General features: G+C 36.8%; 1 protein-coding gene and 1 long non-coding RNA gene across 2 annotated transcripts in view; both read left to right on the plus strand.

The window, feature by feature from the left end:
* Positions 1 to 9,906: 9,906 nt before the first annotated feature.
* On the plus strand, positions 9,907 to 131,348 carry LOC147653057 (uncharacterized). Its single transcript, XR_015287197.1, has 4 exons — positions 9,907 to 10,111; positions 19,089 to 19,145; positions 40,244 to 40,373; positions 131,270 to 131,348. It is a non-coding gene; the product is annotated as an uncharacterized LOC147653057 (long non-coding RNA).
* Positions 131,349 to 154,118: 22,770 nt separating this feature from the next.
* MARCHF1 (membrane associated ring-CH-type finger 1) overlaps positions 154,119 to 249,129 on the plus strand; it is a 130,249-nt gene continuing 35,238 nt past the window's right edge. The window contains 7 exon segments of the mRNA XM_086890382.1: positions 154,119 to 154,942; positions 155,216 to 155,255; positions 155,341 to 155,424; positions 194,707 to 194,846; positions 236,139 to 236,189; positions 248,658 to 248,737; positions 249,020 to 249,127. Of these exon segments, the coding sequence (XP_086746508.1) occupies positions 155,240 to 155,255; positions 155,341 to 155,424; positions 194,707 to 194,846; positions 236,139 to 236,189; positions 248,658 to 248,737; positions 249,020 to 249,127 (479 nt within the window). The 5' untranslated portion in view covers positions 154,119 to 154,942; positions 155,216 to 155,239.

A 249,129-nucleotide genomic window follows, 5' to 3' on the forward strand; every position in this document is an offset into this window, starting at 1 on the left:
CCTGGTTTATCTGTTACCACTAGCATTTTTAGTAGTAACATCCACACTCCTTTTTTTTTTTTTCCCCTCAGCTGCTCCCTTAGGTATCTGTTACCCTTCCATAGTCTCCACATCTCTATCCTGCCTTCCATACCCATTTTGGTTTTTGCTTCTCTCTCATTCATACTCATAGCCCATTTCCCCATTTCCCATTTCCCATTTTCCTCATACTTTCCAGTTTCTTTTTTACCCCATCTTTCCATGCCTTCCTGGAATAACCAACCCACATTGCCCACTCTATTTCCGGCTGCTCTTTTCTGTTGCTTCTCAGTTTCCTCATTTCCTTTTTCTTCCCAGACTTTTTACTTTCTTCTTCACTCTGATTTTTCATTCTGTTTTTCTGTTTTGCATCCTTATTGCTTGTCTAATTTCTTCATCAAATTTCTGCCGGTTATCTTCCTTTTACCTCCTTTATCAACCCTTTTATTATTTTTATTCCCTGTTGCCTTACTGTTCTCTATGAATAACCACACAGCTTGTTTTCCCCTTTTCCCTGTTAACTTCATTCTTTAGTAGAAAATATCGTTGAAATATAGGGCAGATTTTATCAGCACAGTTATGTTGCAGACCTGGTCCCCTCTGTTAAATAGTAATTTCCATTTCAGTGTATGTAGCTTTTACTACTAATTCCTTTGAAGTGCGAAATCTATTGTTCTGCTAAAATACTGGAGTAATGCATTGTGGGGGGAAAAACCTATCTGTAACGAAATTTTAACTCTCTAAATCAACATCACAATGTCAGATAGGTATGTAAATAATGAGTTATTTATACTACCTGTCACTCTACCTTATCTAGAAAATAATTCAGTAGTTCTTATACACAATTGTGCCTGGTATGTATTTTGATGTGTGATAACTGTAAAACATTATCAGTGTCAGGAACTGTGCATGCTCACATCGTTTTTCACTTTAATGGAGCTGAAAGTGCTGAGAACAAAGCCTCACAACTGATGCAAATCTTGTGATTAACATGAAGTTTGAAGGATGTTGTGCATGAGAGAGTCTGCCCAGCCTTGTTTCAGAGCCTTGTTTCTGTAAGGATCTGAAAATGAGAAGGAAAAAATATCTTCAGTGTTTTGGAATTGATTAGGCCTGTGTCCAACTGATTGCAGGTGTTGTTTGTGCATTAAAACTGAGCATTCAGAGAATGATAAGTATATTGCAGCAGTTTGCTAAATATTTGTTGTAACTACATTTTCCTTTCTTCTATTTAAGAAACCCATCCTTATCTAGACATTCTGACTAATTTTTTGTGTTTGCAGAGACTAAAAGATTCCTGCATTCTTGGAACATATGCTCAAACAGTTTTACCATCTACCCGATTTTCTTCTTTCCCATGTCCATTTGATTATAAAAGTTGTCTAGGAAGCACTAGGAAACCTCTGTTAAACAGGCCGTGGGAAATGATAATATCAACTTTCAAACTGTGACTACATATGCAGGAGGAGATCTTTATGTCTGCCTGCGCAAAGAACACAGGCTATCTTGCCTCATTTTGTCTTTGCACGTGAGATGGGGTAATCAGGAGAGCAGTTTGTGCTGTGGAAGGATGTGCCTGGATGAGTTCCACATCCACTTGCTGGCACAAGCTGCAAAGCCTGCTGCACATTTCCTCCGCTCCACACTAGCTGGATGCAGTCACTTTTCTCCAACCATAAGAAGACTGATGTGAAGAGGTAATGCAACAACATCAGGGCTGCAAATTTCTGCTAAAATTTAACAATAAGCTGAATGTTGAGTGGAATGGCAGAATGGAATTCCCATAAACTGTCATCTGGTGCAGGTCATCACTTCTTGCACTGCCCATTTTAGCTGTCCAATTAGAAATATCCAAATGCCATACAGTTGACATAGAATTGTAAGAATGTTGTGTATCTCAGAGGATGTGTGACATACATACAGAATCTTGGGAATGTCACATATCTCAGGAGATCAGGATGGAGCTGGTCCAAAATGCTCTGAATCCCATGAGGTTTTGTAGATGCATTCCAACATCGAGTTATAGAGGTAAGAACTTTACACTGTAATTATACAGTATTTTAAGCATCCTGATTGGATTTCTTCAGTCACCCCACCTACTGTGCTAAAAGTATAATCAAGCCAAAGAATAGAGCCTGGAAAAAGATAATAGAGATACAAGATATTGAAATGATAATTCTTATGAACATCAAAAATTAATACTACCAACAGGAATTATTGGCTTCAGTAAGACAATTTAATCCATGCTCCTTATTTTGAAGTACACTTCTAAGCCTGTTTGTGGCTTTCACTTACAAAAATTGAAATATTTACAGTGCAAAAATTATTCAACAAAGAATTGGTTTTCTCTTATAATGGGAATGGCACAGAAACTCATGCCACCCTTCTACAGATGTGTGTTAAAATGAAGTTTTCTGATATATGAAGCATTTTTAAGATTTTGAAAACTTGTTGATTTGCCTTCATGCTCTTCCTTAAGAGACTTAAGAATGTCATTTTTGATGAATGAAATTAGTGGTATGGCAGGTTCCCACTATATCAGCTACCTATGGAAGAATCAGAGCAGAGAATTAGAGCAGAGATAAAAGATTTACGGAACGTACTAAAATACATTTGGCTCTTTAGTGTGAGGGTAGCTTGTGAACAAACAAGAGAAGTACAACTACATTTCGATGGAAATGTGCCAAAAAAAAATTCTTTTTAATTAGTATTTTGTTTCCAAAGGTCTAGTCTTGATCCTAGCCTGCCTTCTCTTGAGTAGGTGTGTAATCCTTTGTGCAATCCTGCATGGCCCAACACAGTGAGCAACTTGCAGAGTGCACAGGATTGTTCTTCTTTCCCTTTAATTATCTTGTGTCTTTTTTTTGTCTCCAGTCCAACAAAGCTCCATATGAATACTTCTGTAGAAAACTACTGTAAGTTTGTGTGACATCATTGTAATTTTTACAAGATGGGCTTTTTCAAAAAAATATGTGAGTCAGATCTTTCTCACACCATTTTCACAGTCATGCAGCAAAATTTAACTGTCGCAAAATGTTTCCCTGCTTTCTCTGCTCTGAAATGGAGAACTACATCTTTTTCTCCTTTCATCTGTTGCAAAGATGCAAAATGCCCTGAGGTTCAATGTAGAGATTTAAAACCATAAGGAGTTTCTTATGAGCTCAGAAATGGTTCTTATGTGTGTGAATATATGTATGCATGTGTGTAGGTGCATCCTGTGAGAAATGAACCTGAAGGAAAAAACTTAGCATGGAATTTTCTGAGTTAGCATCTGCTTTGCACAAAAGGACAGCCTTCTGCACCCTTTCTTGTTTTACCCAGATGCCTGTACAAATTCCCATGCTCCCTACAGAACAAGGTCATGATGTTGGTAAGTTCTTTGTCAGTAAAAACTCACCACTTCACATTTTCACCTTCCTTTGCAATACTGCCCTGGTGTTTTTCAAGTGCCTTCTGCTATGCACTAGATAACACACAGCATTAAAGGCAATCATTTTGAACTCAATGACTTCTTCCTACCATTCTGCTCTGCTTGAGATAGGCACCAGAACTGTTTTCATGTTTTTCTGACTTATTGTCAGCTGAAGCTGAAGTTATTATTGGCACCTCAGTAAATGTACAAATGTCACTGCTATATTCTCCTTGAATATACGAAGTACCAAAATCTAGATATCCTGGGAGCACTACTTTTGTTTAAAAAACTACATATTTAAAGTGATGAAGCATTAGGATGGTTGGCTTAAGTAACACTTATTAGGAAATATGTGTGTGAAAAGTCATCTACTGTTTTCTTCATTTATGCAGGATGAACTCTGCTTTTCATGATGAATCATTATGTTGCTTTGCAGTTTTTTCCCCATATCTCACAAGATCCCACGCAAGCTTTAAAAAAACTCACCATGAAAGAAAAAAAAAGCCAATTTAAATAACATACCCAGGGCTTATTTTCCTCTTTCATTTGCTATGAAATCCCAGCAAAAACATTGTGTGAGCAGTTTTCTATAAATCTTATGCTAATTAGCTGTTAAACAAGAGGATGAAATTCCTAAGGATAAGAACATGCAAATACCCTAAACAAACTACTTTTTTTTTCTGAGGGATCTTATGAAGTTCAAGGAAACTTTCTAAGGCTCCAAAGTACTTTGAGACAGAATATCTTCTGAAGTATCCATGCTGCTGCTAGGCAGCAATCATAAATTGTAGAAGGCATAGATTTTCAGTTCTCACACCATTTTTATGTCTGACAGAATAACTCTATCTGTTATATCTTGTTTCTACCCAAGAAGATTTACTGAGGTGAAAAGCATTGTATCCTTACTGAAAGAATACAGAACACATTTACTATATATATATGTCCTGGCTAAAGCAGTTTATATTTTTGCAGGAGGCTTATACAGTGTATTTTGTCCTGACATGAGTGATAAATTTTTTAAAGTTCTCAGGAATAATGAACTGGAAAATGTATTTTCCCCACAAGGCTCTAATATATTTTTAGCAGGTGATTTCAGGATTCTATAAATAATACACATTTTTAGCAGGTATAAAGAGGTTTTGGAGACTGACTGCTAATGGCAAGCTAATCCATGCACCAAAAGAAGAGGTAAAAAAATCCTGCATAATTTTTTCCTAAACTTTTAGTGCTGTCATATTTTGCAGAGGGTCTGGAAACAGTCAGGACCACAATGCCTTAGAATATTACCAGGGGGATGTGCCTTAGATAATCATAATTTTGATGACAGTAATCTGCGCCAACAAGGTAAGTTTCTAGGAAAGAATTGGTTAATCCTTTTGTGCGTTACAATATGTGGTGAATAAAATTATTGTTCACAGCTGCACCTACTCCTGCCCTTTTCCTGTCCCAATAAAGGTGACTAGAACATTTTGGGAGGTAAAAATAACTAGGACTAATTTTTGATTAAAATGTAGAGTATATAGCTTGTGTTGGCATTAAGATGAGATGGTTAATACATTTAAGTGATAAATAAGAACTGTGGCTTTTTTGATTAAACTGTTTTATTTGGAAAAGTGAGAAGAAATATTTCCCCACATTTTGCAACTTCTCCTACTGTCTTTTCAAAGCAATTATACTTCTCTTGTCTAGGAGAAAATCTTCTTGTGTAGCAGCTATTTAGCTTAAACTAAAAAAATTAGAGAAAAGTCATTGACCAAGAAAATTAAGATTTCTTAGCTTTATTACTGTTGTCTTAACTACTAATGTAGATTTGTCACCATCTCTGGAGGTATTTAAAAGTTGTGTAGAGTTGGTGCTTAGGGACAATATAGTGGTGGTCTTGGCAGTGTTGTTCATGGTTGTACTTGAGCTCCAAGGTCTTTTCCGATCTAAATGATCCTATGGTTCTGTAGAACTTATTTCAAAAAATATTTTGTTTGTTTTTCCTCTGATCACATCTGCAAAAATCAGTTGTCGGGCAGCATTTTAATTTTTATGCCTTCTTCAATGATTGCTTGCTCTCATTGCTAAAATACATATTTTGTTATATGAAGCACAGTTTTATAGGAAGTACTTAAAAAAACTAAATGCCAAAATGGTCTTGAAGGGATGACAGTTTTTCAACTAGATAAATGTGCTTTCTGTATTTTTCCATCTACCTCTCTTATGGAAAATGAGAATGTTAAACAGCAGCAAGAAAAATGCCATATGGAATAGCTGCCTTGAAAATTATTCTTGAATAGTTTTGCCCTGATGAGGTATTTCTTCAATACATCAACAAAATGCATTTTATCTGAGGTAGTTGCTTTTCACCAAACGCTGCATTCCAGGAAGTAATCTCTGCTTGGATGCAGCTGAATGATTTGGAGAGTAGGATGTTAGCAGATAGGCTACAGAATTCTCCAGAATTAATTTTTATAAATATGTTTGATAAGAAGCCACCTTTTTGAATTTCAGACACAGTACAAGAAAAAGCATGTAAAAATTTAGATGATTAAATTATTTTTTCATTTTTAGTAAGCTGTACTCTACATGCATTACTCAAGTTATAATGGGATGAAGTCAAAGATAGATATTTACAAGCAAGTTATTGCTTGAAGAATGATGTGAAATATTCCCTGAAAAAAAACCCAACAAACTACCAAGCCTTTTAAATATCTTATAATCAAACATAAATAGATTTTAATACTTTTAGTAAAACTGAGGCTGCATTTCAAATATTTTACTATGTCCCAAAAGAGGCTCTGGCTGACTGAGGTAATTAATACAGGTTTGCTCAAAGCAACATGATGTACTACTGAAGTTTTAATTTAATAATATCTTCATTTTATAGCACAACTGAGAAGCAATAGCCTTTACTTACAATCAATTACTTACAATTAATCTTTTTGTGATCTCTTGTGCTTTTCTTCTTCCATATTCACATTTTTCCCTTTACTGTTCTATTGCCTTTTCCACCAAATTAATGCCAATCCTATCCCAGGCATGACTTTTGTTTCCTGTTCTTCTAGCAACTCCACCTTCCTCTACGCAGCTAGAAATTCCCAAGCAATATCACAACAAGTACTTAAGAGCAGTTAGGATGGTTATGAACTTTCTTGGTTTAGAGGATTAGTTTCCCAAAGAAAGATGCTTGATTCGTCTGTCATAATATAGCAATGAAAAAGTGATATAATATTTTAATCCTTTTTTCCTATTTACTTTTAGATCTAAAATTACTGTTACTGCACACAGTGTGTCTGAGACTTGCCTACTACTAAGGTCACATTACAAGATATGTATCTGTCTGGATGACATTTCCTTTTTTCAGCTATAATTTCCATGCTTGTTGTCCATTAATTCTATACCTAGTTCTTGATTTGGTAGATTTATTATTAGTCTTAATAGGTGATTTAAAATTGTATTGGATTCATTTATTTTATTGAGATGGAGAGTCTATGGTATAGTCAGGAGATGTACAATCCTCTTCTGTTTGACTTTACTGTATTATAATTTTGTTTTCAGTGTTATTAAACTATTTGCCCTTGCACCTTTGACATACCATTGGACACCATAATACTTATGAAAAACTGATGCAAAGTTTTCATTTCAATCCAAATCATAAACCTCAATTAACTTCAGGTTGTAGGCTGTATTTACTGAAAAAAATGCCCCAGTTTTATTTTTTATTATTATTTTCTTTAGTAAATTGACCACTTTCTTTTAGCTTCTCTCACACAGTCCGGTTGAGCTTGTTCTATAGTTACTTTCACTTTTCATGTTCAACCTTCATGGCACACCAGTTTGGTTTTTTTTTGTATTCTTTTTTTTCCATTACAATATATTTCACCATCTGTATGTTGAGATTTTCAGTCTTCATTTAAACAATTTTTTGTTTTTTAAAATTTATACTTTGCAAATGTAAATGTTTAATTGATGATATATTTTTTTTTCACTCTTTACTAGTGCTGATGACCACATACATCTTTTCAATATAATGCAAAGTTCTCTTTACCTACCTTCTTGAAATAAAAAAGATTCTTCCTATATTCCTATATTATATAAATAAAAAATATTCTTCCTATATAGCTTAATGGCAAAACAGGATGTCAATGTAAGAGTAAGGGAACAATACAAATGTTTGTATATTTTCAGGTGTAGTAGGAATGTAAATAAAATAACTGAAGAATGTGTATTTTCTAGATGCATAGTAGGTAGCAAAAAGATTAAAATGATAAAAAATCACTTTTTCTTCTTTAATAACTGTTTGCTTCTTTCCCCCCATAAAAATATATATTGATGATACTTGATGCCATCATGGGAGAGAAAAATCAAATGCTTAAGATCTATAAAATTTGCTCTGTTCTACAAGTACCCTGAAAAGTATTAACACTGTGTACTATTAATACTCTGCATGTTGACATTAGGAATCTTTTGCCTCCCCTAGGTCCAAATAACTTGCAAATAATGTAATGTAATTAGTTAATCACTTGCTGCTGAAATAAAGATAATGGAGGCGCACCTGGGAATTTCTAGTATTAGTGTCTGGGCTTGAATCAGGAGTGTGCTTTTGAAACACATCTCTTCCTCATTCCTCCCTCTTGAGCCTTGGCTCACATGTCACAGCAATCTTGCACCACATGCAGTGAACCTCTTTGGGATAAAATTAAACTGGAAGTTGTGATCTGTGAGCCCATATAATGCACTCCGGCTACAACTGGCCATGCAATTCATTACATGATGTCCAAGATAAAGCAGCTCTGGTGTGCAGAGCACAGAGCTCAGCTCCTCAGCTCCATTGTTCTCTTCCTACTAGCCTGTATTATCAACTAAGGTAGGCAGAGCTGCTGATCCTTTGGAAATCAGAGGGCTTATTTAAAAAAAATCACAAAGGAGACGCTTTATAGGAGACAAAAATACTCACTGTTAACTTCATGGACATATTTCTGCTCTTCCAGAACACTGAAAGCTGTTTTCTAAGGACTGCTGTAGGGCTTTCAGAATCATTTAATTCTGGTCTTGTTTGAAAAAAAATGGAACTTTCCCTATTCAGCTGAACAAAAGTATTGTCAAGTGAAGTACTTAGCTGATATGTGTAGTATTTTCAACATTAGGTTTAACAGGAACTAGTATTTAATTTTATGTTCTTGAAGTAAAAATGCTTTTTCAAACTCTCCAGGTCAGAGAAAGTGTAGGAGTGAGTAGAAGAAGGTAAATGCAGGAAGGGAAACAAAATCTGTAAGTGATATGTTATGTTTAAAACAACCTCTGCATTCTAAAATCTCTGTAGCAACATATTACTTTAAAAATGAAATCTAAGAAACTTTTTAATAATCAAATTAAATTAGTTAATTAAATTAAATTGCATAGTAGTCTAGTTACAAATGGATGCAGACCAGAATCATCCCCTCTGAAAGGTATTTGATGCCTGAATACAAATATTTGTAGTTCTGTATTAACTGAAGTGAGATAAGTACAAAAAAACAGTAAAAACATTATCAGGAAGAGAAAGATTTTTTTTTTTTAATATAAGATATTTTCTAAATTATCAGCTTTATTCTTTTCCAAATGAAAGATTGGCAGCTAGAGAATATTGCCTGAACTTGAAAGAGTACACAGATTACATGTACACACATTTCATGGCCTAGGTAAAATCTTGATTATATTGCTATCTTATCCACTTTATTCACTATGCCTGTATCAGTGGCATGCATGCTGTGAGGAAAAAAAAAATCTCCACAGACTAGAACTGTGACCTGTTACAAGGAATAGATTGTTTTCTGGGTTTTTGATATGAAATATTTTGAGGAAATTCTATAACATTATTGACTGACCTTCTGTAGGACTACTGAAAAATATACTGCAAGATCAAAACAACTTAATTTTTATATTGATTGAAGCTTTTAATTCTTCAGAATAATTTGTCCTTTTATAGTGAGTTGCGCTTTTCTTCTTGTCAGGGGTTTCATAGGTTTACTAGTAATGGTTGAAAAAAGCGTACAAAAAACCCTCGTAAAGTTGCAGCAATTATTTACAACATAAAATCTTCAGTGACTATTTACAAAGCCTTCAGTTGTTCAAATGTACACATAGTGTATTATTTATTATTTCTTGTTGTTTCTATTGTTGCTCCTCTGAGTGATCAACCATCCTCCTTACTACCACTTATCAAGGATCACTTCATTTTTACAACCTTCTAGATCATGAAAAGCAGGTTTTTAACTTCCAGGATAACGCACAGCACAGTGAAGGCCTCCCACAGATATTATGGGGCAGAGGTGAGGTGGACAGCATGCCCATGGAGCTGCCCTGGCAGGGGGCAGCTGCCAGGGGACATGGGGCTCTTTGTGGGATCTTTGTGGAAAGGAGAGGCTGACGGGCACAGCTGGAGGGTCCCTGAGAGCCTGGGGGTGTGTGGAGGGAGGCTGGAGGCCTGGGGCTCCCGGTGGAGCAGAGGCAGCTGCCTGTCTGCGCACAGGCCTGTGGCTGCAGGCCGGGCTCGGTGAAAGCCAAGGTGCAGCGTGCAGGGAGGGCAGGTCCATGGCTGCCCGGCTCAGAACCATGCACCAACACAAGGAGCCCTCACTCCTGGCTATGGGGCTGGGACTTGGACCTGGAGGGGTCCTGTGGTCCTCTGCAGACCTGACCCTGTCATCCTCAGAGGTATTTTTCTGGCCAGAGGCTCACACTCTGGGCTCCAAACAGAGTCTGCAAAGCTTTGTGGGACCCTCAGACTGTTCATTCTCCCCTGTGTCCATGTGGGCACCAGTGATAGTGCCTGGGGAGAACTCAAGCTTACCAAGAGTGACTGTAAAGGTCTGGGGAGCACAGAGAGGTTGAGGGAAATCTGTTTTGTTCAACCTGCAGAAGAGGAGGCTTTGGGGAGAGGAATAACACCTAATAGCAATTGCCTGGTTCCCACAAGGAGGCCATCAAGATGGAGCCAGGCCTTTCACAAGGGGCAAGGTGGGAGGATGTGAGATAAGAGTGTAAATTGAAATGCAAGACTCAGGTGGAATAGATAGAAAACTTTTCCCCTCACGGTGAGAATTCAAACACTGGAATCGGTTGCCCACAGAGGTTGTGCCATCTCTGCTCTCAGAAGCTTTCAAGACCTAAAAGCGTAAAGAAAGCCCTGAGCAAAGTTGCCTGACCATGTAGCTCACCCATTCTGAGCACAAGGCTGGACTAGAGAGGTCCTGAGGTCCCTTCCAACCTGCAAACCTAGGATTGAATCATGATCTTATGCACTGTGTAGGAGTAAAAGCTAAAATAAAATCTCTGAAATGCAACAGGATAGAGATGATCTGGCATGCCAAGTGCTGTTAGCTTTATCTGTCATGTGTTGTCATATCACAATGAGCCATAACATAATATGACTAAAGCAATCAAAAGGTACCTACTATTCACCTCACAAGGTGATAGATTTGAAGGAAAGTATGAAACCTGACTGGTTTTCTGCAAAGTGAAAAGCATCTTTAAAAATCATCATCTATTCTAAACACTTGAAAAACAGAATTACTGTAATAAAGTGAAACTCCTGTAAGCCTTTGTATTTTCTGCAGGATTTAAGTTGCAGCTCTCCCCAGTGTAACGTGTTTTCAGTGCTGCTTTAGGTACCGTGGACCTTCTGTCACCTAAATTTCTGCTCAGCTATTGAGGATGTGTTCAGCTGAACATTTTGTTCTGGCAGGAAAAAAGAGACACTTCTCACAAAGTGAAAGGTTTCTCCTAACTCTGTGAGCAAAGCATTACATGGGTTAATATTTGAGGTCCTGCTGGGTAAAAAGCCCCACACAATTTCATTGGTTTCATAGGAATAGTTTGCTTTCAATATTCCTGTTGAATCAACCTTGTTCTGTCACCAGGGCTGCAAATAGTAGACCCAGTACACCACCTGAAAATTACCATTAATGTGTATTACTGTTTTTTTCTTTCCTTGCAGTAATTAAATGAAAAGAAGATGAGTTCAGGTTCCACATTGTTTAATTTTGCTTTGTTTGGGGAATCAAAATCCTGAGCAACCTGGTAGAGTCTATGTGTCACTGTTTGGATCTGTGAGGACCAGTTTAGCACCAAGGCATGGAATTTTGACATATAGATGATTTCAGCTTACCTATAGATAGACCAGAGTGCACATACCCACCAAAATTATAAATTCAACAGCTGAAAAACAGCTGGCCAGTTAAACTGTACGCTCACAGCATGCCCACACTCTTCATTAAGTGAATGGGAGAGATTTTGGCATTTAAAAGATGTAAAGATCTTCTGTGCCTGTCCCTCATGGGCAATGGAAATTGAATTTTTGTGCATTCTTGAATGAGTAAAAGGATATTCAAAATATTACATGGTCTTGGGTGTTTCTAGATGGTAGAATGAACTAACTGAAGTTGCCATGAGTTACAATAACATGGAACTTAACCCAGTAAATTTTACTTCTTTTTGTGATCGTGGATGCATGGATGGATGGATGGATGGATGGATGGATCACTTGCATATTATGACTTAGTCCACAATGTTTGGTAAAACAATTAGTGTATGCATTAATTTTCTTGTATGTATGGGTAGCAGATAGTATAAGAGAGTCCTGGAAGTTTTCAAAGCTACTTGTGCTCAGAATTTTATTCATTCTTTGCTGATTTCACTAGACGTATTTTAAACACCCAAAACTGGAACTTGTAGCAATTTAACCTCCTCTGATTTCTAAGTCTATAGGGAGCACGTTACTCAGAAATTCAGACTGGACTTAGCAAGAGCACGCCATACATAGTGTATGTATGATGTGTGTGTTGGGATATGGATGTTTTTCTTATTTATTAGAATTCCAGCAGTCTCATGCAATTCTTTGACAATCCCAGAGCACCACTCACCCTTTCACAAAACCACATAGATACAAAACACTGTCAATAGTTGTTTAGTGTAATCAACAGAAACACTAATGCTTCCTTCTTTCCTAGATACCTGTAACATGCTAGGAAGACCATCTATTTTTGTGACTTGAGTGACTAAAAGGATTGGCTAATTAATCAAATGTAAGGTGACCAAGGACTCCACTTTAATGTTTCTCCTTTAGTTAGACATGCATTCATTTTTCAAAGAGTGGTTACGAAACAATATGTTCTTATTGATTTAGAAGACTTTATTTTAATATTTATACACATATGCTGGCAGGTTCACAGAATATTTATAAGAGAGATAACTTGGCATTTGTTTTGCATTTTACTCAGCTGAAGAAGTTACTTAGAGAATTGCTTGAAACTTTTTTTGTTAGCCTCCACAGGACTTCAAGTGCTGGGTTAAAAAAATTTTCCTAATGCTGGGCATGTGATAGAAAATTTCAGAGATAGCATGGCTGATGACATATGCATATAACACATTCCTATGGCAGATACAATTACTCAGGCACAGGTGTAGTTGCTTTTGCCAGTACTTGACAAAGCAATCAGAAGATGTACTGGCAAAGGATTTGGCACCCAGAATGTAAATGCCAATGCTTTGTGGATTATTGTCTAGCACTTGGGGTTTATGGCATGTTATGGGATGGCAGCAGAGTAGTCAAGGAAATAAGATGACCCAGGAACTAGCCACCCACCATGGTAATTTTTTAACTCTCATTTATTTATCTCTTTATTGTTAAATTCTCTCAAAAGTGAATCCCAAGAAAGCACCTTGCAAACAACTGGTTATGTTTTGGTTGAAATGAAATCAGAAATTCAGGATGCTGTTAAGCCACGCAAGAGTTTTATTTAGTGAGCGGCTCCACCTGTGGTAAAATGGTGTTTCTAATGGACAATCCTATGCTCCTGAACAGGTGGAAAATCAGAATGTGTTGCAGCTTGTGGCTAAAAGACTATGCCACATTATGGGAGCTTCTGCTGAAGTCCCTTGTCCATTTAGAGCAGTAGCTCTGTCCTGTGACAACTGGTGAATGGGTCATGACTATGCTCTGAAACCTAAAACCCATGTTAGGCCTCAGTCGGTGGCCAACCTGTTGGGAACAAGGCAAAAATGGTTGTCCTACAGTTTGTGCCCTCCACTGTGATCCACAGAAATAGGAATCTTAAAAATGTGCAAGGCTATAGGGATATAAGGCAGCAAATCTCCCCTAGGGTGCATAATCAATTTTTTCTCTCATCCCTGTTCTTTCTTTCACTACTGACCAGAACAGAATGCTTTAAAATCACTTTTAAATCACTCTGTCAATCCTGGAAAATACTGGAGTTGGTCTGTCAGTGTTAACATTGAGTGGGAAAGTGTTTGATGCTTGCAATGTCATGAACACTAGATTTAAAAAAAATATATAATCAGGAAAAATTTTTCCAAAATAGTGTATTCACATTAGTGAACATAAAGTATTCTGATTAAAGCCAGTTTAGAACAACACTGAAGAAATACTTTCAAAGAGCCCTGAAAACATTGAATATGCTGTTGTTATGACACTGGAAAGGAAAATTTAAGTCTCCCAAATCCCCACATTTTTGCTCATAAAACTTTCTGAATACATGCAAATCTTGATACAGAGCTACATGATTATTAACAACTTGAAGAAAACTGAAGGCCATTGTTAAAGTTGGTATTTGGACAGCATTAGGGGAGGAGAATTTTGCATATTCTTGAGGCAGGATATGAGGTTCATTCAGTAAATGTTGTAATTATTATGAAAGAGATTATGAGATTTTAATCACTAAAATTCCTGAACAAAGTAGCTGGAAACTGTGAAGGGTCATTCAGGAGGACAAGAATACTGTGGGACATTTGTAGGCCATTGTTCAAAATATTTTCTGTAACACTAAAAACATGATGTTTCTCAACTCTTCCACTCCTAATGCCTGTAGTTCATGAAAGCACCATATTAATTAACTATTTTAATTTCTTGTTTATTTGTGTTCCCTTTTTAGTCCTTGTAAATTGTAAGATTTGCTTCACCTGAAAGTTACATCGCTTCTTGATGATTCCATGTGATAGAAAGAAATGAGGCTAAAGTCTCAATTTAACTGCAAAAGTCTTTGCAAAAGAACCTGTCAGAAAGACATCTTTGTATTCTTTTCCCTTACAAAATACAAACAGAAAATATCTGTGGGCGTTTAATTGGAGGATTTCTCAGGATTTACTTTTTAGTTAAAAGCAGAGCAAGGACCTCAAAGGGAGCAAATAACTGCTTGAATGCCTACACAGGGATTACCAGAGTTGAGGTATTCTAAATAAACATCTTAAGAATAAATTTCCCATTTTTCAGATAAGCGTGGTTATCATATTGTCTAGTTTGCTTTTTTCCTAATGAAGGAGTTTTGGAAGGACACTCTTAATTTGGTGTGGAACAAATTGTAAATCAACTCAGTGGAACTTAAGAAAAGAGTTCTGTACTTCCCCTGTAACTCTTCAATGAAAAATACCCAGTGCCAGAGCTGCCCCGGGGAAACCTGGCTGCCTTTCAGTGCACCTTGACTCAGATGTTTCCAGAACTGTCGCAGTCTGCCAACTGCAGGATCATATCCAGGGAAGCTACAGTTACTGAGAACCAGTATGGGACAAGAACGAGATGGGCTTCTATTCATAAAATGATTCATTCAGTATGGGCATAAACTCATTCAGAGACAAAGAGCTCTGAACAAAAGCAGGGTGATGCGTTTTGAAGGACAGAAGCCTTGAGAGTCTCCACCTTTGAGGGTGGAGTTTAGGGTTAGGACCACTAGGAAAACAGTAAGGGAGAAACCCCTAGGGACTCAAGCCCAATCAGAATTCCTGGGCTGCCCTTCACAAGGGGTTTGGGGTGGGACAACTTCATCCAGGGCTCACACGCCCATCCCCCAAAGCAGGGGTTCAACATTCACTAGCTTGGCCTACAGCCATGCGTTAACAATGCTTATCTGAAACTAAATCTTTGCCTTCCTGAGGCACCTCACAACACAGAACTCTTCTTTTTCCCTTCAGCCCACACTTGAGATGATGGGAGTCCCCTCCATCCATGTTCCCTGTGTTGTTACTGGGGAGGGCTGGGCTGATGAAAGCTGTTCTCTGGCTAATGGCAATCAGCCCAGCCAGTGGCTGCAATCTCAGGGCTCATGCAGTGCCTCCCCAGAAGGCTGTGCCATGCCCTGACAGCAAGTGCCCAAATTTCATTCTTTTGTAGTTGAAGAACTGAAGTACTCAATTCAGCAACTGAACTTTATGAAATTTTTAGGAAACTAGACTTGGTGGGACCTTGGACCTGATGAAATTTGAATGTGACTGGTCAGTGGATTTAACAGGTTTGTGGATTTTTATGAAAAACATTTCTGGGATGTTTCTAAGTAAAATCTTTGGGATCAAGTAAGATGTCTTTGCCAATGAAGATGAGTAGGGTATTGGAGCATCTCTCTTTCCAGGAAAGGCTGAGGGAGCTGGACCTATTCAGCCTCAAGAGCAGACAACTGAGAGGGGCCCTCATCAGTGTCTGTCAGTATCTGAAGGAAGGGTGCTACGAGGATGTTTCCAGGCTCTGCCAGTGATGCAGAGCAACAGGACAAGAGGCAACAGGCAGGAACTGATGCACAGGAGGTTCCACCTAAACATGAGGAAGAACTTCCTTACTAACAGAGCACTGGAACAGGTTGCCCAGAGAGGCTGTGGAGTCTCCCTCACTGGAGATACTCAAGAACTGTCTGGACACAATCCTGTGTCGTGTGCTCTGGGATGATCCTGCTTGAGCAGGGAGGCTGGACCAGACCAAACCACTGTGGTCCCTTCCAACCCAACCCATTCTGTGATTCCATGATCCTGCCTCCTGTTTATGCTAGCAATAAATGTGAAATGGTTATAGCTGAAGAACTGATAGAGCAGGCATGGTTCTTCACACACGTGTGCACTAATGTTCAGTTTTTGGGGGAAGCTTGCTGTGTTGGGAGGAGGAAAGAGGAAATAGTGTTTTCCAATGTGTAGGTTTGTAGCATCTGAAAAGCAATAGTTTATTGTAATGGGCAATTCAATGGACCTTCTCTGGAGCAGTAGCCATGGCAACCTCTTTGCAATGGACCAGTAGCTCTAAAACCATGAGAGCTGAATGAATTTAGACAGGACATTTGTATGCATTTGCTAAATACAAGAAGATTTCCCTCCTTGTTTCAAATTAAGTTCCTAGTATTAGTATTTAAACACAGTCAATCATATAAATATAAGGACATTGTGTATTTTTAATCTTATAAATCTAGCTCTAACACTCTTTTCCCAGCAATGTATATTCTGGTATTTGTTAAGTCAGACTGTTATTAACTGAATCTGCATTCAATCTGTCAAGCAATTGGAAAAGGAATCCAACTTATCATTTTCTCAACCCACTTCTCTGTGCATGACTCCTTGTGAAACTGTCTCAGGATGTCACTTACTGGTAGTCACAATCCAGTATTGTCCACAACTTCTCTAATGTGAAGCTCTTACTCGTCCTTATGATCCCCTGCCATACAGAAAGAAAATTACATTAGTGTTGATGCATGCAACTAACCTGCATAAAATCTGCCTTATTCCTGATTACTAGAGCTGTCATTAAAAAAGGAGTCCTGAAGTGAATAAACAGAAGGTAGTGTTATTTTTCCTGCTATTGTAAATGTAGTGTGGACAAGAGACCAGAAATTTTCTCAATATACTAGTTTAGAAAATACATTTATTTTACCTTATCTTTCTGGTATTTTCTGTATTGTGCAGGAGGTAATCAGCAAAAACATCTCTGTGTTTTATTTAATACTGACAATTACCATTGAAAAAAAAAAAAAATTGGAGTCTATTGAAAACCTTCCCATTTCACACCAAAGACAATCCTTGAGGCAGGTTTGTATTTTTATGCGACATTTTTCATCTTTTTTTCTTCTAGGAACAGAGAATTTTCAATACACAACAATCTTTATCATCAAAAATAATTTACATTTTATATTTAATTACTTTATTGCTTAAAAAATAAAACCCCAAATCAAATATTTATGCTTAATCTGCCTGAAAATTTTGTTTGTTCCCTATTATGAACTAGAGAGCAACCAATTTTTGAAATTCTTATTTTCTGTTTCATTTTTATTTTCGTAATACTCTTCAATGGTTTCTACTGTAATGAAGAAATGGAAAACAATTGAAAATATTTAATGGTGGAAACCCCTTTTATTTACAGGTAAAAAATGGAACTTTCAGAATTCTTCATCTTGCATCTGAAGTAAATATATAACAAAAATTTTAGTTTCAGATCTTTTTTCTATTCTTATACAATATCTATTTATGTTTTTATTTTACTTCCATAGAAATTTAGTTGTTTTGCCTTCAGAAAGGTGCATTCCCCACTCATGCATTCAAGTGATAGCTGCATGGAGTGGCTGACTTGGAAATGTAAGATCTCAGTTGTCAGCAGAAATAAAAGGTCACCTTTCGTTTAGTGAAGCAGATTTTTGAGGGCTAAAGATGTCTGTGCTGGATATCAGGCTGTGTTTCCTTGTTTGTTAGAGCTTATGTAATGTGAAATCACTTGCTTTGACTGTTCCTTACATGGTCTGTGTGACAGTGACGTTGATTGGAAAACCTTCCAGGATATATAGGAGAGGAAAATGGGCATGCAGAAAGCTTCTGCTGATTGTGCTCTGTTAAAAATAAAACAGCTCAAAAAAAAAAAAAAAAAAAAAGAGAAAAGCAAACTTGAAGCTGGATTCTAAGTCATAAACCAACTAATCTGTTTATGTGTGCTCATATGCATACCAAGTAGGGATACCAAGTTCTCCTTGAATCTGAAAAACACCTTGAATTGGCATGCAAAGCAAGATGACAACTAATTCTTTTAGCTACTATTTGTCTTATAATAGCACAGAAGACTCCCACATAGGAGTTACTGACAGATGATACAATGGAATTTCTACCCATGTTTTTTGTGGACTAAGTACCAACCTATGGGATAGTTCCATAGGTCCTGAATTAGAAATTTAGCATAGAAATCTTTGTGCTGTAGAAAAAGCTCATGCATGCAGGGTCTGTGGCTGTGTATGTGATAAAAGTCGAATCCATCTTCCACATGTCACACCTGCATATCAGGGCCTGACAGGATTGTCCTACAGGACCACCAACATTGCATGTTTTAATTATTTGCTTCAAATTTGGGATTGTAACAGCTCCTGTGACCACAGTAGCTATAATTATGCTGTTTTTATTTTGAATTTTGATGCAGGAAGCTTCAATGTACTTTAGTGTGTATTGTGGTAATGCAAGTCACATTTTCTTAGCATCAAAATTATTTACGGATTCCTTTTTGACCTAACCTGGTTTTGGTTTTTATTGCATGCGAATGAAACATTTTGATTTGATATAAAGCATGGTAATACATTGGAAAGGCAATGCTGAATAAACTATTTTACACAGAGTTAAACCCCAGCAGGTTTAAAGCTTTTGTCACTTTGGTTTTGATAAAAAATAATTATGTATGTCTTCCTTGATTTTTCTGTCACAATGAAGAACTTAGATCTTGAATTTGCTAGCTAGACCCTTTAGTCAGACTGTGTCAAGGATTTTATTTACCACTGTGATGGAAAACTCTTTCTTTTCTGCCTTAGGGCTTCTATGCATAATTTTGACAACTTGCTCTTTATCAAACAAATTGTGTCAATCTTTAAAACTGTTGTTTTCCTTATTTACTTGCAAGGTTTGAATATCCAGCTCCAAGAGGAAAGGAAAAGCTACCTGAAAGAAAAATGTCAAGGTAATTTAAAACCAAAGGGAGGAGGTTTATATATTTCAGGTCTTTACAAGCTTTGCTCTGCACCCCTGTTTTGCTTTTCAGTTACAGCCCTTTGTGTTTCCTTTGGGCTGTGCTGGTGCAATATTCTCAGCGCTCTGCCTTGTGTTTCACTTGCTTCCACCAAAGCAAGAGGAAATCATTATTGTGTTCCATATGCATATAATCTCAAATCCATCAGATAAACTCCTTATTTAGTGGGTTTTCTCACAGGTCTCCTTGCTCAGGACTCCTTGACTGCCTCATTATGAAGTTTCCAGTGAAGCTAAGAGTAATACTTTGGATCTTAAAAAATCTCACTTGGTCTGAAACCCCATGCACAATGGTATGGCCAGTTGTGTAGTTAATAAGTAACTGTCTGAGTATTTTGTGGTGATAACTGAGGGAAAAAAGTGTATAATGGTTCTTAAGTTGAGATGTTTGTGAAAACATTGATTTATGCACTGACCTTCCATGGATTTTCTTGGAAAATTTCCTTTTGAAGTAATGATGTGTTCCTGAATCAGGGTGGCTTCTGTTCCGAAATAGTGCAAGATTTGGCAGCCTCCAGCACTGATGATATGTTGATTTATCTGTAAAAAAGATAGCTTGGCTACCTCAAGTGTTCTCACAAATGAACCATGGCTTGCGTGAGTTAATTTACTGTATATTTCAGAGCACAAGCATTACATTGTAAATTTGCTTGTGTGGAGACCTAATCTGCCATAGACTAACTGCCTCTGATGCCCAGACTTGTGGTTTAGGTATGCTCCTTACAAGTCCTTGACCTTCAAGCTGTACTTCAAAAGCAACTTAAGGGGGAGGCATTTGTGGGAGGCCAAAGTGCAGAAGAAGTTTTCTTTGAGGAAGCAGTTGGGCGCTTTTATTATTGCATCCTTTTGGTAGTGCTCCTGTCTTATGAAAGGTCTGAAATAACATTGCATGGTGATTGGATTTGGTTTTGGAGCTAAGAATCGATTTCAACAGATGTCAGATCACTCTTGGATTTTAAAAAGTTGTATTAAAACATAAATAAAACTGAGATCAGTATAAGGGAGAGCCAACAGTTAAATGGTAATAACAACTTTTCTTCGTTTATTGGAGTAACTCTAAAAAGCATAAAATAAATTTTATAAACATCCAGTAACATCAAAGATCATTCTGTATGTGCATGGTGATACAGTACTTGTCTTAAAAATGCATTAACCAAAGGAACTAATTTCAGAAGGCAGCATTAGAAGTAGTGCAACTATTTTTCCCTTTGCCAGATAGCAATGTACAGAAACTTAAGAGACTGACTCAAAGGCAAATACTTGAAGATAGTGATACTGATAATGAAACTTTTTAAAATCTGTATTTAAAATTGCCACTTTCTCTTAGGCATGTACCCATCAAATTCTAAGCCTATTGAGGAATATATTATAAACCAATAAAAACGTGTAATTCTCTTTCCTTTTTGCAGTTTCTCCCAAAAAACTAAACTTTTTTATGAAGACTAAATATATAACTAATATATATAATTCATAACAACTAAGACAACTACAATATTATATATATTATAACTAATAAAACCCAAACATTTTTCTGTTGAAGAAGGGATGGGATAGAAAAAGAAGGCATCAGTGGTATTAGGTGCAGTCTTAGAAAAACTTATTTTAACTGCCTTTAAAGTAGCATTGAATTAGACCCCATACCTTGATGTTGATACCATGACACAAAAGATATACCATGACACAAAAGATCCTTGTATCATAAGAGTGATATCAGAAAGCTCTAGAATTTTCTCTGACCTGAGTCCGCTAATGCAGTTATGTTCAGATATTTCCTTATTTCTCTGCATGTCTATATGTGTGTGTGTGTGTGCATACTCATGAATGTTTCTCAGGTTTTCATACTGGTGACAGCTCTAAGCAAATTTTAAGAGTTAATACCTTCTCTCCTGGAAAATAAAGCTTTTTTTTTTTTTTTTTTACCTAGTTCAATTAAAAAAGCCAAATCAATATTGGATGAAATTCTGAAACATTTTTATGTTGTTTTATTTATTTTGCTCTTTTCATAGTCATCATTTGATAGCCTCCTGCATTACCTAACTTCATGCACTGAATCTTCTTCTCATTGTTATTTATCACTTCTGATTTATTAGAAGGAATTCAAGGTTAGTAATTAGCAAACACTAGCCATACTTTCTTGCTGATACAGTACGTAGTTTTCATCATTTGGAGGAAAATTCCCTGACAGAATTGTCTGCTCTTTGAATGCCGCCCATAGAGAGGCAAGAGGGAGAGGGAGATTCTCTGAACAAAAGAAGCAAATCTGCTTTGACAGCTGCCAGTGTAGCAGTGTAGCCCACACCACTTCAAAGCCGTGATGCTCTCTCCCATCAGCATCACTATCGGTGCTGCTGGGCTTTCTCTGGTCACTCCGCAGGGAGAGGATAAGCACCTGAATTCTCAAGTATTTTCTATTATTCTCACTTCCTCCTGGCTCAGGTGGAGACGTGGTGCAGAACCGTTATCTGCAGTCCTCCCTCCCTGACACAGGCAGGTAAATTTGTAAGCCTGGTCTGTTAGCTAGTGATAAAGACTGTCTCTGGGCAGGCAAATAAATGACAGGTCCAGGACATGAACACTAATAATGAAAACATTTTTAACCAATATAGCTGATGTCAATAATAATCTATATTCAGCTACCTAATAGAAAACATTATTTTTACTGTGAAATAGTTATAATTTCTATTCTTTCCTTTTTGTGTGAGGAGAAAAACTGTTTACTGGCAATTAATTTTTTGAGTGACTCTCACAGTCTTCATAGCTGTGTAAGGTAAGAAACTACAATGCAAGCTGCCAAAATTGTGCAGTGAGCCATGTCTACTGGCTCTTTAAGTCCTTGTAGTGAAGTTATCAAGGCAGAAGTGAAAAACAACTTCATGTCTTCTGAACACTGCAATGGGTTCACATTATGTCACTCTCATGCTTATGAAATATAAGAGAGACACAGAGCATTTGTCTCTTTCATCAACTAACTCAGCTCTCTCAGCATTGCTGATGGCACGAAAGCAGGTTGAAAAATTAAAAAAAAAAAAGAACTGTGACTGAATTTTAACTCTTCTGTGTGGCTGAGCCTGTTCCTGATCTTTGTCAAGCCTGGGTATTTTGCAGTATACTTTTTCAGTATTTTAAACTCCATTGTGAATAGGCTGGCTATCCCAGAAAATGGAGGTCGATACGGAGGGGTAAAAATAAGGGACGGAAAGGCTCTGATTCAGAGTTTGTTATTACTAGGTATACATATGTAAAAGTGGGGTAAGTATAACTGGCATATTATTCAGTCTGTGGAGGGTAAACATGACACTCATTCCTTTAGTAGCACTAATCCAAGGTGATCTGAATTACCTTCTGTGAGATATGCTATTAAGTAGAATAAATATTTAAAAAACCACGCACCATTGCATGCAGTATAAACACAGAATTCTAGAATATTTGGGGTTGGAAGGGATATTTAAGGGCCATCTCTAGTCCAATGTCCCTACAATGAGCAGGAACATCTTCAGCTAGAACAGGCTGCTCAGAGCTCCATCCAGCCTGACCTTGAAGTAAATATGAATAATGTGAACAGCCTGGAACTGTCAGTACCTGGTGTCTTTCACTGTGGTGAAAGGCTGCATAGCATGTCTCTTCTGTTTAGTGCTTCAGAGTCTCATGCTGTCAGAGATTCAGGTTTGTAAATCTCCATGTATCAGTTTGCACTGGATCCACCCTTGGGTGGAGCAGTATACCCTGATTTTGTGTGTAGGCTTGAGTATTCCTGCACCATGTTCCTCCCACCCTTTCAGTTCTAGTGTTAGTGGCAACCCCTTCTGTCTCTGTACACACTAAATCAATATATGTCTCTACCACCAAGAGGCTGACAGGAAAATGTAACAACTTTTGACAGAGCCTTCCTGTGTTCCACTGCTCAGAGGTGTTAATTGGAATATGGATCATAGGAATATTTTTGCTTGATGCTAATAATGACTTGGAAATATGCAATTTATTTATAAACAAAAATGCATTTTTCCAGTATTCAGTCTTATCCATGTTTTCTAAATCATTTATATAGGAAAAAGATATTTGATAAGGAAAGAGAGTGATTTCTCATAGAAAAAAGGAATATCTAAGGCAAAGCTTTTTCTTAACTTGATCTGAGGGATACAGTGGTGTTTGTTTCTATATAAAATGGTTATGTTTGTATTGTGGTTTAAATGTGTTTCGAACTGGGTTTAATACATTGCGTTCAGTTTGGAGCTGTGCTGCATGTAGTAGCAAAGTGACCTGTCTGTGCAGGAATACTGCCTGCTTACTGTAACACACCTGGGACTCTCTTGGGGCTTACAAAATATTTTTTGTTTCTGAATTTATTCTTTCAAGAAAGCTAGCATTTTTCTGAACTTTGCATGCTTAGAATGTGTAGAAAGAATATTTAACATCTGACATGTAACATAAAAAACATGTATTGTTAGTAGATGTCAGTATAACGTGATACAGAGTACAATGGAAACTGGAAAGGTATAGCTTGGTGCTCCTTTTTTTTGCCTTGGGATTAAGGAGATGTAGGTAAGCTTGGGGTTTTTTTGTTTGGGTTTTTGTTTCTCTGTTTGTTTTCTATTTCATATATTATCTGTGTGCCTGACTGCTGCTTTTGAATACAGGACTTCAATACCACCAAGATAAATGCAAGTGTTCACGTTACCCTGGCGGGGCTTTGTGCTTAAGCTTTTTATCTGTGAAACAAAGATGTTGAATAATGGCTCACCTTGTAGGCATTATAAGGACAAATTCTCTAGCCTTTGTGAGGTAGAGGCACAGGGATAACTTCAGGTTTTGGTTGTTAAATATTTTTTAATGTTATGTATAATGAAAAGTTGTTTGTCTTAAACTGTGTTCTTTGGGGAAAAAATTAGCAGTTAAGAGCACAGAGATAATCTTCATTTACATCACCCTTGTATTCAAATACAAAGGAATCTGCAGCTACAAAGTATAACGTGGTTATTATCGTGCTGTGATCAAAACACACACTTGGGACAAGGCATGCAAGATGAACTGGCAGGGTGTATGGCTAAACACAGGAGCAGAGATGGGGTAGGTCTGAATTGCCTTGGTTGGCTGTAAACAGGAACAGCTCACAGTCCTTTCCCATAGGTACCTGTGCTGCCTCTTTCTTGGGACCGAAAAGGTACCATGGATTGTCTTAGCACCAGCAAATAGGCCATGCAAAGCTCCCCACTGCAAACTACACTAAGTGTATTTAGAGTCCATTTCCAGCTGTGTGTTTTGGTTACTGTGGACTGAAACACAAACCTCACCTGGTTAGTGGCTGAGGTTTATCATGGAAAGCGATAAACTTTGGATTGTTCCCCAGAGTATAGATACAAGTAAACCCTCCCTTCACGCCATCACGTGTGCAATTTCCACGAATATATATTTTTATCTTTCTAGACTTTTTACATCTTGACTTATGAAGAGAGAACACCAATCTCATCTCTGAAAATTGTATGCCAAGAGAAACAGCAATACACTACCTCCTATTCTATACCATAGCTCTAGTTTGCCATGATTATTTCAAAAGATCAAATTCATCCAGAAACCAAAATATAGGTATATTCTGTGAGGAGAAGAAAACATCATCTAGTTTTCTTTCAAAGCAAAGGACAGCATAAGACTCAAGTCATGATTGCATTTTCTGACTTGTTTAGAGCTTTCATATTCACTATTTAGGTTCCTTTCTATGGTAGCAGAATGTTACTGTTCATTAATCCAAATTGTAGTTGTGACTGTAGTACAATTAATCAGTAGCAGGAGATAAAAGTAATTGCATTTTTCTGATTTTCCTAATTTGTTAAAGCACTTTTGGCAGTTACTGTTAGCTGAGCAGGAACTGTGTTCTCAGAAATTATTCACTGGGGTATATTCCAGTTACAAAGATGCTGTTCTGGGTCATCTAAAAGGTGTGCTGAAATGAAGTGAGGGAAGCATATAAAAGTTCCTGCTGAAAAATAAGCTTACTGAACCAGAATTAATGTGGTTTTCAGAAAAAGATTTTTTTTAATGTCTAACTTCAAACATTACTTTCCCATGGATCAATGACTTTCTTCATGATATAACATGAAATAACATCAGCTAATTTTTGTTTATTTCATGGAAAGAATTATTTCACAGAAATACTGATATTAATTTTATGAGGCTCCATATTTTTTGAATTTGTACACTTTACTGAACAATATTGATATTAAAATTATATAAACACAATTTTATTAATCAACTAAACTGTGGAGACCACCTCTCTTATTTGTGTAAAAATTAAATCAAAAAAATTTATTCATCAGTAAGATTTTGTCATGAATTTGGCAATATATAATAGGTGTATATATCAAAGTATGGAAAGGAAACCTCCAGAGGAAGAATCTGTGAACTTTCCTCTCCAAAGACTTCGTAGTGCTGACAAAACAGGATTTGGGTTCTTTCTGTTGCTTTTTAATTTTTTTTCCTGGATCCTTATTTGAAATAGATTATTTCAGTGTTAGGATTATTTAATAACTTTTAGAGCTTGATTTTAAAGTGTGTAAGATTCTAGAAATCTTTCCTTTTAAGAATATGATGGCAGAAGGTCTTAAAAATTACTGCAAAAGAAATTCTATACTTGTGTAAATAATTATGACTGCTTGTTTACAAGAGGAGAACCATTATAAACTCGCATTTCTTTCACTTTGCAGTCTATTTTCATAGCTGTAACTTGTTACTAACTGCCTTTGTAAGGCAACATCTTCATTTTGTGGTGCAAGAAGAAAATAATTTTCTACCATTGAAAGCCCCCTAAAACACTGTACAAATATGTAACTCTGTGCATTAAACAGTTACATCAGATTTTATTCTTTATATGCCTATAAATTTGCCACACCATTCAGTGGAGTGCAGAACATCTGATAAATTCTCTTTCTGCCTACTGCATGGATATATTCTGAATAGATGTTGCAATAAGATTAGTAGCCTAATTATTGCAATCCACACATGATGGTTGCTGTACTTCCTTTTTCCATAGAGCTGTCCACAATTTTCACAAGTTCTTTGGAAGTGCCTGAATATAGTGTAATATTCATGAAGTAAAGCAATTTTAGTTACTACATCTGTAGTACGAAAGAGAAGTTCTTTATTTGGAGAGCTAAAAACATGGTGTTCGTGTTGGGCAAGAAGGTGTTTTCTTCAAAGAAGTTTGATTTCAATCTCAATATCCTAAAACAAGTGTCTGGGACCTTGAGGTGATTCACAAAGTCTTGCTCGAGCTCTTGTTGAGGAAATAAATCCCAATTCCAAAGCAGTGCATAAAAACTTGTGAGGAAAATGTGAGTGGGGTATTGCACACACTGGAAAGCACTGAATGCAAGCACAGAATCTGGAGGACTCTAAATTTGAGTACTCACGTGAATCCTTTTATTCAAAAACATGCAGCTCCTGCTGCAGTTTGTGGATCAGCATTACAGACCTTGCTGTTCTGTATTATTTTGCCCTAAATCATACCAAAAGGAACAGATTCTGAAGCTAGAATGTTTTGAAGCAATGCTCTAATGTGTAGACAAATGTCAGTTTTTTAGGCTAAGGCTCTTAGGTTTACTTGTGATATGAATACTTGAAAAAAATAAGATCCTCGTTACAGTATCCTTTCATGTTTCAGATCCTAAAGATTTCTAGGCAAATGATATTACATCAATCAAAATTTTGTGCTTTCACATATGCAAGTCCTTTATGCATTTGTTGCATTTAAAAAGACATGGACAACAGAAAGGTATTTGAAGATATACTTCGTGTTAGGTTGATTTCACAGGTTCTAATGCAATTGCTGAAGGTTTGTCTATGACACAACTTTTGCTAATCCTTTGTGCTGCTTCGTTTTTTCCTCATGTGGCTATCACAATCAGATTTGCTCAAAGCAGTTTTTACTCCCCTTCACTTACACTGAGTTTACAGGTTTTATAACTTGACTTTTATAAATTACATCTGGTTGTATTTATTACCACTAACTTTATTGGCATTATCTGGGAATTTAGGAAGCAAAACTTCACGTATGCATTTCTGTCTAACTTATATTTTTACATAGATTTCCTTTCAGTATTGAGGGAGGAATATTCTTGTAAAGTCTCAGTGAATCCCTGGCTCTGCCATAATCTTTGCCTTTAAATTCTTTAAAGAAATATTACTGAACAAACTTCAGCTAGTCTGTATGGATGAAATACAAGTGACAGCTTCCAACAAAGATCTAGGATATATGATAATTGTGCAATATATTTTGACCACCAATAATAAGGCTATATAACTCAGTAAGTATTGTAACAGGAATAATAAGATCAAGCCATTTCTTTATGGCCCAAAGCAGGGCAAAAAACAAACAAATATTTACATTCTCACATTCTTATTTTTCTACAAGACAAATGTTCTTATTTTTTCATAAATAAGAACAAAAATGTTATTTTTTGGCAAATATCTGGTGTCCTAAAGGTACTTTTGAAAATAGCTGCCAGATTACCATATAATATAAAAAGTCAAGTTTATTTAAACTAGCAAAGTAAGTCATCACAATGAGAAAGAATGCTTGTAGGGAACATTGAAAGCAAGACCATTTTCAAAACAACCTTTATGAAAAGTTCATACTAAGAGCATAGTGAAACACACCTGGATTCCCTGGATGCTGTGGAACTGATCGAGAACCCAGAGGGATCCTAAAAAGGAATGAGATTTTTTTTCCTCTGGTGTGGATGAGATGGAAATAAAAGAGGGAGAAGAAGTTTACAAGGCAGGAAGCATTCCTTCTTGACAGGATTCAGGCTGTCTGGGAGGCAGCATTCAGGCTTCTATATTAAATGTCCTGGTGTCTTGGGAATGCAAAGCATGGCAAAACCTGGCATTTCTTCTGCTTTTCTGTTCTCATAGATAAGACACTCCTCTATGAGGAATTCCATCTCCTGTATATTTCCATCTTGGGAGATGTGATCTGAATGTGCAAAAAAATGTGTTGTAGATATACACATGCAATGAATGCACAAGATGAACTGGAACAATATTTTAAATTAATCTAAGATAATGTCTGAGCATTTTTGTATCTGGTCTGCTAACAAAGGCTTTTAGAGTTTAATGCAATGGTTTTGATTTTGTTCACATTTGTTGTTCATCACACTGGGCTTATGACACCCTGGGCATAGACATGACATTCAGTTAACAAATTTTTTTTTTTCACAGATGTAACATAGTTTAATCTTCATTTTCATGGTCTCATTTTTAAGGAATGATCTATTCCTGTGCTGATTCAGTTATCTGAATACACATGTGTGAGGTCATTATGGATAACAACTTTGCTTTCATCTGTTGGATCAAGTTCTTAACCCGTATTTGGTAGGAAAATCAGACAGAACTCAGGGCAGCAGACTATAGCAAGTGTCATTTAGTAACAAAGTCAGAAAAAAATTTCAGCAATTAAACTTAGAGGTGTACAACACTAAAACCCTCTAGAAATTCACAGTAAAACTTCAATTGGCTCTTCAACCTGCTGAAAAGCAGGCTTATATTTCACCTCTCTTTGAGAAGAAGTTAAAATATTTATCTCTATTTATTTGGATATTAATGGACATACGGCACTAACAAAAATACCTCTTTCTCTTAGATTCTTAAAATTCACACAGATTACAGATCATGAAGTGCATTCTCTTGGTGTGTAGATTTATGGTAAGAAAAACATAAATGATACATTACTTAGCTAGTGGTTTGTGTTTTTTGTTTTTTTATTTTGAAAGCATCTACTATATTTAATGTCTTTTACTTTTCATCACTCTTTTAGTTAATGTTTTTTAGAACAACCACAGTTGGATGGTTGGCATCTACACTCTAAGTTCCATGTAGCATGGGTGAACAATTTTCAGCTACCGTTTAGGTTTTGGGGTTTTTTTTACTTGCCAAATGGTCCTAGTTTCATTTTAGTTAGCTTTTTGGCAGACAGATTTGATCAGCTATGAACCTACCATCATTACTTGTGTCAGTAATGAAAAGCTTGCCAGGGCTTTAATACCACTGATTCCTGTATTTTAGAATTTACTGGATGGCAGCTGTCCTAAAGGATGTTCCAGAATTCTACAAGGGAATTATTTTGATTTACCATCTTGGCTTAGTGCAGATGATGCTTACTATGTGGGAACTGGCAGATGTATGTGAGAAGGCATAACTTGGCTTGCCAAATGGTTTAGAGCTCTTTACTGGGTAGAGATACTGAGTCTGTGTGTGCCACCCAGCCTAGAAACCAGGCTAGAAACCAGGTAATACCCCTAGGAACAGTCTATGTTCACACAAGTGGGTTTCATTCAGATAAACCTGTTGTTTACTTCAAAAACAATAGTGAATTTTTAGTATCAATATTCATTCCTGGCATAAATGGAATTACCAGAGACTTTGCAACAGGATGGATTTAATATAAATGTTTTTGGTTTTAATTTAAGTTGGAGAAAACTTTCCAATTCAAGGAGAAGATAAACATCTTTCAGTGAATATGACAGGAAAAAAAAAATACTATTTTCAGAATCTGATGTTATCAAGTTAGTTTCCAGATCCATGTGTACTCCTGGGCTATGAGTTTTCTCATATTATGAGCAATTTAACTTAGAAGTTCCTTCTGGCAAAGTGGTTACAAATAGTTAAATACACATCCTCCAGCATATATAACAACTTTGCAAGCTAGTGGGCCAGGGAGTTCCATCCAGGGGTCCCTTCCTTGTGTGCAAATGCCTGGTAATACTGCAAACTGCATCACTTTGAAACAATTTTGGCTGCAATGAGCCAATTTGTAACCATCTCATTAGACAGCATTTTTGTCTCAACATCCATGAAATTGATCCTACATAGTGGGTTGGGGGCTGAGATATTAATCTACATGGCTTGGGCAAAAGGGAGTGCTTCTATCAACTACCACATTCTACTGCTTAGAGCTGCAATATTATTTGGGCCAAATCTATCTGGAAATATGTTCAGCTTTGGCAGATGGAAGCTGATGCATTCTCAACTCTGCTGCACATATTGTGGGAATTTCATCCTTGACCAAATATTTGTCAAAAACAGTCTGGTGAAAAATGAGGAATTCTAGGCAAACAATAGGTCAAAAAGTTCCTACAATTTTGGGAATGGGGAGGCTATTTTTTTCTTTATACTAGAAGATGTAAAATTTATAACCAAATGCACATTTGGGTTTGCATTTTAGCAGATATGCATGGTAGCACTTCAATTTATATTGCAGTCACTGAAGATTAAGTTTGAAGTTGATAACCAGAATAAATGCGTCTTGGGTTATATGCGGACTCCTATAAAACACCCATTTATGCAAATATACATTTTATTAATTCTTTAGGAGTGACCATTGAAGACAAGGTGTGCCTTCCATCATTTCCTATTTCTTGAATTTTTCATACAGCTGAAGTAGAAAGCTTTTCCCTACTTCTCAAAATAATAAAATCCTCAATTTTCTGGAGTGTTCCAAGAAAAGTGAGCCACAGAAACAAAGTTATTTTGCATAAATTTCTTATGTTATTACTTCAAAATTAATTAAGTGATATTCAGGCAGGAGTGACTTTTATTTTCAGATCAGATAGAAGGGCTGCTGCAAGAAAATTTCATTTGTTTTCACATGTAGCATTTGGTTTTACATGTAGCATTTTTAAAACCTTTTACACTAATAGAATGGAGTTAAAAGCGCTAGAAAACCAAAGTGATCACCGAGTTCTTCTGTCAGAATGGTTTGAAGATACCTAACTTGATTTAATAATAAGCTTAAGACTCAACTTGAGTTCTAGCCCATCATGGGTTCGTGAGACAAATTAAAGTACAAGGTACAAAAGTTTTTTTTAGAGGATTTAACATATAGGTCAACAGCTGAAAGTCTGAAGTTATTGGAGGACAGATATAATCTGTGTCCTTTGATTAGAAAGTCTTAGTAGTACTTTTCTTTTCTTGGGTGTATATTAATAATTTGGCACTCAGTACTACTACTGTCAGTGTTCTGGCCTGCAAATTTTCTGTCAACTCACATAACAAGAACCCATGGAAAAGTTCCTAAACCCTTCTCTTCCACCAGCTGCAATGTGCAGTGGGTTGAAGAATTTTTCTTCTCATAAAGATGCATGGTGGTCCTAAAAAAACCCGGAATCTTTGTGTCAGTTAGACCATTGCATTTAACAGATGCAGCATCTGCCTTCCTTTGCCTTGGATAAGAGCTTTCAACAACTGACTTTTCTAGTTGTGTATGCCACGTATTTTTTTGGGAGAGATACTTAAAGATAGTTTGTATTTCCCAAGGTGGTCTGTACCTTCAGATCACAGAAAACCAACTGTCATCAGTGATCATAATTCTGATGGGTTTGGTTGTGTTGGTGGCTTTTTTTTCTTTTTTAACTCTGATAAAATGTCAATAGTGATGCATATCCTGAGTAAGCTGGCTATATGAATATATGCACCTATGCACCTATTTCTCTCAAGAATGTCTTGTGAGAAGATGATTTTCTGTCATCTGTGGTTGCTCAGCAAAATTGTCAGAGGGCTGTGCAAAGTTGGTTACAAATTACTCCAAAGGAAATGATATAAAGGTTGCAGAATCCAATCAGTAAATGTCAAAACCTAAGGACCAGTTTGAAATGAGATAAATAAAGTTAATTACCAACCTCATTAATTCAGGTGATTTTAGGAGGATTGTCTCCATGGCAATGTAGTTTGTGAATAATTTTTATGATTAATAGATTTGATGAAAATACAATGTTTTGCCTACCTTTTATTGGATACTGCAGCAGTGGTTGGTGTAACTCTATGGTTTTTAATTGATCTGTGGATTAACTGACAAGCAGTTAAGAATTCTGTTAGGCAATAATCACTTTTATTAGATTCAAGACCATTAAATGAAAGAAGAAAATCATCAGCTTCAAGGGAAAAGAAGGTAGTACAAAATTTTTGCCATGGCATCCACTGAGTTTTCAAAGCACGGGTAACATTATGACAGGGGGAACAGAGAACAGATATGCACATTGAGGAGAGGTGGTGTTGTGGTCAATATGAAATACAGCTGAATAACTCACATGGTTGACAATCTGCTGGGTTGGTTTAGGATTTTGCTAGTTACCTTGATATCCTCTTTGTTCTTCTCATTACTGCCTGAAATCCTAGTTCTGGCCATATCAAAAGCACAGGATGCTAACCTTGCATGCCTGGAATTTGGGAATAAAGCTTGCTGTACTTCTGCAAGAAATCCAGTAAGGATGCCTCTCTGTGGAGGCTGATGGAATGTCTGTCTGTCATTCTGTGACCTTCTGCCTTCTCTCTGAGTGACAGCCCTTTGTTCATCTTCTCTGCCAGATTCATTCCCAAGGGAAAACCCTCACACGCTCACACCCATACTACAGTGAGCAAAAAAAGGGAAGAATAGGGACAGAGAAGTAGGCTCAAGAGTCTTGTCCCATCACTTGATTATGTGACTATGCTAGAGGGGAAAAAAACAGTATTAAATGTGATTCTGTGGCCAAAACGATCCGTTTCCTCCTCCATACCATCTGCATCATCTGAGAGCCAGGCTGTTTTGAGTTACAGAAATTTGAATTAACTATCTCAGATAGTACTTGTTTTGAGCCTTCTAAATTGTGACAAAATTTCTCACTTTAGCAGGCAAGAATGATAAAAAGAAGCACAAAAATCTGGCTTCCAAAATTTCAGAGAAAGGGAGCAAATAGTCTGCTAAGATTACAGTTGGTTGAAGTGAAAATAGTAAATTCATTGGAGTAGTCAGTATTTTTTGTAGGAATTTTTTTCTCACAGACCATGTATTTGACTCAGTTCTGGCTAGTAAAAGTAAACAAGAGGATACCAAGTCATTTGCCTAGATGGGGATAATATGTACTTACTGCAGAGTAATCTTTTGAGTGAACTACCAGCAGTAGGTACCTGTATGCATGCGTTTTCCTCATTTAGAAAAAAGAGAAGATGGCTACACATTTTAACAAATTTAATGTGGTTTTGGGTTTTTGGTGGGTTTTTTTGTTTGCTTGGTGAGGTTTTTTTGGTTTTTGGGGGGTTGTTTGTTTTGGTTTTTTTTGTTTCTGTATCGCCAGAAATTTAAACTGGCTGGCCTGACTGTGGCTTCTTTTTGGGTGTTGGGGCTGTTGAGGCTATTTACAGCCTTGGGGAGTCCTCTCCCTCTTTCCTTCCACATCACATTGCCCATCCCCCCCATAAACAAAGGGTCAGTGCCAGTCATTGCATTTTTATGTATTTTATCTATCTATCTATCTATCTATCTATCTATCTATCTATCTATCTATCTCTATACACATACAAAAAGATGAAGCCATAGGTCTGTGAAACAGTACAGTGAAATTTCTTCTTGATTTTTTTTTCCCTGAAAAACACCATTAAAATAAGTATTTTTAAAAGGTTTTATCTTGCCCAGTTCCAATCTCAGCAATTATCTTGTGGTGGCAAATATTTTGGGGTATTATCACAGCATTCAAACAAGAACTTAGTGCAGGTGTCCTCCTGTACTAGTGCAAGTTTATACAGTCAGATTAGTCTGATGCTAGAACACACATTTAGTTTGGTATCATACGTTGCAGAGATTTGAACAAGGAATTGTGTTTTAAACAAAACAAGAGTTCCCATGACAGCAGCCATGTACAAGACAAGTAGAGCATTAATGAATATAAGTGATGTTTATAATGGCAGTGGTAGTCGTCACAGATAAGAATTTAAAAGTAATGGTTGCTTTTCACATCACTGAATGAAAAAGGTACTCTTCAAGCTCTACATAGGCAATTGCAGTTCTTAAAATATCTCTGTTTGAGATGTATCTGGAAGCAGAGATATTTCTATCCGTGTGGCAGTAACTATCAGGCCTAGACTGTGTAGTCCAAGAAGGAAAAAATATCCAATGACATTTTCCTTAGGAAGCTCCGAGTTAGAAAATCTGTTATCTAAAGAGAATGACAAAGGAAGAGACTAGTTTGACATAGGGCCCTCTATAATCCTTAATACAGTGGACTTCTACATATAATGGTCTGTAGTAAATAAGGGAAATGGATCATGTAGAACATTGTTTCTTTTACTAAAGTAACACCTTGAAAAATTAAAGTTCCCTCTGTGATACTTGGAGTACTTATATGAAAAAGTATTTAGGAGATAGGTAGGTAGATGCAAACTCTGAATGTCATAGGCTATAATATAAACCAGAAGGGTGCGAAAGACTAATCAGAAGTCTGATGTATTCTAAATTTTTTTATAATGTGATAAATCATCCCTAGTTTCCCTGCAAGATGCAACAATATGCTACTACCCTAATTAGGCAATTTAATACAAGACACTAAATTTACTCACATCTGGTTCAGCTGCTAAAAATGTAACTGGTAAATGCTGCAGATCTTTTGATAACTGGGAAAATATTCTGACTGTTAACAGGAGTATCTGATTCATTTCAGTCTCTCCAAAACAAATATTTTTGATTATGGGAAACATTGCAACCTCATTGTGTGTCTAGTAAACTTTAATCAATATTGAAAAATTAGGTTAAGAGGTATAACTAGAAATGTGCTAATTGCCAAGTGGGTGCCATGTAAAAATAGGAAGTGACTTTTTCTGAAGGAGAAGGTTAACAGTAACTTCAGTTGAACACCTACAGGGTGTTTCAATGAAAGCTTCTGCTGGTGATCATGATAACATCTCTGCTGTTCTTTAATCCTTTTCTCTTGCCACTGTCTGTGTAAGGCTGTGATACAGATTAGCTGTAAATCAATGTTAAGGCTGAAAGTTCATGTTAGCGTGTGCACACATGGTTTAGGTACCAAATGGACTGGACTATTGTGAGGACAGTCATTGCACTGTGGAACTGAAGCACAGTGTGGAAGACAGAGGTAAAGATGCTGTAACTCTTGACATATTTTCATCTGGGTAGAAGCAGCCAAGGAAGAAAACTTGAAAGACTATTTTAACATTCATATCTCCCATCTCACACTCCTGCAAAGTGTTGGGTAGAGAGCCATAGTATTGGAAAAGCAATCTCTGCTATAGCTGAGGTATAATAAACCTTTGCACATAGGTGCATAGCAGAACCTTGCAGTCCAACATTCTGATCTGTAGTGAAATAAAATATTATTGGTACAAATATTTGGCAGTGTACAAGATGTCTATGACACTAAAAAAAAGATAAAAATTCAGCAAATTGAGTTCTTAAGGACAAGATGGTATGATGATATCAGCATTTGATATAGTAAGCAAGAATAAAGTGCCTGTAGCATTAGCAATCCAGATACTGTGTAACAGAAATCCCAGAAACAGAATAATATTTATAATTGATTTCATCATATTAATTAGATAAAAATATATTAATACATCTATAAAATGATATTTATACATACTTAAAATAATGTATTTATACTGATAATTATTTTTTAAAATCTAGATGAGAATGCAGTAATTATAATCTGTAATACAGAAAAACATCTGAAAATCAAACATAAAAAAAAAAGCTTTCCTTGAATCTAGAAACAATAAAGTGGAATTTAATAATGTCATAATCAAGTTATTTTCCACCTATTATGTTCTCCAAAATGACTCTGATGAGCAGTTATAATATTCCAGTGTCCAGAAGCCAGTCTGAGCAGACTGGACTTATCCATCATCATTTTGTGGTTCATTAGATCTTTATATACTGTAGTAGCCAATAAGGAAGCATTGGGAACTCTTCCAGAAGTTATGTCAGTGTTTCATTAGTTTTAAGGACACCTTTTAGCCTCATGCTTAAAAAAAAAACCCCAAAAACCCCTCCTCATTCTCTGTGGAGTAATGAAAGAAAAAACCCTCTTATCTTTACAAGGTTGTATTTTTTTTTTTCCCAATACTATATTATCTTCTGAGCTGAAACGTACAGAAAATTGTGTCTGGCTACATTTCCAGGTTATGGCCTTAAATATAGTGGGCATAAATGTAATTGAGGTGTTGGTACAAAACTATCAAAGACAAACTTACATCCAGAAATGCAAGTGGCATTATAGAAGTCACTATTCTTGATGTGCAGTTAATGGCATTACAGCTTACTGAGAAAACATTCACAACTGTGAAAATCACTGTAAGCACAGTGCACACTTTCACTGGAAAGGAAATGAATGACTCTCCTTCAGCAAACTACTGTGGGGTGCATGATCCTTGCTGTTTCCCCCTTCTCTGCCTCTGGCATGCTCTGCACTCCCTCTACAGTTTCAATAACCTGCTGTCAGGTCTTGTGCAAGAGCTGGGTGGTGAAGCGTGCCTTGATCGTACTGGGGAGCTCGTGCCAGGCTGGGCTGCTGGCAGCACTGACAGTACCAGGACAGCAGCACTGACAGTACCAGGACAGCAGTACGTGCTGCTAGAACAAGATGGGACAGGAGAGTAGGGATGATGCGAGTCATCCCCTGATAGCTTTGGAATGTTCCTTTTCTGAATTGGAAGGGGCCACAGGGGGTCATCTAGTCCAGCCTCCCTGCTCAAGCAGGGTCATTCACCCCAGAGCACACAGCACAGCATTGCATCCAGCAGGTTCTTGAATATCTCCAGTGAGGGAGACTCCACAGCCTCTCTGGGCAGCCCGTTCCAGTGCTCTGTCACCCACACAGTAAGGAAGTTCTTCCTCATGGTCAGGTGTAACCTCCTGTGAATCAGTTTCTGCCTCTGTTCTATTGCTCTGCACCACTGGCAGAACCTGGAAACATCCTCTTGTCAGCCTCTCTTCAGATTCTGATAGGCATCAATGAGGTTCCCCCTCAGCTGTCTCATCTTGAGGCTGAACAGGCCCAGTTCCCTCAGGCTTTCCTTGTAAGAGAGATGGTCCAGCTCCATAGTCATCTTCATTGCCCTCCCTGGACCTGCTCCAGAAGCTCCATTCCTCTCTTTTACTGAGGAACCCAGAAGTACACACAGTACTGCAAATGTAGTATCATTATGGTTGAGTGGGATCCCTTGACTGGTCAGTCATCTGAGAGCAGCTCTACAGGTCTTAGAACGAACTCTGTTTCAGAGTCTTTCAGACTCTGAACAGGCACTGTCTTCCCCCAACTCCTAAGGATGTGACAAATTCTACTACCATTTGTTAAACATAATTTTGATCATGAAATGACCATTCTAAGATCCCCTTTCCCCTTTCTTTTTCAATGCTTTGGAACAAGAAAACCTGGACTAACATTTCCCTTCATTCTTGGGAAAAATTGGAAAAAAACTTGGAAACAAATATAAAGGCTTTAGATATTGAGTTCTGAGCTGAAATCCGAACATCAGAGTAAAAATTCTAAAGAACAGCAGTTTCCACCCAGCGCATCCCTAGCATTTTTTTTGTCCTTAAAATCCACCTTAATTTTGCAAACATAATTAAATGGTATTGCCTCTCTGAAAAATATAATCTTTATATTTTTGCTGAGGTTTACTTAAATTGTCAGTGACATAGTGCTAAAATATTTAAATACAGGAGTCAGGGTTTTGCACACATGCCTCACAGCATATTCTATCAAATAGGAGAAAGATAATCATGATGATTAGGCATGTCTGGGTAAAGCACTTTTCTGATAGCTAATCATGTCAGAAATATTTCACCATGACTTGAGTATAAATGTCAACTATAATTTCCATTTTGTTTAATGTATTTGGCTCTGAAACAGTGATGTAACCATTTCAGAAAGATGCTCTCTTTATTTGGCCAACTATGTGAAGAACCCTCATGGATAGCAAGAGGTTGTGTATCACAAAGTGCTGTAAATTCATCTTTGCATCCACAAAGTAAAGATCATTGTGGTGACAGATCAAAATAACATTGTTCTGATACTTTCTCTCACAAATGCATGAAAAGTTCCCTTCATTACAGTTCACCTTTTTGACTGAGTTTCACTTGAAAAATTATGAAGAACAGCACACAAACCCCCAAGTTTTCACAGAAATAGCATACAACGTAACAGCCTTCAGCTTCTTCTGATATGGATTCTCGCTGCCAACATACAGGCTTATAAACCTTATTCATTCGTACTTGTTTTGCTTATTCTGTCAGGGAATTTTTTTTTCTAACAATGCTCATTTTAGCCTCCTGAACTTATCTTTCTAGCCAGCAAAGGTATAACATTTTATTCCAGATGAGTTTTCACCACATCTTTTAATTTTGCTGAAAGTGCCTGTAAGATTAAAGCCAAGTGATAATGCCATTTTTCAAATTGTCTTTAAAAAAACACACATGCACACCCCAGAATTTTGTTTCATGAGAGAAGGTTTCCCTTCCCTTTGACAGGGGGTTTTTCTTACCTATTTTGCTATTTGCTATTCAGAAGCTAACACCTAATACTGATAGTTTAGATACTGTAATTCTGGATAATGTCTGTTTTCTTGGTGAAATGGGTCATATTTGGCAGGCCTGTGCATGGGCTGCTGTTGACCACAGAATATAGTTTCTTACCTATCTATGCCTGTCAAACAATTAATGAACATTTAACAGTGTTTTAACAGACTATTACAAGTGTGAAATGTTCTGTAAAACAATGCATTTTCTATTCTATATTATGGGATTAACTCCAGCCACATACTGTTTAAATATCCCCATCAGCATTGTGCAGAGTAAATATATACCACAGTTGAAACTGGTGTCAGAATTAGTTGTGCTGTTCTGCTTAGCTTCTCAAACCTCAAGATGCTGCCCTTATTACTAAGATTCCCACAGTGAGATTGATGCTCTGGAGCCTTTTAACAACCAGGCACCTGCAGTCATGTTCCTGATGCCAGGCCAATTCAGAGCACAGGCAGAATTCAAAACTAAGTGTCAACCTCTTCAATTCTCTGTGTGGAATGGCTTCAGACCATGCTGAAGATTTTCTTTGCCTTCTCCCAGACTCTTTTTTTACCACAGGTTTTAGCCCTCCTTTTGGCCTCAGCTCCTGCTTCTCCTGTGTTTATCATTAATGTAGTAGTATCTTCCAAAAAATTGAAATACAATTGAAATATTATATATATACAATGTATGTGGGATAACTGACACTTCAGACTATTTCCTGTGCCGAGACAATGCTACTTTTCAGGAATTCAGCCTACTTTTTGAGACTATGCTGGAATATTCCTGGTTGTATTCTCATTCTCTGAGCTGTGTCTGCTCAATTTTCATAGATATCTTATTTTCTTCCTGCAAGTAAACAATCCTCTTTGGCAAATGACATTTATAGTATTATATGCAGACCATTATATAGCCTTATAAACAAAAATTTGCAAATTTGTAACAATTAAAGGCATTTACATTTAACACTATTGAAAACGGGACTCCTACAAAGCTCACATACCAGTTCACTTACAGACTCAGCATCTAAGTAGAATAAATCATACATATTGCCTCACTTTTAATCTTCAGAAAACAATTTAATGTAAAATGTACTTCAAAAAGAATGTGAGGTGCTTCTGGTTTTCTCTCTAAATGTTTTATTTTCTTATTTTCAAAGATCATGAGTATGCTTTTTATTTCAAAGTAAAACTTAGGAATGTAAATTTGACTGTGTGCTGCATATCAAACAGCAATGTAACACTTGCTAATTTCTCACATGTTGGGAGATTTATAGTTTTCCACTGCTCTAGAGTTGCAAGTATTTGCATTACAAATAACGGACTGAAAGCACTCTAAGCAAGGGTTTCTCAGAACAGAGGCCCTGCAAAATGCAGTTGTACAAAGGGAATTAATTGGCTTTTGTCGCTACCGTGTTCTACAACACCAAGACACATTGCTAAGGTGGATTGTAAGGGGCAAGGAAGTTTTTCTTCACAGGCAAAGCGTTATGCTCCTCTGACCATAGATGATGCTTTCCTTATTGTAAATTTTAATTCAGATTTTCAGGAGGTGGCAGTTTTGCTTTAATTTAACATGAGAGATTTGCAATCGCTTCCTAGAAAACAACCATGGTACAGCAATTACATAGATGAGTGAAAAGACAGTTGCTGCCTCTGTAATTGAACCAATATAGCCTTTGTCAATTCTCATGCTTTTAACTGTTTTCTTTTTAGATCTGCAAAAAGGAAGATCATGTTTTTTCAAAATGTGGCCTTGAATTACACACATTTTGACTCAGAAATATACTAGTTTGAATTGCTCCCTGTGGTGTCACCTCTTTGTGCAATACACTGAAAGCAACAAGTAAGTAGACTGTTTCTATAGATTTTATTGTTTATATTTACAAGAAATAATGCAACAAAAAAAGCTTCAAACAAACAAAAGTGCAAATATTTTTAAGGAAGAATGTTATTCACATACATGTCATTTCCTTTTGAAAAGATATCTTTTATGAGGTAGTGTTACTTTTCAGCATCAATCATTTCTGATTGCCCATTTAATAGATACTATATGTTCCACTCAAAAAATATAGAAAAGTGTCCAGTTAGAGAAGAACATTATCAGATATTTTTTCTTATGTTTCTTCACTAGAAGAGAAGTAGCATAATATCCATATTTAATACATTATTGCTCTAAATGTTTACAAGATATAAATTTCATTCTGTGCATTCACTTATTTGCACAACCCCCTGGTCTTTTCAATCAATACATGGCATGGCCATTTGGAATCCAAGGAGATTTCTTGATTTAGATTTGCAGTCCAGTTTTCTATATCTGCCACTTGTGATAATTTTGGTTTATTCAGGCACATTTAGATAGCATTTGACAAAGTGAGAAATGTGTGCAGCACATAAGGTGTCTCTCAAAGTACAACTGTTTTCTGGACCTCCTGTGGTAAATTTTCAGACTTGCTGCAGAGCTGCCTCAAGCTAGTGGTGAATTGATCAGGCTGATGGAGAAGACCATGAGCTGGACCCCTCAGTTGTCTTGCATCTGGCTCAACGAAGGCTGGACAATGGAATGATGTCTAGAGGGAAGTGGAGGTCTTGCAGCCCAATGTTGGTTCAGTGAGGCATGGCTCTGTACCAGCCATTGGCCTTGCTCTCCCTTCATCCTGAAAAACAAGACTTGTTCCAAATCTGATCCTTTAAGAGGACAGGGATATGCACAAAGACTCTGGTGAGAGAGCCTTTGCTGCTGTCTCAGTGGGTGGAGGAGGACCAAAGTGTTTATTTTAATTTTTATATCAACTATAATTTCAGACTGAAAGTAACCCAGACCATCATTAAGGCCTATTTGCGCATTAAATTTCACACCCTTCACAATGCAAACAAGGAATGAAATGAGACACGTAAAACATGTTTGACCAAAGTCACAAAACCGCACCTACAGCATGTTCCATCCAGTTGGGAAGGGCCAAAAAAATCTATAGTAGGAAAAGAAGGGAGGTTGCAGGGCAAAAAAGTGAGATGAAGAAACATGTCTGTTTTCTCAGCATCAGTAGGTGGACCATGTCTGTCCTCCTCCACTGTAGGAATGCCTTTAAGTTAGATTTGCACATCCAATGGAATTGGAGTCGACCTGGGAATATTCAGTTATACATATATAGCACTAATAGATGTCTGTAACTATACCTCCCACTGCAATACGTATTTGCACTCCCTAGTTTTATCACCAGCAGTCCTGAATCTGCTTTCTGTTTCTTCAATAAACTATCCTTTTTATGAATCTAGAGTGTGTAAGCTCTTACTGAACTTGGCCAGGCCAGATTATTTTATCAGATTGGTAAAATGTATGTGCAGGTTGGCATCAGTTATTCAGAGATTTTGATATGGAATGTGAAATGCAAAGTACTAGGAAAACTGCTTATGCCTAGTCTAAGGACTATTTTATCAGCCCCAACTAGTCAAAAAAAAAGTCTTTGTTTAAAAAAAAAAAGAAAGAAAGAAGGAACAATTCAGTATTTGGATAGGATGGGTTCCAAAAGTATCCTTTCTTGTAAATGAAGGAATCTGGTTGACAAATATGGGTAGTGAAACCAGAAATTTTAAAGAGAGTTTAAAATTCAGAAAACAGATTCAATCATCTCAGACAGTCCACAGCCTTAAAATACCCTTGATAATGTGTAATGAAGGGTTTGTTAAACATCTGGTGTTTCTTTTTAATATTAGTGCTCATGTTGTTATATTATTGTATCTCAGTGCTGTTTCTGACAAAATGTAGGTGGTGCAAATGGATAATAACATTGTAAGCTAACAACAATTTCGTTGGAAAGTAGAGAAATAATTTGGCTAAGAAAAAAAAGACAGCTAATGTTAACTTTTTGAAATAAAAAAACGTTCAGCTTGGGTTTGAATCAGGTTTGAACCTGTTCTTATATTTTTTAAAAAACAACTGTTTTCTATTCACCAGTTTTACACAAAAGGGAAAAAGATTTTCTGTGATGAAATATAGAAAATCTTCCTTATTATTAATTGAATTTATAGTACATTAGAGGGAAGATGTTCTAATGAAAATCATTTATTTGCTTTGAAGCTAGTGTTCAAGCTGATACTGGGAATAGATGGCAATAAACAGTGAAAACTTATCACTTCATCACTTTATTCATGAAAGAACTAATTTATCTTAGCAATTAGTGGTTTCAGGGGGTAGCTGTAACTCATATATCTTAAAACAGTTTTATTTAAATATAAATCAGTTGGAGTGAGATAAGAATATTTTTCTCCACACAATTATATCCCTTATTCATAGTCAATATACAAAGCAAATATAGAAATTTGTTGTTTTCTTACTTTTTTTTCTGAGCAGACTTTGGAATTGACCCAGGGTTTTTGACATTAAAATGGCCATTTTCAGCTGCAAAGAACTGTTGTGAGTTGATCCCAGCCACACAGCTGTTCACTCCCCCCACCCCAGCAGTAGGTGGGGAGACAGAAGGAAGTGCAAACTCAACAAAAGTCCTGGGTCAAAATACAATCTGTTGAATAAGAGCTTTACTTTTCCTAACAAGAATGTGGTGCTGATCCCTAGCTGAGTATAAAAGGACTGTGTTCTGGAGTTTTGTGGTGGGTGTACTATCATTCCTGAATTTTTAAAACTTAAAAAGTAGTATAAGTGAAAAAACAGCTCTTGATATTAGATGTAGGTTAATGATAAGCCATTTATTTTGATATTGTTTTCCATAAGGGGGCAAGAGAGAGTTTCTATTAGGCTTGTAAGACAGCATATGCAGTGGGGGCTGGATATGAAGTGCTGTATATTGCTCATATGCTAAAAGATCAGCTACACATTTTTCAAATGAAATGTGAAGTTAACTGGCACTCCTGACATTACTTTTTTTTCTTTATCATGTACCTCATAAAACAGAGCAGCATGAATGTGCTTGAAGCAAAGTTCAGCATAAAGAACAAAGACAAAACATATGGAATAAAGTCTAGAACCATAAATCAAAACACTTCTTTCCTTCTCATGCCCCTTAAACTCTGATTCTACAAATGCTTGCCTTTTTTTTTCTTCTTTTAAGATCATAGGCTAAAACCAGTATCACCCCGCTCAAAACAGTTTGCCTTACCTCCAGCAAAGATCCCAATAGTAAGTGACCCTCTTACTTGAATGTTGATACAGGTCATCCTTTTAAACACAAATGCTATGAGTGGGGAATTGTTTTAAGTGGCAAGGAAGGCATGGGGTTCAAGACTTGCCCCCAGACACAGCAATTCAAACTTGTTTTGCAACACAGTCAGAGGCAACTTTGGGCAGAGACACTTCCTAGCACTGGATTTGAAGTACAGCAATTCTCTAGTCTCTTGTTGGGGACAATGAAATCCTAGATTGTGGCTTCTGCTTCTACATCTGTTTTATGTATCAGGCACATGAACAAAATTCATTCAGGCTTGATTCAGGGTTGAGCCTGGCATCAGGATTGTACGGTTTATAGGAGTTTGGTAATCAGATGACTCATGTCAGCACTTGTTTTATTTCTAAATCTCTGTTGTTTTAGTTTTATTGTGGATCTGTTGAGTTGTGGTTTTTAAGTTTTTCATCCAAGATTAAGTTTCACTATCAGTCAGTTTAAAATCAACAGTAAAACTCCATCTGCTGACAGGAGATGTAGGAATTTCTTTTGAAGAAACTGTGTTTGGGCCAGGCTGTACAACCACCATCCTACTCCCATTTGGATTTAAACCATAGTTCTCATGCTGGAGTTCCTCAACAAGTGGTTTTCAAAGACAAAATGGACTCTGCCCTCAGGAACTTATTTGGAGCATGCAAATGTACAGCAAAAAAAGGCAGGTGTTTTATCTTTGCCTGTGAAAATGAAGTTCTCCCTCTGCTCACCATCTGAACAAGAAGCTCTTGTCTTCTTGGGTTATTATATGCTACATGTGTTAAGCATGGAAATGCATTCTTACTGGACACATGGAGAACAGTTTTACTTTTGCATGTTGATAGAAAGCAAATGAGATTGACTAAAAGTACAGTACTGCATGCATAATTCTTTTTTTCTTTTTTGTCTGTGTGCATCGTTTAGATTTTGTAGAGTGTTTTCTGCAAAAGGACTGTGTTATTAAATGTTACCCAAGGTAAATCGAGATTTGAGAAAATGCTGTAACATTGGAATATAGTTTATCTGCAAAGTTTGCACATAGTTTAACAGAGTTTCATTTTGGGTTTTTTTTAAATGACTGTAGAAGCCTCCCACTCTTTATAAAATGCTTGGTACATCAATTATGGGGTCTGTTGGACAACTGATTTCCCCCACATCAAAACAAAGGAAATACTTCTGAGAACATGAGACAGTTTCTAAAAATCAGTATCTGTGCATATCAGTTGCCATGCAAACTAGTACTATTGTACCCTGACAAAATCAACAAGCAATTAACTAATTAGTGTTTGTTTCTCAGTGTGTGTGAAGTACGTGGATAGAAGAAAATTGGCTACAAAGCATTCAAAACAGCATGTGCTGTGTAATAGAAAACAAGCTTTGAAAGGTCTACTGGTCCAGAGAAAAGAAAAATGCTTTATGTCATGCCATGACTGTAACTCTTTCAGGGTTGTTTCAACACAGTCCTTTTCTAGAGAAAAATTGACTTTATTTATCTTTCTGTGATTAGCTCTTTACAACTTCTGTCATAAGTGTATCACTTGTTTTCTCCATAAATTTACAGTACTTAATTTTGAATTCTCCAAGATGGAGCTTCACTTTTTTGTATATGCTTCAGGCAATAATAAAATTAAATATACTTAAATTAGATTAAGTATATTAATTGAATATTATATTAAATATAATTAAATTAGATTTCTCATTAAAATAAGATACTTAGATCTTTTCGGTAAGAATAGTATGCATTACCTACATGGAGAAAACTTACTGTCAGAGAGCAACTATATTTCTGTTCATCTGTAATATATTTGCAAGGAAGAGGATTCAAAATTCTCCCTACACACATAGGTGGGTTTGGCATGTCTTCTAAATTAAAGTCCTGTTGGGCATAGGCTTAGTTTTGCATGCCCAAGAGTAATTATATGTAAACACACCACCACAGTGAAATTGTGAACACAGAAATGCAATGAATATTAACAAGCAAACACTCTGTGCAGTTTTAAAAAGTTTTAACCTTGTAGTGAGCAACATAGAATCATGATGGATGAACTGGGTCCAATATGTTTTCATATTAAACCAAAAAAAAACCCACCCAAAAAACCAAAAAATTAAATACTTATGAAAGTTTGGATGCAGTGATACATCTTTTAATTGATACACATGAATTCTAGTTCCCTTTAAATCAACTGGAAAAAAATAAAAGTTCTGGTTCCAAGAAGCATAAATTATGTATCTGCATGTTTTGAGTTGACTCTGCTGTTTCTTTATAAAATGTATTATTTAATGACTTTTTGAATTATCATTAGTGCATTAAGAAAAACTGCAAAACTTTAAGTCTAACTTTGTATCCCATTAAAAGCCATATCTTTCTGTCTGAGTTCTATTTCCTAGAAAATGTAAGTTAGTGCTCTTTCTCAAAAAGCAGGATGGGTAAGAGCTCTCCTCTTACATCGCCTTTTTTGTAACCTGCTGTGCACAATACTTGCCCCATCGTTAAACTCAACAACTTTCTGGGACCTGGATTCTGGAGCAGGTTCCCTTCTAAGGAGCCTTCCTGTGGTGAGTAAATAAGTTAAATTATCTCAGTGTATTCCAACAGGTTTTTGACTTGGGGAGGAAAGGAAAGGTTGAAGAAAATGTTTCCTCAAAAGTAGTAACACACATCCTTTAGTAATTTCTAATGATTGGAATGAAGAGGAAAATGGAGTTGTATACAGTGAGGACATTTTTTGTGCTCAGAGCATGAATTATTTTGTGTTCTCTGCATGAATTATTAACTAAAACAATATTTCTAAGAATACCTACAACGTTGCCACAATCACAATAAAAATGCCTTACAAAAGAAGCTACAAAATTGGACAGTGAAATATTTATTTGAGAGTAGTTACTCTAGCTTTCAAAGACTTGAATGTAAACCAATTCAAGTATGTGAAAAATTCAACGTCCTCCCAGTGGTCTTCAACAAAATTCAGGTGTGGTAGATCAAGAAATTGAAGAATGAAGATGCTGCTCACATAATCTTTATTCCAGTCTGTTGAGCATTGCTTTCTGTGTCCAGAACTATTACAGTCTCCCAGTCTTTGATCTACAGATACAAAAAACACCTTTGAAGGAGTAAAATACAATAGCCATTACCCAAATGGGTCCGTTCACCCTTTTCTACCAAAAACTTTTCCTTACCCCTCAAACCCCAAGGACTTTCACCACTGCTGGAACACCATGTGCCATTGAATAACCTTTCTCTCAGTTACTGAGGTTATCTGTTTTCATGTGGGCATGGAAATGGTGTGAGGATTAATGTGTTCTACTTAAGAAGTTGGTTTTGGTTGGGTTGTTTATTTTTAATGAGTTGTATAAGTTGGCAGAGCTGGAGACATTGGGAAGTAATTTTTCTGAGGGTTTTGACTTCCTCTTTGATTGAACTGTCATTGTGTATTGAAATAATAAGCATTTGTAGTGGTTAATGGTGGGACTGTGAGAAAGAACACTCACATGGCTTCTTTTCTAAAACCTGGATTCTTGTTATGTGATATTTGCATTACCCAGAAGATGCTGTGTGTCTGCATATAATTAGACCTGAAACCAGGAAGAGATTTATTTTTTTTGTCAGCCATGTACCTAAATCTTAATAAGGCACTAGATCTCTTGGGGAATAATGAACAAAGGTTTCTCCTGGGTACAAACACCCTCAAAGCTTTAGATTTGCTATCAGGACTTTGGGGAGAAAGAATGCAAAAGATCGGGGATCTGTGCTCACTATTTTACATGACAACAGTTACTAACTTATTCCTGAAAACTCTAAGGTAATGATAATAGCGGTTATGGAGTTATTAAGAGATCAGAAGTAACAGCAACAGCAAAATTGTTGTGAAAGCTAAGCTGTTTTTAACTAGGTAATGTAGGTTAGTACCAGCTTATCCCTAAAAGGAAAGCTTGATATATGAATGTTGGTTTGTGGGTATCAAAAGCCACAGATAGCGTATTTAGACTTTGTGAAAGAACTCTTCTGTCCGTTCATTCTGTGTAAAATAAAGGTGCATTTCATCAGTCTTAATAACCAGCACAACTCACTTAAGGCTTTTGTTTTGATTTATAGGATGATACTATAGCATTTGTTCTTTAGCATGGGCATATGTAGGTTCCTAGAGTTACTTGTGTGAGTGATATTACAGCAGTCAAAGCAATGAATGTGTGGCAGGTTCACTCTTCAGATAAATTGTTATTATAGATTTTTTTTTATAGGTTTCATTGTGTTTTGAAAATTACTATCTTCCACTGCCTAAACAGTGGATGAATCTTGTCAAGTGTGGGAAGAATACTGATATTTACACATTAATGCTCACTACCAGCAGACTTATGAAAATATACGTCTGACACATGAAAATACACATATTTAAATGAGTTATTGACTGACCTTTCCTTTCTTTTCTGTACCTTGTAAACTTCAGCACGGAGTTCTTTTTCATGTAGTATAGTGTTGTCAGGCTTGGTTACATTTTCACCAGCATGTAAAGATGGATGCCATACTTTTTAAATTAAGAATTAAACCTCAATTATCTTTAATCAATTCAGAATAAATTGATGAATTGATTTTCCAAGACCCCCATTCATAGAATATCCAGAATTGGAAAGGATCCCAAAGATCATTGAGTCCAGCTCCTGGCCCAGGACATAAAATATCTTAATAATTATACGTAAAATATTCTTAGTAACATGAAATAAAAAATGATTCCTGTTATATCCTTCAATTCTAGAGTTGAGAGCAAGTCAGAGCAATGAATTCTTGGTGATTGGGCTCTTAGGCTTCAATAAGTTATATAAATTATTAGGCTTCAATTATTACCTTTCTTAAAATTAAATGAGAACAAGGCATAAAGGAAAATATTACTTAAGTTATCAGCAAGACACATATACAAGAAAGACTGAAGGAGTTTCTGTTGCCAAAAAGATCCTTTTAATTAAGGAAAACAAATCTAATGAGAATCCAGCTATTTCAAGTATTGAATCATAATGAAATGCAGTAAAAGAGACAAATTGGCTCCTGTAGATCTAACAGTATTCAAGTCAAGAGAAAAACTGTAGTTGTTGAATGCAGTAGCAGCATTCAACAGTTGAAATAAGAACAGCCCACTGCCAGAGTAGTTAAACTATCTACTTTATGAGATATTTATGCATCTTTAGCTCAAGTACAAGTGTGAAAACTAGAAACCAACCAAGTGAACTACACCAGAGGTGTGTAGCCCATCTGTTCACAGGACAGTAATTCCAAATTAAACAAAGTTCAGTGGCCAGCATTATACAGTGGAACTGGTCTTCCACATCTGAATGAATGAGAAGCTGGAGTATCCAAAGAGAGACTTAATCCTGATAATGTAAGTGCCTGAGAGAGCAAGGTAGATGTGACATTTGCAGATGAAATTTGGGCATGCAAACATCTAGCAGCTCCAGCATAATGACAGCCTATAATGAGTTATGAAGGTCCTGTAGAGCATTAATTTATTGTTTCAACAAAAGAACTGCTGTTGATGAATTCTTGAATAAGACACGGTTATAAAATGTACTTTTTATTTGGATTGAAAATGTTTGCTCTTATTTAATACAGAGTGAAACCAATAGAGCTGCTGTGGTAGTCTACAATTAAGCATTAGAGAATATACAAGCTGCCATATTTTGATAGTTAGGGTGCAGGACAGTGCCTCCTTGGAGGAGACATCCTCCTTCTCCATGCATGGACGGCAAGGTGGTGGCCAAGGGCTATCTGGAATCATGACCTACATGTCTTGCTGGTATGCATACATGATTGCAAATCATTCTCTCTTACTCCATGAATGGCAGAGTCCAGGGCCTCCCGAGCTCTTCTGCATAATAGTGTATTGCACAACAGGAACTCCCCTTGCGCAGGAATGAGTCTCAAGGCGCTCCTTGAGGCTGAGGGATTTCTTGCTGCAACGGAGTCTTGGTAAGTGACTAATAGCATGCTAAATTTCTTTGAAATCTTAGCTGAGTGATAAAAAGGATCAATTGTGCCTATATAATCCTTTAGTCATAAACCACTGACCTGGTTAGTCCAGCAGTGGATCCATCTGCACCTAGAGCTCTCCCTAAGAAAGAGTTTGGAACTCAAGGGGGTCCTTTCTGAACCCCATGACTTAACAGAAGGGTCTTGGTTTTATCCAACCCTGTCCTCTGTGCAGTAAATAATTAAGCTTGCTGTTGAATCTTGTTAAACCAGCGCCACATTTACCACTGAATTTCATTAACTCTTTGTTTTACATCAATGCATTCAGAAATCTTAACAATTAAAACCCTATTTATACAAAAAAATAATACAACTGAATAGATATTCTTCAATATGTTGCATTAATTGAAGGCACTGTTCTGAATCATAGTTTAACTCTTCCAAACTGCTAAATATGATGCAGAGGACAAGCAAATCCATGGACAAAAATCACTACAGCATTAGGGTTACCTTACCAAGAAACCAAGACATGAAAACACTTAATAGTAGCTTTAGTAATACCTAACTTACCCTTTCTATTAGATCGTAAGTGTTGCTCAGGAACAGAATATTCATACTGCATTGTCAGGATGACTAATTTCTTTTAAGTTTTGTAAAATCTGTTCATTTTTATTTGCTGTTTATTTTCTTTATAAAGAAAATACACATTAGGAACTGTATCAGGGAGTGAAAGTTCACAAGATGGAAAACAGCGCAAAAAGTGCACCAAAGTGCGCTTACCTCATAGCATTGTTTTGCTCAGTATCTATTTTTTTTAGATTTAATTACTTGTTTTTGGTGGTAGGCAGCTTTTTTATACCTCTTTGTTGAAATGTTTAGTGTTTTCATAGAATTGGTCATCTTGAGTGAGCTACCAAAACACCATTTATATTTGCAATCCGGGAGTAAAAGCTCAGAGAAGAAAACACTTGTAATATTTGTAATGTGAGTTCTGGTATGAGAGCAGAGAACAAACTGGCAGCAGGAACAGCCCCAGGGATAAGGAGGTCTCATGCCCTCTTAAATGTGAGTAACAGATGTTCCACACACACTTGCTAGTGGGGAGCCAGTGCAATGTCTTCACATCACGCACAGAACATGAAGATATGTAGGTCTGAGTTAAAATGATATGAGAGGCAATTTGAAGTGCAGTGCTTGTAGGCATGGTATTTCAAGGATAAAAGAGGAGGGCAGCTAGCAGGAGATGTGATATTTCACACTCATTACTCCAAATTACCAAGACAGTTTTCCTGTTAGAAAATCCTTGCATATGTGGATTAATGTGTGCTGTGTTCCAGTAGTACGTTAATATCCATACTGTATCTTCTTATTGAAATTTCAAATTGCTAATAAGGACACTTCAGCAGGTAACACCTTCACCTATAGAACTATATAAGGTACAGATTTTATATTAGCACAACAAAGATGACTCAGTCCTCTTCAGAGCAGACCTTGAATTACTACGCATGGCAAATATTTCCTGACAGCCAGATATTCTCAAGCCCTCAGTTTGAAATTATTTATTTCACAAGAAAACAATGTTTTTTGCATTTTGGCCCTTAGGCTCTCAGCAGACAATTGTAGAATGAGGGAAAACAAATGTCTGGTTTATACAAAGTTAATAAAACCAGATGCTATTAAGAGCTCACTGTATTATTATTCCATGCACCAACATGAGCACTGGTTTATATTGTTTCAAGAAGAAGAAAAAGGAAGGAGCTAGTGTTAGGATGAAATGGAAAAGAAATGCATAACTGGGCATAAAATTTAGAAGGCTTATTTATGAAAAATATGAAAAATTAAGTCTTTGTATTAAAAACCCTTTGTGTATAGATGTCTTTATTCCAAGAAGCATTGTGAAGAAATCCATCAATTCCTCATAGAAATAGGGCTATGATGATGATGACATACATGAGGACATCACTTGTAAAAGTTGTCAAAGTAAAACTGGCTCATTAATGATCAGTAATCAAGATCAAAGTGGGAAACCAGAGTTATGCGTTAATATTATCATCCAGGTAATAGGACATTCCCTGCTAACATGGTGAGTTCAGGCAATGGGCAATATGCTTTTCTGTCGTTGAATGTATAGCAGGAAACATGGCATGAATATGGTAGAGTTTTCAATTTGACAGAGGTTTCACTTAGAGGAGGGAAAAGAACAAGGAAAGCAGCCTCTGTCTTCCCCCTGTAGAACCTCTATGGCCATTCTTTGTGATGTACAATAGCTCTACCTTTCTGCCTTCTCTCTTACCCCCTTCTTCTGAAAACATGTAAACTCATGCTTTAAAGATCTAGCAGCATGTTAAAAAGCAGGCATGGGGAGCAATCCAGTAAAGCTGGAATAAGTGCCTGGTTTCTATGTTGAGGGTTTTTGGTTTAGTAAACACCTTTTTTCTGGTCTTGGGGATATGTATTTCTAGCTCTGCTTTATCATGCTTAGCTTTTATCCAAAGTCCAGTGAGACCTTCAACATGAACAAATGATGCATTTTTAATTTCATCTTGAAGAAAATCTTCAATGCAAAAGTAATTACAATGGAAATGAGACTTTATTTTTCTAAAAGCACAAATTGAAAAGTAATGAAAATGATGATGCAAAATTGTTGTAGATTCACTAAATGTCAGGACAACTTTTTCCTCTCTTTTTATCTGTTATCTCTGAGACTAACATGCTTGTCCAATCAAAACATCAAACTTCAATTCCTTTTTCTGCCTGAAGAGGTTAAATGCTGTGTTTCTTATTTTATCCTAGCCACCAGGGTGTGGTCAGCTTTGAGAAAGCACTAGCTTAGTCCTTGCCATTTTGAGATGTTCTCCTGGAAGGTAGACTTGGTTACCAAGATAGCTGTTTTCAACTTAGTGAAACAAGGAAAAATGGAAATCAAGAGAACTCTAAATCTTTGCCTGTGGTGTAACTGCTTCACCCTCTGTTTTGCAGCTGGCTTGAGTTAGTGTTTCCGTATCTCTGCTGGAGGGTTTCCCCTTCATTTTCTCTCCTCCAGACGGAGCTGAGCTCCTGCTACTCTTGTGAAGACACCAGTGATTGATGACAGCTGGAGAAGGGAGTATACATATAAATTTATAGAACATCCAGCTTTATTGGCAGTCTACTAAGCAAAGTGATCTTGCCCACCACGCCAGTCCTATATTTATTAATGCTTATACTGGGAGGTTTGGGAATACCTGAAAGAAAAGAAAAGGCACTTTTGGTCTGCACATATTAATGGGGTGTGAATTGGCAGTGTACCACATTCTGTGAGTATGGCAACAGCTCTCACCACAATCTTTGTTATTTTCGCACCATGAAGTTTGTTATCTTTTAATAGAAGAACAGTGTTGCTGCTGTCTTTCATTTCATGAATCAAGCCTGCAAAATCTGACTCAAATTTATTACTATCTTTGGGAAAGCTAATGTCATATTGTTATGTAAATTTGGATTTTATTGCAAAAATTATAATTAACTACTCATTGTAACTTTTCCTACTTTAATTCCTTGATTGTATATTTTGCTTTAAATAATGTGCATACATGATTTATCCTTTCTTCTCTTTTGCTTGCCATGTCCTCCATGTTAAACGTGGTTTTATGTATTTGTTTTTAAGCTGAGAATTTGACAAAGAATTTTTGTGACATGCAGCTGTAGATGTTTGTTGCTCACACAGAAAATGTTTGTTAATGCAATATTAATTTTTGACATTTGAAAGGATTAAACCAGAAAAGTTTACTCTTGTATTTAAATTGTATGGTTCTGAACTCGTAGAGCTGCTTCCAGGACCTTCTTCAGCACAAACTCTTCCTCAATTTTAATAACTCTTTAAAATTATAAATATACTGGCTGCAGATAGAATGAATATTGATATCTGAATATAAAGTTCCGGGTATGGTAAGCAAAGAACTCAGACATGTTTGGTCATAATAAATGACTCTGGTGTGTGGTTCTTGGTTGTGTTTGCCATATAGAATCACAGCAGCTGCAGTTACAGAGTTGTTAATGTGCTTAAGACGTGAAGGAAACTAAAAATTTTGCTAGAGAAAGCTGCAGCACCCTGTAAACAAGTATTTCTACTGGTGTTAAGTGATACAGGAGCAGCAACTCGCCTTTCCCACAGACAGACTGCTCTCCTGAGGCATTCACTCTGAAGAAATTGCTCTGCAATGGCAAACTGAGCTCTTCTTTTTATATTAACTTCTCTGAATTAATTGCCTGCTATGCACTTCTCTTTAGTGCGCATCTTTTTGCCAGTTAAACATTACTGTTCAAATGTCAGCCTGCCCCTTGGTTTTTGTTGGTAGCAGCCTCATTATTCACTCAGTATCAATCACCCGTGTAAGTATGAGGTGATTTTTGTCTTTTAAATTTTGTGTTCCACTGGACTCATGAGATCAGTAGCCTTTACTAGACTCTGGGGATTAGTCCACATGTGCAGAGCAATGAGCAAAGGTTTCACACTACTGCCCCTGCCTGGGACTTCAGGATCTTAAGTGGGTGGAAGACTTTTGTGGAAGGAATGTCTTCATTCCTGCATGTGTGTTCTTACTGATCCAGTTTTCTGAAAAATCATTCTTCAGATGACAAGAAGCAACACCCAAATACTTTTCTCTAGAGGTGAGGAAGGGATGTATTTTGATGAGGCGGGCAGTCATGAAAGTATGTTAAGACTGTGAGGCAAAACAGCAATAATTGAGGCTGGTGTAGCTCAATTTTCAGTTTTCTTTTCAGGGTAAAGAAATTGCTGTTAGAAGCCTGAATAGGTGAAATCTCAATAAGAAAAGATGAATAAGGCAAGATAAATTTGCAATGAGTGAATATACCTGTGTATAGCTGAGAATTAAGAGAATTTTTAAACTAGCGCCAGAAGGTGAGAGAATTTTGAGCAGCTTTATTTCCTTTTAATTATTTATCAGAAAAGGAGAAGAAATACATTACAAGCAGATATAACTTTAGAAAACCTCTCACGTTTTGATCTTCAGGTCATACACTATGACCCAGAAAAAGAGAAAAAATAGTTTAATCTGCTTGAGTGAGCTCCACAATGCAGAGGTATCTGCTTAATGTTTTGATCATAATGAAGGTGATGCTTGTTTAGACACTTGCCCTTACAGGAAGACTCGATGGTCTTCAATCTTTACAGTGGACCTGTCTGGAGGAGCCTGAGGCTTGTAATACCACTCCCTCCACACTACAGCTCAGGCTGATGTTTTCTTTCATTTCAAGATGTGTCAGTTAAGCACAAGTATTGAAAAAAACCCACCAAGTCTGTATGTGCTCTTTCTGTCTCTTAAAGACATTGGGGCATTATGTAAATCAACCCGGAATGGTTTATTCTGGTGATAAAGCCTGTATTAATACAGGTAAATAGCAGATGTACTGTGGAAATTCGGTCGAAGCTGATCGTTTCATTTTATTTTCACAATCCCACTCTGGATCGCTGCCTCAGGACCTTAGTTTGTTAAGCTAAGACGTTCAAACTCAGACTTGTTTTCAAACGTGAGATGAGAATCGGGGCACAGCGTGGATTCTAAGCAATGGAGATACATGTCCTGAGCCCCCTCCCGCTCCCATTCTCGGTGCTGAACTAAGGGCTGAGAGGTGCCATTTCTGCACAGCTCTCCGAGGGGAAGGGGACAATCGGGGAGACCACTCCGCTTTTTAATGAGGAGAGAAATAAACATATAATTAAGACCCCTGCTTCCCCTCGCCCGGCGATTCCACGCACCACTCCTGTACTTGCAACAAACTGATTAAAGCTGCTCCAGGGGAAAAGCGGGAAGCAGGGCAGAGGAGAGCGGAGGGGAGCGAGTGTTCCGGGGTGTCACGCTCTGGCGGCTCTGCTGCTCCGCACGCCGCGCCGTGCCCGGGGCCGGGGGAGCGGGGCCGGGGGAGCGGGGCCGGGGCCGGGGCCGGCGCTGCCCGCGCCGCCCGCGCGGCGGGGCGGGGCCGCGGGGTGACGTCATGGGGCGTGGCGGCGGCGGTGCCGCGCCGGGCGGGCGCGGGATGGGGCGGGGGGCGCGGCCGGACCCGCCGGCCCCGCAGCCGGCTCGGCAGCCGGCTCCCTCGGGCACCCGGAACGGCGCTGGTGAGTGCGGGGGGCGGTGGCTCGGCACGGCACCGCACCGCACCTGCGGGGTCCCGGCGGGGACGGGTGCTGCCTTTTTTATCTTTTTTAATTTTTATTTTTTCCTTTCGGTTGTGAGGAGTGTGGGTTGGGTCTGGTCGTTCGGGTGGTTGGTTTGTTGATATTTTTTGTGGTGTTGCTGTGTCGGTGTTTTTCGGGGAGAAGCGCATCCGCGCGGGCTGGCGCTGCTGCCGCTGTCCCTCGGCCGGTGCCGGCTGCGGGCACGGGGGGAAGGCTCCCGGCAGCTCCGTCGGCCCCGGTACCCAGGTCTCTCGGGGGCGATTTCACACCCTCCTCCACTAGACACCCTGTAAATGCTGCTTTAGCGATGAGGGCTTTCCGAGTAAGTGTGACATGTCGCGACTAGAGGGAACCCAGGCTGGAAAACCGTGGCGTGGGAACGCAGGCGAACTTGGCCTTTGTTTGTAATCGTGTTTTAAGTCATTTCTTTTTTAGTTGATGCTCTTTGTGGGAAAGTGGGTAGAAGTAGCAGTCCTTACAAAATGAAACAGTAAAAGCTGTGGGAATGTGAATGAAGTTGTTCAGGTTGCCACTGCTGTCGGCATGTCTTGCTGAGACTGTCCGGACAAGGTTCCTCCCAATCTGGCAGTTCTCACTTTTCCTCTATCCCGTGCATTTTGTCCAGACTTCTTAAGAGCACAAGCGTCAAATGCCTTCTCTCTCACTTCCCCGTCTTCTTTCTTGTATTGGCAAGTTGTGGCCAGGAACGAATTAGAAAGTAGGAAACACAATCTTATAGTTTAATGCATTTTAAATTGTCTTCTTTGCATAGCAGAAAGGTAACGAGCTGCATTGTATTTGTCAGTTCGAAATACTGCAAAGTTCATTTGTCTTAGTGTGGATGGGAGATGTGTAAATCAGATAGTTATTGTTGTGTGTTTTCTTAAATCTCTCTGACAGTGCATGGATTGAAGTAGGTAGATAAACTGATGTACTACCAGAGAAAATGAGTTTATCTTGCAGAGCATTTCCTTTTTAATACTGATCAGCTAATATGTACTCTGCCACAGTACTTCATTAAAAAGTTGGGAGCTAATTAGCTCTTTCTTACAGCTAGAGTTCCCGATTTTAATTAGAGTTCCTGTCTTTAAGTTTAAACTGATTAAAGCAATGCCAAAGCTATTCTGGTTATTTTCAATGTTTGTTTAAAAAGAGGGGGGAAAAATGAGTAAATTTAAGCTCTTTGTACTTGATGTTGAAAAACAAACACTTCTGTTTGGGGTTCTGTCCCTAATTCTGTTGGGGGTGGGGGGGTGAGACGATTATGTGTGTCTTGTATTGGAGCGAGGAAGTAAACTAACTAATGGCAATGAAACTCACATGTTTGTTGTTCAAGGGTTATTGGTTTCAACGGGAAAAATCACGATTTGAGGAGGAAACGAGAATGTGCTAACTAACAAAGGTGTGGATAACCTGTGAGCGCTCGGGTGGATTTCACAATGCTCAAACCATGTATAGGGGTCTATCTGGAGATGCAATGATGGTGATTCCTGTAATGGTGAAAACTCTGCTGCTGTTTAATTTGACCAAAAGTCTCATCCATACTTACACAAAGATGTCATGGTGATTAAATATTACCCTCCATTATGTCCTCCATTAATCCCGTGTGTATACTTTGGACTTCATTCTGCCGAAGAACAGTTACTTGCATTAAACTTAAAAAACAAAAAAAGGGGCAATCTATGGCTCATTCATGGGTACCCTGCTATATTTTAAACAACATTTTAAACCCTGTTAGGGGTTTGAGAGATTTGCAAATTGATAATTCTGAGGGAGTTGTTATGCTGATAAGACTTACAGTGTCTTTATTCTGAATATTTCACAGCACTCTTGACAGTCTTTATGGGAAGAGTTTAATGTTTGTTGCACACTGCTAAGCACTTGTGACAAGATTTAGCAGTGAGTGCTTTAAAGTACAAAAAATAAAGTTCTGGAAAATGCACAGCTAAATGAGTGACAGTCTTTTAAGGCGCAGTGATGGGACAAACCAGCAGCGCTCAAAACTCTCCTGTAGACTGACAGCTGACCTTGACTTCAACTCTATGAACTTGTTTGCTTTCAGTATTTGACCGAGTCAGCACTGTGATGATACTCATGTTCTCTTGTCTTTTCTGACATTTAAAGGATCACTGCTATTATTATTTCATAGGGAGGGAATTCTGTGCAAAAGAATTTCCTTGCAAAACCTTTGGTATTAATTGGCCATCACTAGATATTTGCATTCAAGGTGCTTGACTGCCCTGGTGTCAGATATGCTGCCATTGAAACCTATATAGTCAAATCTCTAAGTAAGTGTGACTAATTTTTCTATACTAGGATTCTCCATATGTTTGTTAACTACAGAACACATGAACTAGTATGATGCCAGCATGGATAATGAGATAAACCATCATCTGTGTTTTCATATTTGATATGGGATGTTGATATGTGGCTGCCACAATTTTTAATATTCTCAGAATAACTGTCTGACTCAGACAACTGGCTTTTCTCTTGTGGGGGAAGCAAGTTTACATACTAGGAATACCGATGTGCAAAAATTAAAGCACTTAATAGATGTTTAGAAGACTTCATTGTCCTGACAGATGCCCGTATGATGTAAGAGCAAAATGTCCCAAGCATGTATTGTTACATGGAAGTATGGAATCATGGAATGATTTGGGTTGGAAGGGATCTTATGCATCTTCTAGTTTAAAACCCTCTGCCATGGTGAGGGACATTATAGGAATTGGAAGTGTCTCTAAAGTCTGTGGAGTCTCACTGGAATGGTCCAGCTAGGAGCAGATCCATCTGCTGATAGTCTTTTTCCAAGTCATATGCATCTCCTTATAATTTTGGTCCTCTTTTCTTTTTCAGTTCTCTCTGGTTGCTGCTGCCTCAGCCATGCTGCTGCAAGGTCTCTGTTTGCTGTTTTCACTGCCTTTTGCATTGCTGCCTTACCCCTTCTAGTTTTTCATGTTTGATTTTTGTTTGGTGTTTTCTTGTATGTATGTAAGACATTTCTTTATCCAGTAGATGTGCTAATTGTGTCCCTGCCCATGGCAGGGGATTGTAACTAGAGGATCCATGTCCCTTCCAACTTAATGCATTCTATGATTCAGTGTAGCATACAAGACAATGAAATTATATGCTTTGACTTGGAAAAAAAAATTAAGATCTTTTAAAGAGAGACATCTTGTTATATGAAATTAAATCCAGCAAAGTCTCATCATCTTAATAGCAGTGCAAATTCAAATAATGACTTAATAGAGGAACTTAAACCTTTAATGTGATGAGAATAACCTTGTTAATTATCAGGGTTAATGAGGTGCATTTCTTTAAAGTGAATGGAGTGATCACAGGCCAACAAAAAGGATCTCTCTTCTGCTGGGTAGTATTTTTCCAATTCATTGGTAATTGAAAAGGGGATTTTGTTCCAGGCAAGTGTGTGATACAGCAATTTATATCAGATTCTTCAGGAAAGAGGGATAAACACCTATTTAAAAAGTAGACCTAATGATACAGTTAAAGCAGTAATGAGTAGTAAGCTAACTTTAAGTTGTCTTCTGTGCCATTTTGATGGTTCACTGCCTTTCTTTTCCCCCCTAAATTCATTGGCAACCAGGCATACACTGAAATTTTAACCTTGTAGATTAGAGCTTCATGATTTGGAAGTAGTAGGGAGTTTGATAATATTGCATTATTCAGTGTAGTTTCATTGCTCCTTTGGGTATTTCCATATGGTTTATAACTTTTTTTCTATGGAATGATTTTTGGGATGCAGAGGCATTAAAGGTGCTTTGGGTGATGGTACTGCCACAGTGTTGTCCTGTTTGTTTTAGGACAGGTGTGCAAGATAAGTCTTGTGACTACTGTGATAGGCTTTTGCAATGCTGAGCTGTGGAGGGCTGTAAAGTTAATTTCAGAATAAGTGACTATTGATAAACAAAGTTTCTCATTTTACAGTGAAGATGATACTGTATTTATAGCTCTTTTATAATCTTATAAAATGAACATTTTTCCATGAGGAGCGTGGCTTTCAAGGTGTTGAAAGCATTTCTAGTACCTTGTGTTTAGGTAGAATTCTAATATTCCTGCCTGGATTTTGTTCCATTAACTTTGTTTGTCCATTACCATATTTCTTCACAAGAATGATTTCTAGAATTGACTCATCTGTACCTGTTCTCTGGCACGTGAGCATGCCTGTTTTGGGACAGTGGTGGAAGTACAGCACAGTGGGAATCTTCAGCTTGTTGGCTGCTACCCTGTTCTGGCTTGGGCTGAAGTAGAGCTTCATCGTAGTCACAGCTGAGTCCATTTTTGCAAAGGCAAACTGTATGATAACAAGTTGACTTTGTTTCATTGATAGCAGCATGGCTGTGCTTTGTAGACAAAGAATGGTAGTCCAAACCCTCAGATTTCTGTAGGATAAAATATGTAACTTAAGTCTGGAAGGTCAAGAATGGTGTGATGTACTGGGAATGTTTCTACAGTTGCCCAACAGCAATCCAAGTTTGATCTATTTGTACCTCCAAGTTGACTTTCAGGTAGACAAAATGTCAAATGTGGTTTCTGCAAAAATGTTATGTTCAGTTTGACTGTATTTGCCGATTAAAATAATCGGCAATGTACTTTAAAAACTACTTTAGAACACTGAGGAGTTTAATTACTTCTAATGTGTTCAGCAGGTGAATTTCATAGCCTGAAAACCAGAGGCTTGTTTCAAAATGGAATAATATTCGTCCTTGCCTGTTTATCTTAACTGCAAAATTAAGTTCTTTAAACAAGTTTGTGGTCACTGTCTGATTTTTTATAAGGCTTTCTATTTTTCTTATATAAACAGTTTCTCTATTTTATTTTTTTTACATGCTTAGAAGAAGTATTACAATTAATTGCTCCCTGGTATTGTGTTTTATTTTATGCATCAGTTGTGTTACTCAGCTGTAGGGGGGGACAAGCTGCAGAAGAGAAATGCCACCATGCTTCTGCAGGAACTTGTGGAAATGTAATTATTGTGGCGTTGTATGGTTAGGTCTGCCAGTGAAGGAATGCAGGGGGCAGCTTCTGTGCATGTCAGAGTTGTTTTGGTTATGCTGGGTCATTGAGTGAAAGTGTTTCTGAGGTCGGTAGTTTACTAATCCCAGTTTTCCAGTTTCTGCCTGTTAGCTCTCTAAAGCAGAGAAGAAATGCTAAACAAAGGCACAATGAGGGAAATCCAGGCCATCTTTGCTGTGATGGGAGCAGCTTCCTTGGCCTCCATGGAGTGGAGTTTACCTTGTAATGGCTTGATGACTGCAGGTCTCATAGAAGATAGGTTTCTCACTCCCTTCCCCAAGGTCTTCTCTGAAGTCTTTTCCAGAAGGAAAAAAAGAGTACCAATGATAAGGAACAAAGGGACTTGTTTAGCACTGAGGAAAATTTCTAAGCAGAAGCCAATTATTAATACATTGCTTCAGAAGTGAAACTGATGCAACATGAGCCAAGTTAAATACATACCTAACCTAAGGGACAAAATTTTGGCATGAGATAAAGTAGTAATAAAATAGGGACTATCTTAAAATTCCTAGCCAGTGGGGAAGTGAACTTTTGGAGCTACTTTATGCCAGGATAGGGCTGTGCATGTGTTAACGTGCTTTCTAAAACTTCCTCATTACAGGAAGCAGAGGGATGGCCTTGATCTCTTCTCTTTGGTGACCAGTGACAGACCTGAAGGAATGTCAGGGGAAGTTTGGGTTGAATATTAGGAGAAGATTTTTTCACCCAGATGGTGGTTGGACGCTGGAATAGGCTTCCCAGGGAAGCAGTCGCAGCACCAAGCCTACCTGTGCTCTTAGGCACATAGTGTGACTCCTGGGGTATCCTGTGCAGAGACAGAAGTTGGGCTTGATGATCCCTATGGGTCCCTTCCTACTCAGGATATTCTATGATTATATGTGATCAAAGTTTTGTTTGGTGTAAAGCGTTAAAGGGACTTAATAAGTATGATGAAAGGAGACTGGGAGAATAACATGGAATGCAGCATTAATCCTGGTGTATTGCTGGAAACCATGAGTTGGTACCCTTTTCTGTAGCAAGAGGACATGGGGTGAACTACAGATCTGAGTTTTGAGGTTGGCTGAGTACAGAGCCAGCCATCAAGTGGAGTAGGGAAATAAGGAAAAACTCTTGCTCAGAGGTAGGCTGAAGAGTGAAAGTCCTGCATGCTAGCACAAAGCAGTGTGTAACAGGTGAAATCTAATCTTGCTTCCTTGGTCTTGGGTCATCATAAGAAAGGGATGATTATGGTTCCCAAGGGAAGACCTTGTACTTCACCATTTCTAGTATGTGAAACTGGCATCAGTCCTTGCTGTGTAATCTGTGAATGCAGGCCAGTTGCCCTCCTGGCCTGGGGTGAAAAATGTGCTGCTTTACCTCATTGCTGCTTTAGGCTCAGAGGGTCTGTGCTGCTTCTTTGAAGAGAAACCTAAAGCACAGCTTCTGAGTGCTAACTTCAAAAGATGTCCACTACCTCCTCAAAGTGGTGTGATCTATTTAAGGTCTGCCTGCCAAGTGCAGTCGAGCACAGGTCAGCTAATGCCACTGAGTAGTTTCTCTGGTGAGTACTAATAATTTCAATGTCTTGTAGAAAACTTACTTATGTAATGACAAGTACCAAATTGTCCCTGTCTGTGCTAGCTCTCTGTGTGGGTAAATAGCCATTAAAAAGCCAGCTGATGGGTATCGGTTTTTGTGGAGACAGATTCTTTTCCATAAAGTTGATAAACATAACTCTAGAGGATTGAAAATGTTTACTGTGAAATTTCCTTGTTTATGTAGTACCTCCTTAAAAATCAAACAGTAACATCAGTTCCTTAGGTTAGTGGAAATCCTAATAGAAGATATGAGGTGTTGGCTGGAAGATGACATTACGTACAAAAGGCCAAATTAATTCCACCTCCATGTGCCTCTCAAATGCTGGTCTTCACAGCCAGGGGGATGCAGTATTCTATGGAGCTGGGAGGAAGGCACTGAATATCCAGACTGGATGCAAAGTGTTTCAAAAAGATAAACTCTTTGATAAACTCTTGCTAGACTGAATAACTGAATTCACCTCTGCCATTTTATGAGGATATGCTGAAGTTGGTAATATGGGCAACTTAAGGTAGAACAAAGCCTGAGAAATTAAATTCTATCAAATTCTGTTCTTCTGCAACCTCACAGAGGGGAGCAGGAGACAGGATATGGATAAAGGGAGTGTTTTCTTGTTAAGTTTGTTACATGAACAGTTCCTCGCACTTGTGAGTAGCTTTTTGTCCATTTTTGTTTGTGCCTTTTGAGCAGCATTCGTAGTAATAGTCTGCTGATTTTATTCTGCCCTCCTGTGAAAAAATCCCAATGCAAAGCCTGTTCAGTCTATAAGTGCTCGAAAATAGCTGTGTTTTATTTAACTATGAAAAAGAGGAATTCCAATGTCCTGTGCACGTGTTTTGCTTTGAAAGAGAATGGAAGGCAGTGTTACCTGGGAAGAACTTTGGCAAGCGGAAAGAATGCTGAAGAGAAGTGACAGAATGTGTAAGGGGCAGTTTTTATCCCTACTGAAAGGGTGCGTGAGGAATTTAAAGAGGGAAGGATAAAAAAATTTTTGTGGAGGGGAAGACAGAGGTAAAGGTTTTGGAAATGGACAAAGGTCTAAGCAAGCTAAAGGAAAACAAACTGTGTATAGTGTAGAAGTGAAAAGGAGGAGAAAAAATATTTATGGTAAGAGAAGATTGATAGAAGTGGGTGAAATGACCAGAATGGAAAAACAGTGGAAAAAGGAAATGAATCGAGGTGCGGAATGAAGAATGATGATCACTGTGTGGAACAGGAAAAGAAAAGCTTGTTTTAAACATGTGCTGTGTTTAAATTCTCAAAACCCATTTCTTCCCTTGTGCTAGGGGAAAATACCGGGCCAGTTCTGCAGCCAGAGAGGGGTGACTGGCACAGGTCCATGCCCCAGTTCCAGCCAGCAGCCGGGCAGAACACATCCTGCCAGTGCACTCACACCATGAATGTGCTCCTACACCTGCTCCACGTGCTGCACTGCAGACAGATGTTCCCATGGCCCAGCTCAGGGTGACACTTCCAGTCACTTGCCCCAGTCTCTCTGGTGGTTGGCAGTCAGAAGTTGCTGTGCTCAGACCTCTGTGCACGTGTGCAGAATGAACAGAGCCGCTCACCTAGAAAGGAGCTGGAAAGGGTTTACTAAGCATGTAGGAGAGACTAAGCTGATCAGGGCAGTGCACAACCAGGCGAGTGAACCAGCCACCAAAATATTTGCACCCTTTTTTTTCCACTTACTCCTCTGTTACCTCATGCTTGTTCTTTCCCAAATCCTGTAAATCCATTCCTGCCTTTGGTTTCCCCTATAAACATCTCATAGCAAGTACTGTGTGATCCCCGAATGCCCCTGCCTTACATCCCATAGTATGTCCTGCACCTGTAAGCACTTCTGATGGGTTTCAAAGCTGAACAGTGTGACTGAGGTCCTCCTTGGGACTACCCTGAGAAGAGTCTGGATGGCTCCTCCGTCCCTGAATTTGTGTCCCTCCCTATTTCCATACTTTTCTGTCCCCTAATTTGTGTCATTCTGCAGCCCTGATCCTCTGGCCTTGTAGAGAGAACCTATTAATGGGCTGATTACTCTTGTGGTGGGCCTGGAAGAAGATGGGCAAGGTATAATTTGTGCTTCCCCACTTGCCACTGCCTCTCTGTCCTCTGTTGTTGGGGTGCAAATGAGCTTTTATCATATAGTCTTAACCATGTATAACCATTTTCATTTGCTATGGAAATTTTGAAGAGTAAAATTGTGATGAAAATTCTTTGTTAAATAATACATAGGAATGGAAAATATGTAATTGTTATAAAGCACATGCTTCTTGCCTCCTGGTTTGGCTTTATGCCCGTAGAATACTAAATATAATGTATGACCTGTTAAATCTAGTCAAGTTAAATTTTTGTTGTAAAACTTGAAAGGGTATATTCTGCTAGAGGACTAGTCAGTAGCAATAAGCTACAGCACAGGTTACAACAGTACTTAAACATCTGTGAGGTACCAGGTAATGGTGTCTGTGAGGAATCCAGGTAATGGTAATTGGTACAAAACAAAAACTGAGGGAGTGCTTTTGATTGCCTGTGGTGATGTTGTACCTAATGGAATAGAACTAATTTTTTTTCCCAGAATTGCCACCAGTGTTTCTGTATATGCCTTTCAGAACGTAGACGACTTCTAAAGACTGTAACCACTATAATTACTTCTTTTTAAACCACGATTAAACATATGTGTGTTCTGAAAAGCTGCCATTAAGATACACTTGAATTCATGAAAGAATGATTGTGTTCATCATTGCAACTGGATTTTTCAGTGCCTTAGGACTGAAGACAGGATCCTGCACAGAAAAACTGTCAAGCTGAGTTAGGCACTGCAAAGGATATTGGGGAGAGGAGCATAGAGGTCATCAGAGACCAAGATGGTCTCTGATCAGTTCCAAGAGTGGGAATGGGCAACGCTAAAAGCCTAGGTTTGTCTAAAACCATCACTGAGTGCCATGTTTTACACCAAGTGATTCCAGTTGCCTACAGGAAAAGGAATAGAAGTATGGAAATTAACGTGAAACTTGAATGAAGATTGGCTGTGAAGTGAGGTGTCTAGCTAATTAGGCATTAACAGGGAAGTGTGTGGTTTTTTTTTAAAGGGGCAAAAACTAATCCGAGGAACTGCAGGATTATGGTTTTGACGTCAGTGTTAATCAAGTTCTTAAACTTCTTTTGTAGGAAGGGATATTTCTGTGCATATTGGCAAAAGAATATTAGAAAAAGGTATTAGGAGTTTACCAAGGAGAGTGGTACTATAAGGAAATGTGACAGATCAAAGGCCCCTTTGCCTCAGCTGCGCTTATATAGCTTTTTTTGTAGCTAGACTCCAAATAAGATAAATTTTGTTTTTAAGAAACAAAATGTACTGTCAACCTTTATTGACTTGTATAATGTCATTATTTGGAAGCTTGGCTTCCTTGGCAAGATGAATTTTATAGAGTAAGTACTCTGTAAATGTGTGGGAATAATCACAAGGAAAATATTACCTGGAATAAGACAATGCTGCTAGCAGAGCAAATAACCATGTTGGCTGTGTATAAATTTATTCTAGAAATAAGAGTAGTGTTTCTAATCAATAGAATAGCCTCCCAATTGAAGGAATTTTATATCAAGTCATATCTGACTCTCTTAAATAAAGTCTGAGAAATTTCTGAAGAAGGTTCCATAAAGATAGTGAGATGTCTGTCAGAGTAAGGAATTAAATTAGTGGAGCAAGGGAACTATTTTCAGTATTATTTTCCTAAAATAAAGTTCAGAAAAAGTGAATGCACCAATAACATAAAAGTATATTTGACAGCAGATGTGTCTCTCCATGGTGGCATAGAGAAAGGTTTCTCAAACAGAAGCAACCAGTTTCAACAACTACGACAAAGTGAAAACAATTTGGAGATAACAGCGTTTTCCCTAGGCAGGTGATTTAAACATGTAGAAAACTTAAATTGCTAAAACAGCTAGAAAGGAGTTTTCCTGGCTAAAAGTTCTGAAATAGATAGTTGAAGAATGTGATGTGATAAATTATGAATACCCTTCTTTTACTCTAATCATCTATTTAAAGTCAGCTCTTCTTGATATATGACAATGGTCATTGTTGCTTACACCTTTTGCTGGGTTTTAAACTCCCTGTGTGATATCTGCCAGTCTTTTGAGTAGAAATTTTTGAAGGTTTCAGCAAGGTTAGAATGCTGAGCTGGCAGGCAGAAGATAACTGTCAAATGCTTTTGCAAACTCAGATACTGATGCTTCAGTATAGGGGCCTTGAAATAAAATAGATTGATTCTTGTCCAAGGAATGAGTTTCTTCCCTTCCTCAGCAGATTAATTTGCTTGTGGAAAATAGTAGACCTCGGAAACACCTGTTTTTATGCTAGGAGGACTTAGACTTTATTGGCTAAAGCCTCTGTAACATTTAATGGCTGGGCCAAAAGAGGATTACTCTGAAATCACAAATGTGAGTCATTCGTGCTGTGGGAGATGAGGGTGTGAGCAGCCGAAGTGACACTGCCTGCTGCCCAGGAGCTCTGGGAGAGAAAGCTGCTTAGAAGTAACAGTCCTGAGGAAGCAAAACAAGGAGGAGAAAATGATAGGGAAGGGAAGAAACCCGAAGAGGTGAATGCTTGAAACTTGAGAAGTCGGATTGTACAATGGGGAGGTAATATTCAGAGTCTACGCTAGAAAAGTAATGTGCTAAAAAATAAAATAAGAATCAGTGTGGTAGGATGTGATTCAGATGAGGTTACTAATGAGAGGATGACAAGGAGCTTGTTAAGCAGAGCAGCACTGCTTCTGTGATCTGAGTGTGAAGGCAGGCAGGTGTGCCCAGCTGAAGCCAGGTTGAGGTGCTAGTGTGACAGCAGTGCAGACTAAGTGTCCAATTTGAGTTCTTGACCACAGGGTAGTAACAGCTCAGCACTGTTACCTGCTTTGGCTATTACAGCAGACCCCAGTTACTCTGCAGGTTTCTTTGGTGTATGTGAGTATGTATTACAGCTGCGTATAATACCTTTTTCCATACTTTTCTGCCCTCTTTCCATAGAACCATTGCTCAAAATTCTGATGTGCTGGGGATAAATCAGAGCTGTATGACATTTTTATCTGTAGAGCTCTAACCTCATTTTATAGTGCATGCTGAATACACAATGGAGGAAAAGTGTTTTTTGTACTTAGGCAGCTAAATATTACCCTGGAGATATGGCTTATATGGCTTATGGCTTCTTTACCCACATAGGTCCTGTTTGAAGCTGGAGCTGGTTTGGTTTTGTTTTTTTTATTTAATATTTTTTTTTATTTGCAGTGTATTTTGTAATGTCATTCTGGGTGCCCAATCTGGAAATCAGGATCTAATCTATAGAAGAATTAGATGATTGCTTCTGAAACCAAAGGACTTTTAATGCTTGGGACTGTACCAGCCTCAACCTGCTAGTGTCTGGAGACATTTCTGAGCCAGGTATCCTGTCTATATTTAGCAATGATGTTATAATAAGTACCTTTTGGTTTAGCAGGTTCATAAGAGAGAATTCTGCTCTCACTTTAGCCTCACACCTATCTTCCTACTTAAGTATTACTGGGGAGTCGTGCAAAGCTTACTCCAATTCCCTTTCTGCTTTTCTCTGTGGTGTTGTGGGCTGTGTAGGACTGCAGCTGTATGAGTTTTGCTTTTATTCCCTTGAAACAGCCATTCCAGAGCTGTAAGTTTGTCCATGCTTTACTGCTTTATTGGCTGTGCAGTTCCATAATAGGGCTTCATGCTTTACAGTGGCTGTTATTCCTTCTGCTAGCGTCACAGTTCTTGCTGCATCATGTTAAATGCACAGAAAGAATGCAGGTGCTTTACTGGAAATGGAAAAAATTATCTATTTTTTTTCCCTCAAGATATTACTTTTCCATTTCACCTTTAGTTAAATAAGAATTGAAGCCTATTTTGGATGTCTAAATTACAGCTTTATGCCTCACCATCTCTACAATAATACTGTTTAAGTGCAGAAAACTTTGTTATTGCAAGGCTGGTGAATTGCACTCTTCTGTGCCATGACAGGCCATGCTGCTTTTTAGGCTAATAATAGGATGGTTTCTTTTTTTCATGAAGGAATAAATATAAGAGACATCTGAGAATATGATCCTTAAAATTCTCTGAGGGAAAGGTTTCCTTTCTCAATGTTAAAAAAAATAAAAATGGGAATAAAAATGCTGTTCAAAGTATAATTAATATCCTGTGTGTTATTTGCGTCTTAGGATGATTTAAATCACTTGCCAAGAGGGGAATGCCAGGAAATAAAACAGATGATGGCCTGAAAAATTGGCAGAGAAAGCAGGCAACTTCTGGTAGTGTTTAAGTGGTAGTATTCTGGGAGAACAACAGTGAACCTGACAGGACCCCTCTACTTAACAGAAGTTCAAATGGAGTGACTGTTAGCATCTCAACAGCTAAAAAGTTGCTCATGGTTAAGACCTTTTATCTTCATTGCTTTGCAGCACAAATAGATTAATAATCTTTTGTGATGACAAAATATGTTATAGAAATGAATTTATGATAAGATGTTGTGGAAAAACATATCCTGTACTTTCTTGGGCTACTTATAAAGGTAATTTTTTAAGGGAAGATTTTTGAAAATAATTGAATAGGATTGTAAGAGAATATAGGGATAATGTGAGCTTATTTGCTTAGGCTGTAAGATGATGAGGTGAAGCAAAATGTCTCTTTCTAACTAGGCGTGTTTAACTTAGAATTCATCTTCTTTTTTCCTTTTGATATTACCCAGCCCCTCACCCCACACAACTGCAGTTATTCACATCTCACGCATCTTTTCCCCCCCTTGGTAGAATGATTTCTGCAGCTTGTGTTGCATAAAATAGTGTTAAGCGATGCTTATTATAAGCCAGGAAGCTTAATGAAATATTTACATGAACACTTAACTAACAGACATAACTTTTAAGATTAAACGGACCACCTGCTCAGCAACTGAAATAGAGCAATGCTGTTTTCAAAACTAGTTATTCATGGCCAAGGAAACATCCTGGGTAGAACTCCCAGAAAGCTGTTTTCTCATCCCATTAATTCTTTTGAGACTTAAAAAAAAAACCCAACCAAACAACAAACAAACCTCAGAAAAACTTGACAAATCATAAGGCTTGCAGAGAAAAAAGAAGCATGGAGGTAAGGAGGAGAAGAAGGAGTAACAGAAACTGGTGAAGAAATGCAGTTTAGTGTTTTAACATCCCAGAGTGCATTCTCTTAACAAGGTCAAATCTTTCAGATCTCTACCTTATTGTAACAACTGTCTGTTTTAACACATTATCCTTCTCTCTGATTTCAGAGCTGTCTGTGCTCTGCCTTTAGTCCAGGAGCTATAGCATTACTTAATTTGTTGGTTCTTTTTCACAAGTCTGTTGAGATAAATGATGAGATAAAATCATTGTTTTAGTGATGATGATGAGATAAAACTTCCTAATGCTGGTTCTGGAGCAGTTTATGTGTACCTATCTTTGCAGATGTCTTCTGTGTACTGGTGAAGGCATGTGCTAAACTGAAGTAAATCTCAGCCATTGCTGTGATTAGAAATATCACTGGTTTATCTGCTGGATTTTTTTCTCCCTGCTGTAGAAATCCAGGAGTAGACAGGCATATCAAAATATTTGTGACTATATCTGTTCCAGCAAGGACTTTATCTGAGTGAAATAGATGCATCTTTCAAGTATAAAATCAGATAGCAATTAAATGCAACATTTTGCCTTGCAGGGGTGAGGGTTCCTTGTCAGACACAGTTGCTACACTTCCATTTTTGCATTTTAAATGGTTATCAAGTTTGTTCAGACTGTGACAGTGGTGTAGCCTATCCTCTGTGCTTCTGTCTAGAATGAGATATGTTGAGTTGGAGGTCAGCGCTGTTTCCACATATTTCCCACAATACCTATTTCTTTGTAAGTTCACCTGTTCAGACAGGCAGAGAGAAGAAGACTGCAGAGGAGCTTCAAAATCTGAATAGTCATATGAGTTGAAAGATTCAAATATCCAGATATACATCCTTGACGTATTTACTGTTAAGCAGCAGGTGTGGTATTACAAACAAACCTACAAGTTCTTATCTTCACTTGCACTAGCCACTTTGGTTATGAACATAATTTTTTTTTTTTTTGGCAAAATGAAAGTAGTTGTTCTCAGCTAGACCCAAGAGGGTTGACCTTTCTCGTAGGCAAGAAATGTAAAATAATTTAATGGCAGATCAATTTTTTTTTATGCTGAATCAATAAATAACATATTCTCTAATTTTTTTTCAATTAAGTAACAGAAATTATATGGTAGCAGGAACAATTGGGGCAAGGTTGTCATGCTCTACAGGACAAGTTTCAGTCAGTGCTATAAGTTCTCTCGGTGGACAAATGTAGCATCCTTACCAAACACCGATCTCAGCTTTGAGTCTGGAATGAACAGGCATAATCACCACACTTCTTACAGGACATGAAATGAATGTTTCCTATCTTGAACTTCATGATGCTAGAAAGTTAATATTGTGCCACAGCTCTTATTATTATGAATATTAAGCAGGATTTGGTTTTGAGGGTGTTAAACTGACTGCTTATTTTGGCATAATATTCAGACTGTTAGGAATCAAGCCATTTTCTCTGGCTTTCAGTCCACATTTAAGCTTAGGCTTTGTGTTTGTCTGGTGACAAATGTTTTAAGGATTGCAGAACTGCCAGGTCCTGCAAATACTTGGAAATAACAGAGGCCATTTCAGGTCGCAAAACATTTGACAATCGTGGGCATTTCTGCCTGGAAATATTGCTTGGTTCCCATTGGGGAATGTTCTGTAACAAAAAGAATACCTTGAGTAGTTTTATGTTTAGGTTGGAAATTGTTAAATTGACACCATAACTTGAAAATAAAGTAATTACAAATGGTTAACTTAAAAGTTTTTTGAAATGCCTAGTTAGAGATAGGGGTCTAATCCGCTTTCTGCACATCAGCATTTATTTGCTTATGGCAGGTTTTTGGAATCAATTTGATGATCAATTTGATGAGACTTACCTACTTTTTCCTTCATTCTCTATTTCATCTTTATCCAGTTACTTCCTTCATAGTAAGTCCTTTTTCCTAGTTTTGTTAGTTTATGTACTGTATAGTAGAGAAATGTATTTGTTGAGAACTTGAGTTCTCAGTGGAAAGCATTAAGTGTGAAGCTTCTTAGCTGTTGGAAGTATGAGCGGTCGATAAACAGTTGTTGCACAGATGTCAAAACCAGTTTCTTTAGGGAAGAGGATTCCCTACCTGCATATCTGTATTGGTATTGTGGGAAGTTCTGAGCACATGGTGCGCTCTCTGGTCCACGGCCAAAATCAAGACAGAAGACAAATGCTGTAAAGGCAGGAAGGAAAAGTATTATGAGGAAGAATTTTCCTTTATGAGGAAAAATGTAAGCTGTTATCCATAGAGATACTGTGTTTTGGTATTTAATTATCCCTTGGAAACCTTCCCATATGGGACCTTGTCCTTATGAAAGACTAAAACCTATGATTTATGGAGTAATGGGGAATAGTCTTTGCAGATGGCCATGTAGGAAACAGAATTTAAAGAAATTTACACAGGATACCCCCAATAATCACATCATGTACCTGAGTACATGAATGTTGTCCAGATACTTTTGGTACTCATCAGGTTTTGGCTTCTTTGCTGTGATTTCCAGGAGTGACAATTGCGGCTGTTTGTGATGACTTGGCTTAAGTTTGTTAACTTTTTCTAGAGAGCTGTAATAGAAATATTAGGGTTGGTCTGAGTGAGGTAGAAATGGTGTCTTTAACCACCAGAAACAGCAGAAGGGTTAAAAGAAAGGCCTGTGATAATGAAGAACAGCTCTTCAAGAATGTAGTTCAGAGGACACCATTGTCAGGGGTAAGATTGAGGAATGCTTATGTCAAGACCAGGATGCCTGCTCTCTGAAAGAGCAGATCATTTGTCAGTGAAAGCTTATTATGTGTACTAATACTTTTCCTGTTTCCCCAAGAATTAAGGAAAACAGCATGGCTTAATAAATATGGAGACTGAGATAAGTAAGGTTCTTATCTCAGGAGAGATATTTAGGAGCCACCCCACAATGGCTCCTAAAAGCTATGAAGGTCTGTCCAAGAAGTAGTTTATTGTTGGCAGTTGATAAGAGACCTAGAAATTCCAATAGTGAGGAGTTGTTAGCTGATGCCCCTTGTCCTTTTTGTCACGTACAGGTGATCCTGGCAAGACCACTTGGACAATTGTGTCACTTGTGTGTGAGTTTCAGATTGGGAGTGAATCAGATCTCTGGAAGGATGAGCATGAGTGGGATATTTCAAGTTAGTATCTTCCCCTTTTATAAGATCTGATGTAGATTTTTGCTGCAGTAACTTTCCCTGTTACCAGTTTCAGGCTGACATGAAGCCACTGTCCAGTTACAGACTGGAACAGCCTTCAGTTTCATTGTCAACACGAGAACTGTTGGTAGCAATAGAAGGTGTCAAAGGAAGAAACATCCTGAACTAATTTACAGTTTAGAAAAATCTTCTGTATCACTAGAGTGCTCAAATTTAAACCATAAATGAAGAGCCCATCAGAGGGGAAGGAAAAAGACTGGACAGTGTTTATGACTAAATATCATGTTAGATATGTTATTTTATCATGTTATATTATCATGTTAAATATCAAATTAGACAATTTATTTTTAATATAAATATATTTTTATTTCATACCTATATCTCAACATTATCAATAATAGTAAATTAATAATTAATACAAGCGTTTTTGAATGGGTATAAAGGCTCTCTGAAGGTACCAGCATCTTTTGATGTCATTAAGAAACTTTGGGAGTGCAGGAGGCAGTTTGACCTTTTTTTGTCCTTGGCTATTTCAGCACTGATGTGTGGCATTATCACTGTTGGGTTCCCTTTTTTCTTAAAAGGTGTGTTATCACTGCTGTTACCTTCAGGGGAGATAATAAGTAGAAAATACAGAGAACAAATAGGAGGCAGCAAGAGGGAACTATTTTTATAAGAGTTCAGACAGTTACGTCAGGTACAAGCTTGGTAAGCAAGAGGTATTTTGCAAGAGCCAGAAGAACAGCCGTGTGGTACATGCTATAATTTTGGGAACTGCCTTTTCAGACTGAGAAATGTAGGCACCAAGATAAACATTTGTAGTTCTGTACTTGAACATGCATTATATCCGGCGTGTGCAGCAAACCGGTGGGAAGGACTGCGTAGGGGACAGACACTGCCTAGCAGTTTTGTTTAGGCTATTTGTAGGATGCATTGCAGTTTATATGTTGTTTGGTTTGTATCTTTTTTTAATGTTCAGTAGACTGTAACATGGTATTTTTTGTGTCCTAGACCATGTTGTTTTCCAGGGCCTTGTATGTAGTTTAATTAACTCCCTAGAATGAAGGGAGGGGAAATTCTTGGATGTGCTACTTGATCAGAGCCATATAGACTTGTAGGGAGAGTAGAAGGAAAAACAGCAAAGTATCTGATTGCTTCCATGTGTCCCTACAGCTTTGTTAGGGAAGAACAATACTTTTAAAACACATCTCCAAACTTCCCTTATCTTGTTCTCTTGGAAGCCTTTAAAGTAATTATGATGTTTTGTCTTTTTGGAAAAAAAAAATAAAATCATAATTCATTAAACTTCATGGATAATAATACTGGGTTACTCAGTGTTTTTTAAGATATCTTTTCCTACATGTTTATGTAGCAAACACATGGCTTGTTCTTTGTTCTCTTTTTGAAGTTGCACAACTGGAGGCTGTACAGTAATTTCACTATATTAACACATTTTATTTTTTTTTTATTTGGTGGTTTGGATTTATTAATTTTTGAGGGGGAGTGCAGCTGAATCAATGAGCTGGGAATAGCAAGAGAATAATGCCTTATTTCATGCTTGTAGAAGTGGTGTCTCAGGTGAAACCCTTGCCTTTAATTTGCCTGTCGAAAGAAGGGGTGTGTTAGAAGCCTTGACCTTTGACTTAAACCTAGAACTAAAGTCTGTGTATGAAAACGTTGTCAAAAATGAAAGGTTATACAAAATGTGATGAATTTTTGAACTCCTCAAGAGCGAGTACTCTAATTCCCTGTTGATTTCCCTAGCCAAAGCAACATTCTGTCACTGTTCACTGAACACCATTGTACTTTTATTCATCACCTCCATGCAAATGTAAAAACTCTAAGCAGGATATGAAAATAGTCCAGCCTAAACAAACAATGTATTTGAATCCTTAGGAAATATGTCAAATTAGGTCAAAAATTTTATCAGCCAGAATCAATTCAGTAATAGCTGACCTTGGCTATATGATTTTACTTCCTGTTTCTTAGCAACAGGAAACTTTTCTGCAGGATGGTTGTTAAATATCCTAATCTGTTTTAGAAGCTTTTATACCTAAAGAAGAGCAGATGGTCTAAGGAAATGTTATTTGTACCAGTTGAGATAGGGAATATCTATGGATTCTTTCTTTTCCTCATTTTATTGTCCTGCACTTATAATTATATAGTATTTCTTTGATGGTTGCAAAAAAACTTCTTTTAGGATCAAAGAATAAAAGAAAATCTTTAGATCCTACAGGTTTCTTTTTTCTTTTGGTGCATGATGCAGGAAAGCATCATGCATAAAAGTATGTTTGCTCTTACATCTGTGCATTTCTAATAAAAAGTGAGAGAATTTCCATAATTATGTTCTGTAAGTGTTGAATTGTACTTGAATGAGTGAAGAAAGCACTGTCTGCAGTGTAATTTTGTTCACTGGCATTTGCTTACTCTCTTAAAATCTATCATGTGAATTGGCTTCCTTTCTCCTTTTTGATAGATTCTTTTGATAGAGGTTCTTTATATTTCAGTGTGAAGAATCTTTTTCGAAAGGTTACTTCTATGTGACTTAGTGTTCACATAAATATAATGAATCTGTAGCTTTCAAACACTATGTTGGGACTGTTAAGGGCCAATGGTAAGAAATAATCTGGCTTGTTTTTCTGTGGTGTCAAATTCCTTACTTCCAAAGAAGCAGGTTGAATGCTTGTAGGAGATTGGACAATCTTGATATTATCTACATTAATTTAAGATTGGTACAGAGGCCTTGATTATGAAGCCTTTATTACAGCCCCCTCTAAGGGACAGGATAACAAGACCTGTCCTCTTCTAATTCTTTCCCAAAGTGCTGTGTAGTACCTTTCCTGCCTTGTTCCTGAAGGATGTCATGCAAATCGAAGCACCTCCCCTATATCACTTAGTTTGCTGTCTTAAGAATCATTCCATAATGGTGCTCATAAATGCCTGACAATGAAGATGTCTGATTTTCTGTGATTTTGATTTCTCATGGAGACATTTTTGACACACAAATTCCAGTTAGAAGGGAGAGAGAGCTTTTAGCTGCAAAGTGGGAAATGAGGCTCTCCCATCATGAAAACTCTTGTCATCTTGTGCCCCTATTGTCATATTTGTATGTTTTTGTCCTAGTTCTGGTCCAGATCAGTGTGTGGGGGCATGGCCAGGACACTGCATTATTTGATACCATCCTACATTGTGGTTAGGGGTGGGGATAGGGAAGGAAAGGCATGGTTTCTGGTTGGGAGCAAGCGTGGTGGATGGAGTGGTTGGGGTGGGGTGCTGCCAGCTGTGGGCATGTCAGGTTTTGGTGAACATGTTTGCGTGTGACCAGAGGCTCACCTGACTGTCAGCTGCAGCCTTTTTGGCCATCTTGCAGCTCTGGGGTTGGAGTTGAGAAGTGAAGACACAAAAAGGTAAAGACTGCGGGATGAAATAGGAACGATTTACTGAAAACAGCAATGAGATAAAATAAACAGCAACAGCAAGAATACAATTAGCAAAAGTGTACAAAGAGAGGGAGATTTAGATGCAAAAATGCTCACCAAAGCCTGATGTAACGTGTCCATAGCCAGTGGCACTGCACCCTGCACTTGTTCCTGACTGGAAACCCTACCCCTTCTTCCCTTTCCCCTGCCCCCAGCCATAACGTAGCATTGAATAACACATTGTCTTGGCCATGCCCCCTCCCACTGAGTTGGGCTGCCACTAGGACAGTGGTTTGTTTCCTTATTTAAAGAATTAACCTAGAAATGTTTTTACTTGCACCTTTTCCTTGTTGCAAGAGAAGACAATGTCATCTTTGTTTACTTCCGCTTAAATAAAGTTTTTCTGACTTCACACGTTTTCACATGAAGTATTTAGAAATGAAACTGAAGTGTGGAACTTAACTGTCTCTTTTTTCACCTTCAGAGGGGAGCTCTTCCATTTTGTTGAGCCTCTTTTTACTGGTATATTAAATAATTGGTTGGGCTGAATGAAATCTGGAGGTTTATGTTATGACACATTCACCCCCATCCACTCCCTTACTCCCAAATTTGACATAAAAACTAATTTGAATGCTAAAACAGGCTTAGTACCTAAAAACATCAAAACTCTTTGCCTAGGAATGTTTTGTGAATCCTTCCAAGCAGTGAGTCTGTTCTAAGTCATAGATCTGGATGGCATGCTCAGTCCAGAGAAGGAAGATATATGTTTTGAGGAATCTTTGTGATGGCTGCAGGGAGAGGGAATGTCCTAACAGAAGCATGAAAGAAGGCAAGACAAGGTGAAAGTTGGAAATACTTTGTTTTCATTTTTTTCTTCTTTCTGTCATATTTCCCATTATCTTTTAAAAGAATGATAGAAAAAGAGAAGAGAGCGCATGACTTTCAATATGGACCTAATCTAATGTTAAAAATAAGTTTTCCTCTTTATTGGAGAATGACCCTGTGTAGCTTTCTGTATAAGTGAAATGCCTATTACATTATCTTGCTTTTCTGAAGTTTTGTATTTCTGAGAGTTTGCTCATTAATGAGAGAAAAGGTAGTGAATCTCTAGACTCTGTTATTATATCTGACTCTTTTATGCAGAAATTGCAGTCCTTCATCAACATATAGTTGGTCTTTGTATAACTAGGAAGTCTAGGAAGGAAGAACTCTTCAGTCTTAATGGAGTATTGTCACCAAGCGCATATGTGAAGTTGGAAGGGCGGAAGAAGTAAAAATTAAAGTGTTATTTTTAGGAAAAAGACATCCCCCTATTTTTTCTTAGTTAAAGCTGTAAACAATGTTTTATTGTGTAGTAATTAAACACATCTGGATAGCAGCAATGGCAGAGAATGCCTGCTCATCTGTGATGTTCATTAACAGATCTCCATATTGTTTAACCAAATCTCAGTAATTGCTGAAGGAGCTTAGGATTTTGAGTGGCTCAAGTCACGTATTAGTTGAGAATTTAATCTGATCCCTATGAGCATTGCTAAAACTACCTACTAATGAAATAAAGTCTGTAATTGTCATTTTCAAAAACAATTTGTTGCTGAGAGAGGTGTGGTAGGGCTTAGGTTTGGTTTTTTCTAATTTTTAAGTATGGCATCAATTCTGAGCCATTTTGAAAAACTTGACAAAAGATGTGAGTGAACTCAAGTTCTGAGCTATGTAGAAGAACAGAGTCACATCACTAGAACTGTCCAACACCAATTACTACTTACTCTTGCATCCATCTCTACTTGTGTGTCTTTTTTTTGAGGAACAAGTCTTTTATTGGAATGGGGTCTTCATCTCACTGTGACAAGTGACTTACAGGCTCTCACCTGTTGGCTCACTTAGTTCCTTCTTTACTTTCCTGTTCCTTCTTTTTCTGGTCTTGCTGAGTCAATAAAAAAACCCAGAAAAGTCCAAACAACAAGCAAACAAAAGAGCAACCCAAAAAACCCCATAATCCCATCCCTCAAATAGAACATAACCAGCCAAGAAGAACTCCCTATAACAAAAGAAATAAAACCTTAAGAACTCATTAAAAGTTTTTCCCTTGAGTATTATGACATATTTAAAATTAAGAGAGAGCTGTTGCATTACATTTACAGTTTATATCAATGCATAAAGTAGAAAAAAAAAATCAAGATGCTAAAGTAAGGGAGAAAATGGACTGATATCATAATCTAGAACTCCATAGTATCTGGTAGTAGCATCTTGAGCACAGTAATTTTCTTTTAATACATTATATTTCTCTTTAAACATGTTCATTCCTGAGGTGACCCATTCTTACTTTGCTTATTTTAGATTTATTAATCAGGAATATAACCTACTCCCACTGCCCTCTATAAAAATAGCCTGATGGTGTCACAGTTCACTTTTCAATTTGAAGAGCCGAATACCATATGTAATCCATTGTAATATAACTCATCTGTCACATTCACTCTGACTAACATACCTTGGCATCTGTTAACTGGGTCCTGGTAGATATCATCATTAATGGAATTTAGGATTCTAAATTCATGTTTCATTTTTCTATCTCAAGCAGACAAAGGTTAGGTTGGTTTTGTTGAGTATTTTGTCTAAAAGAGCAAATCTAATAATAGTATCAACAACAACAATGAAAAAAGGACCCACTTTATTGATACAGGTAAATTTATTTTTCTGAATTTGTATTTGTGATTTGTCTTACAAGCCACATGTGGCAATGTAAATCTGCAAACATTTGATTTTCTGCAGATGTCTGTGAGCAAGGCTGTCAGGAACTGAGAAGCAGCATTTTCCTGCTATAAAATTAGATCATAATGTTGATAGCATATGGTGGTCTATTGGAAAGAAGTTTTATAGTCCAAGAGCCCCCAAAAGCCTGTCTGGAGAGCGTTTTAAATTAAGAAAATGTACCTGTGTTGTCCATTGCTGCCTAGCCTTTTAAACCTGCAGCTCACAAGTGTGAATGCAGCATGTCTGTCAAACTCTGTAAAATAAACATGCTTGTTAGAGTTTTTTTGGTTTTCACACATCCTATTCTAGGTCTGAGAAAACTGTCTGAGGCATTTGTAGCAGCTCATTAGGCTTTTCAGAACCAATGAGACACTCTACACCCTTGTTTTCACCCCTATATGAGATAAAATAGGTGGTTGGCTATAAATAACTAAAAGGGGAAAAGAGTCACCACAATTCTCCCAATCTAAACCAAAAAAAATATCCCTGAATCTTAACCATCGAACCTTGTGATTTATCTTAGTGGCTTATTCTTCAATTACTTGCCTTGAGGCTTTTTTTCTTCCTTGGGAGGATAGCAAATCCAGTGCATCTGACAACTTTTTTTATTTCAGTTTTTATATTACAACAGTTGCTCAGCTATCTTCTGTGAACTCCCACAACAGTAAAAATGCTTTACATTTTTAAAATATGTCAGAATTCACACATACCCACGTAGAAACTTGGAGTATGGTGTGTCATCTAATCATTCTTCTCAGTTTGCTCCATCTTCCTAAGAGGTGCTTCTCTCTCCTTTCACTTTTGAGTGAATATTGATGGGAGAGATAGGAAGATAAATGTATAGATTCTTGACTTGTAGCAGTTGATCTGTGGCCCTTCCTGGGATATTAGCTGATACTGAATTTGTCATAGTTCCCACATAAGAAACCCAAAAGAACACAAAAAAAAAATCTTGGGAAAATTTGGGGCAGTCCAAAATTTTAACAACTTCTTTCTCACAGCATTATGAAGTGCTTTTTGACACCTATATTATATATGAGAAACACATATGAAGAAATACCATAGAATCATTGAAGCTGAAGGGCATTCAACAGCTAAACTCCACCCCAGTATCTTGCTCACTCCCATCTTCTGTGGGAGAAAATAGAAGGATGGGTTGAGATAATGGCAGTTTAACAGGAAGTGCAAAAGCACAATGCTTAAGCAAAAAAAAAAAACCCAACAAAAAAAAATAATTAATTGACTCATTTGTGTAGTCAGGCAGGTGTCCAATTGCTTCCTGGGAAGCAGGGTCTCTACATGCATTGTGAGTGCCGTAGCCATGATTGTTCCCTTATCTTTCCTCCTTCCCCTGAGCTTTTATATCTGAGCATGACTTTCTGTGTGGTATGGTCTGTGTGACAGCTGTCCTGCTCATGTCCTCTCTCAGCCTCTAGCTTACCCTTAGCTGACTGACTGTGCTGGTACAGTTCAGCAATAGGTGGAATACTGGTGTGCTACCAGCACCATTTCAGCCACAAATGAAAACCAGAACACCTTAAGGGCTGCCCTGAAAAAAACTAGTTCCATCCCTTATTCCATACCATTTCTGTATCATCTGGAATTGATCTGTCTTACTGCCTGCTTGGAACAGGGGTGGCTCTGAAAGTATGTGGGCTACCCTGGGCCTTGTCTGCTTGTTCTGGATATTTTTAGGAGTGAATATTCCTCAGTCTTTCTAGGCAACCTGTTTTGGGTTTTGATCACCTTTACTAAGAATGTTTTTTTCTTTTAAACTGAATTTCTCTTGCTTCAGTTTACATTCGTAGCCTCTTACCTTTCTGCATTTTTTAGCAATTCTGGCTCTGTTTTTAAATAGTTGAGTATAGCACTATGATCTCCCCTTGGCATTCTCTTGCAGAGGTTGAACACACACAGTTCTCTCAGCTGCTCCCATACTCCAGCCCCAAACCATCTTGTTGTCTTTCCGTGTGTACCAGTATGTCATATACCAGGGTGCATAAAATGAAATACAGTACTCAAAAGGTAGTCTGGCAGGTGTGGATTAGAGTAATAATTCCCCTTTTCTTGCTGGTTCTGCTGTAGTGAGTGCAGCCTAGTGTGCCCTTAACACTGAGTTTCTGCAAGGGTGCATTTTTGACTTACATTCAAGTTGTCCATCAGACCTCTTGTGCAGAGCTGGTTTCTGCTCTGTTAGCTCTCATGTGGGACTGCTGCATGGGGCTTTTCTGTCACAGTAACAGTATTTTTGCATTGTTTTTTGCTGTTTTTTCTTGAGATTTGGCAGCCAATTTCTCAAGTCAGTTGCGATCTCTCTGAATCACAGCTGTTTACCCTAGCGTGTGAATCCCTCCCCTCAATCACCAGTGAACTTGATGAGCTGTAGTCATCCAGGCCATTTTGAAGGTGTGAAATAGAGAATTGTGAATATCTCAATATATATTATTATATATCTTAATATCTTAAATAGAGAATCATAGAATATCTTAAATTGGAAGTGACTCATAAGGATCATCATGTTGAACTCCCAGCTCCTCACAGGACTGTCTAAAACTAAACCATATGATTATGATATTTTTATATGCTTCTTGAGCTCTACCAGGCTTGGTGCCTTGGAGAGCCTGTTCCAGTGTCTGATCACCCTCTCAGTGAAGAACCTTTTCCTAATGTCCTGTCTGAAGTTACCCTGATGCTGCTTCATTCCATTTCTTCGTGTCCTGTCACTGCTCACCAGAGAGGAGATGGTTTTAAGGATGCTGTTCATCTTGTGCTCATAGGGTCAAAAAGTTGAAGAGACCATGGGGAAGTTGATGGTTGAGGCCTGCAGACTGTAATTTGTGTTGCTGCTAGAATGCAGTCTGTTACAAAGCAAATGGTGAATTAAAGTTTTAAATGTCGCTTGGGTTTCATTTGTAATCCTATGGCTAGAATTTCTAAGTTGTCAGTACATACTCTTTTGGTAGATATTGAATGATGGGGAAAGGGCTGAATGATAGTAATAGGGATACTAGTCTGAAGAAAAAGGGGACTGTGAAAACCTGACAACAATGTAATGTTTTCCTGGGACAAAGCAATATTATAGATTTTTGGATAGGTTTCTCATTTGATACCTGAGCATTAGCAAATCACTGTGCTTAGAATAATTTTGTTGCATTTCTTTTATTAATTTTGTCCAGCTTCCACAGAGGTACAAGCATTTCTGCAAAATACCTATGCTTTACCTGAATAGATTCAATTTATACCTGGATAAGATAACCAGAGATAGCCCTTGTTTTGCTGATTCCTGATAGGATAAAACAATTGAATGAGATGGTTACAGTAAAATACTTGCAAGATTTCATTGCCTAAATGTTATATCAATTTTGATCTAATCACTGGCACCATCAACTAAGCTTTGGGTATGCTCTTTCAAGTGCTACTTTTTGTTTTGCATGCTGGTTTTTTTTTTCCTTTTGCTTACCTTTATATACCAGTACACAGAAAACTTTGAAATTTTTTCAGTGTTTTTATTAATCTGTATATATTTTTCCTTCTGTAACTTCTGTGTCACGGATCATTTTACAGTAGTGCTGTATATATTTAATGACTTAGCTGATCTTTGAAATAACAAGTGTAACAAAAAATTCAATCAGTAGAGAGGTGGTATTTCCTTATTTGGAGAATTAGTTATTGTGTATTTCAACACTTTGTCATTTTTAGTTTGTGTTTATTCACCTCATTCCCTTTTTGTAATTATAGTTCCTAAAGCAGAGACTGGTTCTTTCTCTTAGTAGTTCAAACAGAGTTTTTTAGTGGATCTGCTCTTCTCTCAGCCTCTCGGAGATCCTTACTCAAGGCACCAAGAGAGATTTTTTCAGAAGTACCAAAGCTGAATAAAAGCACAGAGGCGGTATAAAATTGATGGGCATTTTCCTAAATCAAGATAATTTTGATGCTCATTTGACTTCTGTTGCTAATATATTGCTGAAAATTCTGCAAAGACTTGGTTAGCATAAGTGCTACATAATGAGTGGAATTCATGGGCAGAATTAGTACTGGTAGATATTTAATAGAGTCTACAAGATTTTTGGATTTTTGTCAGAGAAGATTAACTAAGTGGGAAGTGGTGGAAAGATTTTCAGCCAAAATGTCTCAATCATATTCAATTCATCCATAAATGTCTCAATTTTTCATTACTTGCTGTTATATACCTTAATGGGAATCTGTTGAATACAGTGTTGCTATTTTTAGTTAACTTGAGGGTATTTTGCTCTCTGAGATAAAATGCTCATTTTAATTTCGAGTTACACAGCTGTAATATGTAAAGTTTACTGTCCCTGGGGATATTTTGCTTTCCTTACAAATGGTTTAGCTTCTCAACACTAAGTCATAAAGTCATAATTGGCCTGATGAGTTCTTTCATTGCTGTCACTGAACACATGGGTGGGAAGAGCACACGTCGGCTTTGACGTCACCCCACTTGAGCCCAAGCTTGAGGAACATCTGCTGTTAAGGCTGTTGATTGCTGTGACACTTCATTGAAAGACTGAGAACTTTTTTGCCTCCACCTTATTTTTAAACTAGAAATGTCTTCCTAAAGCTACAAATGATCACATTGTGGAAATGCCATTAAGTTGCTGTATATGTATGCAACTCATTTTAGATATAATTTGATTTTTTGAATGGTTGGTCAGTGAATACTGTAATCATGTTTCAAAGTCTTGGTAAGTGATCAGAAACTTTCATGCCTCCCTTGCATATACTTTCTAAATTATTGAGTAAATCTCTTTCTGGTCCATCTGTTTGCTAAATGACTGCTGAATCTGAGAATTCAGAATTTAGCAGAAATGCACATAACAAATAATGATTCTGTGTATTTTTGTTTATGTATGTACAAAATTATGCTTAATTTTTGATTCAGAAAACTAGCAGCTTTTCCAGAATCTTGTAAATTGGATGTAAACTTTGTTTTGTGGAAGCTTATCACAATCTTTAACTGTTTCCCTTTGTTGCCACTATCTTTTCTTTATACACCTGAATTGGGAGGGGAAGGGAAAAACCCCCACAACCTCATGACAAAGAAAACGCGCAAAGAAGCTTGCCAGGTCTAGTTAGTTTTTTTGCCTCATCTTTGTCCTCTCTTTCTTTTCTTCCATGCTTTCAGAAGTGAAAACTATTGCACTTTGTATTTTTCTTTCCCTTCTGTTTTCAGTCTCTACCTTGAAGTCTGTAAAGTGGCAGAGTCCAAGCTTGTTTCCTCACACTATTGTTTTCTTTCCCTAACATTTTATTGGCTTTCCACTGATAGTATTACATTTCACAGTGTCACATTTTCTTCTTTGTTTGTTCCTCAGGATTGAGTTACTGTATTTTATTTATTAAAAGTTATTTGGTGCCTTTAGTTATGAAACCATACATCTTTCGTTCAGTAAACATAGCAAATGCTTTTCCTGTGTGGAATTTATTTTCTTTATGCTTAATGTATTGTAGAATTTTCTGTCCAAAAAGATTTTTTTTTTCTTGTTTTTTCTTTGTCTGTTGGGAAACATTTCAATGACTCCCTTCGCACTTCCTAGCTTTCTGAGCACTTGTGCCAAGGCCTGCTGTAATTTTCTGTGAAGAGCACTATTTGAATATAGAGAGTTGTCAAACATATGACTAATCTTTGCTTGCAACATTTCTGTTGTGTCTTGGCATTCAGACAGACTTAATTTTCATATGCATCTAACACTATATATCCAAGTCTGCAGTATTGCTAATTTGCAGCAACCTTGGTTTGGGAATAGTTTGGATTTCCTGCTCGTAAAACTCATAACACAGTTGTCTGACTTTTTTTTTTTTGCCTCTGCCTCCTAGGTAACTTTATCAAGGTACAGTTTCCCAAAATCTTGATGTTGCAGTCTGAATATCTGGATGTGTTTTGCATGTGTTTTTCACAATGCTGGACAATGTGAAGCATAAAGTAATTCAAAGAAAAATGAAATGAATATACCCCAGCATCTACCAGAATGATTCCACCAGAGGTGGGAAAAGGGTAGGGCTTTGAAGAAGGTTATCTGTCTTTGGGATTGCAAAAGAAGTTGTTGAAGGCTGATGTTCATGTGAATGGAAGATGCCCATTTACCTTCCCAACTGCAAACCCCTGGACTTATCTGTATATACTGCTAGAATATATTGGTGTAATACCTGAAGAGTTTCATATTATTCTGTAAGCCATTTGCTTTAAAAGAAAACTGAAATGCTTTTTTGCCAGTTGGGAAATCATAGTCCTTTCCCTCAAAAACAGCTGATTAATTTCTCCAGATATGTAGCGGCTCTCCTTCCCCTCTGAAGAGTCACTGCTGCTTTAGGGGTGACAAGGTATCTTTTATGTGAGACAGGGAACTCTACCAGGAGGGGTTGAGATTTCTGTCTCCACGATATGAGTAGGGGAAAATTACTGCTGTTGCTTTGATTTATAACATAACATTTATAATGCTTTATGACATAACCAGAAAAATTAGGGTTTAGTTTAGGTGAATTCTGGAATACCTGCTTGAGTAAAAGAAAGTATGGATACTTTTCTCCCAATTAAAAGTATACTTTGGGGTAATTAATTTATTTTTTTTATTTTATTCATAGATCACCTGTAGGGTATAGACTCAAGTAGAACATGTTCATGAGCCATGTGGCCCATTACGTTTGGAGCTCCCCCAAGGATGGAGACTCCACAACCAGCCTGGATTTTGCTGTATTTCATTTTCTGTCTGTTGTCTTGTGATTAGGCACCACTGACAAGAGCCTTCCTCTATCTTCTTTAGTTCCCAGCATCATGTTTTTAGATGGGTTAAATCCCCTGAGCCTTCTGTTCGCCAGGCTGAACAATCCCAGCTCTTTCAGCCTCTCCTAAAATAAGTAGGCTTTAAATCAGTCCTGGCAGGTCTTAAGATAATCTTAAACTAACACTACAGTAGTGATTTGGAGAGTTATGGAGGAAAGGTGATGTTACCCTTAATTTGGGTGATGGGAGGATATGAAGGTGTAATATGTAAACATAGGACTTTTGAGAAAGTGTTCTGCTACTGTATGCACTGACTTTTTTGCAGTTCAGCCTAGAGTGTGCTTGAGATCTGCAGTATGTAACTTAAATTCATGTAAGAATTTGAGCAAAAAGATTGTGCTTTTTATTAAGTTAGAGTTGAAGCTGTCTGAAATGGAAAAAAAAATTATAATCTTTTTGGCATTTATAGAACCAGTTTATTTGCTTCAAAGGAGGAAAAGGGAAGAATGAAAACTGGTCCAGCCAGCTTTTTTTTTTTTTTTTTTTAAATTGTCTAGGTTGTTATTTTAAACATGCTTTTATTTATTTTTGTTCACAGTGTATTTGTTTTTTCTTTGTTGTATGAGTGACTTGTATTTTTTAATGTTGTAATGTAGTTTCTGGTTAGATAACCGGCTGCTTTTTGTCTTTGGTTAAAGGTTGCTAAAAATTCCAGTCTGGAGTGACCTCTTGTAAAGTATGTAAAGTACAGGCAGAATGCAGTCTATCCATTTTCCATCCTTATTGAATGACTTCTTTATGGTTTCTTTTAAGTCACAGTATTCATGAGGTTTGACTTCTTCATTCAATTCCAAAATATCACTGAAAAACTGATCTTTATTTATACTTTAAAACATTCAAATTTCTTGGCAGTGCTAATACAGTGAGAATCAAATGGAAGTCTTCTGCTTTCCTGAACTTAATAGTGTTCTCTAAGCAGACCAAGAAAAAATGACAAAACCAAAAACCAGAAACCCAAAAATACCCCACAAAAACCAAAACCAAACCAACCAAACAAAAAACCTCCCAAAACCAACAAACAAACAAACAAACAAACACCCCTGCATTCTGGGGAAGATCAAGTTTATATTTGACACTATTCCGTGCCGCATGACAGTCCCTCTTTTACCCCTATTACTGTAAAGCTTTCTGGTAAATAGTATATTGATTTTACCTTTTGGGAACACAGTGCCTCTGCATGAATGGCTGTAGAGTGCTTCAGCCCTGCCCCATATGAACATCTCTTCTGAAACACAATCTGTTGTAAAATATTGCAGTTATAGTTGATCCTCTATATATTGTCCAATGAAGAAGTCAAAACCTCTTTAATCTTTCTTTTTATACTACAATAAATCAATTTATTAATTTCATAGACATTTGAATTTTTTTTTTTATTTGCCTTTTTCCTTTCTTTTCCCTCTTTTCCCTCCCCTTCACATCTTCCCTGTCAATGTTTAAAGATGAAGAACATAAAGATAGTGAAATTTGGGTGGGTGATGGATTGGAGAGGAAGATCGTGCACAAAGGTGCATCAGTAGTAGCAAGCTGTTGGTCCTTTCCCAAAGTTTGCTAGAAACTTGAAGTGTGTTTGTTTATTTTGGCTGTCTTAAAAAACACACTTTCATCTTCTCAAGACTCCAATAACATCTGTGAATAGTCCTGTACAATATGTACATGGATGTACCTTGCCAGATTCTTGGTTGTGTTTAACCAAAAAACCTCCACTAATCTCTTTGATTGCTTTGCTATTGAAAGGAGGCCTAGAGCTGAGGAAGATGGCAGTGCTTTCTGCCAAACAGTAATTTTATATTTTCTGTTACAGGCAGTGATTCCTTTAGAGCTTAGAGAGACTCTTTAAAACTGTTCTGTGGATAGAGCAAACCAAGAAGATGTAATAATGCACTCTTGCCCTTTAATGTAATCTAACAAGAAGCTCTCTGCAGGCAATATATTTCCTTCATATAATCAATGCATGGAGGTGTGGAAGAATAAATTGATGTCTGATTGCCTAATGCTACAGAAGGAGAACACAGAGACATGAAGAGCTTATTCTTCTAATTTACCTCGTGTTTTTGAATGGGAAGCCTGCTGTACTTGTTACCAGTACGTGATAGTTCAGAACAGAGGAAAATTCTCTTGGTATGATGACTTACTGTTATCCACTAGTTAATTCAAAATGGAAAATTTTTAGAGGTCAATGAAGTGTCAGGGAGAAATGCTTTTTAAGGGTATAATTGTGTTGGCTAGTTGTTGTTTGCCACCAAATCTATGTTCAGCTTTTTTTGTTGTTCTGTTCAATCCTGTTCAAATTTGTTTTGTTTGTTTGGCCACACTGCTTTCCACAAAGAAGCTGTTTCCCTGTTGAAGGAAAAAATAATTTATAGAGAACATCTGAAGCTTCAGCAGCTGCTGAAAAACTCACTGTGTAAATAAAAAAAAAATTCCCCCACCCTATGTAACCAAACAGCTTTTCTGGTATCCAAAATTTTGATATATCTCAAAGTTTGATTACTTTTTTTCTTGTAAGATCCATTTTTGAAATGCCGTTGTAGATGAAGGAAATTCTTAGCAATTGATTTCTAAACATTTTTTTAAAAACTAAAATTAGAGGCCTTCTGGTATATTTGTAAATTAGATTTCAAGTTGTTTTCAAGCTGTTGTATAGTTTTCAGGAGATAAAGCAGTAATATTTTTCAAAACTTTTAAGTATTAGTGGGTTAGAATTTATATATCTAGCTTTGGTATTTAGTTTAGAATTTGTCTTTCTGCAGACTTTTTATGTTAATGGGCAGTCTCATTCAAGAATTAATTCAGAACAGGCACTTAGGTCTAAACCTAAAGTGTGGGAAGAGCCTGTCTTTCAACTCTTTTTATGTAGATGAGTTATTTCTGACATTTTTCTGCATCACTGTGAGGAAAATCCAGTGTCTGATTCCCTCAAGTGGAGGGGAGGGAGGAGAGGCAGAAGCACCACAAGCACTGGGTATTGGTAGTGAGGTGGTAGCAGAAGCTCCCTGGGGCAGCCCTCTCAGCTGATGAATGACAGACACATGGAGAGTGGCAGGGAATGGAGGGCCCAGCCTCCTGTTCAGCATGGCATAGAGCAGAGAAGGTGCTCTTCCAGGCAGCTTTGGGGTGTCCTTTATGGGTGGAGTTACACAGCCCCCCTGTGTAACCTGTTCTGTGAACTCGCAGCTGTCTGGCTAGGAGGAGGTTAATTACTGCTAATGGTCAGATTTGCAGCAAAATCAAAGAACAGTGAGATTTGCTCTGCTGTATCTAGCCTAGAAGGGCTGCTTAGAAGGAGAAGTTGTATTTTCATTCCGTGAACTGTTGCATTTTCCAGAACAAAACCAAGCAATTACATGGAAGAGTAGCTTTATCCTAGAGTTTCCTCTGGACACAATAAAGTAGCTGTTCTGCTGCTTTGCTTTTATTGTGTTTGTAGTCTTCTGTGCTTTCTGGTCAGCATTCTTAGGCTGGACTGATGGTGCTTGTCCTGTTCCAAGTTATTTCCAGTAGTTAGTGATGACTGGTAAGACTCCAATCTCCGTACAGTTGCTTTATTCTGCCTTACACAATTCACATACACTCAGGTGTTAAATTCAGTCACAGCTAGTGCGTGGATTATCCTTGATTTCTTGGCATGATAAATAACGTAGGTTAGAACTTGCTGTCAGGAGCCTCTGTTACGTGACTAGTGTGAAATGTTTGTTTAAATAAAGTTACGGAGCACTTCACAGCTGTTGTGTGTACTGGTAGAATGGTGTTCTTGCTGTGTTCAATAACAGAGCAGCAAAAGTCAGGCACATGTGACTGCGCAAATCAACTACAGCACAGTTGTGTACATAGATAAAACTTCATACAGTGATGTGTCAGCCCATAATGGAGCACTTCAAGGGCTCAATAAATCTAAATGGGTTAGTGACTTTGATAAACCAGCATGATGGTTATTTCAATTCAGATCTTTTAAGCTGAGTTGCCCAGTATTTTTGCCTATTTGAGAGACATCAGTGTCTGCCTGCTGTTGAAGCTCTACTTGAAGGATAGTAAATTCTCTGAAACAGTAAATGCCAAGTGTTTCAGGTTGCTGCTTAATGGTAATAGTGGCAAAAAGATTTTCTTATTGTGCATGAAGAACTGTTAGAATTGTTGATCTATATATCTGTATTATCTACATATATAGATACCTGTATTATCTACATATCTATATCTATCTACATACTACAGTTTTTTTTGGTTTGAGAGTCAGCTCTCAATGGACTTTTTGAAGCCTATTTGTGGAGTGGTTTGTATTAATAAAGTTGTTTATTAGAGCACTGTAATCAGCTGTTCTGCTCAACTGGCTGAAGTGTTCACAGGAATTGGCTGGCCTGTTTTAATTTGCTTATTGGTAGGAATTATCTGGTTTTCCTATTAAACAAATATATGCAGACTCAGAAGTTGCAGTTCTCTAGGTATCCCTTTATAGGTAAGCAAATACTCTCTCATGAGCAAAAATATTGTGGGGAAGGATTGAGAAGACGCTTTTCAATTTTACTTTTGGGATGACTATGTAAGATGCTGGTAAAAAACGGAGAAAGCTTTAGTCCATTACTTCATCTTCCTATTTGGGCATCCATTAACAATGGGAAAGGTTTGGCTTTTTTTTTTAATAGAAAAAGCAAATGCTAGAGGTATGTCTCTCTTTTCAGTAGTGTCTAACATATCTTAGGTTTCAATTTCCTTTCTTCTCCACTGATAAACTTTATTCAAGTAATTGGTTCTTTCTGAGCCAACAAAGGTCCTGTGAAATAGGTGCTTGTAGCCTTGATTACTCCATCATCCCTGTTATTCATCTCTGAAACATGTTGAGGTAGATTCTGTAGCTAGCCCCATATTCAGCTGCTGAAACTCTTTCCTGTCCTGTCTCCTGCTGTTCTTCATGGGCATTGTTGTTGCCTCAAAATGTCACAAATCCCCTACTGCAGTCACTGGGGAAAAATAAAGTATTTATGGTAAATTCCAGTGACTTTTCAGAGTCTTCAGATTTATAGTCAGTTTTAGACAATATTCCTAGGAACTGTACATGGCATCCTTTCTGTTTGTTTATTCTTGGCAGGCAGGGGCAGGTAACACCAGTATTAATCTAGCAGCATTTCAGCTGTATGTACTGCAATTTGATAGTGGTGTTAGGATGTGTATAGAATCATTGAGAAGACTTAAAGCTGCAAGCTACAAATTCCGTGATGTAATGACATTTCGTCTAGAATTATTTTGTTACTTGGAAACAGCCCAAAGTAACTGTAATGTGTTGTTCTTTGTAAAGTCCATTGTAATAATCCAGTTTGCCATTAAAATTGGAGTGTTAAAAAGGTGTTAAAAGAAAAAAAAAACAAACAAACAGTGTCTAAAATGAATTGAAAACTGGAGGGACTATTTTTGACTGAAAATGTTCCAGTAATTTAGTAGTGTTTTATTCCAAATTAATGTGATTTTTATTTTTTTTTAAATCACGTGAGAAGATGATTTTGAGGAATATGGCTTTAGAGACATTGATTTTGACACATCCAAATCAAATCAGTAAGCTGGCTGACACCGTAGTCATCCCCATGGAGGTAGGAGCAACTAGAAGCCTTTGGAGTTTCACTTGAAAGTACACTTTAGGGATGTTGTGCAGAGAGAAAAATGCAACACGATTATACCACAGAAATGCGTTTGTTACCTCCTTGGGCTGAGTGTGGAAAGTGGATGGCAGGCAAGGCAAGCAGTGAAAAACTTCTGAAAAATATAATGGGGAAGCAGCTGAAGGGAGGAGTTTTGGATGAAGCAGAGAAAGCAAACCAGGTGGAAAATGTCTTTTTCAGAACAGCCTGACAGAGGGATGAGTATTTTAGCAGAAGGAATGACAAAGGAGGACAGACTTAAAAGATGGAAGCAGTAGAGTTTAGTGAGAGTATTTGCAGAGGAAGAAAGAAAGGTGATGAAAGATGAGACAGCCTGAGGAATTGGGTAGTGCTGTCATGGAAGACGGCAGAGTTGCCTCCAGAGAATGTGTAGATGGAAATATTTAAGATCTCAAATAAATATTACATGCTTAGGCAGCTGAGAGAAATCCCTGGTTTTTATTTTTGGCATTATTGCCTCTGGGGAAAACTGCTAAAAAGTTCATGTTGTGCATTCTCCAGATGAACTGTGGTGCAGAAGGACGCTAGTAAACTTTTGAGCTTCTGACCTAAAACTGAGCTCAGATACTCTTCTGAACCTGTTTTTCATAGCACTCAGTCAGATGGGGAGCTGGTTCTTCTGCCATTTTATCTGCGTGTGCTACAAATATTAAATCTGTACAGTTTATTAGCTAGAATCAAAGCAGTAATGACATCAGATCCAAGATAAATATGTATTGTTTATACCACTGGAAGCAGTAGAGTGACTTGAAGTTGCAGGTCCTATAGGACCTCTGCAACCAGAGAGCTGGTCCTATTTTGCTTGACAGTTCCTTATATCCACAGATATTCCCAGTCCTTGTAAATAGTCTTTCTTTGTGTCTGATTTCACTTGTCTGTTGTGACTGAATATTTTAGCTCTGTTATACTTTATAGAATTCAGTAGAAGTGTACAGTAAGAAACGAGTATGTGTTTATCACCTTGCACAAAGTCAGTTTTGTTCTCTCTTATTAAAGTTATACATGAAACCCAGTTAGCATTTGTAAGTTTTATTACTATTTCTAAGCTAGATACTTTCTCACCACAGGCTTTAAAATTTTAAGAATAGACTTGGTCATCTCTTTAAAAACATCCATGGACAACTGAGCAATTGGCATACCTGTGTGGGTGTTCTATGGAAGAAAAATGAGAAGCAAATAAAGCTACAAAAAAAATTAAATCAGGAAAAATGTTTTTTGAATGCTATAAAATGAAAAATGATAGTTTTCAGAGAAAATTTATAGCCTTCTAAATTTAAGTGTGATAGTATTTAAATAAAGAAATGAATTGGATGTGATGAACTGATGTGTGAAGTTTATAATGCACACAATATTTATTTGTTTAGGGCAGCGACTTGCAATTTGTTTCAGATATTCTGATTTTTGAAAATCTCTGCACTGTTATACAAAAGTTTTTGATAGAAGTTCTTGGGAAAATATGCTTGCTTAATAGCAACTGAATCTGAATCAGTACATACTGCAAGTTAATCAGTTATTTTCATCAATAAAAATAGTGGGAAGAAGTGAGCCTGCACCCCAGTCATGAATTTTGTTAATTTTTGAAGTTCCTGCAACTGGCAGCATCTGTCATTTTCAACTTCCGTAAAAATGTACTGTTTGAATTTTTGGTACTTGATAAATTCCATTTGTATGTTTTCTATATATCCTCATGTAATAATGATTGTGTTTAAAACATTGCGATGTTGGAAGGTGAAATAAAGACTAAGAAAGTAGGAATGTGTACAATAGTGATTTTTAACTTTCCATAACATATGTAATTCAAACTGATGCAAGTTCACTCATAATATCAGTCTAATTCAAATAGAGTCGATTAATATTAGTAAATGTTGCATCAAGTAATAATGCCAAAGGAGTGACTGAAGTTGCAAATTGGAAGTGTGAGCTGTTAATTACTGATTGTCTAGTTCCTGACGTAAACATTGTGTGTATTGAAAAAACATATTTGTAAGTCTATCCCAAGAGCAAAAATCACTCAAAATTGAGGCTGTTTCTTTTCAAATTAGGCAGCTTCCATTCTTAAATTTTCTGCTCTGTGAAATATTTATGAATGCCTCTTAAAGATAGGAATCAAAATTTTGCTTTTGTTCTAGCTAGTTAATATTGAGAATGCCCTCAGGCACATGGTGTGATCCTTGGGGTGTCCTGTGTAGGGCCAGGAGTTGGACTCAATGGCCCTGATAGGTCCCTTCCAACTCAGCATATTCTGAGATTGTACTTTATAAGAAAAAACCTGGACATTTACATGCCCTTTTAATCTAAAGGATTCAAATGACAGAGACCTTTTGGTAACAGGAGTGATTATAAAAGAAAGATATTGATACAAACAGAAGGCTGTAGTGCATTTCAGGAAGCATATCTAAAGCACTGTTTTAGGGGCAATACAATACAAAATAGGCTGGAAGAATGTTACATCATGTAATTTTTTTAACAGTGAAAGTGATGAATGCAGAAAGTGGTATATTTAAGGAATGTTTGATTTTTCTGAATTGCATCCAGAGGGCTATAATACATAAAAAAGAGACAAGTTTTTCCTGTGAGAATATGAAATACCTATAAATTCTTGTGCACAAACTATGATTACCAAGATTTCCATTCTAAAATAATGATAATTGCATATGCAAATCCAGATGGTCTTTGGGAATCAGGTTCAAACAGATGACTTTTTCAGGATTGTTAAAATTTGGATTTTGTTTTCATCTATGTATCAAGCCGTTACTTTAATGAAAAATTTCACTTGGCAGAGTTGCTTCATCAGATCTAGTACTGAGATGCTTGTTTCAAAAAACAAGTAGTTTGTCTTTTAAGGACATTCCAGTGTCAGCTGAGTATTGGTTACTATGAGGCTTGTTCTGAATGTGTCTATAAATTAATCTGGAGCAATATGTTCAAAACTCTTAAATTTTCAGGTCATTGAATTGAGGTTGGAGATTTTTCTAGGCATGCTCTACTAATCACTTGGCTTCTTAGGAAAATTTGATATTTAATATAGTTAGTATTGTACGGAAGTAAATTCCTGTTCCTTCTTCCTTGTTTGTGTCTGTGTCCATAAAACATGAAAGCCTTCCTAGTGTAACAAATGACCATTCTGATAAGTATACTATTTATGACTTCTTTGAGAATAAATTACAATGTTTCTAAAATTGATGGGAGACTGAATACTGATGTACTTGTAGATTAACTGAAATAGATGTTTGGCTGCTTTTTCATTATTGAGCTTTGTTGTGTTTTATTTGGAGGGCCATTCAACTCATTTAAGAGTACAGTAATGAAAACAAATCACAGTAAGCCTTGATGTATGCAATCTCCTAAATTTACACTGAAAGCTAGAGCTAAATTGTCCAGGTGTCTTAGTGGTAATGAAGTTAGTGTGTGGTTTCATTCATATTACTATTATGATGAGAAAATACATGCATTCACAGAAGGAAAATAGCAGCAGTATAAATGTTTACAACAACACTATCACTTTCAATTTTGATTCTCTAGCTTGAATTTTTTAGTTTTTTCACTGAAGGAAATGAATTCAGTTGCTGGTCCATAACAGTTCTATTTCATTTGTAGGTAAGGTATTGAGAAGACACAAGAAATTACCTTGGCATACAGGACTGTATTTTGATTTCACTGACTAACAAAACAGTGATAGTTTTTAGCCTCTGGAGGGAAAAAAACATTATACAGAAGTAAATATTTTAGTCATTGAACAATGTTGTTATGATTGAGTTTTTACTTTTTGCAGTCATACTGTTCAGAGTAACTTAAAACCTGCTTGTGTGTGTATTGCCAAGATAAACATCTTCAAGATAACCTGTGCTTTAAAAGGGTGTTTGGTATTCTTTTTCCAAGGTGAAAAATAATGGTGAAAATAATGGGTTGCTTAAAAGCTTATACAAAATGTGTCTGAGAAATGTTCCATATTTCTCATGTATTAAGAGACAGCTTGGTCAGTAATGAAAACTTTTGAGATAAAAATTTGAGTTTACTGTTGCTGTCATGCCTCTAAAACCCAGCAACTTTTGCATACACTGTGTGTTACACACATTCACAGCCCCTCCTCCCCCAGCACAGGAATGGAGTACACGTGTTTGCTAAACTCAAAGGACACAGTACAAATCTTTGCTATTGAGAAGTGAGGGCACAGCGCAGGGGAATGTACCATGGTAATACTGGGCGTGCTGGCAACGTTGCTGGCACAATTCAAACCTCAGTAAAGTTTGCCAAATGTTGGTTCAGTGAACCTCTGATCTGAGGTTAGGGTAGGAATTATTACTGCCTTATGATTTGTGTTCTTGTAACACAAAAGCTTTGAAGAAAAATGATTTAAAAAAAAATCAGAACATAGAACATGTATAGTGTGGTTTCGGGATGGTTAGGATGCAGTGAATGAATTGTGAAGGGCTTCAAAATATGTGACCATTTATTCCTCATATGAATTTCTTCTGGGAAATTGATGATGTGCCTTCAAAGTAGGATAGCTGCACTGTAGGGTGTGCAGGAATACTACCAGGAAAGGGGTTTCTGCTTGTGGCATCTGGTGAAAAAGTTGTGGCAAACTGGGATATAATGGCTCTTTCAAACACATGGGTAGGTATGTGTATTTTAAATGAAATACACGTAATGCTATGTCAAATTCTGTTTCAAGATTCTTAGTATCACATACCTAATGAATTGCTTTAAGTGCAGTTATGTAAAAATGTGTGACCTGGTATTTGAAGAAAAAGATGACTTGGAGGAAGAAAACAAAATAAAGTAGGTAGCAAAAGGATAGTTTTTGCATCGTAACATTAAGTGTCAAGAATTTTGTCTAACTGTCAAAGATTTTCATCAGTGTAGAATCAATATTAAATTTTGTCAAGTTGTTAGATTGGAAATCGCGAAGGAAACAAGAAGGGTGAATAAAAAACTTACTCTGCCCAATAAATGATCTATTTTAACATCAAGAATAGCTTATTTAATTATTTCCTGAATTCACTCCCCTGAATCATAATGTGCTTATGAAGTGAGTCTCCATTAATGGTTTCTGTGGGTACTTTTTCAAAGCAGCTGGTTTTCATGGTAGCATTGTAGGCATATTCTCCACATGTGCATAGCTTGTGTTGCTCAACCAGCAAGAGTGGACAGATATTAAATTCTTACCAAGGAGATGCATGAAGGAGACATTATGAATACTGGTGTGTTACTGATTTAGGTCCTCTGGTTTTGTTATTTTCTTACAAAATCATGTTTTCTTCATCCTTTATAGCAGTTCTGAATTTTGAATTGAAGTACACTGTATATGAATCCTGTATGTTGGCTTCATTTGCATAGTAATATAAAAGTTCTCCATTATAGAAGCATCTTCCAGCTTCTAAAATATGTTTTCCCAAAAGATTAGATGTTAGGTGAGTTAACACATCTGGAATTTAATTACATCTACCATACTACCTTTATTCAGTTCATTTGACTTCACAAAGATGTGTAGTGGAGGTTTAGCTTCTTGCACTAACAAGTTGTTGTTTTGTAGAGTTTCTGTAAGGATTAATGAAGTACTTTTATATGAGATGGCTGAAGGTAAAAGTATTGAATATAATCACATGAAGGGAATTCAACTGTTCTACTGTAATTAATATTCCAACCCATAAAACAGAAATGTATGTTCTTCCAATGCACAGGTTTAGAGCAGCTGTCCCCAAAGAGTACAAAACCAGAGGAAATGTCCAGGCTATCCTCTTGTTGGAGCCTGTGCCTTAATGATACTGCTTCCATTTGTCATTTGGTCCCAGGAGGACTGACATCCATAGCATTCGCAGCAGGGCTGTGAATTAAAGTTTCTGACCACCCGCTCTCCGTAATTTTTATCTCTGTGTGGTTCCCAGGCTGTGTGCAGGATGAAACAGGGCTCGAACAAAGAACAAAAAGCAGATTTTTGGGCCATGTAGTCCTAATGTAAGAGGGGACTTTGCTGAAGACCCTCATAGCTGTACCAGTTTATGGAATGCTTTAAAAGCCAGAAAGCTGGATAAAAATTAATTATCAACCTCTACTCGAGCATTCCAATTTGATTTACATGTAAATATCCAACAAGAAACATGTTTAAAAACAATGGAGATGAAAAGTCCCATTCTGCCATGATAAACCTACATATAAAACTTTGTTAAAATGGTAAATTGCCTTTCCATATGAAGCTGACATTTTAAAAAGATAACTTGAGTTTATTTAAACTAATTTTTTAGCAAATCTGACTCAAAACATTTTTCTAATGTTTTGTATTATTAAGTGTGACTTGGTTAGAATGTCAGATTTTTGCTAATTTTTTTTGGTTGATGTTCCTGCTTAGAGTATAAATGACAATATTCCTATCCTTAAAAGATTTTTCACTATTTTTTAAATATATTTATTCTGTTTTAACAGTGGTTGGGTATCTTACCTGTGAAAACATATGTGTGTGAAGCTAAAGCTGTTTTATGGTATGTAGTATTTATAAAATGAGGTCATTCACTTTGGGTGCTGAAAGCTGTTTCAGTTTAATTTAAAAATCATAACAGAGGTTTTCCTGCTTCTTCATAGCTTATCTGAATACCTCATCTGTAGAATTTTGCCTAGCATGGCAAATTGTTGTTTTGTCAAAAAAACATGTTTTGGTTATGCAAATTTTGCTGGTTAAAGGCTTCTTACAATTGTTCCTCAAAATTTGAGACACAGAATGCCATCCACAAGCTAAAGAGGGGTGGTCTGTGGCAGCATTTTCCTCCCCCTGGATAAAGCTCTCTTGTTTGATTGCCAGGCAGCCCTTTTTGGGGACAGGTTCTGCTGTTTCTGTTGGTAACTAATAGTCTCCTCCTCTGGCATCACCAGAGAGGAGAGCTGCAGTTCTGTAATCGGTGAAGGAAGACAGTCTTAAGGTACATCACACTTGGAAGATTGCAAATGTAAGGAGATCAGCTTGTAGTCACTACTGTATCCTGTGAATTGTTGTTAATTAAAATAGCTCTACTTTCAAATGGCTAAAAGTTGACTTAGTTGGTGACTTGCACTACTCAGCTCCGGTGAGGCACATCTGGAATGCTGTGTCCAGTTCTGAGCTCCTCAGTAAAAGAGACACACGGAGCTCCTCAAGCAGGTTCAGCAGAGGGTGACAAAGATAATGGATGGACTGGACCATCTCTCTGTCAAGGAAAGGCTGAGGAAGCTGGGCCTGTTCAGCCTCAAAAATTGAGACAACTGAGATGGGAACTCACCAATGTCTGTCAGTATCTGAAGAGAGGCTGACAAGAGGATGTTTCCAGGTTCTGCCAGTGGTGCAGAGCAATAGGACAAGAGGCAAGAGGCAGGAACTGATGCACAGGAGGTTCCACCTGAACATGAGGAAGAACTTCCTTACTGTGTGGGTGACAGAGCACTGGAACAGGCTGCCCAGAGAGGCGGTGGAGTCTCCCTCACTGGAGATACTCAAGAAGTGTCTGGACACAATGCTGTGTCGTGTGCTCTGGGATGACCCTGCTTGAGCAGGGAGGCTGGACCAAGTGACCCTCTGGGCTTGCTTCTAGCATTACCCAGTCTGTGATTCGGTGACTTGCACGGTTTTCTGACAGGACAATGTGTTTTGGAAAGAGGAGGAAAACATGAAGTTTCATCTCTCCCCATAAAAATGTATGCTGGAAGATCAGTAGGTTGTTCATCTTCTACTTCAGTTTCTAAAATGTTGAGAAGTCTTGCTGCTACTGGCATTTCTAATAAGTTCTGTGTAATTATCTCAGCCCTCAGTTTTGAGAAGGTGGCAATCCATAGCTAGCAGGAATAGCACATTATCATCTCTCTAATCACATTTTCTATTTTTTTTTTTGGTGAGGAATGTTTATTGATTCATATTCACCAAGCTGTTATGTTTCAAACATGAAAATTGTTAGTGGGTGGCATACTCTCTCTTATTGTGCATGTGTATCAGAAATCATCTGTCATCTGATTTAAACTTCAATTTAGTCAGCAGAGCATCTCAATTTGGAGAAAATTTGACTCCATTATAAAACACAATTGTGATAGGATTATGTTTTTATGGTAATGCATGTAATTTATTGCTCTTATTATCATGCAACAGATTGTAGAGTAATGTTTTGACTTACTCCTTTAGAAATGCTTTTGGAACATGAACATTATAACATTATTCTTATGTGGATTATTTTCTATTTTTTTTTTTTTAAATTTAAGGAGACATACACTGGCCTGACTTTCATGAATAACATTATAAGGAATTTTCAAAATGTATTTGGTACTATGAGACAAGTAAACAAGGGATATAATATTTGAAGGAAAGATGGTGAAGGTGTTTATTCAAGAGTGAAATGAAGATCTTTTAATTAAGTTACGGAGTTCCAGCTGGTTTTGTTTACCATAATCTTGTATTTTGCCTCATGCACTTGGGTTATATCTTGTCTCTTAGCAGATTCAAGTGCTAAAGTTGTGAATACACAGTTGTTAAATCAAACAACCTTCCTTTCCTGGGAGGAACTTCGTAAGATTTTTGCAAATACTGAGCTATAATAGCAATTCCAGTTTCAAGAAAACTTCTAATTGAACCTACTGGCCAAATCCATTTAATCCCTGGGCGGCTGCATTCTGTCATTTTGGATTTTCTCTTCTTTCTTGAAACACGAGGTCTTGTGCTGGTCAGCAAGTTCTTGTGTTCCAGAAGTGTAAGGGCTGAATCTCTTGTGGCTGTTGGCCAACTGACAGCTTCCCTGCAAACTGGACAGCTTATTTCCATCCAGAAACGTGCTTGTTAAAGGATGGCAATCCTATGAGACCTCTCTGATATTTGTAATTACCAATTTTAATTTATATGCCCAATCTATTCTATGATTAGAATATGAGAGATATTCATGTACTCAAAATTGCATGTAGCTTAAGGTTTTTTTGAAAGAGGAACAATATGCATTACTTTCCTGACAGAAGAAAAAGAATATTTTGTGAAGCATTTTTCAAATGCTTCTTCCTTTGCATTACTGTGTCCTGAGTACAGTTATTCAGTTGACAGCTATGAAGAACCGTGTGTGTGTGTAGGTCAAGCACATGCATTCAGAGTTATCTCATCTTTTTGTTAATTTTTGCTTTATTACAATGGGATACAGTCCAGACTAGGTATCTTTCAAATCTAAAAACTTAATTTTAGTGTGATTTGTAAGTGCTTTTTTCTCAATTCTGTTACTAGAAGATAATCAGGGAATTTCAGATTATAAAAAAAATAAAAATTAACTGAGGTTGAAATGGTGATTATTCAAGCCACTGACAAATTTACTTCTATATATGAGGAGCAGGGAGAACTTAAGGAGTTACGTAAGGACAAAACTCAAATCTGATTTATGCAAATTCATACTTAAAATGATATGTTAATTATTTTCTATTGTTGCTGGTCCTCTGGCACCCTCAGAGTTGCTGCTGATATTCATGTAATTTTGTGCATTGTCCTAAAGTTGGTGGGAGAATGACTAAATTGTGTGAAATGTGGTGTTCTTAAATCTTCATAGAGAAAAATCTGTGATGTTGATGATAAAGCTATTAATTTATTTGGAAGTGTTTTTTAAACTATATGGACTAGTTCAAGCAACAGATTTGCACATGAGCTCTGCTCATCCTGAAGGGCAATGCTGCGTTGTCACCCTGCTTTTGTCATTACCTTGCGAACATGGGAGGTGGGAGATCAGATAGGACACTTGAGAAATGTACATTTTGATGGTAACGTCATAGGTGAGAGCATCATCAGTAGGGGACAAGAGCTGTCAAGTTGTTTTTTTTTTAATGTTATCATTTTATTTACTATTTGACAGACTGCTAAACTGTCCCTCAGAAAAGTTTTTGTTTTCTTCGTTCCTAAGACTAAACTTTAAATTCAAGTTTAGTCACTTTCCTGATTGTCTTTAAACCTTTCTTCTTTACAATCCAGAAGTATGTCTGCATTTTTCAGCTTACTTCACTGTCACTAGAGGACATGGAATGACTCATATGTACACTCACAGTGATAGGATAGAAAAAAACCTCCTTTTATTTTTCTGACTCCAGTATTTAGAGATTCTCTGCAATGACCAGGGATTGGATAATAAAGTTACCATCTTCCCAATGACACTGGTCATATGAAACGTCCAACAAGGGACGTTATCAGAAGGAATGTGGTAAACACATTATGTTTATAAAACCTCTATGGGAAAGCAACAGAAACTATGAAAGACATTCTCAGGTGGCTTGCTTTTCAGGGTGACACCTCACAATTAACATTACTGGTCTTTTTCTGCTTATAGAATGTTTATTCTCTCAAAAATGCTTCATTCTGTTCTCTGCTATAATAAATGTTGTTTCTGCCATATAGCAAAGTAAATCACAAGATAACAAAGATCTCACAAGGACTGATATCTTCACTGAGATAGCTGAAATTAATTTTAGAGTAACAGAGGTGAGCCACATAATGGGGTGCAACACATGCCTTTTGTACAGTATTTGCATTTGGACAGTATGATGTTGGAGCCATTTTCTTGCTCAGTAATTTACCTAATTATGAAGTCTCTCCTTTAAGAAAAGTAAACACTGATTTTCTTTGCCAAAAGTAAACTCAGATTTTCTTTGCCAATCTTTTTGTATTAGCTTGCAATTAATTAAATTTATACAGGTTGTTTTATTCAGCTCCTCTGCCTTTTTTATAAGTCAAATTATTTATCACTTCATTGCTTTGCAAGTTTTTTCCTGCTGTAAGCATTTTTCCCAAACAAGGAGATGTAACTACAGCTTTAATAATGTCTTTCAATGTAATGGATTATAAAAGATTCTGAAGAAATTGGTACAAGCAAAGTTATAATTCTTTGTGCAATTTTTCTTTGCTTATCTAATGACAGCTCTTTCTGCAGAATAGACAAGCTTTTATGTCTCTCTACAGCTTTATCATGTGACTGCCTTACTATGAGCATATTTCTTGATAAATTCTCCATATTAGGGAACAGCCTTTAGTCTAGAATAAAGGGCTAAAGACTGCATAAATGGCAATCCAATTTACTGAGGATTTTTCTTTGTCTACATCCTGCTTTTTTAACCCAAATGTGAAATTTTTTTTATAGGCATTTCATTTTGGGGTTTTGAATTTAATTTCTTCTGAGGCTTATCAGCTGTTGTGATGCCAAGACCTTAAAAAAAGAAAGGTATAGAAAACCAATTCTATGCAGGAACAGCAACAACAAAAATAAAGGAGGAACAGAGAAAGTTTTCTTCCTGGAAACTTTGCAAACTAAATGAAAAACAAATTGATAAATACAGACAGGTAGGAATCAACAATGACAGGATGAAAATACTGATATAAAAATAAAGAAGGGGTCAAAAATTGGTTCAGTTATTTCTTGCAACCTTTTGCGTTCTTATATTCTTAGTGTGGTTTCATTTACGCAGTAAAGCCTCTGGCATTAAATGGAATCTGCTTTGCATTTACACCAGAGAGATCTGGTGTTTACAGGAAAAAATATCTCCCATGGGAGAGGACTCCAAGGGGAGGACTGTGTCTTTAAACCTTTTAGTTTTCCTCCTAAGATGATATCACGGTTAGCTTGTGCTCAAATCATTCTAGTGCCACCTTCTTCTTAAGGTGGCACTTCTTCTAATTTCACTTGTTCTTTGGAGGATATGGACCAAGGTAAAAAGACACCAGTGTTATCATACAGACTGTGATAACGAGGAGGAAGAAATCTGAAGTGAGAATGAGGCATCTGAAAGTGGTTCTCAGCTAAGCATTTACTGAATCATAGGAAATCAGTCTGTTGGAAAGGACTTCAGGGGTTATCCAGCCTAAACTTTGTGCAGACCTGGGCTGTGGCCATCCCTAGGTCAGATCTCTCAGGATTCTGGTCCTGGACACTTTAAAGGATGTGGAGATTCCATGGCCTCCATGGACAACAAATCAAGAGCAGCATTACTTTTCTGGGGATATGTTGACTTGGTAATGTTCAGCCTGAAGCTCTCAAATGTCAGTCTGTGGCTGTTTCCCCTTGCTTAGCTGTCTGCCACTACTGAACATTTGGCTTCCTTGTCTTTGTGGTTCCCCTTCCCATCAGCTTGCCCCTCTAGCCTGCCATTCACCAGACTGAATAAGGCCACCATCCTTAACCTCTTCTCATGTGTCATGGGATCCTGACCATTGTGACAGTCCTCTGCTGGACCTCTCCACACTGCTCTTGTGAGGCTGCAAACACTGGCTGTGTAGGAAGCCAGTCTCATCACTGCAAAGTGTAAGATGGCAATAAATTGTTCTTTGGGCCCTTTTTAATGATGCTCAGGGTGCAGTTTACCTCATTTGTGATAAGAGGGCACTGCTGCCTGTCGTTTAACTTGGTGTCCCCTGTGAGTGCTGAGACCTTGTTGACTGCTGGTCTACACTGCAGTTGCATTGCTGAAGGTGTAAAGCTTTGTACTTGCCTGTGTTTAACTTTTTGAGGTACACCATGCCCAGTCCTCAAGTTTGCTGAGGTTTCTCTGAGTTGAAGTTCTGCTGTTTCTGTCAGCCACTTCTTCTGCTTCTGGGTCATCTGCAGGTTTGCTAAGGATACAGTCCAGGTAGATCTGTGAAGTGTTACACAGTGGTTGGAAAGGATGTAAGAGACCAGCAAGAGTAAAAGGATGATAATTTTGGCATTAATAACATGAACATGACTTTTATGAGACCTATTGAGTTCATCTTTTGAAGGTACAGGAGAATAGTTGCTGCTACTTTTTTCCAGACACTGAACTTTTGAAAAACTAACTTGGGTCTGCTTAAGACAATGTCTATTGTAGGGAAGAAAGTAAAGATCCTGATTCCTGTTCATAGGTTCTGATATGGTTTATTGTGTTTCAGAAAAACACAAACTCAGTCTTAGGCACTTATTCCTTAGTGAGGTTTGTCCCAAAGAGCTCACTAATCTTCAGAGCAACTCATAAGTCCTGTTTTCTCTGATTTATGTTCCACCTAGTCTAGATAGACATGTTCTTGCTGTTCTGCCTCAATTTCTCTCTTTATTTTTTTTCTTTTTTCTAACTCTTACATTTCCAGAAGCTTAATGAGTAACACAGTCCACTAGGACATGAAGGATGTGATTAACATGGACTTAGTCTTCTCGGGTTCAGGAGGCAGTTAAATGTTTCAAGCCAGACAAATTGTCCTGCCAAGCTGTTGTATGAAGTGAGGGTATTGTCTTCAGTCTATTATTAGTTTAGTTTAAAAATGGCAGTAGTTGTCCCTGTTCAACAGTATGGATTAATGGGCACATAAAGCAACTCATGGCACTACTGGGGAAAGTGCCTACATTTGTAGGAGGTAAGATTTAAAACTGCACTCCTGCCCCTCTTGACCTTGTAGATACAGTGAGGTAATTGTAAGAATTATGTTAAAATTGTTTTATCATTTCAGGAATAGGAAGTCTGTTAAATCTTTCCAGACTTGGTCAGCAGCCCTTGAGTTAGCATTGTGTGCTCATGTTCTCTTCCATTAAAAAGTGTTAAAACTCACAGCTGACCTGAAATTTAGCAGTAATCATGTAGGTAAGAATCTTGTTTTCAGGCTTAAATTTTAAACCTGTGAAAACTCAAGGAAAGAAGTAGTCACCTCTACAACTTTTCAACATTTCAGGCCTATTTCTGAGGGGAGGCTATTCTGTCAGAATAGGATAATTCAGTAACCGATATGTATTTGCGCTGTAATTGTTGAAATGAGAGAACTTTTTCTGTTGTCTATCATTGAAGCATTTAGCTCTCAGTGCAGGGGAATTAGTAGCTAGTTGTGTACCAGAAATGCAACTTAGCTTGCCAGAGTACTTGTGAAGCAAGCCTGTGTTTGACATCTTTTTTGGACAAAGGAGATGCCTTCAGAGTAGATGCCGATTGGAGTACTTTTGTTATAAAAGATTGAAATTCTAGTGTAAACTATCCAGATGATTATCTTCCTCAAAAACTGTAATTATTATTTTCTGCTCCTGTGTAGTCTTAAATGTTTGTGAATTAACCATTTGTGCTTTTCTTCTAGCGAGATACTATCATTTGTTCTCTCTTTCTGATGCAGGCCATATGTGCCAGAAGTTTATCTGCACACTCACTTGCTATCAGCTGGTTTGACAAAAGTGTACTCTTCAAACTTCTCCTCTTAATAAAACATATTACTTGTTTTTCTATGCTAATGATTCAGTGGCATTATAATATAATTTGTTGTAGTGATACAGCAGACAGTGAGAAGATGCAAGTTTTGAGTGTGTTCAGTTAACGAAATTAAATGTATTTTGACAGACACCTAGTAATTAGACTTTAAAACTGATTTTCCTTTTGCATTTAATTATGTTTTATTTCAGCTCTTTGCTGAGAAGCTTTTCATTAGCTGTTAGGACTTTGTGTTTCTGAATTTCACTGAATTTCATGAAGTGATGTAAATCAAGTCATTATGAGCTTATATGTGCAGAGCTGTCAGTGTGTTTTTCTGAAATTATTTCCAAGCTTAGGATGCTGGTTTTAAGAGCAAATTTAAGCACAAGGAGTAAATTTGGATGTGTAGCTAACCATGCTGCTCTACTGTGATTTATGTTGCCAGTACTACTTGGCACATGACTTGAGTTGAAATAAACAAAGAAAAATAGTAAGTGTTTTATATCCACCTTAAGTTAGAGTAAACCCTTCCCTAAAGTATAATACTTAAATGTATTTTCTCAGTTTGACAAAGGTGTTTCATAGAGGAGATCAATAATCTTCTATTGCTGCTGTTCCTTTTCCTTCCCAAACTCCTGTTTTGTGAACTTGGTACTGAAGCTGTTCTGTTACACTAACGGCATAATTTTTCCTATTTAATGCACTTTATTTAAAACCAAAAAACTCTGCTTCATGTAGGACTTGTTCTTCTTACCTGCTTTCCCTTAAGTCCTGGCATGAAAATTACCTGTTGTGAAGACTACTTTTACTCTGAAATAATTGATTTATAAGATTGCTCTCACACAAAATATATCTTCCCATGTCGTTCCCCAGAGAGTGTTGTGAAGTGTTTATTTTAACATTTTCACTCAAGCTGTGGCATAGCTTTTGGGAACGTGGGTTTTCTTCTTTGAGTACACACTGTGTAATATTTTACTATATCGATGGATAAATGAGAGAGACAAAACAAGGGGTATGTAACAAATTTTATTTATTTATTTATTTTATTTTATTTAACCTTGAACTCATTCTTTGAAAAACCAAGTTTTCTTGCACACTTACTCTGTCAGCATTATTAAGCTCACCTGTATGGTTATGTGTGGCTTTATGCTTTTGTGAACACTAAACATGAATGGAAATTTGATTAATGGATTAAAAGATAGATAAAGAGCTACATGCTAAACTGCCTCTTTACTGTACCCAGCTCTCTGCCCATTTTCTCTCTCCACTTTAGAGCCCTGAAGGACCAGTGCTCATGAGACCTGTCTCTCTCACCTCAGGCTCTGGTGTTGGATCAGCTGGCTTTGTTGCTTGACCTGAGTCTTTTTGTCATCTCTTTCATGTATAATGATTTATTTTTAACTTGTTGATCAGAAGTCATGGTAGTTATGATGAACTTAAGATTTGAGATAGTTGCAAAAACTTTTTGCTCTAGCAGTTCTTAGAGCAAAACAAAACAAATGTGCCTGTAAATGCACAGTATTTCTTTTGAGTTACTGTGGGAGCTGAGCGCAAGGACTGGTAAAGAACAGTGCTGGCAGAGAAACAGCTCTTCTGTGGAGTGAAAATAATGCTAGGCTTTACTTAAAAGCTGCCTGAAAATCTTCTCTGAGATTTTTTGTAGTGAACTTGTCCTGAACAAGCTGAATCAGTGGAGCTGAAAGAATCCTCACCGTGTTTCTACTTCTAGGGAAGAGTGAACACAGAATATATTGTCTGGGCACTAATGCCTGCAAGGAGGGAAAAATTTGTGACATTTTTAAAATATCCCAATACACAGATTTGAGTGTTAGTACTGCTCTTGATATTGGAGAGATGTTTGTTTGTTTGTTTGTTGGTGTTTTTTATTTGGATTTTTTGTTTGTTGTTTGGTTTGCTTTGTTTTGTTTTGGTTTTGCTTTCTTCTGGAATCCCAACTTGTTTGTTTATGTGAAATGCACATTTTGAGAGTTTTGGTCGGTCATTTCTCTTTTTTTCTTGTGGTGGGTTTTTTTCCCCCTGACACTTATTTCTTTTTGTTTCTCATATCCAGACACAAAACTAGTATAGCAATGAGAGATGCTTCTATGTGTACATGTGGTAGAAGCCTTACGTTTGTTTCTTCATTACTTTTTCATCATTTTTGACTCTCTCACTGGGGGAAGTCTGAACCAAATAAAGGAAGTGCACAGAAAATATACATCATTGTAGACTTAAAAATCAGCAACTTGTTTGTAACAGACATGTTATGAACACCAGGATTGCATCTACCTCAGGGTTCCTTGAGATACTGTCCTTGCTGACATATCTTAGTTCTGATAAGAGAGAGTGAACTCAGATGTAGCCGTTGAATCACAGAACACAGTTGATGACATCATAGTATTTTTGTCACAACCAATATGCATTTACAGCATTTAGTCAGTAAACCCTCAGCTTGTATAGGTTAACACTGTAATTTTTATATAAAAACGCAAATTAGAAAAATGTAACTATGAAAATAATAAAACCATGGCTGACTGCAGGAGGCATTGTTATCTGACAGTATATATCCACATGACTGTGAGGGTAAGATAGGTGTGTGATTTAAGTTATGCCCTTAGATGTCAAATTCTACCAGTTTTTGTTGCAACAGAACTAGAAAGACATGACAAAATTACTAGAAAGCTGGCAACCACATGAGGCTGACATAAATGTTCCTTTGTCAAGCAGAACAGTCTTTGAAGGAATACACCAGTGTAAGCAAGTTTGCATTTGCTTTTCCTTAAAACAAACAAAAATTTCTACCCCTAGCATTGAGACAGTTTGTCACTGTTTTTGCCTTCTGTATAAATGCAGTTTTACAGCTAGCCGTATTTCTTAATTAGACTTTAGAACTAAGATCTTTGCCAGCCATTCTTTGTTTACACATTCTGTCTTTCAGCAAAGCAAGGTACTGTCTGAATTTTAGCTGACAAATGTTTTCAAGAGTAAAACCACCAGAAGCTACTGCTTGTCTTGATAGGTAACGTTTAGGAATGTGATAAAATAGCAAGCAATATGTTTCTAACAGAAAAAGCTTTACCTAACTCTGGATGGAGTTGCATTTCACGTGTACCTTTGATTTCTGAGTTACTACTTGGACATTTTTCTTTACCTGTTTTTATTTTTTTAATCCACCCAGGTGTGTGATTCTTTTTACCTTAATCTGGGATTAACCTTAGTTTTTCAATGAATGAAGTTTTTTTTGTTGTTTCTGAAAGCCGCTCAGCCTGTTACTCAGTGCCAGTTTCCTTTTAACTTTTAATCAATTCTTTCTTAAGAAGTGATGTCTTCTGGCACCGTTTTCAGTGTAGTTGCTTTCAGTGAGGGACATGATTGTCTCTGGTATTTAATTCTTTTAGCAGCTTCTTCTTTTTAATAGGCTACATCATTTCTGTATCATTTTCCTTTTGGAAGTCGTGTACAGCTGTGGTGGATTTTTTGGCTTTTGTAACTCCTGGAGGGATATTGAGTCTGAATGCATTATTAGCGTGCCTTTCAATAGAAAAAAAATTGATCAAGATCCTGCACACACTGTGGGACTGCGTCTTTAATGGTTTCCTAACCAGCTCTCCATGAAATGGTTATTGTAGCGCTAAAGTTTCATTTCTGGTTTGTGTCCCAGTGTGATCCTTGCCTGATACTCATGGGTGTCTGCCATTAAAATTGTATTTCCTTCCCTCATTGCCTCTCTGATTTCTCTTAGTGGATCATCAGTGGTAAAGGCTATCAGTCCAGGAAAGCAATTGCTAATATAAAGCTGCCTTGAACTCTTCCATTTGAATCCAGAAACACTGAAATCTTTCTTCTTAGAAAAATTTGGTCAAAGGCAGAGTACTTCCCTGGACTCTCACTGCGGACTCCTGAGAGCTGAGACTTTCTACTTTGAAAACTTCATTCTGTCTAGTGCCCTGTTGTCCTTCCATTGAGAGAGAAATGTATCAAGCTCCAAGCCCTGTATAACTGGTCCACAAGGTTTGGCATTTTGCAGGAGCAGGACATATTTACAGAATACTTCAAATATGTCCTTATTCTGTTCACAATTGATTATTTCTTTTTCTGAATGTGAACTCCTGCTTTGGTGGGGAAAAAATGTACATGCTGTGGACATCTCCAGAGCTCTTCTCTATTGTAATCATGTATTTGTCGGTTTTTATCATCATGCTGAAATAGTACAGATATCCAAAGGCTGTACAAGGTAAGAGTGAATTGCATCACTAATTGAAATTAACAGGAATCCCTGGCTCTTTTTATTCAGCCATCTGTTGGCGTCCATGCTCTGGTTAACTCTGCACGTATTTATTCAGAATATTGTCCATTCAGATTGCTGTAGTACAGCTAGTAATAATTGACTGGTATTTTAATGCTAATCTGCACTATTCAGTTCCTGGGTCCAATTGCTTATTGTTAATAGGATAGAGAATCAATGGTGATTTTTTTTCCACCTCTCCCCTGGATTATATATACCACATTGTAGCTGTTCAAATTTAAAAATAAATGCACAGTTCCAAGAATATGATGCTATTATTGTGCTGTTGGCTGCTGTCTCTCAATATAGATTTTTTGTGATGGAAAAGAGCACTTTTTTTGAAGCATGTTACTTTTCATAGGTTTTGTTGTTTAGCCTCAGTTTAAAGTGATAGTGTTTGTAGTAACAGCAAAAAAATGCAAGTAATATATTTTGCTAAGAGACTTTCATCCTTCGTATGTAGGTAGAACTTTATCTATAACCAAAATTTTCTCTTTGGCAGAATTCTTTTTCCTGGTGAAATTCACAAGGTTTAGTCATAAAAATGATTTTTACATCCAGCTTTGTAGATGAGTTTTATGAAGTACCAGTTAGTAAATAAATAATTCAGGAAGAAGTCTGTTGAATTAATTTTGCTTGGAATTAGACAGATAATTCTACTTGCTGCACTGAGAAGTTGTCACATTGAATAGTAGAATTGTTCTGCTTCCTTCCATGGGGGAAAGGGAACCATAAAATAAGACATCTTTATGCATAAGATCTGTGAGTCTTTGTTATGTGATAAGTGAAAACAGTAATGCTTGGCTTTTATGTGGTCCTTAACTTTATCAGTAGTTTTGATAACAAGGAGGTTTATCTATTAAGTGATTGTAATAACATAATCCAAGTCTAGGGATAGTCACAGAAGGAAATACCCTAGAGTGAGAAGAACTGGGTGGGACAGAGGGAGGATGGGAAATTTCAGAATTTTTTCAGCAGTCTTCATAATATTAAATTCTGTATTTACATTTTTATTCAGTGTAATCGCTTGGCTGAATTTTGACTTCATAGCTCTAGAGTATATTATTCCCAGCAGATTAAGAGAATTCTAGGAATAAGGAATGCAAGAAAGCAGCAGTAAGTTCTGTGTGGAACAGTGACATTGCTTGCAAGGCACTGAAGTCTTGGCTTTACAAATAGTTATGGAGTAGAAAACCTTGTTAAAGGTGCAGGGGTATATAGTGAAACTTGGACAGGCTGAACTTGTTGTAGAATGATGAACAACTAATTCTTCCTATTAGTGTTACGTTTCAGTATTGCTGCTATTATGGAATATCTTGTTGATGCACCTGAGATTTTTAGTCTAGAAGAAAAATTTCTAAAGCTAAAGCTGAAACTTTTTTTTTTTTAATTTAAAATCTTTACAGTTACTTTTATAATAATGACATAGTTTTATTTTCAAAATAATACCACATACTGTTATTGGACTGTTTCAAATGTTCAAATGTTCAAATTCAAATTCTGCCTGAGTACTATGCATTTGAGTATGATAAGTGTTCCTGCATTTTTCCCAGGGCTTGGGTGTTATTCATAACTTTTTGAATACTGAGGAGTAAAATACAGATTTATTGTTTAATGGAATAAGGAAATATTTTTGGTTATTTTCTTTTCAAATATTTACTTCGGCAAAAAATGATAGAATGAATAATAGATATCAGAGGCGGAAAATAAACTTATTAAACTGTAACTTGCACTTTGATGAGTATGGCATAGAAGTACCTTGTATATTTTTCTGCTTTGTTACACTGTAAATTCCTAGCTGTTTTAGCCACATATGTTGTAGCAGGGTTTTTTTATAGCCTAATAAATATCAGCATACTAAAGTTTACCTTGGCATCTCATTTATTCTTTGTTCTAACTTCAGAGTATAATTTCTAATAATTGTTATGTCCTGAATAACACACCATGGTTATTTGGTGCTGGATTGACCCTGCTTGCATGTCAAGCTGTAGTTGTGAAATAGAAAGCTTTTGGAAGGGGTATCCTATGTAAGGATGATTTTTCCCTATGTGAATATACTACTGTTAAAATAAATTGGAAACTGTGGAGTGACAAGAGTAATAATTTGTCATGAATCATTGGGCTAATCACATACGTGCCGTGGTTTTGGATGGTGGTACAATAGCATTTGTGGAAGAGTAGAATTTTTCATTGGCAAAACTTGAAATTTTCATATCTATGTCTCTTCTGGGAAATTTTTTCACTACTTATAAACAGCTGAGGTCTCCCTTAGCCTTGGTGCTTTGTAGAAGTCTGAATGTTAGGGCTAAAGGAACTTTGGTTCGTGAACTATTCATTTACTGCAAGAAAGCAGAATTTTTTTCTGAATGAGCCCTTTACCTTAAACCTTTAAACAACCCTCAGCACTTTAATATCCTAAGCAACAAGTTCCCTCAGCAGGTTGCTCTTTTACCAATTTGACATCATTGTTATGAGATCACATATCATCACTTTCTTTTATTCTGAAATGTAAAGTCAAAATCGGCATCACAAAACTGAGAATATCTCATAACATAAAAATTATTTTTTTTCTTTAGTTGATAAGTGCAATGGTAAATATGTGTGGTGATAGGCTACTATGCTTTTAGAAAGTAATTAAAAAAAAATAAAATCTCCATGTAAGTCTTTTACTTGTCTGTGAACGTTGTAATACTCTATTAAAACCAAAAAGCATAATTGTTCCCTGAAACAGCACCCAAGTTTTGTGATTACATTGAGAACTATTGGTTTTAAAGTTCTTGAAGAGTGTCTGTAATCAGCATAGCTGATGACTTCTTAATTAGACTAGCCCTGTGACAATTTGGCTCCCCATACGGTGTGTTTATGAATCTAATCAACCAGGCAGTGAAAAAAACAATTATAGATACTGTCTTTATTTTTTAACTCACAAAGGAGCAAGAATTGCAATACTGGAGCTCTTGCTTCTGTGATAATTAAAACATGGATCTGAATGGATAGATATAAAAGAATAAATTTAAAAAAAATACTGCTGCGAAGAAGTCGGTGCAGCGCAAAGTGAGATCCTTGGCAGCTAGCAGAAGCAAGAGAAGGACATCAACTCTTGGACTGTGCCATAAAATCCAAACTACCTTCTTAACTAGTGTGCATCAAATTTAATTTTACAACAGGTCTTATATGAGAGTTTTTGGTTTTGTAGTGGGAGGTCAGTCAGTCTGTTGTCTAGATTAAAAGAGGAAAAGAAGTATTGTCTAATATCAATTTATGTCCTTGGATTTATCTTGTTTCTTATTGACAGATATGTTATGAATTTGTCATTAGTAGCCCTTTCTGTATTAAGTGATTTGTAGTGAAAATAGCTAGAAACAATAGTTAGATTCAATATTACCCAGACTTGTTGTTTCTTCCATTTGGTTTTTCAGTAAGTTAGTTGTTCATTCACCATCCATTTGTGACTCCCAAGATTTTGAGCTCTGTGCTTGCTGTTCCAACTGTTTTGGCAATTAAATGGTGTGCTGTATTCTGTGAACACTTTGCTACAGTAGCTGTGGATGTTAGTCTTCCTGGTGACTGACATCTGTCTGTGGTTTAATTATTGCCTTTTCTTTCCTTAGGGAAGAGGTTTGTGCATAGATTTTTTTCTTGTCATTGATAGAAAAAGCTTGGGTTTTGGTTTTGCACTACGGTTACGTGGAAAGGTTGAGATCATTTAATGCCTGTGAGGCAGTGGGTTAGGAGCTAGAGGCTTTTACAACTAGAAAACTTTGGTTTTGCACAAATCAATCTGTCCCATGGGGTGGGCAATTCTCCTTCTCTTTTGGGGTGGAGTTGTTACGTTCTTTTATTCCAGCCTCTTTTACAGCCTCGTAGCTTTCTCTAAGCTAGATCAGTCACTGGGTGCCTAAAGCTGTGCACTGAAACCTGGCACTCGGCAATAATCTAGTATTGCCAGGTACAGAGCAGAAGAGACAAAATTTACACTCTTACAGACATCATTTACCTTAGTGTAAATAGTCATAATCCACCTATAAATCTTGCCTGTGTGTGGTTTTCAATTATATATAGATACATATATATATATATATAAAATTACTAATAAATCAGTGGAAAGTAGAGCAGTAGGAACGGATGTGAGAAGGCCACCTGAAATTTTTAAAGGTGAAGGTATTTATTAATTTTTTCCCTGGTTTACATCTTCAGGTTTCCCTTTCCTGATTTAGCAGAGTTTTTTGTGAGGGTCTAATGGCAGTAGCGGGGCAGGTGCCCACCAGACTTACTGGGTCTTTTGGGTAGGGCCCACCAGAACATCAGTTGTAGTTGTATTAAACTTTTTGCCATATTCAAAGCAGTTTAATAGTTTCATGCTGCCATTCTTTTTCTTGATTACATGAAAAGAATCTGGATAAAATATATTCCTCCTAACAGCTGGAGAGAGACTTCAGACAAGATAACAAGATAGCTGGTTATTGTGAGCAAAAGTATTTAGGTTTAAGACACCTGATGGCAGCTCTGAGAACTAGAGCTTTCTTAATTTGACAAGATCTCCCAATATATGATGTTAGGCAAGATGCAGCCACAGGATCATGAAAACTACATCCATAAGGGCATGACTCCCTGCCATGCTTGCTCTCTGCTCTGTTGACTGGACTCTGACTTGGAGGGCAGAAGCATGTTTTTGTACACAGACTGCACAGGCCTTTCTGATTGTCATTCTGGGTAGCTTTGCTTTAGTGCTATGTTACAAGATAGGTTTGTTTTTTTTTTTTGGTTTTTTTTTTCATTTGCTGGGTTTGGTTGTTGGTTTTGTTTTCCCTTTCTGAAGGATCTAATCTTTTTTTCCTCTGAGTATTTACATCTCAGCAGGGACCTGGAAGATGATGATCATTTTCTTTCTCAGTTGAGTTCCATTTCAAGTGAACTGTAATAGGAGGACAATTTTCAGCCTCTACAGATGACGTGGAAAATACGCTTGATGATGTATCTTGGGGATATTTACTTAAGTGCAGTAGAGTGATTAAGTTTTGAGATGATGAGCTTTGAGTTGCAGAACTCGATGTCTGAAGTAATTAATGACAAAAAAATGGAATCCTTAAGTGTATTTTAGCCAGCATGTAGTGCTTCAGTGAGGCAGAGCATATTGGAAAAACATGCGTAAACAGCACAGAAAAAACGCTGTTTTGATTGTAGGAAGAAATCTGCAGAAATATATCTTTCTCATAAGAACTTTACCTCAAATCATTCCAAATTTGCACATCTGTAGAGATTTTATCTACCTAATCACTTGAGAACCTGTCTAGATGTGTGATGGTTGCTCTTTGCAGTTTGTTTGCAGTTTATTACCTGCTCTGTATCTGCTTCTGCTGAAAGGGACATAGCCAGAGCATTGTAGAAGAGGGTTGCCATCCTTCAGGTACTAAGAAATGTTTTTTGGTAGAAATCATGGTGATGAAGGAGTGACTGTTCCTTGCCAGCAAGCAGCTCCCCATTTTACCTGGGGAATTGATAGGCTGGGTGGAACAGGTAGTCAGAGACCCACTCAGCTGCTAGAAAGGCTTAAAACAGGCAGTAAGATGGGCTTCTGTGAGTTCAGCTCTTAAAGATGGTTAGAAAGATTCTGGAAGATTGAAAAAGAACTGCCTGGAGTTTGTTACAAACCAGACTCTTGACAGAATTTCAGGCTTGATCTGAAACCAGTACAAAGAACCTTGCAGTGCAGGGGTGGGGGAAGATGATTATGTGCAAAACTTCATTCTGCTTACCCTTTAGAACCAAATTCCTTATTGCAAGATTTAATTTTTCATTCAAGCTTATTTTCAAGAAAAAGGTGCTGCATCAATTTATCAGAATTTACTGTAATTGATAACTTCAATTTATGACTAAAATAGTAGTGTGGGTAAATCCACCAAATGGATTTTGGATTCTGGTAAACTTGGGTGACCATTGCAGTGTGCAACAACTCACAGAAGCAGAAGCAAATGCCAGCTATTATTTAAATTACAGAGCTTACCTTTCTTTCCTTCCCCCCCCCTCCCCCCCTTTATGATCTTAACACCCTTTTTCAATTCTAGTGAAGGTCCCTTGGTCTTCAAAAGTCAGCTACTGGAAAAAATTTAGAAACAAAGTGATGATTGTATTTTCGTGTTTTCAGTGTCCAAATAATATCTTGAGTTTATGAAGTGTAAAATATGTCAATGTGTCAGTGATTGAAATGCTGGTATTCCTTGAGTATTTACCAGGAAAAACGTCTGAGATAAGTAAAAAGAAAGAAAAAGTAAAATGGAGCTGGGTTTGGTTTGTTTATTTGTTTGGTTTGGTTTTGGTTTTTTTCTTGAAAAAGGTGAAAATAAAAGTTTTACCTAAAAATGCTTTTGGTCCTGTGGCAGTTTATTTATTAAGATTTTTCTTAACACTAGCCATTCACTTTAGGAATTTAGGGTATACATTTTGTCTTGAAAAGTACATTGCATAATTTTTCTAGAGCAATTATAGTATTGTGGTTTGGTTTAATTTATGTAAAGGGGAAAGAAATTTTGCAGTGGAGATTTTGTGAATATAGTATTCAGAGTTGTGGACTGAAAATGTTAATGAGGCTCGTACTGATCAGACAGTGCCTTGAATGTTTCTCCTGCTCCTTAATGAACTTAAACATTTTGCTCCAGCTTTAGGACAGCATTTTCATTATATTGCACCTTAGATATGCAGGAACTGTGGTTGTACTTCCCTTAGCTTTTTAAGTAAGACCTTGTCAATTTAGCAAAGAGGCACGCTAGGAGAGGCAGTCACCTAAATGCTGCTTCTGGGTGGCACCATCAGGGATAGCGAATCTTATTTCCTCTATGCAGAAGTCACGGTACAGAGGCAATAGGCTGTGTTAAGACACCTCTCTGTCTTACTTCTGCATCATCTCCAGTGTATTTTATTGTCATGAGGAAACAAGTACCAGATTCTGTGACTGAGTGAAGTTTATCCACCCTGTCCCTGGTTAGGTATCCTTCACCCTGTGTAATATTTTCGTAATACTTTCCTTTGTAATACTTTTTTTTCTGCAGATGTAGATTCATAAACAGTTCCAACTCAGTAATACCTCAAAAATCCCATTTTTTTTCTTCTGCTTTTACTTCCTTCCTTGATTTCAGAAGGAGGATCATTTGAGCAGCCCCCTGTTAATTCAGCTTGGAATTCACCTAGGTTTAAATGAACTCAGCATAAAAAAAAAAATATAAGCTAGTGATGATTTTAATTGAGAAAAAATTCTAGCTGGATTCATGGTGGGAAAAATTGTTTCAGAGAGAGGTAGAATGACTCCCTGTTGCTGTGTCAGAAATGAAGGTCTGTAATAGGAGCCAGTATTTGGGGACAGGAAAGTATGTGTAGTACTTCTTCCCCATGACAGCTTGCTGGCTATCACTCGACAACTAGGCACTATGAATTCTCAAATTCATGAAATGAGGCTTTTTTTAAATTAAATATTAATTTAAATGATAGATTAATATTCTATTCACAAAGTGTTGAAATAGAACATAAAAGAAGGTTAAGGATGAGTTGGCATAACATTTAAATTGTAAAACAGTTGTCTGATAAGTAGGAAATGCAAAATTAGAGATACAGCTCACTTCATAGACAATGTTAAACTCTGAGAATTATTTTCATATTTTGAGTGATATGCAGTGCCTGTTTTGTATAGTGAATGAGGATGGCAGGAATTGAGGTTTATTAATGGCAAAATCTATGAGGACTTGAAAAACAGATGGTATTTAGAAAAATCTACACATTATGAAAAAATTATAATGTAACGTAATTGAAAAAAAATCACCGATTACTCATTCCTATAAATACTTTTTCCTAGTTTATTTGTTTAAGATTTTTTTTTCACAAATAATTGAGCACTAATGTTGCTGATAAATATGAGAATAATTACCTTCAAAGCAACAGACACACATAATGAGAATGTAGTGGTTCAGTTCCTTATGAAGTTGACTCTATGCAAGAATGTAGTGGACCATAACAAAACACTGTGTAGCCACTTTAATTCTCAGTGTAGGTGAGAAGCCTCACCGGACTTCCCTATTTTAAACCCAGATGTGTTCATTCATTAGGAGAATCACAGAATAGTTGAGGTTGGAAGGGACCTCTCTAGACTGTCCAGCAGAACTTACCTACTTACAGGGAGGTATTTAGTAGGCTGCACAGGGCTGGATCAAGTCATTTTTTGAGCTTATACAAGGATGAAGACTCTGCAGTCAACCTTGGTGATATTTTCCAATGTTTTCCCAATCTGACAATAAGAAAGGCTTTCCCGATGTTTAACTGCGATTTCCTTTATTTCAGTTTGTGTCCATTTCCTTCCATCCTGCTACTCATCACCATTGGCAAACACCAATTACTCTCTTCCTTTTATGTGACCCATCCCTGAGCCTTCTCTTCACCATGCTGAATGCCTTTATCTCTCTCAGCTTCTCATAAAAAAAAGGTGCTTTTGTCTCTTAATCATCTTTGTTTCCCTTCACTGAACTTCCGTCACTGTGCTCTTACGTACTGGGGACCTTGAGGCTGGAGCCAGCCCTCCAGATGTTTCTCACTCGTACTGAACAGAGGGAAAGAAGCACTGCTTTTGACCTCTTGGAGAGGTCAAGTTGCTCTGAGCCATCTTTGCTGTGAGGGCACACCGCTGTCTCATGGTCAGCTTGTCTGCCAGGACTGTCAGGTCCCACTTGGCAAAGCTGTGATTTGGTCCCCAGCCCGTACTGGTGTCTGGTGTTCCTCCTCAGGAACAGGACTTTGCACTTCCTCTTGGTTGCATTTCGTGTCTCTTGCTCTTTTCTCAGCTGTCAAGGTTCCTCTTAACAGCAGCACAACCTTCTGATGTATTGACTACTTCTGGTTTTGCACTGTCCGTGAACTTGCTGAAGGTGCACTCTGTCTCACCTTGCAGGTTACTGATGGAAGTATTGAACAGTCTTGGCTCTCATATTGACTTCTGGGGTATGTCTTTGATGGCTGGCCTACAGCTGGTGCTGCTGATCCACAGTGCTTTGGGCTCAACACTGTGGACAGTTTTCATTGTTGATCACTCTCGATTTAAGACAGAGAACTTGATTAATACTAGCTTTTGGTGTGAGCAAGGACTTCTAAACACACATGGAAATGCAGGAGTCTGTGCATAGACACCAAAATATTTTGCAGAAGGCAATAATGTGTTAACATAATTCACATAAAAAGCCAATCATCAAGTAGAGAAATCTGTTTTCCTTATTTCTGAGGCTCATGGGAAGCATTAACATCTGCTTCATCTGGCTCTAGATAATCCACTGATCTTCCAGTGTCCTGTTGTTTTCATGCCAGGCCAGGATGGAAAGACAAGAACCCTTCAAGTTGCTCTGTCTGCATTGGGAAACCTGAGACCAGCAGGGTTAGTGTCAGCAGAAGAGTAACTTAAAAAAATTTGGTGACATATAAGTGAGAAAGATGCCAAACATACCAGGCGGGGAAATAAATGCATCTATGGCAAGGTGCTGGGCTGTCACAGATGGCTTTTAGTCATTGTTATTCTGAGGTTAAAACCAATGTGGAATCTTCAAGTATGTTCATATAAAAGTGCAGTTTTGAGAGATAAAGAACAGGGTGATGCTGCTTTGCATATGAAAGATCACAGGATGAATATGAAAATAACCTTCTCTCACATTTGATCCTTAGTACTAACTGTTAAGCTAGAGATGCTCTGTGATAAAAAATTCTGATTTACAAGTTTTATGTATGCTAATAAGTGGATGGATATGATGTTTTCATAATTCCATTAGGTCCCTTTCCCTTTAGCATCACATTCATGTAATCCAGATGGGTTCTTGTCATCTCATCATGTTCTCTTTTCATTTGGGGTGTAGGAAACACAAAAGTTGAGTGGCATGTAAGGCATCTGATCTAACAGAATAGAACAAACTGAATGGGATGTAGTTTATTCTAATTTATTAAAAGAAAGTATTTCAAGTTATTCGATCTTTACCTTGTATTTCTTGTGGCAATCACATATTTGGAAGGTAGGACAGTTTCTATAATCATGTGTGTGCCTTTCATCTGTAGGAAAAGTAGGGAGAAGAGTTTTTCTTCGGAAACTTCTAGCAGTGTCCAAGGATCCAATATTGCATTTAGTAAATGTAGATTAATTTCTAGAAATTCTGCTTCTTGGAGAGATGCAATGTGTACATGAATTTTATATATCAGTCAATAGTAATCTCTATCACGTTAAAGATTTCAAACACAGCACAGAATTCCTCCAGGCAGAGTTCTTTATATTCCCTATTCCTTAAGGGCTAAGTTGTGGAACCTCATCCACAAATCCCATATATCTATTTTTGTTTATAATGAGACTGTAGTTGAGTGACTTATCTTGACTTACAGATTGTCATCACTATGGTTTGTTTTTGCCATCTGTCAGGCTCAGGAGAAAGGCTTCTGATTGTGTCTTTTGTGCTCATGGTAGCTCTGATGAGATGAGAGCATCTATGGAAGGTCAATCTGTAAATGCTATAACTTGGGTCCTGCTTACTAACTTGAGGTTTAGAATTTGTAAGGATTGTTATTTGTCATTTTCTTGGAATGTTTTGGAATTTGGAAAGAGTAAACCTGATTCTACTTCGTTCACAATCCTTATCTAAAACTCTTTGAATCATAGTGAAAATTGTATGTTGAAATTCTTAGACTATATTTAATGACTTTTGCTGTGATTCGAGTTCCTATACCTTCATTCACCTCCTATATTCTCATTGTGGCTTAAAGTTTGCAGTTCAGCAAATAAAACATCCAGTCTTCAAAAGCAGACATTTATTTGAATGTGCCTTGGCGCCTGCCAGTATTTTAGTAAAAATTCATGACAAAATTTATGCACAAATCTTGAAATATTTTGTAAACTTCAAGATTTGGGGATTTACTGAGTGTGAGGTCACCACTCACAGTGTGGTCATGCAAAATGGTAACTATGGCAACTGCGGAGTACTGGAGTGGAGAGTAAGCAGGGAGGTTTGTGTGAAAGAAGTAATATCCTTGGACATAGAAAATATCCTTAGAGAGCCTCCTCAGATGAAGATGATATATGGGCATTTTTCTGGCATGAAGTTCTTTTGTTTTCTAATGCCAAGCAAAATAAAACTTGTGATGACTAGTTCTCTTCCAAGTTTATTTTAATTGGTACTTCAGGTTTTAAAGATAGGTTTAGTTTGTGTTCCCTCATAATTTAAAACCTGCTGATTATTTTTCAGTCTTTAAAGGCATTAACACTTTAGAATTAAATCCAAGAAAAAACAAAGGTATGAAAATATGCACCCTAAAATTTTGGTGTCTCTCTTAGTTTAATGAGAAAAAGAAGGAAAAATTGCTTTTGAATTTTGACAAATCTATTATGAAACAGCTGTAGGTGAATGTTAAAGTTACCTAAACAGACATGTACACAGACAGTGCTGTGAAGTATTTTGGTTTAAAGCCTGAAGGAACAGAAAATTTTTGGTGTTTTTTAAGGCATTTCAAGGCTGTGTTACTTGCAAAGGCTCTCACTGGATTCTGCAATGCTTGCAAGTCTGTTGCAAGCATGTACACATCTTTACACTCTATTAAATCTCCAGTTTTTCTGATTTGTTGTGGCTGGAGTTTTTCTTGGGTTTTGTTTTTTTTTGTAATTCTATTTTTTCTGAATACTATTCAGGGCTGCATTTGATTTCCAGTGATTTTTACCATCAGTGCTGCTTACTGTTATGAGATTTTTTGCATCAGGAAGACTGTGTGGAAAAAGGAAAAGACCTGTATATCTTGCTGTCTCCTCCTAAGATTTCAGTTCAGGAGTATTCTACCAGTATGTGCAGAAGTACTTTGTTCCATAGCTGATTGAATGAAACTGTGCAGTCACTGCTAATGACTGAGGGTGCCTTGTCAAAATGTTCTGTTTAGAACATCTCTGCCTCCCTCAGTATGCTCCTAATGTTTGGAAGTAAAGGTGAGCCTCTGTCAGTTCTTGTTTGAAAGGCAGAGCCAGGAGTACTTGGAAAGAAGCATTTTGTGCATCTTTCTTTGAACTCCTGGGAACTGTTAGTGTGCTTTACACTGTGACTTCTAAAGTGTGCTGTCACTCTGATTTAGACCAGGGCCACACTGGTGATCACAGAATCATTGGGCAAGCCAGGAGTAGGAGCCATGATGACATGGCTTTGTCCTCTGCTGTAGTGACAGAGAAAGCATGACTTTTAATCCTCTCTTATGTCATCCTTGTCATTAAATATACATAGGGTGAAATCTTTGCCCTACTGAAGGTTATGGCAGTTTTGCTGTTAACTTCAGTGAAGTCACTTTACAAGTTGTGCATTATAGGGAAAAAGGAGAAGGTTTATATTCAGGTAACTCCTGAAGTTTATTTTTTTCTATTCTATTGAATATTCCATTCTATTGAATGGAAGTATGAGTTCATTATGCAATTTTTGTGGTCTCTTAAAAATAATCCTGAAGTCTTTCTTTACCCTATACAACCACAGCCTTGCCATTCTTTCTTGTTGCTTGTTACAAGAAGGGCTATGACAGGATAAGGAGCTAGAACGCAGAAATAAAATGCCAGTATGGATAATTTTCTCTTATTAGGGGATACCCTCCCCTCCTCTAACCCAAATATGCACACTTCCTGCCATGGCAGATATTTTATCTTTGGATCATGTTTGATTTTAATATAATGCAGAAGCAAATGGAATTTGAAAAATCAGCAGAGATCGAACTAAAAGTAAAATAGCTGAGGAGGCAATGAAAATTTTCAGTGAAGGGATATGGTATCCAGTACAAAGACTAAAGGAACTTATTTTTAAATTAATGGTTAGTGGAATATATTCCTACACTTTCAGATTCCAGCTGTGGAATATATACCAACTGCTTGCAAAAAAAGGTGTCTCCTCCTAGTTACCAAGTGTACCTTCTTGTTATTAGGATTCAAGCCAAACAGTGGCAATGTCATTAGTTTAGTTTATCTGTAAATGGTGTCAGGGCTGAGCTGGCATTTGAAGTTGTTTAGTGCTGTTGTGACTAAAAACAACATCCAAATCGAATGCAGGATACAGATTATCCTAGTATTCTGAATTATCTATCATGTTTCAAAGTTGTCAGTGTGGAATAAGAGAAAATCTTCCAAGATTTTCCATTTCCTGTTGACAAAATCCTTGTCCAGTAGAGATCCGACAGATTATTTGTAGCCTGTACTGTCACACAGCAGATACTGTAGGAAGAAAGGGGATTTTTATCTTCAGTGTTGCCTTACCCAAATCACACTGCAAACCCTGGTCTCCCTTTCTAATACATGCACCCTAGTCTGCTGTCAGAGAGTGAAATGGCAAGGCTGAAAGCTCCTGTTTGCTGTTTCACTAACGGCCAACCAGCAGCACCGACTGACTTAATGCAAATGTTTTGAGCTAGTTTTGCTCAGAGATCTAGTTTGAGGTAGTACTGTGTAATTCCTGATGGTAACCTAGTTTAAAAATTAATTTTGAACTTATCTTTTGATGTCCTTTTAACCTTTTGGCTTCTTTTGCTGTTATGTATAAAGCATAGATATGCAGAAATTGCTTTTAAAAGAAGTGCTTGTCACCAACAATCTTTTTCTTAATCACATTTTTTTTTTAATCTTTGGCTTTGATTATGGTAGTTTTGAATCCCAGATTGAAACCAGCTAATGGATTTTGCAGAGAAAGAGCATAGTTACTATGGCTACACAGCACCCTGAAAGCTTAAAAGGACAAAGCATAAATGAGCACAGTCCTGTCTGCTTGGCCATTTGCAGAATAGATTGTAATAACTTAAAAGTCTTTATAGCCTCTCAGATTTTCTGAAAAAGAAGGATGTTAGTCCTGTAAGAAATTCTATTTTATTTTTAGATTAAATTATAACTTTTGAAGTAGCATATTTGAAAAATACTTTACAAAACATGCTCTGCTTATAGCCAGTTCATCTCACATATATCACAGGCAGTAGCATGTGATGACATTTACTATTACTGGTCATTTAATCACTGTTGTTTTTACTATGGTATTTTAAAATGAGTCAAAATCTAATCCTCCTATGGACAGGTAAACACAAAGTATGTGTGGTTTAATGAAAACTTAATGTTCTTTTTATAGTTTTAACTGTAATTTTGGCTGAAATATTTTTAACTTTTATTTTCTTACAAACCAAGAAAACTATCCTACATATTTAAGAGAAACATTTTGTATACAGTAAAGAATAATAAAACACATTCATTGTTAGACTCATACAATTAAGGATTGAATTAGCAGTTTTTAGGATGACCCTAATGACTGATGGAACTATCTGTTTTTGCTTGAAAAATAAAATGCATTAGAATCATAAACATGTCACTCATAATTCACAGGCTTGTTTCAGTGGCCTATTACAAACGTAGAATAAAAGTTTTTTGAGTGGAATGCTAAAGTGCATCTATTGTTCATCACAAATAGGAGTTCTGTCCACAGATAATTATAGGCAGTGTACTTTGGCTGATGGGTAGTAAACCACAGGAAAGAAAGGTAGCAGGTGAGCACACAGGTGGTTTTGTTATGATGTTATTTATGTGCTTTTATTTGCAGGCAGAGGGCTCTCGTATTTGTATTTTAGATTTATCTTTCCAGCAATGTTTGCATATATTTGTAGAACAGACTGACTTGCTGCATGCACAACAGACCAGCTGAGCTGTCCTCCTGTTGCAGATCTGCCCTGTGCTCTGTAGAAATGCCATGTGAAACAAACTTCATTAGTCCATCGGGTCATTGATGTCTAAAACATCTAAAGAAGCCTTTCTCACTGAAAACAGCAGAATCATTGTACAGAATTTCACCACAGAGACCAGAAATCTAGACTAATCTGCAAAACATGTTTGGGCCAAATTCCAAGGTGAGCAGATGAGGTGCCTGGGAAAACCCAAGAATAACCCAAGGAAATTGTAGGGAAAAGTAGGGTGGTTTAATCCCAGCTGGCAGCTGAGTATCAGGCAGCCACTTACCCACTCCCTGCCTCTGCTCTCCAGTGGGGAGGAGAATCAGAAAAGAAAAGTAAGGTTTATGTATTAAGAGTTTGTGGGTTTAATAACTGAAACAAAATATAATAATCATACTAATTACAATAATAGTATTAGTAATGAAGAGGAGAGAGAGGACTGATTCTATGAAAAAAACCCCAAGAGAAACAAGTAATACACAATACAGTTTCTCACCCCCTGCTCATGGATGCCCAGGCTTTGTGAAAGCAGTGATCAGCCCCTTCCAGCCAGCTTCCCCCAGTTTATGTGCTGGGTGTGACATTCTGTATACGGAATATCCTTTTGGCCAGTTGGGGACAGCTGTGCTCCCTCACAGCTTCCTGTGCACCTCCTCACTGGCAGAGCACGAGACAGTGAAAAGTTCTTGATTTGGGGTGAGCACTGCTGGGCTACAACCAAAATAGGAGCGCGTTGGAAACGTTATTCTCGCGTTGAATCCACAACACCGCACCGTGCCAGCCACTAAGAACACTTAACTTCATCCCAGCCATAACCAGGGCAGGAGGGGATGCTGGTGGAAAATGATTGAGGGAATTTAATCCTGCTATTTATTATGGACCTGAGATTGCTAAATTGTAGTAGTTCTTAAAGTAGCTTTAGGTGTGTAAACTACCTAAGATAAAACTAAAGTGTGGTGGTGTAGGAGTGACCCAGAAGGTCTGATTACCTTTCAGATCTCCAGAGGGCTTATTCCTAGATTGGTTTTGGTCAGACAAATCTAAAATAAAAGATACAAGACTTTGAAATTCAGTAGGCTAATTTTCCTAAGTATAAACATTACTTCTTTAATGTACATCTTGAACAATGCTTCTGTTGCAATTTCACACAGAATCGGTGTGCTCAGGACTAGGGCGATATTTACTGAAGAGTTTGGGATTTTTTGATGCTTACTTTAAGAGAGTTTTTCAGGAGAACTTAATTTAAAAATGTATGTTTCTACCATGTCTTAATTTAGGGAGAAGGGGTCTCAAGATAGAATCTCAGGTAAAAGAGGAGTTACTTTCATGAAATTAGTGTTATTAGTTTGTCTTGAATGAAAATGTATTAAGAAATTTTCCTCTTATTTGCATTTATTTGATCATTAGAAATATGAGGATGTAAAAATTAGAGAGGCTGGCAAGTAATAATTCGTAGGTGATGATGTCTATCAGAAGTTGTCCCATACTTAAGTAGTCATTGTAGTCTTTTCATTCCAAAACTTTTCAAGATATTATTTCCTTATTATTTAAAACTTATGCACAATTTATTTTGCTACGTGCAACATAATGATTTTGAAATTTTAATCAAGTAAAAACTACGATCAGATTGACGGGGTTTTTAGGTAACATATATCTCCCATCTCACCTTAGATAATTTAAATGTAATGCTCTTGAAAAATCAAATTATTAAAACAATAAAATAAAAAAATAAATGCCTGAAGAGAGGGGCATGTTCATGGGTATTTATTTCATTCATGTGAATTTTTTTTTTTTTCTTGAAGAAATGCTCCATTTATTATTTACTTAAATACTGCAGAAAAAAATGCTGTTTGAAATTCAGGAGTGGATCAGTTAGAAGGGCTTTGACAGAAGACTGAGACTATGTGATATTTGGTGTTGCCATGGGAAACTGCTTTGCAAGAACATTTGCAGAGCAGATGGACCAAGATAAATAAAACAGATACAGGTATGGAATAGAGATTGTTTAATGTTCTGTGAAAAAACAGGAAAACAGGAACTTAAATCTATTTAACACAGTTCTTTAATTTGCCCTTTTATTAATGTGCATGCTGTTTGATATGAGTAGTTCCACAGTGAAAGTTTCCTATAAATTGTCTTTCCAAGAAATCAAAGAAAATGCCAGGTTTATCCGCCTCATCTTCTGTATCATGTAAAATCTGTAGTGTCCTTACGTTATGCCATAATCTATTGCCTTTTTGGGCTAGTCTCTGAAGTTACATTTAAGTACACAAGCACTATGAAATGAAAAATTTTTGTATTTCAGATGTTCTAATTTTGTTAGCTTCACATGCTCTTGGCTGCTTCCAGCTCTTCTATAACCTTATAAACCAGCTTTTTTCCTTGATATAAAAAATAAAAAAAGATAAGGCTCATACCCTGTTTAAAAGCTAGAATGTCTTTGTTATCATGTTTGATTATACAGAAGTTTGTTTCCAGAGCAACATGAGCACAAAAGATGCCCATGTGACTATCTACATACAACATGCCTTTGTATGAGTACCTGTGTGCAGAAATACACTCTGTTTAATGTGTATTCTTTGTTCTGCCTGGCAACAAATAAAATAGGCATGTGCTCTTTCCTTTTCCTCTAAGGAAATAGGTCATTAGAAAATTTAAAATATAATTCACAGACATATCTTTTCAACAGCTCAAACTTGTAGCAAGAAATAGCTTTGGGAAAAATAAAAGCTTTATCTGCTTCCTTGAAGATATATGATTTCAATTGCTAAAGGATTTTTTTTTTCCCCTCTAAGTAACTTGTTGATTTAAAAATATTTCTTTGGATTTTCTACAATCTAATTGTGCTTCTGTTCTTCATGACTTATAAAAGTTACTCCATGAGTTGATATCTCCACATGTGTGGAACAGTTGTTTGGGAGATGCTGTCATAAATCTGTGAATGCTCACATAAATGTTGGTGTTTTCATTTAGTATAAAATACCATGAAATTCCATTCCACTGAACACCATGCAGGTGGTTCACATTTTTAGAGTGCATGTTATCCAACTTTTTTTGAGTGGTTGGAGCAATGTTTGTTTGCTTTTTAGTATATATTTCTATTATGAAATACATTTGATGCATTTGTTATTATTCCATTTTAAATATCAGATGTGAATACCTGCCTGAAGTCCTCTGTTCATTTATGTTTGGCATTCTCATGGGAAACTAGGAGTGTTAGCAGCAGGAATTATTGGAGAAAATTTTTATCTTTTACAATGACAGAAACACAGAATTGTTAGGGTTGAAAGAGACCTCTGGAGATGATGTGGTCCAACACTGCTGTCAAGGCAGGTTCAGCTACAGCAGGAACTCATCCAGCTGGGTTCTGAATGTGTCCAGAGAGAGAGAGAGAGAATTAATTGGATCAGAGTATCTGAATTTCTCCTGTTGCTTTTAATCTATGGTTTTAAAATCTTGCCATTGATACCTAGGAGTCCAAAAGGCATGTTGACATTCATTAGGGTCAGGGTTACTATATGTTTCTAGCTTTAAGCTGTAACCTTTTCAAGCTTTTTACGCTAGCTGAAGCACAATAAAGTTGATTGTATATTTTTTTTTTCCCCATGCATTTTGGAGAAGAGATTTCATGGGTGATTAATTTAACCTCTTTTCAATTAATTTTAAGCAGAGACCAGTTAAATAAAGCACTTTCCAGAATCATAGAATTATTGCGGTTGGAAGGGAGCTCTGGAGACTGGCTAGCCCTTTGGTCAGAGCAGGGTGACAGGGTAACCTAGCACACATTGCCCAGGACTGTGCCCAATGGGCTTTTGAATATCTGCAAGGATGGAGATGCATCTTGGGCAACCTGTGCCATTGGCTGACCACCCTCGTAGGAAAAAAATAAAATTGTTATGTTTAAATGGGACATCTTGTGTTTAATTTGTGCCTCTTGCCCTTTCACTTGATGCCACTGAGAAAAGTTATGCCTTCTCCTTATTCTGCCACTGACCAGGCATAAGCATAGGACAGATCCCACTGAGTCTTCTCTTCTCAAGGCCCTCTCCTCATACAGAAAGTGCTTTCAAATCCTTCACCTGCCTCCATAAACTTTAGCTGGCCTTGCTGCAGTGACTTGTTGTCTCTCTCGGGCCCAGTTCTGGGCCACCCACTGCAGCACTCAGGATGGCTCAGCAGTGCTGAGCAGAGAGGAAGGATGACCTCCCTCAGTGTGCTGGTGATGCTCTTCCTCGTGCAGCGTGGGTTGCTGTGGCCTTTCTTTGCTGTGAGGCCATGCTGCTGGCTCATGGCCAGCTTGTTGTCCCTTGGGTCCTTTTCTGCCAACATGCATGGGATTATTGCTGCCAAGAGCTGCACTTGACTTTTTCCCTGTATTGAACTTCATGAGGTTACTGTTGGCCCATTTCTCAGCCTGCCAGGGTTTTTCTGAATGGCAGGACAACCCTCTGATGTATCAGTTACTCTATTTTGTAGTATCTGTGCATTCTGTCTCAAGTTATTGATGAGTTCTGAGCAGTATTGGTTTTTTTATTGACACCTGGTGTGTGACTTTGATGACTGGCCTCTGGTGAACTTGGTGCTTCTGATCCACAACCTTTTTTGGCCAGCAGTTCAGTCAGTTTTCTGTTTGCCTTACTCTCCATTCATCTATTTTGTGTTTCATCAGTTTGTCAGGGAGAAGACGATGCAAGGCTGTGACAGAAACATTATTGAAGTCAGGATAAGCAATGTTCAGTTTTCTGTCCTTGTCCTCTGGGTCAGCCTGCTCGTTGTGAATGGCTATCAGGTTGGTCAGGCACAGTTTCCCCCCCATGTATTCATGCTTACCATGTCCAAATGCATTCTCTTCCCTCCTCTGTTTGGCAGTGGCTTTCAGGTTTATTTTCTCCATTCCTTTCCGTGGAGTCAAGGTGAGACTGGGACTGAATTTCATGAAAGTAGAGGTGATATTTATTCTCTTCCAGTCCTCAGAGTTTCCTCCCCTCACCTTGATCTCTGTTATGCATTTTGATCTTTCTGTGATAGAGTGCTCTCACAGTGACATCAGCCAACCCTCAATATGTGTGGTGCATCTCATTATGGCCCATGGATCTGTGTATGTCCAGTTTGTTTAAATGCTTCCTAATCTGACCCTGCTCCACTGAGAGGAAATCTGCTTTGCTCCAGGCTTTTCTATGGTTTTCAGGGACATGGGATAGCTAAGGGATGGTTTTATCAGTGAAGAGAGAGATAAAGAGGGCATTCAGTGAATTGGCCTTTTTCATATCTTTTGTGACAGGTCTCCATCAGGAGATATCTCTTCATTCATATCTTGTGGCAGGGAGACCATTTTCCATAGCCCTCCTTATGCTGCACAGCACCAGTAGAAACTTCTACTGTTCACATTTATGTGAGCTATTTACCCACATCTGTGATCCCAGTGAAATTGAAATTCTCCAACTGCATGCAGACCTCTTAATTCATCCTGTTTGCTCTGTAGTGTGCATTAGCAAATAGGCTATTTGAAGAGGCACAAAAGCGTGCTGTTTTTCCAAAAAAAGAGAGAATACCTTTACCATAATTGTGCCTGGTGAGCATTTCCCTATATGCATGTACACAGGTGGGGTGGGACCCCTACAGCTCTGGGTTTTTGCTTACAGATTTCCTCCTGTTGACATTACCCCATACTCTTTGCTTGCCAGCCTTGTCCTTTACTTCCTCTCTTGATTGCTGGTCATGCTCTCCTAGTCCTATTATTCCTGGCTTGAATTTTCATTACTGGATTGGCCAGCCTGTTGGCAAAACATTTTTCTCCACTTATTGGGACAACATCTCTGCTAAACCATCCTCTGTCCTTGTAGAGCATCATTCAAAATCTATAACCCCATAGCCCACACCAGCTGTGCAACAAATTCTTATGGGATCTGTTACTTGCTTTTTCAACCTTCTGCCTTTCTGGAAGGATTGAGAAGAAAACTGGCTGGGGTCTCCCCAGCCCCCACATAACCAGCAGTGTAATCAGTGCTTGATGCTTTCTTTGTTGCCTCTGACATCATTTTCGGTGCTCATATGGAGGAGCAGCAGAGGGTCATAGTCTGCAGCAGCCTTTTGCAGTGTCCTGATCTGAGTCTCCAGCAGGCTGCAAACCTTCCCAGGCAGCAGCTGTGGGATTCACTCCTCCCCACCTTCCTGCTGCAAATAGCCACCACGGCTGCCTGGGCAGCTCCCTTCTTTTGCTGGCTTGAGTGAGTCCCTTGCAGGACAGAGCTTGTACTTGCTATTCTTATGTGATAACTATTTCAGTTGAGTGTTTTCTGTATTTTACTCTTTGTTTTGTGAGCAAATATGTATAAAAACATTGCTGGAGAACTGATTACATGTTTTGGCTATTTTGTGTTTTATTAAGCTTTGCTTATCTTTGAATGTTATCCTGCCAATGCCATATGGGTTAGCTAGCTACACAGAGGCTTTTTGTACTAGTGTGGTTGATGGAGGGAAAATCATGTGTGGTTTTCCTGTGCTCTGAAGATCAAAGAGTAGTCTCAAATCATTCTGAAAGTCTACAGAAAGATTGATGGATATCAGTATCTGGTATAGGATTTCATACAAATTATTTAAGATTACCTTTCAAGTCCAGAATTTTTACTTGAAGTTATGCCATTTGGAAGACACCAGCCTAAAAAGTTTTTCTAAACCTTGCTTCATAATCTGTTTTAAGGCAATGAAATAGACACTATTTTAACATTACAACTGGTTTCACGTGTGTCTTGTTTCTATTTCTTCTAGGAAATGAACCCAGGAAGTAATGTGAAAGGTCATGTGAAGCTCTGTCATAGCAGAAACTTTCTAAAAGATTGCTTTACCTGTAAGTTCTTTTTTTCTGTTGTTAAATATTAAGTTATATCCTACTGTGGCAGGAAAAAAAGATTTTATTTTGGCATTTTAACTTGCAGCTTAATTGTGAGGAAAATCTTTCCAAATGCATTATGTGGTAACATCTGCTATTATTCACTTTCTGTATTTTAGTAAAGCCCAAACAAACATTCTTCCTCTAAGTAAATAACTAAAACTAACATTTTCCCTAAAACCTACTAACGTTTTGAATCCAACAAGCAAGATTTTCATGCTGTTTCATTACAGATTATACATCCACTGTGATGCATGCTAAACTGCAATTACTTGTTTTTCAGAAATTATTTTAAAAGCAAAGGGTGAAAATTATTCAAACTTGTATGAGAGTGTGAAACTACCACTAAAAGCTCTTTGCAAAGATTTCATGTGCAGGTGCCTGCTGTGACTGAGACATCTTTGGGATTCAGAGTTATTAAATTATATGATAGTGCCCTTTACAATTGTGTCACTTGTGGCAAAGAATTTTCTTCAAACTAAAATGAACTCATTTCATTTTGTATATATCTCACAACAAACTCCACTTACAAGTTTAAACTGTGGCTTTCATCTTAAGTCTAATTGTCCATATCAGAATACTTAAATTGGGAGATATAAACTTGCTCTCCTAGCAAAATTGCAAGAAAAATATTAGAAGATCCATTTTACACAAGGAACCAAAACCATTAGGCTTGATTTTGGCAGATTCAGGTGGGTGGTGGCAGAGCTTAGAACAGAATACAGAAATTCTTAATCCCTGTCAAAAGATGTAACTTGAAAATATGTAAATATGCCAAAAAAGTGTGCTCTGAAGGAGACTGGGAGTTTGCAAGCTACAATTTCAGCAGTATGTTAATTTTTTTCCCTTTTGTATGTACATATGTATGTTCAGCTATGCATCACCTAGATAGCAAGTTCTTGAAAATCATAAGGGGGAAGGCACTATTGAAAAATGTTTCAAAACTGAAGTAGATGTTTAATCCTTTAAAAGTAATAATTTCAGATTTTTTTTTGTTATCTACCACTCTATTTTGAAGTAGCAGCAACGCCTATACATGGGCAGCATAGGTAATTTAGTTTGACATAAAATCTTCAACCAAATAAACTCTTGAAAACACTAGCCCTCTACATTTCAAGCTCCTTATGAAGTTTCAGAAAATCTCCTGATATTTATTTGTTTTTCCTCAAAATAAGCTTCTTTGTCTTAGTATTTCTTTACTACTCTGATGTAACTTATAGTAAGTACCAATACAAGCAAAAGTGTTAGAAATGAAAACCTTAATTCTGCACTTTGAGTTGTGAAGTAGAAACTCCATGTTATTGTCTTTATTATATAGATATTCACACAGTACTGGTGCAAGTTCAGCAATTGTTCTGTGTTATCCTAAGTGTATTAAAATTACTCCAACATTGGAGCCTTTCTTTTGGTTTTGTCAAAGAATTCAGATGGGCTATTTCAGGACAATTCAAGGAGACTTTTGCAATTAGTCAGGGAAGATAGAAGGAAAAAGTGCTGCTCTGATAATGCTGTTTTAATAACTGAATTAGTCAGATTTCCAGTATTATTTGATAGGTTTAATTACTTTGCTCTAGTCAGGTGGATTTCCAGTATCATAACAGTAGCCTTAAAGAACACAAATGATAAGTAAGATTGAGTTAGAATGGACTAATTTATTTCACTTTTTTCTTCTCTTCCAATTAATTGCTCGGTTATTTTCCTCATGTCTCCCAGAGAAATCCTAGTATTTTATCCGTGTGCACATGTATATGTACGTGGGTGGATGGTCTGTATCCATTAGAGATAGTTATATTCAGTGAAGATAAGACAACAGCTGGGACAAAAGTAGCAAAGTGACTTGGAAAAATCATAGGTGAGAACATAGAAGAGTCCCTGACAGGATGCAAACACTGAGTGTTCTATTGCACACTGAGCAATAAAGGACATTTGCAGCCTCTCAGACAACAAATGTGTTATTTGGAATCATGCAAACAGGCTGATTTTCATAGCATGACTGCATTTGAGGACAAAATAGCAGAAAAATCTCGTTTTTTTCCTGATCTAAAATGTTTGCAACGTTGTCTCACTATATAGTTATGGACAGTTCTGAAGTCTGGTTAAAGAGCTGGCAATGTCCAGTAGTATTTCTTACTGTAGACTGCAATTGATTTTATGAATCATATCTTCAACCATTAAATTTGTGTAAACAGAAAAAACAACATAGGAAAAGGATGTTGTTGTTGTTACTATTACTATAGTTTTATGAGTACAGATTGCTACAAGATGGAGAAATCTAACATTTTTAACCATTATATAGTTCCTACTTATTTGTCTTTTTGCCAGAAATAATTCCATACTGCTAATTTTTATGCTGATTAGAAGCTTTTCTGCTATATGTTTAATGTACCTGCTAGTGTCCTGAATTAATTAATCAGTATTGTAAAACTGGCTGTCATGATACACAGACAAGCAATAACGTAACTCATTGAGATTTGTAGATTGTGGTGGCAATTAATTATGATCAGTTTTGTAATTGTTACATTTTTCTTCCCAGAGGAGTTTCCCTGTATTATTTCTATTAATATTAGCTGATTAAAAATCATATCATCATAAAACAGTTTGGGTTGGAGGGGACCATAAAGATCATCTTGTTCCAACTCCCCTGCCATGGACAGGGACACCTTCCACTGGACCAGACTGTTCAGAGCCCCATCCAAACTGGCGTTCAGTACTTCAGTGATGGGGCATCCTCAGTTTCCCTGGGCAACCTGTTCCAGTGCCTTCCGACCCTCTGAATAAAGAATTTCTTTCTAACATCCAGTCTAAATCTCCCCTCTTTTATTTGAAAAGTCTTCCCACTTGTCTTATCATTATCTATGGGTGTAAAAAGCTACTCTCCCTCTCTTTTATAAGCTCCCCTTAAGTATTGAAAGGCTACAAGTAAGAAAATAAGAATATTTTCTGCCTTTCCCCTTCCCTCCCCCAAAATTACATTGTTCTATGTTCAACTAGTTACTATCAAAATAATATTTCAGTCCTATGCTTATAAAAGATCAAAATTTTACCCATCATAATATGTTCTGCTTAAAATAAGGAGCAGTGCAAAGTCTACTGCTGTATGTTTAGAGAAGAACCAGAAGTTCTAAATATGAACCAGAAGTTCTTACTATGCTAGCCAATCACCTTGACAGCAATTTAAGAATAGAAATGTTCTGCTGACACAATAAATTATTCCCATTTAGGAAAAACATGTTTGCTGATGCACAGCAACAAGTGTTCCTCATTTTCTTTGAGTAATTCCCTTTCTGGATCTTTGAGAACTTACCTTTTTCTCCTATTCTTCTCATGCCCTCTGGGGAGAAAAAAAAAAATATATTTGGAATACCTTCTCATGATTCACAGCTACAGGGTTGGGTCAATTATATGGAGATGCTGGTGAGAGTCCAGTGCAAGTGCAGCAAAAGGGAAGACCAGCCGAGTTAAAAAACCGAAAACACACTAACCAAAATCAGTAGTAAGAATTGAAGTAATATCTATGGAAACTGGTGCACACTAACAGACTTTTTGTAGAATACTCCCATACTCTAAGAGTGCAGTAATTTTCAAGGAGTGTCATGCACAGCTCTAATTAGGGTTTCACTAATCACTGGGGATTGAATCTTCCACTGCTCTCCCCATGCCTGCCTCTTGTCTTTCTGAACTGAACTTAGACTTGAACTTGAATATCAGGTGTTACATTTTCATGTCAGCTTCTGTCAATATATTCAGGGGAATACAAGTTTTAATTGTAGCATTTCTGCATCGTGTAAACATCATCCTGGTCATAAGCTTGTACAAACCTAAATTGCAGAGTAAGGAGAATAGAATTATTGTAAAGGTCTTTTATGTTTTGCTTCATTACTTATTATGTAGATTTTTTTAAATAAGGGGTATACTGAGGAATATAAATAGATATATCTGAACTGATGACAACAAGAAATACAACAGCTGTCCCTGTTGTTGCTTGTTAATTTGTTGTGCTGAGGTGTAATTTCATGCTTTATTAAAATCAGACGTATTAACAATGATTTGCTGAAGGTGAAACGGGGGGACAGGCTCTGTTAAATTTCTTTGTTTTAAAAAATAGGTGATACCTAATATTCACTGAAAGTAGTGGTCAGGAAAAGGTATCCTGTAAGTTAAATATGTTGACACAGTAAAGAGCTAAACTAAAACCAAAATATTTTATTCTTTACAGTCAGTATGCAGTTAATATTTTCTCTAGGCATGAACTTCCTAAATCTCAGGTAGTGTCACAACAGGTGCACAGCATTCATAGTCCACCAGCCATGGCTGCTGAACTTAAGGAAAGCTGGAGAATTCTATGAGATGCTGTAAAAATTAAGAGTTTGATAGTTTCTCATGACCTAAGCAGTGCTAAAGTAGAAAAAGAGCTCATGGGGAAAAAAAAAAAAAAAGACACAAACAAAAGAGAAAAATATATTGCAAAGAATTCTCAGGAAAAAGATAAGATACTCAGTTTCAGTGAATAAAAAGAATTGAAATCCAGTGGTAGAGAAGAAAGGGACAAGCAGTGAGTACCTCTGAACAATAGTTGTTATTTTCGATTGGGCTAAAGTTTTTCAAATTCAGTCGAAGAAGTAGAAGTTTATTTTCAATGTTGTGAAAATATACATTAATTCTATATATTTTTATCATTAATAAGTCTCTTAATTATGTGTAGGTTTAGAGACTGTATGGGTAAAATGATAAATGTTTTGCACGGTGTGGGTATAGTATATACTTGCAAATAGTGCAACAAGATTTGGCTTTGCAGCCTCTCTAAAGACTGAATTTGCATCTGTTCCTCTTGACTATCTTGACCATGCTACAGAATTAGCTTGGGAGGGAAGGAATGAGCATGGGTGTGTAGCCTGTCATTTTTACTTCACCTGCTTGTTGCACTCCTTGGACATTACTCCACAGTTGGCCCATTGACAGGAAAGCTTACCTGGGATTAAGATCCAGTGAAATTTTCTTCTGCTGAATCTCTTTGCAAATAGTTGTTTGTCCTGAAAATAAGATTAATGCACTTGAGAGCAAGAGTCATAATGGTATTAGAAAAAGTACAAAGAAAATTCTTTATCATCTAATTGAAACCATTTAACTGATATGCCAATTTTGGGTGAGATGTGTTATTATGTTGTATGTCTACATTTCGTATTATCTGGCTTCTAGCAGAAAACTTTGATTCTGCTTCCCAGAAGACAAAAAGTTCAAGTCCAGTACCAATAATTTACAGTATGGAAGGGTTGTGTTGTCATAGATGTGCAGGGGGTGCATCAGGACCTCCAGAGAGCCCAGGCAAGCACACTTCTTTCTGGGGAGCTTCTTTGGACCCACTGGAAGCAGAACACTCCTGAGGAACCTCACAGTGGTAGAGAAGCAACTTCCATTGTTTTTCATTCATGTTGCCTAGAAGTTGATGTGTCACTGGGTGTTGTGTCTCCCTCCTCTGAAGGCAGGTTTTAGGTGATTGTCTCAGGAAATGTCATTCTGCAGGATTACTCTTGCTGTAGACTCCTGATAGAGTCTGAAGGACTGTCATGATTGTGGCCTTCTTGTGCCTTCCACAGAGCTGAAGAGGATAATTGTTGATTAATGTAATGAACCAAAGACAGCACTGTTTTTGTGGGCTGATTCATGAGAGAATGGTCTAAGGATTCACTGTTTCCTGGAAAAAAATGTGTAAGCTCTTGCCTCTAAACTTGAATGGGAGAGGCGAATTCATACTTCTGTAATTGCTTTGATTGCAGTTTCTTGTTGTAGTCTATTCCAGGCAAACCTACACTGCATGAATCATAAGAAATTGCTAGCTAGAAAACAGTTAGAATGTCAAGAGGTGCTTTTGCTCCTCAGTTAACTAGTTGAGCATTAACGTCAGCTCTGTGTAGCTGTAAGACTGGGGATGTTTTTATTTCCTTTTCTTTTTTTAAATCATGTGTGTGTTGTGAGACCATTGACTTTCAGCTGTCCAGCAATCTCTGATAGCTATTTTGTGTGTTTAGGTTTTGTATGACTTTTGTACCCCTGAGTCTTCAAGATACGCTCTTTGTACAGCTCTTGGTTTGTGACTGTGACTATTAGCAGAAGGTTTATTTAGCAGAAAACAACCTAAAGAGTGACATTAGAAATTACTGTCAAACAGACAGGAGGGCAGTAGGAATATTGATGTGTTTCTACTTTTGTGATCAATCAGTGAAAGAACTCTGTATTCTAAAAGTAAGTAAACAAGCAAAACTTGTCTGCTTGTGCTGCTACCCACAGCTTTCTGTTGGCCAGGAGCTGGGAGGTATCAGCAGCTTGTGGGTTTTTTTGGTTGACTAGCCCAGCAGTGTACATAGTTTCCATCATATGGAGCTGGGTAGAAGATCTTGAGAAAACAAGATTTTTTGCACAGTTGCCATTGTTAGCATTGCATAGAGTTTGCTGCAATTCTTGGCCTTTCCAAGTTCAGTTGTCCTGTTACTAGTGGTAAGATTGGAAAAATCATCCTGGTAAGTGCTATTTTGTGTGTTTAAATAGCTAAAACACATATTTATAACTGTAGTTACAGCTAGAATTTCTTAGCAGGTACACTTCATCTTGGTCATCTTCTTCTGTGGATGGAGACCTGGCAAGGCTGGAGGTGTGTGTGATTCCTCCTGTGCTTGAGGGTTTCCTCTGAGGCATCTGGCACCTGCATAGGTCAGAGAGGAATGATGGTTATTAATACTGTATTCATTTGGAAGATACTGTTCCTGAAAAGTTTTGCAGAAATCATTTAAGAATTCCTGCTGAAGTGAAAGCCTCTGTTGATAAACTTGTTTGTGTAAACTGTCCAGAAAGTTAATTCCTGAGGCTATTAGCACTGACAGCACTAATTTTCGCTGTTAATTTCAGAGCGTGAAATTTGTCCAGGCGTCTGGCTTTGTAGAGAGCTGTTGCTTTGGAGGGTAGACCGCACACTCCACTGTGGCTAAGGGTTAGATTATATATATATATGATATAAGGGTAAGATTATATATAGATATAGATTATATATATATAGATATAGATTTTATATATATATATACACACACTATTTCCCCAGTGTATATCTGTCAAGAAACAGGATTGCAACAACTTCCAGTTTTGAAATAAACTTGGATTTCATATTGAAATGATCCATGGAAGAGGTGGGAGTGGTTTGCATGTTAAAGAAGTAGATTAATTATCTATAATGACTCAGTTTGGCTCAACTGACAGCGGGCAGGAAGATCCTGGAGTGACCCTCGCAGCCTCGGTTTCCTAGGTGCTCCCATTAGGAGTGTCCCATGGCTTCCCCAGGTCAGTATCAGGCTGGCTTCCATCTGCTCACACAAGAGCAGCCCAGCCTTCTTCTGGGGTGGGGAAGCTGTGACACCGGGGGGCTGGAGCTGAGGAGGGGCTGTGGAGTGGACTGACTTGGCTGTGACCACCTTTGTGTGTCAGACTGGAGCTGCCTGTGTGTGAGGTGATGTAATGGAGATATTTCCTGAGAGCTGACCAAATGTAACTGCATTGCTTAGAGAGAGAGATTGAAAGCTGATGTTCAGTTCTTGAGAAAGCAAAATGACACCATTTCTTTTCTGACCATGGACTGAGATTCTTTGTTTTGGGAGAGAATGGGTGTCTTTTATTTTAAATTATGTTTGGTTTATTAATTAATTAATTAATTAATTTCCTTAAGTAAGTCATGCTGTATTTTAATGGAGCTAAATATACATAATAGAGAAGACCCATGCATAATCAGAATTATGAGACAAAGAGATATAAAGGAAGCTATTATTCCCTTCTTCCTGGAAGATTTCTATGAATTGCAAAGTTTTTAATAGTCCACATAAATAAAGTTTCAAAGATGTCACCATGAATAAGAATTCTGTTGTATTTGAGAAATGCATTTAAGTGCAGCTACACCACTACTACTACTGCTACTACTACTACTACCGATATTATTAAGTGGAATGATGGCATGTTGAACAGTTTGAAGCAAACAGATCTGGAGAAGCAAACTCATTTGGAGAGATGTATTCTTAACCAAAACCAACTAAAAATTATCTTATTAGCTCTTATAAGTCTCATCTGAGACCTAAATTTGGATTTTGCTAATATATAGTATAAAGAATTCTGTCAACAAAGCATCTAAACATCTTCTGATTCTTAATGTAATTATGACTTTAACTACAACCTGTAACTAAATTATATAGGCTTATTTTATGCTATGAGAATGCCAACCTTTAACAATTTATGAACTTTATTCCTTAAAATTTAATTTATTAGGCTCTTGCTTCCTGTTTCTTCTGTGCATTTTTCATTTCTCTATTTACTTTTGTTCTTCATCATTCATCTCCTCCAGCTGGATGATCTGTCCTTTTCATCAGTGTTTCTGCAGGTGGAAGTTTTGTAGATTCCATACTGTTTGAGTGAACCTGATGGGGTGGGAGTGTCACAGTGAATGTTTATGATGACCTTTTGTCATAAACAGCAATTGTTTCTGTGAAACTGGTGAAAATTTCCACAAAAACAAATGGAGAAAAAATACAGTAACAGTTTTGAGGTTTTTTTCCTACTTTTTTATGCTGGTTATACAAAGTTTTAATTTGATCCTGTTAGGCTGCACCTATATAAGCATATATATCTGCTTACTTCTTGTTAGAATAAGTCACAGCAATAGTCTCCTTTGTTTGTTGTAAGAAAAGTAGCCCAATACACATGCTTAGTTGTTTCAGAATTGTGATCCCTGAATGGAAGAAAAGATGCTATTTACAAACGAAAGTTGAGCACTCTTACTGTTGCAAGGAGTGTGAGGTGGGAAGGGTTGCAATGATTCTTTGAAATCAGAGAATTTTAATCCTTTCTGTTTTCAACAAATGTAATTTATGTTAATACAGCCTGAAAGTTCTAATTTTAAGACTGGCTTTCTAATTTTCTAGACATGGCACACATATAAAGATTTTTTTTTTTTCCTGTAGGAGTGCCTAACATCTAAATATACAAAGAACACGTAGGTTGAAAATAGAGTTTTACAGTAGTAGCTTTTCTCTTTAAACATGGCTTAGTTGTTCCATCCTTTATCCCCTATTTTCTGGTTGAAAGAAAGTTGCTTGTCAAGAAGCTTACAAGGAAAGTTGTGATGAGGTGTTTGTTGAATTTAAAGAAAAAGAAAAGGGTGTAGTAAAAAGAGTATGGGTTAAATGAAGAAATCGGAGACAGCATAGAAGGCAGATGCTCCTGCGTGCGTCATGCTCGTAGTCATCCACCGCCTTGAGTAAACTGGGCTGTGCAATTCAGAGAAGGGCAGCTCTCAGCTTTTTGTTACTCATGTACTACCAGGGACTCGTGCTCAGGCAGCAGTGGGAAATTTCAACGCTTTTCTAAAGGAAACAGTTCCAAAAATTGCAACTGTAGGGCACTTGATCTAAAAACAGATTTGTACCTGCTATTAATTGGATCCAGGGTGGGCTGCACAGCGTGCAGCAGTAAGGGAAAATTTTGCCTTTGCGTCACAAACGCAATGAAACTCTTGACCCAGTGCCACTAATAGCTGTGGCTTAGTTGACACAATCTTGTAGCTTTTTTGAGCTAGTGGGACAGCAACAGCTCCGGGCTGTGATAAGTATTTCATTCTTAGCTGAGTAATAGGAGAGCACAAAGCTGCTTCATTTATTACTTTGTGTCTTACAGACAGCAGCTTGTTAGTCCTTCTGGTAAATGCATGTTACAGTATTGTTATTATAGGTCTTATTCTGGTTTGTGTCACTTCAGTTTTCCTCATAGCCAGTGAGGGAAAATCATCTAGCAAGGGGTCATTTTTAACTGCATTTTCTATCTGAAATGAGAATTTCAGTGAGATAAGAAAGCTGTGGGTTTTCGATTAAGTTGGTTTAAGTTTACTACTTACGCTTGAAAATTCCAGTGGGATGAGATTTAGGTGACAAAATACCTTATCAGGCAGCTGAAGAATATTGGAGGGAGGGAGCAAGAGCCAAGTCAGAAGAAATTCTACAATCAATTTATGAGAAAGAATATTATTATAAGGTAAATGATTCTTAAAATACTAATATCTACAAAGTGTTTATCAGTGGATAATGTTAGAAAAAATAGTAATAGAACAAGATGTGCCTCAATAGTTTTTGTGAATATTTTAAGGTGCAGACTTTGCTCAAGGTACTTTAAGACTCATCCTTCTGGAAAAAATGGAGATGTTATCTTTGCAAACTTTCCTAAAGGAATTTTAAAAATCTCCCCCAAAACTTGTTTGGCTGAAATGGAGGTATTGCTAGCTTCAGAAAATACTCAGTTTCTGCTTCAAAAATATTTTCTGTTTCTAGATTTCTCTTATTTTGACCTGAACCAATTCATTAATGTCATGAAGCATGTTTGATATCTAGTGTGTCTTTTTTCTGGTAAGACTCACATTTCACTAAATTCTCTTTGAAGAAAACAAAGAACAAATCAAGAGAATTTTCCAAAGATATTCAGTATAGATGAAATTAATCACTAGAGTGAAAAGGATGGTTTTTTAATATGATCATGGTGGATTTCCTAAGGAATTTCTTGCTAAAACATGTTTGAAATTTAGCAGCACAAGGCTTTTAACTTACTTAGAATCTTCAGAAAATCCAAAACTTAATTCCAGTTTAAATATCTAAATAAATAGTATCCAGAGTAGAGGATCTTTAGGTTCAGAATTTAGAAATATTCTTAGGAGAAAGCTGATTTTTATTGGTTTTGAGATATTTTTGATAATTTTTTTTTTTAACTTTTCAAACAGCATTTTCTCTAATGTGCCTATTGAACTGACATGGTTTAATAGACATAGTTGAGTAGTTAGGTTGTCCAAAGCCTTTATTGATTTTCCCCACTGTTTTACATTTTTCCATTTTTTTCAGCTGTTTTATACTGGTTTTTCTTTGTTGTTTAGAAATATCTGCTTCAAAGTATGTGTTGGATTTCCCTATGCAGTTTCAAATAGCTTTCCACTGGTATGTTCAACAGTTTTAAAATGTCACCAATGCATGTGCCTAGTTACTAAATCCAGTATTTTTGTGCACTGAATAAATAGATTTTTCCATAGCTATTAACTGAAATTTGTGTATATTGTTTGATATCTACATATAGTGTCTGCTTTGAGACAGATGATACCCTTGTGTTTTTGTCACACTGTGTACCTTAACAAGAATGAAGATTTATTCCCTGCTTGCAGGGTTAGTTATTAGAAAATGTCTGTAAGCTTATGCTATAAATGGTCTTAAAATGTGTGGCTTTTTGTAGTTTCCTGCTGATAAGAAGTTTCTCAAGGGCGGCGGAACCCCCAAACCAGTTAGAATTCAAATAAAAATAGCGATTTCCTGTTTTGTCATTTTCAGTTTGCATATTCACCCAGTGGCAGCATCATTTGAAGGGTGGACCTTTGTTGGGTAAGAAACACGTGATGCTTGCGCCACGGCAGTGATTTGGCGCCTAACTTTAATGGTAGCTTTTGAATCCCAGATAGGTGTGAGTGGTTTCACATCTTGGAGGTGTTCCAGTGTAATCCTAACTTTCAGAGCTGGTGTATCTGTGCAGCTCAGAGAACAGGGAATGAAGATCCTTACTTCTGTAAAGTAAATGAAATAAATAAATAATAAAGTAAAGTAAATAAAATTGGGTTTTTCCTCTGAAGAGTATAAATGGTGTGTGAACTGTTGCTAGTGTTTGGAATTTACTCCTAGTGAATCTTAAACTGCTGCAGTATAAAAAAGTGTGTCATAATTGGTAACGTGGTAAGATACTCATCAGTACAAAATAAACTTTTAATCAGTATGTTATGTAAAGAAATTGGATTTCTTTGTAGCACATGGGGGGTGGATAGTAAATCTTCTTTCAATCCTGAAAATTAATTTATTAACTGTTTTTAATCAGGAGATTCACAAATCTGACCCTTTGTTAATTTAGGCTCTTAATAACCCCTTCTGACTTTAAAAAATGCAGTTTTTCAGTGAGAAAAACAAGAAAAAACTTGTCTTGTTTGAAAATATTCCTGGAAAAGATGACTTCAGAAAGTGTACTGGAGAGCAATTGTAACTTTTTTCATGATTGTTTTTGATTGCTATGGGCAAATGATGAAAAATCACGCTCACCAAAGGTGAAATAGCTGTGTGGAGGAGGTGGGCACTCTGAAGTGCTTAGTGGAACTTAAAAGAACTGTAACGGGTATTGGATCTTCTTAGGCTGGATTTTCCTCCAGTGCTTAAGTAGGAGTGTGATTACAGAACAAGTGTTTTTCAAAGTATCCTCACATTGCACAGGAGTTAACTCCAAAAAGTACTATTTTTATGTACTACTTTTACTACTTTTACTTTTATTGGTGAGAATTCAGTTTTTTATTGAGCCTGAAAGAAGAGATAAATGAAATAGCATATTACATTTAATCTTATCTTCCAAAGCAAAGCATGCAGGCAGAGGTAAGATAAAAGTATGATCAAATTAATCTTGCAATGTTTAGAAATGTTCAGAAACCAGAACCCCTGGTAATGGGGGGTAACCCAAAGAAATATGTAATTAAATCTGTGGAAGAGGTGTGTTAATTTGGAAGGAATATTTAAGACCCATAATTTCCAGAAATACATTGAGAAAGTTGCAATGATGAGCCTGGGAGCTTATGTTGGAGGGCGTTCTTCCTTTAGGAAATAATTTTATTGTCTTTCTTCTGCGTGCCTCCCTGCTGAATTGCCACTGTTAGATCCTAAGCTCCATGGAAAAGCAACAGAAAAAATAACCTTCTGGCGGAGTCTTGATTCTTTAGTCAGTAAGTAACACACAAAAATCTGAATAAGTTCTATTTCAGTATTGCTTTTCAAAAAATGTTCGCAAGTTTGAAAGTAACCATTGGATCCTCCAGAACAGGAACTCGAGGGATTTGTTTTCTGAACTACTGCCATTTAATGTATTGTGTAATGTATTGTGATAATAAACTCAAAGTTAGTATGGCCATGTCCATCTAAGTGTAATAACTAATTACAGCATTAGGTAAGCATCATAATGCCAAACTGTATTTGATTTGAAATTAGTATCTTTATACTAGTTATGTGACTCTGCTTTTGGTATGCTTCCACTAATTTAAATTACAAAGCTAATACCATTTTTTTTTTTGTCTTGTGGTTTAATAAGACTTTGAAATTCTTGTTATCTGGAGAAAATTAAGAGGGATGAAGAAAAGTCTTGTGCTTGTTCAGAAGAATGCTGTATCACAGATTTCTAAATTTAATTATCTTTATTTAATCAGAAAAAGCATTCCATGTTTGTTAAAGAAATAACTTTTTCTGATTTCATTAGTTTCTCAGGCATGTAGAGTTTCAGCCAGGGAATGTGCTTTGTTTTGAACTCAGTCAGTGACCCCTGTAAAAATGTTTAATTAACTTTTGCCAATGTCAATATAGTTCTATTATACTCAGCAGGCTGGATGAGCTCCCTCTGGTGGCTCATTTACATTGAGGTTCTGTTCTTCATCTCTGTTTACTCAAGCAAACAAGGCTGGCTGACCCCAGGTATCAGTCAGGCATCAGTTCCTTCTGGGCTTACACTTTAATTGAAAAACATCAATAATTTCCTTACAGAATGAAACAAAAACATTTAAATTCACAGGAGGTTCAATTCGTTAGCAAAGTAAATAAAGAGCTTCTGGGTAACAAAGTAAGCAAATACAACCAAATTACTTCCTTCTAAGTCAAAAGTACATAGTAGATGGATGGCAGTAGTTTAGTCGTGTCACCCACTTACAATAGTGCTTATTGTTAAACTTAGGAAATATTTGGATATTAAACCAAAATATTTGGATCTTGACTATGAAATTGTGGAGTTTAGTATCAGCAAGGAGGAGGCAGGGTAGCAAGTAAGATTACAAACATGGACTTCAGGAGACCAAATTTTGGCTTCTTAAGGGATATTCTTGGAAGAACCCCATGGGAGCAGGCCCTGCAGGGAGGAAGAGTCCAACAGAGTTGGTTGATATTCAAGGATCGCTTCCTCTGGGCTCAAGAATGATCCATTCCAGTGAGCAAGAAATTTGGCATAGGTGGCAAGAGATCTGTGTGGATGAATAACTCCTGTCACTGCTCAAGCCTAAGCAGGGAACACACAAGCGATGGAAGCAGGGTCAGGCTGCTTGACTGGATACAGAGAGGTTGTCAAAGTAGAAATGAGACAAGGAAGGTCAAGGCCCATCTGAAATTAAAGCTGGCCAAGGGAAAGCAAGAAAAGGCTTCTTCAAATACACCAATAATAAAAAGAAAAATAAGGGTAATGTGGGCCTGTTACTAAATGGAGGGGGGACCCTGGTAAGAGGACACAGAGAAGGCCGAGTTATAGAATGCCACCCTTCCACGGGTCTTCACTGGCAAGACCAGCCCTCAGGAATCTCTGACTCAGGAGACCATGATATAGCAATGTTGTAAGAAAGATTTTCCCTTAGTCAAGGAGGATTGGGTTAGAGAACACCTGGTGGTGAAGATTTGATGTCCACAAGTCCATGGGTCCTGATGGTATGCATCTGTGAGGGCTGAGAGAACTGGACAGCATAGCCAGACTGCTCTTCATCGTCTTTGAAAGGTCTTGGTGATGAGGAGAGGTGCCTGAGGCCTAGAAGAAAACAAATGTCACCCCAGTCTTCCAAGAGGGCAAGAAGGAGGATTCAAGGAACTACTGTCTGGTGAGCTCCATCTCAGACTCTGGTAACGTGATGGAAGGACTCATCCTGGGAGTGGCTGTCTGTACCCACATGGAGGACAAGGAGGTGGTCAGGAGTAGTCAGCATGGATTCACTAGAGGTAAATCAACAAACATGATGAAGGGACTGGAGCATCTCTCTTACGAGGACAGGCTGAGGGAGCTGGGCCTGTTCAGCCTCAAAAAGAGGCAACTGAGAGGGGAACTCATCAATGTCTGTCGGTGTCTGAAGGGAGAGTGCCAAGAGGATGGAGCCAGGCTTTGCTCAGTGGTGCCAAGCAATAGGACAAGAGGCAAGAGGCAGGAACTGATGCACAGGAGGTTCCACCTGAACATGAGGAAGAACTTCCTTACTGTGTGGGTGACAGAGCACTGGAACAGGCTGCCCAGAGAGGCTGTGGGGTCTCCCTCACTGGAGACACTCAAGAACTGTCTGGACACATGTTGATGACCTTGCTTGAGCAGGGAGGTTGGACCAGATGGCCCACTCTGATCCCTTCCAACCTGACCCAGTCTGTGATACTGTAAAGAAAATGGCTCAAGAATGTGAAACCTGTGGTTTTAAAGTGGGTTAATCCTGTAGATGAACTACAATATGAGTTAAAATGAATCTTGGTATCAGAATTCATATAAGCTATTTCATAGCATTAAAGAGAAGCATAATCTCACTCTTTGTAGTCTTTTTAAAATTAAGAAGCAAGTGGAATTTCTGGGTCAAAACCACCAGTAAATTTAAAATGAGTTTTCCCCCTCCGTATGGTAGTTTCTACAGCTACTTTCTACTTCCATACTGTTGCAATTTAATGGAATACTTACCATACTGGCATTGAGCCCTCCTCTCTCTGAAGCAGTGGGAGAAGATTTGAAGACAAATAATTTGCAAATTTGACATAAGGTTAAAAATTTGTTCAATATAGAAAATTTTTCCATTATTTAGTTATTATCACTAAAGCAGGTTACTGCTTTAAATAAAATATTATTATTATTTGAATAAAATATTCAAGAGTTAGAGAATTTACAGTTTTTGGAATATGAGTATTTAGACAAAGATAAAATTTTGCTTGGAGAATGAGAAAGGGGTCACAGCAGATGAGATTAGGAGGGAAATAGTGTTTATAAGGTGATCAGATAGCCATGTGAAAGGGAAAAACAGAATATAATCAACTATGGACACCTGTAGGAAGTTGAGAAGAAATATCTTCAAAAAAGTGGTTTGAATGAATATTCATTTGTATGTTTAAATTATGTCTTATATTTTTTCATGTGCCTTAAATATTCTAGCAACTGAGATTCATGAAACAAATAATGCTTAGAAAGCATGGCAAAGCTCTAAATTGAAAGTCTGTAGACTTTCAGTATTCACAGAAATGGACCTGTTGATTTTTGATCACAAATTTTTCATCCTTTTTTCTTCATCAAATAACAATTGAGAACACAGTCCGTAGCATAATACTGTGTACCTGAATATCTGCATTAAAAATAAACAATCTTGGTCTTCCAGTATAATTGTGTGTGGTTAGTAACAGAAGCAGGTGGGTTAGCAAATAATTTTCTTTTATGCAAGTTTTTTAGAACAGTTTCCTACTGTGTTCAAATTCAGAGTCTCTTTGATGTTGGTGATCCGAGTATTAGGGAAAAAAAAAAGTCTAGTATTTGAGGAAATTACCAGCGTGCTTTATTCAGGACTAAGAAGAATTGGAAATAACTTAGTTGGTGCACCCTGGGACTGTTTACATTTTTGCAGCTGATGAGAACTAGCATTTTCCAGTCATCCTTTCATAAAGGAATACGCTGATCCAGACTGATCCTTGAATCAGTCTGTGCTTCTGGCTGCTGCCCAATTTCTTTTTCCTGTTCTACCAGTACCGTAACTGGGTTGCTTGTAGTATTGAGCTTCATCCTGTTTGTCATGCTCTCATCTAGAAGATTGTCCAAGTCTTCCAGGATTGTGCTCCTGTCCTCCTGTGCTGACTGGCAGCTTTGAAAGTTGACCAAGAACTTGAGCCCATTCTTACAAAGCAGTGCTGGAACTCTTTGAGATTAATGGATTCAGGTTTGCAACATTTAACCCAAAACTAATCAGGTGGATTCCACTGCTTGCTAAATTTTGATGCTTCTGTTATAAAGACTGTCAACCACTTCATGTTAAAGAGCTGTTTAAACACCTTTTTCATGTATGTCGTTTAGAAGTGGGAGATAATACTTTGTATTATGGCAATGTCTTTATTTACCTTTTACTCTGGAGAGGCACATGGACAAAACCATTTAAATTTTGTGTTCTGGTAGAAATGAGCAGTTAGGCAGCATGGCATTCAGATTAATTCCACCCCTACAAATGCAGGAACATAATTTTATATATTAAAAATATATAAATATATATTGTTCTGAAGTGATACTGTCTTTACACTGCCAAAGGTCAGCAACATTTGTAAGCAGAGGGGTGCTTGAGAGTTCATTATGAATGTAGATGTTCCTCAAAACTGAACTACAGAAGTAATAGGACCTCTTAGTACTTGTGGGCAGACACACAAGTGGGGTTTTGCAAATTAGAATAAACTTAGTAGGAGTTCTGTCTGTGTACTGAGTAGCTAAGTTTCACTGTAGTAGAAATAATTTCTTCAGTGGACACTTTAACAGCATAATTTCAGTTCTTTTTTTAGTGTAAATTGGCTAAATATGTAGTCTGCTCATTCTGCCTAAAATTTGGTAATTTACTTTTTCTGATAGTTTTGTTAAGTTTTAGTTACATTTAAACAAAAATTCTGAATTCTAAGTGAGCTGTTCAAGTTACTGGCAGTTTTTAGAATTTTACAAGTCTTCCCTTGTTCCCTATTTCATGGGGATGCTGTAGTGTGATGAGGAAGTAGTATGCTTGGTTTAATTTAAATAAAGTAAACTTAGTGCAAACACTACACTGGAGGCATCTGTGAAGGTCTTTGTGTTTGGCAGAGAAAATCAGTTGGTTTTAATTCTCTTTGCTGGGAGATAATGAAGATAATTGGTTTTAATAGCTGAGGGCAACATTTTATCTGATTTATCACCACTGTCATTTTATATCTCACTTTCATCGGTCTAAGTTTTGGCTAGATAAACTTTTATTTGAGGTACCAGTCATATTTTAATTCAGTCTCAGCTATTACTTTTTGATTTTTAACTTGCTTTTTGACTTGTACCATCCTGTGACCTTGGATTTTCAGATGTTCTAGAAATTTTCTGCTTAGGTAATATATCTGCACAGAATATACAAGTGGCAAATAGATTCCTGTGTGTTCCCACTGACTTCTGTTAGTCTCTCAGTGGAGGGCAAGATTACCTGTGCTTAGTAATGCTGTTGATGAAATTATGTGTAATAATGTACAATATCTGTGAATGGCAACGTAGAAAAATATCCAAAGACATTAATTTGAAATTTTCAGTTGATTGCTTCCTTAATACCTTTAATACACCTTTATTGCACTAATGCACCATATTACATTATGTGCTACTTCTCAGCAGTTCAGTCAATTGCAAAGCTGAAAGAGGCAAGGAAAAAAGATGCCAAAACCTCCCTGAGGATCTAGTAACATGATGGCTGCGTTCAAATCTATACCAACTTCATATGGCATTTAAAAAGCAGCTTCTAATATGATATCTCACGGCCATTCATTCTTATTTGTGAAGAATGCAAATTCAATTCAAGTTTTTAAAATAACTCTTAAATTTTGCCTCTGCTAAGGACTTACTTGAACATGAATTCTGCTGAAAACTTGCATTCCTGATGCTCCTCCATTTGAAGCCAGCCCACAGTGCAGAACAGTGTTTAGGATATATTCGTTCACATAGAAGAGAACAGGTTTTCCCATTTCCATCTGGAATCTACTGCTTTGGAATATTTGTGTTTGGCTAAAGATGTCTTTCATATTTGCCCTAATTCCATGACTAACTTTGTGGTCCTGTAGGCTTAAGACTTGGGAGAAAATCTAAAGGAATTTTTCATTTGTCTGAAAATTTCATTTGGTTCTAGTGTCAGCTTTAGGATGCTGTGGAAGCCCAAGGGATTGATTAACAACAGTCCTTGTTTGGTCTGCATTAGACTACTGCTAGTTGCACTTTTAATTTAGGTGTTAGGAGCTTCTGCTAGATAAAGTGACTGCACTCATCCCGGTTGATCATGACCTAGCACCAGTGTCTGTCTGCCTCCACAGCTGCTGTAGAGTTCAGACTTTTGTCTTTGCACCTAAGTTGTGATTACAAGAGAAGCAATCCTTGTTAGGTAGTAAAGTGTCATAGCATGCACAGTGTTTGTAACTTAATTTTGAGGAAAATTAAAGTAATTCCTAAATCTCAGGACTATAGGACTATATATATGTCTATACCTTCTTATATATTGTGTATTTGTAGCCAACGTGTCTTTTTGGCAAATAATGCGGAGTCAAAACAACCAGCTTGAAAGTGTTTTATGTCCACAATAACTTTTATTTTTATTTTTAACTTCAGAATAGCTTTTGTCTGAAAGATCATATAAAAGCTGCAGTGCATCTTATCTAAAGATTATTTTATGTGAGTAAAAAAGAGCTAGAATTACCTGTTTCTGATAGTGCTATTTATGCAGGTAAACTTATTATGCTTTTTTCAATTCAAGAGTCTTGTAAAAATTTTTTTGTAAGCGATGGCAGAGCTATTAACGTATATAAGAGCTATTCTATATAAGCTGCCAGTGAACTGCCACTACACTACTACATAGTTTCCTTGCAATTGTGTTACAAAAGAATTGTCTTGCTGTCTTTGATTCTCTCATTGGAACTTGCATCACCATGGTTGAACCATTAACCATAGCTGATCAGATTGTCTTGATAGTTCAAAGCAGAAGTCTCATGCAAATGGGTATGCTGAGAAGATGACGTGCTCCTTCCTAAATTAAAGTAAAAACATTGTGTGTGTGTGTATGTAGGGTTATAATTCTGATCCCTTTTTGCTGCCACATTCTTATGGAAGTGCCTCTAGGGAAGTTTTGTGCAGGGAATGTGTGTGTCCTGAGTGTGAGAGAGGACACCACACCCTCAGAGCCATGTGTGGAGGGAATAGATGAAAAGATTTAATGTGTTGCAGGTGAGAGCAGAAACTCAGGGTAGTCCACAGCTAGGGAGTGGATAGATACACATTGTGAGACACTGGGAAATGATTTCTTTTGTCCTAGTTTCTTTCATGGTCTCCAAGATCTGACTGGTACTCTTCATAAAGTATGTACCAAGGGGAATGTGTTGGGTGGCTGAAAACAAAGTCGGATTCCTTGCCTTATCCCGAGCTGGGATTAGTAGGGTTTCAAGCAACAAGCAAGAGGAGGGAGGGGTGGTACTTCTCTTTTCTGTAATTACTTGCTTCAGAAACTGTGAATTATATTAATGTAAATCAATTACTAATGCACACCCAACACATACTCCTTTTCTCTGCCAATGTCATTTTCACCTGCTCCAGGTGACCAGTTCTCTTTTGTTATTGTTATCCTCTTGAGATTGAAACCCTATCATGCTGCTTTGCACAGCAGCTTCATACTTCACCGAGCAGCTGTCACACTGTCCTTCAGGTGAGGGATGGCTCTGAAATCACGACCCTTTGGGTGGTACCTTCGCCAAAATTAGCATTCTTTAAATAGAACACCACAGCCTGTTCACCATGGAGGATGAGTGGAAGTAAATACACTTTCTAACAAGGTGGGTTGTGTGTGTATATATAAAATCACTTTGTTTACAACTTTGGGACTCTGAGAGCTAAAAACACATTGTAAATTAAAATCAATCATTTTGTTGTTTCTTTAAGACGTGCTCTGATGTTCTGAGACCACAGAGATCACAGGTGTACTAATACCTTTGCAAAAGTTCTGTAATTCTATCACAGTAAACTTGAAGAAGCAAAGACGGAAAACTAAATTTTAATGAAAAATTATCGCAACCACACATCTGCCATTGACTTTTACAATGTGCATCTGGATGTGTCCTGTATTTTCCAGCAGCTTCCTTGCCGTGGAGCAGCGGTGATCTCTATATTTCTAGGTATAGCAGCATGAGGCTTGATTGTTTTGCCACTTGTTTTAGCACTTAGGCTGAGAAGAGCCATGTTCACCATATGTACAGAGAAGGCAATTGCACATTAATTTGAAGTCTCCACATGGTGAAGAAATGTAATTAGTAAAATAGTTAAGCAGAATGCAAGCATGGACCTATCTAATGCTAAAAGATAGCTCTTGTTTGGAACTAGGGTGTTTTGTTGGATACACACTGATGTTACAGGTACACTATGGGGGGAAAAAGGGGCCCCGCATCATTTTAAAAAAACCTAAGCACATCACACCCTGTAAGGTCTTTATTCTGGCTAAAACAGACATAGATGGGATTAAAGAGATTACTGGTTAACCCAGAAATCTCTGACTTAAATCTCAAGTTAATATTATTTCAAATGCAGAATTATTGGCACAGTATCAAAAGGTAGGTTGACTTTTTAAAGCTTAACTAGACATGAAAGCACATTTACAGGAAGGTTCCATTTAAATACCACAAATCCTCTACTTTTCTATCAATATTTTTATAAAAGAGGTGAGTGATTATCATGACAAAGCAGAGTTCAGGTTTAGGAATTCTTAATCTGGTTGGGCCTCAGAGGAAGGAAAAGAGTTTTTCTGTAGCTTTAAAATATTCTATTGAACTAAAAAGGAATTTCCTTTACATTATAATCAAGTTTAAGATTAACAGTTAAACTTTACCAGCCTGGTATATGACATGTCTTGTCTTTGAATATTTCTGGAATAAATTTTTGATTTATCACTGTTTTGGTAGAGCTGGAGCTTGTCTTTTTTGCCTTTATTTGTATTCAAAATTCAGGACAATTTCCCTGGGTACATTGGAAATTATTTAAACTTATATTGAAACTGATTTTGGAATGCTGGAAATTAAAAATTGAATTAGCATGTGAAATATAATTTAAAATGTGTAAAAGGAACTGTGTAAATGCCAATGGAATTAATTTTATTTTTGTAGATCTGTTCCATGACTATGGATATATAGAATATATTTATATAAATATAAAAATGTGCACATATACACGTGTCTTGCAGCATCTCTGAACTCCTAGCACAGATTGTTTCTTTGCTAATGCATTTATAAACTCTTCCAGCCTATCAGTATACCTTAGTCTAAATCAGTGACGTAAAACCAGGATGGCAACCTGAACCAGATCTCAATTCATCTCAAGCTAGTCCCTTGTAAGCTCTATTAATTCAGGCTGAGAAATAGTAACTAAAGTAGTGGAGAAGTGAATCAACAGTATTTTAAATCCTCCCAACTGGCTTTGCAAGAGAATCCAGGCTGTTTATAATGCTATTATTTCTTGTCAGAATTCTAAGTACCACTCTGTACAGCTGGAAATAAAGATGATGTATTTCAGGGTTTGGCTAATATTTTTTTTTTCTTTAATTGACAGCATATTAAAACATTGGTGGTACTTGGTGTGGGATTTTTTTTCTTTTTTTCTTTCATTCCTGTGTTATTTATACAGCTAAGAATTTAACTTCTGATCTAATAATTTCTTTACTGTTTTTAATCAAAATATGTTTTACTGGAATTCCTAATACTTATCAAAGATAATAAATGTCTTAGAGAAGGATAAATGATAGGGCTTCCTTGACATCCATTTCTGTAATTCACCACCTGGGACTTTCTTGTGTTGTTTGGCATTTGGAGGGGAGGGGGAATGCTGGACCAGTTTTCCTGGGGGTTTTGCTGCACTGAAGCGACATTCCCTCAGTGACATCCCCTCAGTGACATCCCCTCAGTGACATCCCCTCAGTGGCATCCCCTCAGTGGCATCCCCTCAGTGGCATCCCCTCAGTGACATCCCCTCAGTGACATCCCCTCAGTGGCATCCCTTCAGTGACATCCCCTCAGTGACATTCCCTCAGTGGCATCCCCTCAGTGGCATTCCCTCAGTGGCATTCCCTCAGTGGCATTCCCTCAGTGGCATCCCCTCAGTGGCATCCCCTCAGTGACATTCCCTCAGTGGCATCCCCTCAGTGACATCCCCTCAGTGGCATCCCCTCAGTGGCATTCCCTCAGTGGCATCCCCTCAGTGGCATTCCCTCAGTGGCATCCCCTCAGTGGCATCCCCTCAGTGACATCCCCTCAGTGGCATCCCCTCAGTGGCATCCCCTCAGTGGCATCCCCTCAGTGGCATCCCCTCAGTGGCATCCCCTCAGTGACATCCCCTCAGTGACATCCCCTCAGTGACATCCCCTCAGTGGCATCCCCTCAGTGACATTCCCTCAGTGACATTCCCTCAGTGACATTCCCGGAGCGTGTGCGGCCGCTGGGGAGGCGCAGCAGCCTCCGGCTCGTCCTGCTCAGCCGGCTTCAGGGGAAGTCTCGGGAGGAGAGGAGAGCAGCAAAGGGTTAACTTTTTACTATCAACCTCAGAAAGGCACATTTGCAATCCCTCCCAGTCTTGTCTCCCTTTTTTTTACACCTCGTTTGCTCCCCGCTACTCCTCACTTGGAGGCAGATCCTTTGACCTAAGCAGATTACCGTAGACGCATGAAGGACGCGGCAAGCTCGCCGGTGCTTTTAAAGGAGGAGATTTTGGCTCCGAAATAGGACACTAAGCTTTTCAGCCTCCTGCCGCTGTACCTAGCGAGCACGGGGCGGGCTCTGGGGGGGCCCGGTGCGCTCCCGGGGAATCGGATGGCAAACAAAAGCACAAGTGGCAGCTGCTGCAAACGTGGGAGCCTGTGCCTTTAGCGGGAAGCGACTGCTAATAAGGGCCTGTGAGACCTGGGTTTCCTTGGTTTCCATGACAGTTCTTAGGTAACTCAGAAATTGAATTGTCTCCCACAGTGCTCTTGGGGGATAGTGTATGGCGGGGTGCTCCAGGGACACAGACTTGCAGCAACTCATCACTCCGAGCATGTGAAACTCCCTGGATTGTTGTGCTTTACTTCTTTGTTTGCCGTGTCTCGCTCGTGTTTGCAATTCGCTCTGCTTTGTTGATTTTTTTTTTTTTTTTCTTCTTCTTCTTCTTTTGATGGAAGACCCTTGGCTGCACCGTTTCTCAAATAATATTTTCCCCTTTTTATCTAGAGCTGAGCTTGGCAAAGAGAGGATATGAACAATTATACAGGTGGGCTACTCGGGGGGAGTGAAGATATAAGGCATCCAAACAGGTACTGGCAACCTGCAGCTCTGTAAAAATGCCACTCCAGCAGATTTCTGTAGTTCCAGCGCGGGAGACTGCCGGCAATGGGAGAAGTTCAATGGGCACAAAGAAAGAGAAGAGCAAGGAGGCGGAGGTAAGAGGAAGGTCCCGGTTTGCTGGGCCAGGGTGCCTTTGCCAGGCGCTGCCTTTGGCTGCCGGGCGGGATGCGGCGCTGCTGGAGTGCAGCTGGAGCACACTGCGGGGGATGCTGTGCTAGCAGAGCCTCTGCCTTACACACACCACCAGCCTGCCTCGAAAGTAACATAAATAACGGGGAAGTTACAAGCTGTATCGGGGGGGTTTAACATTTTCCTTGGAATGAGTGCAGCATGCTAGTATCGGCAGTCGTTGTTCCTTGTAAGCTGTCAAGTAGCAGTTTCTTTACAATAGGTTGGATGAAAAAGTAGTTTTAGCTGAAACTCCTCTTTGTTTAAAACCAACAAAATTACTGTACTGAAGCCTGTCTTTCTAAAGTGCGTGTGCTATAGGCATAAGCTCTATGACTTAGTCTTTTTACCATCTAAAAGGCATCAGTGTTTGGTTTTTTATCTCTTGGACTTTCTTTGATTCATAAACATAAAGAAGTGTTGTTTCATCAGTAAATACTGTATCCTGTTGTCTCCCGGTTAAGAAGAAACTGTAGGTTCATATTACATGAATGGTTAGTACAAAAAAATAAATACAGATAATCTGTGCAATTTTAATGGTATTTTTACCTGTAGGAATCTCTTTCGCTATGTATAGATTAAACATGTACTGTGCAAGACCAAAATAAAAAAGAAAAGCATCCCTTCCAAACCCAAAACATAAGTAGTTTGTTGGTAGATTTAGCCATAAATGTATGTAACATAGACATCTGCTTTTTACAGACATATTTCTTGTCTCTGTGCTTTTCTTTTCCTCTTGCTGTATGGAAACCAAGGAACTATTGGGAAAACAAACATGATGTCTTTTAAGTATCATCTGAGAGACTGTGACAAACTGCATCCCTGAATGAAGTCTTTCTTGTGGATTGTGTGACATAGTTTTCAGAAAATTGTTAAGTTCAACAGATGGTTGATATTCATAACAGGTCTGTGTGACTGTGGAAAAGTATTGTTTGGGGTTTTATTAATTTTTAAATTTAAGATAATATTTTTGCTCAATATTTGGCTATGACAAGTTCACTGAAAGTGATTATTCTGTTTTTCATTTGAGCACTTTGGTATAAGTAGCATCCTTCCCTGGAAGTAGTCTCCAGTTGTTAACTGGTAGCACAGTCATAAGAGTCATAATATTTTGGGATTTCTGTCCTGAAATGGAAAATTTTGATTTAGTTTTATTCTTCCATTAATTGGTTAAAGGTGAAGGTTCAGGTGAAAAGGTTCTTTGTATTAAGGCTCAAGGCGTGAAACACAGAAATACTAAGCCAATTACCTGGCTAGAATTGTTCTCTGGCATTCTTGTTTTAATTTGATCATTAGCGTTAACGGAAGAATACATGCCGTATTCACACAGGAGTCAGATAAATGTGAGACTTAATTTAGAGGGCTGGAGGAAGTGTGGAGATGCTGAGTTGTGAGAATCATCTTGCACACTTTTCTGTTTTTTGGTTTGTTTTTTTTCTCCTGTGAGCACTGGGTTACATCATTTCATCAAGACTCCAGTGTCCCAGAAAACAATTTCTTCTTGAATGTTGTGGAAGTTATATATCAGGAAAGAGCAGAATGACACGGATAACTAAGTTCATTAAAGTTCTCTTTTAAACTTAATATAAAAAGTACCAAGCACCAACCCTACAAAACTCCCAACCAAACTTAAAGTACATGGTACTCATTGAAATGTATTTGCCAAGCCGCTCTCTGCTGGTCAGACCCTAACCATTCTGCTCGAATTTCTGCTTATCCTATAAGGCTTATGGCTGGAATTCATACAGTGTAATAACTCCCTAGTGTTATTGATGGAGGTAGTATCCCAAGCAGTAAAGACTTTTACCCATAATATCTACATATTTAAATTATGATGATGTTCAGGTTTGTTATGTGGATGTAAGTAGGGAATAGAGAACCAGCCTTTTTATTGTCTGGACAGAGATTGCTCAGGCTTATGTAGATGGTGCTCTACCCCTGCACAGTGTGGTTCTCACAGAGGGAGACTCCCCTACCTGGTACTCAGTGTTTGTGTTGGTGAGGGTTCTGGGTTCATGGTATTCTGATACTGTTTCTGCAAGGACCTGCTTCCTCTGCCTTTCCATTAGCAGGCTTCTTGAGGTGAAAGCTAAATAAACTAGTTAAATGGACTAGCTGTGAGCATCAAGCTGGTTGAGGTTGAGTAAGATATGAAAAAAGGAAATTTCTGAAAGGCCTTCCAGTTTCTAGGGATAACAGCTGTCAGGATTGTATGCCAAATCCTGTTATTGCTAAAGAGTTCATGTTATGTTCATACAAGAGCAATAAAACTTATGAAGAGTTCATCTTCTGTCTAACTGCAGAGCTGGATGCAGTGAACTGTTTCTAAGCTCATGGTGAATTCGTAAATCTGCCTTAGTCATACACAACTGAGGTTCTTAGTGATGCGACTCATTCTGTAATGATTTTCTGTGATTTTTAGATGCTCGTACACATGCTGTAACTGAAGGTTTTAATATGTGTCTGTACACACTCATAGGTGGTTGACTGGTCTATCACTAAGGATGGTGAGTGCAGTACCACTTCAGAGCCCCAACTGTCCATAGTGGACCTCTGTCCAAAATTGGGAGTAGAGGTGTGATAACAATGGCTACAGGGAGTGTTTATGGTGTTCTTTGTGGGAGTAAAAAACTTTGTGCAGGCTATTCCTGCAATATTTCCTTGATTTGCCTCAATAATTAGCAGAAGTTGTAGCTAACAATGGAGTTTACATCAAATATAGCTATAGCCCCTCTTTGAGTGTAGCCTGAAGATGAAGTACATTTTTCCATAATGGAGAAGTGAAGATGCTTAGTGGTTAAATAATCTATTGCAGCAGCTGTACGCTACATTTCCATGTAAAACTTCTGCTAGTTTGTTTCATTGATTTTAGGAGAGTTTACCAGTCATTAATGCTACTAGTTTTGCCCCAAACATTTAAATGTATGAGCTGTCTTTCTTACTCTTTTATTAACGCAGTTGGAAAAGCTGGTTGCAGAAATGGAGACTAAAGTATAAAGTGCATTCACAACATGAGGTGTGCTTTTTTTGTTTGTTTTTTTCATTAAGTAATTAAATCAGCTTTGCTCAATATTTGAGAAATACCATAAGTTTATAGGGAAGCGTGGAATTGGGTTTCTGTGACAGAAAAAACCTTGGGTGTCTGTTTCAGAAGAGATTACTAATAGAACTGTTGTTAAAAGTTAATTAAGTCAGTAACCTAAAGATGAAATTATGCCATCAAGACTCCAAATTTAGTTAGTTTTTTTAATACATAGACTACAGTGCCTTGGGACTAATGGCATAATAATACATAACCCCCATTTTTTATGTATATAATATTTCAACAGTTACCTTGAGCTTCTGGTTGATTTTCTCTGCTGTAATCAAAAAGGTAAAAGAAATGTATATGATTCCTGAAGAACATGGTTGATGTAATGCCTGCTCTGGCTCATAATTTTGTTATTTGCTCATGAACATACACTGTGAAGTTCATAAAGTAGCCTCAGTTTACGTTGGCTATTGTATGGGCATGAATTATTATTCTAAAGGAAGTTAAGTACAGAAAGAGAATTTCATCCAGTGAGAAAATTGGACAGGGCAAATGAGTGAAGGTCAACAAAAACACTAACCAAGAGTTTGCAAAGGTCATTGAATAAACTGCTATGGCTAGTGTGGAAAGCCAGACTTGAATGTTGTATACTTAGAGTGGTAGGAGCAAGTTTGTAAAAGCCAAAGATTGTGATTATGTGGTAGAGAAGACACTCCTTGATGCCAAACTAAATGTGTAGATACTACACCTTTTCAGCTTAAACAGTCTTCAGTACATGGTACAGGAACACTTAACTTGTTCCTGAAGGTAAAAAAGTTTCAGAGTAGAAGATAGCCTTAATAAAGAAAGCAGCGGCAGACATCAGTCAGTCTTGATTTGGTTACTTTGCAAAACTTTGATTAAAAGAAAAGAACCCTAACCAAATAACCTTTGTAATATGGTTTTTGGACACATTAACATGCTAGTATAACTTGCTTGTTACAGTGATGAGTCTTACTCTGTTGCCCCAAAACCTGAACCAATATCCTAAAGATGATACAAAATTTAATATTCTGTATTTCACAAGTAACAAATTAGCCATGTTATTGTTGCTTTATTTTTAGTTTTGATTCTTTGCTCATAACTGGTAAATGGTTTTCTCTTATGCCTACTGTGTTACTGTGTTTCTCTGGTGTTAATATTCTGGCAGAGGTGATGAAGACTCTTAGTTTCTTTTCCCAGAACTTCACAGAATGCAATAAATTGCACGGAGGAATCCTCACTCCACTGTGTATTGTACATTGGCAGGAAATTTAGTTCTGCATCCTGCACAGTTCTAGGCTGTGACGGAAACTTCGGACTTTTCTATTCTTCAGCAGTCCTTTTTCATATTCTGCCTTCTCAAAGGCAGGAAGACAGAATGAGACCTGTAACTTTGGAGGGTTAGAATGTTACCTAGGAAATATTTGGCATTTATGAAGGAGTATAGTAAATTGCATTTGAACTTGGTGGTTTCTCTGTACAGTTTGTACCTTAAAGAAAAAAAGAAAATAATATGTTGCACGAAATTATGTATGCTCATTTCTTGTGTAGAGCATGCATTATTTTTGTAAGGAGATCTTCAAATCACAATTGAGACTGAAACCTAAGGGGTCTTGTGAATGGCACTTTTACTCAAAAGCTGCTAATGTTTATTTTAAGGACCAGACTAACTGCTAATGTTTGCCTTAAAGCTCATAAGTCGTTTAGGAGGAATTGACTTGTTTTTTAAAGGAGGAAGCAGTAGCTAAATGTTATTGATGGGAATGAATTGTTTCATATTTCTCTATGTTATCTCATTTGTTATATACTTAATTTTAACTAGATGTAATGATAGATTAAATATTTTTACTTCCTTATATGATACAAAGAAAGTGCTTTTACATTTCTGTTAATTGATTTTCACGACAATTGTGAATATACAGAGATATTTGATACTTGAAACTTGCCTGTAATTAAGGAAACAAGGTAAAGGTTTTATATGTTGTTTTATTGCCTTACAACCTTAAGTCAATGTATTGGGTTTTCTTGTAGGGTTTTCTGTCTGGTTGTTTTGTTTTTGGGGTTGTGTGTATGTGTTTTGTTTGGGTTTTGGTTTAGTTTTTGCTTTTACATAGGGAGGCATAATGTTTAGTGTAGTTAATTTAATGTTAGCGGCTTTGTTCACTTTATCAAAGGTTGAAAATACTGTAACTCCTAATATGTGACAATTTAACTTATACCAGTGCTAATAAAATGGCTTAAGGCATGCAATGCAAGGACTAAAAGTCTTAGAATTGCAGGTTATTGGTGAAATAATTCATAAGCCAGATGGATGGTTTTGGTTTTCTGGCTAGTTATCTCACATTCTAAAAATTTCTTGGGTATAGTTTAACAGATAAATAGATATGGTCATTTATAACCTAAAATACACTGGGATTTTTTTTTCTACAGAAAGGGTTAGTATTTTTTTTTTTAATGACAGCTGCCTGGGAAGAGTCATGTAATTACAGTCTTTTTAGGAGGTATGATTTTTTATTCAGCAAGAGATGAGGGGGTGGGGGAACGGGGAGGAGAAGATCTAGCATATGAATCAGATTACTGATATACTCTTTCTTGCTTTCCCTTCATAGTTTTTCTTAATGTAAAGCTCATGATGTCACGCACAACTATGACAAAATCTCTAATCCTTTTTACCATCAATATTATATAGTATTTCTTCTTTTTTTGACATGACCATTGTTTGGACTTGAATGCTATGTTTGCATGGAAATCCAACTGCATCTGCAGTTTAAGACACTTCCTAGTGAAATTTGTCTGGATTTTTGTGGTGATAGATTGCTCCTGTGATCAATGGTTGAAGTGCTCCCAAAGCACACCCATATATTAGCCTGTGGCATGCTTAGTTATCTCTAAGATGTTTTAGAAAATTAAGTTCTTTATCAGTAATTCTTCTGGTCCCTGTTTGGGAACTATTATTATTTTGGTCTGCTATGTGATACTTATGACAAGCAATTTCATGACAGTGACAGAAAAGGGAAATGTTAACATGCTGGGTTTGTTATAATATATTTGAAACATTGTTTCTTTTTTTTTATATTTCTGTGAATAAAAACATTACTGTGCTCCAAGCAAGAAAATAAGAGATTCCTTGCTGTGCTTTTCTTAGCATGCTTTGGGATAATGCAATTCTTTATAGGCTGCTTTTCCTGATAAGATTATGCAAAGGCTACTGGCTGCATGGTAATTTTTTTTGGTCAGGCTTGTTATGAAAAGTCCATAAAAGCATATTTCTCTAATTTGGTGTGTATTGACTAAGCATCCAACACCAGTATTGATTTTGAAATTGATCTTTTCATTGATAATGGATTTGAAGCTCAAAATTCCATATCTCAGTAGCCTTCTGCCTCTTTATGTCTGTTGCCAGTGCTTACAGTCTTCTGGCACATGTCTTTTGTTGCTGCTGAAGTCTGACTACAAGTCTCATGAAGAAAGCTTTTATAATTCCTTTTATCTCTGGAATTCCCAGCTCCAGTAAATTGAATTGGGCTTTTGTGTGTAGTTTTTCTCTCCTACCCTATAATGCCTCCGAGTTTAAAATATTAGGCTTCAGATCTCATTTAATTTGGATTTCTCTCTAAAATATATCTGGTTTTACAGAGGAAGAGTTTCCATATTAAAATTAATTGTAGCATTTTCCTGCTCAATGGTGCTTTTTAAAAATAAATGGAAAACCCCAACAAACCAAAACCACGAACACAAAAGTTTTCCATCTTTAATTGATGGTTGTTTTTCTTGTCTTCAGCTGTAAGCTTCTCTGCTTTAGTTCCTTGGGTCCTGAATTATCTTGAAGCAATGTCTGTAGCTGAGACAGTTGTGTTGTATGTGTTGTAGTGCCTAAACCTGGTAGCTGAATTTGGTACCAGGAGCTGGATACAGTTCAGGAAGCTGAAAAACACGATTTACTCTAGGTACCTTTCACACTGATTTCCATTATGAACAGTGTTCTGTGAGCTGTTTGCCCTGGTGGAGATGCTTTTCTTCTGGGGGGTTGGCATGTTACAAATCAAGTTCAAATACAAGTTATTGAAGGCAGAAGTTTATCATCAGCAAAGCCTGTGTCCCAAGACTCATTTTAAAGAAGTATTTTTGTATCTAGTCAGCATTTTTAGAAAGAGCTTCCATGGTCACATCTATCCCATCATATCCTGTTCTGTTTCAAGACAACTCTCAGGCATTGAAATCTGGTTGCTGGCAACTGTTTGATTAGTTAAGAAACAATAGAGTAGAGGCTCAGATTGCTTGAATATGCTACCAGCTTTGCAAAACTGATGCTAGCCTGATAGGTTTCTCCAGTTTCGTCTGAATCTAGCTATCTGAACAAGAAATTTTTAAATCCTGTTAAATTCATGCACCTCAAATGCTATAAAATTATTACTATTAATACTAAAATTGTTATTATTGGCAGTAATATTTAGTACTTCATAACCATGCACAAAATAATGCTGAGTTTGGTATGACTTTTTTTTTATTTTCCTAAGGCAGAGAACACCTGCCCAACTTGAGGGTCTTTCTCGAAGACATTGTGAATGCTCCTCAATCTTACCATGAAAGTGAAAGATTATTTTTTTCTGTCTAGTGGAGACAAGACTTTCAGCTCATATCACCAGCTTTGGAAGGTTCCAGCTCCGGAGAATTGTCATAGGCACATTAGAAGCACAGTTCTAGTTTCTGCAGTGTGCACATGTGTAAACAACTCAAATTGCATGAGGCTTCTTGATTCTTGCCCTTTAAAATGAAGTGGTTATTGCAGATCTGCTGAATTCTGTACTTAGAGATGAAGGCATTGTTCCACAACAGAGATCACCCAGGGCCTTTTACAGCCCCTGGCCTTCCTTCTGCTGCAGAGACTTTTCTTGTGTCTGGAAACAAGTACAGTATGTACATTTGTAATGTTTTTTTTTTGTTTTGTTTTGTGTTTTTTTGTTTGTTTGGTTTTTTGTTTGTTTCTTTGGGGTTTTGTTTTTATTTTCAATAAAAATGCAAGATTTTGTATTGGCGAGTGTAATTTGACAGTGTAACCTTACTTGTAATGGGAATACAAACATCAGCTGTTTTACATTCCAGGGTGGAATGATTTGATTTTAATAGGAAGATGGAGGGTGGCTGTCAGCCTACTTTGAAGTAACAGTGGATCTTTCAACTCTTCTCCTAGACTGTGAATGCTTGAGATTCAGGACTTCATTTCCCTATCAGTGCTGACTTTTAAAATTGTGGCAGCAGGAACAGCATGTGTAGACAGTGGATGCATTTCCTTGTTCAGAATATGTTTCTTAGGACTATCCATGTTGTGGAATGAAATTTTTCAGTTGTTGGCATGTTTATACCTTCATTTATCTCGGTTACTAGCCACGTGTATCTAGCTGTGTAGTCATAGGATTATGTGAATATAAAAGGTTGAATAATTCCAGTGTCAATAACAAGAAAACTCTCTCCTTGAGTGATTAGGTGTATTTCTTAACCCCCTGAAATGTGATTCTACGGAAACCCTTTTAGTTTGCTTGCTAGATATATTTGAGATTACAGCTGTATTTTACAGTACCATCATGCTGAAACAGTTTAAAGTAGTTACAGTGATGTCTTATTGATTTTAAAGAAATGCTTGTCTTATTAGAGAGATTTGTTGTCTAGTGGCAGCCCAAATAGAAAACCCCCATACTGTCATTTCTCTTAAAATATCGTGCTTGCAGATGCTTAAAGGGGGGCTTTTCCATCCTGTAGTCTACCATTACTGCAGTAGCCTGTTGCAATGGCTTTGTTGTTTTGAGAGGGATAAAGATGCAGCAAACACTTCACCCTCTTAGTACTCCCTGTGCTTCTGGGCAAGAAATCAGAAACCTTCAATTCAGTGTAGGATATAAATGTCAAGTATTCAGAGCAAGAACAAAATGAAGTGAGGGTAGGAGTCAGACAGCAATGCCATGTCAGTATTTCTAAGTTTTAGCTGTATGTAGCTATTCCTTCCATTTACTTCAGGCACTTTATTTAAGAGGAAAACAAAATTCTTCTGATCACTTCTCTGGTGGTAGGCAAGACATTACCAAACAGTTAACTGGTCAAACCTTGTGAAAACAGAGCACTGTGTTGGTAAAGCAGGTGTTTGCCCTTTTGGCAGTGAACCCTGCAGTGCTGGTGAGTAGGCACCAGGATGTGTGAGTCTGCTGTGCCACACTCTGGGTGCAGCTGAGGTGCTGTGGTCAGGCAGTGTACATGGCCCAGAGAGGGGTCAGTTTGGTAGCTGTGAACGCTGCAAGCCTGGAAGGACACTGCATCTGCAATTTTCTAGCCACTCCTAGACTTTTGCTCTGAATACAAGAGCTCAGACCCAGGTGGGAATGTGAATTGGTTTTCCTGAACCGTGTGACAGTGCTGTCTCACTGTTACAGATGGGCAGAGACAGGAATGCCTGTTAAGACCCTCTAATGCTGCTGCAGTCTCCTCCAGTGAGGAAAGGAGGTCACAGCATGCGCAGGGCAGCGCTGCTCTGAGCTCTGCCTATCCACATGCTGTGCCTGAAATCTGCTTCAAGTCTCATTAGTGAGAGTGCCCACTGTAGCCCCTGTCTGCAGGCAGTGTGGTTTGGCCCTCCTGAGCCACAGTGAGATTACTGAATGCTGCTTTGCTGTCCTCTTCACAGGATCCATGAATAGCCATTTAATGCATGAAAATTGTGTTATTTTTGATGGAAGTTTTTCTGCCGTATTTCTTCCTGCTCCCTCTATCATCTATGAATGCTGTTCTTTTACAATTTGATGGACACCTTGTAGTGCTCTGACTTTGGTTCTAATTCCAGATGTAATTTTCTGTGCTTTCATTTTTCTCCTCTGAAGTTAAGTGTGGCACTGCTCCTTCTGCTTTCACAGAACATTATGAAATCCCCCAGTGAAGTCCATTTTCAAAGGGATGTGGATGTGTTGTGTTGTTTCCTGTGGGTGGATCCTGTAGGTAAAAAGTTTCCATGGAAACAATAAGCCCTTATGCTTTTACTGTTCCCACATAATCGTGAAAGTTGTGTGCATACAGTACAGTTTGGATCAACTTATTTCTTATGTGGAGACTCCATGGTTTTCGCCATTTTAGGCTTCCTTTAAAATGCAAATGTTAGTCACTTATCTCTTGTGTTGAGTGTGGTTGAGAATTTGGACTACTTGTTTCAGTGTCCATTCAAAATTTCTGAATATTAACACATAAGAACTAAAATCATAAATTTTAAAAACCTGGAAGACAAATGTTAGAGTTTGATGTCTTTTAAATGTTTCAGTGTTTGGGGAATTTTTTTTATTCAGCAATACAGTCTTTATTTTCTGTGATTTATATGTTCATAAGTCATGTTACTGCTCTTCTGTGTCTTTGGCAGATAGGTAGAAGGGCAGTTTAACATTTTCATCAGTTTTTTGAAGATTCTGGTATTCCAGTCAGGCTCACAGTCTGTATTTCTGATAACATAAAACACTTGGTAGGTCATGATAGTGCTGTCAAACCAAATATGCAAGGAGTTAAAAAGAATCACGTTTTAAAAAGATGATGGGCTGAAAGATCATAATTCAGAATTGCCTGCTTCAAAACATTTCAAAACTTCAAAACACAGAAAAAGTCAAACCAATGAGATTAAGTTTTGCATATTTTCACAGATTGTGTTATCAAGCTTTTTCTCCACAATTTTAAATGCAAGGCAAGGGTTTGTAAGAGAGATTTGGCATTCTTGCTTAATAATATGACTTAGAATGTGTATTGCTTTTTTTGCTTCCAGAGGTTTCATGGTTTCAGCATCTGTCACCAGCTAGCATGGACAGAAGATTTTAAGTTAATTTAAAATCTTAATGTAGAACTCTCTGCTTTTGTATTGCTGCTGTCCAGGTGTTTTAGGAGAAATATGACAGAATCAGTTTTATCTCTGAAGCTAATGTAACCTTTATTGTCAAACAGCTAAGCTTAAACAGATTATGGCATGACTGGGAATAGCTATTCTGCTGCCACACTTCACAGTGCTGCCATAACACCAAGTGACTGACCTGCCCTTTTAAACTTTGAGGTGTCACTTTTGTGTCTGTTCTGAAAAAAATGGTTAACCTCCAACATTTTGCTAAATTCAATTTATTCTGAATTAGGGGAAAATGTAAACATGTGATGATTGGGTTGTTGATTCATATAATTTTTTTTTTTTTTTCTAAAATGATTACCCCAGTTCATATGGATGTCTCTGTATGGTAACTTAATGTACAGATGAGTGCAGGTGAAGCGTGTCTGACTGATGTTAAACTCAGCTCTTCAATGTGATGTCTGTTGTTTGTTTTTTCCTTTGGAAGCCCTACATTAAAACTTGATACTTTCTGGTGTGCAGAAGCATATTCTATTTGCCATTTGCTTTCTGGCAGGAGAGTGTTTGGCACTGAGTAGAATCAGAAGGGTGGAATGTTTAAGATTCAAATGCTATACCTCTACTCCTTGTGAGGTATTACTCTGTTCAAAATAAAAACAAGCAAACCCTGCTGATGTTCTAGCTCTTCTATCAAGTAATTTGTCAAAGTAGACCTAGCCTTGAAATCAAACATTTTGACTGCAAAATAGGTTTTATGTCTCCTTACATTATTGATAATGAAAATTTTGGTGACACTGAAAATAATAATGTAATATTATGTGTCACATAAGTTTAAGTGGCATTATAAGACATGATAGCATGTCTGAGTTATGTCTGCAGTGCAAATACCTATTCCCAATTTTATGCTACTTCAGTTTAATGAGAGAAAAACTAAACTGTATTTCTTTGGTCTTGACTCTGCCTGAATTGCTGCTTAAATATTTAATGGTGAACTACCACTTCAGATGTAGTTTGTAGAAACAGATTCACTTACTGTCCTGCCCATGATGAAGAAAAAACCCAACTTTTATCACTGTTTGTCTGTATGTTTTCTTTCATTATTTGCTTTGCATGTTGGTCATTGTGCTGAGGGCTTCTCAGTTGTTAATTGTGCTGTCTTTTGTGGTATAGGTTGGCTACTGAAGCTATGTTCAATATATTGTCTGAATAATTAGCCATTTTTTAAAAAAAGATTTTTTTGGGGGTGGTGTGTGGTGTTTGGGGTTGTTTGTTTGTTTTGGGTGGTTTGGTTTTTGGTTTTGATTTTTTTTTTCCCATAATGGGCTTTGGCTGTACTTTTGTTTATCTAATGGGCTAGATTATTTCTGCTTATTGAGTGCTGTATGTAGGAGTCATTTTGGTTAAAAAATTAGCTCTATAAGGAATGTTAAATCTGTTATATGCCAGAGATTCTATGCCAGTGTATGGATTGTTTTTCTGTCTCTTCCAGCAATTTTTAGAGTGTTGTTTTTCATGGCAGTTCCAAAGGGGATTTTTTATGCCTCATGCAGCTATCTATAATTTCTCTAAAATTGTAACAAATTGAGGCCATCAGATTTGGGCTAAAAGCACCTTTAAGATAATCATGAGAAGTATTTACTTGTGACAGACAGAGAATCAAGTTTTGAAAAACTTGAACCTAGGGCAAAGACTTGCCCAGATTTACTCCTTTTTTGATGAAAAGAGCTGTTTTTGGAAACTGTGAAGGAAGGGTGGCAGTTTCAGGTAAAGAACACATCTATTTTATGCACAAAGCAACAGGGAACCTTTAGCAGGTGTCCTCATAAAGTCAGTTACATTTAATATAATGTTAGGACCACCAAAAAACACATTATAAGACATTGGTCTTCACTTCTGCACCTGAAAATCCATGTCTGAATAGCAATTATTTGTCATGCATGTAAAATTGTGGATATAAAAACAGCAGAGCATGTCACTAGCAAAATCAATTCTAAACACTTTGCGCACTGAGTAGATGCTCCATAAAATTTATCTTACACAAAAGGAAATAACTGCATGGGCTGTAAAGAACTGTGCAGCAAAAATTCCAGATATAATTTTGTGGGGTTTTTTTTTGTTTTTGGTGGTTTTTTTTGGTTTGTTTTTAGGGGTTTTTTTGTGTGGTTTTGTTGTTGTTGTTTGTTTTTTTTTTTTTCTGTGTAAGAACTCAAGGTTCAAAGGAAGAAAGCTATCAAAAAATCCCCACTTCACAGAGCTGAGCAGCTGGTAAAATGTTCCTCTTGACAAAGCTAGCCACACTGATCCTGTTATTACTGTGAATTTGTACAACTTTCATGGCTGTTGGAGAGCAACAGTCTGCAACTGGAAGATGCCAGGTGTATGTGCCTGCAGGTCTCCAGAGTCTTGACTTCTGTGTGCAGAAGTCTGGCATGCGTCAGAGAATATAGTAGTTCTCTAGTATAATTACTTCTCCCCGGTAGAAAGGACATCTGAAGCTATTTCTGTAATTACATTTAAAGTTTTTTGGGGTTTGTTTGTTTTAATAGGAAACTTTCTTGAAGAAAGACTGAAATTATGCATAAAAGATGAAGCAATAACTCGTTAAATAATTAAAGATAGATTGAAAACTCCCATTTCAAACAGAAAAAGATATTGAAGCTCGTGATCAAGCATTTAGAATATCTGTATTATTTTTACCTAGTGTATGTGGAATTGATGAGTGGGAAATTGTTTTCAAATGTATCTCAACATCAATAATTAATTTCTGTGCATTCTCCTTAAGTACTGTCCATGGCTGCATAAAGTCAATACCTCTCTTCCTGACATTAGATATGACATTTAGAAATGAAGCCTAATGATACTTATTGTGTTCTTAGCTTTCAGATTTGAAGTAGGTGTTAAATACAGAGTTGTATTACAGCATTGGGTGTTTGCAGAATTTTCAGTTAATGCTAAATACCACTTAATCAGTGTCAGATATGTTTGAATTTGCACAACTTTAAATAAGAAACACATTATTTAAATTTAATAAAGAAACATATTATTTTAATATTTGATGGCTCAGTAGGTCCTTCCTCTCAGTTATATATTTAAAATGTGGGGATGGAAAAATGTATTTAACCTGAGTGAATTTTGAAGTACGTGTTATTTCATTTTGAGGTCCCCCAGAGTGCAAATTCAGTTGTCATTTCTTACCAATACTATTGTGGATTTAATGTGGCCAAGTTCTGCACATAAAATAGAACCTTCCAGAGGAGGGAAAAAAAAAAAAAAATCCCAGGGAAATATAGGTTGGTACCTGCAAGAACAGGAGTGTAGCATGGCATAGAAATATTTGGTAAGAAAAATATAAAATAAATTGCAAGCCAGAATGGTAGATTGGGTTGACAACAATTTCTGTTATAAGATTTCTTTTGTATGAAATAGTCAGGTACTGTAAGGATGCACACACTGGCCAAGTCTCCTGCCCCTCTGGCTGAGTGGCACCACAGGCTGGGCACAGAGGGCAGCTACTCCAAAGGGTCGGTCCCTGTGCTCAGTCCTAGCTTGCAGCTGCCTTTTTTGAGTAGCTGTTCCACATCAGGCTCTGCCTTCTGCATGGTTTGTGGCATCAACAGAGGGCTTCTCAGTGACAGGCACCATTCTCCACTTTTTATTGTTTCCTGACATGGGTGCTCAGGTTAAGATGCCAATTGCTGCATTGTTGCATGGCCCCCAGTTAATCTCTGATTTATTCCCATGCATCCGAGGGCAATTTGTGGGTGTTTCCTGAGTTACTGTGACTCCCTGGCCTCTCACAGGGAAGACATTAAAACAACATAAATTTGGTTGACTGCTTTCTTTCCTTTCATAGCTGAGAAACAATATAGGTGTTTGTCATCAAATTTGTGTCAGCCTTCCCCATGCCAATTACATGTGTTAGCAGGGACAATTGTATTTGTTTTTCACATTGTTATATAATTGATGGGCATACCTATGGTTCAAACCCTTTTTTATCTGAGTGATGCCTTCAGGTAAGCTTCATCCCATGACACACTCATACACATGTACATGCACAAGTGTTTTTTCAGGAAACTTGCTAAGATAACAAATTGGCAGTATTCATTGTAAATGGTCAACACTTTTCATTATGGAGGTGTTTTTTCTTCCTAAAAGTCTTGCTGAACTTCAACTTTTTAGCCCAAATGCTCTGTGCTGTCTCTCAGTTGAAAAGATTCAGAGATGGTACAGGTATGTCCCTTGCTTTGATCATGTTAAAGATTTAAAATGAAAACATTATTGAAGTTCCTAGTCTTTGCTTACCTTTTGTTGATAGTATTTGCTAAGTAAACCTGCAAAAACAAGAAAAAATTACTGCAATAAAAAATAAAGTGTTTTTTTTTTCTTCTCTGAAAATATTAATTCAAAAAAGCACTTTTCAGAATACCTTAAGAATACACTCTAAGTATGGCTAAACTTTTATTTTTATTTTTTTAGTTTCATTATACAGTGGCAAAAAAAATAATTCTGAAATTAATTCTGATTAATTTCATTAATTGAAATTGAAAATTTATTTTTCTTGTGGTTTGAAGTTTCCTAAATAGGAAATAGGCAAGATGAATTTACATAGTAAACAGCTCAAGGTGTATTTTCTTTACTTTTTTTTCAGTATGATTCCTGTGACTTCTGACATCATTTGTCTTCTTGATTCTTTTGTCAAACTTTCAAATTTTGTAGTTGTCTTTTTTGCCATAATTTAACACTGGAATAAGTTGTGTTTGACATGTAGTGACTGACAGCTGTTAAGATAATACTGTTGTTTAAATTGTTGCATGAGCTACAAATTGCTGAGTAATTTAAGTAATATCCCTTTACTCCCCTTCCATTAAGTTGTAGTAAGTCATATACCAAAATCTTGTCTGTCTTTAAAAGTTTGTCTCTTCAGTTCCTGGTTCAGTTTCAGTGTGTTGGCTGGTCTGATGGGGCAGATAGTACTGTTAAGTCAAAATGGTGATATTTACTGTGTGAAGTATATATTACTGGTTAGTAAAGCAACACCCATCTACCTGTAACTGGGTTTATGGATAGATATTATTTGCATAAGTTTCCTGACATAGGTCTCTCACTCCAAGTGCTCTGATACCCAACTGAAGTTTCACAGTTTTTGTTTCTGCAGTGAGGCCCTTCATTTTCTCTTTTGTCTAATGAAACAGTTTAATGCTGCTCTCTAACACAAAGTAGTTTAAGAATTGAACTATTGTCTGACCAAATAACACAAGAGCGTTAGTTGAATTGAATTTTGAGGGTTGGTACTTCAAACATCCATCATCTGCAAGTTATGAAAGATATTGAACTGGCATAAGTTGTATCTGATTGCCCTATCCTTTCTCTCCTTTCTCCTGTTAAAAAAGGCTGTAGCAGAAGGCTAAAAACCAGCTAATATTTGGTGTTATAGACATTTATGTATTTTTTTTTTCCTTTAGTAAAATCAGATGAAGATGTAGTAAATCAAGCCCATTAAAATTCCAAGTGTGCAGATAATTGCACAGGTTTTGTTTTTGCTTCAACAGACACTCTATTATTTTACACAAAAGTGTACAGTGTTTTACATTCTTGGCTAGTTATTTGGAAATGCTGTATGAGATTTAAATTTCTTTCAGTATCACTAGTTGTAAAACTCCTGTCTTACTCTCCACAATTTTATTATTTGAAGACTTTCAACATCATCTGCTTCCAAAATACAAAAGACCATGATGCCATTTAAGAGTGAACAATAAAAATACAGTTGGACAGGTAAACCAGCAAAATTTACAGCCCTAATAAACCAAGACACCTTTGAGAGGTTAATACACATTTTTATTGTCTTGCACTAGGAATGTAATACTGTAATCCTTGCAGCAGTTCCTTACCATGAATCAGAATTGCAATAAATGAAGACAGGATACAGTTTTGGTAATTTTGAGTGCCTTTGAATATTTATTAAATACAAAACTAGTAGTTCTCTAGAAAGTTTTAGGTCTATAAACTAGACAGTAATAAACTTTCTGCTCATCCTAGATTTCTGCACAAAGAATATAGTTTCTGAGACACCTTGAGTCCTTTTTCCATATATTCAGTAACAAATATGATAATGTTGATCCTACAAACATTTTCCTTTTTCATAATCACTTTTCATAACTACAGTGACATAAAGATAAATATAAGTCATGTCTAGCTCAGAAACATAGAGGAAATTAATGAAGAATGAGGGAAAAAGCAGTGCAACAACAATTAAAGAATGATTTAGGGAACATGGATCTGTTACTGCAAGCCAATTTGAAAATTTTATATATCTTAATTTTAGAAAGATCTGTTATTTGTTCTTACATGTGAATGTGTATTTATATGAGGACAATCCAGAGTTTTTAGACTAAGCAGTGGCTTAGTGAATTTGTTGCTTGTACCTGTTCTTTATAAGGATTTTTATTTTCTATTAAAAATTCAAATGCTCTCTTGCTTCAAGATGTAAGTCAGGCCACGTCACTACTAAAATATTCAGTTAGTTACTTACTGTCTTAATTTAAAGGATTCAAACCATACAAGTTCACTGTTTGTTAAAATATTTTGTTTCAGCTGAGAAAACTAATGGTTTCAAGTTCAAGAATATTATGATTCTTCACTAAAGGTTGAAGTCCTGTTCCAAAATAATTTTTAAAAGAGGTGTATTGTAATTAGCTCTTTTGAAAAGTGGTGAATCCTAAAACAATTTACAAGATTCTTTTTCTTTTCCCCTACACGTAAAGTTTATTGATCAACATCTTTGGGAATCAATAGCAGCAAATACACCCTCATTCCCCTGTTGATCAACAGCATGATTTTAGTGAAGCAGATGAAGGGAATCTTCAGTAATTCCTGAAGTATCAGTGTAAGCAATCAGCAGAAATCAGGAAAAAAACATTTCATAATTTTAGTTTTTGCTGCTGTTTGGATTTAGTTAGTTTCATTTTGAGATGGTAATTTTAATACCCAGTAATTTCTTTTCTCATTAATATCCCATCTTCAGTAAATACTAATTAAAACATAGCAATTGCTGTGTTACTGTTACATTAAATATAGCAAGTATGACAGATTTTTGTTAACAGCTTTGTTATTGTGCCTTGAGCATTCCTGCTTATAAAGTTCACTTTTTCCCATGTTTCATCCTTCGTGGGACTGTACTCATTATTCATTGTTGCTTCTAATGTACCCGTGAAAGCAGCTCATTTTTCCTGCTCAAAATGCAGTGTATGGCTGTTTATGGTGGTGTGAACATGGAGTCAACATGGAATGAAGCAACAGAAAAGAAAAATGCTCACCCAGCCAATACAGAATGCAGCTTCTGCAGCCTCACCAGGATCACCAAAGTCCACACTTGGTAAATCAGAAGTTTGGGCCAGAGTTGTGAAAGTTATTTTATCATATATAAAATGATATATTTTATATATCACCTTATATCCAGAATGTGATCTGATCCCAAACTATAGACCCAAGTTAAGGTAATACAATAACTCAAAAATAAGAGGAGTAAATAGGACCTACAGTAGTGAAGATGAAAGGGTGTAATTTGAATATGCATTGCTAAGTTAAGTCACTGCACCTAATTTTCAGGAACTGATGAGGGTTAAGCTCAAATGAGCTAAATATTTTGGTGCCAAAACACCTTTAAATTCTGTGACAGGCATTTAGGTAGTAAATCCCTTTCAAAATCTGAGGTTTTGGTATACTGATAGTTATTTGGAGGGGCTCCTATTATTATGTAAGGGCATGACTTGTAGTTGTGTTTTCTTTCCCTTTTTAGAAAGTAATGAACTGAATTTAGCAGACAAGTGTTCCAAGCCTAACAGCGCTCGAGATATACTTCTCTTCATGTTTGCTAGAATTTAACAATCAGAAGGTGTGAACAAAGTGAATAATTAGGGAAGGAGTAATGCTTAAAAGGATATTAAGTTCTCCATTTCTAGGTTACTCTGAAGTACATTTGCCTCTTTGTTGAAGAAGTAGTTAAGAATATGGATTGTATATTGAAGGGATTTTTTTTTATAAGCAGGAAAACCAGCGAGAACCTACTCTAATTGGTCTGTGGTAGTATATTTCCAAGAAACTAGATTAGATATAATTATCTTGGGAGGTTAGGCAACCCTCTTATCCCCATTAGTGTACTTACATAATATATGTTTTAATACCATCTCACAGTAAGGCTACTGGTAAACCATAGGAGATATGCAGATTTCCAGTGTTGCCTTTTCTTTCTCAAAGGCCCAGAAGAGATATCACTGTTCCTGGAGATAGGGTTTTCTTTTTTGTCCTCTTTTTGATATAGCTTATTATGGGCATTTTTAATTTTCCAGCAAGCTTGGCCTTGGGTGTTTGTTCTAAAAGACAAAGGTGATTGTGAACAGCTGAGTGTTTCTCCATTCCTTGGAAGAGGATTGTGCAACTGATGATACCTGGCTGATTTGATGTCAGGAATCAGCAGTAGGAGGAGGAGATTCCTGCTTTTGTATGTTTTTTTTGCTAGTGAAGGAAGGTGAACTGCTGTGCAAAACCTGATAATGTCTGGGTGTCGCCCTGAATGTGTAAAGTTCCATGCTAATTGTAAAATTTCTGTGTGATGTTACCATTGTAATGGTATAAATATTGTTATTGATGTAAACATATTAGTAAAAGAGCCCATTAGGTTTTAGGATTCAAGAAACCACTCATTGAATCCTGTGAGTACAGAGCTTACTGGTTGTTTTAAAAAGGAAAACATTTTCTCCATGCCCCCATGCACAGAGAAACACTGTCAGAAATGTGTGAACTTCTTGAAATACCTTTCAGTGACTCAGTGGAAGATTTTTCTTCTATTTTTATTTCTCTTTGGTTGAACACTGCCAGTTTTAGTGATCTGACAAACATGAGGACTTTGCAAGTGCTGGCTCCCTTTGTTTCAGCTTTCTTGTTAGGATATAACCTATTTAGAAGCTTCTGCTTCTGTTTCAGTTTGGTTTTTTTTAGCTTTTTTTTCGTCTTGAGTTTTGGCTTTTTTCTGTATTCGAATGATGAATAAAATTTCTTGTATAAAATAAAAGTATAAGAACCACTACCCAACACTGAAATTAAAAAAAAAAAAAAAAAAAGCATTCAGGTTTAGAAATTCTTTGTTTCTTGTATGTGTTTGAGACTCACTATTTTCCTGTAAGGTATACACTTACTGATATGGCCAATGGCCAAAACAGTCATAAAGAGGCTATTAGGTTGAATTGTGTCGATCTGATGAGGGCTGACTAATAAAATCAGTTTTGATTTAAAAAGCAGCAGAAACAACAAGGTCCACAGCTACAGTAACAAAAATAAACAAGCCTTAACAAAAAGAAGCTACATTTGTTGTGGACACATTTTGCTAATTCTGCTCCACCTTTGGGTATTTATTTGGAAAGCAATTATTGGACATGCAGAATTCTGTGATGGGTACTTCCAGTAGTTACTCAGCTTAGAGAAGGTTTGCTCCCCTACTGAGCTCTGTGTGAGCTGAAGTTATTTTGAGCAGTCTGGATTGGCACAAGGTAAATGGTTAATATTAATGCCTTTACAACTTTTGCATTTACAACTTCATGGATCCTTCTGGGGAGAAGGGCTGAAATCCAAGATCTTGATTTTACTATGGCAATCTTGAGCTTTGCATTCGTTACAGGTTGTGTGTGCTTATTTGGGAAGAATTTTGGCAGATTCTTGCAGAGTTGTGCTGAACTTTTAAAACCATCTTGCTTTCTGAACTTCTCTGATAGGTCATGGTATAGACATATCCTGGTGATAGCAACAGGTGGTGGTGGTACTAGGAATGACAGGGGAATTGTTTCATGTCACTAACTTTGCCAAAAAGTTAATTTTGTACAGTTGTACAAATCTTGTACAGTTCTGTTTAGATAAACAGAGCTGTAAAAGAGTTAACCAAAGATTATGCAAGTCAACAAAAATAATCTTCAAAGGGGATTACATATTTTTTTTCAGTTAGTCTAATTTCAGTCTAAGGTCTGTGGGACCTTCTGTTTGACAAACCCCTGGATTTTGCATTGAGTTCCAAGTTGTTGCTTTATAAGAAAACATGTCCTTTTCTTCAAATCAGATATCCAGATATTAGTGGATCAAGTTTTTTGTGTTTGGAGCTACTGAATTTAATGCTTCAGAATATAATACTTTGTTTTTCTGTGTGTATAGATGAATCTCTCAGAAGACCTTCCAAATAAAACACTTGGTACACTGCTACAAAGATTTTATGTGAACATTGCTTCCCTTGGTTTCAGTATCTGCTTTGCTTTTAAAACATATTGGAAAAAAAAAAAGCAGAAACAATATAGGAAGTGATCTTAAGGAAGTAAATCATTCACCAGTTTTTTTGAGGGTCTGGAGTTTTATAAAGGGCAGGGAGAATGGAGTTGTCAAATATGCTAGGCAATTTAAGTATTACTTTTGGTAGTTTTCAATAATGGTAAGATAATAAGAATAAGCATAGAATCACAGAATAGCCTGGGTTGGAAGGGACCGCGAGGATCATCTTGTTCCAACCCCCCTGCCATGGGCAGGGACACCTTCCACTAGACCAGATTGCTCAGGGTACCATCCAACCTGGGCTTGAACACCCCAGGGATGGGGAGTCCTCAACTTCTCTGGGCAACCTGTTCCAGTGCCTCACCATCCTTACAGCAGAGAGTTTCTTCCTAATACCTAATCTAAACCCACTCATTTTCATTCCCCCTTTTCCTGTCACTGTAGATAACCTCTTCTGTAGACCCCTTTCAGGTACTGGAAGGCTGCAGTTGTGATGGTAGTAATTTTACTTTATTTTTTTGTCATCTTTAATTCCCCCCCATTGACATTCATCATTGTGTGAAAGCAACAAAGAACTATCCTGTTGTAAACAGAGAACATACAAAACAACCTACAGAAATATGTGCAAATTTTACTCTAAATAGCTATGGTGCTACAGTTCTCTTACTTAAGTAAAACAGATTACAGTACTTGCTGTGCCTCTTAGCCAATTGCTTAGCTTTTCTTATGAGGCCAATGTGGATAGGAACAACTTTACAGGTGCACAAGCTGGCTGCAGAGCTCACCTACAATTGTTCCTACATGTATAGAGATGACTGCATTAATAGGTTTTCCAGTCTGTACTTGACTTCACCCTTACCTATTACCCATCATGCAATCAAGTATCACACAATCATTTATTGTTATTTCACAAATCTCTCATTTCAGCCCCATGTGTTGTTTAATTGGACTAAGTTTTGCACTTACACCCAAGTTACTTAATTTTTATTCATGTCCAATTACTTTTAATTGCACGGTTAAAACAGGAGATGGTGCAAAGAAATGGACTGCATTCTGGTTTTAGTGTGCAATTAATATTTCTTTATTAAATTCCAAACACCTTTGTCTGTGGGGAAAAGAGTGGAATTGCAAAGATATGAAGAGAGAGCATTCTGCAATGTGCTGTGTATTTTTGGATAAGGCATGAAATGATAGGAGTTTCTTTTCAAAGCCTAGGCTGATTTGTCAACATTTGCATTTGGAAAATTTATGTAGTATTCAGCGCTTCATAGCCAACACTGAAAAAGAAGTGCTGAACCTGCAGCACCATTTTTATTGCCTCTAATCAGAAACAAACTGCAGTATAACTGAACTTTGTACTGTGTTTATTTTGTGATATTTAACGAGCAACTTGCCATCTGAGTGCTTTTAGTAGTGAACTATCTCAAGGAGAGGAATTACGAGATTTTTAAAAAGTCACTTTCACTATGGGATTGGCTTGCTGCTGTCAGCATGCCAAATTTGAAACCAGATTGAAAGTTGTGAGTGTGTTACAGATCCTATTTTCAGCTGTCTTCATCTACTGCTGAGAAAATAGGAAATAAATCCTGTGTACAGAGTGATAGAGAAACACCATGGAAGGCATCCACTAAATTGAACACTAAGTGAAAAAGCACACACCTCTACATTTTTGGACAAGTTTTGTAGATTCCCTTCTCAGTTTAATATTACTCCATTTCTTGCAAAATGTTTGGTAACATTTTATCCATCTGGAAATCCCTGAAGTACTAAAGTCCATTTGTGATTGGCTGATTTTTTGCCATTGATTGATAAATTTGCCTTACAGAAATGAGTGTACTATTGCTGAACAGGCCCGGGAATTAGGGTTCTCTTTTTCCCCAGTTATTTTTTCTTACCTCAGACTGTTGTTTGTCACTGGGCACCAACATCTTGCACAATCAAGATGTTACATCTTTTTTCCCTATGTCATTGTGCTGTGCCCACTCAGGAGACTTGGTTCCTTCTTCCTTGCTAATGTATTTGTGGACATGGTCATGACTGTAAGGAAGGACATAGCTTATGCAAAAGGGAGAAGTAGATCATGTATGCTATTCCTGACCGTTCCTCAGTCTTACAGCTGGGCCTGTTGGCAAAGTATTTATTTTCCAGGCCAGATTTCAACTTGTTCTTCATTTCCAATCTAAGTTTGTACTCAACTAAAGATGTGCTTTACTGCAGAATCTCACCCTCCCTCTACTGGTTTTGAATTCATTAAAAAAAAATATACCCCAACAAACTGTATTTTGTTATTTTAAGGGTTTAAAACCTGGGTTAAAGGATTTCAGGAGAATGATGGGTAGTTATTGAGTATCAGCTCAAAAGCTACGAGTTTCAAAACAACCAGCACTACCTTAAAAAAGAGAGACATTTACAATTAAATGCTTTCTTAGTCTCAGCTTTAGCTAGTAATTTTGTTATGACGCTCCCTGAATTATCCCACAAGAGGTGTTATATTTTAGGTTGTTTGTTGATTTTTGATCTTTCATGTTTCAGAGGCTTTGTATCAGCAATAGTGTGGCCAGCAGGATCAGGGCAGTGGTTATTCCTTGTGTCCTGTGTCCAGTTCTGGGCCCCTCACTACAGGAAACACATTGAGGGGCTGGAGAATCCAGAGAAGGGCAATGGAGCTGGTGAAGGATCTGGAGCACAAGTCTTCTGTGAGCAGCTGAGGCAGCTGGGGTTGTTTAGCCTGGAAAAAAGGAGGTTTAGGGGTAGCCTGGAAAGAAGTGTAATGAGGTGAAGGTTAGTCTCTTCTCGCAAGTAACGTGTGACAGAAACCGTGGAAATTGCCTCAAGTTGCTCCAGGGGTGGTTTAGATTGGATATTAGAAAAAACTTTATTGAGAGGCTAATCAAGCATGGGAACAGGCTGCCCAACAAAGGGATTACACCATCCCTGCAGGTATTTAAAGTTTGAACATGTAGATGTGGTGCCTGGGGATGTGATTTAGTGGTGGACTTGACAGTGCTGAGTTAATGGCTGGACTTTATGATCTCACATGTTTTCCAACCTAAACAATTCTATGATTCTGTGACTGTCATGCAGCATCTCAACACATAAGACTGATGATTCTTCTAATAGACTGTTAGGCCTTGTACTGTGCATTTGCTTCCAGTTCTTTTATAAAGAGAGGCTTACCATGCATCGGGCAAACAACTTGCTGAGTCCTGTAGTTATAGCAGAATATCAAATTGTTTGCTCAAAAGTATGATCAGGCAAGAAGTTTAGTGTCCCCTTGTGATACAAATTCCTTCCAATCCTTTAACATACATTGCATACATGCAATTATTTATTTTGTTAAAATTTGTGATTCTTTAAATGTCATCTAAATGAGGCAGTGAGCTCTCAATTGCCATAATGGTAGAGAGGCCAAGTAACTTCTAAAAATCAGCATTATCTATTTTTGATGTTTGAAATAGAGGTGTGTCAAATGACAGTCCATCAAGTTGACCCATTCATGGGTAAAACACTAGTAGAAGTGCAAGTTCACACAAAATTATCAATGCAATCATTTCCCCCTAAAAAGATTTAGTGATTGAAAATATTTTTTATATGAGCAGAAATTGAATGTAATGACAGAAGGTACATTTATATGGACTTATTAGTCTGCTTATGGTAAAGTGGTGCTCTCAGAATATTATAATATACAGTATTATTTGATCACTACCAAAAAAATTAAACCATGGATGTATTGTCTTGGAAAATAGTGTTTCTTTGAGTTTTTTGTGGGAATTTTTTTTGGCTTCAGTACAAAACACTAAACTGTCTTAAAAATTACTGGATATTGCTTGTCTTTAAAAGTTCTTGATGCTAGAGACTGTTCAGGTTTGTTGCTGGCTTCATTTCTCCTGCTAAATTGAGAAATATTTTGATGAACTTTAGTGTGGGGATTTTTTCCTTTCCTTTTTTAAATTTCTGGAACAGATGTTTGTCTTCTCTGTGAGATATAAATTGTAGGATGTGTTAAAGGTGATGAAGTTTACACTTTTCATTGCCTTCAAAAGTTGCTGTAAAATCACCAGCTGTGTTCCCCTGGGTTTATCAGTCAAATGCCCTAAACTCATGCAATACTTGAAATTCAGGGAATGACACATTTCATTGAGTCAGTTCTTGAAACAAATAATTTATTTTCGCTTAATTAGAAAATAATAGATAATAATAGAAGTAGATAATATAAATATGAGATTTCTATTTTTTCCATACTCTTAGAAATACTTAAATAATTAAGCCCATATGTTCTTTACTCTGTGCAAAACTGTTCAGAGAGAACAAAGCCAGTTAAAATTCAGGGATCTAGTGCAACTAGATAGCTGAGGGAGATACATAATATTAAGGGTTGTCACCAAGTTTTCCATCTAGAATTAGGGATTAACAGGACCTAAAAGCCCCAAAACTTTTAATTTTTACTGGTGAATGGAGGATTCCTGACAAGTTGGGTCACATCTTTTAATGATACACTGTTCATTGGCAAGGGCAAAACTGTTGGCACATAAAATTCTGTCAGCCCCCTTAAGATCTGTAGATTATGTGTAGCACTGCTTTAGCCTCTGGTTGTGGTAGGGTTGGAAGAATATGAATGTTATTGTGAGGCAGGTTTTATTCTCCTTCCTTATAATATAAAACACCATGTGTTGAAGAGGTGAAAAACAAAGCCATGTATCTGTGAAAGACCTCACAAATTAAGTTTATGGTTGTCACAAGTTTAAAATGAGTGCTTAACATTAATGAAAAAGTCATAAAAGAATAAATGTCAATATATTTTTTTCCAGTAAAAGAGCCAAAGAGGGAGAATACTTCAGGGAGGAAATTTTCCTTCCTAATTCTCATTCCATCCAGTCCCAGTAAAGGTTGCTCATTGCATAAATCCTGAAGAAGTAATTATTAGGAGCATTTTCCTTTAAAAGGTGTACAGGAATGGAAACAGGCAGGCACCTGTATTTCACAAGAATCAGAACAATAAGAGAAGCTTAATTCTGAGCTGTCACCTAAATAATTTCTGAGAAGTTCTAAAACTAATGTACTCTAACTTAGGAAGCAATCAGTTTTTCATTAGAATAAAACCACAGATACAGGGATGTTTGGGTATCCTTTCACAAAATCTTCTGGTGCCTCAAGTTTCAGATACGTTTTGCTCAGGTGCAGTGCAGCCCCAGCTGTCTTCATGTGTTCTTGCTGTGGCTTTGCTAACAAGCCTTTGCAGGCTGTGCCTCCTGAGAAGAGCAGTGCTCCTGTGGCTTTTCAGAAGTCAGCTTGTATGTGGTGTTAGCTAACAACCTTTTCACACCTAAACTGCTTCCAGGCCTTGAACCTATTCTATGTCAGCTGAGTGAGTGTTTGGAGCCAGGCTTTCTCCGTCACCAACTCTGTGACTGTGTCAGAGGCACGGGTAATTTGTATGGTGAGGGATGTAAAGGAGGGTTTTCTGAGTGCTAATTAATGCCATACTAAAACCTGTGAGGAAATAAAAATTCATCTTTTGAAGGACCTGTACAGTATAGTAAACATGGTTTCATATAATGGCGGTTTTTTTTCTGCTCTCTGTGAACTGATTATTTTCCACTTTAAGTATGAAGGAGCATGCAGAATATGATCCTATGACTAGGAATGAAGTTATAGTGCATGTATAATAATCTGTTATAATTTTGGTGGTTTTCTCCACTTATTATTTGCTTTGTCAACTTCAGCAACTTTCCTCAAGCAAGAATTCCTAATGTTCAAAACAGGAAAACCCCAGTGTAAAACCTTGAAGACCTCTTCACAACAGGAATAGCTCATATATTCCTGTTTTGGCCTATTGTTGCTCAGCTGACACACATTTTTGTCTGACACAGAACTTTGCACAATGCCTGTGATTATTTACTTAAATATCTTTTTCAGGAAGGTATGACCTAAAGTTCTTTGAGAGTCCAAGTAAATAGTAATTTCTATTCTCTGTTCATATACTGTTGACTTTCCACCAAGAACTATAAGGGGTCAGAGAAGCAGGATTTACCTTATTAGTATTCTGGCCATATTTTCCTATTACCTTGTGGTTATCTGTTTAATTTTAGATTTAGCTCATTCTGAAGGTGCCTGGTTTAATTACTCTGAAGAGAGTTAATGCTGTTTTTTCTAAAGGTACTGACAGCAAGAATTGCTTAGGCAGCCTTCACTTGTGCGAAGCCAAAGAGTCAAGGCCAGGTTTCATCTCTGTGTGAGTTCTGACTGGCCAAAACCCTACAATGCAGTAGCCAGAATAACTTTAAAATTTACTTGTAGCTTTTGTTCACTGTGAATATAGTTATGCCTTGCTATTAGCAAGCAGTAGTATCAAGCAAAACTTTTTCAAATGTTCAAAGTGAAAGCAATCTTCAGTTAACCTGAGATTCCCCATTATAAAACAAACAGTAAGCTGAATTTATTGATATCTTAATATCAATAAACTTGTGAACAACTAGGTTTTGAAACATAAATATTTAGATATACTATCTTCAGATTTGTGTATGTCTGAAATTTAGATCTGTGACAACAATGTCTGTGATGATTCATTAATGCAATGTTTTTATCATAATTTTTTTGTTACAATTATGTGGTTTAGCAGTTCTTGATATAAAGTTCAAGAAGTGTTTGGACAATATTCTCAGGCATATGGTGTGTGTTTGGGATGCTTCTGTGCAGGGCTGGGAGTTGGACTCAATGATCCTTGTGCATCCCTTCCAACTCAGCTGATTCTGGGATATGATTAGTGCAAAATCTACTGGACAGCTTTTTAGTGATAACAATGTATTACTGCTCAGAAACGTCTAAAAGATCCTAATAGATTTCTCTCCAAGAACTACTGTTTTTACCTAAGCAGTCACAAACTAGAAGAATGGCAAAAAAAGTCAGCAGGGCACAGTTGCTGGGAATAAGGACCTAGAATCTTGCTTGTCACCTACCAAGTCTTGGTTTGGTTTTACCAATCTCTGAATATGAAAAGTATACATTCTAGAACTCCAGCATGGGAGCACTTCAGTGGCAAATGAGAAAAGAATGCGTAGTTTTCACACTTTTGATACCACGCCTCTTCATACCTGTACCAAACTTACATGAAGCAAAATGTTTTCATTCCCAGTATTGTTTCTGTTCCAGGACTTCTTTGATACTCTTATAAATTTAAGGACTGTAGGGTTCTTTCTGTAAAACTCTGTGGAAGTTCTTCCACAGTAAATCTTCTGCTCTGCTGGAAAGCAGTTTTGAGCTGGCACCTTCATTCTATATTTCAGCTGTGTGCTTTTATTTGCTGGGAAAAAAAAACTTACTGGGTTGAAATTTTACATAGATGATAGAGATGTATTTTTTTCTGTCTTATGATGGAACTTATATTTAAATGCCATTTTTAAAGAGAAGCAAAAAATTGAAAATTTTATATGTTTTACTTGATGTTGAGATCTTAGACATCAGCTGGAGGTATATTTTTTGTGAAAATGTGTTCTTTGTTACAGTGCAGGAAACATAAGGCATAAAAAATGCATGTTTGTATTAACAACAACTGGTAATTCTTTGTGCATACTGGAGTCCCATGAGTTGTCAGTAAAGACTTAAGTAAATGCTTATGCAGGGAATCAATATATTTTGTGTCTGAGATTAGTCTGCCCCATCCTGACCGTATCATATCGTAGTGTTTTGTGCTGGCACAGAGAAATGGATTGTCATTGTAAACATGCCAGTGCATCTCCCCTGGTGATCTGGGGACATCCTGATGCTTCAAAATGTGACATAGCTTCAGCATGCACATGAGATTAACAAGACTGTCCTCCACCATGTTGGGCTATAAGATTCCCAAGGTGCTTTGCTTTATTGCATGCTCAGTGCACGTTTCATTTTTCCAGTTTTCATATCACAGATGAGTGTGTCAGACCCCACTGTTTCAGTATCTTGTTTTCACTTTGCTGTTTATCTTTTGTTTCTTCCCACCGACTTTCACGCAGTAATCAGGGGCCACAGCTGGATTTGCTATATCCCAGATATTGCCTAAGCTGAGAGGGAAGTTGGGCTCTTCCTTTTGTGCTTGGAGTCCCTTAAAATGAATACTTCAGTAGCAACAACAATAGCCTGTATGCAATTATTTTCAACAGTATGTTTCTTTTCCCCTTAAGAACTTCTTGAAATTCTCCCTGGTTTTGTGGGTGGCTGGCCTGCAGTTAAATACAGTTTTTACTTTCAAAGTTTGTTTTTCTCTGCTTAGCTTTCTAATTAAGTGTTAAAGTTGAATATAGGCCAACTACCTACATGTGCTTTTGCATTCATCTCTTGTTTTCCATTATTTTGTGTTTCCTGGAGCATGCTTATTTTCTGTGGAGCTATATATAGAAAAAGGGTCCTTAATAAAATCTTATCCATTGAGCTAGTGCTTGCTAAGTGTGTGTTTTCAATCCACTCATGCATTTGAGGAAGAGAATGGAATTGCTTTGGGAACTCCAGCTAGCTTGTTGAGCCTTGTAGAATGGCATCTGTTTCAAAATTGTAAGTCCTGTGATAATGTAGTAAAAATTATTTGTTCAAGTTGTATGATTTTGTAGATGTGCTTTTCTAAATGCTTACTTAATTTTATAAGTGTGTTGGTTCTAATATCTTGCCAGAATTTTATTGGTGAAATTTTTATTTATTAACTCTTCCAACTCTTCTTTCTAGTTTACTTATTTTTCTGAAGATAATAAAAAAACAAGCACTAGAATGTAAGATTACTTGCTTGTTTACTTCAAATGAGAAAGATTCATGTAAAAATACTGTGATTAGAGACATACACATACATGAAAATAAATGGTGTAACGAAGAGCTAAGTTTCAAAATAATACGAACCTTAATAGAACCTTAAATAAATAAAAATGTCTGAATTCAATGTAAAACATCTAAATGTCTAAATGAATAAAATTTGAACTTCTAAGAAATGAGAAGCCAAAGATAGAAGGTATAGCCTATGTACCAGCTCATGAAATTATTTAATATTGGAGAAATGCTATATAGTCTAGTGATTTAAACAAAAAGTATACATTGATTAGTACCAATTGATTGATTAGTACCAAAGGCAGAAGAAGCCAGAGCTGGTAGATGAAAAGAGAGAAAGTTTTAGGAAATAGGGAGAATAAGAGTGCATTGGGGGAAAAAGAAAAGCTGAAAAAACAGCCAGCCAGGACACGTACTTATGCATAAGACAGATTCTGTGTCAGTGAATTATATTAGGGCTGTGGAAGGCTTTGATTCCAGATCTTGTTGATTCAAAAACATGGTTACCCTTGAGGAGGCATTTAGTACAGGTCACAGAATCCCAGGATGCTTTGGGTTGGAAGGGACCTTAAAGATCCCCTAGTTCCAGCCTCCATGCCAGAGGCTGGAAATCTTGCTCTGGACCAGATTACTCATGGCCTCATCCAAGCTGGCCAGGGATAGGGCATCACAACCTCGCTGGGCATCCGGTTCCAGTGCCTCACCATCCCCTCAGCAGATAATTTTTTTCTAATATCTAATCTAAACTTATCCTCCTTCAGCTCAAGGCCATAACCCTTTGTCATATCAGTAGATGTTTTATTAAAAAGTCCCTCTCCAGCTCTCTTGTAGGCCCCCATTAGGTACTGGAAGGTTGCTCTAAGATGTCCTTTGAGGCTTCTCCAGGCTAAACAGCCCCAACTCTGAGCCTGTCTTCATAGGAGAGGTGCTCCAGCCCTATGATCAACTTACCTTGTTCTAACAGACATCTTTCCTGCCTTGGAGGCTCCCGAGCTGGATGCAGCCCTCCAGGTGGGTCTCAGAAGGGCAGAGCAGAGGGGCAGAATCCCCTCCCTTGGCCTGCTGACCATGCTGATCTGGATGCAGCCCAGGATGTGGTTCCTTTCTGTGCTGCCAGTGCATTTTACCAGGTTGTGTTGAGCTTTTTGTCCACCAAGCATCCCCAAGTCCTTTTCTCTAGGGCTTCTCTCAATCCATTCTCTGCTCAGCCTGTGTTTTTGCTTGGGGTTGTCCCAACACAGGTGCAGGACCTTGCACTTTGCCTTGTTGAACATGATGTTTACAGAGGTCTGACTCAAGCCTGACAAGGTCCCTCTGGATGGCATCCCTTCCCTCCACTGTGTTGACAGAACTACACACCTTGGTGGTGTTGACAGACTTGCTGAGGTTGCCCTCAATCCGTGTCTGGACTGTGTTGCAGCTGCATTGTCATCAGTGGTGTAAGGTATCTTGGGAAAGCTAAGGCTTGTCTCTGTTACACCCCAGCTGCAGATTGATTGAAATAATTGAAAATAAATAATTGAAAACTGTCATGAGGGCAAGGCTTATGGCTTAGCCATGGAGCTGCTTCTCAGTACAGCAGCTGAACAGGTTTGGGAACAGAGCCTTTGTATGGGACTGCACGAATGGGTGTTGCACAGCTGTGCCAGACCGTGTCCTGCACCTGCACAGGCATCTCTCCATGCATGCTGTGCTGCATGCTGTGCTGCATACTCCTGTCTCAGTTTCAGCACTAGGGTTCAGGATAGCCTAGTAGAAAGCAGTACGAGTGGTAGTAAAGGCAGAGGAGGGTTTTCAGAGGTAGAGATCAAACCTTCAGGATGAGACCCAGCTGCCTGAGCCACTGCAGAGTTAGAAATTTTTGTGCTCACCCAATCACTAAAGGGAGTCAGGGATCAGTGCTGTGCCATCGAGCATTGTGTTTGTTTTCTGCTGTACACTCAAGATTTCAGTTTTATAATTTTACATTTTGTCAGTGTACTCTTGCCAATGTCATCTTCCTTTGAGGTTCTTTGGAAAGACTTGCAAGAGGGTGGATACTTACAGTGTGTGCTTAGTGTTATTTTTAAGTAGAAGAAATTGATGCTGTGTCTTTTAAACTTTAATTAGCAAACACAATAAATACTACATCTTTAATTTTTTAAAAATGGCTTGTGAGGAATGGCATATTAGAAGTGTGACATGCATATGGTCTGTGTGAATCTTAGCTTGCTGACAGCCATGTGAATTGTGGTTTTAACTGCATGTACTGCAGTGCTTTTATTTCATAAAGAAGCAAACCCCAATTTTCTATATGGACGGTAATTAGTAAACCATTACAGTCTGGCATTGTAATAAATTAGGTTCAGGCTTAATTTGAAGCTATTGGAAGACACTTCTAAGAATTCCATTAATTTAAGTTTAGAGGGGCATACTGATATTAATCCAATCTTCTTGCACCTCTCCAGATTTATTATCTATTCAACAAAACTTTTCTATTTATTTCCCAACTACAAACAAAAAACTAGGACTACATAATCTTTCTACTTTTTTTTCCCTCCTGCTCAATTTCTCCAAGTTATTTTTGACAGCAACCAGAGAAAAAAGAATAATTCCTTACAATAATTATGCCACCATTATTATTGTCTAATGATAACCCCATTTAAAAAAAAAAAAATCAGATATCTGAGTCATACTTTTGTTGCCATGTGTTCACTTCTAAGTCCTACTTTTGTATTTGTTTTCTGGAAATTTTGGTCAAAAGTTATCAAAGTCATATTATTCAAATGCTTATTCACATAATTATTAGCTTTTAGGTTAACGTAATCTTTACTTATGTAAGGGACTAGTTATTTAAGCTGTTACCAGTAACTGCAGCATTAGGCCAGTAGGCCAGTAATTATTTATAACTTAAATCCCTTTATCCTGAAAAACCCTGAATAGGCCATCTGTCATGGCTTTCTACTAGCAGAGGTCAGATCATAAGTCAGATCATAAGTCATGATCACAATTTCCACAAGAAGAGGGCAGTATGAAAAGGAGGTACTTGCAATAGTATGTTTCAGTTAGTTCAGTGGTGAGCAGCTATTTAATGGGCTTATTTAATCTTTATTAGGAAGGATTCCAAATATTCTCCTTGGTAAATCTGTCACAAGTTTTCGTTACACATTTGGCTCTTCTGTCAACTCATTAGGTGGTATACCCTTGATGACAGCAAAAGTCTTCTTCAAAATATTTAGCAGAATTTTCTTTATTATAATGCATGCAACTTAACAGCAGTAAGTGTTCTAAATATCTTCCAACAGAGTATCAAATTTCACCTTCTAACTAATTAGAATTCAGGTCTTTAGTTTTTAGAAGAAAAAAAGCTGTACCTCAGTTTCCAGAGGTGACCCTGAATTTTCTACCAACTAGCATTCAATGATATTTAATATCATTAACATTTAATGATCTTGATTGGTCACAGAATACTTATGGATTCATATTGGTGGATATGTAGCTATAATTCTCACTAATCACAGAATGATTTGGGTTGGAAGGAACCTTGAAGATCATCCAGATCCAGCCCAGCTGCCATGGTCAAGGACACTTTCCATTAGACCAGGGTGCTCAGAGCCCCATCCAACCTGGCCTTGAAAACTTCCAGGGATGGGACATCTGCAGCTTATCTGGGACAGCTTAACCTGTTCCAGTACCTCACCACCCTCACAGTCAAGAATTCCTCTTAATGTCTAATTTAAACCTAGTCTTGTTCCGTTGGAAGCTATTCCCCCATGTCCTGTAACTACATGTACTTGTAAAAAAGCCCTCTCCATTTTTCTTGTAGGCTCCCTTCAGGTACTGGAAGGCTGCAACTAGGTTACTCTAATCAAGAATAAATTTCTTGCAAACACCAATTATTAAAAATAAGCATTAGCTACTTGCAGCCAAAAAACAATTCAACAGTTATATTTTATATAATTACATGCTAAAATATGAGGGCAAATGACTAATGCTAATTAGTCTAAAAGAGATTCTGAAAACTATCTGAAGTGAGATAAGAATTGAAGAGACCAGCAAGGATAAAATAGCAGTGGCCTGTCCTGTGCTGGAATTGTTACAGATTGTGTTACAAAGAGCAGTGATATCTAAGCAAGAGGATAAGCCCTTCTTTCCAGCAGTGATTACCACTGTTTGTGTGGGTTCTGTATGATTGACCTCTCACAGGAGCAGTAGCTGAACTGCTCACAAGCAAGAGCTTTCTGTGTTTAGGGTTGCCAGCAGAAGATGGTTTATGACTGCCCAAAACTTTGTATTTGACAGAAAAACTTCTGTTAAAAATGCTTCTCTGACAAAGGAGAGATAATTCTTCTGTTGGACTATGCATGGTCTTAAGCCCATTTTGGTGTGTATACTTCTGGTATTTCAGTGATTTTCTCTTCGTTCTTAAAAGTTAACTTAAATTCAGTATTAATTGTCTATCCTTTGATTCAGTGGTGTTAAATGGTTAAATAATGTCTTTTGGTTATTTAATCTTTATTGAGCTTTTAAAAAAAAGTTAATTCTGTCTGTCTTCTTAGTGTATTTCAGTAGTGAGCTGTGCCTGACTCAAAGTGGATTTGATTTTACAACATAATATACCTTTCTTCTTCTGTAAATAAGCCACATAAGAATGGGAAGAAACATTAAGAAATAACTTTTAATTTTGCATAAGCGGAACAAAGTCCATTAAAGACTTATCTGTGCCCTGTTCATTTAGATAATTGCATGCATAAATGCACCTCATAACTTCATGAGGTAGTTAATGCTTTAGCTTCATTTTTGCATTTCTAACATTTTCTGCTATTTCTGTATCTTCCCTGAAGAGTTTCCATCTGCCAAGTGCTGGGTATGTTTTATCAGGTGCACTTACCAGTCATGTCTTTATTGTTGATTGAAGCTTTGATTTACGCTGCCTGGCCGTCACGTATGGCTAAATATATGCAAACTCACAAAGCAAAAAACACGTACTTAGTTCTTGTTCTCAACTCCATGTTCGTATCAAGGCTGTTGTCCTTTCTCCTTGGGATTCTGATGCATCTGGAATTGACATGGGGAGGTCCTGAGGGAGGGGGTAGGCACCCTTTCATTGCTCACCCGTAGCACATACAGTTGCATTGCTTTTTGAAGGTCCGAGGAAAATTCAACAGAGATATTTAATCTTGGATGAGCAAAGCATTCCCTTGAAGAGTAGCTGTGATATTAACAGCAAGAACCACTTAGAAAGCAAAGCCATATTCGAGGATGGAATAGAGGTTGCTTATGAAAATAGTTCAAAAACTGCATCAGCAAATACAGACGTTTATACAGTATATAAATGTATAAAAGCTGGGGGTCCTTTAAACATTAAATCAGTTGCCATTGATATACATTTCTCAGCATTTTCTTATTCAAGTCTTCACAAATGCAAAATGGCATCATTACAATGCTAAAAATTTACCATGGGGATAAAACCCTGTTGGAATTTTTCTAAAGAGCTTTGAGTCATTTAAAGTTGATTTCTGGTTTACGAAAGAGATACTCTTCCTTGTGCAGGAAAAAAAAAACAAACAAGTATGACTATGAGGGCAAGCATACCCACAAATTTTAAGTTGTTAGTAGCCCAAAAAACTATTTTCTTTGAAAATTTTTAGATCTTTCTTGACATGTTTTGGGCATAGTAGTTATGGAGTGGTTAAACAAAGCAATATTAGGTGCAATAATTTTTGTACCAGTCATCTTAAATTTATTTATTTTCAGTGATTAAATTGTCTGAATTAATAAGTTAAATTTGCATCCTTGGTTGTGAGAAAAAAGAATCAAAGTCTTAAAGGACTGAGGACAACTTAAAATACATATTAGCAATGTAAGAGAAAAGAACAAATCAGCAAAGGCTGGATTTAGTTGGAAATAATTACATGGTTAATTGTGGTACAGGACCATCAAAGTAATTTCTGAAAATTGATTAGATAATATAGGTATTAATTTAAGAATATGCCATATTTGACAGTTTGCAAACTTAAACTATAAATTCTAGAAAGCTTGGTTATAATAAAATGTCTAATACTCTAGAGAGGGGTGCTGATTCTACAATGATGTTTTGAAAGAGCTGCATAGCTAAGTTAAATGACAGCTCTATTTTGTCTTTACAGGTAGGGGAAGGCATTTAGATGTGCATAATTTGGTTTACTCTTCCAGTAGTGCCCTAGAAGCACTTCTGAAAACAGTCGTTAATAAACATGGCATGTTTGAATTCAGCGTCTTAAATACACTTAATGCAGAGGTGTTTGATTGTGTATATCCAGTAGCTATACAAGAAAGCTGGTACCATTATGGTCTTGATTGGTGCCATCATTCTAGCTGTCAACCTAATTTTTGGGCATATGTCCTTGTTCTCTGTTGGTCTCTGCATTGTTTTTAATGAGGCTATTTTACTAGGTATTATATAGGTACTTTAGTTGGTTGCTGCAGGTATCAGTCAGGAAGATAACACTTCTTTAGCTTGATCATCTTTCATGCTATTTTAATTCAATTTCAGACTCAAAAAATTAGCCCTCTGTTTGGAGGGGCAGAAGGTAGTCAACACTTCTGATGATACAAAATTTTACAGTAATTTCCACATTTGTATGTGGAAATTAATTTTTTTCTCCCTGACTTGAAAGAACCACTGGTGAACCACCACAGCATTGAGATATTACTGTGCTTTCACAGCTGTCGACACAGTCACATATATTCTAATACAAATTTATTTATTTCTTTTAGTATAGAAGTAATTTTAAAACCTGAGGTTGAGCTTCTTATTTGTAGAAAGTTTTAGTGTCATTATGTTGTTATGCTTACAGCTACACTGAATTGTCCTTGTGAATCACAGCAGGCTGGTTAAGAAAAGCCAATGGCTTACTTGTGACACAGAAATAGCAGAAGCTGTCAGAGATTTCTACTGCATCCAGCCCATCAGTTTGTGGTTTTATTCAAATTAGAATAATTGATTAGAAGTCACAGCGTGGTAAGACTCAGACAAGAGGTACATAATGAATAATAGTGACTATATTTATCTTAGCAGAGCTCAGCATTGAAGGCTATTTGTATTTCAGTATTCCTGTAGTTCTGCTCCTGGAGTATTTTGATGGTCTGCCAAATCACGCAGCTGGACAAATACCATCACTTTGATTGCTGTTGGGGATCTTTGAATACAGAGAACAAAACTTAGCTTAGATAAAGAACAGTGTGTTTTGTGTTCAATTTCCTGCTGTTCTGTGATAGCAGTTAGATTCTGATAAGGACTGAAAAAGCATAACCTTTGTTACCTGAATCTGATTATGCTTCTGAATTAAGCATATAAATTCTTTTCACTTGCTAGATTTGTGAACATTTTTTAGAGATAGGATGCATTTATTTCATACAACTGGCTGATTTTTAATACATCATCCTTAACACCCTTAACCACCCCTCTTTTAGCATTGATATTGTATAAGATGAGCAAGAATTGTGTGTCCCTTCGCTTGGCTAAATCGTAAGTTAAGATTTTCTCACCTTAAAAAATATGAATGAAGTAATTCTTCTATTTTTTAACAAATCTAGAGTTGATGAATTAAGATTGTTTTCAGGAAATTTATTTGTGGTGGTTCTTCAGGTGTATGAGCAAGAGCAAAGTCCTTCTTTAAGTTATGATCTGGACAATGGCAGTCATTTTGATCACTCAGGGCAAAAAAAGAAGAGTTGGGAATCTTCCAAAGGGTTCTGCACGCCAAGAAGACCAGACAGAATAGGATTGTACCTATATTCAGATTATTTCTTGTCTTCACAGGTACAGACAGTATAAAAAGGATTGATTGAGCACTTACTGAGCATGATTTTGTATCTCATGTTTAGATTTCAAGAGACAAAAAAATTGTAAAAATCAGTTAATCAGTTGTCTCACCTAATCATCTCCAGTGCAATGAAGCTAAGGCTAATTTCCACTTATTCCTATCAGTTCCATGAGGTTGTGTGGGGAATACAGTTTTGTGCATTTTGTACTTTGAAAACTATATATTAATGGTTAAGTGTGGAAATGCTAGAGCTGTCGTTGTTTGGGAAGGGGTTGTAGTTTGTCAGACTCAGAACCTGGATGGATAAAATCTGCTGTAAATATATACATAATTTGTGTCCTGCATGGAGATGTATTGCAGAAAAAATAAATATAAGTTACAAGTGCATAATACTCAATGATGCTGCATAGTGCCATGGGAGGTCTTTAGCATTATTGTATTTATGTTCTAGTTTTATTCAGTCTAGTGTTAACCTTATTTGGAGCACTCGGCACTCAATCTGCTAGGTTAATCTTTCTGGTTTTTATGTTTCATGATTCTACAGAAGAACACATTTTTAAATTACAATATGTTAACAAACAACCAGAGTAAAAATTGCTTCAGATGTTGAGAATAAAATTGTTCAAAGTTGTTTTTTGTAATTAATTAGCAAAGTTTTGCACTGAGTACCTCCATTGCCAACTTCAGTTGGGAAAAAAAACAGATAGTGAAATTTTAAACGTACTTATGAAGGTTCTTACACTTAGTAGCATGCTGTACTAGTGCTGCATTTCCAGAATGTGGTAGTGTTATTAAAAGCTATTTTATTTTTACAAACTAAAAGTAAATTCAAGGGCAATTTGCAGTTGGCACCTAGCATTTATTTCTGCTGTGCCTACATTAGTTTTTGCTATTTACAACACATCCTGACATAGCCCTTCAAGATGAGCCAGGTATTCTGCAGTGTCTGGGCATGGGTACATACAGGTTTGTGTGTTTTCACACTTCATTTGTATTTAGGATGTGCTACTGCTTTAGGGCTATTCCTGCTTGTTTCAGTGAATTGTGGGGGTTTGTATCCAAATGTCATATAGTTTTTGGGATGGTGCTAGTCTCAGAGGTATTCTGTAATAAAATCCCTTTAAAATAACACTTTTTAAATTAAAGTTACATCTTGAGGAAGATTTAACATGGAGAGAAGGCACTGTATTTGCTGACACTAAAATAGTATTAATGCATGTAAGGTGAGCTGAAAATGCATGACTCTTTTCTAACCTTTATGGTTCAGCACTTTGGAATACTTCAGAAAAATGTGTTCTTTTAAAAATACGTTAATTAGCTTGTTCAGATATAACTTAAAAAAGCTGTTTTTAAAGGCATGCATCCAGAGACATGCCCACAATGAATTCAAAGTGTCAATGTTTCAGGGAATCTAAATTATTTTCAGAATTTCAGAAATTGAGAAGGGATAAGTGGAAGGAGAAAATGTTGGGCTGGTGCCAAGCGATAGCTCGTAACCCTCACAGACTTCCAAACAGCACAAGAACACCCGAGGTCTCAGGTGATGCTTCACATAACTCTACTTTGGTGAGTGAAAAGTTGCATTTCGTGACGGTGGCATGCTCAGATGAACTTGAGAGGTGTTGAATTTATTTTTAAAATCGTATTGTTTACCATTGCTTGCATTTCCTCCATGTGTGAAACCCTTTGATATAACATCTGTTTACTCTTTCAGTTTGCTTTTTTTGTCTTTTACGCTATGCATGGTTCATTCTGACTTGCATGCTGTGTCTATAAATCAGTATTGATGTTTTGTGAATGATAAAGTCTTCAAGGAGGAGATGACCGAATATGGATCACTTATATTCCTTGTGATCTTAATCAGTGCAAAAATGGCATCTGGTCCCTGATGAATACAGCTGGACATTGTCTAAAGGCACCTCATTTGCTCTTTGTTCCTGCCTGTAACAGGAACAAAGTATCATGTGTCTAAACTTGTGTTAGACAGCTGGATTTTAAAATGATCTTCATATATTAAACATGCTATTGCAAGAGATGGTTGAGTTTCTGCATGCAGAGCTGGTAGTAGATGTTCAGGCAATGTAAAGTTGACAGTTTATGTAGTGGAATTAAAATATATCATATGAAACTGAATAAAGTTACTCATTGATAAGAATTTTAATCCCACAGTTTTTGTTCATTGAAATAAAGCCACTTACATCAGTAGACCTGGCCAGGTGAGTAAGAACTGGTACTTGTATGTAAAGGCTTCCAGCTGCCCCATCTCTAAGAGCAAAAATTGTCTACTTGTCTGCTTGTTTTAATTCAACTGACATTTTCAGGCTACAGCAAGACTGAATATTTGAAACATAACCAGTTCAATATGCCTGCTCCAATTTCATTAATGAGTGTTAAATAGGCACTGTATTTCCCTATCCTAAGAAACATGAGTGATCAGGAAATACTGCCCTGCAGTTATTGAAACATGGACATTTAAGGATGACACTTAAGCTAAAAGGTGAATAATTGTTCCTAACCACTGAGGAAATGTGGTAGTCCGAGTGAAGGGGCAGTGGTCAGCTTGAAAGCTGTTGAAGTTTTGCTGAAATAAAGCCCCTACTTAATGTGGCAAGATTATCTTGTTCATTGGTAAATAATATAGAATGTAAGTTTCTGCCACAGAAGAGAACACAAAAAGGCAGCATTAAAAGCTGCAAATTTTATAGTTCATTATATATATCCTAGAATATTGTTATAGCTCAGTTTCATCTAGAATACTGTACTTTCAGAGAAATAGAAGGAAATTAAAAATCAATGCTACTATGAAAAAAGATATCAAGTATATTATCCTCACATTTAATTACTATTGCTATTTTATTTTTAAATTTTATTTAAATGCATTTACTATTTAGCTATTAATAGTAATAGGAGGTAGCTATTAAGGAATTGAGATATGTGGAAATTTGCATATTTTGATTTCTGCATGACTGCTATTCAACATTTAATTTGGTTTGATATTCATGAGATAAGCATTCCAATCTACCAGATGGGATTTAGAAATGATGAACTGGAAATACAGTTCAGAATTGGTGGATCCAGAGACTTAGCATCTTTTAACCCTATTAATATTAAAACTGGTTCAAAAATAAGTTTGCATGTGGACTGCTGCTTAGTTGATGAAGCATGTAAGAAAGCCAGAGAAATAAACTACTGGGAAAGATACTCTGTGTCATTTAATATTGTGCTTGGCTGTAGAACAATCTTCACCACAGGAAATAAAACAATGTCTCTTGAGGCCTGCCAAGCTTTCCTTTTCATTTTCTTTTTGCTTCCCGCTCTCTCAACCATGACTTTTTCTATCCCTCACATGTGAAGAAAATCATATTCAGTATAAGCTGTTGCTGGCAACGTCTTTCCAATTTGCAGGATGTTGACTGAAAATCCTTATTTCACATGTGAACATTTTTAATCTGAAATTTTGTTTGGCATCAGTTTTGATTTTGCTTAGTAGTCGTTGCCTTTTCAATATTGAAAAAATTTTTGGCTGATCTTGGGTGAAGATACAGAGTTTAGCACTGGAAACTGAAAAATAATGAAACAGCAGAAAATAAAGAATATAGCAAATTATTTATTCTAAGTGTACAAAGCCACTTCTGATGAGCTATTCAAGCGTCTTTTTTCTGAATTAAATTTCATTTTTCAGTGCATTGCAGCTCCTCTGTGGACCTGATTCCCTTAGGATGGGTTTATTTGGTGAGTCTTGTGCCCATGTGAGTCTGTGTCATGAAGACACAGCTCTTTGCTTCCTTATTCTGTAGGTGGCAAGTTTGGGTTTGGAAGGAAGCAAAGTGGAATGTGGACTGCCTTGTTTTTTTACCTCTGCCGTATCCTTTTGTGTACACTTCTGATTCAGCAGAATGTCTTCTTTATCTCAGAACTTCAGCTAAGGCATTAAAAAAATACTTTCTATTTAAACCTAAACCTCAGAGTGGGCATTTCACAATGCCACTTTCCTGAAGGAAAATGATCTGAAAATTGCAAGCAACTCGCATTAATTTTTCACAGAATCCTAGAATACCAGGATGGAAGGAATCTCAAGGATCATCTGGTCCAACCTTTCTTGGCATAAGCACCATATAGACAAGATGGCACAGCACCCTGTCCTGCTCAGTCTTTAAAATTTCGAGCAGCATCCATCCAGCACCTTCCCTTTAGAGGTTATTTCAATGGCTCATTGTTCTCACTGCAAAGCATTTTCCTCTTGTGTCTAATCAGTGTGCCCAGACTGTTCCCAACTTGTACCCATTATTTCTTGTCTTTTCCTTCTAACTCCTTGTAAAAAGGAGTCTTCATCTTCTTTGTAGCCGCCCTTGAAATACTGCAACATGATTATGATGTCTCCCCTAAGCTTTCCTTTCAGCCTTGAGGCTGAACAAACCCAGTTCTCTCAGCCTTTCCTCATGTGGCAGGCTTCCCAGTCCATTTCTATGGAAAGAAATTTTTCTCTGTGAAAAACAGAAGGAAGCTTAAGGAGCAGGAAGCAGGTTATGACCATTAAGAAATCGCTTTTTTCATTAAGCAAGTAAATGGAATACAGAACAGCAGTGGAGGAAAAAATACAGAATAATTAAGTTCATGAAAACATTGGAATGTATTTAAAGACTTTAATAAAATCAGTTGCACCATTTTATTTGATGTTAAGATGTTAAGATTAGCTTCATTGAAATCAAATATGAAATCAATTTATTTGAAACCAAATAAATTTTGAAATATTTTAGCAGAACTCAACTAAGGATTCTTGGAAACATTTTTCTGTTATTGTTGTCAACTTAATTATAATAATATCTTCAAGCATTATCACCTTAGTCTACTTTATTTGAAGATTAAAACCTTTGGATTCAGTTTTAGGTGGTCCTCTAGCTTCTTGTTTATAAGCAAAACTTTGAATGTTTTGAATCATTGAGTCATCAAAGGAGGCATAAATTCTCAAAAAGACTGCTTAACATTGCAGTTTACTGGATTTGGGGATTTGTATTGATAGTTTTAGATTCATAGTGAGTAACCTTTTTTAGTACTGAAAATAATTTCATATAGTCCATTAACTTGGTGTAGTGGAACATAAACCTGGAATTGACTTTGCTTCTCTGATAGCTTCATCTCTTTATCAAGCTAAATTTATTATCAGTTTGTTTCTGTATACATCGTTTCTAAATGTTGAAGATTCATCCTTTGTAATGTTCATCGTATTTTGAGAGACTTGTAATACAACTTCCCCTTTTCGTCATAGTTTCCATGTTCCCATGAGTATCTTAAAAGGTCTTGTCTATTCCTGCTCCAGTTTGAACAGGAATGACCAGTTTTGCAGCGTATTCCAGATCAAACTTTCTGTTTCTAACAATATTCCAACACTATTGCCTGTCCAGTAGCACATTTTTCATACTGAATAGATTTAGAATCACTTTATTGATACTTTTTTGTAGCTGCTATTTTAGTTTTGACACCAAACCTCTAGACTATGTTGACTTTTAATAGATGAGGACTGCATAAATTCAAATTACTGATGGTCTTCTATCATTTTCTATTCATCAGGCAATATGCAAATTCATATATTTTTCATTTTTCCCTTTCTCTGATATTTTCTGGAATTGGGGAAAGAATAGTAATGGTTTTTCCTTTACTTGAAAATAACCTAGATCTTGAAAGCTCATAATTATATGCAATAGTATTTGCAGAGTTTTTGTCTTCTGAGAAGATAATGGATATAGTTGAAAAGAAGAAATTTAAAATTATTTCCTCATTAATCATTCTGTGCTGACAGTATCTATTTATACTGTGATTCTATAAGCATATGTATATGTGGTGAATTCAAATGATTTTGATGGGAATATGTAAATATGTATTAACATTGATTAAGAAGTTTGCCTAGAAGCAGTTCTGTGTCTGACCGTCTTTGCAGAGCATCTAGTGTTTCTCTGGGTCCTAACTCAAAACCTGAGCATTATTATAATCTATGTTTCCAGTTGTTATTTGCAGCCTGTTCTGCCTAGGGCACGGACTGGTCCTTAATCCAGTACATCATGTGAAATGCACAAAGCTAATGGCACAAGAGCAGTATGTAGTGCTGAAATGTAGTCATTAGTATAAATCACTTTTCCCTGTTGTATTCCCAACCAGAATTATAGGTGAATATATATATAATATAGGTGGAAGTATAGTCAGGTGAGTAACCAGATAATTTGTGTTCCGATATGCAAATGACATGTAGAAGTCGTGGCAAATGATCGAGCATCTAATTTAGCTCCAAGGAAGGATTTCTCTTTATGTGACCAAATGATGCCATCTTCTTTCTCCAGGAGACCATAAAATATGATCATGAATTATCTGTTTGACCTTTAAATAGCATGGTAGATCCCATGTTGCCACATCTGATTTTTGACCAAGCAAGCTAATAATAGTTGATGGTCATCTGAAATACAATTAAACAAGCAGGGAAAAGTGAGAGGGTTTGGGGTTTTGTGCTGTTCACCCTGACAGACAGCTCAGCCCCCTATGGCTGCTTTTTCACTCCATCATGAGATGGATGAATGGCATGGGGAAGAGAAGCAGAGAGGAAATGTGAGAAAAATCATGGGTTGAGATAAAGACAGTTTAATCGGCAAGGCAAAAGCCACTCGTGAGGGCAAAGGAAGGGATTTATCCACTGCTTCCCACGGGCAGTCAGGTGTTCTGCCATCCCCTGGAAAGCCAGGCTCCATCGTGTATAATGGTTACTTGGGAAGAAAAATTCCACTCTGAATGTTTCTGCTTCCTCCTCCTCCTTTCAGATTTATATGCTGAGCATGACACCACAGAACTTGATGTGTCCCTTTGGTCAGCTGGGATCGGCCCTCCTGGCTATGTCCCCTCCCAACTCCTTGTGTACCTTCTCCTCCTTGATGGTGAGGTGGGGTGAGGAGCAGAAAAGTTCTTGATGTGAGCCTTGCTTAGCAAAAAACTGAAGCAACTCTGAGTTATTAGCACTATTTCCAGCAAAAGTTGGAAACATAGCCCCGTACCAGCTATGATGATGAAATTTAACTCTATTCCAGCCAAAACAAGTACAGGTTTTCCTCCAGTGATGATGCAGTGAGTAGCTGGGATTTATGTTATAAAGTTATGTTAACTATGTGAGAGTTGTAATAGTGTAAGAATGATTTATCACTAGATGGTCTTTAAAGGTCCCAACTAACCGTAACCATTCTTTAAATCTGGGACCTTTATCTAAACACCCAAACAATTTCAGAACAAGAAAGATTTCTTTATCTGAGTTTGAAGTGTGTGGCTGCCTGATTTTCATCAAGGTAATGTAATTCCTTGATGAAAATCCTGTGAAATAGGGTACATCTAGGTTTCCTTTTATACTGCAAGCCTTGAACTGTTAATCTTACAGGGAGTGATGGGATGTCTAGGATCTGTATTTTAATTTGTTACAAGAAAGCCAGTAATATAAAACTCAAAAACTAGATGTGAGAAAAGAGTAATTATCTAAGAATATGGACTTGGTTTCTTCTGAATTATCATCTTATTTTTTTAACTGTTGAGTAGATTTCATGAATGAGGCTGCAGAACCAGCTAGGAAATCCACAATACCATACCTACAAAAGCCTCTATAGACACTGGTTTTAAAAATATAGTAGTAACATTAATGTAATAGTCAAACAGTGTGTATCTGTGAGTAAAACTATGGAACAGAGAGATTATACAGAGAAATGGAATTTTGAAAAGGTGCAGAATTGTTCACCAGTCTAATAAACTGCATGATTTCCCTAAGTATCTGTCCATGTTAAAGTTATGAAAGCTGCTCCTTGTACTGTGGGTGTTCTGCATCCTTCTGCACAATGCAGCACGCTGCCCAGCAGGGCCATTGTTTTAACGATGTATTGCTTTACAATTTACAGGATCAGCCTAAGCTGTCAGTGGCCTCAGGAGCCATGCCACCCCAGGCCAAGCTTGTTGATTTTCTTTATATTTAAAGCCAATTAGCAGTCGTAACCTTGGTTACCATCACCTTCTACGTTCTCACCATGAATGTGTTAATAAGGATGTAAAGTTGCTAAGAGTTCATTTGTGTTCCTTTTCTGTGCATGCATAAACAATTAGAGCAGGGTAGATGCAGTCCAAAGCTTTTGGGTAACTCTCCCCCAGTGTCATTTAATTATTTAAGAGCGAGAAAGATGCAGTCAAGTTTTTACATATTTGACCAGTGATTTCAGTTAGACTTCCCCTATGGCAGGCTTAAAATGACAGTCCTCGCTTGAAGAATTTTCATTTTGCTTTTTCTAACCAAAAATTGAGGCTACATAGAAATTAATAATACTTGGAATCTGTATGCATAAAAATAACTTAAATATAGGAGAAAAAAAGAAAAGCTTATCTGAATGCTGGATTCAATAAGGCAGTAAGATTTTAATATTGTCATTATCATTATTAATGTTATTATACTGTCATGTTTTATTTAGCTTTTTAACTCAAATTATATTTCAGATTTTTAGCTGTTAGGATTCTGCATTTATAATCAGTGAAATTTGCAATAAAATGTTTTTCTCTAGATAAAATTACTGTAGAACATTGACATAAAATATGTGTTAAATGTCCATGTAACTGTTTGAATAGGTTGTATTAAATCCTTTATTTTCCCCAGAACATTTCGTGCATCTTGTGTCTCACAGCAACATATGCTCACAAGATTGGTTCAAATCTATTTCATATAAATTATTCGTAATTTGTTTCCTTTTTGTATAATTGAAGCTCTCATAAATCTTTCAATTAGGGAAAAGGAGCATCATTTCAAGATAGACTTAAACACCTATTAATTTTTTTTAGTTTTGAAGACAAGGCCTATGCCTGACTACATTAGACATGTTCACATAACTTCTGACTGAAAGTTCAAGAAATTATTTTTCTAGCAATTTTTCATGCATTCATAAAACTCTTATATTTAGTTTAAAGTATGTAAAACTCCAGGTTATGTGAAATAGGGTTACAGATACTGAAACAAGAGGGAATTGCCAGATCACCATTTAGTTTCTATCTGGCAAATGAGTTCTTGAAAATGAGAAAATCAGACAGGGCCAAGTAATTAACCTAAGTTTTTTTTATAAGGTGAAATGAGTTATTCTCATTCTAGCTCAGTGAAGCCTTCAGTTCCATCATTAAATGAACACATACACTGTAGTGGGGAGGTCAGGATGATGGGAAGCATCAAAGAAATATCTCTGCTCATTCATTTATTGCCAAAGTAACCAGCAAGGAAAACTATGAAAGCATATCATGTTAAAAAAAAAAAAAAAAAGGAAAAAAGCTAGTGGTAGAATATGATAATGCAACTTTATCTTGTTCAAAATCTCAAGGTAATACTAAATGTTTAAGTTAAATTGCAAGTTTATTTATATTCCCATTCCTGAGGCTCCCTAGTATTTGTATGGTATTTTGCTGTCCAATACTACTAGAACTGCAAGATCCAGAAACAGTTTAAGGATAAGCTCTCTAGTGTGCTGACTACTGCAGTTTGTGTAACTCAGTGCAGTAAGCAGAAATATGTATGCATAATTTGTTTAAATAGTCTATACTGATACCATTTGCATGCTTGCAAATATGTGAATAATGTGCATGTAAGTTTGTAGTGTATATATATATATATATATTTCAATCCTGCTAGTTTAGATTTTAGTTAATCATGTAAATTTGTGCAGTTTCTGCAAGAAGACTCATTTTCATTCTGAAGTGGTTTGCAAAGTAATGATTACTGCAAAATACATTCCGAAATATATTCTTAAGAGGAAAATAGGGTTTTATGTGCACACCTAGAAGCCATTTCCTGCATTCATATTAGTACATGAGTGTTGTTACAGACAGGGGTGGAAGCAGCAAAGCTGCAGGGAGCTGTGTACCTCCCTAGATGAATCTCTAATGTATTCTTCCGCTTTGCTGTCCTCAGTAAAAGCTTACCCAACACTACAGTTGATTTGGTGTTGGTTTTTTGTACTAGGAGGCTACACAGTCCACACATCTCTGCAGCTGTGCTCCCACTGCAGTGCTGTGCCCAGGTGTTGTGGATCCACATCAGCACACGTTCTGCACTGTGTTCCACCCAGGCTGTGGGCTGGCTTTCCTGCAGATAATGAGCCTGCACATAGCAGGGCTGTCATCTGAGCACCTAGCCTGGCTACAGAGGCAGCTTGAGTCCTCCTCACAGCTCTCCATCCTTCTTCCTTTTATCTCATAGAGGTGTCGGTAGCACAGAAGATTAGTAGGGCCTCTTGAAATCTGCAGCATGTATGATTTCCCTTTTTATGTGATTTTGGTGGAGAGCTGAGGTGGAATAGGGTCTGGGGAGATATCAGACCTTCAAATAAAATATAACCTTTATAAGCAGATTCTTCCAAAAATACAGTCTGGGAAGTCTCTGAAATCTGCTGTCTCTGTTTTGTATTGTCAGTGTTACTGAATATACTTGTCATTGCAGCTGGAATTTTGGTGTTCCCTTTAAACAAAAAATGGCAACAGAAAGTGTGGGAGCAGAAAAGGAATAATAATTATTGTGTAGGTTAAAGAGCTGTCTTTACATACATCCTGTGTAAGTTCCATATAACTTTGTGAAAGTATTTTCTACTATTTTATTTCAGTCTCATTGATATGAACTAATGAACACTTGAGATGAAATTTCACTTAAAATAGTAAGGTGTTTCTCTAGAGACAAAGGTGTTAGACTTATCCTGGCTGATAGTGGAAGGATTTAATAACTTTGGATAATTAATACAAGGAAGGAGGAGAACATATAGCAGAAGACCTAGTTTTTTTCTCAAGATGAATCAACAGACAGGCTGCAGTTCAGTGTTTGTTCTACAGGAGATGGAGACGACTGGCTGAACCAGGCACCCTGCTGCAATCTCAGCTGTGTTCAAATCTTTCTCCTAGGAATGGCAGTCCTATCAATTTCATTAAAATGGGTACATGGTCAAAGATGGCTGTGTGTGGATGTTGACCGTAATCACTTGTGTTGACTCTGCTGACTGAGAAAGAAAACTGCTTGTGACCTTGTTAGGCTAATTATCTCTGGGGTTAATCTGTTATTCCCTGCCCCTGGCCTTTTCATGAAGTATGAGATGGGAGTAATAGGATAAGGTTAAGAAGGGGAAATTTAAACTGAAGGTGAAGAGCATAATCTTGCCAGTAGCATGTCTTAGGCTGCTGTGTGATTTTGTGTTGGGGGTTACAGAAGTCTCATGTCTGTGTTCCTTGAAATTTGGAATGGAAATGGAAACATTTGCTATGATATTTTTGTTAGCTTTTTTCATCTTTGATTCATCTCTGATGTTCTGTGCTTCTAGGTTTTTTCCCTCCTTCTAAAGAAAATCCACCCTAACTTTTCTTGCCCTAATTTTTTAGAATAAATCAGTGGTATGAAAGGTACAACTTCTGTACTGGATCAGTTGTCTGTGATTTCTCTAATAACTAAGCATTGTTTAAATAGAAGTGTTTGGAATTCATTATTTGAACCTGAAGATCTGTTTTTTCTGATAAAGTGTCAGTTTTCTGTTTCTGTGCTCAATATTTCAATTTTTGTTTCTCACTGACAGTATTTACTTATTAACCCTGTAGGCTGCAATTTATGTAATTGAGGTATTGGTTTTTGTAAGGTATTTTAAATAGCCCACATTACAGTAAGAAGAGAGAGCTACACCAACTGTACTTTTTTTATTTTGGGTATTTTTTTATACCCAAATGTTAAACACTAGTTCTATTTCATGATGGATGGGAAGAAAAAAAGTGATTTTTTTTTTTTCTTTTCTTATGACAGCTTTATCTTTTCTGTTGTTTTGGAGAAACAAAATTTATGACATACAGCATAATTGTTATCTGACAGAAGAAGATGAAAAGCATGACAAAAATTGAGTTCATAGATGTATTGATATTACAAAGAGCATGTCTTGTTTTCCATTTATTTTCTAGTTATGAATAAATGATACAGCTAAATTTTGAGAAGTGTTTGTTGTTCTTAGCTTTAGTATTTCATGTAAAAGAATCATGTTTCAAACTCCAGTAGGATTTGTTCATATGTGTATTCTACACTTTTATTATTCAGGCTGTAAATACCTCATTCTGGCAGTATGTAAAGGTGATAATAAATGTATTTTGAGTTTTATTGCTAAACTGAATTTTCTTTGCCATGAGAGAGAAGAAAGATTTTCATCCTACACACATGTTGGATTTTTTTAAATTTAGTTATAGAATCATTTAGGTTGGTAAAGACCTAAAAGGTCATCTAATTCAACCGTAAACCTAACACTGCCAAAATGGAAAGTTTCCCAAAACAACTAACTTTCCTGTCAGTTTGAGCTATTCTTCTTTGATATTTAGCAGGATTTACTATACAGTGGTCCTGGAAAGACTTTGGATTGGTTTGTTTTAAGATTAGGATTCTAAACTTAATTATTAATTAAAATTAAACTTAATAAAAAATTTAAATTAAATTTAAAATTAAATGAAAATTAATTAATTTTTAAAATAAATTTAATTGTTTTGATTTAATTATAAATTAAAATTTAATTAAATTAATTTTAAATTAATTAATTTTAAAAGCCACATTAAAATTTCTTTTTTGAAAATGTAGTTTGCTATAAAATATTTGAATTGAAAATGACAGATTTTAATTTTTCTTTTCATGTAATTTTTCAGTTTTTATGTCATTTTTCTACAAATTTTTATTCCTTCCACATAAATTAATTTGGTAGTTCATAGAACTTTTGCCTCCCTTTGTTTCCTGTGTTAAAGAAACAACAAAAGAAAAAGGTCAGAAATTTGAAGGAACAGCTACTGAGCGAAAAAAATAAAATTGAAAGACATAGAAGACTGTATTAATTCATTTTACTCTTCCTGGATATTATTTGGCTCCTCACACTGTCATGAGTCCCAGAGGAGAATCTGTTGTAGGGCTGTCTTTAGTGTCAGTCAGTCAATAATTGGTGTTTTTAGTATAACCATTGGAAAAAATATGTAAGGGACATAAGTAAATAAGAGGTAAAGGTGTATTGTGGGGGGAAAGGTGGATGTAGATAAAGCTCATTTGCTGTTGAGGCCATAATTTGAACTCGTGTTCTCCCTGGACAAAGAAACCCCCAAGCAAGCAAATAAAAGAAAATTCCAAACCTGAGGACCTGTTACTTCTTGTATTTCATAGAGAAGCTCTTGAGTAAAGGCTCTGCCTTGTGTAAGTGTGAAGTGTGGAGGCAGGCAGAATAAACTTATGTGCAGTGAAATTCATGGTAATGAGGTCATTGAGCCAGAGGTGCGTTGGTGCTGCTCCATCTAATTGCAAGCTCATGGTAGAGGAAGACAGCAGCAGCAGTGCAGGTGCTTCTGAGAGCTCCCAAGGTGCTCTGTTGGTAATGGGGTGCATCAGAACTGTATATATATATATATTATATATATAACATTTTACCTATTTGATGCCAAAATGATTGAATTAATTCTTGTATTATGGAAACTTGTGTTTATTGAATCGTATTTGATGTTTGTTTTCTCCGGGTAATAATATTCCAGAATGTGTTAATTGCTTCGTGTAATCTTTGTAATCTATAAACATTAGTTCTTATGAAATGTTAATTACAGCTGATAAAAATAAAATACAGAAAAATGAGCTAGTCAATTAATAAATTTAAATTATAATTGCATGAATAATTACTAAATTGTCAAAACATCAATAATTGTGTGTGTTGAACTACAGTAGTATGGGATAGGTTGAGTATTTTATGTAGACTAAATATGATTTCCCTTCAGTTTTGTTGCTGTTTCGAGTTAGGGCCATTTGATTTAGAGCTGAGATTATAAATTGCTGAAGGTCTCATCTTGTGAGTAGCCAGTTCAATTTTTAAGGAAGTGCTGATGTCCCAGTACTTTAAATATCTAATGGTGCTCCCTATCTGAAAATCCTGGTCTGTAATCAAAAGGGGTCTTTTCAAATGTGTGAAGATAAATTTTTGTTTTAAGTCAGTGTTTTGGGATTTCAGTAACAGTGGTCTGATTTTCAGGGAACCAATAGAAGTTATATGTTTAGGATATCTGAAGTGATGCATCTCAGAGTTGATGTTACTGATATCAAGGTCCTACAATGGAATTTTTTTAAATAATGAGAGGGTGACTCAGGAATTTTATACTGTTATTATTACTGTTATGTAAAGTAGAGGGAAAATGGAGTGAGGAAAAAAGGGGAAAAAAGTGAACACTGTATAAATACAGATGTCAACTCCACTTTGATAAGTGTCTTGTACAACTGTGACTTCACTTGTTCTCAAAAGAAAGTTTGTTTTATTCCAAGTGCTCTATCACACCAGATTCTCAGTTCCCCTTGGCTTCTGTAGTCAGAAATATCAATTAGCTGAATATTCACTGTGTTGACACTTCCAGCTAAGTGTAGTTTAAATGTTCTGGGGGTGCCTACCCTTTTGGCATGTGAGTATGTTTAAAATACAGTGTAAAAAATTGCTGAGACATCTATAACTAATCTGTTGTTTTTGAAGGGCTGTTCTAAGGAAGCAGCGCTTTTGTGTGCACCATCATTGACAGGAATCACAAACAGGCATCTTGCTGTACTTTAGTCATTGGAACATTCATTTTTCCTGCTTGATCTTGAATGTTGGTCACGTTTATTTCTCAAAATAGACGTAGAGAACGTAGAGTATTACATAATTAATGTAAATGTGCTTTTTGGAAGCCTTTTTCCAAAAGGTTTTTGAATTCAAAAAGTGATCAAAATACAAAGAATTCTGCAAAGTGCAATATTAAAACTTTGCTTTAGTGCTGTAAGTGACCTAAAAGCTTTTTGTTTAACATAGACAAAAAGTTTTCTTGTAATACATCTGCATTTTCAGGGTTGAATCAAGAAGTTCTAGCCACAGTATCATCTTGAAAGCAGAGTCTCTTCTTTAACAGAAAAAAAAGAAAACATCTTTTTACGTGAGTTTTTTTAGTGAGTTCAGGTATGAAAGAGTTTTCAACTCAGTGTTTAGAGTCTGAAGAACCATTTGCAAAGAGATAGGTTTTGAACAACGTGGGTTCCAGTAACATGAGTTAATGCTGTGGTCAGTCGGTGCCTGACATGGAAAATGTGCTGCTTGTCAACTCAGATGCATAAGATGTGCAATTACTGTAACAATTTTGTATATTTATTCTCAATTCAAAGTGGTTATTAAAGCAATTGCTTTCTTGCAGGTAAAAATAAATAACTGAAAGTAACTTGGTTTTGTACATGAGAAAATTCAATATGGTTTGGCTATCTATGTATTTATTTTTTGGAGGCAATTAGCCACATAAAAGTCAGTCAGATTAGGATCTGTGCATACTTACATATTCATGCACAGCATGTACTTTAATTAAACAACAACCAAAAAAATTGCACTACGAGGAAAGAGCCTATTTTATTTTTCAAACCTTTTTATTTTTTGTCATCTAGAGATCATATCATTAGTAATTTTGTTTCTAGGGGCCATTGCCTGGAGGTTTAGTGTTCTATTTTTCATTTTTTTTAATTGCATGGTATGGCTAAACTCTTTCTTTACCAAAAGAGGTATAAAGGTGGAAGAATATCTGAGAATTTTGTTTTCTGTTAGCTCACAGGAGATCAGACCAAGTTCACTAGTGGCTTTTTCACATTAGAAACAATGCAGTGGGTTGGATTAGACCTGACCTGTCTGCTTTTTGTTTTAAATTGAGAGGTTACTAACCTAGTTATGTATTTTTCTGATTGCAAGTTTTTATTTTGCTTTAACAGAGATTTCCTCCTGTAGAGAATACTAAAAAGCATTCTGACATGCTTGCAGACTTGCAGCAATAAAGGAAATTGGTAAAGTAAATATGATTTTAAACTTAACTGTTAGAACTTCTCTTATAAACCTAATGTATTTACTTGAATTAAATTAAGTAATGCACCTTCGAGTATTTTTCTACATTACTTTATTAGATACACTTTAAAACCAAAGATAAATAGAGTAGACTCCATTGGATAAACTCCTATTGTGGCTTTGTGTAAAATAATAAACAAAACGTATTTCTTTCAACTCAGTATTGCTAAAAACAGAGCATGACAGTCCTCCAGGGCAGCTTAGTAGCTTCTGGTTTTCCCTGCAGGTAGCAGAGTGTCTACTTTGATTCACAGCATTTAATTTTTTTTTCCAAATAGCTTGAACAGCTCATCTACAAACGAAGATCAGTGTTAGTGCAGAATTGTCAGTGCTGGTGTAGGCACCCCTGCTGAAACAAGCTGAGCACTACTTTTAGGGCTTTCTGCACACTACCACAGTCTCAGGCTTAGTGCTCACACTCCTTGGAATCTAAAAAATGATAAAAACAAAAACATGACATGAGAAAACCGCGAATCGATAACTTGTGGCACGCAGGAATGATGTAAAGTTTTGCAGTTGCTGGTTTTAGTTATTTCATAAACCTTTAATTTGCCTTGGACTGATTACAGATACCAAGAAATGTAACTGCTTCACGATTTATTGGCTGTTTACATTATTCCATTAGCCATCTCAAGCTGCTTCAAGGACATTACTACTGCTAGTATTACTGTTGTTATTACTGTCATAATTATTTACATAAAACAAGAAATCATAACATTTGCATTATTTTTTCCATAATCTTAAATTTGTAAATACTTTGGGAAAGGATGAATATTTCCATATCAGACATGATAATTCAATTACTGCTAAGTTTTCTGTGCCATGAGAAAGAATGAGGAGAGAAAATACATTTTACTGTTTTTTTTCTAAATGGGGTATGTGACAAGAATTATATATGTGATACTGAAAACCAGTGGGTTTACATGTTCACTCCTTTTCCCTTCAGACCCAATACTAAATGAAGCCCAAGACCCAAGACTTAGAAATGACAGCCTTTTAAATACATTATTTAGAAAGATGAGAGTGAAAATTTAATGTATTCCCATGCATTTGACCTGTAGGTTATCTTTAAAACAATATAAAAAAAAAATTAGATTCAGCAGGATGTCTGTGAATAACATGTCTGCTCAAAAAAGCTTATTAGTTTTCTATAATAGCCTTCCAGTCACTGCCTCTGGATTTGGTTGTCCTGAGATTGTTATATTAATGGAAACAGTGTAGTTGAAACTGCTTTATAATCTTCACTAAAACCTGTGCTGTCAAGTGATTTTTGTGATGAAACTTTCCACAATAATGATGCTGTTTTTGACATTCATGGAGATGCTTTTTCTTGGAAATGTATTTTTTTGTACTGTGTTCTGTAAAGCTCACCTTATGAACAAAACCATGGATTTTGCTATGTCTTGTAGGAAATAAATTTATTTTAGAATAGAAATCAAGTAATTGTTGAGTTCCTTTGCTTAGAAAAGTTTTAGAAAAAATTATTTCAAGTCTAGGTTTAAGTTTTCAGAATTGTTCCAAGTTCTTATTTCAAATAGTAAAAACTAAAAGCTTTCAAACATTTTGAACTTGAAAATCCCATTCACAATATGCTACATTGCCCTTCCTGATTTCCCATCGCTCCCCATCCCATCATTTCCCACTGAATCTCAGGTGTGTACATCTGTCTTCCCCTGTCCAAAGGTCTTTTCAGTTAGGAGGGAATTATTGCAGGATTTGGTTTCCAAATTTCAAAGCCTCAGTAATGGACAGCACAGATATTTTTGGGGGAAAAGGGAAAACGGGAAGATTTTGAACACAATTTTCTACTATTTTACCTTTTATTTTATCAACTGTGTATAATTTTTCAATTTATTTCAAGTCCCAGATACAATGTTTTTAAGATGAATACATTTTTAAATGCATCTCACTTTCAGTCAGAGCTTAAGTACTAAAAATTTGAAATATTTTTGTTCTGATTTGAAAAATCTTGTCTAATTTTCAGATTAGAATAGATATGGGCAAAACTGGTATGCCTGAAAATCCACTGTAGAAGGTTCAGTAATTAAAGATACATGACTGATTTTGATAAAGCACACAGCACTTCCTTATCTGAGTGTTCCTTGTGGTTGCAGAATGGAAAGCATATTAATATTTGGTGAGCTAAGATGAGAAATCTAACCAAATGTTCATTTTAGTGCTGTAGAAGGGCATCTTTTTCAATGGATAAGGTATGTAAACAGGTTCATAGCAATATCCCTTAGCCATGTTTTGTTTAAAGTGTGTCTTTAAAATCCATATGTGGAGGTGAACTGAGGGATGAGAAAAGCTAAATAAATATATTTGGACTTGCTTGGAAGTACTTTTATCTTTTTCTAAATTTTTATTGAAATTCCTTTTCCCTATTCCATTTATCTCACTCCATGCAGCAGCAATGAGCGCATTAACAAAGGAAATTAACCTTTCATGCTGCCCTGAGCTGTGATCTCGTCAGATCTTGTGGAATAAGCCAACCTGGGCTTAATCAGTATTTTAGAGAACTGCAAGGAGCAAAAAAATGTAGGTCTGCAAAACAGATTGCTCCTCTGTTGTTAAGATTTCTTTTTTTCTAGCAGATTTTATTCTTGTGTAGTTTTTAATTTAGCTTTTTCAGGTGCCTTGCTTTGAAAATGCAAATTATAAAGTGTCACCATTCATCACTCAATTCCTGGACAGCAATGACATTATTTTACCTGTTGTTATACTGAGTAGTGCATGGAGCTTTCAAATAAACATGTCAGAGTATAAAATATGAAGTAGCATGCAAATATGTTTGTAATTCATATTAAGTTTACTTCTTGCTATAGCTACAAGCATAATATCTTTATATGAGGCTGAGTATGATACAAAATAAGGCACACATTGTATTTTGGTATTAAAAGATGCTTCAGTATGGCAGAGGTTGGTATTATTCACTGTGCTCCTAAAATATTGTGCTGCTATTGGAATTGTTGTGTATTGTTCTGTTTTTTCCAAGTTTTGAACAATGAGAAAGCAATAATGAAATTTAAATGCGAAATCTCTCTCCACCTAAAAAAGATGGACTTTTCTCCTTCAAAAGCAACTGATGTCTTTAGAAAATCTCAATATTTCTGTGACATGCTTCCCAGAACTGAAGAGGAGATAATGTAGGACATTTAACGGCCCATGATAAAAGTATTTATTTTCATTAATTTCACCAGTTGCATTCCTTTTAATATCTACAGAACACTAAATTTTAAAATGTAGCAATTTCTCTGGCAGAATTCCTGATTTGATTACTGGCTTGTGTGAAGAACTACAGCTTGTTATTGTTGATGAAATCCCTGGGCTCCTACTGAGCTGTGTATTGAAATAAATTGTCAAATCTTACATGGATTTAGAAAGTGTCTTTTATACCTCTTTCAGAGGCCATATTAAAAAATTGCAAGGGTCCCTGAGGCCTAGGATGTAGTTGCTGTTTCTGTACATTTTTCTTTTCTAAAAAATTAATTTTTTTTTTTTTTTTTTTTTTTTAGTATGGAGGTACTGAATGTGTTTGGGGAGTGACTTTGGATTAAAATTTAACCAAGACTCCTTGGTTTTTTAAAATGCTTAGGCAGAAAGGTTCTTGGAATTAAGGCACAATCTCTGGAGGAATAGGTTGTCCTTTATTATCACTTCTTGTAAACCTTTCTCTGAGCACATGCAGGAAGAAGTTAAATTCATAATTTTGTTCCCAGGTTAGCTCTTAGGCAGTAGAGTTTCTCACACCAGGCATAATCAAAGATGAAACTAAAAGGTTCATTGTTCCTTTTGAAGACAGTTCTTCTATGATATGTTTGTACAAAAAGCATCACTAAAAGACTGATTCCTGTCTTCTTGTATCTGTAAATTCATCAGGGCAGAATAGCCATGTGCTTCAAAAGTAATTGATGTGCCTCACATAAGCTGACTTTGAGATGCCTCAGCACAGTATATTGCTTACAGAGGACTAGATTCTGTGGCATTGCACTTAGCTAAAAGTCAAATTTTTATTTTGGTATGGGACAGAATAATTTATGCAGACCCTCTGCAATACCTATGAACAGTAACACTTGCCAGGAACTTAACCTCCCAAAGTGTGATCTAAGTCTTAATTTCATTTCAAAGAAGTTATTTTTATAGTTTACATATTTATATGGGAAGTAGTCTTTCATTTGCCTTCATGATTTAGGCAAACAGGTGATTTGCCATGCAAACATGGAAAAGACTTTATATTCTAAGGCTTTACTGGAGTCACGTGCTGTCACTGAAAGCTCTCTCACTGGAAAACAATAATTAACATTTCTGATGTGATTTTAATGTGATGAAAAGCTGAAAGGGTGGAGATCATGATGTGCAGCTGTGTGGGAAGAAAGGAGTGAATGCAGGCTGTATGTGAAAGCAGCAGAGTATTGTCAGACTGCTTCTGAAATAGAGGGCTGCAGGTGACCTGTTTAGTTTACATACTTTTTAAACTTAATTATTCCTTACTCAGAGGCATGATTTTTTTAATTAATAAAATATCACAGGGAAGAGTTTCTCTAGGATTCCATGTCTTACGTTGTTTTTTTCTGCTTCTTCTTATTTGTGGAGTCCTTTAATTAGTATACTTGCACTTAAAAGAATATATTTTATTTATGCCTTCCATTAGTTCTGTGAATATTATTTTGGTGTTTTTTAACAGCAGCCTCAGAATATTTAAAACTAAGGGTTTTAAGTAGAATAACAGCAATGAGATGCTTGGGTTTTGTCACTGAGTGTTCAAGTACTTTTGAAACATTCAACCTGTTTTCAAAATAGCTTGGGACTTCATAGATCAGGAGGAATGTTAAAAGTGCTTTTTTGCACGTTTCTTGGTCATACAGGCACTAGGATGTATAAATGCAAGTACTTAATTTTTTTAAAAAAAATCTGGTTTTCAATAATTTTATACTTATGTACTAATTTCTTGTTCTCTTGTATGCTTACTATGTGTGCTAGGTTTCGTAACTTCCAAGTTAAGATGTCAATGTTCTTGTTAACCCTAACACTTCTTCTTTTAGGTATGCAGTAAGGTATTAGATTATAAAAAACCTATTTATTCCAGTAATTTAGTGAGCTAAAAAAAGGACATTAAGTTCCTGATAGATTCCTAAATATGAACATATGCTGTGTTGTTTGTGTATGTTAAAATGTCAACACTGAATTATAAGTAATGCTACATCCTGCCATATGATCAAGTACTTGAAGTTAATGTAATACTTTCAGTAGTTTAACACCCTAAATAAAATATTTGTGTATACATTGCTTTTCTTTTCTACTACTCCAGTAGTGAAAAATAAGCTAAGATATAAATTTTACATTTCTTACATCTAGTGGGAAATTTGCAGTTCTCCCATGACACCAGCAAGATCATCTATCCCAAATTCCCAAATTTATCCATGAAAATAAGAGATAATTTTGCCATGCTATATCCTGCTTTTTAAAGCTCAGTCAACACAGGAATTTAAGTGCAGAGTGATTTAAGTACATTTTGGAAAAAAAAGTTATGGTTTTGCATGAAGGTAAACAAAACCTTTTACCAAAAACAAACAAAAAAAAATCTAGGAAAAGATAAAGATTCACTTACTAAGGAAATAAAAATTAACTTTTAAAATTAATGTTCTTACTTTAGTAGCTGTAAACATGCTTGGACTGTAACAGGGTCACTAGTTTCTTTTTTTTTTTCTTAAACAGAAATTGATTTAAAGATACATCTCAAGAGTTTTCAGGTTGTGTTCCAGCCTTCTGAGAGCGGGCTGCACAGAACTCATTGTGAGCACTGGTAGCACCATTCACCAGGAGCATGGGTGTGTCATCAGGCACTTTCTATTATTTTGTGTATTTCCAGTATTTCAATGGCTTCATTACAATTTTGTGTCTGTCTAGCCATGCCCACAATCACAGGGTTCAGTTCACTAGTGAAATAAAATAAACCAATGATGAGCATTTCACATCATCCAAGCTGAGGCTTTGCCCTGAATGTGTAGATTTGCGTTAAAGCTTTCAATGTTGCTAGCAAATTGAATGAGAATTTTAGATACTCCTTTCTGTATTGTAAATCAAGCCTGAATGAATCACTGGTGGCACCATGGCATTTGGTTGATAAGATAAGCAGAATGCTGAGCATAGAGAGGAGATAATGCACTAATGGACAAATCTTCACGTGTCCTGCATTGCAATCTGCACCATGACAAGGCTGTGTGTATCAGCAGAGCCAGTTCCAGGGCTGCAGATGGATAGCCAAAATTCTCTTAAAAACAGAAAAATATCAGCCTTTCTGGATCTCTTTCACTTAGGGAAGAATAAAATGGTTGGGGTTTTTTTCTGATTTCTTATTCTGCAGAGTCATCGCATTCTCACATCAGCTGTGGGTATTGAAACACATGGCATTAACTGAACTTGTTTATGTGTCAGAAACTGTAATTTTGGAATTCTGCTGGCTTAAAGGAGTGCTGTGACGCAGTGGCCACTGGGCATGGTTTGATTTGGAAAGAAAATTAACTTCGATGCTTAGAACATTGTGCTGGTGTCACAAGTTAAGTGTGTTTCTTGTTTCATTTCTGCTTTAGGCTGGGGGCAGTCAGAGTTCTAACAGCATGCCAGATTTTAAATGTTTTAATGGAGTGCTCATCAGTGAACCCAAATCAAATGAGGAAATGCAATATGATATCCTATTACCAGAGATGAATAGAATAAACAGAGATGAGAGTTCAGATATTTACCAGTACCCTAAGTTACAGGGTTTATAGTATAGATTGTAAGTTAGTGTGTTATATACCAATATACTAGTGAAATTCTTGGTGTTACAAAGTCAAAGCAGATGGATTTTGGTGTTTGCATTGTTTATGAAATTTGAATATATAGTGGTACAAACTTTGGAACAGTTTGTGTTTATAATTTCATGTCAACTGAGCTGGCAGTTTTGGAATCATCAGTGAAGTATAGAAATGCTGCAGGGGAAGAAGAAACTTTTCCCCATAAATAAAATACATCTTTTTTATTAATGAATGAATGAATGTGCTCTAGTGAAGTCTCCTTTACAGGGTTTTTTGCTGCCTGTTTTTTCCTGTAGGTTGAATTGAAAATTGTGCTCTTTCAAAGTACTGAAGTAATAGCAAGATGCAAAATTCACTGAAAAAAATTGGGAGTTCATCCAATTGGTCACATTACTCAAATATTGGTATTTAAAAAAGAGCAGTGCAGAATTTAGGTTTTTTTAAAACCTTTTAATCTTCTCAGAGTAAGATTTAAATAAAGGAATTAACTGTCACTTTCCAAAGAAGAGGGAAACAAGGCTTCACAGAGTTATAAAATTTTAATGGAAACATCCTGCAAGGTACAAATGTGGTTTCATAGCTGGGGATAATAGTTGGTTGGCATAGAGAATATTTTGAATAAAAATATTTATTTGTATAAGAATAGTTTTGTTGGCAGCTGTTCTAAGGAAAACTTGACAAAATGCATATTTTTTAAAAATACTAGTAATTAGTTTTAAAATTTAACAGTAAATTGCTGTACAAAGCAATAAATATTTAGCTGGCTAAAGTATCTAAACTCAAGATTAATTTGAGTGAATATTGACAGTTTTATTGGAGTGTTTAGTGTATGAAAGGCAGATTGAAAAGTCACAAATATGTTTGAGAAAAGAAAGGTAACAATGAATGGAAATAGCCTTTGGATGAACAAAAAGAAATGCCAGATTAGAGAAGCCCAAATCCTTTCTGTGACTAATAAGGTCCTTGAGCAGTTTTTAAAACACCGAGGAGATCCAGAGTCAAGGATTATGTGTTTGTTAATTATTTTGAAGCTTGCTAACTAAAAAAACAGGAATACATTTTGGTGATAATAAAGGATTGTTCAGTGGACAGGAAACAATAAATTATAGAAGAATTAACTATTAATCTCAGGTTTGATTTAGTGTTAGAGTTCCATCTTGGATACAGTATGCAATTTTGCTTCATGTTCCTGAAGAATGCTCTTAGCAAAATACCTAGCGTTAAAAAACGTGTGTTTCTTGCTGAAAATTGAGCTCTTCTGCCCTGTTAAACAAAAACCTGTGTCTATGCTTTCAGAAGAAAATTGAGCTTCTGTGTTTGAAAACAGGGGAACATAGAGACAAATTTCTGATACTCGCGTTAGTTGTTGCAACTGCCTTACTTATACTGTATTTTGCATATTACATCCACAGAATCTTTAATAGGCTTTCTTACTAAAACATGTAGTTTGAGGTCTGTGCACTTAGACAGTTATTTGAGAGGAAAAGACATTGAAGTGCTTGCGCTATTTTGTGCTTCATACAAATTTCAAACCCAAAACTTGGGTAATTTTTGCATTGGAAGCATTTCTCAGGCCATTCATTATTCTAGGTATTGACCAAGTTTGAAACAAGAATTTTCATTTTGTTGATGTTAATAATTTGAAGTTTTAAAAAGTCGTATTTCTAGGGGAAGGCAGATTGTTAGAAAGTAAAATTTCCTGCTAAGCAGCAATTTTGGTGAAAATTAATCACACTCTCTAATGAAAGCTACAAAACATTCTTTGTAAAATAAATAGATGTTTAGAGGTGACCTACTCCATCATGGAGTCTAGTCATATTGCTGTTACAGTATTCATATTATTCCTCCATTTATTGTTAACGGTTACATTTTTTCTCCTTTTACTGGGAAATTGTTCTTCTAGCAATCAAGAATATTCTGTGTCCTGCCTAAATTTACTCTGTGGATATTTTAAACCTGTTTATTCTGTGCTGTGTTATTTATTATTAAACTGTGGCTTATCTTAAATTGTCCCACCATTTAACCTGTTGCAGCTTTATATCTATCTATCTATCTATCTATCTATCTATCTATCTATCTATCTATCTATCATCTCTGTCCCATTTTGGCCATAATTTTGGTAATCTAAACCAGTCAAACTCTCTGAGTCTTTTTAGGAGAGTTGGCTTTCTCTAGTGATCATACTAGCTTTCTACCCCCACTTCAGTTTCAATTAATCTTTCTTATGTTTTTGTCCTTGCTATTATAGGTGTGATCTCATCAATGCCTAGCACAATGATATCACTTCCCAGATAACTTTCAGAAAGGATGGGTATTTCTTTTCATGTCAGTTAATAAAAGGCTTATAAAGGAACCTGTTGCTGAAGAATTTTGATTACAAATTGTTATATATGAAATATTGTGCTAATCCAAAATGTGTCATATAATAAGAATAGCAATTACCATTTTAATCTTCAAAAGAAGGAATTGTTCATGCAAGTAAAGAAGTAGTTTTCAACTAGAAATTAGTTGCTTTTGAAGGTACTGAAGCTGAAAGTTCACAAGGGAGCTTCCATTTACATTATATAAAAACTTTATATAAAAAGTAAAAAAAAACAACTAGTGCAAAGTTAGTTAGGTTTTTGTTTGTTTCTTTATTTTGTTCTACCACTGTTAATACTGAAAGTTAGATATGGCAATTTAAAATAGGTTTTACAGCACCCAAAATTAATACTTTCAGAAAAATGGTCGCTGTGCTGCTATGCATTCCTGAGGAGAATCTCCCCCAGGATTAAAGTCTATATTCTTCGAAACTCTAAGTGTGAGAATGGATAAATATGAGAATAAATCACAGGAATCAGACCATGTAAAACAGTATTAAGGCCTAGACAAAAATTCTAGAACACTATACATTTGTACAGATTTCAGAAATTCCTACTCAAAAAGATTTAGATTGTATCTTGAGGCTTGTCACTAATCTTCAAGGCCTGGGGCAAAAAAAACATGAAAAGGAAAAAGTAGAAAAATTGGAAATAACATTCAGCTCAAGGAAAGATAAGGATAGATTATCTGAGCAGCAAGGGAAGACCATGCACATAATGCACATACTGGATGTCATAGCAAACTGGTTTAGAAGTTCTATAACTTTCTCATAATGCAGAATTTTCTGTTATCATCTGATCAAGATGCTACTCAGCTGGGGTAAGGATGGAAAAACTTAAGAGCTCCAAAAAGGGGAAGTTGACTAATGATCTATAATTCAGTTCCCAGAAGAACAAGTTGTGAGGTACTGTATGGAGGGAATGATTTAGTTTCATGGTTGGGCTGAATTACCATTTTGTCAGTACCAAAATGTGAAAGGCTTTCCTTGCTTTATGTGGAATTTATCTTCTCTTCCTTTCCCACAAACAAAGTTAAACCTGGGGGCAAGAGCCTGAAAAGACAATTAATTGTCCATATTGTTGATAGTTTCCTTTCTTTTCCCAAAGCCCTTGAGGCTGTATGTCCTTCTTTAAATGTTTCCTCTGAAATCTGTTTTCATCTTAAGGGCTTGTGGGGCTATGAATTAAGTCTCTAGGACCAATGGAGCTCTTTAGTACTAATAAAGATCAGCTTTTTCTTTTATTTGCATTTTATCTTGTTCTTATTTCTTGCTTGTTCATTCAGTTCCTTCCAGTTTTCTGTACAATACTGAGTGTATTGTCTAATGAAATTTTATAGCACTAATCTGCTCATCAGGGTTTTCAGAATAATTATTCTCCAGAGTCACAGCATGAAGCATGCATAGTATAACTCTTCTCCCCCTCCCCTTCATCCGTCTTTGCTGGCATCATATAAAATTATATTCCCACATTGCTATTTAGCATCTGGTTTCATTTATCAAAGTGTATCTGGAAATCTTTACTAAATTCACCAAAGATCTTCTTTAAAAAAGAAGCTGAAGTATTTAAATAAACTTTTCTGAAACTTTTGTTAGATAAGTAAAGGACATTAAGAAAAGGAAGGAGTTACTAGTATGCTATACATTAGTTTTCTCTATGACCTGTAAATTAGAATGAGGACAAGAACTACTATTCTTGATTATCCTGCCCATTAGCAAAGAACTTAAGTGGATGTAGTTTCTGATGATGATTCTCCTTTATTTCATGCAGAAGTGATGTCTAAATTCGAGTTACTTCAGAACTATACTGAAGTGTTCAGCAAAATTTTTCAAAGCATACTATGGTGAAAAAAACTTGCTCACCTCCAATAACAAAAATAAATCTGTTCAGAATAGGATGAAACTAGGATTTTCTTAATTAACTTAATCGATAAACTGCTTCACAGGAAGCTTAGAGCATAACAGAGGAGAAGGCAACAGATGGTTAATGGTAGCAACAAGATAGTTTTTCATGGTGGCCAAGTTGAATTAGCGAAGGTAAGACTAAGGGAAAGGCAAAGAACCTTTGAGAGGAAAGCACCTATTTTTTTTTTTAATATTATTTTTTTTATTATTTCATTTTTTTAAAGATTTTTTTCTACCCTAAGTAAAAAATACATTGTATAGCAGATTTGTACAGCAGTTGTGACAGCAGAGCTGACAGATTAAAGTACATTTTAAGTGTATATTTAATAAATATGAGTCTTGTCATAATTAATTAATTGAGATAACTGAAAAACATTTTAATGGTGGTTCTGTTTTGTGTTATTTTCAACACTGAAAAAATCAGGAGCCATTTATTGTATTTGTCATTATTTACTCTTTATGCTTTTTTAAAGTACCTAGGAGTAAAAGAAGGGAGTAAATTGACCTTAATTTTCCAGAGTTTTTTCAGTTGCCAAATATACAAGTTTGTTGTCATGGAGATCAGTGCACAACTCATGCACCTGATTTGGTGCCAGTAAAGGGAGCACCTTAGTGGATTGTCAGGTAAATGTTTGACTCTATTAAATAAATAAATAAACTACAGGTGTTAGAACACATTTATTTTAGGATGCAGGGGAAGTTACTAACATCCCAATGCCTATTCTCAAATTCCAGTAGGTACTTGTGAAAACACAGCTTTGCATTCGTTGCTCCAATTCCATGTCACAGATTCTCAGGACCACAAAGGAACTTGTAGCCTTTGGAGAAGTGCACTGTAAAACTGAACTGAGAAGCTGCTGTAAATATGAACTCAAAGCTAGATCCATGAGGGCACTCGAAGAGCAGGAGTGCTTTGTAGAAGTGATTTGGATTGATGTAAAAATATCCTTTCTTTTTATGTTTAAAGTGTAACAATAGATTCTTGGTACTGACTGAGCATCTCAGAGGCAAGATGGGGATTTCTTCCTTGGATCTTTCACATCCTGTAGCTGATTCGGGCTCCTGGTGCTAATTTTTGCCATGACACAACTGAGGGACTGAAAGCAAGGCCATGTTAAGTGATTTTTTTTACTGGAAGTATTCATTAACATTTCTGCAAATAGGAGCAAAACTCACTTGCTCTCTCCTTACATTGTGGAGATTCTTACTGAGCAGCTCAAATAAAGACTTGAGAAGGGAAGAAGATCCAGTTGCACTGTTTCTTCTTTCCATTCCCTTGCAGGGGCCAGTTGCACCATGAGAACATATCATAGAGAGTGACCCCAGGGAGATGGTGTTATCTGCTGTGTGAGGAGAGCTGGGACATTTACACAACTTCTCTCCCACATGGATCTCCTTACATAAAGAGCTGGTACTCTTTGCCTTATACATCCTTTACATCACAGAGGCTTAACATATTTTACCTGTGTAGCACTTAATCTTCTGCTTTTATCTGAGCCTTCTGAGCATATTTTAATCCAATTTCCCTGAAGCATAATGCCGGGAAGGAAGTGATCTCACTTTACGCTCGCTGTGAGTAGTGCAGGCTGAGGGAATTTAATCACTGAGACATTCATATTCACAGGGACTGTAGTTGTGACTGTCTTTTTGCAAATAATGGGAAGGGGAAGGGGCTTCCACTGTCCTGTCCAATTAGACCATGTGTGCATTAATTTTAAAAAAGAGATAATATTTGAGCTGTTATTGGGGATTATATTTTCATCTTTTGTCGCTAGCAAAGTTTCTCCATGTAATCACAGTATGAGGTTATATTCATCATCCTGCTAATTGGCACCACTTTCAGAAGTTCTGTCAGTTTGTCCTTATCTTTCCTCTTAGTTTGTCTCTAATATGGATGGGTAAGCTGAGTTATGTGCTGCAGTGCTTGCATGTATCACAGTTCAGTGGTTTTAGCACATCTATTTTCTTTGAATGCGAAAGGTTAATTTCATTTCAGTGTAGGTTCAATCTGGATACTGACCTTTACAACTGGAAAAACAGATAGAATCATAGTTTAATTAACCTTCCAACCAGGACACATATTTGAAGCATACTCAAGAAGCCATATGTTTTAAATACGGGGAATCACATTGGAGTAGCAGATCATTGGTATCCAGAAACATTATCATTTTCCTGAATTAGACAAAAGGAGAGATTTATTGCTGAAGTGGTGAAGCACGCAGCTGAGCTTGGAAAGAACTAAGGTAAACTGAAAACAGAATATTGAAATTATGTCTCCATACTTTGTCTTTATTGTGAAATAGGAGCAGCAAAGAAAATACTGCAACTGTCTGATTTTCTATTGACATTTTCTCTAACCCGACCTTTTTTTCCAGCTCACTATTGTAGTTTTCCATGGCCCTTCTAAGTTAAAACACAAACATGTTTTTTGGAATTAGGTTTTGTTGCTATTTTTAAAAACTCAACTCTGAAAGCAAGTAAAGGAAAACAAATATAGATTTAATCCCTTTACTTTGTTTTCTGCTTGATCACTCATTGTTTGTAATCAGTTAAACACTTAATAAAAATATCAGGACCAAAAATTGAATCTTTAATCCTTCCTCTGAGGCTCTTCTGTATAATAATTTCTTCTCTAGAATCTCACATTGTGAAAGCCTTGGCTCTTTTTGTTTGTAGCAATAATTGGAAAGATACACTTTCTGTACAAGGGAAAAAAGCTCATTTGGAACTGAAGATGGTTTTTTAGACCTAAAAGAGAATCACCTGAATACCATCTGCATTTTTATATTTGTGTATGCAAATGTTTGCCAGCACTGGGAGGTGAGGTTTCCAAAAATCTGAAAGGTATCATGTTGCTGAGGATGTTCTATGAGCATCAGATTTCAAACTGTGGACAACTACCTGAGATGGCTGAGCTGAATCTTCAGTGGACAGGGCTCCATTTGACTCTGAGTAAGTCACCAGTTAAATACCTGCTTCAGATACAAGTGGCAGAATATTATATATTTTCTTAAAATGGTCTAACTGTGCTGGAACATAGACTGCTGGAAATCTGGAAATGTACTGAAGATTGAAAATCTAGAGCATTTATTACAGTGAGATCTATTGAAATGTGAGGAAGTATGGTTATTATTATTATTATTATTATTATTATTATTATTATTATTATTTAGAAAATTATACTAGAGATTTGGGTGTAATATTATTTCCCTTTGTGTAGTGACTAAGCAAGGCAGGATTCTTTGGTGAGAAAGCAGAGAAAAGAATAGAATGAAATCACACATGCTTCGTTATTGCCTGCAGTACTGGAAAAAATGAAGAACGTAAGGTAGTAATTAAAATGTTTCATGAATAAGAGACTGGATAATTTCTGTGGCGTTTTTAGCAGCTACAGCCCTGAAGACAAAAACACATGAATGCATGGAATATTGTGGGCAAATACTCAAGTCAATTACAGTGTCAGGATGCTACTCCCAACACATTAGTCTAAATTCTGTGCAGTAATTAACAGATATTAATAAAATAAATGTAGTCTATTCCATATTCTGATAAGTAGTTATTTATAGCCACCCTGGGAAAGTTTGAATTATTGTCTGTCCTAATTGTGCCAGGGACTTTTTTATTAGGCATGAAGGTCTGACTGGGAGGAATTAATAGCTGCCTGCAAAGTCTCTGCATTACAGTTAATCAGATAGCTTGGCAGAGCTGTTTCTTATATTTTGGTCTTATTTTTCTGTTCATTCGTCACATCTAGAATCAGATATTGTGCTCTCGACAGTAAAATCTCCTTTTGCTAGTAACATTTTGTCTGCATCAGGACAGTGTCATTATTACCTGTTTTCCCCAACCTTCCTCCTCCTTAGCCCCGTGGTGTTCCTCTTTACATCTAAGAGATTTCTGTTTATAACACAAAATCTGCTAAGAGGGAGTAATCAGTAAATGCTGTGCTGTACGTGCCCCTCTCTCAGCACATCTTGGAGTCTAAATGTAGGTCATATCTGTATGTAGAAACCTTCTCTCATGAATATGTATAACATGCTTGGCAAGTTCACTAACTTGCAAGGTGTATTCTGTGTTCCTCACTTCTTTTTTACTGGCATTATTTTATGTGGAAAATAGAACCAACTTTCAGACTTTTAATTAAATATTAAGGTAACTATAAAGGAAAATAACAAAAAAAAATATTTTGTGTAATAGTTTCCTTCCATCCCCTGACTGAATAAATGAATATATAGCATTAGATAGGGTTCGTGCATTCTAAGAATGATTGTAATTTCCACAGCATCCTTTCATTAATGAATATAATAAATATTTCAGAGAGCAGAGGGGAAAAAAATTGCTCTCCTAAAATATTCTAGAGGTAACTGAAACAAGGATCAAGCATTAGAGCAGGCTGTCCAGGGAAGTGTTTGAGTCACCATCCCTGGAGTTACTTAAAAGGCATGTGGGTATGGTGCTTGCGGATGTGGTTTAGTGGTAGATCTGGCAGTGCTGGGTTAACAGTTGACTTGGTGAATTTAGAAGTATTTTAAAACCTAAACAATTCCATGACTCTGTTTTTTATAAAGGATGGATTGAAGTACATAGGAAGAAGATTTGAGCTAACTTCAGTGTTAGTTCTAAAGCAGAGAAGTGGCTGTAGAGACTCATTTAAACTTGAGGCTGTCTTTTTTCAAGTTTTCTACACCTTTTACGGTGAATACATTTATCACTCCAGGAACTTTCTTATGGAGCTTTGTTGAAAAGAATTGTATAGATATTTTGTCATTCAGGCCCTAAAATTTATATTTTGTTTTGATGGTTAAAGAGACATGAGTTGCAATGTTCACATTTATGTTAAAAATTACAAACTACATAACTAAACTAACTGCGTTAAACGATAAGCCAAAATCTGCTTAATTATTTATTAACCTGATCTCACATTAAGATGAACTTAAGGATTTCCAGAAGAAATAGGAAAGTTGCTAATGGTTATATCTATGGAATCTACGTACATCATGGATTCAACTGGCATGAAATTTCCTCATGTTCTTACACTTTTTATTTTCAGATTGTGATTGTAAGGTTTCAGACATGCTAAGCCCATAGCACCAAGACTTACAGGGCCTGCTGGTACAAAATAAATTACTCAACTGGTAACATTTATGATTTTTTTTGCCCGCGTTCAGAAGTGGAAATCCTGGCCACCAGTGTACAACATAAAGATATAAAACTTTATAATTAGATAGCAGATATGAAAGGGGTGATATTGAACATACAGAACATAATCAAGTAGTGTTTTATAGCTCTATTGTAATTGAGGCACTTTGACTTTGTGTATTTAATTAAACTTTTATCCTTTGATAAACACTTGGCTGTTAGAAAACCACTTGGCCACCCAGAGGCTTTCATCTCTGGTACTAATTGATTGGAATCCAGGAGGTCACAAAAACACAGACAGCAAAGTGATCCTTGAATTCCAGCTTCTGAAATGCATTAGTTGGTCTTTTCAGTTAAAAAATCTGCATATTTTCATGCTTAACAAAGATAAATTGGAATGCATACCATACTGTGAAATCAAACCAAATCAAATCATGGTCCACGCACCATGTCTGTTTTCTTGCAAAGAACTTTAAACTCTTGGCTGGAATTTGTACTGACCACCAAGAATGCTCTTAAAATAGAGAACTGCAGAGACCAGATGTTTGGGAGCATTCAGACTGATAACGGAACAAACATTATCAGTTCAGCATGGCCATCTCTTCAGATTCACTGAGTCTTACGGAAATGCAAAGTTGCATTTTATACTAGGAGGTTAGGAGAATAAATACAGTGCCCAGTGTATGTAGGAGGCCAGAGGAACAGTTGACTGGCTCAAAACAACCAGTGGGAAGTGCCTTATTTCGTCACAATGGTCTAAAGTTTGCAAGAAAAAGTTGTTTCCTGGGAATTTTGTTGTTTCTCCTGCACAATTCCCACAGTAAATGCAACTACTTCCTGCTAAATCCACTGAGCAGACTGGGGATTACAGTGTTCTGAAGTACTGTCATGTTGTACAAGACAGAATGAAAAGACAGATCTTTATTGATTAAAGATGGAAATGCCTAAATACATCATCTGTAAATGATAGTAATGTGTAAATAATAGACCCATTCAACTTAAGAGTGCTGCAGTGAAATTTATTGTGTTGCTTTTCTGTTCATGCCAGAGAGAGACAAAATGATAGCTTGATGTCAAAGTGAGGAGGACTCTATGTCACTTTCCTATATGTCAAACCCATTTAAGAAGGGTAATACAGTGTGAAAATAAGTGATAATTAAAGAGTTGCTTTATTGCATATCTGAAACCAAGTTATGTACAGTGACATATCCTGGTTGACATACAGTGACACTTCACACCTGTCCAGAAGTAATGAAACTTCAGCTGGACTGCTATATAGTCTTATATTAGAAAAACAGATTGACAAATTAAAGCCTGCAGGCTGTTAATTGCATTTGTATTTTAGAGAAAAAAAAAAAAAAAGGGTGGGGGGAGTGGTGTTTTTCTTCATTTTTTATAGCTGAGAAATGTCAAGAAAAGGAAGTATAAAACATTTTCAGCTTTTTAAGGTAAGGTATCTTTATTAACCACACCCAACCACAAAATCCCTGTCGCATGTTTCCAGTATTAAATAAATGTAAATCAAGTGTTGGTGCAATCATGCAGATTATTTATAATTACCAGGTAATTTAAAAATGAGCAAGCAAATGGCAGAAGCTGGTTTTGACATGTAGAAATCTATCTCAAATTCTATGGTTTACCTGTTTTAGCTAAAGTGCTCTGATTAACATAGTGAGATGGTAGAAATTAAACAGGGTGCAGTTAGACATTGACACAATAGTAATTAAAAGCTCTGTGTTTTTGCTGAAGAGAAGTAACTTGGCAAATAGCAGTGGAAAAGAAAGCATTAATAAGATGTTTGGAGTCCACGCTGTGTTTCTAAATGTGACAAGTAAATCTACAGACACTATGTGTCAGAGAACTTGGAGCCTTGTGTTGAGTGTCAGTAAGTGCACAGTTCTCTGATTAAAAACTTAACAGTGATAAATTTCATGCAATTTCTCACCCTCCCTGTGGGTTTCTCTTTTGTGTTTAAAAGCAATGTTAAAATGCCTATATGCATAGAGAAATGTTTATAAGAAGTAGAGAAAACTCTATATATGGTTCCATATTTTGACAAAACAGGGGGAACATTTTCCCATGTATATTTTTCCTTCCATCTCTTTTCCCTTATATTTGGTTTTTTTTGTCCATTAAATTTAATTATTTTCATAATATTTTCTTCAGTTGTAATTAATATTATCCCTCTTCATTTTTTATTTAGTACCCTTTGTGAATAGTATTCCATACATCTTGGTAATACCAGGGTACATCATTAGAGTACTGACTGGCAGTTTATTGATTTTTAAGTTACAGTCTTCCTTGCTTTTTTCTCTGTGACTTTTTAATTAAAAAGTAATGGCAAGTTTCACTTGTCCAGTATCTGTCTTAATTTATTTAATTCTTTAATTAAAATCTGCAGATTTTAATTTTTAGCTATGTGGTCAGCTTTGGATAAGACAGGCTTCCAAGGTGTAATCTGAAGACCATGGGCAGCTAATTTTGCTGGATTTTTCATGCAATGCTGTGTTTAATGCACGGTGTTCACCACACATTTCCTGAGTCAACAAGGGCAGATACTATTTTAGATGTGTCCTTTTGCATACTAGTTATTTTAGAATGCCTAATCAGAGAGAACAACCTTGGGTGGTTAGATGCTTGTGATTTTTCTTAAAGTGCTGTCAGTCAGCTGATGGATTCAGTGAGTGAAACTAGCAATGTATGAAAATCTGACATCTATTTAAAGAATGAAAACAATCATGTCAAACTATGGGGGGTTTAGAGTATGTTAATGTAGAAACTGGTTAGGAGATTGTTGTCTCTGTGGTCTCTGATAGATTGTGTCATTTGGAAGTGAGCTGGGTGGTACAGGATAGGGGTTTTTTTGAAGAGGAGTACCACAAATTTCTCAGTCAGTAGGTTCAGGCTGGTGTATTGCCCTAGACCAAGGATGCAGTAGGATCCACTGTGCCCAGGCTGCTGCCACTCAGCAGTGTACTGCTTATTGCTTAAGTCTGTCCTTAGCAACACAGTTTCACCTCCCAGCAGAGCTGAGTGGAGCCATTTGTCAGATTGGGATGCATTGTATTGACTAATGCAAATTACTGGTGCTTCTAATTGGCACTTGTTTCTGTGAAAAACCAAAATGCATCTGAATTATAAGCACTGTTTCCAGCAGAGTCCAAAACACAGTCCCGTACCAGCTCCTGTGAAGAAAATTATCCCAGCCAAAACCAGCACAAACCTCATTCTCATTTGGTAATAGGCCCTGCCAAAAATAATTTTCCAATAAAAGCTTCTGACTAGATTCTTACCTCACGATCACTCAAGGGCAACTACGTGACACACATTGTCTGTTAATTGATTTGTGTTGAACAGATTCCCAGCTTCATGGTTATTTAATTTGTAATTTTGGTGAGGATTTCTAGGAACTTTTCATTTTTTCTGCATGTGCTAGAACAGATTAAAATCGGTCCCTTTTTGTGATCTGAGAAAGAGATTTCACTTATATCAGGGGAATGTTTAGTACAGTGTTTCCTGACTGTATTCTTCACATGCCTGTGCTTGTTTCAAGGCTGATTCAATGCTGTATTTTTCCTTTATTTTGTTATGGTGCATTTGTTCCCATTGGAGAACAGCTTTGACTGTGGATATCTGTGCAGCATAGAGAGAGTAACTGAATGCTGTAACATGGAAGATATGCATGTAACTTCAGGTAAATAAAAGCATCACTGTGAAAGCCTTAGGAGGAATCATGCTATTGACTCATCTCGGCCTGTGATGGAAGGTGCCCTGAGCCTCATTAAATTGTAATTACCATTTGCAACTCAAAAGGATGGTGGATGAGATTGTGATGTATTTATCATGCTTATTAGCTTACACTGAAAAAAAACTAGCTCAGGCACACTGGGACTGATATGAAGATTAGAAACTATCACACTAGAGATGCCAGGACAAGAAGCAGCCATAGGTAACACAGCAATATGTCTGTGCCATGTAGTTGGTGGCATTGTAAATTTTTAGAGGATAAAATGCTGAAAAAGGAGATAACTTCCTAAAATGTTTAATTCTGAACCTTATTACAGTGGAAGGAGTAATGTAAAATTTTTACGTGCTGCAAATCTGGCACCAGGGATTTCTTAGTTGCACACTAATGACAGGGCCTATGACAAGTAAAGCACCTGCACATTATTGTTAAGTAAAGTTACCCATGAACATATAAGTTCCTTGATCATTGCTATGTACTCTCCTACCCATACATAAATGTGACAAATATACAACTTCTGAGGTAATTAAACTGACTTTTTTTTATGTCACACTGGACTATGTAGTCTGTTTCCACAGATGACAGTCAAAACGGCATTTTGAAATGCTTCAGCATCCTCAGAACCTTTTTTTTTATAATTAGCTGGTTTTGCACAGTTGTGCTTTACAACAGAGCCCTTCAGTCTGTTTAGATTCATCTTCTTCTGCCTTTCCCCTAGTGACCTTGTAGGTGATTTGACATTAATGTTGAACTTCTCAGTGGAGTAAAAATGTCTTAGAACAAGCAAGATATTTGTTTACAAAGAAGGGAGGTGTATTTTCTTACATTTGCATATATAGATTTGACTACCAATAATTTTGTATTTGGTGATTTAGTGGTATGATTCATTTTTAAGAGGAATTATATGTCTGACTGTTGAATATTTGAGAGTATGAAAAAAATAGATAAAATATATAGCAGAGAATAATTGCATAAAAAAATAAAAGATAATGTCAGCTGATTATAGGCTTTTTTCTCTGTATTATTTTAGAGCTAAAGTCTGCTTTGACTTTCTTTCAGAACATAAATTCCCCACATCAAACCTGTTTAGGAATTGCCAGTTACTCTGAATTTGTTAGGGTGCTATCTCCAGCAACTGCTTTCCTCCTCTCCTTTCCCATGGAGAAAAGGCTGTCCATGTCCAAACTGGCCAGGAGGCAGGTTGTATGCTCTGTCATTGTCATCTTCTTGGCATAAATAATTTTGAATAAATAGTAATATGCTTGTATTTGTTGTAAAAGCATAGACCCCAACACAAGAAACTGAGATAGTTTTTGAGTAATGTAGCAATAGCCACACCATGGGAGACAGCATTATCCTGGCTGTGGCAATTTGTAGTAGCAGAGAACTAGTAGACAGTAAATACATTTACACATCTATTCATACAAATAGATCAAGAGGTAGTTATGTATTTGCAGATGTTTTATTTATATATGTGTGATACAGTCTATATGAATAATACAAATGGAAATATTCTGTGTATTTTGTTGATATTTAATTTTATTAATAGTTACTGTTTGTTGTCTGAATTCATTCTTTTAATTAAAGATTGCATCTGTATCACAGTCTTTAATATTTTCAGTGAGCTTCTTTTCCTGTCACTTGGCACTTTGAATCTAGCAGTTCTGTCATATTCAAAAAGTTCTGGGTTCCAGTAAAATTATGCATGATGCCCAGTAATTACAGTGTGTTTATGTCTTAGATAATTATGGGCATTGGAGTTTTTGTTTAACAATTAAAGCAAATGTTGCCTGGTTCATGATTTTTTTTCTTTCTGTTTTCATGTTGAGATATTGAAATGAGTGTATCTAGTCTGTACATCAGTTTTAATAATGTCAGTTCCTGCTCTTTCAGCGACTGATGTTCCTATTTGAGATCTTCTATGTATGTGATAGTGCAGGCCATATAGGGAGAGCAGCTTCTGCTCCTTTTCAGAATTCTAGAAGTGAAAAGGTGCTGAGAGGAGGCTTCTGTGCAGATCCAGTGAGGGGGTACTGTGTGAAAAGGCACTTCAGGCAGGCAAAACTGTGTTTGTTTGGTCTGTGTTGTGCTTACACTTAGGAGGAATTTGTTTTTGTGGCATGTTGTGACATGACTTACAGATGGATATCCGTCATTACAGCCGCATGTGGAGCTCTGGGGCTGGGGACTGTGTGCAGATGTGTGCAAAGCACAACCTGGCACCGATGGGATGCAGAGATTTGAGTCCACAACAAAGAAAACCAAGACAAAATATTTTGTAAAAGGGTTTTTTTTCAGCGATGGGTTTGTTATACTTGTATGACAGAAGCTGTTGCTTAAGATTCTCCTGTGAACTGAGATACTCTGATTAATTCTTGATGCTTTGGTGCTCACTTCAGAGAGATGAAGTGCAATCCATTAGCAAAGTGCTTGGGTCAGCCTGAGTGATCCTCAAAGCCAGAGCAAAACAAGGGGCAGCTAAGGAAAGAAACCAGACAAATGGATTAGTTTAGAATCTGCTGTGCTGCCCAGCAAGACTTAAAATCGTTAACCGTGCGTATGAATATTTATGTATGAGCCAGAAAGCAACTAGCTAATTTCCTACTTTCCTCTTTGTAATGAGAGCCTGAACTGTTCACAGCAGTATTTTAGAAATTTGGTATTACTAACCTCTTCCTCTACCCAGTCAGGGGTTTATTCTCTTGCTTTAAAAACAAAAAATATGTTTGTAAGCAGTGCAAGTCACATTTCCAAATTGAAAATAAAAATAAAAGAAGCTGTATTAGAAAGTTTAGTGGGTTTAGATTTAAGATGGACCCTGAAAATAATATAACTTCAAGAACTCAGTCTTGGGCTGATACTAAGTTTTTGGAGGTAGTTTACTATTGTAAAAAAATAGATTTTGCACTTACTTTCAATTATTTTAATTACTAATTACATACAGTTTTTGGTTTTATTTAATATTATGTAGTGGGACGGATGCAGGGCGTATTCCTCCCAAAACACTTTCATGAACAATCTGAAATTTTGTTATATTATTTCTCCATTGTCTTCCTCCCAGAATTTATATTGAAGGCTGACTTGCATTTTCAAGTATATCATTGTAAATGATCTTGGTAAAACCTAATTCTTAGGAAATTTACAAACTGATTTTTCTTGATATTCAAGTAGAATGGTTCAAGGAACTTACTTTTCTGCCATCACATTTCAGAAAAGATAGGTGATGAGTATTTGCAGGATGTGGCATAGGGTAGAAGAGATGAGATATTGGTGGTACAGGACATCTGATAAGAAGGAGAAGCATTTCAGTGTGGTCTTCATAAGACAACCCAAAAAGCTTGTGCCTCTCCAGGAGGAGTCTCTTGGGAGGAGCTGTTTTGCTATTTTGTTGACTGGATGAAAACAAGGTTTAAGAATTTTATTGAGAGATCTCTCTAAACATCTTATTTTCACTTTGCTCAAGGGGCAGGACTGTGTGTGTGTATCTAAATTTAGAAAACTCAGTCACGGAGATAAAATCCTCTTTACAGACATTAAATAATTCCTGCTGAGAAGTGTAATTCTAAAAGGTGAATGCTATTTTCTTTGAAATAATCTGATTTGAAGATTAAGGAAATTGGATTTGATTTCCTTGATGCACAAAAATATGTATAGATATTAGAATATATATGTCTTTGGTTAAATCCTTCAGTTATGTCTTTACTCTGCAGTGCTGTGGCCTCACTTCAAGTCCTGTATACAGTTTGGGGACCAAAACGTAAAAAAGATATTAAGGCATTAGACTGTGTCCAGAGGAGAGCCACAAGGATGGGGAAGGGCCTTGAGGGGAAGGTGAATGAGGAGCAGCTGAGGTCACTTGGTCTGTTCAGCCCAGAGAGGAGACTGAGGACAGACCTCATTGCAGTTGAAACATCCTCGTGAGGTGTAGGGGAGGGACAGGCACTGATCTGCTCTGTGGTGACCAGTGATCTGAGGGAATGGCCCAAAGTTGTGTCAGGAGATGTTTAGGTTCGATATCAGGGAAAGGTTCTTCACCCAGAGAATGGCTGAGCATTGGAACAGGTTCCCAGGGAAGTGGTCACAGCACCAGCCTGAGAGTTCAGGAAGCACTGGGACAATGCTCTCAGGCACATAATGTGACTCTTGGAGTGTCCTGTGCAGGGCCAGGAGGTGGGCTTGATGAGCCTTCTGGGTCCCTTCCAACTCAGCATATTCTATGTTTCATTGTTAACTTTTAAAATGGAAATTAGTATTGAATCTGTGCAAAAAAAAATAAAAATCTTACTGTTTAGCAATCTTGTAGGGAAAGCATTCTTCAATATAGTTTCTCTTCACTTAGTTATAACAAAAATCAATTATTCTTAACAATGTGAGTACTTTGTAAACATAAGTCATTAAAACAGAAACATGCAGACACTCTTTAATGACTCATTGCAAAAGTGATTTTGCCGTACCTTTTCTATTCTGTTCTTTTGTTGTATGAATAGTTGTGCAAGCTGAATAGGAACTTCAATGAAGAATTCTGTATTTGATTTATGCACTATAATTTAGTGCAACACTTCTTGTTCTATTTATACTGTAGTTTTCAGGATAAATCACCATGAAATACCTGAACATAGTAATGATGATTAAATTTATTGCTTTGTTTTTAAAAAAAACAACTGTTGAGGCAGCACTCTTTCTCTCAGTTTAAACCATTCAGTGTATGAGCAGTACTTTGCAAACTGTGGATGCTGTGAATTTTCAGTTGGAGAGTCAGAATCCTGTTGTAACCCAAGTGAAGGAGATAATGTACCAGAGAGAAGAATGAATCATGTGAAAAGCCTGGAGAGCTGTAGTCAATAAACAGATTTTGAAAATGAATCTTGAACGACGGATTGTTGAAAGAAAAAAAGTTAAAGTTGCAGGGTTCACTACACTGTCAGAAAACACAGTATATGTTTTAGTCCAAGGGATGGACAATAAAGGCTGCATGCTTTTAGCAGGGAGTTTCTCAGCTGTGATCCCTGTTCATAATTTCTTACCACAAAATGGGAACTAATTTCATGGGTCCATAACTTCTATTATTTTGAGGTCAAAGCAGAGCTCCTCCGAATGATGTACCCAGAATATCCAAAGTCTATTTTCTATGGATATAAATGCAGGCATTCAAAACTGTATGTATTTAATGTCATTGAGAAAGGATAAGGAATTATGAATTTATTACCAAAGCTACAGTGGATAATATACCACAGAAGTAATATTTGAATCACAGGATACTTCAGGTCAGAAAGGATCATCTACTCCACATCCCTGTTCAAAGTGGGCCTGGCCTCAAGGACAAAGTGTGAAAAATGAATGCATAACCTGAAGAACTTATTTTTTCTAAATTGTTCTTAAAAAAAAAAGAAAAAAGTGACAAGCAAACCTGAAGGTGGTGTGAAGTCATGAGAGTTTGTATAATATAATTAAATGTACAGTGCTGTGTGGTCAGGGAGCTCAGTGATGCTTGGTTTTGATGACAAGTGTCCATTGTGCTACTCAGGGCTAGTGAAGACAAAATAGAGAGTTCAGGTTATTTATATTTGTAGTACAAAAAAAATGATGGCACTGAGGGATGGAATAAAAACTTAAGCCACCTACAGTCTGGAGAAAGAAAGATACACAGGTGTATGAAACAAGAAGTAGTTTTAAAACTGTTTATTCATATGGATGTGCTTACTGGAGTTGAGATCAAAGTGGCCTTTTTTTAGTACAAAAATGACAAATAAAAGTGGGCTTTTTTCCCTAAATATTTGCTGACAAATTGCCTGAGGTTTCTTTTTGGTCATTTTTGCCACCACAAAACTGTTCTGTGCTGCAAAGTATTGGGGGAAATACTAATTTCTAGACTAGACAGGCATTAATGGAGGAGGAAATTTAGCCTTTGGTAGCTGGCACCTTATTTTTCTGTAATTTCATTGAATGCAGGTTGAGGAGAGATGGATCATAGTCACGGTGAAAGCCTCTTGTGGACGTGTGCATGTGTGTGTTTGCATGATGCATGACTTGCAAATAAAGCTGCAGAAGTGAAAGCTCTGCTTCGGGTTTTGACCCCCTGTTCCTCTGAGTAGATTATCTAACAGACTTAGATGATGTCTAGTTCAACTCCTTCTAGCTAAAAATCAGTCTTGTTGATGTGAATGTTTCCCTTGAGTGTTTGAACCTACGTTCTTAAGTTCTGAGGAAAATATTTTCATGATTCTCTTAAGATACATGCATTTATTAAGGAGCCCTATTTCTGAAATATCTTACCTTTTCAGTGTAAATGAAGCCAGGGATGAATTGCCAGGGAAGTGTAAATACTGAAAAAAACTTTGGACCCCTTCTTCACTCCCTCCTTTGGATTGCTAGAAAAAACCCCACCACGACCATGTGCTATAGAAGTGTAGCTCTTTGACTTACACTTTATTAATGCACTTAATAAAGTGTTGATTTGTGTATATGTGTTGTTTGCAAGACTGAGAGGGGATGGAAGATTAGATGATAAACTGAACTACATCTCTGCATGGTCACAATTTGTTTTTCTCAGAACATATCTGTGCAGGAAGTCATCTAGTACTGCTAATTTTCCCAGAGGATGAATTCTATTATTTTTTTAAGCAGGAATATGTTCAGTGTGACTGGAAAATTTTTGTCCTTGAACATTTGTTTTCATATATAAGTATCAGTTTTCATGAGAATCTCTGATGATTCCTTCATCTTTGACTCAAAATGTTTTTTCTAAAAAACTGCAAAATAAATCGACAGTAATTAAATGCTAGTATTAATTTCTTACAGAACTTTTTAAAAACTTTTACTCATGTAATTCTTAAGACTACCATGATGGTTTATTTTTTGAATTGTCTTCCACTGTACAGTCAGTAGACAAACTGAAGAAAAAGAGAGGAAGAGAATCTCTGTGCAGTCACAATCACAGAAAAGATTAGGTGAAATGCAAATGACATAACTTTTTCATCTTTTAATTTTGTTTTCCAGAATGACAAATCCCCAGGGCGTTCCACAAGTCGATCAAGTAATATTTCAAAGGTATGTGAAATCTATTTCCTTTTTCTAGAATTTAAAGAAAACTAGGTAATTAAATATAAAGTAGTACTTTAATCCATTATATTCTTTCTTTAGTATTTTATTTATAAGAATCCAGTTTTGAAGTTTTGCTGCTGAATATTATGGTTAGCCTGTAAACTCCATCATAAATATACAGTTAGTCATTACTGTAAAATGTGTAATAAGTAAATAACACATGCACTTTTTTTTACCTGCTTTCTCCAATTGTTCATTGTTAACTTAGCACTTTGGCTTAAGATAGAATTACTACTTTTTTTACTTTCTACTTTTCTACTCCTGCTTTATCCAAATTATAACAGCTGTAATGGGAAAAGCTATGAATCTTTCTTCATTTCAGCCTATATTCTGAATTCCTTTTACAGGGGTATATGGTTCACTGAGGCCAGGACTTTATATCTACATGCATTTTGGTTTTTAGGAAATAGAAGGGAAACTTTAGGAAAGGCAAAATGTAACTTTGAGAGAGATGGGGAAAACTGAGTGGAGATCAGAATCCAAATTTACAGTGGACTACATATGTTTATATACCATTCTAGGAAGGCTATTAATTTTTTGCTACAATGATTTGGTTAAACATCATACAAACTTACACATTTTTGCAACATCTCTTCTACTTGCAGAAATTGATTCAATCTTATTCCCTGTCGCCAGTCTGATCCAATCTTCCTGCAGTCTTCAAAGCTCTGTTTGTTCTTGCCAAGGCATCCTGATTATTAAATCTCTTATGCTAATCAGGTCCAAAGTACTTTCTGTTTTTGCAACAGTGATTTTTACCGAAGATATTTGGTTTTAACCCCTTTTTGTCTGTATTTTTGGTTCAGATATGGCTGAAATTTATGGCAAATAGCCAAGATATACAGGTGGAAGGAGGTAAAAGATAAAAACTCAGTGTTTTTTAATCCAGGCCTAAACATCTGCAATGCATTATGTTGGGTTCTGAATATTTTGCATTTAGGGCAAGCATGGTATCTTTAAACCGCTTTCCAAATTATTTTTGTCTTTGGGGTATCCATTGTGAAACTTCCTTCTTCTCATAGCATAAAACAAAAAAAAAAAAGACAACAAACCCCATCTGTGATTTTAAGTTGAAATACTATTTCTATGTTAGGTTCTTCTCTCTTATGTTAAGAAGGGAAAAAGAAAGGCAGAGAAAAAGATGTAGGATATATCCAGCCTGCTGTAGGATATGACTGAAACTCTTGTAGGCTTACTGCCTGTCCTTAGAAATTACATAGTTATATACTTAAAAAATTGATCATTGGGAATTGCCTTAATTATTATTTAATTACAAGTTTTAAATGCATGTCTCTTGCTATAGTTACTGTAAATCTATTATGAATTGATATAACTTTTTCTGCTCTTTTTAAAGACCAGTGCATGGATTGCACAGTGACAAAGCATAATTATATTCATTGACATAAGAAACATGTGAGTGACTGAACATTTATTTTGAAGTGATTTCTGCAGAAATCAGTCTTGTTGCTTATTAGAAAGTGATAGCTGCACTGGTTTTAGTTGCAAGGTAAAAAACACAGGTTTCAGTCACACACTTAATCTGTTTCTGATGTACAGTGTCATGCATTGTTTTGGATGAATTTTTCTATGTGAAGCTACCTGCCAATGAAGTTTTTCAAATGTTGAAAGACATTTGACTGGAATTCTAATTTTCATTTGTTGTCTGAATTAAAGTGTTTTTTAATGTAAAGCTGGTTTTTATATATGTGTGTGTATCCATAGAAAAGCAAACACTTGACTTTGCAGGTTAGTACTGCATGACAGAAAGTGATAGTAAGAAATACTTCACCTCAGAACAAGACTGAAAATTTCTAGGCCAGATAAACTACATGCCAAAGGCAAGAGCTGTGTTCTGTGCAGTGTCAGATCTTGCACAGAGGAAAAATTTCAGTGGGCAGAAAAATTAGATAATCTTTATGTAAAACTATAAATTATTGTCATCAAAACACTGTCTTTCACGGTTTTCATTTGCCTGTACGTGTAAGTTAAAAAGGGTCAAATGGAATTATATTTTAATAGTTACCATATGTTGTGTATTCCACCCTTGACTGGATGTAGAGCTTCTGTCCCAGAGCAGATATCACTGGATTTTGTGCCAGCCTATTGAGGAAATGAAATACAGCGTAGATTCTGTAAATACAGATCTGTATTTCATAATGCTCTCGAATTGTTTATTAGGAGAGGACACCTGAGGTTTGCAGTGTATGCTTGGGCAATTTTATGTGCTAGGTGCATGAATTTTAAATCTGAATTTTGTGGCATTACAGATTAAACTGAATTGTTGAACACTGAATATGTCTTATCTAATTATAATGAGAAGGAAAGGTTTTGATTTGGTATTTTCCAGATACTAGTTAGTATATACACCTATTCAATAGAGAGATTTTAAAATCAAACATTCCCAAGACAGGTGGGTATGTGTGTGTGTGTAAATCGACACCTCAATTTTTCAAAATTCACTTTTGCTGTCTGTTGAGAGTGTAGAAGTTTAGCATGTTGAGAGGACTTTTCTTACTGCATGTAATTTTTTAGCAAGAATTTCAGTGACAGACTATTTAAGGTGAATGAAAGAACAAAACTTAAAATATTTGACTGACAGCTGTGGCTGTCTTCAGTGAACAGCAGCCTGGGAATTTGTTCACTCTCCTCAGCCTTTATTTGTATCAAGAAAACTGCCCTGAAACTCCAAAAGCAACTGCTTCTGTTAGTTTTCCAGTCAGAGACAATTAGGAAAATGTATCCATGATTTTTGCTGCACTTCTGGTAATAACCTAGATTTTTCCTTTGCAATCAATAATAAACAATCTTTTTGCATTCTGCCCTGCTAGCACTTGATTAAGTATGATTAATGATTTAATAATTAGATTATTAAGTCATATTTTGGACTGATCAGTATTCCACATTACCTTGTATTGACAAATTGTAGCACTGGTTAGTAATGGCTTTCAAAAGCTATCTACATAAAGGAACCTATACACATAAAGATAGATATAAAGTATTTGGAAATGTGAGTTATGAGCCAGCCTTGACGATTTTAAATTATTACTATTCTTCTAAGCATTAGACTTGTTTCCCACCTATTTCCAATGTTGCTGGTAGCAGAAGGAACTTAATTATTCTTTGGGAGAGATAGTATTGTGCAGTCTTCTGGATTTCAGAATTGAAATTATCCTATCTGCATGTGTTTTTTAAATCTAAGTAAATTAAAACTTGACCTTGTTCGTTACCTATTTTCTGTTGCTTAGTTTTCTGTGCACTGTAACTTCTTTCATTAAAATTCTTATGTCTTTCTAAATATATGTATAATTTAAGAGGAAAGCTAGTCAGAGAAGGATCTGTTGGATTCATTGTTTCCTGTTGTGGTTAACCAGTGGAACAAGTCTTGTGTCTGAATTACAGTCTGTAGTCTTTATGTTCTATATGTGTTTCTGAGGCTGCCTGGTTATGTTAAAATGCCTTCTGGAAGAAATGTTTCTAAAACATTGTAATTATCTTTCTGTTTGTTAATTATGATTCAAGAGCTCATTAGAGAGGGATGCTGTCTCAGCAGCAAGATTTGAAATTCTCTGATGGGAACCTTGGGCTTATTTTTCAGTGCAGAGAAAATCAGGCTTGGAGAAAATTGCCTGAATTTTGTTTTGCCTCAATTATTTCTCAAAAGCCTAGAGGAGGTGTTAGAACATTTTTTATTTGCAAGTCTCTGAAGCATCTATATAATAAAACTCTTTCAAGTTATATCAGGAATTGAGGTGCTTGTTTTGGAATATTCTGTGTGATAATATTCACATGTCTAATTTAGAATATGAATAACAACAGAGGAAAGAAAGAAGGAAATAATTTTTTTTACTGTATGTTAGCAATTTCTGATTTCTTGTGTTGAGTGGGGCTCCTCTCAATGAGATAAAAATGAAAACCGAAAGGCACCAGGATGCCAAAGTAGCACTCACTAAAGTTCTAGATGAAAAATTTATTGTTGCCGATGTATTGATTGTTGATTCAAACCACTCAGTTTGTGACTCTGAAATTTCACAAACTGAGTATCAAATTCTGCAATAAGCAATGCAATATTCATTCTTTTGAATTATAAATTACAATTTAATCTCTTCCATTAAAATTGAATAATCTTTCACACGGGTTTTGATATTCTCAAATATTTCGTCCAGGTGAATGTGTGGAGAATCTTGGATGGCAATTTGGATGGTTTACCCAGCTTGAAGCAGAGCTCACAATTACACACTGTGAGTCTTTGTAATGGCCAAACATCACCATGTCCTTAGGCAGTGACACCAACAGAGAGCATATCTCCTGACAGGTTTTATGGTGAAAAAAACATGAAGGAACTTAAGTGTTCTTTTTAAAGAAGTTCTTACCATGGACTTTGTTTGCCAGAACCAGGATTGCAGTGTTTCCAAGATAACCTGTTGCATGACTGAATCCAGTTTTGTGACCCCTTGTGTTTTGCTACAGACAACGATGATGCTACAAGTTGATCCATGGTTCTTACTGTTCTTTGCCAGTTCTCTTCCAGATAGGTGGTTGGTTTTTTTATTCAAGGAACCACGTAGTTCCATCCCCTTCCTCTAGTGTAGGTTCTAGATTATTGTAGTGAGCAACTGAGGGAAAACTTAGGGCTTTCAAAAAAGAAAACAAATCAAGGGAAAAAATAAGTCCTCACTCTTATAAAATGTCAGCCTTCATAAGTGCTTTTACAGTGGGTAATACCATGTGTAACAAAACTGGCATTCAAATATGAGTATAAATGTTACATTAGTCATCAAATCATTCTTCTTGCTCATAAACAGAATCATTATTATGAAAGCTGAAGACTAACCTAGCACTTAGCTCTCATTTACTGAAAACAACAATGCAAAGTAAACAAGTTAGTGAAAAGATTTTGTTCATCAAAACAGAATTTGTTTTGAACACGAAAAAAATGGAAGGCAGAAAACCAGAAACTAGAATTAGATCCATTGCATAGTAACTGTTTCTGCACTTCTCAAACTCCTAGATATGAATGTTTGATTTCTATTAGAGAATGCTTTGTGGTTAGTCCATACAATTTATTCCTTGTTTACAATAAGCTTAACAAAAAGCACAGTGGCAGAATTTACCTAAGTCTGCCCGAAAATTGAAATTCTGAATAAAATTGCATGAATATATATGATGGTATTAATTCCACGGGGACAACCATCAAAAAATAATTCAATGTCAGTTTACTCTTGGATACACTTTTTATTGGAGCTGTTACAAACTGATGCTCTAATGAGAGGGAGTACATAGAAATGTGTGATTGCATGTATACAAGAATGTGTGCAGTTTTACAGATCCTGATTTATTCCATCACAGTTCTTAACAACTATTCTGAGTACACCTAAATGTGTCACATTGACACATCCAGATAAAGTTGCATGTATGTGTGGAATGTGTTTTGCCACAATTTTTATGTTTTTATACAAGTTCACTCAGTGTGTAGTGCCTGTATATAATTTTAAGTTTTGTTATCACAGAATTCAGTCCTATCCTGTGATAGCCAATAACACACAGAAGCAGCTTTGATTTGTTTTCAGTAAATGGAACATTCAAGTTATTACATATGCTTATTACTTATAATTATTTTAATTATTTCCATAATTACAAATAGTAATTATAATCTGTAACATACCTGTTGCATATATACTCCAGAAATCTTTGCATGGCTTTTATTTTTTTCACCATAGCACTCAGAAGCACATTGCACATATTTGTCCTAAAAAACAATTTCAGTTAAGCAAACTTTGTTCCTACAGTGGTAAAGAATTGGGGGGGTGGTGGGAGTCATGCAGCTTTACGTTTATTTCACTTCATGAAAACACAGTATCTCCTGTTTTTCATAATGATGCATTCTTAGGGTTTGACTTCTTTCAGTTTAGTCATTTCAGTATTACTACAACTATTTGGCTTTGGCACATTGAGGCTTCTCTCTTCCCTTAGGGCTGGAATAAATAGACATCAAATACACACCAGAATGGAGTTGTTCAAATCTAAGAATGACATCCTCACAGATGGGATTTTATCCAGTCTGTCTCCTGCACAGTCCCCCAGACCAAAGGAAGAACGTGGTGGGTGTCTGCACTCACATGCAATATGACTTGTGGGAGCATGGCAGGAATGGCATCTGAGTGAAAGCTCTTTAGGATAAAGATATATCCTATATCTTTAGGATATATGAGTGTTTCGAGGGTTCCAGTCGTGCAGATAGAGGGATATGTGAAAACAAATGCCCTCTTTGGAACAGAAATTCTAAATGGTTCTCTGACTACTGCCTAACTTTAGAAATAAATTGCTGCAAAATCCTGTAGTGAAGGAAATACAGGTTTTGTGCTTCATCTTTCCTATAGGCTAAATTTCCACTTAGCTCCCTCCAGACAGTCAAAAGCTGCTGGTCTCTTGGCTCTGCACCTTTTGTATAAAAGCTGGCACATCCTTTGTTCCAGTTGCCTACATTTTTTTCTTTAAATATGAAACATTTTTATTAAGAAAGTGATAATGGCTAGGAAGATGCATCCTTGAAGAGAATCATAAATGAAAAATACTGTGTTGCTATGATACAAAGACTTTTGCATACTATAATCCATCTGATAATTCAAAGCTTAGCTAGCAGTGCTTCTATGCCTATAGAAAAAGTGGGTTTTTAGTCAAACCTGTACCTTGAAAATAAAGATTAACATAGATTAGTAAGGTGGGAGAAAGCAACTTAAACAAGCTGATTGAATCTACAAGTTAAAGCTGTAATTACTCGTTTGCTTGATTTTTTTAATGATAGTATAGATTTGCCATTTGGAATTTTGATTTGAGATTTCAAACCTCTTTGTAACATGATCATACTCGCTTTCAAAGGTGCTGAATGGTATTGTTTGGCAGAACCCTAAAGATTTTTCTGCTCCTTCCTTGTGTGTTACTTTTCCCTTAGTTCCCTCTTCAGAGGCAGGTGAAAGGAGGGGAAGGAGGAAAGGAGAGAAAGAAAAGGTTTGGAGAAGAATTGTGCAAGGAATAATTTACAAAAAAAGAAAATCTGTGAATGATAATTTCTTCTGTGAAAGAAATTCAGTTGCCAATTGATGTAACAGTTGCTGTAAAGTCATCAATCGAATTAAAACAGCTTTAAAATCTGAGCACAAAGCAGGAATTCTATCATAAAGAAACAAAGAAAGAAAAGAGAAAAAACCCAAAACAGTCAAAACAAACCAAAACCCAGAAACCCTCTCCCCCAAACCCATGTGCACAAATTTCAGTTTCCATCAAGACCGAGCTTGTAAAATAACACCCAGCTTGGGTCACCTTTATCATGTTTTGGATCTTTTTTAGACCTGAGGAAATTTCCACATAGAAATACATAAAGGTGGATGTTTTCCGCAGAATGTTGCGTTGTTTACAAAGCAGAAATTTTCAGATTAAAATACACAGATTGTGTCTCCTGCTGAGCTTATTGCCATACAAACTGCTCTAATCTTCTAAGGTATCCACTCCTCTGTGTGCTGTTTTACAAATAGGATAGAGTTTCAGCTTTTTAACTATAATGGCTGGTGGGATCTGGAGTATTCTGTGATGCATCACTGCTATTAGAGCAAACTCAGTAGGAGAATAAAAGCATTAGACATATTCCCTGTCTGCCCTATCACCCATCAGTTGTCTGCAGCTTTCTACTGCAGCAATGCTGTAAGTTGACCAGCTTTTGGAAATGCCTCTATTCAGAACAGAGACAGGATTCATTAGCCTTTATGTGATAGCTGTGAGGCTATTTTATCTAAGCTGTCCATTACATCATCTGATTTGTTAATTTAAAGCTTCACTCCCTTCCTGTGTGAATCTTTGCACTTCTGGAATCTGCTTTTACTCAACTTTTCTGTTAGGCCAAAGCAGATCCCTTCTACTTTCTTAAGAACAGCACAACTTGACTCATGTTCTTGCACTAGTTTCAACATGCAGGTTAAGCAATAGATGGCCTCTAAGGACTTCTTTTTTTTATATTATTTTTGTTTGTTAGTATGTTTTGGGGTTTTTTTGTTAATTGTTTTCTGTAAACTTCTGTCAGATCCTGAACACCTAAGTAAAGGCAGTCTTGATTTTAAATTCTTACTGTTTGCACCAGTTGAACTTATTTCTGTCCCCCATTTGCTGGTTTTCTAACACAGACATGTACACGTTTGTGTGTGACACTGAAGTCCCCTTGTGTTGGGTGTGTGATTATCATCCTGCTTATCCTGAAAACTCTGTATTTACCAGCATTCTGCTTGAAAAGCACACTATCAACATCCCAAAAATAATTATGATGATGAGTGCCCTGTCATGTCTGTTAATTGAATCACATATCCTTGACAAGAGAGTTCGTCTAAACTGGCCAAGACAGCAGAAGGTGGTGACTGGGGAATCTCTCTCTACTAACAATCTCTTTGAAATGCCAAACCCAATCAGCTGGAGTTGGCATTATCCTTTAGACCTCTTCCCTGTGTTGATGGCATAGAGAAATGAGCTGCCTTGCTTATAAATTAATTGTGAGACAGCTTTATTTTGAATTACCACATTTAATTCTGCTACTGATGTAATTTGTTATGACAAAATTAGTACAGTGCTTGTTTAGTTTTCCCACTCCATTGAGCTGTACAGTATACCTGTCTGAAGGAGACATTCATTCAAGGAATACTATTTTTTTAAAAAAAAAAATTATTCAGCCTCTCAGGTGGAATTGGAGTCCTCAGCATCAATCTGATCCCTGTATTCACTAAATACAGTATCTCAAAATACTCAGTGTGCTAATATAGCAATGGGATAGCAATTATAGCAATTAGATCTGTCTGCTTGAGACTGTTTCCGACATCTGTTGCATATACATTCCCAAAAGAGCTGGACTGATAAGACGTGAGCAGAATATATTCAAATTCTCATGTCCTGGTTTGTCAGATATGCCTTGAAAATACACAGTTCTCTCTGTAAACACCCTTCCCAAGTAAATGCCCCTTTAGGTATCTTTGCTCTCAGACTGGATTTAAGAGATGTAATTATTTAAATTTTTTTAATTATTTTGAGATTTATGGCTTGTAGAAGAGATGGCCAAGAGGGAAAATTGCCAAAAGAATTGGGGTAAACCTAGAGGCAGTGCTGGTAGCAGAAAGCAGATACCCTTACTGCTGTCAGAACAGGATAGGGTGAAAAAATAAAGGAATTTGGGGATAGAGGTCTGGACTGGGCATCCAGCTGAGTTGAAATATATACAGGTTCTTAAAAACAGTTCATCTAGATGTAAATTATTATATTCATATGACATGTGGTAGGCAGGACAGACCTGACATTGGCAGGTCCTTCCACGGCTATTTAATTTACAAAGGCTGGACCTATTTACAGAATAAGGGCCTCCATTTCCTCTGAGGTACACAGATCAACATCAGAAAATTAATATCAGAACCTTTTTGATTTTAGAAATCACTCCGTCAGTTCAATTTTTTTTTTTCCACAAGATCAAACACTTTTAAGATTCAGCTGGACAGGGTGATGGGGCATGTTGTCTACACTGTGCTTTTGCCAAGACAGGTTGGACTAGGTGGTCTTTGAGGTTCCATCCAACCTGATATTCTATGAATCTATGTTTTTACCACGAAAAGCTGATTTAATGTAGAAAAACATATATACATTTAGATAATATAGATAAAAATTTGTGTTACAAAGTAGTAGAAACCAAATTAATTATGTTTGATCACAGGTAAGAATCTGAATTATCTTGTCTATAACTTGTCATGCTTTGTTTTTGAAGACTTACATGGTGCATTGGCTTTTTGCCTACCAGTTGGCATTTTTGCTCCAATAGGGCTTAGACAAACAAGCAAAAAGCATTCATTTTTTAAAAGAAATTTATCTAAATTGTTTTTGAAGGAAATAAACTTTTCTCTGAATTATGTACAATAAACATAACAAATATAACAGCATCATGTCTGCACAGCAGAACTAGAAAGTAAATTTGACTGAGCAGGGCTGAAACAGTCCAGACCTCTTGACAGTTGAAAGTGAAATTCAAGATTTAAATAGTCAAACTGATAATGTAATTTTTATCTTAAAATAATTAGATTTCCACTGGTCTGCAGTTCCCAATCATAAGTGTAAAAGCTTTTCAAGGAGTTTGTTTAGTTTTTGGCTTTATTTCAGCTCTCTTAAGAACTGTCTAGCTTGCTTCCTGCTTTAATAGCTGCTGAAAGTGTCTTGAACTTGTGCAGACCTACTGTATGGGTGCTGGGCCAGCTTAGCCAATCTCCTTATCCCTTCAAAGGGTACTGCTTGGGGCAAGGTGATGTAAAAATTCCTTTTATTGCATGGAGATGACCTGACCTCCATCTGAGACCAGATCCCTGTAGTACAGAGATCCTGAAAGAAAGAGTGGTAACAATCCTGGAGCTGGGAGGGGAGAAGAGAAATGAGCTCATCATGAGGGATGAATTCAGGATTCCCCACTTGACTCTAGGGCTGGATTTTTTCAGCAGTCCTTCAACTGGGGCTTAAATATTGTGTAGCTCTGTTTTTTCACACAGCAGCAGCATGTAACCCAATAACATTACTTATTGGTGCTGATGTCTGCATCTTTCCTCTTTAAGTAGCTTAATTAACCCTAATTACTTTATGCTAATCTCAGAGGCTGAGATGGAAGATGGGTTATGTACCCAACCATGCATCTAACATATGTTTATAATATGTTCATAAGTAAAGCTCATACTCTGTCTCAATGCATATAATTGACATATTACTCCTGTAAAAAAAGAGGTATGGGATACAATTTCTCTCACAAATACTTGTCCTTTTCTTCTAGCATGTAGACACATTAATGTTCCTCCTTTGACTGGTGAATCCAGACATGGCAAAAACTTAGAATACAAGGATTGTGTCAATAAATTCATCAGTTGCTTTATCAATTTAATTTCTCATTTTGGCTTAGTTGTTACAGCTCTGAGTTTCGTTTGTGGCAGTAGAAGTAAAGAATTAGTAATATTGTTGGTGGGTTCGGTGTATTTTTGCCATGTTAATCAGCAGGTAAAAATGGTTACTTGAATTCCGGGAGTTAGAAGATTGTTTTCATGCAAAAACATTATTCATAAGTCTCAGCTGGTACCCTTATAAAAGCAAAAATCCATAGTGGTGACTGATGTTTCCAAAAGATGTATGCATTAAATTAAACGGATACTGAGAACCTCAGCTAAAAGTGAAGTGTTGGCAGGTACTTGCTGTTTGTAATTATTTTTGCTTTTACTACTAATTTTCAAACACCTTTTTAACACCACAAAAACGTCTGTGAAAGTTGAGCTAGAAATAATTTCAGTTATCTGACTGAATTTGATTTGTTAGTACAAAAGATTTGGATAACAGGCTGTACATCTTCGTATGATTTGTACTTTGTACTCCTGCCTAAAGTCATCACTGCCTTGCATCTGGTGCACGATTTTGTGGCATTCTGAGGCTTGTAGTATTTTGTCTGCATTTGGAAGTGGTGATCACAGTGGGGTGGATGGGGTTGCAGAGGAAAAGCTAATACCCCTAATCAGCTACGGGAATGTCATAGCCTTAAGAATGATATCTATTGAGTCCACTGCCCACAATACCAAGTCTCATGAGGGATCCTGAAGAATCACAACGCCTTGGATTTACATTTGGATTCCATACAGTTCAGCTGCCAGTAGATAGCATGGCAGATTGAAATTGTTTGCTTTTAACACCATCAAAATATGTTTTCAGTGAAAGTATTGGGTAACTGATTCTGCAATTTGTAGCAACAACCTTATGAGCAAAATGTCACATACTAAACATGCTTTATATCTCTTCTGCTCTTTGAGAATGTGATCAGCTCTGTAGAGATGCAGCCTGCACTTTGGATTTTTCAGGCTCATCTCAGTTTAACATTTTCAGCACTTTTAAAAGATCTGATTGCCTTGAAAACCTTTTAAAACACACGCTAATCTTCCTGCTGTTTCATCAGTTCACTCAACCAAAGTTAGCTTTGGGTTCTTCACCACTCAATGTATCACAAATGCACTTCATGTGATTTGGAAAGGAATCATCATGGTTGTTTGACTGCATGAAAAGAAAACCAGTACTTTTTCCCTTCAGACATTTACAGTACAGCCAAATGAAAATTCAAATGCTGAAATCTGCTTCCTCAAACAGTGACAAAAAGTAGTCGTGAGCGAATGAGAGCTCAAACACTTCAGTCGTATTTAGTTCCACAAATAGGTTTCACTTTTGTTCAAGCTTCCTGTATTTTGCCAGCTTCTATGTGTTCAACAGTGCGCTATGAACAACAGAAACAGTTGTTTTAATTTTGTGATCATGTGGCAAAACAGTAAAATATCTGCAATGTATTTCATGGACAAAGATTCCAAACTGTCTAACTTATTTCAACAGGCAAGCAGTCCTACAACAGGAACAGCTCCCAGGAGTCAATCTCGGTTGTCTGTCTGCCCCTCCACTCAGGACATTTGTAGGTACGTGCTGAGAAAAATGCTCTCTCATCTGGCTGATACGTGTAAGTTGTTTCTTTTAAATATTGTGTAGCTCTTGCTTCTGCTTAACTTTATTCATAATTGACATAGACTTCAGTTTTCTTTTGATCTCTCTTTGTTTTTATTCTGTTTTTGCCTTTTAGACTCATGTTTTTCTATTAAAATTCATGTTCTCATTCTCATTCTTTTTTTTGTGTGTGTGATTTCTCTTTCCTCCCACCCTTACCATTTCCATCCCTTTCCTTTGCTTACTGCTTTGTCTAGATCTACTGCCTTGCATGATTTGTCAGAAGATGAGCTTGAACATGCAACCCCTGTCATGGTGCTGGCCCCTTCTAATAGGGAGCCTGGCGGTAAGAAACACATAAAACGAA

Source organism: Cyanistes caeruleus, chromosome 5 (assembly GCF_971803275.1).
Source record: "Cyanistes caeruleus chromosome 5, bCyaCae1.hap1.1, whole genome shotgun sequence".
In the NCBI taxonomy this organism is placed as follows: domain Eukaryota; kingdom Metazoa; phylum Chordata; class Aves; order Passeriformes; family Paridae; genus Cyanistes; species Cyanistes caeruleus.